This window comes from Primulina eburnea, chromosome 9 (genome assembly GCF_022965805.1).
Source record: "Primulina eburnea isolate SZY01 chromosome 9, ASM2296580v1, whole genome shotgun sequence".
Taxonomy (NCBI): domain Eukaryota; kingdom Viridiplantae; phylum Streptophyta; class Magnoliopsida; order Lamiales; family Gesneriaceae; genus Primulina; species Primulina eburnea.
Window position 1 is genome coordinate 9,337,615 of NC_133109.1, and position 288,358 is coordinate 9,625,972.

Genomic DNA, 288,358 nt, shown 5'->3' on the forward strand with positions numbered 1-288,358 from the left:
TGTACTGTGCTGTTTTGGAGTTGGAATGCCGTGAGCACACCGCACCCGCGGTGATGTAGAGACCGCCCCTGCGGTAGAGACCGCACCCGCGCTGCTTGCGTCGCTGCACCCGCGCTTTTCGTGTTCCAGAATTTTTGAGAATGCCGTAACTTAGGCGCACCCGCGGTCCTTGTGTTGGCGCACCCGCGGTGAAGGTAGGGGCGAGATATTTAGTCGATTTTGTAGTGGTTGGCCATCACTTTTCCTTTTTCTTTCCTTCTCATTTTCGCATTTTCTCTCCATTTTATGGTTTTTCATCATTTCTTTCACTCCCTATCTTCGATTCAAGCGTTTGTTTGGAATTTCGACTTGATTTCGACGTTCTCCTTGGTGCTAGGAAGCTTGGGTAAGCTTTTGGTGCGATTCTGTTAAGGTTGTAAATTAAGAGTTGTTTAGGTTGGTTGTTTATGTGGATTTATGGATTATTTAGCTTGTAATCTTGGATATTTAGTTGATATTGGTGTTATTTGTGGATTATTTGTTGTAGGTGGTGATCAAGAGCTAAGTTGAGGTGTTTGTTGTGGTTTGTAAGTGGAATTTCATCCTTTTTGCTCACATGATATTATATGTATTGTGTTTTAAAGATTTTAAAGTGATATTCCCTTCCATTGATCCATTGTTATGTATTGATTTCATTGATTATCTATTGGAGGTATTGTATACCTCACTATTGTTAAAAGGGAATACAAGAGAAAATATGAGATTGTGAAAGGACGGCCTTAAATGCTATTCAGAGTTCAAATGTTTTCGGATTGATAAATACATAGTCAGAGATTACATGCAATATTAGATGATCATCGCCTATAGGCTTATATCCCTCAGAGTTATCGGTATTTATATCGATTTGGGATACGAGCACCCCAGAGCAGAGATACTATTGATATCAATCCCCAGAGCAAAAGAGAAATACCATCATATTTTATATGCTATTGCTATGTTACTGATATTCAGAGTTTACAGTTCAGAGTTGATGGTATTTTTGATTTCAAAGAGATGTTTTACAGAGTTATTGTTCATTGTTATATAAGAGTTCCACTTGCTGAGATTTATTCTCATTCCAGTTATTTTCATGTGATGCAGATCAGAGTGGTGCTCCGGGACGTTGACTGTAGATCGGGGGTCATATGCATACACCGTTGGAAGGATGATTTTGGCATGATCATAGGAATGATGTTTTGTTTTTGTTATGTCATTTAAATGATCATGTATTTATTTTGTAAAGATATTTAAAGAAATGTATTTTGAAACTCCTTCCGTATTTTGAAAAGAAAATTATTTTTATTTCCGCTGCGTATTTATTTTAAAAGAGGTCAGGGTGTCACATCTAGTGGTATCAGAGCGGTGTTTTCTTCGGACCAATGCATATGACTTCGTCTACTTTCAACTGTCCGGGTATGTTTTCTTGCATCTATCTATTGTTTTGTATTGATTTGTGTCTTGTGAGCATTATAGAGTATAGGATGCCTCCTAAGCGTAAGGCGTCAGAGGGGGAGGATAGTTCGTCCTCGAGAGTTGTCGACGAGTTCGGCAAGTTACTGAAGGAGCAGGCTAAGGTTCACAGTGAGCAGATCCAGCAGTTGCTTAGACTGCAAGGAGCAGGCCAGGGCAGAGGCCAAGGTAGAGGGCAGGTTGCTCCAGCTGCAGTTGGTTCTGATGCTATCTTTTCTGCGTTTAAGAGGATGGATCCACCCGAGTTTCCAGGCAGCTCCGATCCTTTAGCTGCAGTAGAGTGGGTCAAGGCTTTGGAGGCGATTTTTGATCATCTCCACTATGAGGACAGAGATCGTATCAGTTGTGCTGTTTTCTTGCTGGTTAAAGCTGCACGTTTGTGGTGGAATGCGACCAAGGTTGGCATTGATGTCTCGGCATTGAAGTGGTCTGAGTTTACTGAGCTTTTCTACGACAAGTACTTTCCTGATGCTTTGCGAGCGAGGAAGGTTACAGAGTTTCTGGAGCTTCGTCAGGGGAGCCTGAATGTAGATGAGTATATTCTCAGGTTCGAGGAGGGTTGCCTTTTTGCTCCGTACATTGCTACTAGTGATAAAGATAAAGGCGCTCACTTCATTCGAGGCCTTAGAGCGGAGATCAGGCGTGATATCAATATGTCTAAGGCTGTGACTTTCAAGGAGATTGTGTCCAAGGCGTTGCTAGCAGAGCAGGACGAGAAGGATATTGCCAGAGAGAGGCAGGCGAGGCACCAGGCTAGTGTTCAGAGAGGCCAGAGTTCAGGTCAGCGTGGCAGAGATCGATTCAAGGGGAATGGCAAGGTGGATCAGAGTCCTAGGCCACCGTCAGTTCCAGTTGCTCCGTCTGATTTTGAGAGATCTTTGTGTCCCAAGTGTGGCAGACCTCATCGTGGAGAGTGTAGATTTGGCACTCGTTCTTGTTATCGTTGTGGCATGCCAGGCCATATTTCCAAAGATTGTCCTAAGGGAGCTAGCCAGGAGAAGGTGCAGGGTCGTATATTTTCGATGACTAAGGAAGGTATTAATCGTAATTCTTCTGTAATCTCTAGTTCCATTTTAATTTCAGGCAGAGTAGCTACTACTTTGATTGATACTGGTGCTACTCATTCTTTTATGTCTGAATTGTTTTTGAGATCTTTGGGTATAGTTCCTTCTGTTATTCCCCTTCAGCTTAGTGTTGTTTTGCCTTCGGGAGATGTTTTGTGCCCGACTTCCATAGTGTATGCGTGCCCCGTTCGTTTTGTTGATCGAGAGGTCTTTGCTGATTTGATTGTGATCCCGATGGTTGCCTTTGATGTTATTCTTGGCATGGATTGGCTGTCGACCTATCGTGCTGTTATTGATTGTGTTGCTAAGACGGTGACTTTTGCAGATGATGGCCAGGGAGGAGTTCTCGCCAGCTCAGGTACTTCGCTGGTCCTTACTTTTATTTCGTGTCTTGATGCTGAGAGGCTATTGTGTAGAGGTTGTGATGTTTTTCTGGCATTTGTTGTGGATGTTGATAGAATAATTAAGTTGAATATTGATGATATTGATGTGGTGAGGGAGTTTGCGGATGTGTTTGAGGATGATGTTCCGGGTTTGCCGCCGGATAGAGATGTAGAGTTTGTTATTGATCTTGCTCCAGGTACGGTTCCTATTTCTAAGGCTCCGTATAGGATGGCTCCTACCTGAGATGAAAGAGTTGAAGACGCAGTTGCAGGATCTTCTAGATAAGGGTTTCATTCGTCCGAGTTCTTCGCCTTGGGGAGCTCCGGTTCTGTTTGTTAAGAAGAAGGACGGGTCTTTGCGTCTGTGTATCGATTACAGAGAGCTTAACAAAGTGACGATCAAGAACAAGTATCCGTTGCCACGGATTGACGATCTATTTGACCAACTCCAGGGTGCCACTGTTTTCTCGAAGATTGATCTTCGGTCTGGTTACTATCAGTTGAAGGTTAGGGAGTCTGATATCCCTAAGACGGCTTTCCGGACCAGGTATGGTCACTATGAGTTTCTCGTGATGTCTTTTGGTTTGACCAATGCCCCTTCTGTTTTCATGGACCTGATGAACCGTGTGTTCAAGCCGTATTTGGATAGCTTCGTCATTGTCTTTATCGACGATATCTTGATCTATTCCAAGACCAGAGAGCTTCATTCAGAGCATCTCAGAGTTGTACTCCAGTTGTTGAGAGAGCGGAGGTTGTTTGCCAAGTTGAAGAAGTGTGAGTTTTGGTTGGATCAGATTTCTTTTCTAGGCCATGTCGTTTCGAGGGATGGCATTGCTGTTGATCCGATGAAGATAGAGGCGATTCAGAAGTGGCCTATTCCTACGACTGTTTCAGAGGTACGCAGTTTCCTTGGTTTGGCGGGTTATTATCGTCGTTTCATTTCAGACTTTTCCAATATTTCCCTGCCATTGTCCAATCTGACAAGGAAGACTGTGAAGTTCGAGTGGTCTATAGATTGCCAGAGTGCATTTCAGGAGTTGAAGGATAGATTGACGTCAGCTCCTATTCTCGCATTGCCCAGTGGTTCAGAGGATTTTGTGGTCTTTACCGATGCGTCGAAGAAGGGTCTCGGTGCAGTGTTGATGCAGAGAGGTAAGGTCATTGCTTATGCTTCTCGCCAGTTGAAGGATTATGAGAAGAATTATCCGACGCATGATTTAGAGTTGGCAGCTGTGGTTTTCGCCCTGAAGATTTGGAGACACTACTTGTATGGCGAAAAGTGTGAGATTTTCACAGACCACAAGAGTTTGAAGTATCTGTTTTCTCAGAGAGAGCTCAATATGCGGCAGAGGAGGTGGTTAGAGCTGGTCAAAGATTACGATGTGACTATCAGTTATCACACATGGAAGGCGAATGTTGTGGCTGATGCTTTGAGTCGTAAGTCGAGTGCTTCATTGAGTTCTTTGATTCAGAGACCGTTGCTGATGGATTTGCAGAGAGAGGAGATTGATCTGGTGATTCCAGGCACCATTGCTCGTCTTTCAGCGTTGGTTATTCGATCTTCATTGTAACGTCCGAAAAATCAGTCCACGTAAACTACATGCATGCAAAAATATTTTAATTGCTTAATTGTTTTATTTAATTGCTTTTAAATGCTAGCATGATGTTTATTATATGATTAAATATAGGATTGCATGATTAAATGATTATGTGACATGTTTTCATGAAATTAAAGATTTTGCACGAATATTCGATAATAGGTAGGGGAAGGAGACCGGGGACGACCAAGACAAGAATATGTATTTTTATTTAAATAGTGGCAAGGCTTCCTAATATGATTAAAAATGATTTAATTTTCCGAAAAATATTGGAGTTCGAATTTATTTTACGAGTTGAGCTCGATTTTTCCCGGGAAGCCGGTTTTGGGCAAACAAGGAGTTTTAAAAGATCAAAAATATTATTTTGAGAAAAATTATTTTATAAACTTTTATTATTTAATTAATTAAGTGTTATTGGGCTCAATTTAATGATTTAAAGAAGGCCCAATTACCCTTAATCATACAAGCCCAAACCAAAGCCCATTTAACTTGTTAAATTAATTATAAATAAGTGATTTAGGTTTTGAAAACACCACAACCATTGGCACCTTTCAGCCGAAAATTTCACACACAAGCACATACTGATTTTCGAAATTAAGGAGGAGAAAAAAAGGCTAGGAGTTCTTCGTCGTCCGGTCGTCCAACGTCGCACCCTCGCCGAAGATCGTATATTCGAGCGCTATAAACGCAAAGGCACGTTTCTAAACCTTTTTAAAACATCATACAAATCATATTATGTGTGTTTTATTTGATTATGCATGAAAAATATATGGGTTCGATTATTTTACGGTATGATACGTATTTTTAACGTTTTTACGATTTTACGCTTATTTTAAAAGAATCGTTATGAACCCAACGGATACGCTGCCAGTACATGATAAAATATGATAAATTATGGACAAAACATGATAAATATTGAAGAGAAATAAGATGGAATCGTAGGAAAATCCAGAAATAAGAACCGTGAGTTTTGTTGGAGTTTGTGTGCATGTTATGGTTCCAGGGGCTTGTTTCTTTGCATGGGTTGGTGGGGCTCAACCAGGGCTCGTCTAGGGTTAGGGGTGGTCTCGGTCTAGGGCTGGGTTGGGTCCTAGAGTGGCTAGGGTTCGAGATCTAGGCTTGGGGAAGGAGTCCACCCGAAGTGGGACTCCTCCCATATTCACGCGCAGTAGGCTGTTCGGGGGAGAAGAGGGGGAGCGCGGCTGGCCTGGGGGCGAGCCAGGGTGGTCCATGAGGGTCTTAGGATGATGGGCAGGGGTCGGGCCAGGGGCTGGAGTGGCTTGGGTCACTGCTGGCTCGAGCCAACGAGAGAAACGCGAGGAAGCTGCATGGAGCGCAGGTTGTGGTTCTTGCTTTCAGGTGGTTTGCTGCAGGGGTGGAATGGCTTGGGCTGGTCTGGGTAGGGGCTGGCCGTGGTCCAGGGTCGGTTAGGGTCGGCTGGGTTCGGTGGTGGCTCGGCTGGAGGTGTCCTAGTTGGGTTAGGAGTCCTATGAGTGCTAGGAGACTCACGCCCAACACTAGCAGATTTTAGGTGAATTTCCAGAGGGCTTTTGAGCGGGCCAGGGCCGGGTTTTTGGGCTGGGCTTGCACAGTAGGATCCCTAGGTGAGTTGGCAAGGGTTTGGCTCGAGGTGGCTCGGGCGTGGCTCGAGTAAATTGGGAGATGGCTCGGGTAGTTCGATAATGGGTCAATATTTCGAATTTAATAACAAAAATTGAATCCATGGGTCCACGGATGTGGCTCATGACTTGGAAGGTTAGAATAGATATTAAAAATGTTATGTTAAAAATTTGGGATCAAAATAACGAGTTTTGGATTTATTCGGAATTTAATCGTCGCACGAAACGTCAATTAACGAGTTAATTGAAACGCCTAGTTTTAAGCTTTATAAAATTATGAAAAATTAGGGATAAGATTAAATAATTATTAAAAGTCTAATTTTTTTAATTTGGAAATTTTATATTAAGGTTTGGTTTAATTCGGGATTAAAACGCGTTAATATGTCTTATTTAAAGATTAATTTAAAAGTCATCGATTTAAGCCAAATAAAAATATGAGAAAATTCATGTAAGCTTAAATAATTATTTAGAATAATCTCATGTCATTAAAAGTGAGAAAAAGATAAATTCGAGAATTTTTACGTCCAGGGGCAAAACGGTAATTTTACACTTAGGAAAATACGAAAACGCTTGGCAGCGTCCCGAAGGATCATAATGCATGTAAAATGATATTTTACGATTTATTATGATGATTTTGTTGATAATATGTATTTTTACGATTTATGGTAAAGCTGTGCAATTTATACTATCTGAAATGCTATTTTTGGAAAGCTGTCGTATTTTATGATTTTAAAATAAAAGGAAAAATATTTTGAGGGATGTGAATTGACTGTGACAAAAGATATGATTTATGATATATGATTTTGTGGGGATAACGTGAGGGGAAAAGGCCCCAGAGGGAACCTATTTACGGGAAAAGGCCCCAGAGGGAACCCATGTTTGGGAAAAGGCCCCCGAGGGAACCCGTCTATGGAAAGGCCCCGAGGGAACCCCAACGATCGTATTTCCACGGTGTAGCCTAGTGCACACCCCTATGGGCCATGTGGAGCTAAGACTGCAGTCGACCAAATGATAAAAGCTAGTCACTTTCAAGGATCAAACTTCACCCAAAATGATATATGATTGAAAGCTTTACGATTTTAATGATTTTATGATATATGATTCATGATGATGATTATAGCTTATTTTAAATGATTTTTAAAAGATTTATTTATGCTTAAAGTTATTTTAAAATGATTTTACTAGTTATGATTTAATTAGGCTCAAATGATTTTTAATGGTATATTATTTTCAAAGGACTATAAAAATATGATTTTTAAATGTATGTGGATGTATATGTATTATTTGTTATCCATGTTTAGAACGTGTTGAGTCTTTAGACTCACTAGGTTTGTATGATGCAGGATTTGATGATTTTGGAGGCGGTGACGATTGAGTCGATCGAGTGCAGCAGTACACACCCGAGGGCCTTTATGTTTCCGCACTAGCTAGATAGATTTAAGGATTTAAAGATTTTGCTAATGATTTTTATTAAAGTTATTTTTATGCTTTATTACTAGCCGATCTTTTCGAAGGTCGATTTAGGAATTTTGGTTAGCCGATGATTTAGGATTTTATTTCATGCACTTGAGATTTAAATTGTTAAATTATTATGATTCATGTTTATGTTAATTTATTTTATTTAGTTTAATAGTTAGAATTTATGATTAAAGATTAGCAACGAAAAAAAAAAATTAGAGGTCGTTTCAGTTGGTATCAGAGCCAGGTTTTCCCAAAAGGGTTGTGTACTGTCACTTCGAGAAGCTCAAGAAATCACGCCTCAAATATGTGAGTTTTTACTGCTTTATATTTTATATGCTTAAAATTCTTTTAAATGTTTATATGATACATGTTATACATGTTAGTTGCGTGTTGCAAAAAAAAAAAAAAAAAATAATGCATATTGGTTACGTGGTTTGGACGACGTATACAGAGATGCCTCCTAGAAGGAATGTGCTTAGGACTGATGAGGGTAGACAGGAGGAGGATATCCCACAGCCTCCACCTGGTCAGGATGCTAGTGCCCGTGTACTAGCCGGTATGGCCCGTTTCTTTGAGCAACACGTAGGGAATGGAGCAATGGGTAGGCCAGAGCCAGTATATGAGCGTTTCAGGAGGATGCACCCCGATGAGTTTCATGGCACTACTGATCCATTTATGGCTGAGGGATGGATTAGATCATTAGAGGTAATATTTCATTATATGGACATGGCGGACGCCGATCGCGTTCGATGTACTATCTACCTGTTGAAAGGCGACGCTTCCTTATGGTGGGAGGGAGCGGAGCGAGGAGTGAATATGGCGACTTTGACTTGGGAAGGATTCAAGAGAGTGTTCTATGACAAGTACTTCACATCCGATGTTCGTTCTAGGCTTAAGAGAGAGTTTATGAGTCTCCGTCAGGGGGATTGGACTGTTGCCGAGTTTGTGCAGAAGTTTGATAGGGGCTGTCACTTTATGCCCTTGATTGCCAAAGATCCTGCTGAAAAATTACGACATTTTCTAGATGGTTTGAGGCCGACTATCCGACGCGATGTGACACTTGTCGATCCTGCTGATTATACTACCGCCGTTGCCAGGGCTCTTAGAGCCGAGCAGTCATTGAAGGATATCGATTGGGAGATGCAGCGAAAGAGGAACCGTGCTCAGCAAGCTAATCAGAGTAATAAGAAGCCTCATACGGGACCTTCTAAGCAACCAGAACCACCAAAATCACAAGGACAACCACCTAAAGGAAATGTTCCGAAAGCCGATGAAAAACCACTTTGCAAGGAGTGCAATCGTCCACATTATGGCAAGTGCATGTGGGGCACCTTCAAGTGCTTCAAGTGCGGGGAGTTGGGACACAAGGCTGCGGATTGCACCAAGCCTAGGCAACCCCTGACCGGAAGAGTCTATGTGATGCAAGCTACAGAAGATGAGACAGAGCCGACACTACACTGATTTCGAGGTAACCTAGCTGTTTAACATTTTTCTATGCTCTTTTGCATGAAATGTTAAATTGGGTGATGGGGATATTGAAGAACTTAGAGGAAAATAGGATGCATGCGCTACTTGAGCTAGATTTAGGAGTCGACATTGAGAATTTTTGGGTTAGAATTGCAATTTTCAAGATTTTGAGGACTGAATTGAAAAGTAAGATTTAAGCTAGAGGTTAAGTTTGAGGTGGATGAAGGAATCTAAACTTTTCAATCATCAAGTCAAGAAAAATTTCGAGGTCGAAATTCTAGTTAAGGGGGGGAGAATTGTAACGTCCGAAAAATCAGTCCACGTAAACTACATGCATGCAAAAATATTTTAATTGCTTAATTGTTTTATTTAATTGCTTTTAAATGCTAGCATGATGTTTATTATATGATTAAATATAGGATTGCATGATTAAATGATTATGTGACATGTTTTCATGAAATTAAAGATTTTGCACGAATATTCGATAATAGGTAGGGGAAGGAGACCGGGGACGACCAAGACAAGAATATGTATTTTTATTTAAATAGTGGCAAGGCTTCCTAATATGATTAAAAATGATTTAATTTTCCGAAAAATATTGGAGTTCGAATTTATTTTACGAGTTGAGCTCGATTTTTCCCGGGAAGCCGGTTTTGGGCAAACAAGGAGTTTTAAAAGATCAAAAATATTATTTTGAGAAAAATTATTTTATAAACTTTTATTATTTAATTAATTAAGTGTTATTGGGCTCAATTTAATGATTTAAAGAAGGCCCAATTACCCTTAATCATACAAGCCCAAACCAAAGCCCATTTAACTTGTTAAATTAATTATAAATAAGTGATTTAGGTTTTGAAAACACCACAACCATTGGCACCTTTCAGCCGAAAATTTCACACACAAGCACATACTGATTTTCGAAATTAAGGAGGAGAAAAAAGGCTAGGAGTTCTTCGTCGTCCGGTCGTCCAACGTCGCACCCTCGCCGAAGATCGTATATTCGAGCGCTATAAACGCAAAGGCACGTTTCTAAACCTTTTTAAAACATCATACAAATCATATTATGTGTGTTTTATTTGATTATGCATGAAAAATATATGGGTTCGATTATTTTACGGTATGATACGTATTTTTAACGTTTTTACGATTTTACGCTTATTTTAAAAGAATCGTTATGAACCCAACGGATACGCTGCCAGTACATGATAAAATATGATAAATTATGGACAAAACATGATAAATATTGAAGAGAAATAAGATGGAATCGTAGGAAAATTCAGAAATAAGAACCGTGAGTTTTGTTGGAGTTTGTGTGCATGTTATGGTTCCAGGGGCTTGTTTCTTTGCATGGGTTGGTGGGGCTCAACCAGGGCTCGTCCAGGGTTAGGGGTGGTCTCGGTCTAGGGCTGGGTTGGGTCCTAGAGTGGCTAGGGTTCGAGATCTAGGCTTGGGGAAGGAGTCCACCCGAAGTGGGACTCCTCCCATATTCACGCGCAGTAGGCTGTTCGGGGGAGAAGAGGGGGAGCGCGGCTGGCCTGGGGGCGAGCCAGGGTGGTCCATGAGGGTCTTAGGATGATGGGCAGGGGTCGGGCCAGGGGCTGGAGTGGCTTGGGTCACTGCTGGCTCGAGCCAACGAGAGAAACGCGAGGAAGCTGCATGGAGCGCAGGTTGTGGTTCTTGCTTTCAGGTGGTTTGCTGCAGGGGTGGAATGGCTTGGGCTGGTCTGGGTAGGGGCTGGCCGTGGTCCAAGGTCGGTTAGGGTCGGCTGGGTTCGGTGGTGGCTCGGCTGGAGGTGTCCTAGTTGGGTTAGGAGTCCTATGAGTGCTAGGAGACTCACGCCCAACACTAGCAGATTTTAGGTGAATTTCCAGAGGGCTTTTGAGCGGGCCAGGGCCGGGTTTTTGGGCTGGGCTTGCACAGTAGGATCCCTAGGTGAGTTGGCAAGGGTTTGGCTCGAGGTGGCTCGGGCGTGGCTCGAGTAAATTGGGAGATGGCTCGGGTAGTTCGATAATGGGTCAATATTTCGAATTTAATAACAAAAATTGAATCCATGGGTCCACGGATGTGGCTCATGACTTGGAAGGTTAGAATAAATATTAAAAATGTTATGTTAAAAATTTGGGATCAAAATAACGAGTTTTGGATTTATTCAGAATTTAATCGTCGCACGAAACGTCAATTAACGAGTTAATTGAAACGCCTAGTTTTATGCTTTATAAAATTATGAAAAATTAGGGATAAGATTAAATAATTATTAAAAGTCTAATTTTTTTAATTTGGAAATTTTATATTAAGGTTTGGTTTAATTCGGGATTAAAACGCGTTAATATGTCTTATTTAAAGATTAATTTAAAAGTCATCGATTTAAGCCAAATAAAAATATGAGAAAATTCATGTAAGCTTAAATAATTATTTAGAATAATCTCATGTCATTAAAAGTGAGAAAAAGATAAATTCGAGAATTTTTACGTCCAGGGGCAAAACGGTAATTTTACACTTAGGAAAATACGAAAACGCTTGGCAGCGTCCCGAAGGATCATAATGCATGTAAAATGATATTTTACGATTTATTATGATGATTTTGTTGATAATATGTATTTTTACGATTTATGGTAAAGCTGTGCAATTTATACTATCTGAAATGCTATTTTTGGAAAGCTGTCGTATTTTATGATTTTAAAATAAAAGGAAAAATATTTTGAGGGATGTGAATTGACTGTGACAAAAGATATGATTTATGATATATGATTTTGTGGGGATAACGTGAGGGGAAAAGGCCCCAGAGGGAACCTATTTACGGGAAAAGGCCCCAGAGGGAACCCATGTTTGGGAAAAGGCCCCCGAGGGAACCCGTCTATGGGAAAAGGCCCCCGAGGGAACCCCAACGATCGTATTTCCACGGTGTAGCCTAGTGCACACCCCTATGGGCCATGTGGAGCTAAGACTGCAGTCGACCAAATGATAAAAGCTAGTCACTTTCAAGGATCAAACTTCACCCAAAATGATATATGATTGAAAGCTTTACGATTTTAATGATTTTATGATATATGATTCATGATGATGATTATAGCTTATTTTAAATGATTTTTAAAAGATTTATTTATGCTTAAAGTTATTTTAAAATGATTTTACTAGTTATGATTTAATTAGGCTCAAATGATTTTTAATGGTATATTATTTTCAAAGGACTATAAAAATATGATTTTTAAATGTATGTGGATGTATATGTATTATTTGTTATCCATGTTTAGAACGTGTTGAGTCTTTAGACTCACTAGGTTTGTATGATGCAGGATTTGATGATTTTGGAGGCGGTGACGATTGAGTCGATCGAGTGCAGCAGTACACACCCGAGGGCCTTTATGTTTCCGCACTAGCTAGATAGATTTAAGGATTTAAAGATTTTGCTAATGATTTTTATTAAAGTTATTTTTATGCTTTATTACTAGCCGATCTTTTCGAAGGTCGATTTAGGAATTTTGGTTAGCCGATGATTTAGGATTTTATTTCATGCACTTGAGATTTAAATTGTTAAATTATTATGATTCATGTTTATGTTAATTTATTTTATTTAGTTTAATAGTTAGAATTTATGATTAAAGATTAGCAACGAAAAAAAAAAATTAGAGGTCGTTTCATTCATTGACGGACAGGATTCGTAGAGAGCAGTCGATTGATGTTCAGTTGACAGAGTTGAGAGATAGAGCAGAGATTAGAGGTAATTTAGAGTTCGCCTTGAATGGTGATGGTTTGGTGACTTTCAGAGGTCGTATTTGTGTTCCTGTTGGCGATGATATTCGTAGAGATATTCTGACATAGGCTCATACCGCGCCGTATTCGATTCATCCAGGCAGTACGAAGATGTATCAGGATCTTCGTCGACTCTACTGGTGGCCAGGTATGAAGAAGGATGTTGCCGTGTTCATTTCTCAGTGCCTTACTTGTCAGCAGGTGAAGATTGAGCACCAGAGACCTGCTGGGACATTGTTGTCGTTGCCGATTCCTCAGTGGAAGTGGGAGCATATTACGATGGATTTCGTGACTGGTCTTCCCAGAGTGCGGAGAGGTTTCAATTCTATTTGGGTTATCGTTGATAGATTGACTAAGTCAGCGCACTTTCTTCCAGTCAAGACGACGTATTCGATGAACCAGTATGCCAAGGACTACATAGCAGAGATTGTTAGACTTCATGGTGTCCCTGTGTCGATCGTGTCTGATCGTGACCCCAGATTTACTTCAGAGTTTTGGAAGAGTTTGCACAGAGCTATGGGTTCGCGTTTAGCGTTCAGTACAGCCTATCATCCTCAGAGCGATGGTCAGTCAGAGAGAGTCATTCAGATTCTTGAGGATATGCTCAGAGCGTGTACTATTGACTTTCCAGGTAGCTGGGATTCTTTGTTGCCTTTGGTTGAGTTCACTTACAATAATAGCTACCAGGCGACGATTGGAATGGCACCGTATGAGGCACTTTATGGCAGGAAGTGCAGGTCTCCCTTGTATTGGAACGAGGTTGGTGAGAGGAAGATGTTGGGACCAGAGTTGGTCCAGCAGACTGCCGATGTTGTTGTTGTTATCAGAGAAAGGATGAAGACTGCCCAGTCCAGACAGAAGAGCTATGCAGATGTTCGTCGTAGGCCTTTGCAGTTCGAGGTTGGCGATCACGTGTTTCTGAAGATAGCACCTCTCAAAGGTGTGATGAGATTTGGTAAGAAGGGCAAGTTGAGTCCGAGATTCATTGGTCCATTCGAGATATTGGACAGAGTTGGCGATCGAGCCTACAGATTAGCCCTACCTCCAGATCTTGACAGAGTCCATAATGTTTTTCACGTATCGATGCTCAGGAAGTATGTTGCAGATCCTTCCCATGTTCTTCGCCATGAGCCATTGGACTTGACGCCGAATTAGACGTATCAAGAGATTCCGATTCAGATTCTGGATCGCACAGTTAGAGTGTTGAGGAACAAAGAGATCGGCATTGTCAAAGTTCTTTGGAGGAACCATTTGTTAGAGGAGGCTACGTGGGAACCAGAGGAGGAGATAAGAGAGAAGTATCCTGAGTTGTTCGTGCCGTGACGTCAATTTCGCGGACGAAATTCCCTTAAGGGGGGGAGATTGTAATAGCCGAGCCCGGTGTACGGTACGATTTAAGTTTCGTTTGTTATTTGGGATATTTGATTAGATGTTCAGAGTTGTATTTTTGGGCTATAGTATTGTTAGTTTTATTGTCTTGAGGTGTTAGTTGATGTTGGTTGTTCGTTTCAGAGTTTCGGATCGATTTTAGTTGCATGGGAATAGTGCTTTGCCGTGACTAGAGTGCACCCGCGCTCTTAACTGGAGTGCCCCCGCGGTGTACTGTGCTGTTTTGGAGTTGGAATGCCGTGAGCACACCGCACCCGCGGTGATGTAGAGACCGCCCCTGCAGTAGAGACCGCACCCGCGCTGCTTGCGTCGCTGCACCCGCGCTTTTCGTGTTCCAGAATTTTTGAGAATGCCGTAACTTAGGCGCACCCGCGGTCCTTGTGTTGGCGCACCCGCGGTGAAGGTATGGGCGAGATATTTAGTCGATTTTGGAGTGGTTGGCCATCACTTTTCCTTTTTCTTTCCTTCTCATTTTCGCATTTTCTCTCCATTTTAGGGTTTTTCATCATTTCTTTCACTCCCTATCTTCGATTCAAGCGTTTGTTTGGAATTTCGACTTGAGTTCGACGTTCTCCTTGGTGCTAGGAAGCTTGGGTAAGCTTTTGGTGCGATTCTGTTAAGGTTGTAAATTAAGAGTTGTTTAGGTTGGTTGTTTATGTGGATTTATGGATTATTTAGCTTGTAATCTTGGATATTTAGTTGATATTGGTGTTATTTGTGGATTATTTGTTGTAGGTGGTGATCAAGAGCTAAGTTGAGGTGTTTGTTGTGGTTTGTAAGTGGAATTTCATCCTTTTTGCTCACATGATATTATATGTATTGTGTTTTAAAGATTTTAAAGTGATATTCCCTTCCATTGATCCATTGTTATGTATTGATTTCATTGATTATCTATTGGAGGTATTGTATACCTCACTATTGTTAAAAAGGAATACAAGAGAAAATATGAGATTGTGAAAGGACGGCCTTAAATGCTATTCAGAGTTCAAATGTTTTCGGATTGATAAATACATAGTCAGAGATTGCATGCAATATTAGATGATCATCGCCTATAGGCTTATATCCCTCAGAGTTATCGGTATTTATATCGATTTGGGATACGAGCACCCCAGAGCAGAGATACTATTGATATCAATCCCCAGAGCAAAAGAGAAATACCATCATATTTTATATGCTATTGCTATGTTACTGATATTCAGAGTTTACAGTTCAGAGTTGATGGTATTTATGATTTCAAAGAGATGTTTTACAGAGTTATTGTTCATTGTTATATAAGAGTTCCACTTGCTGATATTTATTCTCATTCCAGTTATTTTCATGTGATGCAGATCAGAGTGGTGCTCCGGGACGTTGACTGTAGATCGGGGGTCATATGCATACACCGTTGGAACGATGATTTTGGCATGATCATAGGAATGATGTTTTGTTTTTGTTATGTCATTTAAATGATCATGTATTTATTTTGTAAAGATATTTAAAGAAATGTATTTTGAAACTCCTTCCGTATTTTGAAAAGAAATTTATTTTTATTTCCGCTGCATATTTATTTTAAAAGAGGTCAGGGTGTCACAATATCCTGGACCGGGATAAACAGATTTGATAACAACTGATAGTAGTGATTTGCTATGAGCTATGGTTTAGTATATACAGATGTTGTATAGCCAGTATGGTGACATTGAGATTTCAGAACAGATTCATTGAGATGAGTTCTGCTTTGAACTCTGTATACATTTCTTCTGAATCAATTGTTGCGAGTTCGGGGACGAACTCAGAGCTAAGAGGGGGAGAAATGTAATGCCCGAGATTTAATTATTATAATCAAACGTTGATTAATCGATATGATCAAAGTTATACGAATTTGAATAAAGAAGCCGGGCCATTACAAGACCAGTCTGGGCAAAGCAAGTTAGTTTTCAACTTTGGACAGAAATAGTGGCGCCCGAGCGGTAGATGACGACCGCCCGAGCGCCAATGTTCATCAAGGAGAGTGTTCGGGCAGAAGGTGTGGCGCCCGGGCGGTAATGTATGACCGTCCGATCGCCAATGCATAGCGTGTGCAGACAGAACGCCTTGCGCCCGGGCGGCAAAGATCGCCGAGTGCGCGCCCGAGCGGTATTGTTTAACCGCTCGAGCGCCACTTAAGTTTTGTGAAAGGAAGCCACGTTTCAATTTCATGCAAGATTGATATATATAAACGTTTGGTTTCCCTCAGAAGCTATTATCAAGAGCCAAGGATTTCCTCTAAGAATCCTTACGCCTTTTCATTCGTAGATTTGGGGTTTCTACAAAATCCGTCCGTTTGATTTTGAATCCGACTTCAGTACTGTGTTCCTATCAACACAGGCTACAACTGGACGTAAGTTTTGTTACGTTTTTACATGTTTTGAATTTATGATATTGTCAGAATTGAATATGATTCAGATATGGCGTTTCTGCTACCGTAGACATTATAGAATTGAAGTCAGATTAAAGAACAGACCGTTTCTGTAATTGTTATGATTTTTGAAAGATATTGACTGAGATTCTATATCAGAATTGTGTTAATATTCAGAGTATGAATTATGTGGACACAGATTATGAGTTCCAGTATTATATTTGTGATATTCAGATTGACGGGGTTATACAGACTGTATTGTTATGCCGTCAAAACATCAGTTGATTTAGATTAATTAGATTCAGATATGATTCAGATTGTATTGTGATATCGATGACATGGATTGAATTGTATCTAGTTCAGATATTGATCAGATTAGGTACTGAGTTGAGTATTGATCAGAACAGATTGTGTATTGAGTTATTCACTGACACCGCGTATTCGATATTGTCTTTTCAGATTGGATATGGACAGATTTGAATACAGGTCATCGTCTTCGTCAGACAGGGACGACAAAGGTATAATTCATGTGATAACTGGGAAGATACAACTCAAATCAGATCTCATTTGAGTTTCCCAATAAAATCACATACTTGATTATTGTTTGTCTTTTGATATGATTATGATTTGTTTATAGACTTTATATTCAACTCTTTTGGAAATGAGCATGCTTTGTTTACAGATTGTTATACATTGCATTTGAGATAGGAAAGTTTGACAGATAGTCAGACTTCTAGACGTTCGGTGTATCGTACATAGGAGCAGACACCCTCCGATTGTAGCACCACGATACAGCCATGGCCGAAGTCTAGGAATAAGACGTACAGTTACCACGATCGGTTGAGTAGGTAACAGCCATTGACGTCTTATTCATCACGGGATCCCTAGAGTTATAGTTGAGTCGAGTCTAGACATGATTTGACTAGAACTGCATGTGTTTACAGAAGTGGTTTCATAGACTATGAAACCCATGTTTATTGCTTTCAGATATGATAGCATGTTCATATGATATGATTTGAATTGCATGATTATCTGAACTGAGTCGCATGCTTATTTTGAGTAGATTCCATAGATTATGAAATCTATTGCTTTGAATATATTCATGATAGCATGTTTTATGATTTAGATTGTTTCTATACATGCTTACCATGTTTTATACTGTGATTTATTCTCACCGGAGTTATCCGGCTGTTGTCTTGTTTTGTATGTGTGCATGACAACAGATGGGGCTGGATCAGGGTCAAGATGAGAAAGAGGCTGGGCTAGATAGCGTGGTGATTCCGGACTTACTGTAGACTTGTTTTATTACTTGAACTTAGTAACTAAATCTTAGACTGAAGTTGTACAGTATTGTACTTTTATACTGAATTGTAGTTGTTATACAGAGATGTATATTATTTAGATTCCATTACCTTCCGCATTTACATTTTTTTAAATAAAAATTTTTAGACCCTGTTTATCAGAACTGATAATTAAATCCCAACGATGATTAAGAAGAGGATTAGCATCCGGGTCCCCACAGATCAGGCCGAAGTCTAGGAATAAGACGTACAGCACCTCGATTGGGAGGGTAGGTGACAGACAGTGACGTCTTATTCACAACGGGATCCCTAGAGTTCTAGTCGAGTCGCATCTAGACATGATTAGACTCGCATTGCATGATCATATATGCATGACATTCATATTAGCGTGTTTCATGTTTTAGATTGTTTTACTGCATGTATACATGTTTATACTGGGATTTGTTCTCACCGGTTTTCCGGCTGTTGTTATGTCTGTATGTGTGCATAACAACAGGTGGGGCAGGATCTGGGTCGAGACAGAGATGATCGGGTTAGCGTGGAGATCTCGGGCGTAGCAGATGGACCAGTAGTTGTCTTTTATTATGTACTATCTTGTAATACTGGTTAGTTGAGGACATACAGAATAAGACATGTATATTATGTTTGTATGTTGTAAATTATATAAAGATTGATGCTTGTTTAATTACATTTGATTAAATGTAAAAGCGAAAAATTGACCCACATTTAGAATAACGATCCATTTAATCCCAAGAAAAAGAATTAGAGCCCGGGTCCCCACAACAGGTGGTATCAGAGCGATAGTTCTTTTAGTGTAAGATAAGATAGAATTAGCGGGGTAGATTGAGTCTTTTCCTTGCTTTATGATGTGCTAGCATGATTTAATGCTTTCCTTATTGTGTGCGTGTTATTTGATTTGATTATAACATGTGATTAACTGAATCAGAACCGATTCTAGATCATAGGTAACTGACTAGAGGAGGATCGAGACAGTTGTATATCTTGTATACTAATCAGTTGGATTATTAGATACATGCCTCCTCGAAGAGCAGCAATGCCTCTACGACCATTAGCGCCAGAACAGGGTAGCACATCCGGAGATCCGATGGATGTTACTGCTACGCCAATGGAGACGTTGCTCAAGCGATTTCAATCCTTTCGACCGCCAACCTTGAAAGGTACCGAACTGGCAGTGGATTGTGAAAGTTGGCTTGAAGACATTGAGATGTTATTCGAATCTTTGGAGTATGGTGACGAGAAAAGAATAAAGCTTATTGGCCATCAACTCCAGGATATAGCCAAGAATTGGTGGTTGAACATGAAGAGAGCACTAGAGCAACGTGGTACCGAAATTACATGGAAGGTGTTCAAGACGGAGTTCTATCTACGGTTCTTTCCTATCTCTTACCGTAAAGATAAAGGTGCTGAATTTGCCAATTTGAGGCAAGGGACTTTGAACATTGAGGAGTACGTTGCCAAATTCTCCTCCTTGCTTCGTTTCGCACCTCATGTTTCAGGGAATGACGAGGCCATGGCGGATCAATTTATCAATGGCTTAAATCCGGACATCTTTACGTTGGTAAATACGGAGAGACCAAATAATTTTGCGGATGCATTAAATCGGGCCAAAGGAGCGGAAGCAGGATTGATAAGACAACGGAGTGCTCCCTATGTTGCTCCTGTGCCAAGACCACCACAACCTCCAATACAATCTCCTCCTTCTAGATTTGAAAGCGGCGGTAGCAGCAGCGGCAGAAAGGATCAATTGAAAGCCAAGGGTAAACAGTTTAAAAGACCAGGGAGCAGTTCGTCGAGCTCCAGCGGATCAAGACAGACTGGTTTTGATCAGAGTACCAGATATTCGGGTGTTTATTGCAGTTCCTGTGGAGGAAAACTTGCGACTGAACAATGCCAAGGAGTTACCGGCCGATGCAACATTTGTAGGCAACCGGGGCATTTTGCCAAAGTCTGTCCCCAGAGGAGTGTACAGCCAGCCCAGAGTGGACGAGCATCAGGGTCAGTACCTCAGTTTGAGCGGCAGGCATCATCGGTTCACTCTTTTCAGCCTCCACCAGCACCGACTCAACCCAGAGCTCGAGGTAGTCAGACAGTGAGTCAACCTCCGAGACAACAGGCTCAAGTGTTTGCATTGACAGAAGAGCAAGACAAGATGCACCAGATGATGTTATAGCAGGTAATTGTCTTCTTTATGGTTATCCTGCTTATATTTTGATAGATACAGGTGCATCGCATACATTCATTTCGGAGCGATTTGCATTGTTGCATTCATTGCCTGTTGAGTCTTTGTTAGATGTTGTGTCTATAAACTCTCCGTTGGGAAGTGGATTGATATCTGTGACTACGGTTAGACATTGCATTCTACAGTTTGAGGGGCATGAGATTGACCTAGATTGTATAGTGTTGGGTCTAGCTGATTTTGATTGTATAGTCGGTATTGACATGCTAACGAAGTACAGAGCCACCGTGGATTGTTTCCACAAGATTTTCAGATTCAGACCCGAGATGACAGACGAGTGGAAATTCTACGGGAAGGGTTCCAGATCTCAGATTCCCTTGATTTCGGCTCTTACTATGAACAGATTGTTACAGAAAGGAGCAGATGGTTTCTTTATTTATACTGTAGACATGCAGAAGTCGAGCCCGGCATTGACAGATCTGCCAGTAGTACGGCAATTTCCAGATATTTTTCCAGATGAGATCCCAGGATTACCTCCGGTTCGAGAGGTAGATTTTAGCATTGAACTTGTACCAGGTACCGTTCCTATTTCGAGAGCTCCGTATAGGATGGCACCTATTGAACTAAAAGAATTGAAAGCACAGTTAGAAGATCTTCTAGCCAAGGGATATATCAGACCTAGTGTATCTCCTTGGGGCGCTCCGGTGCTATTTGTGCGAAAGAAAGATGGTTCGATGCGATTGTGTATAGACTACCGGCAGCTGAATAAGGCAACGATCAAGAATAAATATCCTTTGCCTAGGATCGATGACCTATTTGATCAGTTGCAGGGATCCTCTGTGTATTCTAAGATTGATTTGCGATCCGGATATCATCAGCTCCGAGTTCGAGATGTAGATATACCGAAAACAGCATTTCGAACCAGGTATGGACATTACGAATTTATTGTCATGCCTTTTGGTTTAACCAATGCTCCTGCGGTATTTATGGGCCTGATGAACCAAGTGTTTCAGAGGTATTTAGATGAATTTGTGATTGTCTTTATTGATGACATTTTGGTGTATTCGAAGAATAGGAATGAGCATGCAGAACATCTCAGGATTGTGTTGCAGACACTGAGAAATGAGAGATTGTATGCTAAATTGTCAAAGTGTGAGTTTTGGCTGAATCGAGTTATATTCTTGGGGCATATCATTTCTGGAGATGGTATTTCTGTTGATCCGAGTAAAGTGGAAGCTGTTATTAATTGGCCAAGACCGACTTCGGTACCAGAAATACGCAGTTTCATGGGTCTGGCAGGATACTACCGAAGATTTATTCAAGATTTCTCCAGTATTGCAAAACCAATCACACAATTGACACAGAAGAATATGCCATTCGTTTGGTCAGAAGAGTGCGAGTCTAGCTTCCTAGAACTGAAGAAAAAGCTGACTAGTGCTCCAGTGTTGACGATACCTTCAGGTACAGGTGATTTCGTTGTCTATTGTGATGCTTCTCATAGAGGTTTGGGATGTGTACTTATGCAGCGAGGCCATGTGATCGCATACGCCTCGAGACAATTGAAGCCACACGAGATCCGATACCCCATTCATGATCTGGAATTGGCGGCTATCGTATTTGCATTAAAGATTTGGCGTCATTATCTCTACAGAATTGAACATGAGGCAGCGTAGATGGTTAGATTTATTGAAAGATTTTGACTGCGAAATCAAATACTATCCAGGAAAGTCAAACGCAGCAGCAGATGCCTTGAGTCGAAAGGTATGTTCTTTATCCGTGTCGACGATAGGTGTTACGAATATGATTGAAGACTGTTGTTTGGCTGGATTAACATTTTATACAGATAGTAAGCCACTACGACTTGCTATGTTTCGAGTTGAACCAGACTTGATAATGAGAATCAAAGAAGTACAAAGAACAGATCAAAATGTGCAGAAATCAATTCAAATGGTCCAAGCAGGGCACATGTAAGGCCCGGAAATTTAATCCCAGTAATCTGTAATTATTGATTTATAATTGATAGGATTACAAAAGGATTAATCGGGACACCGAGAAAAGTATTCAGAACGAAATTATGTAATGTGCAGTGTGAGCAGCACCGCACCCGAGGCCTAGGAAGCACCGCACCCGCGGTGCATGGGCAGTAGGGTGTGCAATTCTGCCGAAGCAGTACCGCACCCGCGGTAGGTAACAGCACCGCACCCGCGGTGCAGGACCGCACCCGCGGTGCAGCAGCGACCGCACCCGCGGTGCTGCGTGTTGTGCGGAAATTGTGCCACTTCGACTTATGCATGCACGGATATATATAAAGCATGCAAGTCGGTTTTCAGAGGTACAAATCGAGAAAGGGTCGAGGGAGATTTGTGAAAAATCCTTACGCCTTTATCTTTCAATCCGTCCGTCTGATTTTGAATACGACTTCGGTATTGAGTTCCTGGCAACGTAGGCTACAACTGGACGTAAGTTTTACTATGTTTTGACATGATTTAGAATTATGATATTGTCAGAATTGAATGGAATTCATATATGATGTTCTTGACATATTAGACATCGTAGAATCGAAGTCAGATTAAGAAACGGACTGATTATGAAATTGTTATGAATTTTCTGGGGTATAGTGATTTATACCGGACAGATTTGGATTATGGATTGATTATAGATTGTATTGGATATGAGTTATGGATTGTAACTGTTATCTGGTGATATGGTATTGACGGGAATATGGAGATTGTACCGTTATACCGTTTATTTTGAATTAAGTCCAGATTGATCAGATTGTTATGGAATTGACTAGTATATTGATATGAGATTATTGATATTGTCATTGCCAGACAGGCTGTGAGTTCAGGACATCGACCGAGCCAGAAACCGACGAAAGAAAGGTATAAGTCAATGTGGTATTGGGAGATGGACTTGAGTCGGTTTAGACTTGGGTTTCCCTAAATCACATACTTTATTTTATTGCATGGATATTTGCATTACATTGATTAATGTACTTGTTCTCTTGAATTTAGATGACAGGTATTAGACGAGTTATCTTGTGACAGAAGTGCCGAATAGTGGTGGTATCGCCACGGCACATTGCACGATGTCACAAGATAGGATCCTAGCGATAGAACTACAGTCCTTGACGGTTAGGTCAGGACACTGGATGTTTGGTTATATCGAGTAATGGAATCTATTACGGAATTCGATATAGGAACACCATATTTGGTTATATCGAGTAAAGGGTAATGGAATTCTTCTATTACGGAATTCGATATAGGAATACCAGGGCACTGGTTATATCGAGTAATAGAGATTATGGTTCCATCCTTTACGGAATTCGATGTAGGAATACCACATCTGGAAACCGGGATCCCTAGACTAGGATTGAGTCTAGTCTGAATTATGAGTTATGTCGACAGATTGACATTGATTATGTTTCAGATTTTGATACATATATCTGCTACCTGATTACATGCTTTATATTGTTTTATATGATTGCATGTTTCATTGATTTATACTGGGATTATATTCTCACCGGTATATCCGGCTGTTGTCTTGTCTGTATGTGTACTTGACAACAGGTGGGACAAGATCAGGGTCCAGGAGATGAGGAGAGATCGTGATTAGAGTGGAGGCTCCGGACTTGGATTAGAGATAGGGTTGAACACTTGACATTAGTTGTTAAACCTTAGTTTATTTTGAATGCATGCAGTACAGGACTCGTATTGTATTTTATACGGATATGTATATGAGTTGATTTCACTACGTTCCGCATTTTAAAAAAAAATTTAGACCCTGTTTTTAATTGATTAATTAGTCCCAATTATGATTAAGAACTTGATTAGCGTCCTGTCCCCACAACAGGTGGTATCAGAGCGATAGTTCCTTGAGATTGAGATAGGAGCTAGTGAGCGGGGTAGAATGTGTTTTCTTTCCTGTTTTTGATTGCTAGCATGATTTACTGCTTTATAATGCATGTTTATCTGTTTATCTGATTTGATTTGAAAACATGTATTATTGAGATTGAATCAGAACCGATTCTGGATCAGCAGTAAGATGATCCGAGGAGGCTTGAAACAGGATTATTGTTGGAATTGCTAACCCTTTTGGTTATCAGATATGCCTCCGAGGAGAATGCCAGAACAAGGGAGTACCTCGAATCCTCCCATGGATGTGACACCTACAGCAATGGAGAAATTGCTGAAAAGATTTCAGTCATTTCATCCACCGACTTTGAAAAGTACGGAGAACTCCGTGGAATGTGAAAGTTGGTTGGACGACATTGAATCACTGTTTGAATCTTTGGAGTATACTGAGGAAAAGAGGGTGAAACTGATAATACACCAGTTGCATGACGTTGCTAAACACTGGTGGATCACGACTAAAAGGGCATTGGAACAGCGAGGTACGGCCATTACCTGGAATGTGTTCAAATCTGAATTTTATCTACGGTTCTTTCCAGTTTCTTATAGGAAGGACAAGGGAGCCGAGTTTGCAAACCTGAAACAAGGCCAGTTGAACATTGAGGATTATGTGGCTAAGTTTTCGACATTGCTCCGATTTGCTCCCCACGTAGCTGAACATGATGAGGCCGTAGCAGATCAGTTCATAAATGGCCTAAATCCTGAGATTTTTACGCTGGTAAATACTGGGAGGCCCAACAACTTCACCGATGCCCTGAACAGAGCCAAGGGAGCCGAGGCAGGCTTGATGAGGCAGAGAGAGGCTTCATTTGTGCTTCCAGCACCGGGACAGCAACAACCACCTCCTCGATTTGAAGGAGGCAGCAGCAGTAGTACCGGGAAGAAGGATTTCTTGAAGGCTAGAGGGAAGCAATTTAAGAAATCAGGGACTACTTCGTCCAGTTCGAGTGGCTCTAGACAGACCGGTCAGAGCCAGAGCTATGCAGGACCGTACTGTAGTACTTGTGGAGGGAGGCATTCCACAGATCAGTGCCGAGGAGTAGTTGGCAGCTGTCGTATCTGTAGACAGCAGGGACACTTTGCCCGAGTGTGTCCACAGCGAGGTGCCCAGGGATCCCAGGCAGCTGAGTCATCGGGATCAGTAGCTCAGGTAGGTAGACGACCGTCTGCCGTGCATACTTTTCAGCCAGTACCGTCTACTCTGTCACAGCAGAGGCCAGGACGGGGCCAGACCGCGAGCCAGCCTCCTAGACAGCAGGCCCGATTGTTTGCTTTGACTGAGGAGCAGGCACAGGATGCACCTGACGATGTAATTGCAGGTAACTGTTTTATTTCTGGTTATCCTGCATATGTATTGATTGATACTGGTGCATCGCATACTTTTATTTCTGAGAGGTTTGCATTGAGTCGTGCATTACCAATTGAGTCATTGTCTGCGGTAGTGTCTGTTTCTTCTCCGTTAGGAACAGGTGTGATATCAGTGAAATCTGTGAAACCTTGTATACTGTAGTACGATTGACATACGATTGAGCTAGACTGTATTGTGCTTGGTTTATCTGATTTTGATTGCATTATCGGTATCGATATGTTGGCCAAGTACCGAGCTACAGTTGATTGTTTCCACAAGATAGTTCGATTCAGACCTGAGATGGCTGAGGAGTGGAAATTTTATGGTAAGGGTTCTAGAGCTAGAATTCTTTTGATATCTGCCATAAATATGACTCGATTATTGCAGAAGGGAGCGGATGGATTCCTGGTATATTCAGTTGATTTACTGAAGACGAGCCCATCATTGGCGGACTTGCCAGTGGTGTGTGAGTTTGCTGATGTCTTTCCAGATGAGATTCCTGGATTGCCTCCGATTCGAGAGATAGACTTCGGCATTGAGTTAATGCCAGGAACAGTTCCGATTTCGAGAGCTCCTTACAGGATGGCACCGATCGAGTTGAAAGAGTTGAAAGAACAGTTGGAGGATTTATTGGCCAAGGGTTACATTAGACCTAGTGTATCTCCTTGGGGTGCTCCAGTACTGTTCGTGAGAAAGAAGGATGGGTCGATGAGACTTTGTATCGACTACAGGCAACTGAACAAGGCAACGGTAAAGAATAAATACCCCTTGCCTCGTATTGATGATTTATTTGATCAGTTGCAGGGTTCATCGGTATATTCCAAGATCGACTTGAGATCTGGATACCATCAATTGAGAGTCAGGGATTCTGATATCTCAAAGACAGCATTCAGAACCAGGTATGGACACTATGAGTTTATTGTCATGCCTTTTGGTTTGACGAATGCACCTGCGGTATTTATGGGATTGATGAACCGCGTATTTCAGAAATACTTGGATGATTTTGTTATCATATTCATTGATGATATATTGATTTATTCAAAGAATATGATTGAGCATGCTAATCATCTGAGGACTGTGTTGAGAATTTTGAGGGCAGAGAAACTGTATGCTAAATTGTCGAAATGAGAGTTTTGGCTGAAACAGGTTGTGTTTTTGGGTCACATTATATCGGGAGACTGTATATCAGTTGATCCTAGTAAGGTTGAAGCCGTGATGAGTTGGCCGAGACCTATATCTGTACCAGAAATTCGCAGTTTTATGGGTTTGGCAGGATATTATCGACGATTTATTAAAGATTTCTCGAGTATTGCCAAACCGATTACGCAGTTAACTCAGAAGAATGCTCCATTCGTGTGGACAGAAGACTGTGAATCCAGTTTTCTTGAGTTGAAAAAGAGACTGACCAGTGCGCCTGTGCTGACGATTCCTTCAGGCACTGGTGGATTTGTTGTTTATTGTGATGCATCTCACCGAGGATTGGGTTGTGTTTTGATGCAGCGAGGGCATGTGATTGCTTATGCCTCAAGACAGTTGAAACCCCATGAAACTCGTTACCCAATTCATGATCTTGAATTGGCAGCCATAGTCTTTGCATTGAAGATATGGCGGCATTATCTGTACGGTGAAAAATTTGAGATATATTCTGATCACAAAAGCTTGAAATATCTGTTTTCGCAATCAGAGCTGAATATGAGACAGCGGAGATGGCTGGATTTACTGAAAGACTTTGATTGTGAGATTAAATATTATCCAGGGAAGTCCAATGTAGCAGCAGATGCGTTGAGTCGAAAGGTATGTGCACTATCCTTATCGACGATAGGTGTCTCGAATTTGATAGAAGACTGCTGTTTGTCTGGATTAGCTTTTGAGACGGATTGTCAGCCTCTAAGATTATATGCAATTCGAGCTGAACCAGAATTGATATTGAGAATCAAAGAGGCGCAGAAAATTGATCAGAACATACAGAATTCGATTGCGATGGTTAGATCTGGACATCAATCGGAATATCAGGTTCGTGACAATGTCTTGTATGTGAATAATCGTCTTGTTGTGCCAAATGTTTCAGATTTGAGACAGCGGATATTGACAGAAGCGCACAACAGTCGTTTTAGCATTCATCCTGGTGGCAGGAAAATGTATAATGATTTAAAGACACAGTATTGGTGGAAACAAATGAAATCTGATGTGACTGAATTTGTAGCCAAGTGTCTGAAATGCCAACAGGTGAAGGCTGAAAGAAAGAAACCAGGAGGATTGTTACAGAGTTTGTCCATTCCTGAATGGAAATGGGATCACATTTCCATGGATTTTGTGACACAGTTGCCGAGATCCTCCCGAGGTTGTGATGCGATTTGGGTCGTGATTGATCGATTGACCAAATCTGCATGTTTTATTCCATACAAGATGACGTATAGATATGATCAGATGGCCGATATTTATGACCGAGAAAGTTAAATTGATTCAAAAGAAAATGAAGGCAGCTCAGGACAGACAAGCCAAATATGCCAACCTTCGACGACGACCGTTGGTATTTGAGGCAGGAGACCGAGTGTTCCTGAAAATTTCGCCTTTCAGAGGAGTTGTCAGATTTGGCAAGAAAGGAAAATTGTCTCCACGATATGTTGGTCCTTATGAGATTCTCGAAAAGATAGGAGATCGTGCCTATCGACTTGCATTGCCGCCTTCATTATCTGGAATACATGATGTTTTTCATGTATCTATGCTGCGGAAATATCTTCCCGATGATTCTCACGTAATTCAGCCAGACGAGACCGAGCTGGATGAGACATTGAGTTATGTCGAGAAACCGATCCGGATTATCGATCGTAAAGATAAACAGCTCAGAACAAAGACGATTCCTCTTGTGAAAGTTCAATGGACTCGTCATGGTGTTGAAGAAGCCACTTGGGAGACTGAATCAGATATGAGACAGGAATTCCCAGCATTGTTCCACTGATGTAAAGTTCTACTACATTTCTGTATATACTCCTTATTGATATGATAGATTGCTTGTGATTTCGAGGACGAAATCGTATCTTAGGGGGGGAGGAATGTAAGGCCCGGAAATTTAATCCCAGTAATCTGTAATTATTGATTTATAATTGATAGGATTACAAAAGGATTAATCGGGACACCGAGAAAAGTATTCAGAACGAAATTATGTAATGTGCAGTGTGAGCAGCACCGAACCCGCGGCCTAGGAAGCACCGCACCCGCGGTGCATGGGCAGTAGGGTGTGCAATTCTGCCGAAGCAGTACCGCACCCTCGGTAGGTAACAGCACCGCACCCGCGGTGCAGCAGCGACCGCACCCGCGGTGCTGCGTGTTGTGCGGAAATTGTGCCACTTCGCCTTATGCATGCACGGATATATATAAAGCATGCAAGTCGGTTTTCAGAGGTAAAAATCGAGAAAGGGTCGAGGGAGATTTGTGAAAAATCCTTACGCCTTTGTATTGGATATGAGTTATGGATTGTAACTGTTATCTGGTGATATGGTATTGACGGGAATATGGGGATTGTACCGTTATACCGTTTATTTTGAATTAAGTCCAGATTGATCAGATTGTTATGGAATTGACTAGTATATTGATATGAGATTATTGATATTGTCATTGCCAGACAGGCTGTGAGTTCAGGACATCGACCGAGCCAGAAACCGACGAAAGAAAGGTATAAGTCAATGTGGTATTGGGAGATGGACTTGAGTCGGTTTAGACTTGGGTTTCCCTAAATCACATACTTTATTTTATTGCATGGATATTTGTGTGGGGACCCGGGCTCTAACTCTATTCTTTTGGGATTTAATTGGATCTTTGTTCGAAAATGTGGGTCAAAATTTTGCTTTTAACTTTAATTCAAATGTATAGATAAAGCATAACATGTCGTTAACTGAAATTAAACAACGTAATGTACATACAAGTCTGTCTAGTACAACCATACACTAGTGTTCAATGACAACTACAAACATAATTGCCACAAGTCTAGTAGAAAACACTAGGAATCTTCCACACCCGAGATCTCCACGCTATCAACTCTCTCTTCCTCGTCGTGACCCTGATCCTGCCCCACCTGTTGCCATGCACACATACAGACACGACAACAGCCGGATAACTCCGGTGAGAACATATCCCAGTATAAAACATGGATGCATGCAATGTCATAATCATGTACAATGCATAACATAAATCAAGTAACATGAATATACATCTAAACATGTAGTAGAATACAAATCTGTATTCGACAATTCACATCTTGACTCGACTCTTTTCTAATCTAGGGATCCCGGTGTGAATAAGACGGTCTGTCACCTACCTAACCACTCGGGGCAACGGTACGTCTTATTCCTAGACTTTGGTCAACTCTGTATCGAGGGTCTACACATATAGCAATTCTGCTCCTATGCGACGATACACCGAAACGTCTAGTTTTGGCAAGTCTGCCAATCTCTCCTATCTCAGGACTCGAATATAAATCAATAAACAAGGCATTACATAATCAAATGTAATAACAATCTAGTATGTGATTTAGGAAAACTCGTATCAAATCTGAATCGAGTTGTGCAATCCCGTGACCACATGAATTATACCTTTCTTGTCGAATCGTCTGTCGAGATCTCGAATTCAATGTCAAACCTGTCACCTCAAATCTGAAACGGCAATGTGTAGACACCCAATATCAATCTCTAACTCAAAGCAACATATATGCCAATCAATAATAAATCTCGGTACAAATCTACGGCATAACAGCGTATTCTCGCAATACCGATCAACTCAATCTCAACAAACAATATATACCATAGCCATAACTCATAATCTTCATAATATACTCATCAACACAATATAATATGCTCAATTCTTCCAATCAATATCAATATACATGCTGGAAATTCGCAAGGCTCGTATACGATGTCCGAAAATCGATCTGATAACAAATATACGATGCTCTATATATCAAGAACATATATTCGCAACAAAATCATAAGTTCCCCAACATCCCCAATCTGAATCATGCTGGAATTATATCAAACTTACGTCACTTTGTAGCCGTCAATGCAAGGAACACAAATCTTACCTCGGAATTAAAATCGGATAGCTAGTTGTTGCATAATCTCAATTCTATCATGAAGAAACTTAGAAGAAGGTAAAAGGAACTCTCGGTGCTCTTAGCAGCTGAAATGAAGGATGAAGATTCAGCCATTTCGTATATATATACATGCCATGTGTCAAGCTAAGAAAAGGAGGTGGATCTCTCGCATGCAGCACCGCGGGTGCGCTCCTCTTGCATCGCGGGTGCGCTGTGCTCACGGCGAGTCCATCAAAAAATGTTGCACCTAGACCGCGGGGGCGGTCCTTACATGACCGCGGGTGCGGTCTCACACCGCGGGTGCGGTCATGCTAGCAACGCGGGTGCGGTGTCTGTTCGCACAAATTCACCAATTTCTGTCACCTACACCGCGGGTGCGGTAGTCTTAGCACCGCGGGTGCGGTGTGGCTTCGGCCCTGCTGCTCAAAATCTCATAATTGTGCATTCTTATATCTACAATTCCAACATCAATAATATCGATAATTCTCGAGCCTTACAATTTGCATTACATTGATTAATGTACTTGTTCTCTTGAATTTAGATGACAGGTATTAGACGAGTTATCTTGTGACAGAAGTGCCGGATAGTGGTGGTATCGCCACGGCACATTGCACGATGTCACAAGATAGGATGCTAGCGATAGAACTACAGTCCTTGACGGTTAGGTCAGGACACTGGATGTTTGGTTATATCGAGTAATGGAATCTATTACGGAATTCGATATAGGAACACCATATTTGGTTATATCGAGTAAAGGGTAATGGAATTCTTCTATTACGGAATTCGATATAGGAATACCAGGGCACTGGTTATATCGAGTAATAGAGATTATGGTTCCATCCTTTACGGAATTCGATGTAGGAATACCACATCTGGAAACCGGGATCCCTAGACTAGGATTGAGTCTAGTCTGAATTATGAGTTATGTCGACAGATTGACATTGATTATGTTTCAGATTTTGATACATATATCTGCTACCTGATTACATGCTTTATATTGTTTTATATGATTGCATGTTTCATTGATTTATACTGGGATTATATTCTCACCGGTATATCCGGCTGTTGTCTTGTCTGTATGTGTACTTGACAACAGGTGGGACAAGATCAGGGTCCAGGAGATGAGGAGAGATCGTGATTAGAGTGGAGGCTCCGGACTTGGATTAGAGATAGGGTTGAACACTTGACATTAGTTGTTAAACCTTAGTTTATTTTGAATGCATGCAGTACAGGACTCGTATTGTATTTTATACGGATATGTATATGAGTTGATTTCACTACGTTCCGCATTTTAAAAAAAAATTTAGACCCTGTTTTTAATTGATTAATTAGTCCCAATTATGATTAAGAACTTGATTAGCGTCCGGGTCCCCACAGCACATGTCAGAATATCAGGTACATGATCATGTGCTGTACGTGAATAACCGTCTTGTTGTACCAAATGTTGCAGAATTGAAACAGCAGATTCTGTCAGAGGCACATTGTAGTCGGTTCAGCATTCATCCTGGTGGCAGGAAGATGTATAATGATCTGAAGACACAGTTCTGGTGGAAACAGATGAAGTCAGACATCGCAGAATATGTGTCTAAGTGTTTGAACTGCCAACAGGTAAAAGCTGAAAGAAAGAAGCCGGGAGGTTTACTTCAGAGTTTATCTATTCCAGAATGGAAATGAGACCACATTTCCATGGACTTCGTGACGAAGTTACCTCGATCATCCAGAGGCTGCGATGCGATTTGGGTCATTATTGACAGATTGACCAAATCTGCTTGTTTCATTCCGTACAGAATGACGTATAGACAAGATCAGATGGCGGAGATATATATTCGAGAGGTAGTCAGATTGCATGGAGTGCCGAAGTCTATCGTATCAGATCGTGATCCACGATTTACTTCTCACTTTTGGCACAGTTTACAGCAGGCCTTAGGTACGACATTACACCTGAGTACTGCTTACCATCCTCAGACAGACGGACAGTCAGAGCGGACTATTCAGACATTAGAGGATATGTTGAGAGCCGTTGTGCTAGATTTTGGCATTAGTTGGCAAGATTCTCTACCTCTTTGCGAATTTTCTTACAATAACAGCTATCAGACGAGCATTGAAATGGCACCGTTTGAAGCTTTGTATGGCAAGAAGTGCAGATCTCCGCTATATTGGGATGATATCTCAGATGTACCAGAACTTGGGCCAGACATGATTCGTGACATGACAGAGAAGGTGAAACTCATTCAGAAGAGGATGAAGACAGCACAAGATCGACAAGCAAAGTATGCCAATATCAGACGTAGACCGTTAGTATTTGAGGCAGGAGATAGAGTATTCTTAAAGATTTCTCCATTCAGAGGCGTTGTTCGATTTGGCAAACGCGGGAAACTATCTCCTCGATACATTGGTCCTTACGAGATTCTTGAGAAGATTGGCGATCGAGCTTATCGACTTGCACTTCCTCCTTCTCTATCCGGAATACATGGCGTGTTCCATGTGTCCTTCTCTATAAACAATCATAATATATGCCTAGAAACAATAGTCCTAGGCATGCCACGCAACCTAACGACTTCTCTAAAGAACAAATCCGCAATGTTTGAAGCATCATCGGTTTAATGACAAGCTATAAAATGTGCCATCTTAGAGAATCTATCCATAACAACAAAAATAGAATCCCTCCCCTTCTTAGTCCTAGGAAACCCCAAAATAAAGTCCAAAGAAATGTCAATCCAAGTTCTTTTTAAGAATAGCACGCAAAAGTGTTCCCAAAGTTCTATTAACAACTTAAGTTTGTCCATCCGTTTGAGGATGAGAAGTAGTAGAAAACAACAATTTTGTGCCAAGTTTAGCCCATAAATTATTCTAATAGTAACTCAAGAATTTAACATCGCGACCAGAAACAATAGTCCTAGGCATTCCATGTAACGTAACGACTTCTCTAAAGAACAAATCCGCAATGTTTGAAGCATCATCGGTTTAATGACAAGCTATAAAATGTGTGTAATGCCTGAGATTCTTGTAGATAGTTGAATACGAAACGCAAGAACAGACGGGGCGAAACGATGCGAGAAAATATGAAATTTTAGCTGTGCAAGACCGCACCCGCGGTCTGGCAAGCACCGCACCCGCGGGGCAATGGGCAGAAAATGAGTGAATTCCCGTAGCCACACCGCACCCGCGGTATTTACATGACCGCACCCGCGGTCATCACTTGTGAAAAATAAAAATTCTGCTGAAGCCATAGCGCACCCGCGCTCCTAGCGTTACCGCACCCGCGGTCATACTTCCGAGAAATCCACCTTTGTTCTTATGTTGACACATGGCCTGAGGTATAAATACTTAGTGCTGATTCACCCTTTCATCGTTTCAGAACTGAGAATCGAGAGAATCTATTAGAATTCCTCAAGTTTCCTTCAAGGTTTGAGGTAAGATATTTTAAGATTTAGCCATCCGAATTTAGTTTCGATTTCGGTTTTGAACTCCTTGTATCAAGGGCTTCAAAAGGGTATATGTTTTGTCAAATTCCAGCATGTTTTGATTCATATGTGTTGGGAGAATTATGATTTAAGTTAAGAAATATGTTCTTATGATTACAAGGATTGTAGATTTGAAACCGGAACGAAGAAATGATATCGTATGCAATTCCTATGAATTTCAGCATGGTTTATGAATAGTTGGAGCATAATTGTTGTGTTAGATTGATATTGTGGTGGATTATGAATGAGAATAATTGAGGATTGAGGTGTGTATTGACCGGTATTGAGAATTTACGTCGTTATGCCGTCAAAGTCTATACCGAGATTGATTATTGATAGTGTAGGTATTGACTAGAGTTAGTAATTGATTGTGTATTTATTATACATTTCCATTTCAGATTGTTTCACTTCACTTTGACATCGAGACCTCGACATCGATAACGAGTGATCAAGAAAGGTATAGTACATGTTTTGTTTGGGGAATCATGACTCAAATGAGATCACATTTGAGTTTCCCAACCAAAATCACATACTTGTTTCTTTGTGTATATCTAGACATGATTATGATTTTTTATAGATTTGTTTATAAAACTTGTATACAAATCTTGCAATGCTTTGTTTACAGATCATGTGGCATTGCATTAGAATGATTATGCTTGTTTACAGATTGTGTATTCATGCATTAAGATAGGACAGTCTGGAGATCAGGCAGACTTCTAGACGTTCGGCGATATCACAGCTTAGGGGAAGATCACCGCCCCTATTGTAGACGCGGATACAGATCAGGCCGAAGTCTAGGAATAAGACGTACAACACCTCGATTGGGAGGGTAGGTGACAGACAGTGACGTCTTATTCACAACGGGATCCCTAGAGTTCTAGTCGAGTCGCATCTAGACATGATTAGACTCGCATTGCATGATTATATATGCATGACATTCATATTAGCATGTTTCATGTTTTAGATTGTTTTACTGCATGTATACATGTTTATACTGGGATTTGTTCTCACCGGTTTTCCGGCTGTTGTTATGTCTGTATGTGTGCATAACAACAGGTGGGGCAGGATCTGGGTCGAGACAGAGATGATCGGGTTAGCGTGGAGATCTCGGGCGTAGCAGATGGACCAGTAGTTGTCTTTTATTATGTACTATCTTGTAATACTGGTTAGTTGAGGACATACAGAATAAGACATGTATATTATGTTTGTATGTTGTAAATTATATAAAGATTGATGCTTGTTTAATTACATTTGATTAAATGTAAAAGGGAAAAATAGAATCCCTCCCCTTCTTAGTCCTAGGCAACTCCAAAATAAAGTCCATAGAAATGTCAATCTAAGTTCTTTTTAAGAATAGCACGCAAAAGTGTTCCCAAAGTTCTATTGACAACTTCAGTTTGTCCATCCGTTTGAGGATGACAAGTAGTAGAAAACAACAATTTTGTGCCAAGTATAGCCCATAAAGTCTTCCAAAAGTAACTCAAGAATATAACATCGCGATCAGAAACAATAGTCCTAGGCATGCCACGCAACCTAACGACTTCTCTAAAGAACAAATCCGCAATGTTTGAAGAATCATCGGTTTTATGGCAAGCTATAAAATGTGCCATCTTAGAGAATCTATCCACTACAACAAAAATAGAATCCCTCCCCTTCTTAGTTCTAGGCAACCCCAAAATAAAGTCCACTAGAAATGTCAATCCAAGTTCTTTTTAAGAATAGCACGCAAAAGTGTTCCCAAAGTTCTATTGACAACTTCAGTTTTTCCCTCCGTTTGAGGATGACAAGTAGTAGAAAACGACAATTTTGTGTCAAACTTAGCCCATAAAGTATTCCAAAAGTAACTCTAGAATTTAACATCGCGACCAGAAACAATAGTCCTAGGCATGCCATGCAACGTTACGACTTCTCTAAAGAACAAATCCTCAATGTTTGAAGCATCATCGGTTTTATGACAAGCTATAAAATGTGCCATCTTAGAGAATCTATCCACAACAACTAAAATAGAATCCCTCCTCTTCTTAGTACTAGGCAACCCCAAAATAAAGTCAATAGAAATGTCAATCCAACTTCTATTTAAGAATGGCACGTAAAAGTGTTCCCAAAGTTCTATTGACAACTACAGTTTATCCATCCGTTTGAGGATGACAAGTAGTAGAAAACAACAATTTTGTGCCAATTTTAGCCCATAAAGTCTTCCAAAAGTAACTCAAGAATTTAACATCGCGACCAGAAACAATAGTACTAGGCATGCCACGCAAACTAACGACTTCTCTAAAGAACAAATCCGCAATGTTTGAAGCATCATCGGTTTAATGACAAGTTATAAAATGTGCCATCTTAGAGAATCTATCCACAACAACAAAAATAGAATCCCTCCCCTTCTTAGTCCTAGGCAATCCCAAAATAAAGTCCATAGAAATGTCAATCCAAGTTCTTTTTAAGAATAGCACGCAAAAGTGTTCCCAAAGTTCTATTAACAACTTCAGTTTGTCCATCCGTTTGAGGATGAGAAGTAGTAGAAAACAACAATTTTGTGCCAAGTTTAGCCCATAAATTATTCTAATAGTAACTCAAGAATTTAACATCGCGACCAGAAACAATATTCCTAGGCATTCCATGCAACTTAACGACTTCTCTATGAAAGCGGACCGGTTACGGTGGCCGAAAGCGCAACGGAAGTCAAAAATTTTAAATTTTTAGAGCAAAATTTCGGCCACCCCTTATTTGTGCAATATTTACATTCAAACACCATAATACATACATAGGGTGTTCAAGTGATTTACCTATCAACCCCTTAGAGTTGATGAATGGCACCAACTAAAGTATAAATACTTTAGCTCTTCTTGGTTGAAAAATCTACAAGCTTCCACCTCCAATCCTCCAAGAATTAGGCCCACCACTTAGCTTTGTAAACCCCTTCAAATATTGCACTAGAAATATTTGAAGATTTATCAAAAAGAAGTGAGTATTCTCCAAGAAAATGAAGAACACAAGATGAGAGAAAAATATGGAGAGAAAAGCCTTGAAGTTTCGGCCAAGTGAGGAGGGAAGAGTGAGTAGTGAAGTCTAGTCTTGGGTGTGGGAAAAGTTGGGAGAAAAGTTGCATGCCTTTGCAATTTTTTAATCAAAAATATTCCACACCTCTTCACCTCCCAAGCATGCAAACCCTAGCATGTCTCACATATATTATATGGTTTTTAACACATTAAAAACCATAGACTAAATTTTAATTATCTCAAACATTTTTGAGATTAATTAAATACTACTTGAATTTATTCAAGTCCCACTAGTTAAATAATAATTTTAATTGAGCTCTACAAGACTCAATATTATTAATTCAACACTTGAATTATTTTTAATTATTTGGACTCTACTAGGTCCACTAGTGTTTAATTAATTCAACACTTGAATTAATTTAATTTAGTCTCCAATAATGTTTATGAAAATCACAATTTTCAACTACATTATTCACTTGGCCAAATTTTAATCTTAGGAACACTTCCATAAATTAAAATTTATATTTCTCTCTTAGAAGTCATACTTCTATTTTTCTTAACGCTTATAAACACATTTATAAGCCGTTCAACACATTGAACTATTTTACTTCTCATCGGGATTTACCAAGCAAGTACTTGTGTGGCCCTCAATGGTTCATTGATACAACTAGCCGTGGGTTCACATCTCTATGTGATTCGGACTAAACATGTCCTTATTCGAGCATACCCCAATTGCTCCATTCTTACTTATCAACTCCTTGATAGTAAGAACGTCAGAACTCAAGTCTGATAGTACCCAACCAATCACGTTAAACGCCTAGCAGCATCGCTTACGTGATTCCCTAGGTATCACATGATAGTGCCTGCAAGAACCATTCAATTATGGTTAGCGTACAGTACGGTCCCTTCAACTCATATATCCCGACCGATTCGACAACTATTGGTCTATCGAGAGTTGTCAATGAATCGATACTATGTGTCAGGTCGTGGTTGCATCGATGGTGTAATCTATGAAACCCCTTTCATAATTACCACCGTACTCTGATCAGAGATTTCAACCCACACATACATGAAAAACACATAGGATATCCATACCCGTAGGTAAGCGGTGAATCCCCGGCTACAATGCATCGACTCCTATATGTTTCGCCGTAACACCCAACCTTGCCACCTGATGACCCCATAAGAGTCGGTAAACAAGTCAAAGTGAAACGCTAGCATATAGAGTCTCAATGTTGTCCCGGGTCATAAGGACTAATGGTGTACAACCATAAACTAGGACTTTTCCACTCGATAAGTGAGAACCACTTGGAAAGTCCTTTCTAGAGGGTTGTTCAGTGCACTCTACCAGGAGCACCTATCTGCATGCTCGGACATCACAATGTCCCCTACCAATGAAACATGGTACTCACATCGCAGATACTAGTCTCTAACTCGAGCGGCCTTTATCCTTCTTAGTGGCGGCTGAATCGACTAGGAACGGTTTAGAATATACAGTATTCCAAATATGAGTTTCATGATACTCATCATATGAGCATCTCATATTCTTTCTACTATTTGTATATTCAAGGACTTTATCTATGCAACAAGCATGGGTATAAAGATAAAGATGCGCCAAATTAATAAATTGAAATATTATTAAAATAAAGATCGTTTATACAAAGAGTTTCATTGTGAACAGTCGGCCAACCCTTGGCTCGACGTGCACCTACTCTAACAATCTCCCACTTGCACTAGAGCCAACTACCTATATGCTTTAGACCCATTGATTCGCGATGCTTCTCGAATGATGGTCCTGGTAAAGGCTTAGTTAGTGGATCAGCAACATTATCTGCGGAGCCGACTTTGTCAATCGTGACATCTCCTCTTTCCACGATCTCTCTGAGGATGTGGTACTTTCTCAGTACGTGTTTGGACTTCTGATGAGACCTTGGCTCCTTCGCCTGAGCTATGGCTCCCGTGTTGTCGCACATCACCGGGATAGGAGCAACTCCATTTGGAATGACGCCCAACTCTTGGACGAAATTCCTAATCCAAACAGCCTCCTTTGCTGCAGCCGATGCAGCAATGTATTCTGCCTCAGTGGTGGAATCCGCAGTACTGTCTTGCTTGGAACTCTTCCAAGAGACAGCACCACCATTGAGCATGAATATGAATCCGGAGGTTGACTTCGAGTCATCAACATCGCTTTGGAAGCTAGAGTCGGTATAGCCTTCCAATTTTAGTTCTCCACCCCCATAGACCAAAAACAACTTATTGGTCCTTCTCAAATACTTGAGGATGTCTTTCACAGCTTTCCAGTGTGGAAGACCAGGGTTGGATTGATATCTACTCACTACACTTAGTGCAAATGCCACGTCAGGACGTGTAGATATCATCCCATACATGATACTACCAATAGCCGAAGCATACGGAATTCGTGTCATCGCCGCTATCTCTGCATCAGTCTTGGGAGACATAGACTTGGATAGGGACACGCCATGACACATTGGTAGATGTCCTCTCTTGGACTCATCCATCGAGAACCGCTTCACGATGGTATCAATGTATGTGGACTGGGTGAGACCAAGCAATCTTCTTGATCTATCTTTATAGATCTGTATTCCCAATACAAAAGATGCTTCACCCAAGTCCTGCATTGAGAACTTACTTGCTAACCATATCTTTGTTGATTGCAACATTCCTACATCATTCCCAATGAGTAGAATGTCATCAACATAAAGAACAAGGAATGTCACAGCACTCCCACTGACCTTCTTATACACACAGGGTTCCTCAGGATTCTTAGTAAAACCAAACTCTTTGATTGTACTATCGAATCTGAGGTTCCAACTCCTCGATGCCTGCTTAAGACCATAAATAGATCTTTGAAGTTTGCATACCATATGCTCACTTCCGATAGATGTGAAACCCTCAGGTTGAGACATGTAAATTTCTTCCTTAATATCCCCATTAAGGAAGGCTGTCTTAACATCCATCTGCCATATCTCATAGTCATACCATGCAGCTATGGCTAGCAATATCCTAATGGACTTGAACATCGCAACTGGAGAAAAGGTTTCCTCATAGTCAACACCTTGCCTTTGAGTATACCCTTTTGCTACCAATCGCGCCTTGAAGGTCAATACCTTCCCATCCGCCCCAAGTTTCCTCTTGTAAATCCATTTACACCCTATGGGAACAATTCCCTCAGGTGGATCCACGAGATTCCACACTTGGTTCGAATGCATGGAATTCATCTCAGATTCCATTGCTTCAAGCCACTTGGATGAATCGGCATCCGATAACGCTTCCTTGAAAGTCCTTGGATCACATCCAAGGTTAGGCTCATCATGGCCCTCTTCAAGAAGCAGACCATACCTCACAGGTGGTCTCGAGACTCTCTCGGTTCTTCTAGGAGCTTGTATCTCCTCACTTGGCTTCTCGGGTGTGGGTTCTACAACTGTGGGTGTCTCTCGAACCTCTTCGAGTTCTATCATCTCGCCTTTTCTATCTAATAGAAATTCCTTTTCCAAAAAGGTTGCGTTCCTAGAAACAAACACCTTTGTTTCTTGGGGATGATAGAAATAATATCCAATGGAATTTCTTGGATATCCCACAAAGTAGCATAAAATGGATCGACTATCCAATTTATCTCCCACTGTCTGCTTCACATAAGCAGGACACCCCCATATTCTAAGATAAGAATACTTGGGAGGCTTACCCATCCATATCTCATATGGAGTCTTGTCAACTGCCTTTGTATGGACATTGTTCAACAACAGTGCCGCTGTTTCAAGCGCATATCCCCAAAAGGATGGCGGCAACTCCGTGAACCCCATCATAGACCGAACCATGTCCATCAAAGTCCGGTTACGACGCTCCGAAACACCATTCAACTGCGGTGTAGCGGGCGGAGTCCACTGCGAGAGAATCCCATTCTCTCTAAGATACTCTTGGAACTCGGCACTCAAGTACTCACCACCTCGATCCGATCGAAGTGTCTTGATGCTTCGTCCCAATTGATTCTCTACTTCACTTCTGAATTCTTTGAACTTTTCAAAGGCTTCAGACTTGTATTTCATCAAATACACATACCCATACCTCGAATGGTCATCGGTAAAGGTGATGAAGTAGGCATGTCCATGCTTAGTGGTGATGCTAAGCGGACCGCACACATCGGTATGGATCAAATCCAATAACCCTTTGGCTCGCTCCGCATGGCCCTTAAAGGGAATTTTGGTCATCTTTCCTTTTAGACAGGATTCACAAGTCGTGAGAGCATTAATATCGGACATATCAAACATGCCAACTCCCACTAACTTGTTCATCCTTCTTAGGGATATATGACCTAATCGAGCATGCCATAATTGTGCCGAATTAAGAGTATCTTGTTTGCGCTTATTTGTTGTTGTTATCGTTTGGACATTGTTAAGTGGAATATCTTTTAATTTTAAGGTGTAGAGATTGTTTTCAAGTTCACCGGTACCAACTAAACATTCATTCTTGTAAATATTGCAAACACCTTTGCCAAATAAACAAGAATATCCATCAATATCAAGCATAGGAATGGAAATAATGTTTTTAATCAAGTCTGGTACGAACAAAACATCTCTTAATACAAACTTAAAATCATTGTTCAAAATTAAACAAATATCTCCTACGGCTTTGGCAGCAACTCTTGCTCCATTGCCCATCCTTAAGAAGGTCTCACCCTCTCGGAGCCTCCTACTTCTTCCCATCGCCTGCAAGTCATTACAGAGATGTGAGCCACAGCCGGTATCCAATACCCAAGAAGTAGAGTTAATCGAGATATTTACTTCAATAAAGAACATACCTTTGCCAGAACCCTTCTGCGCAAGATATTCCCTGCAGTTACGCCTCCAATGTCCAGGCTTCTTGCAGTGGTGACAGATGTCAACAGTCTTCTCAGCCTTTGCTGGCGCGGCTGCCACTAAGGGACTCGGAGTCTGCCTCTTCAAGGGCTCGCTCTTCTTGGGGCGCTGGAAAGAACGCTTCTTTCCCTTCCCATGTGGACCGGTCTTCGTGCCAGATGAAGAGCCCACATAAAGAACCTGCTTCTCCTTTTTGATTGTGGACTCAAAGGTCACAAGCATGTTCACCAACTCTTCAAGGCTGGGCTCGAGCTTGTTCATATTGAAGTTCACAACGAAAGGATCGAAAGAGCTAGGCAGCGACAGCAGCAACACATCAGTGGTCAACTCCGAAGGCAACACCAAATCCATGCCTACGAGCTTGTCCACGAGCCCAATCAACTTTAGGCCATGCTTATGGACCGAAGTCCCATCTCGCATGCGTAAAGTGATGAGCTCCTTTACTGTGGCATGCCTCAAAGGCCGAGTCTGCTCTCCGAAGAGCTCCTTGAGGTGCATATGAATGTCAGCAGCATTCTTTGCATCCTCGAATCGCCTTTGCAGCTCATCGTTCATTGAAGCCTGCATATAACACTTCGCCTTCAAGTCATGGTCACACCATTCCTTGTAGGTCTGCAATTCCTCAGGAGTGCAGCCTATAGGAGCCTCAGCAGGGGGCGCCTCAGTCAGTGTATACGCGATCTTCTCCGAGTTTAGGACAATCTTTAAATTTCTTAGCCAAGTGATATAGTTTGGTCCGGTTAGAATGTGTTTTTCGAGAATTACGGAAAACGGGTTGCGAATTGATGACATTGTCAAAGATTTGTACTGAAAAGTAAAACAGATAAATGTTAATGACTATTTTAAAATATTTAATAAGATATAAAGTTTGGACTTTTACTTTATAAATTATCGCTCCCACTGTTTTGACATTTTCACTACCCTCTAGTGAAAACGGGAAACACTTTCCTCAGTAGGTACGTAAGGTCCAATTAGCGAATTGTGATCCCGAATAATATCGGCCATCACAACTCCTAAAAGGTAGTTTCCAATTGCATTGCCATGCAACCCTCTACGTATTCTTTTGTCTCACGTTTGATTAGGACCCAATAATATGACGTCGTTCATCTTTACGTGTCAAGCCTAACCCATCGATATTGAACCTTAATGGACGGTCGCCATGAGTTCCCTCAATAATATGAGCCGAAATCATGGGAGTTCCACGTAGTTCACATCACCATGTCAATGGATGTCACAGCTTTCCGGCACCCAGGGCCCCCTCAATAATATGAGCCGAGCCCCGAGTACGGGTAGCGTTCATCATGCATCCATTGTCGATGGAAGACAAGGAAATTATAAACAAATTTATAATTCCCCTTTTCGGACTTGATATTAATTTTGAATCTTATTCAAAATGAGGGTTTTTAATTTTGAAAGGTCTCATCATTAATTTTATTTTAAAAGCTCGCCATGTTTGATCGTATGTTTGCCGGATTCATGCAACTTTGTTATGATAATAATAATAACGCACATACTCATTATTTATAACATATCATGCATATATTATAAATAGAAAACAGTACAAGGATGATCAATCGCCCCAAAACTAATGGCCCGTGTGAGCCAAACACGGGCCTAGGTCCAATCCTAGGGTAAATGCAGGGATGAAATGCAACTAAATTATTACATTAGCATCCAATATTACATGTCTTCGATCTTCATAATCACCAAGGCCACCATCTTCCAATCTTGATCTTCCACTATTCTAATATTTACATTTAAATATCCATGGCACATAGGGATACATCTCATGGGGGGTGGGAACGGGCCACAAACCAAGCCCACTTTATAAATTGATAATTATTACAATCATACAACACAAATATCCTAGCATACACCTAGCAAATTGGGCTTGGGCTTTTGATCATCCTTCATGCACAATATCATATATCATACACCATCAATTAATTATCACCATAATTAATTGATCCAATATTATATATCTTGATCCAATCACTAACCGCCACAATTATAAATTAAATTAACAAAGTATACAAACAACTTTGTCTACTTTCAAATTAATTTATTTATAATCGAATTTCTTGTAAATCACAATTTACTATAAATAATTAAAGTCCCACTTCAATTATTTATTTTATGAGAAAATATGTGCAACAATTTTAAATTTAAACTTAAGGGCCCAAAAGACATTTTTCACCAAAATATTTTGGCCCATTTAAATTTCACAAATTATGTTGTCCATCCAATGGCCCAACATCTCAAGGCCCATGACACTAAGATTCACCAAAACACTTTTGGAAACCCTAGTCGTCATCGCCGTCGCCGGAGCTCCGTCGCCGGATTCCGGCAACAACAAATATATTTTTTTTTTTAATTTAAAAACCTGCAGTTTTCGGGCAGCCCCTCGGGCTGCCCCTTGCTGCCCGAAATTAAAGGGCAGCTCGGGCTATTGCTGCCCGAAAAATATTTTTTTTTTTTTGTTTAAAAATTTCGGCCTTGCTATATCCTTGCACCAAAAATTTCTCAAGCGGTTAGAAATCGATCTCAACATAATATTACGTAAATATTACACAAAAAACGTAACCTTAGCTCGGATACCACTTGAAAGCGGACCGGTTACGGTGGCCGTAAGCGCAACGGAAGTCAAAAATTTTAAATTTTTAGAGCAAAATTTCGGCCACCCCTTATTTGTGCAATATTTACATTCAAACACCATAATACATACATAGGGTGTTCAAGTGATTTACCTATCAACCCCTTAGAGTTGATGAATGGCACCAACTAAAGTATAAATACTTTAGCTCTTCTTGGTTGAAAAATCTACAAGCTTCCACCTCCAATCCTCCAAGAATTAGGCCCACCACTTAGCTTTGTAAACCCCTTCAAATATTGCACTAGAAATATTTGAAGATTTATCAAAAAGAAGTGAGTATTCTCCAAGAAAATGAAGAACACAAGATGAGAGAAAAATATGGAGAGAAAAGCCTTGAAGTTTCGGCCAAGTGAGGAGGGAAGAGTGAGTAGTGAAGTCTAGTCTTGGGTGTGGGAAAAGTTGGGAGAAAAGTTGCATGCCTTTGCAATTTTTTAATCAAAAATATTCCACACCTCTTCACCTCCCAAGCATGCAAACCCTAGCATGTCTCACATATATTATATGGTTTTTAACACATTAAAAACCATAGACTAAATTTTAATTATCTCAAACATTTTTGAGATTAATTAAATACTACTTGAATTTATTCAAGTCCCACTAGTTAAATAATAATTTTAATTGAGCTCTACAAGACTCAATATTATTAATTCAACACTTGAATTATTTTTAATTATTTGGACTCTACTAGGTCCACTAGTGTTTAATTAATTCAACACTTGAATTAATTTAATTTAGTCTCCAATAATGTTTATGAAAATCACAATTTTCAACTACATTATTCACTTGGCCAAATTTTAATCTTAGGAACACTTCCATAAATTAAAATTTATATTTCTCTCTTAGAAGTCATACTTCTATTTTTCTTAACGCTTATAAACACATTTATAAGCCGTTCAACACATTGAACTATTTTACTTCTCATCGGGATTTACCAAGCAAGTACTTGTGTGGCCCTCAATGGTTCATTGATACAACTAGCCGTGGGTTCACATCTCTATGTGATTCGGACTAAACATGTCCTTATTCGAGCATACCCCAATTGCTCCATTCTTACTTATCAACTCCTTGATAGTAAGAACGTCAGAACTCAAGTCTGATAGTACCCAACCAATCACGTTAAACGCCTAGCAGCATCGCTTACGTGATTCCCTAGGTATCACATGATAGTGCCTGCAAGAACCATTCAATTATGGTTAGCGTACAGTACGGTCCCTTCAACTCATATATCTCGACCGATTCGACAACTATTGGTCTATCGAGAGTTGTCAATGAATCGATACTATGTGTCAGGTCGTGGTTGCATCGATGGTGTAATCTATGAAACCCCTTTCATAATTACCACCGTACTCTGATCAGAGATTTCAACCCACACATACATGAAAAACACATAGGATATCCATACCCGTAGGTAAGCGGTGAATCCCCGGCTACAATGCATCGACTCCTATATGTTTCGCCGTAACACCCAACCTTGCCACCTGATGACCCCATAAGAGTCGGTAAACAAGTCAAAGTGAAACGCTAGCATATAGAGTCTCAATGTTGTCCCGGGTCATAAGGACTAATGGTGTACAACCATACACTAGGACTTTTCCACTCGATAAGTGAGAACCACTTGGAAAGTCCTTTCTAGAGGGTTGTTCAGTGCACTCTACCAGGAGCACCTATCTGCATGCTCGGACATCACAATGTCCCCTACCAATGAAACATGGTACTCACATCGCAGATACTAGTCTCTAACTCGAGCGGCCTTTATCCTTCTTAGTGGCGGCTGAATCGACTAGGAACGGTTTAGAATATACAGTATTCCAAATATGAGTTTCATGATACTCATCATATGAGCATCTCATATTCTTTCTACTATTTGTATATTCAAGGACTTTATCTATGCAACAAGCATGGGTATAAAGATAAAGATGCGCCAAATTAATAAATTGAAATATTATTAAAATAAAGATCGTTTATACAAAGAGTTTCATTGTGAACAGTCGGCCAACCCTTGGCTCGACGTGCACCTACTCTAACACTCTAAAGAACAAATCCGCAATGTTTGAAGCATCATCGGTTTAATGACAAGCTATAAAATGTGACATCTTAAAGAATCTATCCACAACAACAAAAATAAAATCCCTCCCCTTATTAGTCCTAGGCAACTCCAAAATAAAGTCCATAGAAATGTCAATCTAAGTTCTTTTTAAGAATAGCACGCAAAAGTGTTCCCAAAGTTCTATTGACAACTTCAGTTTGTCCATCCGTTTGAGGCTGACAAGTAGTAGAAAACAACAATTTTGTGCCAAGTATAGCCCATGAAGTCTTCCAAAAGTAACTCAAGAATATAACATCGCGATCAGAAACAATAGTCCTAGGCATGCCACGCAACCTAACGACTTCTTTAAAGAACAAATCCGCAATGTTTGAGGAATCATCGGTTTTATGGCAAGCTATAAAATGTGCCATCTTAGAGAATCTATCCACAACAACAAAAATAGAATCCCTCCCCTTCTTAGTTCTAGGCAACCCCAAAATAAAGTCCATAGAAATGTCAATCCAAGTTCTTTTTAAGAATAGCACGCAAAAGTGTTCCCAAATTTCTATTGACAACTTCAGTTTTTCCCTCCGTTTGAGGATGACAAGTAGTAGAAAACAACAATTTTGTGCCAAGTTTAGCCCATAAAGTCTTCCAAAAGTAACTCAATAATATAACATCGCGATCAGAAACAATAGTCCTAGGCATGCCACGCAATCTAACGACTTCTCTAAAGAACAAATCCGCAATGTTTGAAGCATCATCGGTTTTATGACAAGCTATAAAATGTGCCATCTTAGAGAATCTATCCACAACAACAAAAATAGAATCCCCCCCTTCTTAGTACTAGGCAACCCCAAAATAAAGTCAATAGAAATGTCATTCCAACTTCTTTTTAAGAATGACACGCAAAAGTGTTCCCAAAGTTCTATTGACAACTTCAGTTTGTGCATCCGTTTGAGGATGACAAGTAGTAGAAAACGACAATTTTGTGCCAAGTTTAGCCCATAAATTCTTCTAATAGTAACTCAAGAATTTAACATCGCGACCAGAAACAATAGTCCTAGGCATTCCATGTAACGTAAGACTTCTCTAAAGAACAAATCCGCAATGTTTGAAGCATCATCGGTTTTATGGCAAGCTATAAAATGTGCCATCTTAGAGAATCTATCCACAACAACAAAAATAGAATCCCTCCCCTTCTTAGTCCAAGGCAACCCCAAAATAAAGTCCACAGAAATGTCAATCCAAGTTCTTTTTAAGAATAGCATGCAAAAATGTTCCCAAAGTTCTATTGACAACTTCAGTTTGTCCATCCGTTTGAGGATGACAAGTAGTAGAAAACAACAATTTTGTGCCAAGTTTAGCCCATAAAGTCTTCCAAAAGTAACTCAAGAATTTAATATCGTGACCAGAAACAATAGTCCTAGGCATTCCATGCAACGTAACGACCTCTCTAAAGAAAAACAAATGCGCAATGTTTGAAGCAACATCGGTTTTATGACAAGCTATAAAATGTGCCATCTTAGAGAATCTATCCACAACAACAAAAATAGAATCCCTCCCCTTTTTAGTACTAGGCAACCCCAAAATAAAGTCAATAGAAATGTCAATCCAACTTCTTTTTAAGAATGGCACGCAAAAGTCTTCCAAAAGTTCTATTGACAACTTCAGTTTGTCCATCCGTTTGAGGATGACAAGTAGTAGAAAACGACAATTTTGTGCCAAGTTTAGCCCATAAGTTCTTCTAATAGTAACTCAAGAATTTAACATCGCGACCAGAAACAATAGTCCTAGGCATTCCATGCAACGTAACGACTTCTCTAAAGAACAAATCCGCAATGTTTGAAGCATCATCAATTTTATGGCAAGCTATAAAATGTGCCATCTTAGAGAATCTATCCACAACAACAAAAATAGAATCCCTCCCCTTCTTAGTCCAAGGCAACCCCAAAATAAAGTCAACAGAAATGTCAATCCAAGTTCTTTTTAAGAATAGCATGCAAAAATGTTCCCAAAGTTCTATTGCTAAACTCGATTTCAGTAGGTCTACTGAATACATAAGAATACCATCTGTTCCTTTCTGTAATAATCGAGTCATCAACAATACAATTATTAAAGGAATTCTGAATCTAGAATCCTTATCGGAAAATCTCCGTTTATCAGCCAGATCTGGTCTGAATCTTACCATTTCTGGGACAATTTCAACAATATCTCTGTACTTGTTCACCATCTCCATATCAGTAATGCAATTAAATCAGATCATCAACAACACAAGTACAGCACAATCTACTCACCTCATTCTTATCTTACTGTAGTATATATATATCATAAAAATCTTAGATATCATCATTTTCCTCAACCATCAAGGAAAGTAATACTACAATACAACAAACCCAATAGGTACAGCATATCTCCATGCTAATCAATCATAGATACTCATAAAAATGCATTAGTACATATCAATAAATATGCAATATAATCATAAAAGAATAGTACCTATGACTTGTTCTGAGTCTGTTCTTCTGTCATTACCACCAATGACTCTGCTCCCTAACCTCTTCGGAAGCCTCTCTGGGGACAGACTCTAGCAAAGTGTCCCGGCTGTCTACAAATATGGCAACTACCAGTCACTCCCTGGCATTGCTCGGTGGAATGTCTCCCTCCACACCTATCACAATAGACTCCAGTATAGTTCGGGCTGGAACCACTGGAACTAGAGGAACCACTTCCTAATTTCTTGAACGGTTTCTTTCGAGCTTTTAGCAACTCTTGCTTTCCACTCGTGCTGCCACGATCAAATCGGAGAGGGGATTGTTGTGTCTGGGATTGTTTCATGCTCAATCTTCCCAATTGTCTAATCAAACTTGCCTCCACCCTCTTTGCTTTACTCAAGGCATCAACAAAATGATAAGGTTGCTGCATGTTCATCAACGCAACTATTTCTGAATTCAATCCTCCGACGAACTGATTCACTACAGCTTCGTCATTCCCGGCCAAATGAGGAGCAAAACGCAGTAGCATAGAGAATTTCGCAACATATTCCTCAACATTCTATTGGCCTTGTCTCAAATTCTCAAATTATGCTCTTTTGTCCTCCCGGTATGAAACCGAGAAAAATCTTTGATAGAATTCAGCTTTGAAGACTTGCCCACGTGATCACAGTACCACGTAGTTCTAAGATGCCTCTGATCGTAATCCACCAATTTCTGGCAGCCTCTCGTAACTGATAAATTACCAATTTAACTATCTGTTCATCTGAACAATCAAGTAAATCAACTAGTATTTCTATGTCATCCAACCAGTTTTGACAATCTATCTGTCTGCTCATATGAAGTACTACCTTTTTCAGGAATCCTTCGGGGAGCTATATCTAATTACCAACACCATTAGTAACCCAGTACAACCAGTCTGTTCTAATCTTTCTTTGATCATCTTACAGCTGATCAGGAATCAGATCTGATTAATACTTAATGATACATAATACCAATCTAAATCAATTAATCAGGTAAACATGTATCTTAAAGCAGTAACACATAATCTCATGCTAGCATCACAATGTCAATCAACATTATAATAAATCTCATGCTAGCACACATAATGTAAATCCACATTATAATCATTCTCATGCTAGCAATCCCATGCAAGGAAAGAAAATTCAATCTACCCCGCTCATCTCTTCTATCTCAATCTAAGTCAGTCTAAAAGATCTATCAGTTCTTACTATCTCAATCTAAAGGATCTATCTCTAAAAGATCTATCGCTAAAGGAACTATCAGCTCTGATACCACCTGTTGTGGGGACCCGGACGCTAATAATCTTCTTAATCATCTTTGGGATTTAATTATCTGTTCTGATAAACAGGGTCTAAAAATTTTTCTTTTTAAAATATAGCTGCGGAAGATAATGGCATCTAATTAATATACATATCAGTATAAAAATACATTTCCGTATTAAAAGTACAATAATATACAACAATCTAATCTAAGGTTCAGTTACTAATTTCAAGTAATAAAACCAAGTCTATTGTAAGTCCGGAATCACCACGCTAAACTCATCTTCTCTCATCATCATCTTGACCCCGATCCTTCCCCACCTGTTGTCATGCACACATACAAAACAAGACAACAGCCGGATAACTCCGGTGAGAATAAATCCCAGTATAACACATGGTAAACATGCATATATACAAAATAAATCATGAACCATGCTGTCATGAATAAAATCAAAACAATAGATTTCATAATCTATGAAATCAAATCAAAACAAGCATGCACTTTAAAACAGATAAACATACATATCAATAATCTAAATCATGAAACATGCTATCACAACTGAAAGCAATAACAATAGCAATAGGTTCCATAGTCTATGAAACCACTTTATATATGTAAGGCTCGAGAATTATCGGTTGCCATTGATGTTGACTTGACGAGGAGAATGCGTGACATGAAAAATGATATTTTGAGTAGCATGGCCGAAGCCACACCGCCCCCGCAGTGTTAAGATTACCGCACCCGTGGTGTAGGTGATAGAAATTGGTGAATTGTGCGAACAGACACCGCACCCGCGGTGTTAACCAGACCGCACCCGCGGTGCTGAGACCGCACCTGCGGTTATGCAAGAGCCGCACCCGCGGTGAGTGAGATTCAGGAAATATTATTGCTGCCGAGAGCTTAGCGCACCCGCGCCCTTATGCTACCGCACCCACGGTAGTGCGTGTCACTTGAAAAGCATAAACACTCGTCCCTTTTGCATGCAATATATATTATGTGTCTTCACCTCCTCCATTTCAGAATGCTGAGGCCGAGAGAACTTCAGGGAGAGAGCTTCCATTTCTTTTGATTGTAGAGTTGTGATTGTGTGAGATTTAGCTATCCGATTTTAATTTCGAGTACAGATTTGTGATCCTTGCATCGTTAGCTACGAAAGGATGTAAGTATTGTTCATTTCCAGCATATCTCGATATTTATATGTTGGAGAAGTTATGATTTTGTTGTGAATATATGTTCTTATGATTATGAGCATCGTAGAAACGTAAACGGATCGAATTACGGATGTCGTATACTATACGTTCGAATTTCCAGCATGTGTTGGATTGAGAATATGCAGATTTCAGCATGTATATTGATATTAGAGGAGATTATGAATTGCTTGTGATTGAGTATGATATTCTGGAGTTGACCGGTACCGAGAATTACGCTGTTATGCCGTCGATTTGTACCGAGATTTATTATTGATTGGCATATATGTTGCTTTGAGTTAGAGATTGATATTGTGTGTCTACACATTGCCATTTCAGATTTGTATTGGTTATTTGAGTTCAAGACTTCGACTACGACACAGACAGTGCGACAAGAAAGGTATAATTCATGTGGTCACGGGATTGCACAACTCGATTCAGATTTGATACGAGTTTCCCTAAATCACATACTAGATTGTTATTACATTGATTATGTAATGCCTTGTTTATCGATTTATATTCGAGTCCTGAGATAGGAGAGATTGGCAGACTTGCTAAAACTAGACGTTTCGGTGTATCGACGCATAGGAGCAGATTTGCTATATGTGTAGACCCTCGATACAGAGTTGACCGAAGTCTAGGAATAAGACGTACCGTTGCCCCGAGTGGCTGGGTAGGTGACAGACCGTCTTATTCACACCGGGATACCTAGATTAGAAAAGAGTCGAGTCAAGATTTGAATATTGAATACAGATTTGTATTCTACTACATGTTTAGATGTATATTCATGTTACTTGATTTATGTTATGCATTTGTACATGATTTATTACATTGCATGCATCCATGTTTTATACTGGGATATGTTCTCACCGGAGTTATCCGGCTGTTGTCGTGTCTGTATGTGTGCATGGCAACAGGTGGGGCAGGATCGGGGTCACGAGCTAGATGAGAGATGATGATAGCGTGGAGATCTCGGGCATTGCAGATTACTAGTGGTTTCTTATGGCGCTTGTACTACTTATGTTTGTAGTTGTCATGTGAACACTAGTGTATGTTGTACGAACAGACTTGTATGTACATTACGTTGTTTAATTTCTATCGAGATATGTTATGCTTTAGTTAATACATCTGAATTAAAATTAAAAGCAAAATTTTGACCCACATTTTCGAACAAAGATCCAATTAAATCCCAAAAGAATAGAGTTAGAGCCCGGGTCCCCACAATATAAGCATGCCGTTCTAGTCAAATCATGTCTAGACTCGACTCAACTATAACTCTAGGGATCCCGTAATGAATAAGACGTCAATGGCTGTTACCTACTCAACCGATCGTGGTAACTGTACGTCTTATTCCTAGACTTCGGCCATGGCTGTATCGTGGTGCTACAATAGGAGGGTGTCTGCTCCTATGTACGATACACCGAACGTCTAGAAGTCTAACTGTTCTGTCAAGACTTTCCTATCTTAAATGCAATGTATAACAATCTGTAAACAAAGCATAAACATCCCAAAATGCAATGTATAAAAATCTATAAACAAAGCATAATATAACCAATAATTCTAGTATTTGATTTTGTTGGGAAACTCAAATTAATCTAATTTGAGTTATGTCTTCCCGAATATCACATGAATTATACCTTTGTCGTCCCCGTCTGAGGAAGACGAAGTCTCGAAGTCCTGTCTGTCCATCTCCAATCTGAAATGACAATATCAAATACACTGTATCAATGTGTAGCTCAAGTTACAATCTGTTCTGATCAATACCCAACTCAGTACATAATCTGATCAATATCTGAAAAAATACAATATGATTCATATCAACGATATCACGGTATAATCTAACTCATATCTGAATCTGATAAATCTGAATCAACTGATGTTTCAACAGTATATCAATACAGTCTTGACAACCCGGCAATCTCAACATCACAAATATCATATCAGAACTCGTAATCAATACCATATTATCATTCTTCTAATTCTAACCTGTCAGTGTCTATCAAACTCAACTCAAGATATGCTGGAATTGGAAACAATCATATACAATATTATTTCTTCGATCTGTCTTCATCTATATACTGAATAATCTATTCAGAATACTTAAAAATAATCATTTCTCTATTCTTCAATCAAGAATAATACAATTCTAGTATTAAATCTAAATCAATATCTTCTGAAATTCATAACAATTGCATAATCAGTCTGTTCTTTAATCTGTCTTCGATTATACAATATTTACGGTAGTGGAAACATCATATCTGAATCATATTCAATTCTAGCAACATCATATTTTCAAATCATCTCAAAACGTAATAAAACTTACGTCCTTGTGTAGCTCGTAGCGAGAGGAACACGATACTGCGTTCGGATCGAAAATCGGATAACCGGATCTTGTACAATCAAATTTTTTTAATATAAACCAAAGCTTGAGGTTTTCTCCAGGGAGAATTCTCGTTCCTTCCACTTTTTGAAGGAGATGAAGACCATTTACATAACAAGTTGTCTAGTGGTGACAAGTGTCCCACTCAACTTGCCATATTTACACTTTAATCCCTCAACTTTTCACTATTTGCAAATTGGCCCCCCAATAATTACTAAATTGCCATCAAATTTAAATCAAGTATTTTTCCACTTAATTACAAAATTGCCATCAAATTTAAATTAAGTATTTTTCCACTTAATTACAAAAATGCCATCAATAATATTTTTTCTTTCCGGGGTCTCATAAAATTGATAACATCTCGGGCCTTACAATTCTCCCCCTCTGAGACATGATTTCGTCCTCGAAATCTCAGTAAATCAACTAAGATATCCAAACGAAACGACTAATAGAGGTTAATCAGAAAACTCATCTCAATGAAATAATTCTGAAATCTCTGTCTCATATCAGATTCTGTGTTTCAGCTCGTCTCGTTAATGCCCTGTCAACTTTACTGTATTTCCAATAGCAGAATAGTCTTCACTCTGAATTATCTTTCTCTCACGGATCTCTAATTCTAGACTGGCATACTCATTCAAGAAATATAATATCATAATACCCCTCAAAATAACTCTGACATAATCAATCTCGCATTACTGGCTATACAACATCCGTATATGCCAATCCACAGTTCATAACAAAGCAATACCAGCAGTTGTTATCAAATCTGTTTATTCCATTTCAAGGACATATTCAGTCTTCAGCTTCAAATATCAATCATCATCATCCGACGTTGGTTTCTTAAATTTGTTCATTCTGAACTATCTTCATCTTCCATCGAATTTTCTTCAAAAGAAATAGAAATCTGTACTGTTCACTGTAAACTGTCTTGACTATAACTATCCCATTACCAATCTGATAAGCTGATAGATGTTGTCACAAGTACAAAATCAACCAGAAAATCACATTCTGATATACTCTATCTCAACATTCTGTTGATTCTGATCATTCCTCTGACATCAATCTGTGTCGTCTGGTTCTTTTTGTACGTTATCTGGTACAAACTAATAGATATAGATTGAACAATCTGTCAATCATAATCATATCATCTTACCCTCCAAAGAGAATGGCGGTAATGTCATTACGAAAGCCATAGAAATGCACTCCCATTTCTATTCAGAAATATACAAATTCTGTAATAATCTTCTGATTTCTATCTTTCTGTCTTCTTCTATTGACAATTCATACAATTCAGTACCATTTCTGTCAACCTTTCTGTACAATTTCTGCTATAACTGATTTAATCTGTCTATATCACAACTATTTGTTCGAATATCATACATTCACAATCACTTGAATGAAAACTGAACTCACTACTGTGCATTTCTGACACTATCTGTGCTTTCAGATTCGAACTATTCTGTATAAACAATCAATTAATAATATAAAATAAAGAAGAAATACCTACCTGGTATTCGGCACTGACTACAGATATCAAATTCTGTTATATAATTCTGAAACATTCTGATATCACATTTCTGAACTGTTGCAACTCTCAACTGTTTACAATATTCTGTATCAAACATACATGCAAACCACAGTAATATCAATCAGATTCGAGATAAAAACAACCTATACAGATCTAGTGAGTTTAAGAAAACTCATAAAACAACGATTGCTGGCAATACTGATAATTCTGACTACTGATCAATCTTCACAGTGCCCAAATCATCTGCCATATCTCATCTGCAAATAGAATATTCTCCCAAACAATATAAGATGTCTCAAATACTGATTTAGAGCAATCACAATACGCAAGCAGATATAACATAATAAGGGGATCAGAGAATAAGAAAATCTGTAAAACTCAGCAATTCTGACTTTCTGACATTTCTGCTAATTCTGATATATCTGTTACCTGTGTCGTTTACCGTCGCTGATTTCTGTCTCAACTGTGCAAATAAATCAGTATACAAACTGCAGATATCACATATTCTGAATACAATCTGTTTCAATTATGATTCATACCTGACTAATTTCTGTATACAATAATCACGGTTCTCTGAATATTCAATAAAATCTTCAAATATTCCATTTAATCAATCAGATGCTATTAACATATCAAATATCATAGATATAACAAGCATAAAATCATCAGAATATCCCTGAATCTAAGAGTTAGCAATCTGTACCCTTCTATTAATCTTCAATATCATTCTGTACTGAATTCTAGTATATAACCATTACCTGGTATCGATTCAATTCTGAAATCTACCTTTCTGATATCAAACACATCTGAAATCTTATCTAGGCAAATATCAATCAATCCTTACGTAACTATCAAATCTGTAGTTGCTAAACTCGATTTCAGTAGGTCTACTGAATACATAAGGATACCATCTGTTCCTTTCTGTAATAATCGAGTCATCAACAATACAATTATTAAAGGAATTCTGAATCTAGAATCCTTATCGGAAAATCTCCGTTTATCAGCCAGATCTGGTCTGAATCTTACCATTTCTGGGACAATTTCAACAATATCTCTGTACTTGTTCACCATCTCCATATCAGTAATGCAATTAAATCAGATCATCAACAACACAAGTACAGCACAATCTACTCACCTCATTCTTATTTTACTGTAGTATATATATATCATAAAAATCTTAGATATCATCATTTTCCTCAACCATCAAGGAAAGTAATACTACAGTACAACAAACCCAATAGGTACAGCATATCTCCATGCTAATCAATCATAGATACTCATAAAAATGCATTAGTACATATCAATAAATATGCAATATAATCATAAAAGAATAGTACCTATGACTTGTTCTGAGTCTGTTCTTCTGTCATTACCACCAATGACTCTGCTCCCTAACCTCTTCGGAAGCCTCTCTGGGGACAGACTCTAGCAAAGTGTCCCGGCTGTCTACAAATATGGCAACTACCAGTCACTCCCTGGCATTGCTCGGTGGAATGTCTCCCTCCACACCTATCACAATAGACTCCAGTATAGTTCGGGCTGGAACCACTGGAACTAAAGGAACCACTTCCTAATTTCTTGAACGGTTTCTTTCGAGCTTTTAGCAACTCTTGCTTTCCACTCGTGCTGCCACGATCAAATCGGAGAGGGGATTGTTGTGTCTGGGATTGTTTCATGCTCAATCTTCCCAATTGTCTAATCAAACTTGCCTCCACCCTCTTTGCTTTACTCAAGGCATCAACAAAATGATAAGGTTGTTGCATGTTCATCAACGCAACTATTTCTGAATTCAATCCTCCGACGAACTGATTCACTACAGCTTCGTCATTCCCGGCCAAATGAGGAGCAAAACGCAGTAGCATAGAGAATTTCGCAACATATTCCTCAACATTCTATTGGCCTTGTCTCAAATTCTCAAATTATGCTCTTTTGTCCTCCCGGTATGAAACCGAGAAAAATCTTTGATAGAATTCATCTTTGAAGACTTCCCACGTGATCACAGTACCACGTAGTTCTAAGATGCCTCTGATCGTAATCCACCAATTTCTGGCAGCCTCTCGTAACTGATAAATTACCAATTTAACTCTCTGTTCATCTGAACAATCAAGTAAATCAACTAGTATTTCTATGTCATCCAACCAGTTTTGACGATCTTCCGATGTTTCGATACCACTCAGAATCGCTGGCTGAAGTAACTGAAATTCTCTCAACTTCGTTTCCATCGGAGTCTCTGACACATCTATCTGAGATTCTGATCTATCTGTGTAAGGCTCGAGAATTATCAGTTTCCATTGATGCTAGACTCATAGAGGTAAGAATACATGACATTTAAATGAGAATTTTGAAGGCATGGTCGAAGCCACACTGCACCTGCGGTGCTTAGACTACCGCCCCCGCGGTGTAGGTGACAGAAATTTGTGGAATTTTGCGAACAGACACCGCACCCGTGGTGTTAGCGTGACCGCACCCGCGGTGTGAGACCGCACCCGCGGTCATGTAAGGACCGCACCCGCGGTCTGAGTGTCACACTTTAAAATGAATTTGCCGTGAGCTCAGCGCACCCGCACTCTTGAGTTGCCGCACCCGCGGTGTGCATGCGAAAATGCCACCTCTGAATTTCGTGTTGACACATGGCACGTATATATATATGACAAGCTGCTGAGTCTTCATTTCAGAAAGTGTTCCAGAGCAAGAACCGAGAATCCCCATGGAATAGCTTCAAGTTTTCATCCTTTAGAAATTAGTTTGTGCACGATTTGTTCGTTCGATTTTAACTCCGAAACCGGATTTGGAGTCCTTGCAACAAGAGCTATCTAAGGATGTAAGTATTGTACATTTTCAGCATGGTTCGAAATTCATGTGTTAGAGAAATTCAGATTTGAGTTCGAATATGTGTTCTTGATAGTATGAGCATCGTAGAAACGTTACCGGATTGATTTTCAGATACCATATGCTATACATTGAATTTCCAGCATGTATATCGATATTGATTGGAAGAGTTGAGCATGTTATATTGTGTTTTGATAAGTATATTATGAAGATGATGAGTTGTGGCTATTGTTTTGTTGAGATTGAGTTGACCGGTACCGAGAATCACGCCGTTACGCCGTCAAAGTTGTATCGAGATTGATTATTGAATTGTATATGAGCTGAATTGAGTTGAGAATTGATATTGTGTGTCTACACATTGCCATTTCAGATTGGAGGTGACAGGTTTGACATTTTATTCGAGATCTCGACAGACAGTGCGATCAGAAAGGTATAATTCATGTGGTCACGGGATTGCACAACTCGATTCAGATTTGATACGAGTTTCCCTAAATCACATACTAGATTGTTATTACATTTGATTATGTAATGCCTTGTTTATTGATTTATATTCGAGTCCTGAGATAGGAGAGATTGGCAGACTTGCCAAAACTAGACGTTTCGGTGTATCGTCGCATAGGAGCAGAATTGCTATATGTGTAGACCCTCGATACAGAGTTGACCGAAGTCTAGGAATAAGACGTACCGTTGCCCCGAGTGGTTGGGTAGGTGACAGACCGTCTTATTCACACCGAGATCCCTAGATTAGAAAAGAGTCGAGTCAAGATGTGAATTGTCGAATACAGATTTGTATTCTACTACATGTTTAGATGTATATTCATGTTACTTGATTTATGTTATGCATTGTACATGATTATGACATTGCATGCATCCATGTTTTATACTGGGATATGTTCTCACCGGAGTTATCCGGCTGTTGTCGTGTCTGTATGTGTGCATGGCAACAGGTGGGGCAGGATCAGGGTCACGACGAGGAAGAGAGAGTTGATAGCGTGGAGATCTCGGGCGTGGAAGATTCCTAGTGTTTTCTACTAGACTTGTGGCAATTATGTTTGTAGTTGTCATTGAACACTAGTGTATGGTTGTACTAGACAGACTTGTATGTACTTTAAATGATCATGTATTTATTTTGTAAAGATATTTGATGAAATGTATTTTGAAACTCCTTCCGTATATTTTAAAGAGAAAATTTTATTTCCGCTGCGTATTTATTTTAAAAGAGGTCAGGGTGTCACATTTAGTGGTATCAGAGCGGTGTTCTTCGGACCAATGCATATGACTTCGTCTACTTTCAACTGTCCGGGTATGTTTTCTTTGCATCTATCTATTGTTATGTATTGATTGGTGTCTTGTGAGCATTGTAGAGTAGAGGATGCCTCCTAAGCGTAAGGCGTCAGAGGGGGAGGATAGTTCGTCCTCGAGAGTTGTCGACGAGTTCGGCAAGTTACTGAAGGAGCAGGCTAAGGTTCATAGTGAGTAGATCCAGCAGTTGCTTAGACTGCAAGGAGCAGGCCAGGGCAGAGGCCAAGGTAGGGGGCAGGTTGCTCCAGTAGCAGTTGGTTCTGATGCTATCTTTTCTGCGTTTAAGAGGATGGATCCACCCGAGTTTCCAGGCAGCTCCGATCCTTTAGCTGCAGTAGAGTGGGTCAAGGCTTTGGAGGCGATTTTTGATCATCTCCACTATGAGGACAGAGACCGTATCAGTTGTGCTGTTTTCATGCTGGTTAAAGCTGCACGTTTGTGGTGGAATGCGACCAAGGTTGGCATTGATGTTTCTACTTTGAAGTGGTCTGAGTTTACTGAGCTTTTCTACGACAAGTACTTTCCTGATGCACTGCGAGCGAGGAAGGTCACAGAGTTCTTGGAGCTTCGTCAGGGGAGCTTGAATGTGGACGAGTATATTCTCAGGTTCGAGGAGGGTTGCCTTTTTGCTCCGTACATTGCTACCAGTGATAAAGATAAAGGTGCTCACTTCATTCGAGGCCTTAGAGCGGAGATCAGGCGTGATATCAATATGTCCAAGGCTGTGACTTTCAAGGAGATTGTGTCCAAGGCGTTGCTAGCAGAGCAGGACGAGAAGGATATCGCCAGGGAGAGACAGGCGAGGCACCAGGCTAATGTTCAAAGAGGCCAGAGTTCAGGTCAGCGTGGCAGAGATCGATTCAAGGGGAAGGGCAAGGTGGATCAGAGTCCTAGGCCACCGTCAGTGCCAGTTGCTCCATCTGATTCTGAGAGATCTTTGTGTCCCAAGTGTGGCAGACCTCATCGTGGAGAGTGTAGATTTGGCACTCGTTCTTGTTATCGTTGTGGCATGCCAGGCCATATTTCCAGAGATTGTCCTAGGGGAGCTAGCCAGGAGAAGGTGCAGGGTCGTATCTTTTCGATGACTAAGGAAGGTATTAATCGTAATTCTTCTGTAATCTCTAGTTCCATTTTAATTTCAGGCAGAGTAGCTACTACTTTGATTGATACTGGTGCTACTCATTCTTTTATGTCTGAATTGTTTTTGAGATCTTTGGGTATAGTTCCTTCTGTTATTCCCCTCCAGCTTAGTGTTGTTTTGCCTTCGGGAGATGTTTTGTGCCCGACTTCCATAGTGTATGCGTGCCCCGTTCGTTTTGTTGATCGAGAGGTCTTTGCTGATTTGATTGTGATCCCGATGGTTGCCTTTGATGTTATTCTTGGCATGGATTGGCTGTCGACCTATCGTGCTGTTATTGATTGCGTTGCTAAGACGGTGACTTTTGCAGATGATGGCCAGGGAGGAGTTCTCGCCAGCTCAGGTACTTCGCTGGTCCTTCCTTTTATTTCGTGTCTTGGTGCTGAGAGGCTATTGTGTAGAGGTTGTGATGTTTTTCTAGCATTTGTTGTGGATATGGATAGACTGATTAAGTTGAATATTGATGATATTGATGTGGTGAGGGAGTTTGCGGATGTGTTTGAGGATGATGTTCCGGGTTTGCCGCCGGATAGAGATGTAGAGTTTGTTATTGATCTTGCTCCAGGTACGGTTCCTATTTCTAAGGCTCCGTATAGGATGGCTCCTACCGAGATGAAAGAGTTGAAGACGCAGTTGCAGGATCTTCTAGATAAGGGTTTCATTCGTCCGAGTTCTTCGCCTTGGGGAGCTCCGGTTCTATTTGTTAAGAAGAAGGACGGGTCTTTGCGTCTGTGTATCGATTACAGAGAGCTCAACAAAGTGACGATCAAGAACAAGTATCCGTTGCCACGGATTGACGATCTATTTGACCAACTCCAGGGTGCCACTGTTTTCTCGAAGATTGATCTTCGGTCTGGCTACTATCAGTTGAAGGTTAGGGAGTCTGATATCCCTAAGACGGCTTTCAGGACCAGGTATGGTCACTATGAGTTTCTCGTGATGTCTTTTGGTTTGACCAATGCCCCTTCTGTTTTCATGGACCTGATGAACCGTGTGTTCAAGCCGTATTTGGATAGCTTCGTCATTGTCTTTATCGACGATATATTGATCTATTCCAAGACCAGAGAGCTTCATTCAGAGCATCTCAGAGTTGTTCTCCAGTTGCTGAGAGAGCGGAGGTTGTTTGCTAAGTTGAAGAAGTGTGAGTTTTGGCTGGATCAGATTTCTTTTCTAGGCCATGTCGTTTCGAGGGATGGCATTGCTGTTGATCCGATGAAGATAGAGGCGATTCAGAAGTGGCCTATTCCTACGACTGTTTCAGAGGTACGCAGTTTCCTTGGTTTGGCGGGTTATTATCGTCGTTTTATTTCGGATTTTTCCAAGATTGCCCTGCCATTGTCCAATCTGACAAGGAAGACTGTGAAGTTCGAGTGGTCTATAGATTGCCAGAGCGCATTTCAGGAGTTGAAGGATAGATTGACGTCAGCTCCTATTCTCGCATTGCCCAGTGGTTCAGAGGATTTTGTGGTCTTTACCGATGCGTCGAAGAAGGGTCTCGGTGCAGTGTGGATGCAGAGAGGTAAGGTCATTGCCTATGCTTCTCGCCAGTTGAAGGATTATGAGAAGAATTATCCGACGCACGATTTGGAGCTAGCAGCTGTGGTTTTCGCCCTTAAGATTTGGAGACATTATCTGTATGGCGAAAAGTGTGAGATCTTCACAGACCACAAGAGTTTGAAGTATCTGTTCTCGCAGAAAGAGCTCAATATGCGGCAGAGGAGGTGGTTAGAGCTTGTCAAGGATTACGATGTAACTATCAGTTATCACCCAGGGAAGGCGAATGTTGTGGCTGATGCTTTAAGCCGCAAGTCGAGTGTTTCATTGAGTTCTTTGATTCAGAGACCGTTACTGATGGATTTGCAGAGAGAGGATATTGATCTGGTGATTCCAGGCACCATTGCTCGTCTTTCAGCGTTAGTTATTCGATCTTCATTGACGGACAGGATTCGTAGAGAGCAGTCGACTGATGTTCAGTTGACAGAGTTGAGAGATAGAGCAGAGATTAGAGGTAATTCAGAGTTTGCCTTGAATGGTGATGGTTTGGTGACTTTCAGAGGTCGTATTTGTGTTCCTTCTGGCGACGATATTCGTAGAGATATTCTGACAGAGGCTCATACCGCGCCGTATTCGATTCATCCAGGCAGTACGAAGATGTATCAGGATCTTCGTCGACTCTACTGGTGGCCAGGTATGAAGAAGGATGTTGCCGTGTTCATTTCTCAGTGCCTTACTTGTCAGCAGGTGAAGATTGAGCACCAGAGACCTGCTGGGACATTGTTGTCGTTGCCGATTCCTCAGTGGAAGTGGGAGCATATTACGATGGATTTCGTGACTGGTCTTCCCAGAGTGCGGAGAGGTTTCAATTCTATTTGGGTTATCGTTGATAGATTGACTAAGTCAGCGCACTTTCTTCCAGTCAAGACGACGTATTCGATGAACCAGTATGCCGAGGACTACATAGCAGAGATTGTCAGACTTCATGGTGTTCCTGTGTCGATCGTGTCTGATCGTGACCCCAGATTTACTTCAGAGTTTTGGAAGAGTTTGCACAGAGCTATGGGTTCGCGATTAGCATTCAGTACAGCCTATCATCCTCAGAGTGATGGTCAGTCAGAGAGAGTCATTCAGATTCTTGAGGATATGCTCAGAGCGTGTACTATAGACTTTCCAGGTAGCTGGGATTCTTTGTTGCCTTTGGCTGAGTTCACTTATAATAATAGCTACCAGGCGACGATTGGCATGGCACCGTATGAGGCACTTTATGGCAGGAAGTGCAGGTCTCCCTTGTATTGGGACGAGGTTGGTGAGAGGAAGATGTTGGGACCAGAGTTGGTCCAGCAGACTGCTGATGTTGTTGCTGTTATCAGAGAAAGGATGAAGACTGCCCAGTCCAGACAGAAGAGCTATGCAGATGTTCGTCGCAGACCTTTGCAGTTCGAGATTGGCGACCACGTGTTTCTGAAGATAGCACCTCTCAAGGGTGTGATGAGATTTGGTAAGAAGGGCAAGTTGAGTCCTAGATTTATTGGTCCATTCGAGATATTGGACAGAGTTGGCGATCGAGCCTACAGATTAGCCCTACCTCCAGATCTTGACAGAGTTCATAATGTGTTTCACGTTTCGATGCTCAGGAAGTATGTTACAGATCCTTCCCATGTTCTACGCCATGAGCCATTGGACTTGACGCCGAATTTGACATATCAAGAGATTCCGATTCAGATTTTGGATCGCACAGTTAGAGTTCTGAGGAACAAAGAGATCGGCATTGTCAAAGTTCTTTGGAGGAACCATTTGTTAGAGGAGGCTACGTGGGAACCAGAGGATGAGATGAGAGAGAAGTATCCTGAGTTGTTCGTGCCGTGACGTCAATTTCGCGGACGAAATTCCCTTAAGGGGGGGAGATTGTAATAGCCGAGCCCGGTGTACGGTACGATTTAAGTTTCGTTTGTTATTTGGGATATTTGATTAGATGTTCAGAGTTGTATTTTTGGGCTATAGTATTGTTAGTTTTATTGTCTTGAGGTGTTAGTTGATGTTGGTTGTTCGTTTCAGAGTTTCGGATCGATTTTAGTTGCATGGGAATAGTGCTTGGCCGTGACCTTAGTGCACCCGCGCTAGTGAACTGGAGTGCCCCCGCGGTCGTACTGTTCCAGTTTTTGTGTTGGAGGGCCGTAGCATCACCGCACCCGCGGTGATGCAGTGACCGCACCCGCGGTGTGTAGCGCACCCGCGGTGCTTGCAGTACCGCACCCGCGGTGTCTGTGGTTCAGGATTTTTGTGGACTGCCGAAAGCTCAGCGCACCCGCGGCTTTTGTGTTGACGCACCCGCGGTGATGAACAGTAGAGGTATGGTCGAGATTTATAGTACCTTTTTGATGGATTTGACTTCATTCTTTCCTCTTTTCATTTCGAAATTCTCTCCATTTCAAGGGTTTTCAGCCATTTCTTTCCTTTCCTATCTTCGATTCAGGCGTTTGTTTGGATTTGCGACTTGAGTTCGACGTTCTCCTTGGTGCTAGGAAGCTTGGGTAAGCTTTTGGTGCGATTCTGTTAAGGTTGTAAATTAAGAGTTGTTTAGGTTGGTTGTTTATGTGGATTTATGGATTATTTAGCTTGTAATCTTGGATATTTAGTTGATATTGGTGTTATTTGTGGATTATTTGTTGTAGGTGGTGATCAAGAGCTAAGTTGAGGTGTTTGTTGTGGTTTGTAAGTGGAAATTCATTCCTTTTGCTCACATGATTTTATATGTATGTGTTTCAAAGAGTTTATTGTGTTATTCCCTTTCATTTGATCCATAGTATGTATTGTTATATGTATTGGAGGCATTGTATGTCTCATTATTGATTAAAGGGAATACAAAGAGATATATAGAGTTCAAAGTGATTGTTAAAACCAGAGAAGAATTTAAATGTTTTCGGATTGATAAATACATAGTCAAAGATTGCATGCAATATTAGATGATCATCGCCCAGAGGCTTATATCCCTCAGAGTTATCGGTATTTATATCGATTTGGGATACGAGCAACCCCAGAGCAGAGATACTATTGATATCAATCCCCAGAGCAAAAGAGAAATACCATCATATTTTTATGCTATTGCTATAATATTGATATTCAGAGTTTACAGTTCAGAGTTGATGGTATTTATGATTTCAAAGAGATGTTTTACAGAGTTATTGTTCATTGTTATATAAGAGTTCCACTTGCTGAGATTTATTCTCATTTCAGTTATTTTCATGTGATGCAGATCAGAGTGGTGCCTCGGGACGTTGACTGTAGATCGGGGGTCATATGCATACACCGTTGGAAGGAGGATTTTGGCATGATCATAGGAATGATATTTTGTTTTTGTTATGTCATTTAAATGATCATGTATTTATTTTGTAAAGATATTTGATGAAATGTATTTTGAAACTCCTTCCGTATATTTTAAAGAGAAAATTTTATTTCCGCTGCGTATTTATTTTAAAAGAGGTCAGGGTGTCACACATCAGGTGTACAGATGGATGTTACCGCTACACCGATGGAGACTTTATTGAAGAGATTCCAGTCTTTTCATCCGCCTACCCTGAAGGGCACAGAGAGTGCAGTAGAGTGCGAGAGCTGGCTCGATGATATCGAGATGTTGTTTGAGTCTTTGGCTTATACTGACGAACGACGTGTGAAGCTGATAGGGCATCAGATGCAAGAGGTTGCCAAGAGCTGGTGGTTAACTACGAAGAGAGCCTTGGAGCACCGAGGCATTGATATCACGTGGAAAGTCTTCAAAGATGAGTTCTATCAGCGCTTCTTCCCCGTCTCCTACCGGAAAGATAAGGGAGCTGAATTTGCGAATCTGAAGCAGGGACAGTGGAACATCGAGGAGTATGTTGCTAAATTTTCTGCATTGCTACGATTTGCACCGCATGTGGCCGGAAACGACGAGGCAGTGGCCGATCAGTTCATCAACGGGCTGAATCCCGATGTCTTTACTTTGGTGAACACGGGCCGGCCTAGTACTTTTTCAGAGGCACTGAACCGAGCGAAGGGAGCCGAGGCTGGCTTGATCAGGCAGCGAGGGGCTTCCTACGGTGTTCAGGGGCAGAGACCGCCACAGCCTACTACCGTACAGTTTCCATCACCTCCTCCTCGTTTTGACAGCGGAGCTAGTGGTAGTGGTAAGAAGGAATTTTTGAAGGCTAAGGGCAAACAGTTTAAGAAATCTGGGAGTAGTTCATCGAGTTCGAGTGGATCTCGACAGAGAGGTCAGGGGTCAGATTATAGTGGCGCATACTGTGGTTCGTGCGGAGGGCGACATGCGACGGAGCAATGTCAAGGAGTTCTGGGACGCTGTAACATCTGTAGGCAACAGGGACATTTCGCCAGAGTTTGTCCCCAGAGAGGTGCACAACGATTCCAAAGCACAGGATCATCAGCACCAGCACCACAGATGGAGAGACAGGCATCCTCTGTACACTCCTTTCAGCCACCCTCCACACAGACACAGCAGAGGCCAGGAGGTAGTCAGACGGTGAGTCAGCCTCCTCGACAGCAGGCACGTGTCTTTGCCTTGACAGAGGAGCAGGCGCAGGAGGCGCCAGATGACGTCATTGCAGGTAACTGTTTTCTTTGCGGTTATCCTGCATATGTGTTGATTGACACAGGGGCATCTCATACATTCATATCTGAACATTTTGCATTGAGACATTCATTGCCTGTTGAGTCAATGTCGACAGTAGTGTCTATAGCTTCTCCGTTGGGAAGTGGCTTGATATCTGTGACTACTGTTAGGCACTGTATGCTTCAGTTTGAGGGGCATGAGATTGATCTTGATTGTGTAGTACTTGGTTTGGCTGATTTTGATTGTATAGTCGGTATAGACATGTTGACCAAGTACAGGGCCACGGTAGATTGTTTCCACAAGATTGTCAGATTCAGACCTGAACTGACAGATGAGTGGAAATTTTACGGCAAGGGTTCCAGATCTCGGATTCCCTTAGTATCTGCTCTGACTATGAGTAGATTGCTTCAGAGAGGAGCAGAGGGCTTTCTTGTATATTCAGTAGATTTACTGAAGTCGAGCCCAGCATTGGCAGATTTGCCCGTGGTTTGCGAGTTTGCAGATGTTTTTCCTGATGAGATTCCAGGGTTGCCTCCAGTTCGAGAGGTTGATTTTAGCATAGACCTTGTGCCAGGCAGTATTCCTATTTCAAGAGCTCCGTATAGGATGGCGCCTGTTGAACTGAAAGAGTTGAAAGCACAGTTGGAGGATCTTCTGTCCAAGGGATATATCAGACCCAGTGTATCACCTTGGGGTGCTCCGATGCTTTTTGTTAGAAAGAAAGATGGTTCGATGCGACTGTGTATTGATTATAGGCAGTTGAACAAGGCGACCGTGAAGAACAAGTATCCGTTGCCTCGCATCGACGATTTGTTTGATCAGTTACAGGGATCTTCGGTATATTCGAAGATTGATTTGAGATCAGGGTATCATCAGCTCAGAGTTAGAGACGTTGATATTCCGAAAACTGCATTCCGAACCAGGTATGGACATTACGAGTTTGTTGTTATGCCTTTCGGTTTGACGAATGCACCAGCGGTGTTTATGAGTTTGATGAACCGCATTTTTCAGAGATATTTAGATGATTTTGTGATTGTGTTTATTGACGATATTTTGGTGTATTCGAAGAATTTGACTGAGCATGCAGATCACCTGAGGATTGTATTGAAGACTTTGAGAAATGAGCGGTTGTATGCCAAACTGTCCAAGTGTGAATTCTGGCTGAGACAGGTTGTCTTCTTGGGGCATATTATATCTGGAGAGGGTATTGCAGTAGATCCGAGTAAAGTTGAGGCTGTGATCAGTTGGCCGAGACCGACTTCTGTGCCTGAGATACGCAGTTTCATGGGTCTAGCCGGGTATTATCGACGTTTTATCCGAGATTTCTCCAGTATAGCGAAGCCTATCACTCAGTTGACCCAGAAGAATATGCCATTTGTGTGGTCCGAAGATTGTGAAGCCAGTTTTGTAGAGTTGAAGAAGAGGCTGACTAGTGCGCCTGTCTTGACGATTCCTGCAGGTACAGGTGAGTTCGTTGTATACTGTGACGCATCTCACAGAGGGCTTGGATGTGTTCTTATGCAGCGAGGGCACGTAATAGCATACGCCTCTAGACAGCTGAAGCCGCACGAGACTCGTTATCCGATTCATGATCTTGAATTGGTGGCGATTGTGTTTGCACTTAAGATCTGGCGTCATTATCTGTATGGCGAGAAATTTGAGATCTACTCCGATCATAAGAGCTTGAAATATCTCTTTTCTCAGTCAGAGTTGAATATGAGGCAGCGACGATGGCTTGATCTGCTGAAAGATTTTGATTGCGAGATCAAGTACCATCCAGGAAAGTCGAATACAGCGGCAGACGCCTTGAGTCGAAAGGTATGTGCTCTTTCCTTGTCGACTGTAGGTGTATCGAGTTTAGTAGAAGATTGTTGCTTGTCTGGATTGACATTTAATACAGAAAGTAGACCGTTGCGACTTGCTGCGATTCAGATTGAGCCAGATCTGATTTTGAGGATCAAAGAAGCACAAAGAACTGATCCGAGTGTGCAGAGATCGATTGATATGGTCAGAGCTGGTCATATCTCAGAATATCAGGTCAGAGATTCTGTTCTGTATGTGAATAACCGCTTAGTGGTGCCAGAGATTTCAGATTTGAGACGACAGATCATGTCGGAAGCACACTGTAGTCGGTTCAGCATTCATCCTGGTGGCAGGAAGATGTATAACGACTTGAAGACACAATTCTGGTGGAAGCAGATGAAGACAGATATTGCAGAATTTGTGTCTAAATGTCTGAATTGCCAACAGGTGAAGGCAGAAAGGAAGAAACCCGGAGGTCTACTTCAGAGTTTGTCTGTTCCTGAATGGAAATGGGACCACATTTCCATGGATTTCGTGACGAAGTTACCTCGATCTTCGCGGGGCTGTGACGCGATTTGGGTTGTGATAGACAGACTGACCAAATCAGCGTGCTTTATTCCATACAGGATGACCTATCGACACGATCAGATGGCCGAGTTGTATGTCAGATAGGTCGTCAGATTGCACGGTGTGCCGAAGTCGATCGTATCAGATCGTGATCCACGATTCACTTCTCACTTTTGGCACAGCTTGCAGCAGGCTTTGGGTACGACTTTACACCTGAGCACTGCTTATCATCCCCAGACGGACGGACAGTCAGAGCGGACTATCCAGACTTTAGAGGATATGCTGAGAGCTGTAGTACTAGATTTTGGTACTAGTTGGCAAGATTCATTGCCGTTGTGTGAGTTTTCATACAACAACAGCTATCAGACGAGCATAGAGATGGCACCGTTCGAAGCTTTATACGGAAAGAAGTGCAGATCTCCGTTGTACTGGGATGATATTTCTGAGGTACCAGAATTGGGGCCTGATATGATTCGTGAGATGACAGAAAAAGTGAAGATCATTCAGAAACGAATGAAGACGGCACAGGATAGGCAAGCGAAGTACGCCAATATTAGACGCAGACCGTTAGTATTCGAACAGGGAGACAGAGTATTTTTGAAGATTTCACCTTTCAGAGGCGTTGTCAGATTTGGCAAGCGAGGAAAGTTGTCTCCTAGATACGTCGGTCCGTATGAGATTCTGGAGAAGATTGGCGATCGAGCTTACAGACTTGCTCTTCCTCCTTCACTATCCGGTATACATGATGTTTTTCATGTATCGATGTTGCGCAAATATATACCAGATGGTTCTCATGTCATTCAACCTGACGAAGCCGAGCTAGATCAGACCTTGAGCTACGTTGAAAGACCGATGCAGATTCTTGATCGGAAAGAAAAGAAGCTCATGACGAAGACTATTCCGTTAGTGAAGATTCAATGGAGTCGTCATGGCATCGAGGAAGCAACTTGGGAGACAGAGTCTGAGATGAGACAGAGGCATCCCGAGTTATTCTTATGATGTGAGTCTTTCTTCCCATTGTGACTTTACAGCTTTGTATATAATTGCATGATTACTTGCTTATGAGTTCGAGGACGAACTCCTGTCTAAGAGGGGGAGAAATGTAAGGCTCGAGAATTATCAGTTTCCATTGATGCTAGACTCATAGAGGTAAGAATACATGACATTTAAATGAGAATTTTGAAGGCATGGTCGAAGCCACACTGCACCTGCGGTGCTTAGACTACCGCCCCCGCGGTGTAGGTGACAGAAATTTGTGGAATTTTGCGAACAGACACCGTACCCGCGGTGTTAGCGTGACCGCACCCGCGGTGTGAGACCGCACCCGCGGTCATGTAAGGACCGCACCCGCGGTCTGAGTGTCACACTTTAAAATGAATTTGTCGTGAGCTCAGCGCACCCGCACTCTTGAGTTGCCGCACCCGCGGTGTGCATGCGAAAATGCCACCTCTGAATTTCGTGTTGACACATGGCACGTATATATATATGACAAGCTGCTGAGTCTTCATTTCAGAAAGTGTTCCAGAGCAAGAACCGAGAATCCCCATGGAATAGCTTCAAGTTTTCATCCTTTAGAAATTAGTTTGTGCACGATTTGTTCGTTCGATTTTAACTCCGAAACCGGATTTGGAGTCCTTGCAACAAGAGCTATCTAAGGATGTAAGTATTGTACATTTTCAGCATGGTTCGAAATTCATGTGTTAGAGAAATTCAGATTTGAGTTCGAATATGTGTTCTTGATAGTATGAGCATCGTAGAAACGTTACCGGATTGATTTTCAGATACCATATGCTATACATTGAATTTCCAGCATGTATATCGATATTGATTGGAAGAGTTGAGCATGTTATATTGTGTTTTGATAAGTATATTATGAAGATGATGAGTTGTGGCTATTGTTTTGTTGAGATTGAGTTGACCGGTACCGAGAATCACGCCGTTACGCCGTCAAAGTTGTATCGAGATTGATTATTGAATTGTATATGAGCTGAATTGAGTTGAGAATTGATATTGTGTGTCTACACATTGCCATTTCAGATTGGAGGTGACAGGTTTGACATTTTATTCGAGATCTCGACAGACAGTGCGACCAGAAAGGTATAATTCATGTGGTCACGGGATTGCACAACTCGATTCAGATTTGATACGAGTTTCCCTAAATCACATACTAGATTGTTATTACATTTGATTATGTAATGCCTTGTTTATTGATTTATATTCGAGTCCTGAGATAGGAGAGATTGGCAGACTTGCCAAAACTAGACGTTTCGGTGTATCGTCGCATAGGAGCAGAATTGCTATATGTGTAGACCCTCGATACAGAGTTGACCGAAGTCTAGGAATAAGACGTACCGTTGCCCCGAGTGGTTGGGTAGGTGACAGACCGTCTTATTCACACCGGGATCCCTAGATTAGAAAAGAGTCGAGTCAAGATGTGAATTGTCGAATACAGATTTGTATTCTACTACATGTTTAGATGTATATTCATGTTACTTGATTTATGTTATGCATTGTACATGATTATGACATTGCATGCATCCATGTTTTATACTGGGATATGTTCTCACCGGAGTTATCCGGCTGTTGTCGTGTCTGTATGTGTGCATGGCAACAGGTGGGGCAGGATCAGGGTCACGACGAGGAAGAGAGAGTTGATAGCGTGGAGATCTCGGGCGTGGAAGATTCCTAGTGTTTTCTACTAGACTTGTGGCAATTATGTTTGTAGTTGTCATTGAACACTAGTGTATGGTTGTACTAGACAGACTTGTATGTACATTACGTTGTTTAATTTCAGTTAACGACATGTTATGCTTTATCTATACATTTGAATTAATGTTAAAAGCAAAATTTTGACCCACATTTTCGAACAAAGATCCAATTAAATCCCAAAAGAATAGAGTAGAGCCCGGGTCCCCACAATCTGTCTGCTCATACGAAGTACTACCTTTTTCAGGAATCCTTCGGGGAGCTATATCTAATTACCAACACCATTAGTAACCCAGTACAACCAGTCTGTTCTAATCTTTCTTTGATCATCTTACAGCTGATCAGGAATCAGATCTGATTAATACTTAATGATACATAATACCAATCTAAATCAATTAATCAGGTAAACATGTATCTTAAAGCAGTAACACATAATCTCATGCTAGCATCACAATGTCAATCAACATTATAATAAATCTCATGCTAGCACACATAATGTAAATCCACATTATAATCATTCTCATGCTAGCAATCCCATGCAAGGAAAGAAAATTCAATCTACCCCGCTCATCTCTTCTATCTCAATCTAAGTCAGTCTAAAAGATCTATCAGTTCTTACTATCTCAATCTAAAGGATCTATCTCTAAAAGATCTATCGCTAAAGGAACTATCAGCTCTGATACCACCTGTTGTGGGGACCCGGACGCTAATAATCTTCTTAATCATCTTTGGGATTTATTATCTGTTCTGATAAACAGGGTCTAAAAATTTTTCTTTTTAAAATATAGCTGCAGAAGATAATGGCATCTAATTAATATACATATCAGTATAAAAATACATTTCCGTATTAAAAGTACAATAATATACAACAATCTAATCTAAGGTTCAGTTACTAATTTCAAGTAATAAAACCAAGTCTATTGTAAGTCCGGAATCACCACGCTAAACTCATCTTCTCTCATCATCATCTTGACCCCGATCCTTCCCCACCTGTTGTCATGCACACATACAAAACAAGACAACAGCCGGATAACTCCGGTGAGAATAAATCCCAGTATAACACATGGTAAACATGCATATATACAAAATAAATCATGAACCATGCTGTCATGAATAAAATCAAAACAATAGATTTCATAATCTATGAAATCAAATCAAAACAAGCATGCACTTTAAAACAGATAAACATACATATCAATAATCTAAATCATGAAACATGCTATCACAACTGAAAGCAATAACAATAGCAATAGGTTCCATAGTCTATGAAACCACTTTATATAAGCATGCCGTTCTAGTCAAATCATGTCTAGACTCGACTCAACTATAACTCTAGGGATCCCGTAATGAATAAGACGTCAATGGCTGTTACCTACTCAACCGATCGTGGTAACTGTACGTCTTATTCCTAGACTTCGGCCATGGCTGTATCGTGGTGCTACAATAGGAGGGTGTCTGCTCCTATGTACGATACACCGAACGTCTAGAAGTCTGACTGTTCTGTCAAGACTTTCCTATCTTAAATGCAATGTATAACAATCTGTAAACAAAGCATAAACATCCCAAAATGCAATGTATAAAAATCTATAAACAAAGCATAATATAACCAATAATTCTAGTATGTGATTTTGTTGGAAAACTCAAATTAATCTAATTTGAGTTATGTCTTCCCGAATATCACATGAATTATACCTTTGTCGTCCCCGTCTGAGGAAGACGAAGTCTCGAAGTCCTGTCTGTCCATCTCCAATCTGAAATGACAATATCAAATACACTGTATCAATGTGTAGCTCAAGTTACAATCTGTTCTGATCAATACCCAACTCAGTACATAATCTGATCAATATCTGAAAAAATACAATATGATTCATATCAACGATATCACGGTATAATCTAACTCATATCTGAATCTGATAAATCTGAATCAACTGATGTTTCAACAGTATATCAATACAGTCTTGACAACCCGGCAATCTCAACATCACAAATATCATATCAGAACTCGTAATCAATACCATATTATCATTCTTCTAATTCTAACCTGTCAGTGTCTATCAAACTCAACTCAAGATATGCTGGAATTGGAAACAATCATATACAATATTATTTCTTCGATCTGTCTTCATCTATATACTGAATAATCTATTCAGAATACTTAAAAATAATCATTTCTCTATTCTTCAATCAAGAATAATACAATTCTAGTATTAAATCTAAATCAATATCTTCTGAAATTCATAACAATTGCATAATCAGTCTGTTCTTTAATCTGTCTTCGATTATACAATACTTACGGTAGTGGAAACATCATATCTGAATCATATTCAATTCTAGCAACATCATATTTTCAAATCATCTCAAAACGTAATAAAACTTACGTCCTTGTGTAGCTCGTAGCGAGAGGAACACGATACTGCGTTCGGATCGAAAATCGGATAACCGGATCTTGTACAATCAAATTTTTTTAATATAAACCAAAGCTTGAGGTTTTCTCCAGGGAGAATTCTCGTTCCTTCCACTTTTTGAAGGAGATGAAGACCATTTACATAACAAGTTGTCTAGTGGTGACAAGTGTCCCACTCAACTTGCCATATTTACACTTTAATCCCTCAACTTTTCACTATTTGCAAATTGGTCCCCCAATAATTACTAAATTGCCATCAAATTTAAATCAAGTATTTTTCCACTTAATTACAAAATTGCCATCAAATTTAAATTAAGTATTTTTCCACTTAATTACAAAAATGCCATCAATAATATTTTTTCTTTCCGGGGTCTCATAAAATTGATAACATCTCGGGCCTTACAATTCTCCCCCTCTGAGACATGATTTCGTCCTTGAAATCTCAGTAAATCAACTAAGATATCCAAACGAAACGACTAATAGAGGTTAATCAGAAAACTCATCTCAATGAAATAATTCTGAAATCTCTGTCTCATATCAGATTCTGTGTTTCAGATCGTCTCGTTAATGCCCTGTCAACTTTACTGTATTTCCAATAGCAGAATAGTCTTCACTCTGAATTATCTTTCTCTCACGGATCTCTAATTCTAGACTGGCATACTCATTCAAGAAATATAATATCATAATACCCCTCAAAATAACTCTGACATAATCAATCTCGCATTACTGGCTATACAACATCCGTATATGCCAATCTACAGTTCATAACAAAGCAATACCAGCAGTTGTTATCAAATTTGTTTATTCCATTTCAAGGACATATTCAGTCTTCAGCTTCAAATATCAATCATCATCATCCGACGTTGGTTTCTTAAATTTGTTCATTCTGAACTATCTTCATCTTCCATCGAATTTTCTTCAAAAGAAATAGAAATCTGTAGTGTTCACTGTAAACTGTCTTGACTATAACTATCCCATTACCAATCTGATAAGCTGATAGATGTTGTCACAAGTACAAAATCAACCAGAAAATCACATTCTGATATACTCTATCTCAACATTCTGTTGATTCTGATCATTCCTCTGACATCAATCTGTGTCGTCTGGTTCTGTTTGTACGTTATCTGGTACAAACTAATAGATATAGATTGAACAATCTGTCAATCATAATCATATCATCTTACCCTCCAAAGAGAATGGCGGTAATGTCATTACGAAAGCCATAGAAATGCACTCCCATTTCTATTCAGAAATATACAAATTCTGTAATAATCTTCTGATTTCTATCTTTCTGTCTTCTTCTATTGACAATTCATACAATTCAGTACCATTTCTGTCAACCTTTTTGTACAATTTCTGCTATAACTGATTTAATCTGTCTATATCACAACTATCTGTTCGAATATCATACATTCACAATCACTTGAATGAAAACTGAACTCACTACTGTGCATTTCTGACACTATCTGTGCTTTCAGATTCGAACTATTCTGTATAAACAATCAATTAATAATATAAAATAAAGAAGAAATACCTACCTGGTATTCGGCACTGACTACAGATAACAAATTCTGTTATATAATTCTGAAACATTCTGATATCACATTTCTGAACTGTTGCAACTCTCAACTGTTTACAATATTCTGTATCAAACATACATGCAAACCACAGTAATATCAATCAGATTCGAGATAAAAACAACCTATACAGATCTAGTGAGTTTAAGAAAACTCATAAAACAACGATTGCTGGCAATACTGATAATTCTGACTACTGATCAATCTTCACAGTGCCCAAATCATCTGCCATATCTCATCTGCAAATAGAATATTCTCCCAAACAATATAAGATGTCTCAAATACTGATTTAGAGCAATCACAATACGCAAGCAGACATAACATAATAAGGGGATCAGAGAATAAGAAAATCTGTAAAACTCAGCAATTCTGACTTTCTGACATTTCTGCTAATTCTGATATATCTGTTACCTGTGTCGTTTACCGTCGCTGATTTCTGTCTCAACTGTGCAAATAAATCAGTATACAAACTGCAGATATCACATATTCTGAATACAATCTGTTTCAATTATGATTCATACCTGACTAATTTCTGTATACAATAATCACGGTTCTCTGAATATTCAATAAAATCTTCAAATATTCCATTTAATCAATCAGATGCTGTTAACATATCAAATATCATAGATATAACAAGCATAAAATCATCAGAATATCCCTGAATCTAAGAGTTAGCAATCTGTACCCTTCTATTAATCTTCAATATCATTCTGTACTGAATTCTAGTATATAACCATTACCTGGTATCGATTCAATTCTGAAATCTACCTTTCTGATATCAAACACATCTGAAATCTTATCTAGGCAAATATCAATCAATCCTTACGTAACTATCAAATCTGTAGTTGCTAAACTCGATTTCAGTAGGTCTACTGAATACATAAGGATACCATCTGTTCCTTTCTGTAATAATCGAGTCATCAACAATACAATTATTAAAGGAATTCTGAATCTAGAATCCTTATCGGAAAATCTCCGTTTATCAGCCAGATCTGGTCTGAATCTTACCATTTCTGGGACAATTTCAACAATATCTCTGTACTTGTTCACCATCTCCATATCAGTAATGCAATTAAATCAGATCATCAACAACACAAGTACAGCACAATCTACTCACCTCATTCTTATCTTACTGTAGTATATATATATCATAAAAATCTTAGATATCATCATTTTCCTCAACCATCAAGGAAAGTAATACTACAGTACAACAAACCCAATAGGTACAGCATATCTCCATGCTAATCAATCATAGATACTCATAAAAATGCATTAGTACATATCAATAAATATGCAATATAATCATAAAAGAATAGTACATATGACTTGTTCTGAGTCTGTTCTTCTGTCATTACCACCAATGACTCTGCTCCCTAACCTCTTCGGAAGCCTCTCTGGGGACAGACTCTAGCAAAGTGTCCCGGCTGTCTACAAATATGGCAACTACCAGTCACTCCCTGGCATTGCTCGGTGGAATGTCTCCCTCCACACCTATCACAATAGACTCCAGTATAGTTCGGGCTGGAACCACTGGAACTAGAGGAACCACTTCCTAATTTCTTGAACGGTTTCTTTCGAGCTTTTAGCAACTCTTGCTTTCCACTCGTGCTGCCACGATCAAATCGGAGAGGGGATTGTTGTGTCTGGGATTGTTTCATGCTCAATCTTCCCAATTGTCTAATCAAACTTGCCTCCACCCTCTTTGCTTTACTCAAGGCATCAACAAAATGATAAGGTTGCTGCATGTTCATCAACGCAACTATTTCTGAATTCAATCCTCCGACGAACTGATTCACTACAGTTTCGTCATTCCCGGCCAAATGAGGAGCAAAACGCAGTAGCATAGAGAATTTCGCAACATATTCCTCAACATTCTTTTGGCCTTGTCTCAAATTCTCAAATTATGCTCTTTTGTCCTCCCGGTATGAAACCGAGAAAAATCTTTGATAGAATTCAGCTTTGAAGACTTCCCACGTGATCACAGTACCACGTAGTTCTAAGATGCCTCTGATCGTAATCCACCAATTTCTGGCAGCCTCTCGTAACTGATAAATTACCAATTTAACTCTCTGTTCATCTGAACAATCAAGTAAATCAACTAGTATTTCTATGTCATCCAACCAGTTTTGACAATCTTCCGATGTCTCGATACCACTCAGAATCGCTGGCTGAAGTAACTGAAATTCTCTCAACTTCGTTTCCATCGGAGTCTCTGACACATCTATCTGAGATTCTGATCTATCTGTCTGCTCATACGAAGTACTACCTTTTTCAGGAATCCTTCGGGGAGCTATATCTAATTACCAACACCATTAGTAACCCAGTACAACCAGTCTGTTCTAATCTTTCTTTGATCATCTTACAGCTGATCAGGAATCAGATCTGATTAATACTTAATGATACATAATACCAATCTAAATCAATTAATCAGGTAAACATGTATCTTAAAGCAGTAACACATAATCTCATGCTAGCATCACAATGTCAATCAACATTATAATAAATCTCAAGCTAGCACACATAATGTAAATCCACATTATAATCATTCTCATGCTAGCAATCCCATGCAAGGAAAGAAAATTCAATCTACCCCGCTCATCTCTTCTATCTCAATCTAAGTCAGTCTAAAAGATCTATCAGTTCTTACTATCTCAATCTAAAGGATCTATCTCTAAAAGATCTATCGCTAAAGGAACTATCAGCTCTGATACCACCTGTTGTGGGGACCCGGACGCTAATAATCTTCTTAATCATCTTTGGGATTTAATTATCTGTTCTGATAAACAGGGTCTAAAAATTTTTCTTTTTAAAATATAGCTGCGGAAGATAATGGCATCTAATTAATATACATATCAGTATAAAAATACATTTGTGACACCCCGATCCTCTTTTAAAATAAATACGCAGCGGAAATAAAATTTTCTCTTTAAAATATACGGAAGGAGTTTCAAAATACATTTCATCAAATATCTTTACAAAATAAATACATGATCATTTAAATGACATAACAAAAACAAAACATCATTCCTATGATCATGCCAAAATCCTCCTTCCAACGGTGTATGCATATGACCCCCGATCTACAGTCAACGTCCCGAGGCACCACTCTGATCTGCATCACATGAAAATAACTGGAATGAGAATAAATCTCAGCAAGTGGAACTCTTATATAACAATGAACAATAGCTCTGTAAAACATATCTTTGAAATCATAAATACCATCAAATCTGAACTGTAAACTCTGAATATCAATAACATAGCAATAGCATAAAAATATGATGGTATTTCTCTTTTGCTCTGGGGATTGATATCAATAGTATCTCTGCTCTGGGGTGCTCGTATCCCAAATCGATATAAATACCGATAACTCTGAGGGATATAAGCCTATAGGCGATGATCATCTAATATTGCATGCAATCTCTGACTATGTATTTATCAATCCGAAAACATTTAAACTCTTCTCTGGTTTTAACAATCACTTTGAACTCTATATATCTCTTTGTATTCCCTTTAATCAATAATGAGACATCAATGCCTCCAATACATATAACAATACATACTATGGATCAAATGAAAGGGAATAACACAATAAACTCTTTGAAACACATACATATATAATCATGTGAGCAAAAGGAATGAATTTCCACTTACAAACCACAACAAACACCTCAACTTAGCTCTTGATCACCACCTACAACAAATAATCCACAAATAACACCAATATCAACTAAATATCCAAGATTACAAGCTAAATAATCCATAAATCCACATAAACAACCAACCTAAACAACTCTTAATTTACAACCTTAACAGAATCGCACCAAAAGCTTACCCAAGCTTCCTAGCACCAAGGAGAACGTCGATCTCAAGTCGAAATTCCAAACAAACGCCTGAATCGAAGATAGGAAAGGAAAGAAATGACTAAAAACCCTAGAAATGAGAGGATTTCGAAATGAAAAGAGGAAAGAATGAAGTCAAATCCATCAAAAAGGTACTATAAATCTCGACCATACCTCTACTGTTCATCACCGCGGGTGCGCCAACACAAAGGCCGCGGGTGCGCTGAGCTTTCGGCAGTCCACAAAATTCCTGAACCACAGACACCGCGGGTGCGGCACTGCAAGCACCGCGGGTGCGCTACACACAGCGGGCGCGGTCACTGCATCACCGCGGGTGCGGTGATGCTACGGCCCTCCAACACAAAAACTGCACAGTACACCGCGGGGGCACTCCAGTTAAGAGCGCGGGTGCACTCAAGCCACGGCCAAGCACTATTCCCATGCAACTAAAATCGATCCGGAACTCTGAAACGAACAACCAACAACAACTAACACCTCAAGAACAATATACTAAACATACTATAGCCCATAAACACAACTCTAAACCTCTAATCAAATAACTCAAATAACAAACGAAACTTAAATCGTACCGTACACCGGGCTCGGCTATTACAATCTCCCCCCCTTAAGGGAATTTCGTCCGCGAAATTGACGTCACGGCACGAACAACTCAGGATACTTCTCTCTTATCTCCTCCTCTGGTTCCCACGTAGCCTCCTCTAACAAATGGTTCCTCCAAAGAACTTTGACAATGCCGATCTCTTTGTTCCTCAGAACTCTAACTGTGCGATCCAGAATCTGAATCGGAATCTCTTGATATGTCAAATTCGGCGTCAAGTCCAATGGCTCATGGCGAAGAACATGGGAAGGATCTGCAACATACTTCCTGAGCATCGAAACGTGAAACACATTATGGACTCTGTCAAGATCTGGAGGTAGGGCTAATCTGTAGGCTCGATCGCCAACTCTGTCCAATATCTCGAATGGACCAATAAATCTAGGACTCAACTTGCCCTTCTTGCCAAATCGCATCACACCCTTGAGAGGTGCTATCTTCAGAAACACGTGGTCGCCAACCTCGAACTGCAAAGGTCTGCGACGAACATCTGCATAGCTCTTCTGTCTGGACTGGGCAGTCTTCATCCTTTCTCTGATAACAGCAACAACATCAGCAGTCTGCTGGACCAACTCTGGTCCCAACATCTTCCTCTCACCAACCTCGTCCCAATACAAGGGAGATCTGCATTTCCTGCCATAAAGTGCCTCATACGGTGCCATGCCAATCGTCGCCTGGTAGCTATTATTATAAGTGAACTCAACCAAAGGCAACAAAGAATCCCAGCTACCTGGAAAGTCTATAGTACAAGCTCTGAGCATATCCTCAAGAATCTGAATGACTCTCTCTGACTGACCATCGCTCTGAGGATGATAGGCTGTACTGAACGCTAATCGCGAACCCATAGCTCTGTGCAAACTCTTCCAAAACTCTGAAGTAAATCTGGGGTCACGATCAGACACGATCGACACAGGGACACCATGAAGTCTGACAATCTCTGCTATGTAGTCCTCGGCATACTGGTTCATCGAATACGTCGTCTTGATTGGAAGAAAGTGCGCTGACTTAGTCAATCTATCAACGATAACCCAAATAGAATTGAAACCTCTCTGCACTCTGGGAAGACCAGTCACGAAATCCATCGTAATATGCTCCCACTTCCACTGAGGAATCGGCAACGACAACAATGTCCCAGCAGGTCTCTGGTGCTCAATCTTTACCTGCTGACAAGTAAGGCACTGAGAAATGAACACGGCAACATCCTTCTTCATACCTGGCCACCAGTAGAGTCGACGAAGATCCTGATACATCTTCGTACTGCCTGGATGAATCGAATACGGCGCGGTATGAGCCTCTGTCAGAATATCTCTACGAATATCATCGCCAATAGGAACACAAATACGACCTCTGAAAGTCACCAAACCATCACCATTCAAGGCGAACTCTGAATTACCTCTAATCTCTGCTCTATCTCTCAACTCTGTCAACTGAACATCAGTCGACTGCTCTCTACGGATCCTGTCCGTCAATGAAGATCGAATAACTAACGCTGAAAGACAAGCAATGGTGCCTGGAATCACCAGATCAATCTCCTCTCTCTGCAAATCCATCAGCAACGGTCTCTGAATCAAAGAACTCAATGAAGCACTCGACTTGCGGCTTAAAGCATCAGCCACAACATTCGCCTTCCCTGGGTGATAACTGATAGTCACATCGTAATCTTTGACCAGCTCTAACCACCTCCTCTGCCGCATATTGAGCTCTCTCTGAGAAAACAGATACTTCAAACTCTTGTGGTCTGTGAAGATCTCACACTTTTCGCCATACAAGTAGTGTCTCCAAATCTTCAAGGCGAAAACCACAGCTGCCAACTCTAAATCATGCGTCGGATAATTCTTCTCGTAATCCTTCAACTGGCGAGAAGCATAGGCAATGACCTTACCTCTCTGCATCAACACTGCACCGAGACCCTTCTTCGACGCATCGGTAAAGACAACAAAGTCCTCTGAACCACTGGGCAATATGAGAATAGGAGCTGACGTCAATCAATCCTTCAACTCCTGAAATGCACTCTGGCAATCTTTAGACCACTCGAACTTCACAGTCTTCCTTGTCAAATTGGACAATGGCAGGGCAATCTTGGAAAAATCCGAAATGAAACGACGATAATAACCCGCCAAACCAAGGAAACTGCGTACCTCTGAAACAGTCGTAGGAATAGGCCACTTCTGAATCGCCTCTATCTTCATCGGATCAACAGCAATGCCATCCCTCGAAACGACATGGCCTAGAAAAGAAATCTGATCCAGCCAAAACTCACACTTCTTCAACTTAGCAAACAACCTCCGCTCTCTCAGCAACTGGAGAACAACTCTGAGATGCTCTGAATGAAGCTCTCTGGTCTTGGAATAGATCAAGATATCGTCGATAAAGACAATGACGAAGCTATCCAAATACGGCTTGAACACACGGTTCATCAGGTCCATGAAAACAGAAGGGGCATTGGTCAAACCAAAAGACATCACGAGAAACTCATAGTGACCATACCTGGTCCTGAAAGCCGTCTTAGGGATATCAGACTCCCTAACCTTCAACTGATAGTAGCCAGACCGAAGATCAATCTTCGAGAAAACAGTGGCACCCTAGAGTTGGTCAAATAGATCGTCAATCCGTGGCAACGGATACTTGTTCTTGATCGTCACTTTGTTGAGCTCTCTGTAATCGATACACAGACGCAAAGACCCGTCCTTCTTCTTAACAAATAGAACCGGAGCTCCCCAAGGCGAAGAACTCGGATGAATAAAACCCTTATCTAGAAGATCCTGCAACTGCGTCTTCAACTCTTTCATCTCAGTAGGAGCCATCCTATACGGAGCCTTAGAAATAGGAACCGTACCTGGAGCAAGATCAATAACAAACTCTACATCTCTATCCGGCGGCAAACCCGGAACATCATCCTCAAACACATCCGCAAACTCCCTCACCACATCAATATCATCAATATTCAACTTAATCAGTCTATCCATATCCACAACAGATGCTAGAAAAACATCACAACCTCTACACAATAGCCTCTCAGCATCAAGACACGAAATAAAAGGAAGGACCAGCGAAGTACCTGAGCTGGCGAGAACTCCTCCCTGGCCAACATCTGCAAAAGTCACCGTCTTAGCAACGCAATCAATAACAGCACGATAGGTCGACAGCCAATCCATGCCAAGAATAACATCAAAGGCAACCATCGGGATCACAATCAAATCAGCAAAGACCTCTCGATCAACAAAACGAACGGGGCACGCATACACTATGGAAGTCGGGCACAAAACATCTCCCGAAGGCAAAACAACACTAAGCTGAAGGGGAATAACAGAAGGAACTATACCCAAAGATCTCAAAAACAATTCAGACATAAAAGAATGAGTAGCACCAGTATCAATCAAAGTAGTAGCTACTCTGCCTGAAATTAAAATGGAAACTAGAGATTACAGAAGAATTACGATTAATACCTTCCTTAGTCATCGAAAAGATACGACCCTGCACCTTCTCCTGGCTAGCTCCCTTAGGACAATCTCTGGAAATATGGCCTGGCATGCCACAACGATAGCAAGAACGAGTGCCAAATCTACACTCTCCACGATGAGGTCTGCCACACTTGGGACACAAAGATCTCTCAGAATCAGACGGAGCAACTGGCACTGACGGTGGCCTAGGACTCTGATCCACCTTGCCCTTCCCCTTGAATCGATCTCTGCCACGCTGACCTGAACTCTGGCCTCTCTGAACACTAGCCTGGTGCCTCGCCTGTCTCTCCCTGGCGATGTCCTTCTCGTCCTGCTCTGCTAGCAACGCCTTGGACACAATCTCCTTGAAAGTCACAGCCTTGGACATATTGATATCACGCTTGATCTCCGCTCTAAGGCCTCGAATGAAGTGAGCGCCTTTATCTTTATCACTAGTAGCAATGTACGGAGCAAAAAGGCAACCCTCCTCGAACCTGAGAATATACTCGTCCACATTCAAGCTCCCCTGACGAAGCTCCAAGAACTCTGTAACCTTCCTCGCTCGCAGTGCATCAGGAAAGTACTTGTCGTAGAAAAGCTCAGTAAACTCAGACCACTTCAAAGTAGAAACATCAATGCCAACCTTGGTCGCATTCCACCACAAACGTGCAGCTTTAACCAGCATGAAAACAGCACAACTGATACGGTCTCTGTCCTCATAGTGGAGATGATCAAAAATCGCCTCCAAAGCCTTGACCCACTCTACTGCAGCTAAAGGATCGGAGCTGCCTGGAAACTCGGGTGGATCCATCCTCTTAAACGCAGAAAAGATAGCATCAGAACCAACTGCTACTGGAGCAACCTGCCCCCTACCTTGGCCTCTGCCCTGGCCTGCTCCTTGCAGTCTAAGCAACTGCTGGATCTGCTCACTGTGAACCTTAGCCTGCTCCTTCAGTAACTTGCCGAACTCGTCGACAACTCTCGAGGACGAACTATCCTCCCCCTCTGACGCCTTACGCTTAGGAGGCATCCTCTACTCTACAATGCTCACAAGACACCAATCAATACAAAACAATAGATAGATGCAAAGAAAACATACCCGGACAGTTGAAAGTAGACGAAGTCATATGCATTGGTCCGAAGAAAACACCGCTTTGATACCACTAAAATGTGACACCCCGATCCTCTTTTAAAATAAATACGCAGCGGAAATAAAATTTTCTCTTTAAAATATACGGAAGGAGTTTCAAAATACATTTCATCAAATATCTTTACAAAATAAATACATGATCATTTAAATGACATAACAAAAACAAAACATCATTCCTATGATCATGCCAAAATCCTCCTTCCAACGGTGTATGCATATGACCCCCGATCTACAGTCAACGTCCCGAGGCACCACTCTGATCTGCATCACATGAAAATAACTGGAATGAGAATAAATCTCAGCAAGTGGAACTCTTATATAACAATGAACAATAGCTCTGTAAAACATATCTTTGAAATCATAAATACCATCAACTCTGAACTGTAAACTCTGAATATCAATAACATAGCAATAGCATAAAAATATGATGGTATTTCTCTTTTGCTCTGGGGATTGATATCAATAGTATCTCTGCTCTGGGGTGCTCGTATCCCAAATCGATATAAATACCGATAACTCTGAGGGATATAAGCCTATAGGCGATGATCATCTAATATTGCATGCAATCTCTGACTATGTATTTATCAATCCGAAAACATTTAAACTCTTCTCTGGTTTTAACAATCACTTTGAACTCTATATATCTCTTTGTATTCCTTTTAATCAATAATGAGACATACAATGCCTCCAATACATATAACAATACATACTATGGATCAAATGAAAGGGAATAACACAATAAACTCTTTGAAACACATACATATATAATCATGTGAGCAAAAGGAATGAATTTCCACTTACAAACCACAACAAACACCTCAACTTAGCTCTTGATCACCACCTACAACAAATAATCCACAAATAACACCAATATCAACTAAATATCCAAGATTACAAGCTAAATAATCCATAAATCCACATAAACAACCAACCTAAACAACTCTTAATTTACAACCTTAACAGAATCGCACCAAAAGCTTACCCAAGCTTCCTAGCACCAAGGAGAACGTCGATCTCAAGTCGAAATTCCAAACAAACGCCTGAATCGAAGATAGGAAAGGAAAGAAATGACTAAAAACCCTAGAAATGAGAGGATTTCGAAATGAAAAGAGGAAAGAATGAAGTCAAATCCATCAAAAAGGTACTATAAATCTCGACCATACCTCTACTGTTCATCACCGCGGGTGCGCCAACACAAAGGCCGCGGGTGCGCTGAGCTTTCGGCAGTCCACAAAATTCCTGAACCACAGACACCGCGGGTGCGGCACTGCAAGCACCGCGGGTGCGCTACACACCGCGGGCGCGGTCACTGCATCACCGCGGGTGCGGTGATGCTACGGCCCTCCAACACAAAAACTGCACAGTACACCGCGGGGGCACTCCAGTTAAGAGCGCGGGTGCACTCAAGCCACGGCCAAGCACTATTCCCATGCAACTAAAATCGATCCGGAACTCTGAAACGAACAACCAACAACAACTAACACCTCAAGAACAATATACTAAACATACTATAGCCCATAAACACAACTCTAAACCTCTAATCAAATAACTCAAATAACAAACGAAACTTAAATAGTACCGTACACCGGGCTCGGCTATTACAATCTCCCCCCCTTAAGGGAATTTCGTCCGCGAAATTGACGTCACGGCACGAACAACTCAGGATACTTCTCTCTTATCTCCTCCTCTGGTTCCCACGTAGCCTCCTCTAACAAATGGTTCCTCCAAAGAACTATGACAATGCCGATCTCTTTGTTCCTCAGAACTCTAACTGTGCGATCCAGAATCTGAATCGGAATCTCTTGATATGTCAAATTCGGCGTCAAGTCCAATGGCTCATGGCGAAGAACATGGGAAGGATCTGCAACATACTTCCTGAGCATCGAAACGTGAAACACATTATGGACTCTGTCAAGATCTGGAGGTAGGGCTAATCTGTAGGCTCGATCGCCAACTCTGTCCAATATCTCGAATGGACCAATAAATCTAGGACTCAACTTGCCCTTCTTGCCAAATCGCATCACACCCTTGAGAGGTGCTATCTTCAGAAACACGTGGTCGCCAACCTCGAACTGCAAAGGTCTGCGACGAACATCTGCATAGCTCTTCTGTCTGGACTGTGCAGTCTTCATCCTTTCTCTGATAACAGCAACAACATCAGCAGTCTGCTGGACCAACTCTGGTCCCAACATCTTCCTCTCACCAACCTCGTCCCAATACAAGGGAGATCCGCATTTCCTGCCATAAAGTGCCTCATACGGTGCCATGCCAATCGTCGCCTGGTAGCTATTATTATAAGTGAACTCAACCAAAGGCAACAAAGAATCCCAGCTACCTGGAAAGTCTATAGTACAAGCTCTGAGCATATCCTCAAGAATCTGAATGACTCTCTCTGACTGACCATCGCTCTGAGGATGATAGGCTGTACTGAACGCTAATCGCGAACCCATAGCTCTGTGCAAACTCTTCCAAAACTCTGAAGTAAATCTGGGGTCACGATCAGACACGATCGACACAGGGACACCATGAAGTCTGACAATCTCTGCTATGTAGTCCTCGGCATACTGGTTCATCGAATACGTCGTCTTGATTGGAAGAAAGTGCGCTGACTTAGTCAATCTATCAACGATAACCCAAATAGAATTGAAACCTCTCTGCACTCTGGGAAGACCAGTCACGAAATCCATCGTAATATGCTCCCACTTCCACTGAGGAATCGGCAACGACAACAATGTCCCAGCAGGTCTCTGGTGCTCAATCTTTACCTGCTGACAAGTAAGGCACTGAGAAATGAACACGGCAACATCCTTCTTCATACCTGGCCACCAGTAGAGTCGACGAAGATCCTGATACATCTTCGTACTGCCTGGATGAATCGAATACGGCGCGGTATGAGCCTCTGTCAGAATATCTCTACGAATATCATCGCCAATAGGAACACAAATACGACCTCTGAAAGTCACCAAACCATCACCCACTACAAGAAATATGGCTTTCAACAACACATCAAAAACAACGGTTTTTACAAAAAACCGTTGTGGTATGTCATTTAACAACGGTTTCTCCTGAAACCGTTGTCGTAGGCTTAAAAAACCCGCTAAAAGACAACAGTTTCTTAAAAACTGTTGTCGTTGATATGTCTACGACAACGGTTTTTAAAAACCGTTGTCTATGACCGTGTTTTTTATGGTCTACCACAACGGTTTTTAAAAACCGTTGTCGTAGCCCACAAAAAAACACGCTCAACGACAACGGTTTTTAAACCCGTTGTCGTTGTGCGTGTTTTTTCTTAGCTACGACAACGGTTTTTAAAAACCGTTGTCGTTGAGCGTGTTTTTTTTGGGTTACGACAACGGTTTTTAGAAACCGTTGTCTTTGAGTTTTTTTTTTTTGGGATAAAACAAAATTTAGCGACGGTTTTTATTCAAATTCCGTCGCCGATCTACATTTGGCGACGCTTTTATATAACCCGTCGCTAATGTATCGTGTTTTAAAGAAAACAAGAAGACAAATCCATATTTAGCGACGGCATTTCTATATCCGTCGCTAAATATTGCGACATGTTTAAATAAAACCGTCGCCGATCTAAATTTTGCGACGGGTTTATCAAAACCGTTGTCTATTAGCGTGTTTTCTTGGTCTACGACAACGGTTTTTAAAAACCGTTGTCTATTAGCGTGTTTTTTTGGCCTACGACAACGGTTTTTCATAACCGTTGTCTATTAGCTTGTTTTTTTTGGGCAACGACAACGGTTTTTAAAAACCGTTGTCGTAGAATTTTTTTAAAATAATTTGTAGTATTTGCGTGTATTTTTTAACAACGGACAAGGGATTTAGAAAACACAACGTTAATTAGTGACAGTTTTAGAAAACACAACCGTCGCTATTAGCGACTGTTTAGCCGAACCCGTTGCAAAATTCAAAAATTCAATCCCGCCTAAATGTCCCTCATTTTTAGCGACGGTTATGAAAATACCCGTCGCAAAATAGCGACAGTTTAGAAAAAGCCGTCGCACATTAGCGACAGTTTAGCACACACCAGTCGCAAATTAGCGACGTATACAATATAATGTCGCTGTATTTAGCAACGGTTTAACAAATACCCGTCGCCAATTAGCGACGTATACAATATACCGTCGCTATATTTAGCGACGGTTTAGCAAATACCTGTCGCAAATTTCAAAAATTCGATCCCGCCTATTTCTCCCTCCATTTTTTTCCACCACTCTCTATAAATACATACAAATTCACTCTATTTTCTTCCACTTCACTTCCCCAAACTTAAATTTTTCTCATTTACACCTTCATAACACTTAAAATTTTTATTTCTTACACAATTTTATCATTCCACAACACTTAAAATTTTTATATCTTACACGATTTTTTTACCATTTCAAAACAATTAAAATTTTATCTTTCACACGATTTTATCACGACACTTAAAGTTTTTATCTCTTACAAGATTGTACCAATTTACAACACAGATTAATAAAATTCTTAAAATTTTTTTTTATTTTACCTAAAATATTAGCGACGGACCTGTAAACTGTCGCAATATAGCGACGGTATTTCCACATGACAACGTCGCTACATTTAGCGACGGCTTTTTATGATTTCCGTCGCAAATGTAATTTGCGACGGTTTTTAGAACCGTCGCAAAATATTAGCGACGGTTTCTGAAAACCGTCGCAAAGTGCACCTACGACAACGGATTTCTTTTGCGACGGTTTTCAATGCCGTCGCAAATTTTAATAGCATTTTTCGTTGCCTTTGCTAGAAAATACAACGGTTTTACACCGTTGTGAAACCGTTGTCGTTGGAAGAAAAGACAACGGTTTAAAACCGTTGTCGTTGAAGACACTTTCAACAACACCCTCAGTTACAACAGTCGAAAATGGCCTACGACAACGGATAAAATCCGTTGTCGTAGGGCGTTTTTGTTGTAGTGACCATTCAAGGCGAACTCTGAATTACCTCTAATCTCTGCTCTATCTCTCAACTCTGTCAACTGAACATCAGTCGACTGCTCTCTACGGATCCTGTCCGTCAATGAAGATCGAATAACTAACGCTGAAAGACAAGCAATGGTGCCTGGAATCACCAGATCAATCTCCTCTCTCTACAAATCCATCAGCAACGGTCTCTGAATCAAAGAACTCAATGAAGCACTCGACTTGCGGCTTAAAGCATCAGCCACAACATTCGCCTTCCCTGGGTGATAACTGATAGTCACATCGTAATCTTTGACCAGCTCTAACCACCTCCTCTGCCGCATATTGAGCTCTCTCTGAGAAAACAGATACTTCAAACTCTTGTGGTCTGTGAAGATCTCACACTTTTCGCCATACAAGTAGTGTCTCCAAATCTTCAAGGCGAAAACCACAGCTGCCAACTCTAAATCATGCATCGGATAATTCTTCTCGTAATCCTTCAACTGGCGAGAAGCATAGGCAATGACCTTACCTCTCTGCATCAACACTGCACCGAGACCCTTCTTCAACGCATCGGTAAAGACAACAAAGTCTTCTGAACCACTGGGCAATACGAGAATAGGAGCTGACGTCAATCTATCCTTCAACTCCTGAAATGCACTCTGGCAATCTATAGACCACTCGAACTTCACAGTCTTCCTTGTCAAATTGGACAATGGCAGGGCAATCTTGGAAAAATCCGAAATGAAACGACGATAATAACCCGCCAAACCAAGGAAACTGCGTACCTCTGAAACAGTCGTAGGAATAGGCCACTTCTGAATCGCCTCTATCTTAATCGGATCAACAGCAATGCCATCCCTCGAAACGACATGGCCTAGAAAAGAAATCTGATCCAGCCAAAACTCACACTTCTTCAACTTAGCAACACAACCTCCGCTCTCTCAGCAACTGGAGAACAACTCTGAGATGCTCTGAATGAAGCTCTCTGGTCTTGGAATAGATCAAGATATCGTCGATAAAGACATTGACGAAGCTATCCAAATACGGCTTGAACACACGGTTCATCAGGTCCATGAAAACAGAAGGGGCATTGGTCAAACCAAAAGACATCACGAGAAACTCATAGTGACCATACCTGGTCCTGAAAGCCGTCTTAGGGATATCAGACTCCCTAACCTTCAACTGATAGTAGCCAGACCGAAGATCAATCTTCGAGAAAACAGTGGCACCCTGGAGTTGGTCAAATAGATCGTCAATCCGTGGCAACGGATACTTGTTCTTGATCGTCACTTTGTTGAGCTCTCTGTAATCGATACACAGACGCAAAGACCCGTCCTTCTTCTTAACAAATAGAACCGGAGCTCCCCAAGGCGAAGAACTCGGATGAATAAAACCCTTATCTAGAAGATCCTGCAACTGCGTCTTCAACTCTTTCATCTCAGTAGGAGCCATCCTATACGGAGCCTTAGAAATAGGAACCGTACCTGGAGCAAGATCAATAACAAACTCTACATCTCTATCCGGCGGCAAACCCGGAACATCATCCTCAAACACATCCGCAAACTCCCTCACCACATCAATATCATCAATATTCAACTTAATCAGTCTATCCATATCCACAACAGATGCTAGAAAAACATCACAACCTCTACACAATAGCCTCTCAGCATCAAGACACGAAATAAAAGGAAGGACCAAGCGAAGTACCTGAGCTGGCGAGAACTCCTCCCTGGCCAACATCTGCAAAAGTCACCGTCTTAGCAACGCAATCAATAACAGCACGATAGGTCGACAGCCAATCCATGCCAAGAATAACATCAAAGGCAACCATCGGGATCACAATCAAATCAGCAAAGACCTCTCGATCAACAAAACGAACGGGGCACGCATACACTATGGAAGTCGGGCACAAAACATCTCCCGAAGGCAAAACAACACTAAGCTGAAGGGGAATAACAGAAGGAACTATACCCAAAGATCTCAAAAACAATTCAGACATAAAAGAATGAGTAGCACCAGTATCAATCAAAGTAGTAGCTACTCTGCCTGAAATTAAAATGGAAACTAGAGATTACAGAAGAATTACGATTAATACCTTCCTTAGTCATCGAAAAGATACGACCCTGCACCTTCTCCTGGCTAGCTCCCTTAGGACAATCTCTGGAAATATGGCCTGGCATGCCACAACGATAGCAAGAACGAGTGCCAAATCTACACTCTCCACGATGAGGTCTGCCACACTTGGGACACAAAGATCTCTCAGAATCAGACGGAGCAACTGGCACTGACGGTGGCCTAGGACTCTGATCCACCTTGCCCTTCCCCTTGAATCGATCTCTGCCACGCTGACCTGAACTCTGGCCTCTCTGAACACTAGCCTGGTGCCTCGCCTGTCTCTCCCTGGCGATGTCCTTCTCGTCCTGCTCTGCTAGCAACGCCTTAAACACAATCTCCTTGAAAGTCACAGCCTTGGACATATTGATATCACGCCTGATCTCCGCTCTAAGGCCTCGAATGAAGTGAGCGCCTTTATCTTTATCACTAGTAGCAATGTACGGAGCAAAAAGGCAACCCTCCTCGAACCTGAGAATATACTCGTCCACATTCAAGCTCCCCTGACGAAGCTCCAAGAACTCTGTAACCTTCCTCGCTCGCAGTGCATCAGGAAAGTACTTGTCGTAGAAAAGCTCAGTAAACTCAGACCACTTCAAAGTAGAAACATCAATGCCAACCTTGGTCGCATTCCACCACAAACGTGCAGCTTTAACCAGCATGAAAACAGCACAACTGATACGGTCTCTGTCCTCATAGTGGAGATGATCAAAAATCGCCTCCAAAGCCTTGACCCACTCTACTGCAGCTAAAGGATCGGAGCTGCCTGGAAACTCGGGTGGATCGATCCTCTTAAACGCAGAAAAGATAGCATCAGAACCAACTGCTACTGGAGCAACCTGCCCCCTACCTTGGCCTCTGCCCTGGCCTGCTCCTTGCAGTCTAAGCAACTGCTGGATCTGCTCACTGTGAACCTTAGCCTGCTCCTTCAGTAACTTGCCGAACTCGTCGACAACTCTCGAGGACGAACTATCCTCCCCCTCTGACGCCTTACGCTTAGGAGGCATCCTCTACTCTACAATGCTCACAAGACACCAATCAATACAAAACAATAGATAGATGCAAAGAAAACATACCCGGACAGTTGAAAGTAGACGAAGTCATATGCATTGGTCCGAAGAAAACACCGCTCTGATACCACTAAAATGTGACACCCCGATCCTCTTTTAAAATAAATACGCAGCGGAAATAAAATTTTCTCTTTAAAATATACGGAAGGAGTTTCAAAATACATTTCATCAAATATCTTTACAAAATAAATACATGATCATTTAAATGACATAACAAAAACAAAACATCATTCCTATGATCATGCCAAAATCCTCCTTCCAACGGTGTATGCATATGACCCCCGATCTACAGTCAACGTCCCGAGGCACCACTCTGATCTGCATCACATGAAAATAACTGGAATGAGAATAAATCTCAGCAAGTGGAACTCTTATATAACAATGAACAATAGCTCTGTAAAACATATCTTTGAAATCATAAATACCATCAACTCTGAACTGTAAACTCTGAATATCAATAACATAGCAATAGCATAAAAATATGATGGTATTTATCTTTTGCTCTGGGGATTGATATCAATAGTATCTCTGCTCTGGGGTGCTCGTATCCCAAATCGATATAAATACCGATAACTCTGAGGGATATAAGCCTATAGGCGATGATCATCTAATATTGCATGCAATCTCTGACTATGTATTTATCAATCCGAAAACATTTAAACTCTTCTCTGGTTTTAACAATCACTTTGAACTCTATATATCTCTTTGTATTCCCTTTAATCAATAATGAGACATACAATGCCTCCAATACATATAACAATACATACTATGGATCAAATGAAAGGGAATAACACAATAAACTCTTTGAAACACATACATATATAATCATGTGAGCAAAAGGAATGAATTTCCACTTACAAACCACAACAAACACCTCAACTTAGCTCTTGATCACCACCTACAACAAATAATCCACAAATAACACCAATATCAACTAAATATCCAAGATTACAAGCTAAATAATCCATAAATCCACATAAACAACCAACCTAAACAACTCTTAATTTACAACCTTAACAGAATCGCACCAAAAGCTTACCCAAGCTTCCTAGCACCAAGGAGAACGTCGATCTCAAGTCGAAATTCCAAACAAACGCCTGAATCGAAGATAGGAAAGGAAAGAAATGACTAAAAACCCTAGAAATGAGAGGATTTCGAAATGAAAAGAGGAAAGAATGAAGTCAAATCCATCAAAAAGGTACTATAAATCTCGACCATACCTCTACTGTTCATCACCGCAGGTGCGCCAACACAAAGGCCGCGGGTGCGCTGAGCTTTCGGCAGTCCACAAAATTCCTGAACCACAGACACCGCGGGTGCGGCACTGCAAGCACCGCGGGTGCGCTACACACCGCGGGCGCGGTCACTGCATCACCGCGGGTGCGGTGATGCTACGGCCCTCCAACACAAAAACTGCACAGTACACCGCGGGGGCACTCCAGTTAAGAGCGCGGGTGCACTCAAGCCACGGCCAAGCACTATTCCCATGCAACTAAAATCGATCCGGAACTCTGAAACGAACAACCAACAACAACTAACACCTCAAGAACAATATACTAAACATACTATAGCCCATAAACACAACTCTAAACCTCTAATCAAATAACTCAAATAACAAACGAAACTTAAATCGTACCGTACACCGGGCTCGGCTATTAAAACATTTCCGTATTAAAAGTACAATAATATACAACAATCTAATCTAAGGTTCAGTTACTAATTTCAAGTAATAAAACCAAGTCTATTGTAAGTCCGGAATCACCACGCTAAACTCATCTTCTCTCATCATCATCTTGACCCCGATCCTTCCCCACCTGTTGTCATGCACACATACAAAACAAGACAACAGCCGGATAACTCCGGTGAGAATAAATCCCAGTATAACACATGGTAAACATGCATATATACAAAATAAATCATGAACCATGCTGTCATGAATAAAATCAAAACAATAGATTTCATAATCTATGAAATCAAATCAAAACAAGCATGCACTTTAAAACAGATAAACATACATATCAATAATCTAAATCATGAAACATGCTATCACAACTGAAAGCAATAACAATAGCAATAGGTTCCATAGTCTATGAAACCACTTTATATAAGCATGCCGTTCTAGTCAAATCATGTCTAGACTCGACTCAACTATAACTCTAGGGATCCCGTAATGAATAAGACGTCAATGGCTGTTACCTACTCAACCGATCGTGGTAAATGTACGTCTTATTCCTAGACTTCGGCCATGGCTGTATCGTGGTGCTACAATAGGAGGGTGTCTGCTCCTATGTACGATACACCGAACGTCTAGAAGTCTGACTGTTCTGTCAAGACTTTCCTATCTTAAATGCAATGTATAACAATCTGTAAACAAAGCATAAACATCCCAAAATGCAATGTATAAAAATCTATAAACAAAGCATAATATAACCAATAATTCTAGTATGTGATTTTGTTGGGAAACTCAAATTAATCTAATTTGAGTTATGTCTTCCCGAATATCACATGAATTATACCTTTGTCGTCCCCGTCTGAGGAAGACGAAGTCTCGAAGTCCTGTCTGTCCATCTCCAATCTGAAATGACAATATCAAATACACTGTATCAATGTGTAGCTCAAGTTACAATCTGTTCTGATCAATACCCAACTCAGTACATAATCTGATCAATATCTGAAAAAATACAATATGATTCATATCAACGATATCACGGTATAATCTAACTCATATCTGAATCTGATAAATCTGAATCAACTGATGTTTCAAGAGTATATCAATACAGTCTTGATAACCCGGCAATCTCAACATCACAAATATCATATCAGAACTCGTAATCAATACCATATTATCATTCTTCTAATTCTAACCTGTCAGTGTCTATCAAACTCAACTCAAGATATGCTGGAATTGGAAACAATCATATACAATATTATTTCTTCGATCTGTCTTCATCTATATACTGAATAATCTATTCAGAATACTTAAAAATAATCATTTCTCTATTCTTCAATCAAGAATAATACAATTCTAGTATTAAATCTAAATCAATATCTTCTGAAATTCATAACAATTGCATAATCAGTCTGTTCTTTAATCTGTTTTCGATTATACAATACTTACGGTAGTGGAAACATCATATCTGAATCATATTCAATTCTAGCAACATCATATTTTCAAATCATCTCAAAACGTAATAAAACTTACGTCCTTGTGTAGCTCGTAGCGGGAGGAACACGATACTGCGTTCAGATCGAAAATCGGATAACCGGATCTTGTACAATCAAATTTTTTTTAATATAAACCAAAGCTTGAGCTTTTCTCCAGGGAGAATTCTCGTTCCTTCCACTTTTTGAAGGAGATGAAGACCATTTACATAACAAGTTGTCTAGTGGTGACAAGTGTCCCACTCAACTTGCCATATTTGCACTTTAATCCCTCAACTTTTTCACTATTTGCAAATTGGCCCCCCAATAATTACTAAATTTCCATCAAATTTAAATCAAGTATTTTTCCACTTAATTACAAAATTGCCATCAAATTTAAATTAAGTATTTTTCCACTTAATTACAAAAATGCCATCAATAATATTTTTTCTTTCCGGGATCTCATAAAATTGATAACATCTCGGGCCTTACACATACGGTGCCATCCCAATCGACGCCTGGTAGCTATTGTTGTACGTGAACTTCACAAGTGGCAATTTAGAATCCCAGCTACCAGAATAATCAATAGTACAAGCTCTGAGCATATCCTCAAGAATCTGAATGACTCTCTCTGACTGACCGTCGCTATGGGGATGATAAGCTGTACTGAACGCTAACCGCGAACCCATAGCTCTGTGTAGACTCTTCCAAAACTCGGAAGTAAATCTAGGGTCACGATCAGACACGATCGACACAGGGACACCGTGAAGTCTAACAATCTCTGCAATGTAGTCCTCGGCGTACTGATTCATGGAATACGTCGTCTTGACTGGGAGAAAGTGCGCTGACTTGGTCAATCGATCAACGATGACCCAAATAGAATTATAACCTTTCTGCACTCTGGGAAGACCAGTCACGAAATCCATCGTAATATGCTCCCACTTCCACTGAGGAATTGGCAAAGATAGCAATGTCCCAGCAGGTCTCTGATGCTCAATCTTCACCTGCTGACAAGTAAGGCACTAAGAAATGAACAAAGCAATATCTTTCTTCATACCTGGCCACCAATAGAGTCGACGAAGATCCTGATACATCTTTGTACTGCCTGGATGAATCGAATATGGCGCGGTATGAGCCTCTGTCAGAATGTCTCGCCGAATATCGTCGCCAACAGGAACACAAATACGGCCTCTGAAAGTCACCAATCCATCACCATTCCTCGCAAACTCTGAGTTACCCCTCTCCTCAGCTCTAGCTCTCAACTCTAGCAACTGCACATCGACAGTCTGCTCTCTACGGATCCTGTCCGTCAAAGTAGATCGAATAACCAACGCTGAAAGACGAGAAATGGTACCTGGAATCACCAGATCAATCTCCTCTCTCTGCAAATCCATCAACAATGGCCTTTGAATCAAAGAACTCAATGAAGCACTCGACTTGCGGCTCAAAGCATCAGCCACAACGTTCGCCTTCCCTGGGTGATAACTGATCGTCACATCGTAATCCTTGACAAGCTCTAACCACCTCCTCTGTCGCATGTTGAGCTCTTTCTGCGAAAACAGATACTTCAAACTCTTGTGGTCTGTGAAGATCTCACACTTTTTGCCATACAGATAATGCCTCCAAATCTTCAGGGCGAAAACCACAGCTGCTAGCTCCAAATCGTGCGTCGGATAATTCTTCTCATAATCCTTCAACTGGCGAGAAGCATAGGCAATAACCTTACCTCGCTGCATCAGCACTGCACCAAGGCCTCTCTTCGACGCATCGGTAAAGACCACAAAATCCTCGGAACCACTATGCAAAGAAAGAACAGGAGTTGTCGTCAACCTGTCCTTCAACTCCTGAAGTGCACGCTGGCAATCGATAGACCACTCGAACTTCACAGTATTCCTCGTCAGATTGGACAATGGCAGGGCAATCTTGGAAAAATCTGAAATGAAACGACGATAATAACCCGCCAAACCAAGGAAACTGCGTACCTCTGAAACAGAAGTAGGAATAGGCCAATTCTGAATCGCCTCTATCTTCAATGGATCAACAGCAATGCCATCTCTCGAAACGACATGGCCTAGAAAAGAAATCTGATCCAGCCAAAACTCACACTTCTTCAGCTTGGCAAACAACCTCTTCTCTCGCAACAACTGAAGAACCACTCTGAGATGCTCTGCATGAAGCTCTCTGGTCTTGGAATAGATCAGGATATCATCGATGAAGACAATGACGAAGCTATCCAGATAGGGCTTGAACACACGGTTCATCAGGTCCATGAAGACTGAAGGGGCATTGGTCAGACCAAAAGACATCACAAGAAACTCAAAATGACCATACCTGGTCCTGAAAGCCGTCTTAGGGATATCAGACTCCCTAACCTTCAACTGATAATAGCCAGACCGAAGATCAATCTTCGAAAATACAGTGGCACCATGGAGCTGATCAAACAAATCATCTATCCGTGGCAACGGATACTTGTTCTTGACAGTCACTTTGTTGAGCTCCCTGTAGTCGATACACAGACGCAAAGAACCATCCTTCTTCTTGACAAACAGAACCGGAGCTCCCCAAGGCGAAGAACTCGGACGAATGAAACCCTTGTCCACTAGATCCTGCAATTGCGCCTTCAACTCCTTCATCTCAGTAGGAGCCATCCGGTACGGAGCCTTAGAGATAGGAACCGTACCTGGAGCTAAATCGATCGAAAAATCAACATCCCTATCCGGCGGCAAACCGGGAACATCATCCTCAAACACATCAGCAAACTCCCTCACAACATCGATATCATCAATATTCAACTTAATCAGTCTATCCATATCCACAATAGAAGCTTGAAACCCATCGCAACCACTACATAGCAATCTCTCAGCCTCAAGACAAGAAATAAAAGTAAGGACCAGCGAAGTACCTGAGCTGGCGAGAACTCCTCCCTGGCCATCATCTGCAAAAGTCACCTTCTTAGCAACACAATCGATAACTGCACGGTAAGTTGAAAGCCAATCCATGCCAAGAATAACATCAAAGGCAACCATAGGGATAACAATCAAATCAGCGAAGACAACTCGCTCCTCAATACGAACAGGGCACGCAAACACAATCGATGTCGGGCACAAGACATCTCCCGAAGGCAAAACAACACTAAGCTGGAGGGAAAGAACAGAAGGAACTATACCCAAAGATCTCAAAAACAATTCAGACATAAAAGAATGAGTAGCACCAGTATCTATCAAAGTCGTAGCTACTCTGCCTGAAATCAAAATAGTACTAGAGATCAATGAAGAATCATGATTAATACCTTCCTTCGTCATCGCAAAGATACGACCCTGCACCTTCCTTTGGTTAGCTCCTCGAGGACAATTCCTGGCAACGTGGCCTGCCGTGCCACAACGATAACAAGTATGAGTGCCAAATCTGCACTCTCCACGGTGATGCTTGCCACACTTTGGACACAGTGGCTACTCGGGATCAAATGGAACAACTGGAACTGGCGGAGGTCTAGGACTCGACTCCATCTTGCCCTTGCCCTTGAAACGATCCCTGCCCCTTTGATTAGAACCCTGGCCTCTCTGAACAACAGCTTGGTGCCTCTCCTGCCTCTCTCTGGTGATGTCCTTCTCATCTTGCTCGGCCAATAATGCTTTAGACACAATCTCCTTGAAAGTCACGGCCTTGGACATGTTGATATCACGACGAATCTCAGCTCTAAGGCCTCGAATGAAATGAGAGCCTTTATCTTTGTCATTGGAAGCAATGTACGGAGCAAATACGCGACCCTCCTCGAACTTCAGAATGTACTCACCAACATCCAAGCTCCCCTGACGAAGCTCCAAGAACTCCGTAACCTTCCTCGCTCGAAGTGCATCGGGGAAATACTTGTCATAGAACAAGTCTGTGAACTCTGACCACTTCAATGTCGCAACATCAACTCCAACTTTCGTCGCATTCCACCAGATACGTGCAGCTTTAACCAACATGAACACTGCACAGCTAATCCTGTCTTTGTCCTCGTACTGGAGGTGATCGAAGATCGCCTCTAAAGCCTTGACCCACTCGACAGCAACTAGAGGATCGGTGCTACCTGCGAATTTCGGAGGATCCATTCTCTTGAAAGCAGAAAAGACGGCATCAGTGCCAACAGCCTGAGCAATCTGACCTCTCACTTGGCCTCTAACCTGTCCAGTTCCTTGCATACGAATGAGCTGCTGAATCTGATCGCTATGAACTTTGGCGTGATCCTTAAGCAACTTGCCGAACTCATCGACAACTCTCGAGGAAGAACTATCCTCACCCTCTGCCGCCTTACGCTTAGGAGGCATACTCTACAATTGCTCACAAGACACCAATCAATATATAACAATGGATAGATGCAAGAAAACATACCCGGACAGTTGAGAGTAGACGAAGTCATATGCATTGGTCCGAAGAACACCGCTCTGATACCACTAAATGTGACACCCTGACCCGTTACAATTAAAATACAGCGGAATTTAAAATTTTCTTTCAAATGGAAGGAATTTCAAAATTACATTTCATAAAGTGTTTACAAAATAACCACATGATCATTCCAATGACATAACAAAATACAAAAATATCATTAGTGTGATCATGTTACAAAATGATACAAAACAATCTTCCTTCCAACGGTGTATGCATATGACTCCCATCCACGATCACTGTCCTGGTCGGTCACTCTTATCTGCATCACATGACAATAACTGAAATGAGAATAAATCTCAGCAAGTGGAACTCTAACATAGCAATGATACAATATACTCTGTAAAAAATGACTTTGAAATCATAAATACCATCAACTCTGAAACATGAATACTGTAGCAATAACTGTAGCAATAGCATATCAATAAGATAGCAATAAGATGGTATTCTCTTTTCTCTGGTTGGATTGATATCAATAGTATCTCTGTCTGTGGTTGCAAATATCCCATCGATATAAATCGATAACTGTGAGGGATAAAAGCCTATGGTCGTTGATCAACTAATTGCATGCAATTCTCTGACTATGATTAATCAATCCAATAAAACATTTGAACTCTGAATAGCATTTAAAGTCGTCGTTTCACAATCTTATTTTCTCTTGTATTCCCTTTTAACAATAGTGAGATATACAATACCTCCAATAGATAGTCAATGAGATCAATACACAACAATGAATCAATTGAAGGGAATATCACTTTGAAACCTTTAAAACACAATACATATAACATCATGTGAGCAAAGGAATGAAATTCCACTTACAAACCAATCGAACACCTCCAAACTAAATCTTGGTACACCACCTACAACAATAATCCATAAACAACACCAATATCAAGTCTATATCCACAAACTCAAGTCAAATAATCCATTATACCAACAATAACAACACCCTATAACAACTCATCTCCAAAAACCATGATAGAATCGCACCAAAAACTTACCTAAGCTTCCTTATACCACAGAGAACGTCGATCTCAAGTCGGAAATCCAAATAACTCCAAGAATCAACGGTAGGAAGCAAAAGAAATGGAGGAAAACCCTTGGTAGATGAGAGGAAATCTCGAAAAAAGTAGATAGGATAGGATAAGATATGGCCAACAACTCCAAAAAGTAGCTAGATAACTCGCCCATACTTACACCGCGGGTGCGGTCACACAAGCACCGCGGGTGCGCTATGCCTTCGGCCAACCAAAATAATTCCCATGCACGATGACCGCGGGTGCGATGCTACAATTACCGCGGGTGCGGTGCACACCGCGGGTGCGGTCCTTGCACTGCCGCGGGTGCGGTGATGCCACGGCCTTCAAATTCCAAAATGATGAATAGTACACCGCGGGGGCACTCCTCTAAGAGCGCGGGTGCACTCAAGCCACGGCAATGAACAGTACTAAATCAACTAAAATCGATCGGAAACGCTGAAACGAACAATCAACACCAACTAACACCTCAATAAAATAATAACCAATAATACTATAGCCCAAAACACAACTCTAAACATCTAATCACATAACCCAAATAACATACGAAACTTAAATCGTACCGTACACCGGGCTCGGCTATTACAATCCAAGTTCTTTTTAAGAATAGCACGCAAAAGTGTTCCCAAAGTTCTATTAACAACTTCAGTTTGTCCATCCGTTTGAGGATGAGAAGTAGTAGAAAACAACAATTTTGCGCCAAGTTTAGCCCATAAATTATTCTAATAGTAACTCAAGAATTTAACATCGCGACCAGAAACAATAGTCCTAGGCATTCCATGTAACGTAACGACTTCTCTAAAGAACAAATCCGCAATGTTTGAAGCATCATCGGTTTAATGACAAGCTATAAAATGTGCCATCTTAAAGAATCTATCCACAACAAGAAAAATAGAATCCCTCCCCTTCTTAGTCCTAGGCAACTCCAAAATAAAGTCCATAGAAATGTCAATCTAAGTTCTTTTTAAGAATAGCACGCAAAAGTGTTCCCAAAGTTCTATTGACAACTTCAGTTTGTCCATCCGTTTGAGGATGACAAGTAGTAGAAAACAAGAATTTTGTGCCAAGTATAGCCCATAAAGTCTTCCAAAAGTAACTCAAGAATATAACATCGCGATCAGAAACAATAGTCCTAGGCATGCCACGCAACCTAACGACTTCTCTAAAGAACAAATCCGCAATGTTTGAAGAATCATCGGTTTTATGGCAAGCTATAAAATGTGCCATCTTAGAGAATCTATCCACTACAACAAAAATAGAATCCCTCCCCTTATTAGTTCTAGGCAACCCCAAAATAAAGTCCATAGAAATGTCAATCCAAGTTCTTTTTAAGAATAGCACGCAAAAGTGTTCCCAAAGTTCTATTGACAACTTCAGTTTTTCCCTCCGTTTGAGGTTGACAAGTAGTAGAAAACAACAATTTTGTGCCAAGTTTAGCCCATAAAGTATTCCAAAAGTAACTCTAGAATTTAACATCGCGACCAGAAACAATAGTCCTAGGCATGCCATGCAACGTAACGACTTCTCTAAAGAACAAATCCGCAATGTTTGAAGCATCATCGGTTTTATGACAAGCTATAAAATGTGCCATCTTAGAGAATCTATCCACAACAACTAAAATAGAATCCCTCCCCTTCTTAGTACTAGGCAACCCCAAAATAAAGTCAATAGAAATGTCAATCCAACTTCTATTTAAGAATGGCACGCAAAAGTGTTCCCAAAGTTGGCACGCAAAAGTGTTCCCAAAGTTCTATTGACAAGTACAGTTTATCCATCCGTTTGAGGATGACAAGTAGTAGAAAACAACAATTTTGTGCCAAGTTTAGCCCATAAAGTCTTCGAAAAGTAACTCAAGAATTTAACATCGCGACCAGAAACAATAGTACTAGGCATGCCACGCAAACTAACGACTTCTCTAAAGAACAAATCCGCAATGTTTGAAGCATCATCAGTTTAATGACAAGCTATAAAATGTGCCATCTTAGAGAATCTATCCACAACAACAAAAATAGAATCCCTCCCCTTCTTAGTCCTAGGCAACCCCAAAACAAAGTCCATAGAAATGTCAATCCAAGTTCTTTTTAAGAATAGCACGCAAAAGTGTTCCCAAAGTTCTATTAACAACTTCAGTTTGTCCATCCGTTTGAGGATGAGAAGTAGTAGAAAACAACAATTTTGTGCCAAGTTTAGCCCATAAATTATTCTAATAGTAACTCAAGAATTTAACATCGCGACCAGAAACAATAGTCCTAGGCATTCCATGCAACGTAACAACTTCTCTAAAGAACAAATCCGCAATGTTTGAAGTATCATCGGTTTAATGACAAGCTATAAAATGTGCCATCTTAAAGAATCTATCCACAACAACAAAAATAGAATCCCTCCCCTTCTTAGTCCTAGGCAACTCCAAAATAAAGTCCATAGAAATGTCAATCTAAGTTCTTTTTAAGAATAGCACGCAAAAGTGTTCCCAAAGTTCTATTGACAACTTCAGTTTGTCCATCCGTTTGAGGCTGACAAGTAGTAGAAAACAACAATTTTGTGCCAAGTATAGCCCATGAAGTCTTCCAAAAGTAACTCAAGAATATAACATCGCGATCAGAAACAATAGTCCTAGGCATGCCACGCAGCTTAACGACTTCTCTAAAGAACAAATCCGCAATGTTTGAAGAATCATCGGTTTTATGGCAAGCTATAAAATGTGCAATCTTAGAGAATCTATCCACAACAACAAAAATAGAATCCCTCCCCTTCTTAGTTCTAGGCAACCCCAAAATAAAGTCCATAGAAATGTCAATCCAAGTTCTTTTTAAGAATAGCACGCAAAAGTGTTCCCAAAGTTCTATTGACAACTTCAGTTTTTCCCTCCTTTTGAGGATGACAAGTTGTAGAAAACAACAATTTTGTGCCAAGTTTAGCCCATAAAGTCTTCCAAAAGTAACTCTAGAATTTAACATCACGACCAGAAACTATAGTCCTAGGCATGCCATGCAACGTAACGACTTCTCTAAAGAACAAATCCGCAATGTTTGAAGCATCATCGGTTTTATGACAAGCTATAAAATGTGCCATCTTAGAGAATCTATGTGGGGACCCGGGCTCTAAATCTTTTTCTTGGGATTAAATGGATTGTTATTCTAAAATGTGGGTCAATTTTTCGCTTTTATATTTAAATCAAAATGTAACTAGACAAGCACAAGTTCTTTATTTAATTTACAACATACAAACATAAAATCTATGTCCTGTTCCGTATATCCTCAACTAACCAGTAATAAAATACAGTACATAACAAAAGACAACTACTGGTCCGTCTGCTAGGCCCGAGATCTCCACGCTAACACAATCATCTCTGTCTCGACCCAAATTCTGCCCCACCTGTTGTTATGCACACATACAGACATAACAACAGCCGGAAAACCGGTGAGAACACATCCCAGTATAAACATGTGAACATGCATATAAATACTATAAAACATGAAACATGCTGATATGAATGTCATTCATATAAAATCATGAAATGCGAGCCTAATCATGTCTAGATGCGACTCGACTAAAACTCTAGGGATCCCGGTGTGAATAAGACGATCTATCACCTACCCTCCCAATCGGGGTGACGGTACGTCTTATTCCTAGACTTCGGCCTGATCTGTATCCACGTCTACAAAGGGGCGGTGATCTTCCCCTAAGCTGGGATAGAACCGAACATCTAGAAGTCTGCCTGATCTCCAGACTGTCCTATCTTAATGCATGAATACAAAATCTGTAAACAAGCATAATCATCTAATGCAATGTAACATGATCTGTAAACAAAGCATAATAAGAATTGAATACAAGTTCTAATAAACATCTAATGCAATGTAACATGATCTGTAAACAAAGCATAGCGAGATTTGCATACAAGATCTATAAACAAATCTATAATAATAATACCTATATCAAGATATAAACAATAAAACTCGTATGTGGTTTTGGTTGGGAAACTCAAATGTGATCTCATTTGAGTCGTGATTTCCCCAAAACAAAACATGTATTATACCTTTCGTCGTAGAATTGCTTGTTACAGTCGTGAAGATGAATCTGCAATAGAATGTCTAACACTTTCTAGGAAATGTTTCTTTAACACTTACTAATCAAATGAAATCTCGCGCCTCTATTTATAGACAATGATCGGAAGATCCGATCCACTTCGGACGCTCCGATCTGACACACTTCGGACGCTCCGAACTCACTTCGGACGTTCCGAATCCTGCATGTCTTCCACGTCTCTAGCCAACTGTCTCGGATGATCCGAACTACGATCGGTCGATCCGAACTCTGCATGCCATCCATTGTGTCCAGCCACCTGGCTCGGACGCTCCGAACGCCGAACGGACGATCCGAACGCATCGGACGATCCGATCCTGGTTCGGTCCTTCCGGTCTCACCGAAATATAAATAATCCAACATTCTCGATATCGGTCAATCTAATCTCAATAGATATCATTTCTTATTTCTTATGGTTATGTACAATCTTCACAACATATCTATGAATTCGTACATGTCAATCATTGCTCTGGGCATTACATTTCTCCCCCTCTAAGACAGAAGTTCGTCCTCGAACTGAAGTAACCATACAAAGTATCTAAAACAGTTTGATAATCTAAAACTGAATACATACTCATATCATATAAATAACTCGGGGTGTTTCTGCCTCATGTTTTCTTCCGTTTCCCACGTCGCTTCCTCAATGCCATGTCGACTCCACTGAACTTTCACAAGTGGAATGGTCTTCGTTCTGAGCTGTTTGTCCTTTCGATCAAGAATCTGTATCGGTCGTTCTATATAGCTCAAGGTTTGATCAAGTTCAGCTTCGTTCGGTTGAATAACATGAGAAACATCTGGCATATATCTGCGTAACATTGATACATGAAATACGTCATGTATTCCGGATAAAGAAGGAGGAAGAGCAAGTCGATAAGCTCGATCGCCAATCTTTTCAAGAATCTCGTACGGACCAATGTATCGAGGAGATAGCTTCCCACGTTTGCCAAATCGCACAATGCCTCTAAAAGGAGAAATTTTCAAGAATACCCTATCTCCTACCTCAAATACTAACGGTCTACGTCTGATATTGGCGTACTTTGCTTGCCTATCCTGTGCTGTCTTCATTCTTTTCTGAATAACCTTTACCTTCTCAGTCATGTCACGAATCATATCTGGCCCAAGTTCTGGTACTTCTGAAACATCATCCCAATATAGCGGAGATCTGCACCTCTTGCCATACAAAGCTTCAAACGGTGCCATCTCAATGCTTGTTTGATAGCTATTATTGTACGAGAATTCGCAAAGAGGTAGGGAATCTTGCCAACTAATGCCAAAATCTAGCACGACGGCTCTCAACATATCCTCTAATGTCTGGATAGTCCGTTCTTGACTGTCCGTCTGTCTGAGGATGGTAAGCAGTGCTAAGGTGTAAGGTCGTACCTAACGCCTGCTGTAAACTGTGCCAGAAGTGTGAAGTGAATCGTGGATCACGATCTGATACGATAGACTTCGGCACTCCATGCAATCTGACTACCTCACGAATATAAATCTCTGCCATCTAATCCTGTCTATACGTCATTCTATAAGGGATGAAACAAGCAGATTTGGTCAATCTGTCAATAATGACCCAAATCGCATCGCAACCTCTGGATGATCGAGGTAACTTCGTCACGAAATCCATGGAAATGTGGTCCCATTTCCATTCTGGAATGGATAAACTCTGAAGTAAACCCCCCGGCTTCTTCCTCTCGGCCTTCACCTGTTGGCAGTTCAAGCATTTAGACACAAATTCGGCAATGTCTGACTTCATTTGCTTCCACCAGAACTGTGTCTTCAAGTCATTGTACATCTTTCTGCCACCAGGATGGATGCTGAACCGACTACAATGTGCCTCCGTCAGAATCTGCTGTCTCAAATCTGCAACATCTGGCACAACTAGACGGTTATTCACGTACAACACATGATCTCGTACCTGATATTCTGATACATGCCCTGATCTGACCATTTGGATTGATCTTTGCACATTCTGATCAGTTCTTTGTGCGTCCTTAATCCTCATAATCAAATTGGGCTCAACTTGGATCGTAAAGAGTCGTAGTGGCTTACTATCTGTATCAAATTCTAATCCAGATGTACAGCAATTTTCAACTAACTTGTTAACACCTATCGTCGATAAGGACAAAGAACATACCTTACGACTCAAGGCATCGGCTGCAGCATTTGACTTTCCTGGATAATATTTGATTTCACAGTCAAAGTCTTTCAGAAGATCTAGCCATCTACGTTGCCTCATATTCAATTCTGATTGAGAAAATAGGTACTTTAAGCTCTTGTGATCGGAAAAGATCTCAAATTTCTCGCCATAGAGATAATGACGCCAAATCTTTAATGCAAACACGATAGCCGCCAATTCAAGATCATGAATGGGGTATCGAACTTCATGTGGCTTCAATTGTCTCGAGGCGTATGCGATCACATGACCTCGCAGCATAAGAACACATCCCAAACCTCTATGAGAAGCATCACAATAAACAACAAAATCACCTGTACCTGAAGGTATTGTCAATACTGGAGCACTGGTCAGCCTTTTCTTCAATTCAACAAAGCTAGACTCACACTCCTCTGACCAAACAAATGGTGCATTCTTTTGTGTTAATTGAGTTATTGGTTTTGCAATACTGGAGAAATCTTTGATAAATCTTCTGTAGTATCCGGCTAAGCCCATGAAACTGCGTATTTCTGGTACAGAAGTCGGTCTCGACCAACTAATTACAGCTTCCACTTTACTCGGATCAACAGAAATACCATCTCCAGAAATGATATGTCCTAAGAAGACAACTCTATTCAACCAAAACTCACACTTTGACAATTTAGCATACAGTCGCTCGTTTCTCAACGTCTGCAAAACAATTCTGAGATGCTCTGCATGCTCATTTCTGTTCTTCGAATACACCAAAATGTCATCAATGAAGACAATCACAAATTCATCTAGATATCTCTGAAACACTTGGTTCATCAAGCCCATAAATACCGCAGGAGCATTTGTTAAACCAAAAGGCATGACAATAAATTCGTAATGTCCATACCTGGTTCGAAACGCTGTCTTTGGTATGTCTATATCTCGAACTCTGAGCTGATGATAACCAGAACGTAAATCAATCTTAGAATAGACCGAGGATCCCTGCAACTGATCAAATAGGTCATCGATCCTAGGCAAAGGATATTTATTCTTGATCGTTGCCTTGTTCAACTGCCGGTAATCGATACACAACCGCATCGACCCATCTTTCTTTCGCACGAACAGCACCGGAGCGCCCCAAGGAGATACACTAGGTCTGATATATCCCTTGGCTAGAAGATCTTCTAATTGTGCTTTCAATTCTTTGAGTTCGATGGGTGCCATCCTATATGGAGCTCTCGAAATAGGTACGGTACCTGGCGCAAGTTCAATGCTGAAATCTACCTCACGAACCGGAGGTAATCCTGGGATCTCATCTGGAAAAATATCTGGAAATTCCCGTACTACTGGCAGATCTGCCAATGCCGGGCTCGACTTCTGCATATCTACAGCATAAACAAAGAAACCATCCGCTCCTTTCTGTAACAGTCTGTTCATAGTAAGAGCCGAAATCAAGGGAATCCGAGATCTGGAACCCTTCCCGTAGAATTTCCACTCGTCTGTCATCTCGGGTCTGAATCTGACAATCTTGTGGAAACAATCCACGGTGGCTCTGTACTTCGTTAGCATGTCAATACCGACTATACAATCAAAATCAGCTAGACCCAACACTATACAATCTAGGTCAATCTCATGCCCCTCAAACTGTAGAATGCAATGTCTAACCGTAGTTACAAATATTAATCCACTTCCCAACGGAGAATTAATAGACACAACGTCTAACAAAGACTCAACAGGCAATGAATGCAACAATGCAAATCGTTCTGAGATGAATGTATGCGATGCACCTGTATCTATCAAGATATAAGCAGGATAACCATAAAGAGACAGTTACCTGCTATAACATCATCTGGTGCATCTTGTGCTTGCTCCTCTGTCAACGCAAACACTTGGGCCTGTTGCCTCGGAGGTTGAGTCACAGTCTGACTACCTCGGCCTCTGGGTGGAGTCGGTGCTGGTGGAGGCTGAAAAGAGTGAACCGAGGATGCCTGCCGCTCAAACTGAGGTACTGAACCGGATGCTCTTCCACTCTGGCCTTGCTGTACACCTCTCTGTGGACAGACTTTGGCAAAATGCCCCGGTTGCCTACAAATGTTACATCGGCCTGTAACTCCTTGGCACTGTTCAGTCGCATGCCTACCTCCACAATTATTGCAATATACACCTGAAGTCCTTGAACTTTGATCAAACCCAGTCTGTCTTGATCCGCTGGAGCTGGATGAACTGCTCCCAGGTCGCTTAAACTGCTTCCCCTTCGCCTTCAACTGTTCTTTGCGTCCACTACCACTACCACCACTTTCGAATCGAGGAGGAGGAACTTGGGATGGAGGTAGTGGCGGTCTCGGACTCGGTGCAACATACGGAGCACTCCGTTGTCTAAGCAATCCTGCTTCAGCTCCTTTGGCACGATTCAATGCATCCGAGAAGTTATCGGGTCTCCCAGTATTGACCAACGTAAAGATATCTGGATTCAGGCCATTTATAAACTGATCCGCCATGGCCTCGTCATTTCCTAAAACATGGGGTGCAAAACGAAGCAAAGAAGAGAATTTAGCAACGTACTCCTCAATGTTCAATGGCCCTTGCCTCAGGTTTGCGAATTCAGCGCCTTTATCTTTACGGTAGGATACAGGGAAGAATCGCTGATAAAACTCGGTCTTGAATACCTTCCAAGAAATTTCGGTACCCCGCTGCTCTAAAGCTCTCCTAATGTTCAACCACCAATTCTTTGCTATATCTTGCAATTGATGGCCAATTAGCTTGATCCTCTTCTCATCACTGTACTCCAACGAGTCGAATAGCATCTCAATATCTTCAAGCCAACTTTCGCACTCGATGGCATTCTCGGTACCTTTTAAAGTGGGAGGTCGAAAGGATTGGAATCGCTTCAGCAACGTCTCCATAGGGGTCGCCGTAACATCCATAGGATCTCCGGATGTACTCCCCTGCTCTGGCGCTGCTGGTCGTAGAGGTACGGCTGCTCTTCTAGGAGGCATATCTAATAATCCAACTGATTAGTAAACAAGATATACAACTGTCTCAGCCATCATCTAGTCAGTTACCTCTGATCTAGAATCGGTTCTGATTCAGTCAATCACATGCTGAAATTAATCAAATACCAAACAACATGTAATAAGAAAGCAATAATCATGCTAGCACATCATCAAGCAAGGAAGAAGACTCGATCTACCCCGCTCATTCTATCCTATTTCAGTCTAACGGAACTATCGGCTCTGATACCACCTGTTGTGGGGACCCGGGCTCTAAATCTTTTTCTTGGGATTAAATGGATTGTTATTCTAAAATGTGGGTCAATTTTTCGCTTTTATATTTAAATCAAAATGTAACTAGACAAGCACAAGTTCTTTATTTAATTTACAACATACAAACATAAAATCTATGTCCTGTTCCGTATATCCTCAACTAACCAGTAATAAAATACAGTACATAACAAAAGACAACTACTGGTCCGTCTGCTAGGCCCGAGATCTCCACGCTAACACGATCATCTCTGTCTCGACCCAAATTCTGCCCCACCTGTTGTTATGCACACATACAGACATAACAACAGCCGGAAAACCGGTGAGAACACATCCCAGTATAAACATGTGAACATGCATATAAATACTATAAAACATGAAACATGCTGATATGAATGTCATTCATATAAAATCATGAAATGCGAGCCTAATCATGTCTAGATGCGACTCGACTAAAACTCTAGGGATCCCGGTGTGAATAAGACGATCTATCACCTACCCTCCCAATCGGGGTGACGGTATGTCTTATTCCTAGACTTCGGCCTGATCTGTATCCACGTCTACAAAGGGGCGGTGATCTTCCCCTAAGCTGGGATAGAACCGAACATCTAGAAGTCTGCCTGATCTCCAGACTGTCCTATCTTAATGCATGAATACAAAATCTGTAAACAAGCATAATCATCTAATGCAATGTAACATGATCTGTAAACAAAGCATAATAAGAATTGAATACAAGTTCTAATAAACATCTAATGCAATGTAACATGATCTGTAAACAAAGCATAGCGAGATTTGCATACATGATCTATAAACAAATCTATAATAATAATACCTATATCAGGATATAAACAATAAAACTCGTATGTGGTTTTGGTTGGGAAACTCAAATGTGATCTCATTTGAGTCGTGATTTCCCCAAAACAAAACATGTATTATACCTTTCGTCGTAGAATTGCTGTTACAGTCGTGAAGATGAATCTGCAATAGAATGTCTAACACTTTCTAGGAAATGTTTCTTTAACACTTACTAATCAAATGAAATCTCGCGCCTCTATTTATAGACAATGATCGGAAGATCCGATCCACTTCGGACGCTCCGATCTGACACACTTCGGACGCTCCGAACTCACTTCGGACGTTCCGAATCCTGCATGTCTTCCACGTCTCTAGCCAACTGTCTCGGATGATCCGAACTACGATCGGTCGATCCGAACTCTGCATGCCATCCATGTGTCCAGCCACCTGGCTCGGACGCTCCGAACGCCGAACGGACGATCCGAACGCATCGGACGATCCGATCCTGGTTTGGTCCTTCCGGTCTCACCGAAATATAAATAATCCAACATTCTCGATATCGGTCAATCTAATCTCAATAGATATCATTTCTTATTTCTTATGGTTATGTACAATCTTCACAACATATCTATGAATTCGTACATGTCAATCATTGCTCTGGGCATTACAATCTATCCACAACAACAAAAATAGAATCCCTCCCCTTCTTAGTACTAGGCAACCCTAAAATAAAGTCAATAAAAATGTCAATCCAACTTCTTTTTAAGAATGGCACGCAAAAGTGTTCTCAAAGTTCTATTGACAACTTCAGTTTGTCCATCCGTTTGAGGATGACAAGTAGTAGAAAACGACAATTTTGTGCCAAGTTTAGCCCATAAATTCTTCTAATAATAACTCAAGAATTTAACATCGCGACCAGAAACAATAGTCCTAGGCATTCCATGATACGTAACGACTTCTCTAAAGAACAAATCCGCAATGTTTGAAGCATCATCGGTTTTATGGCAAGCTATAAAATGTGTGACACCCTGACCCGTAACAATAAAATAATACAGCGGAATTTAAAATTTTCTTTAAAATATGGAAGGAGTTTCAAAATACATTTCATAAAATGTTTACAAAATAAATACATGATCATTCAAATGATATACAAAATACAAAACAATCATTTCTATGATCATGTCCCAAAAATACTTGTAAAACATCATCCTTCCAATCTTCGTATGCATATGACCTCTGACCACAGTCAACGTCCTGGTCCGTCGCTCTTATCTGCATCACATGAAATAACTGAAATGAGAATAAATCTCAGCAAGTGGAACTCTACATAGCAATGATACATAGTATACAAGCCTATGGGCGTTGATCAACTAATTGCATGCAATTCTCTGGCTATGTATTTATCAATCCAATAGAAACATTTAAACTCTCTCTTGGATTTAACAATCACTTTGAAACTCTTTCTTTTCTCTTTTATTCCCTTTGAACAATAATGAGACATAAAATGCCTCCAATATACATATCAATGAAATCAATACATAAACATGAATCAAATGAAGGGAATAACACATTAAAACCTTTGAAACACAATACATATAACATCATGTGAGCACAAAGGATGAAATTCCACTTACAACCCAATAGAACACCTCAAATAAGCTCTTGGTTCACCACCTACAACAATAATCCATAAATAACACCAACATCAACTCTATATCCAAGAATCCATAACAATAAATCCATAAATCCACAAGAATAACAAACCCAAGTCAACTCTTAACTCAAAACCTTAAAAGAATCGCACCAAAAGCTTACCTAAGCTTCCTAGCACCAAGGAGAACGTCGTTCTCAACTCGAATCGTCAAAAAGAAGCTTGGATTGAAGATAGGAAATGAAAGAAATGGAAGAAAACCCTAAAAGGTAGAGAGAAAAGTCGAAATGAAGGGGAAGAAATGAGTAAAGTGATGGCCAACCACTCCAAAAAGCACTAAATATCTCGGCCATACTGTAAGGCCCGAGAAATATATCATGTTAATCCGAAATGATTTGATGAGAATTATTATAATTTATTGGTGATAAACAATATGATTATAGACGGAACGAAGTGGACCGAAAAGTCAAAAGATGATTTGATATTGTGTGTGCAAAGAAGAGATGGCGCACATGCGCGTTGAAGTGCGCGAGAGATGCGCGAGCAAGACCGAACCCTTCGCGCATATGCGCGACTTGACAGCGCGCATATGCGCGGCACGTCCAGTGACTCGGGCGCATATGCGCGGGAGAGTAGCGCGCATATGCGCGGCGAGTCCAGAACTTTGGGCGCATATGCGCCGAGACAATGCGCGCGGCATGCGAATTGCTAGATTGCCACTTGCCGTCTTGCATGTCACGGAGAGATATATATATATATATATACACATGCAAAACTGCCTCAGAAGTCAAAGAGAAGAACCGAGAGATTTTAAGGAATTGGAGTTCGAGATTTTAGAATTCAATTTACGAGCGATTCGTCTATCTGAATTGAAATCCGACTTCGGTACTGTGTTTGTATCAACACAGGCTACAACTGGACGTAAGTTTTGTTACGTTTAAACAAGATTTGAGTTTATGATGTTGTCAGAATTGAATAGAATTCAGATATGGTGTTTATACTACCGTAGATATTATAGAATTGAAGTCAGATTTAGAAACAGACTGTTTATGGAATTTGTACGATTTTCAGAAATGATTTGATTTAGATTAGATATCAGAATTGTGTTATTATTGATTCAGAGTGTACAGATATTGAGTTATAGATTGTACTGAGATATATTATGAATTCTGTATGATATGGTGACGGGATTACAAGATTGTGTTATTATGCCGTTGAAACATCAGTTAAATTAGATTGATCAGATTCAGATATGATTTAGATTATATCAAGAGATTGTTGATATGAATCAGATGGTATTTTGTTCAGATATTGATCAGATTATGTACTGAGTCGAGTAGTGACCAGAACAGATTGTGAATTGAATTATACATTGATACAGTATATTTGTTATTGTCATTTCAGATCGGATATGGACAGACTGGACTTCGAGACTTCGTCTTCCTCAGACGGGGAAGATAAAGGTATAATTCATGTGATATTCGGGAAGAAACAACTCAATCAAAATCATCCTTGAGTTGCCCAATAAATCACATACTATATTCTTGTTTATGTTTTATCTAATTATGCTTTGTTTACAGATCATGTTGCATTGCATTAAGATGATTATGCTTGTTTACAGATTGTGTATTCATGCATTAAGATAGGAAAGTCTGCGAGATCATCCAGACTTCTAGATGTTCGGCGATATCTCAGCTTAGGGGAAGATCACCGCCCCTTTGTAGATGTGGATACAGATCAGGCCGAAGTCTAGGAATAAGACGTACAGCACCTCGATTGGTAGGGTAGGTGACAGCCAGTGACGTCTTATTCACCACGGGATCCCTAGAGTTCCAGATCGAGTCGAGTCTAGACATGATATGATTAGGACTGCATGCTTATATGGATGTGGCTCCTAGATCATGGGACCCATCGTTATTGCTTTCAGATGTGCTTGCATGTTTTTATGATTTAGATTGTTTATATGCATGTTTATCTGATTTGAATTGCATGCTTAATTTCATAGATTATGAAATATATTGGGTTTCTACATGACGGCATGTTTTATGAATTAGTTTATTTATATACATGCTTACCATGTTTTATACTGGGATTTATTCTCACCGGAGTTATCCGGCTGTTGTCTTGTTTTTGTATGTGTGCATGACAACAGGTGGGGCTGGATCAGGGTCGAGATGACGATAAGAGAAGACGAGTTAGCGTGGTGATTCCGGACTTGTAGCAGACTTGGGTTATTACTTGAATTTAGTAATTGAACCTTAGACTTAGGTTGTACAGTATTGTACTTTTCTACTGAACTGTAGTTTTTATACAGATATGTATATTATGTAGATGCCATTACCTTCCGCAGTTTTATATTTTAAAAAGAAAAATTTTTAGACCCTATTTATCAGAACAGATAATTAAATCCCAAAGATGATTAGAAGATGATTAGCGTCCGGGTCCCCACACATACCTTGACCGCGGGTGCGCCAACACAAGGACCGCGGGTGCACCAAGCCTTCGACCAAACATCATTTTCTGAACCACTGGGACCGCGGGTGCGGTCCTTACATGACCGCGGGTGCGCTCCTGCATCGGTCCTGCCACAGCGTACTCTGCGCACAGCTTCTTCAAAGATCGCCTCAGAAACGCCTCTTCCCGTCCGAATTAGAAAAAGTGGTAAACTACAAAGTTGTAGCTCTATGTCTTATCTTGACTCTCTCAAAATTTCAGATCATTTGGAGGTCTGAGTAAAAAGTTATGCTAAATCTCCCAACATGTGTCACTGGAGGAACGTCGAATCACACGACACACTTCGGGACACTTTTGGCTTACCTTCCACAATGATTTGAACAAAACTCAAAATAAGAAAGTTATAGCCTTATGTCTTATCTAACCACTCCAATTGGCCTCACCTCATTTGGATCAATATACCATTTATCATGAATTTAATCGTAACGCCGCTACAATAACACTGCACATCATCTATAACCAACCATACTATAAATCATAACTTGAAACTCTTAACATCCAAACTATACTTAAACTTACCCAAATAGCCAATAATCATACAAAATCTTAAACCATACCGTACACCGGGCTCGGCTATTACAATCTCCCCTCCTTAGAGGAATTTCGTCCGCAAAATTGACGTCACTACACGAACAACTCAGGATACCTCTCTACTGCTTTCCTCTTAGGTGGCATCCTATACTCTACAATGTGCTCACAAAAGACATATCAATATATAACAATGGATAGATGCAAGAAAACATACCCGGACAGTTGAAAGTAGACGAAGTCATATGCATTGGTCCGAAGAACACCGCTCTGATACCACTAAATGTGACACCCTGACCCGTAACAATAAAATAATACAGCGGAATTTAAAATTTTCTTTAAAATATGGAAGGAGTTTCAAAATACATTTCATAAAATGTTTACAAAATAAATACAGATCATTCAAATGATATACAAAATACAAAACAATCATTTCTATGATCAAGTCCCAAAAATACTTGTAAAACATCATCCTTCCAATCTTCGTATGCATATGACCTCTGACCACAGTCAACGTCCTGGTCCGTCGCTCTTATCTGCATCACATGAAATAACTGAAATGAGAATAAATCTCAGCAAGTGGAACTCTACATAGCAATGATACATAGTATACTCTGTAAAACATGACTTTGAAATCATAAATACCATCAACTCTGAAACATGAATACTGTAGCAATAACTTGTAGCAATAACATAGCAATACGATGGTATTTCTCCTTTTCTCTGGTTGGATTGATATCAATAGTATCTCTGACTGTGGTACTCGTACCCCAAATCGATATAAACCGATAACTCTGAGGGATATAAGCCTATGGGCATTGATCAACTAATTGCATGCAATTCTCTGGCTATGTATTTATCAATCCAATAGAAACATTTAAACTCTCTCTTGGCTTTAACAATCACTTTGAAACTCTTTCTTTTCTCTTTTATTCCCTTTGAACAATAATGAGACATAAAATGCCTCCAATATACATATCAATGAAATCAATACATAAACATGAATCAAATGAAGGGAATAACACATTAAAACCTTTGAAACACAATACATATAACATCATGTGAGCACAAAGGATGAAATTCCACTTACAACCCAATAGAACACCTCAAATAAGCTCTTGGTTCACCACCTACAACAATAATCCATAAATAACACCAACATCAACTCTATATCCAAGAATCCATAACAATAAATCCATAAATCCACAAGAATAACAAACCCAAGTCAACTCTTAAATCAAAACCTTAAAAGAATCGCACCAAAAGCTTACCTAAGCTTCCTAGCACCAAGGAGAACGTCGCTCTCAACTCGAATCGTCAAAAAGAAGCTTGGATTGAAGATAGGAAATGAAAGAAATGGAAGAAAACCCTAAAAGGTAGAGAGAAAAGTCGAAATGAAGGGGAAGAAATGAGTAAAGTGATGGCCGACCACTCCAAAAAGCACTAAATATCTCGGCCATACCTTGACCGCGGGTGCGCCAACACAAGGTCCGCGGGTGCGCCAAGCCTTCGACCAAACATCATTTTCTGAACCACTGGGACCGCGGGTGCGGTCCTTACATGACCGCGGGTGCGCTCCTGCATCGGTCCTGCCACAGCGTACTCTGCGCACAGCTTCTTCAAAGATCGCCTCAGAAACGCCTCTTCCCGTCCGAATTAGAAAAATTGGTAAACTACAAAGTTGTAGCTCTATGTCTTATCTTGACTCCCTCAAAATTTCAGATCATTTGAAGGTCTGAGTAAAAAGTTATGCTAAATCTCCCAACCTGTGTCACTGGAGGAACGTCGAATCACACGACACACTTCGAGACACTTTTGGCTTACCTTCCACAATGATTTGAACAAAACTCAAAATAAGAAAGTTATAGCCTTATGTCTTATCTAACCACTCCAATTGGCCTCACCTCATTTGGATCAATAAACCATTTATCATGAATTTAATCGTAACGCCGCTACAATAACACTGCACATCATCTATAACCAACCATACTATAAATCATAACTCGAAACTCTTAACATCCAAACTATACTTAAACTTACCCAAATAGCCAATAATCATACAAAATCTTAAACCATACCGTACACCGGGCTCGGCTATTACAAAATGTGTCATCTTAGAGAATCTATCTACAACAACAAAAATAGAATCCCTCCCCTTCTTAGTCCAAGGCAACCCCAAAATAAAGTCCACAGAAATGTCAATCCAAGTTCTTTTTAAGAATGGCACGCAAAAGTGTTCCCAAAGTTCTATTGACAACTTCAGTTTGTCCATCCGTTTGAGGATGACAGTAGTAGAAAACAACAATTTTGTGCCAAGTTTAGCCCATAAAGTCTTCCAAAAGTAACTCAAGAATACAACATTACGATCAGAAACAATAGTCCTAGGCATGCCACGCAACCTAACGACTTCTCTAACGAACAAATCCGCAATGTTTGAAGCATCATCGGTTTAATGACAAGCTATAAAATGTGCCATCTTAGAGAATCTATCCACAACAACAAAAATAGAATTCCTCCCCTTCTTAGTCCTAGGCAACCCCAAAATAAAGTCCATAGACATGTCAATCCAAGTTTTTTTAAGAATAGCACGCAAAAGTATTCCCAAAGTTCTATTGACAACTTCAGTTTGTCCATCCGTTTGAGGATGAGAAGTAGTAGAAAACAACAATTTTGTGCCAAGTTTAGCCCATAAATTCTTCCAATAGTAACTCAAGAATTTAACATCGCGAACAGAAACAATAGTCCTAGGCATTCCATGCAACGTAACGACTTCTCTAAAGAACAAATCCGCAATGTTTGAAGCATCATCGGTTTAATGACAAGCTATAAAATGTGCCATCTTAGAGAATCTATCCACAACAACAAAAATAGAATCTCTCCCCTTCTTAGTCCTAGGCAACTCCAAAATAAAGTCCATAGAAATGTCTATCTAAGTTCTTTTTAAGAATAGCACGCAAAAGTGTTTCCAAATTTCTATTAACAACTTCAGTTTGTCCATCCGTTTGAGGATGACAAGTAGTAGAAAACAACAATTTTGTGCCAAGTATAGCCCATAAAGTCTTCCAAAAGTAACTCAAGAATATAACATCGCGATCAGAAACAATAGTCCTAGGCATGCCACGCAACCTAACGACTTCTCAAAAGAACAAATCCGCCATGTTTGAAGCAACATCGGTTTTATGAAAAGCTATAAAATGTGTCATCTTAGATAATCTACCCACAACAACAAAAACAGAATCCCTCCCCTTCTTAGTACTAGGCAACCCCAAAATAAAGTCAATAGAAATGTCAATCCAAGTTCTTTTTAAGAATGGCACGCAAAAGTGTTCCCAAAGTTCTATTGACAACTTCAGTTTGTCCATCCGTTTGAGGATGACAAGTAGTAGAAAACAACAATTTTGTGCCAAGTTTAGCCCATAAAGTCTTCCAAAAGTAACTCAAGAATTTAACATCGCGACCAGAAACAATAGTCCTAAGCATGCCATGCAACTTAACGACTTTTCTAATGAACAAATCCGCAATGTTTGAAGCATCATCGGTTTAATGACAAGCTATAAAATGTGCCATCTTAAAGAATCTATCCACAACAACAAAAATAAAATCCCTCCCCTTCTTAGTCCTAGGCAACTCCAAAATAAAGTCCATAGAAATGTCAATCTAAGTTCTTTTTAAGAATAGCACGCAAAAGTGTTCACAAAGTTCTATTGACAACTTCAGTTTGTCCATCCGTTTGAGGCTGACAAGTAGTAGAAAACAACAATTTTGTGCCAAGTATAGCCCATGAAGTCTTCCAAAAGTAACTCAAGAATATAACATCGCGATCAGAAACAATAGTCCTAGGCATGCCACGCAACCTAACGACTTCTCTAAAGAACAAATCCGCAATGTTTGAAGAATCATCGGTTTTATGGCAAGCTATAAAATGTGCCATCTTAGCGAATCTATCCACAACAACAAAAATAGAATCCCTCCCCTTCTTAGTTCTAGGCAACCCCAAAATAAAGTCCATAGAAATGTCAATCCAAGTTCTTTTTAAGAATAGCACGCAAAAGTGTTCCCAAAGTTCTATTGACAACTTCAGTTTTTCCCTCCTTTTGAGGATGACAAGTTGTAGAAAACAACAATTTTGTGCCAAGTTTAGCCCATAAAGTCTTCCAAAAGTAACTCTAGAATTTAACATCACGACCAGAAACTATAGTCCTAGGCATGCCATGCAACGTAACGACTTCTCTAAAGAACAAATCCGCAATGTTTGAAGCATCATCGGTTTTATGACAAGCTATAAAATGTGCCATCTTAGATAATCTATCCACAACAACAAAATAGAATCCCTCCCCTTCTTAGTACTAGGCAACCCCAAAATAAAGTCAATAGAAATGTCAATCGAACTTCTTTTTAAGAATGGCACGCAAAGGTGTTCACAAAGTTCTATTGACAACTTCAGTTTGTCCATCCGTTTGAGGCTGACAAGTAGTAGAAAACAACAATTTTGTGCCAAGTATAGCCCATGAAGTCTTCCAAAAGTAACTCAAGAATATAACATCGCGATCAGAAACAATAGTCCTAGGCATGCCACGCAACCTAACGACTTCTCTAAAGAACAAATCCGCAATGTTTGAAGAATCATCGGTTTTATGGCAAGCTATAAAATGTGCCATCTTAGCGAATCTATCCACAACAACAAAAATAGAATCCCTCCCCTTCTTAGTTCTAGGCAACCCCAAAATAAAGTCCATAGAAATGTCAATCCAAGTTCTTTTTAAGAATAGCACGCAAAAGTGTTCCCAAAGTTCTATTGACAACTTCAGTTTTTCCCTCCTTTTGAGGATGACAAGTTGTAGAAAACAACAATTTTGTGCCAAGTTTAGCCCATAAAGTCTTCCAAAAGTAACTCTAGAATTTAACATCACGACCAGAAACTATAGTCCTAGGCATGCCATGCAACGTAACGACTTCTCTAAAGAACAAATCCGCAATGTTTGAAGCATCATCTGTTTTATGACAAGCTATAAAATGTGCCATCTTAGAGAATCTATCCACAACAACAAAATAGAATCCCTCCCCTTCTTAGTACTAGGCAACCCCAAAATAAAGTCAATAGAAATGTCAATCCAACTTCTTTTTAAGAATGGCACGCAAAAGTGTTCCCAAAGTTCTATTGACAACTTCAGTTTGTCCATCCGTTTGAGGATGAAAAGTAGTAGAAAACAACAATTTTGTGCCAAGTTTAGCCCATAAAGTCTTCCAAAAGTAACTCAAGAATTTAACATCGCGACCAGAAACAATAGTCCTAGGCATTCCATGCAACGTAACGACTTCTCTCAAGAACAAATCCGCAATGTTTGAAGCATCATCGGTTTAATGACAAGCTATAAAATGTGCCATCTTAGAGAATCTATCCACAACAACAAAAATAGAATCCCTCCCCTTCTTAGTCCTAGGCAACTCCAAAATAAAGTCAATAGAAATGTCAATCCAAGTTCTTTTTAAGAATGGCACGCAAAAGTGTTCCCAAAGTTCTATTGACAACTTCAGTTTGTCCATCCGTTTGAGGATGACAAGTAGTAGAAAACGACAATTTTGTGCCAAGTTTAGCCCATAAATTCTTCTAATAGTAACTCAAGAATTTAACATCGCGACCAGAAACAATAGTCCTAGGCATTCCATGCAACGTAACGACTTCTCTAAAGAACAAATCCGCAATGTTTGAAGCATCATCGGTTTTATGGCAAGCTATAAAACGTGTGACACCCTGACCCGTAACAATAAAATAATACAGCGGAATTTAAAATTTTCTTTAAAATATGGAAGGAGTTTGAAAATACATTTCATAAAATGTTTACAAAATAAATACATGATCATTCAAATGATATACAAAATACGAAACAATCATTTCTATGATCATGTCCCAAAAATACTTGTAAAACATCATCCTTCCAATCTTCGTATGCATATGACCTCTGACCACAGTCAACGTCCTGGTCCGTCGCTCTTATCTGCATCACATGAAATAACTGAAATGAGAATAAATCTCAGCAAGTGGAACTCTAAATAGCAATGATACATAGTATACTCTGTAAAACATGACTTTGAAATCATAAATACCATCAACTCTGAAACATGAATACTGTAGCAATAACTGTAGCAATAACATAGCAATACGATGGTATTTCTCCTTTTCTCTGGTTGGATTGATATCAATAGTATCTCTGACTGTGGTACTCGTATCCCAAATCGATATAAACCGATAACTCTGAGGGATACAAGCCTATGGGCGTTGATCAACTAATTGCATGCAATTCTCTGGCTATGTATTTATCAATCCAATAGAAACATTTAAACTCTCTCTTGGATTTAACAATCACTTTGAAACTCTTTCTTTTCTCTTTTATTCCCTTTGAACAATAATGAGACATAAAATGCCTCCAATATACATATCAATGAAATCAATACATAAACATGAATCAAATGAAGGGAATAACACATTAAAACCTTTGAAACACAATACATATAACATCATGTGAGCACAAAGGATGAAATTCCACTTACAACCCAATAGAACACCTAAAATAAGCTCTTGGTTCACCACCTACAACAATAATCCATAAATAACACCAACATCAACTCTATATCCAAGAATCCATAACAATAAATCCATAAATCCACAAGAATAACAAACCCAAGTCAACTCTTAACTCAAAACCTTAAAAGAATCGCACCAAAAGCTTACCTAAGCTTCCTAGCACCAAGGAGAACGTCGCTCTCAACTCGAATCGTCAAAAAGAAGCTTGGATTGAAGATAGGAAATGAAAGAAATGGAAGAAAACCCTAAAAGGTAGAGAGAAAAGTCGAAATGAAGGGGAAGAAATGAGTAAAGTGATGGCCAACCACTCCAAAAAGCACTAAATATCTCGGCCATACCTTGACCGCGGGTGCGCCAACACAAGGACCGCGGGTGCGCCAAGCCTTCGACCAAACATCATTTTCTGAACCACTGGGACCGCGGGTGCGGTCCTTACATGACCGCGGGTGCGCTCCTGCATCGGTCCTGCCACAGCGTACTCTGCGCACAGCTTCTTCAAAGATCGCCTCAGAAACGCCTCTTCCCGTCCGAATTAGAAAAAGTGGTAAACTACAAAGTTGTAGCTCTATGTCTTATCGTGACTCCCTCAAAATTTCAGATCATTTGGAGGTCTGAGTAAAAAGTTATGCTAAATCTCCCAACCTGTGTCACTGGAGGAACGTCGAATCACACGACACACTTCGGGACACTTTTGGCTTACCTTCCACAATGATTTGAACAAAACTCAAAATAAGAAAGTTATAGCCTTATGTCTTATCTAACCACTCCAATTGGCCTCACCTCATTTGGATCAATATACCATTTATCATGAATTTAATCGTAACGCCGCTACAATAACACTGCACATCATCTATAACCAACCATACTATAAATCATAACTCGAAACTCTTAACATCCAAACTATACTTAAACTTACCCAAATAGCCAATAATCATACAAAATCTTAAACCATACCGTACACCGGGCTCGGCTATTACAAAATGTGTCATCTTAGAGAATCTATCCACAACAACAAAAATAGAATCCCTCCCCTTCTTAGTCCAAGGCAACCCCAAAATAAAGTCCACAGAAATGTCAATCCAAGTTCTTTTTAAGAATGGCACGCAAAAGTGTTCCCAAAGTTCTATTGACAACTTCAGTTTGTCCATCCGTTTGAGGATGACAGTAGTATAAAACAACAATTTTGTGCCAAGTTTAGCCCATAAAGTCTTCCAAAAGTAACTCAAGAATATAACATTGCGATCAGAAACAATAGTCCTAGGCATGCCACGCAACCTAACGACTTCTCTAAAGAACAAATCCGCAATGTTTGAAGCATCATCGGTTTAATGACAAGCTATAAAATGTGCCATCTTAGAGAATCTATCCACAACAACAAAAATAGAATCCCTCCCCTTTTTAGTCCTAGGCAACCCCAAAATAAAGTCCATAGACATGTCAATCCAAGTTTTTTTAAGAATAGCACGCAAAAGTGTTCCCAAAGTTCTATTGACAACTTCAGTTTGTCCATCCGTTTGAGGATGAGAAGTAGTAGAAAACAACAATTTTGTGCCAAGTTTAGCCCATAAATTCTTCCAATAGTAACTCAAGAATTTAACATCGCGAACAGAAACAATAGTCCTAGGCATTCCATGCAACGTAACGACTTCTCTAAAGAACAAATCCGCAATGTTTGAAGCATCATCGGTTTAATGACAAGCTATAAAATGTGCCATCTTAGAGAATCTATCCACAACAACAAAAATAGAATCCCTCCCCTTCTTAGTCCTAGGCAACTTCAAAATAAAGTCCATAGAAATGTCTATCTAAGTTCTTTTTAAGAATAGCACGCAAAAGTGTTTCCAAAGTTCTATTGACAACTTCAGTTTGTCCATCCGTTTGAGGATGACAAGTAGTAGAAAACAACAATTTTGTGCCAAGTATAGCCCATAAAGTCTTCCAAAATTAACTCAAGAATATAACATCGCGATCAGAAACAATAGTCCTAGGCATGCCACGCAACCTAACGACTTCTCTAAAGAACAAATCCGCCATGTTTGAAGCAACATCGGTTTTATGACAAGCTATAAAATGTGTCATCTTAGATAATCTACCCACAACAACAAAAATAGAATCCCTCCCCTTCTTAGTACTAGGCAACCCCAAAATAAAGTCAATAGAAATGTCAATCCAAGTTCTTTTTAAGAATGGCACGCAAAAGTGTTCCCAAAGTTCTATTGACAACTTCAGTTTGTCCATCCGTTTGAGGATGACAAGTAGTAGAAAACAACAATTTTGTGCCAAGTTTAGCCCATAAAGTCTTCCAAAAGTAACTCAAGAATTTAACATCGCGACCAGAAACAATAGTCCTAAGCATGCCATGCAACTTAACGACTTTTCTAAAGAACAAATCCGCAATGTTTGAAACATCATCGGTTTAATGACAAGCTATAAAATGTGCCATCTTAAAGAATCTATCCACAACAACAAAAATAGAATCCCTCCCCTTCTTAGTCCTAGGCAACTCCAAAATAAAGTCCATAGAAATGTCAATCTAAGTTCTTTTTAAGAATAGCACGCAAAAGTGTTCCAAAAGTTCTATGGACAACTTCAGTTTGTCCATCCGTTTGAGGATGACAAGTAGTAGAAAACAACCATTTTGTGCCAAGTATAGCCCATAAATTCTTCCAAAAGTAACTTAAAAATATAACATCGCGATCAGAAACAATAGTCCTAGGCATGCCACGCAACCGAACGACTTCTATAAAGAACAAATCCGCAATGTTTGAAGAATCATCGGTTTTATGGCAAGCTATAAAATGTGCCATCTTAGAGAATCTATCCACAACAACAAAAATAGAATCCCTCCCCTTCTTAGTTCTAGGCAACCCCAAAATAAAGTCCATAGAAATGTCAATCCAAGTTCTTTTTAAGAATAGCACGCAAAAGTGTTCCCAAAGTTCTATTGACAACTTCAGTTTTTCCCTCCGTTTGAGGAAGACAAGTAGTAGAAAACAACAATTTTGTGCCAAGTTTAGCCCATAAAGTCTTCCAAAAGTAACTCTAGAATTTAACATCGCGACCAGAAACAATAGTCCTAGGCATGCCACGCAACCTAACGACTTCTATAAAGAACAAATCCGCGATGTTTGAAGCATCATCGGTTTTACGACAAGCTATAAAATGTGTCATCTTAGAGAATCTATCCACAACAACAAAAATAGAATCCCTCCCCTTCTTAGTACTAGGCAACCCCAAAATAAAGTCAATAGAAATGTCAATCCAACTTCTTTTTAAGAATGGCACGCAAAAGTGTTCCCAAAGTCCTATTGACAACTTCAGTTTGTCCATCCGTTTGAGGAAGACAAGTAGTAGAAAACGACAATTTTGTGCCAAGTTTAGCCCATAAATTCTTCTAATAGTAACTCGAGAATTTAACATCGCGACCAGAAACAATAGTCCTAGGCATTCCATGCAACGTAATGAATTCTCTAAAGAACAAATCCGCAATGTTTGAAGCATCGTCGGTTTTATGGCAAGCTATAAAATGTGTCATCCTAGAGAATCTATCCACAACAACAAAAATAGAATCCCTCCCCTTCTTAGTCCAAGGAAACCCCAAAATAAAGTCCACAGAAATGTCAATCCAAGTTCTTTTTAATAATAGCATGCAAAAATGTTCCCAAAGTTCTATTGACAACTTCAGTTTGTCCATCCGTTTGAGGATGACAAGTAGTAGAAAACAACAATTTTGTGCCAAGTTTAGCCCATAAAGTCTTCCAAAAGTAACTCAAGAATTTAATATCGCGACCAGAAACAATTGTCCTAGGCATTCCATGCAACGTAACGACTTCTCTAAAGAACAAATCCGCAATGTTTGAAGCATCATCGGTTTTATGACAAGCTATAAAATGTGCCATCTTAGAGAATCTATGCACAACAACAAAAATAGAATCCCTCCCCTTCTTAGTACTAGGCAACCCCAAAATAAAGTCAATAGAAATGTCAATCCAAGTTCTTTTTAAGAATGGCACGCAAAAGTATTCCCAAAGTTCTATTGACAACTTCAGTTTGTCCATCCGTTTGAGGATGACAAGTAGTAGAAAACAACAATTTTGTGCTAAGTTTAGCCCATAAAGTCTTCTAAAAGTAACTCAAGAATTTAACATCGCGACCAGAAACAATAGCCCTAAGCATTCCATGCAACTTAACTGACTTTTCTAAAGAACAAATCCGCAATGTTTGAAGCATCATCGGTTTAATGACAAGCTATAAAATGTGCCATCTTAAAGAATCTATCCACAACAACAAAAATAGAATCCCTCCCCTTCTTAGTCCTAGGCAACTCCAAAATAAAGTCCATAGAAATGTCAATCTAAGTTCTTTTTAAGAATAGCACGCAAAAGTGTTCACAAAGTTCTATTAACAACTTCAGTTTGTCCATCCGTTTGAGGATGACAAGTAGTAGAAAACAACAATTTTGTGCCAAGTTTAGCCCATAAATTATTCTAATAGTAACTCAAGAATTTAACATCGCGACCATAAACAATAGTCCTAGGCATTCCATGCAACGTAACGACTTCTCTAAAGAACAAATCCGCAATGTTTGAAGCATCATCGGTTTAATGACAAGCTATAAAATGTGCCATCTTAGAGAATCTATCCACAACAACAAAAATAGAATCCCTCCCCTTCTTAGTCCTAGGCAACCCCAAAATAAAGTCCATAGAAATGTCAATCCAAGTTCTTTTTAAGAATAGCACGCAAAAGTGTTCCCAAAGTTTTATTGACAACTTCAGTTTGTCCATCCGTTTGAGGATGACAAGTAGTAGAAAACAACAATTTTGTGTCAAGTATAGCCCATAAAGTCTTCCAAAAGTAACTCAAGAATATAACATCGCGATCAGAAACAATAGTCCTAGGCATGCCACGCAACCTAACGACTTCTCTAAAGAACAAATCCGCAATGTTTGAAGAATCATCGGTTTTATGGCAAGCTATAAAATGTGCCATCTTAGAGAATCTATTCACTACAACAAAAATAGAATCCCTCCCCTTCTTAGTTCTAGGCAACCCCAAAATAAAGTCCATAGAAATGTCAAGTCCAAGCTCTTTTTAAGAATAGCACGCAAAAGTGTTCCCAAAGTTCTATTGACAACTTCAGTTTTTCCCTCCGTTTTAGGATGACAAGTAGTAGAAAACAACAATTTTGTGCCAAGTTTAGCCCATAAAGTCTTCCAAAAGTAACTCTAGAATTTAAAATCGCGACCAGAAACAATAGTCCTAGGCATGCCATGCAACGTAACGACTTCTCTAAAGAACAAATCCGCAATGTTTGAAGCATCATCGGTTTTATTGTTAGAGTAGGTGCCCGTCGAGCCAAGTGTTGGCCGAGTGTTCACAATGAAACTCTATGTATAAGCAATCTTTATTTTAGTAATATTTGAAATTATTATTTTGGCACATCTTTATCTGTATACCCATGCTTGTTGCATAGATAAAGCCCTTGAATATACAAATAGTAGAAAGAATATGAGATGCTCATATGATGAGTATCATGAAACTCATATTTGTAATACTGTATATTCTAAACGGTTCCTAGTCGATTCAGCCACCACTAAGAAGGATATAGGCCGCTAGAGTTCGAGACTAGTATCTGCGATGTGAGTACCATGTTTCATTGGTAGGGGACATTGTGATGTCCGAACATGCAGATAGGTGCTCCTTGTAGAGTGCACTGAACAACCCTCCATTAAAGGACTTTCCAAGTGGTTCTCACTTATCGAGTGGAAACGTCCTAGTTTATGGTTGTACACCATTAGTCCTTATGACCCGGGACAACATTGAGACTCTATGTGCTAGAATTACACTTTGACTTGTTTACCGACTCTTATGGGGTCATCAGGTGGCAAGGTTGGGTGTTCTGTCGAAACACATAGGAGTCGATGTATTGTAGTCGGGGATTCACCGCTTACCTTCGGGTATGGATATCCTATGTGTTATCATGTGTATGTAGGTTGAAATCTCTGGCCAGAGTATGGTGGTAATTATGAAAGGGTTTCATAGATTACACCATCGATGCAACTACGACATGACACATAGCATCGATTCATTGACAACTCTCGATAAACCAATGGTTGTCGAATCGATCGGGATAAATGAGTTGAAGGGACCGTACTGTACGCTAACCATAATAGAATGGTTCTTGCAGGCACTATCATTTGATACCTAGGGAATCATGTAAGCGATGCTGCTAGGCGTTTAACATGATTGGTTGGGTACTATCAGACTTGAGTTCTGACGTTCTTATTATCAAGGTATTGATAAATAAGAATGGAGCAATTGGGGTATGCTCATATAAGGACATGTTTAGTCCGAATCACATAGAGATGTGAACCCACGGCTAGTTGTATCAATGAACCATTGAGGGCCACACAAGTACTAGCTTTTTAGATCCCGTTGAGAAGTAAAAATAGTTCAATGTGTTGAACGGCTTATAAAGGAGTTTATAAGCGTAAGGAAAATTAGAAGTATGACTTCTATAAAGGAGAAAATAATTCAATGTGTTGAACGACTTATAAATGAGTTTATAAGTGTAAAGAAAAATAGAAGTATGACTTCTATGAGAGAAATGTAAATTTTAATTTAAGGAAGTGTTCCTAAATTAAAATTGGCCAAGTGAATAATGTAATTGAAAATTGTGATTTTCATAAACATTATTATGGACTAAATTAAATTAATTCAAGTGTTGAATTAATTAAACACTAGTGGACCTAGTAGAGTCCAAATAATTAAATTAATTCAAGTGTTGAATTAATTAAATAATATTGAGTCTTGAAGAGCTCAATTAAAATAATTATTTAACTAGTGGGACTTGGGTAAATTCAAGTAATGTTTAATTAGTCTCAAATATGTTTGAGATAATTAAAATTTAGTCCAAGGTTTTAATTTGATTAAAAACCCATATAATATGCATGCATGGGAGGTGAAAGGTTGGGAGACTACTTTTTGTGTTTTCAAGGCATGGCATGCAACTTTTTGGAACAACTTTTCCCACAACCAAAAAAAAATTGTCTCTCCTTCTCTCTTAGCATGAATAGTGGCCGAGTTACTATTCACATTTTTGTCTCCAAGTTTTTCTCTCAATTTTCTTCTTCAATTGTTGAGGAAAGAAATCACTTATCTTTGAAAAATCTTCTTATTTTTCTAGTGCAAAATAAGAAGGGTTCTAGCTAGTTAGTGGTGGGCTTGATTGGAAGAAAGGAGTCCAAAAGAAAGGTGAAGTTTGTAGATTGTCTACCTTCAAAAGCTAAGGTGTTTACACCTTAGTTGGAGCCACAATCAATCTTTGAGATTGATAGGTACATTTCTTAACACACTATGAATGTCATTTTGTTTTTATTGTATTTGCTACACAATATATGAGGTGGCCGAAATTTTTGCTAGAAAATATGATTTTCGAAATTTTTGTTGCTTCCGTTGCGCTTCCGGTCACCGTAACCGATCTCCTTTCAAGTGGTATCAGAGCTATGGTGTAAGGCTCGAAGATTTAGTTATCATAATCAGATGGATTTGTTGATAATTAAGATGATTGTAGATGTATTTCATTGGACTAGAAAAGAAAGGGAAATGTATAATAAAGATGTGAAAGATAGTTAAAAGAATGAGTAAGGCCGAAGCTATGGCGCATATGCGCGAAGGAATGCGCGCATATGCATGAGAATTCCAGTAGCATTGGCGCATATGCGCGGAAAGAGTGGCGCATATGCGCGACATGTACAGCAGCCTTGGCGCATATGCGCGAGAGTAGTGGCGCATATGCGCGGAGCGTCCAGAACGATAGGCGCATATGCGCGAGTTTAGTGGCGCATATGCGCGAGTGCTAAATCTGCCGAGACAGTAGGTTCGGCGCATATGCGCGAGTAATGCCGCGCATATGCGCGAGACGTGTATTGCAAAGAACAAGCCATGTGTTCGAAACATGCAAAGTATATATATGATTTGCCTCGATTCTTTCCTCTATTTCAGCAGAAGTCTTCGAAAAGGCTGAGGGAGAAGCTTCATTTCTTCTTACTTTCAAATTGTCTTCTTGCAAGATTTAGCAACCCAAATTCAAATCCGATTTCGGTTTTGAGATCCTCTCGGTATTGGCTACACAGTGATGTAAGTTTATTCGATTTCAGTAAGTTTTGAAATTCAGATATTGGGGAAATGAGAATATGATAGTTATATTGTGTTCTTGGCATATTGAGCATGATATATTTGTAAACGGATCAAAGAAAGGATATCATATGCATTTCCTATGAATTTCAGTATGATTTATGAATTGTTGGGATAGGATTTATTGTGTTTTGGATGGATATTGTATTGGGTTATGAATTAGAATGATTGAGGATGAGATAATGTTGATATTTGTTAAGATTTGGATTGACCGGTATCGAGAATTACGTCGTTATGCCGTCAAATTGTAACAAGATCACGTAGTGACTTGGTTATGTGTTGATTTAGATTAGAAATTGATAGAGTGCGTATTCACATTTCCATTTCAGATCCGTATTGGCGACCGTGACAGCGATTCTACGACGAAAGGTATAGTACATGTTTTGTTTGGGGAATTACGACTCAAATGAGATCACATTTGAGTTTCCCAACCAAAATCACATACTTGTTTTATTGTTCATACCTTGATATGATTATGATTGTTATAGATTTGTTTATAGAACTTGTATTCAGATCTTGCTATGCTTTGTTTACAGATCGTGTAGCATTGCATTATGCTTGTTTACAGATTTTGTATTCATGCATTAAGATAGGGCAGTCTGGAGATCAGGCAGACTACTAGATGTTCGGCGATATCTCAGCTTAGGGGAAGATCACCGCCCCTATTGTAGACGCGGATACAAATCAGGCCGAAGTCTAGGAATAAGACGTACAACACCTCGATTGGTAGGGTAGGTGACAGCCAGTGACGTCTTATTCACAACGGGATCCCTAGAGTTTTAGTCGAGTCGAGTCTAGACATGATTAGATTCGCATTGCATGAGTTTATATGAATGACATTTATTTCAGCATGTTTCATGTTTAGATTGTTTATATGCATGTTACATGTTTATACTGGGATTTGTTCTCACCGGTTTTCCGGCTGTTGTTATGTCTGTATGTGTGCATAACAACAGGTGGGGCAGGATCTGGGTCGAGACAGAGATGATCGGGATAGCGTGGTGATCTCGGGCGCAGCAGAGGACTAGTGGTTCTTTTGTTAGACTTGTACTACCGTTTGTTTATGGATGGTATTGAACACTAGTTGTAAGAACAAGACTTGTACTTCATGTTTATATTGTATGTTAAGCTAAGAATTATGTTTGTTTAGTTACATTTGATTTAATGTAAAAAGCAAAAATTTGACCCACGTTTTTAATAACAATCCATTTAATCCCAAGAAAAAGAATTAGAGCCCGGGTCCCCACAACAGGTGGTATCAGAGCAGAGAGTTCCTTTACACTGAGATAGGATAGAATGAGCGGGGTAGATCGAGTCTTCTTCCTTGCTTGATGACGTGCTAGCATGATTATTGCTTTCCTATTACATGTTGTTGTTATTTGATTTCTTTCAGCATGTGATTGACTGAATCAGAACTGATTCTAGATCAGAGGTAACTGACTAGAGGATGGCTGAGACAGTTGTATATCTTGTATACTAATCAGTTGGGTTATTAGATATGCCTCCTAGAAGAGCAGCCGTACCTCTACGACCAGCAGCGCCAGAACAGGGGAGCACATCCGGAGATCCTATGGGTGTTACAGCGACCCCTATGGAGACGTTGCTGAAGCGATTCCAATCCTTTCGACCTCCCGCAGTAAAAGGTACCGAGAATGCCATCGAGTGCGAAAGTTGGCTTGAGGACATTGAAATGCTATTTGACTCTTTGGAGTATAGTGATGAGAAGAGAATAAAGCTAATTGGCCATCAATTGCAAGATATAGCCAAGAATTGGTGGTTGAAAATTAAGAGAGCTTTAGAGCAGCGGGGTACCGAGATTACTTGGAAGGGATTCAAGACGGAGTTCTATTTAAGGTTCTTTCCCATCTCCTACCGTAAAAATAAAGGTGCTGAATTTGCCAATCTGAGGCAAGGGCAATTAAACATTGAGGAGTACGTTGCCAAATTTTCCTCTCTGCTTCGTTTTGCACCCCATGTTTCAGGAAATGATGAGGCCATGGCAGATCAGTTTATAAATGGCCTGAATCCAGATATCTTTACGTTGGTCAATACTGGGAGACCCGATAATTTCTCGGATGCATTGAATCGTGCCAAAGGAGCTGAAGCAGGATTGCTTAGGCAACGGAGTGCTCCGTATGTTGCACCGAGTCCGAGACCGCCACCACCTCCATCCCAAGTTCCTCCTCCTCGATTCGAAACGGTGGTAGTAGTAGTGGACGCAAAGAACAGCTGAAGGCGAAGGGGAAACAGTTTAAGCGACCTGGGAGCAGTTCGTCCAGCTCCAGCGGATCAAGACAGACGGGTTTTGATCAAAGTTCCATGACTTCAGGTGTTTACTGTAATTCTTGTGGAGGTAGGCATGCGACTGAACAGTGCCAAGGAGTTACAGGCCGATGCAACATTTGTAGGCAACCGGGGCATTTTGCCAAAGTCTGTCCCCAGAGGAGTGTACAGCAAGGCCAGAGTGGAAGAGCATCCGGTTCCGTACCTCAGTTTGAGCGGCAGGCATCATCAGTTCACTCTTTTCAGCCTCCACCAGTACAGACTCCACCCAGAGGCCGAGGTAGTCAGACGGTGACTCAACCCCCGAGGCAACAGGCTCAAGTGTTTGCATTGACAGAAGAGCAAGCACAAGATGCACCAGATGATGTTATAGCAGGTAACTGTTCTCTTTATGGTTATCCTGCTTATATCTTGATAGATACAGGTGCATCGCATACATTCATTTCAGAGCGATTTGCATTGTTGCATTCTTTGCCTGTTGAGTCTTTGCTAGATGTTGTGTCTATTAATTCCCCGTTGGGAAGTGGATTGATATCTGTAACTACGGTTAGACATTGCATTCTACAGTTTGAAGGGCATGAGATTGACCTAGATTGTATAGTGTTGGGTCTAGCTGATTTTGACTGTATAGTCGGTATTGACATGCTAACAAAGTATAGAGCTACCGTGGATTGTTTCCACAAGATTGTCAGATTCAGACCCGAGATGACAGACGAGTGGAAATTCTACGGGATGGGTTCCAGATCTCGGATTCCCTTGATTTCGGCTCTTACTATGAACAGATTGTTACAGAAAGGAGCAGATGGTTTCTTTATTTATGCTGTAGATATGCAGAAGTCGAGCCCGGCGTTGGCAGATATACCAGTAGTGCGGGAATTTCCAGATATTTTCCAGATGAGATCCCAGGATTACCTCCGGTTCGTGAGGTAGACTTCAGTATTGATCTTACACCAGGTACCGTCCCTATTTCGAGAGCTCCGTATAGGATGGCACCCATCGAACTAAAAGAACTGAAAGCACAGTTAGAAGATCTTCTGGCCAAGGGATATATCAGACCTAGTGTATCTCCTTGGGGCGCTCCGGTGCTGTTCGTGCGAAAGAAAGATTGTTCGATGCGATTGTGTATAGACTACCGGCAACTGAACAAGGCAACGATCAAGAATAAATATCCTTTGCCTAGGATTGATGATTTATTTGATCAGTTGCAGGGATCCTCCGTGTATTCGAAGATTGATTTGCGTTCTGGGTATCATCAGCTCAGAGTTCGAGATATAGACATACCGAAGACAGCATTTCGAACCAGGTATGGACATTACGAATTTATTGTCATGCCTTTTGGTTTAACAAATGCTCCTGCGGTATTTATGGGCTTGATGAACCAAGTGTTTCAGAGGTATTTAGATGAATTTGTCATTGTTTTCATCGATGATATTTTGGTGTATTCGAAGAACAGAAATGAGCATGCAGAGCATCTCAGAATTGTTTTGCAGACGTTGAGAAACGAACGACTGTATGCTAAATTGTCAAAGTGTGAGTTTTGGTTGAATCGAGTTGTATTCTTGGGGCATATCATTTCTGGAGATGGTATTTCTGTAGATCCGAGTAAAGTGGAAGTTGTGATCAGTTTGTCGAGACCGACTTCTGTACCAGAAATACGCAGTTTCATGGGCTTAGCCAGATACTACAGAAGATTTATCAAAGACTTCTCCAGTATTGCAAAACCAATAACTCAATTGACGCAAAAGAATGCACCATTTGTTTGGTCAGAGGAGTGCGAGTCTAGCTTTCTAGAGTTGAAGAAAAGGCTGACCAGTGCTCCAGTATTAACGATACCTTCAGGTACAGGTAATTTTGTTGTGTATTGTGATGCTTCTCATAGAGGTTTGGGATGTGTTCTTATGCAGCGAGGCCATGTGATCGCATACGCCTCGAGACAATTGAAGCCACACGAGATCCGATACCCCATTCACGATTTGGAATTGGCGGCTATCGTATTTGCATTAAAGATTTGGCGTCATTATCTCTACGGCGAAAAATTTGAGATATTTTCCGATCACAAGAGCCTAAAGTACCTATTCTCTCAATCAGAACTGAACATGAGGCAGCGTAGATGGCTAGATCTTCTGAAAGACTTTGACTGTGAAATCAAATATTATCCAGGGAAGTCAAATGCAGCAGCAGATGCCTTGAGTCGTAAGGTATGTTCTTTGTCCTTATCGACGATAGGTGTTAACAAGTTAGTTGAAAATTGATGTACATCTGGATTAGAATTTGATACAGATAGTAAGCCACTACGACTTTTTACGATCCAAGTTGAGCCCAATTTGATTATGAGGATCAAGGATGCACAAAGAACCGATCAGAATGTGCAGAAATCAATCCAAATGGTCAGATCAGGGCATGTATCAGAATATCAGGTACGAGATCATGTGTTGTACGTGAATAACCGTCTAGTTGTGCCAGATGTTGCAGATTTGAGACAGCAGATTCTGACAAAGGCACATTGTAGTCGGTTCAGCATTCATCCGGGTGGCAGGAAGATGTACAACGACTTGAAGACACAGTTCTGGTGGAAGCAAATGAAGTCAGACATTGCCGAATTTGTGTCTAAGTGTTTGAACTGCCAACAGGTGAAAGCTGAGAGGGAGAAACCTGGTGGATTACTTCAAAGTTTAGTCATTCCAGAATGGAAATGGGATCACATTTCCATGGATTTTGTGACGAAGTTACCACGATCATCCAGAGGCTGTGATGCGATTTGGGTCATTATTGATAGATTGACCAAATCTGCATGTTTCATCCCATACAGAATGACGTATAGACAGGATCAGATGGAGGAGATTTATATTCGTGAGGTAGTTAGATTGCATGGAGTGCCGAAGTCTATCGTATCAGATCGTGATCCACGATTCACTTCACACTTCTGGCGCAGTTTACAGCAGGCCTTAGGTACGACATTACACCTGAGTACCGCTTACCATCCTCAGACAGACGGACAGTCAGAACGGACTATCCAGACTTTAGAGGATATGTTGAGAGCCGTCGTGCTAGATTTTGGCATTGGTTGGCAAGATTCCCTACCTCTTTGCGAATTCTCTTATAATAACAGCTATCAGACGAGCATTGAAATGGCACCGTTTGAAGCTTTGTATGGCAAGAAGTGCAGATCTCCGCTATACTGGGATGATATCACTGAAGTACCAGAACTTGGGCCAGATATGATTCGTGACATGACAGAGAAGGTAAAACTCATTCAGAAGAGGATGAAGACAGCACAAGATCGACAAGCAAAGTATGCCAATATCAGACGTAGACCGTTAGTATTCGAGGCGGGAGATAGAGTATTCTTAAAGATTTCTCCATTCAGAGGCGTTGTTCAATTTGGCAAACGCGGGAAACTATCTCCTCGATACATTGGTCCTTACGAGATTCTTGAGAATATTGGCGATCGAGCTTATCGACTTGCACTTCCTCCTTCTCTATCCGGAATACATGAAGTATTTCATGTATCGATGTTACGAAGATATATGCCAGATATTTCTCATGTCATTCAACCTGACGAAGCTGAACTTGATCAGACATTGAGCTATGTGGAACAACCGATACAGATTCTTGATCGGAAAGAAAAGAAGCTCAGAACGAAGAATATTCCACTCGTGAAAGTTCAGTGGATTCGTCATGGCATTGAGGAAGCGACTTGGGAAACAGAAGCAAGTATGAGACAGAAACATCCCGAGTTATTTACATGATGTATGTAATTGTTTACTTTTGCTTGTATTGCATCTTGTTGTACTTTAAGTGATTATCTACAATTTCGAGGACGAAATCATTTCTTAGAGGGGGAGAAATGTAAGGCTCGAAGATTTAGTTATCATAATCAGATGGATTTGTTGATAATTAAGATGATTGTAGATGTATTTCATTGGACTAGAAAAGAAAGGGAAATGTATAATAAAGATGTGAAAGATAGTCAAAAGAATGAGTAAGGCCGAAGCTATGGCACATATGCGCGAAGGAATGCGCGCATATGCATGAGAATTCCAGTAGCATTGGCGCATATGCGCGGAAAGAGTGGCGCATATGCGCGACATGTACAGCAGCCTTGGCGCATATGCGCGAGAGTAGTGGCGCATATGCGCGGAGCGTCCAGAACCATTGGCGCATATGCGCGAGTTTAGTGGCGCATATGCGCGAGTGCTAAATCTGCCGAGACAGTAGGTTCGGCGCATATGCGCGAGTAATGCCGCGCATATGCGCGAGACGTGTATTGCAAAGAAAAAGCCATGTGTTCGAAACATGCAAAGTATATATATGATTTGCCTCGATTCTTTCCTCCACTTCAGCAGAAGTCTTCGAAAAGGCTGAGGGAGAAGCTTCATTTCTTCTTACTTTCAAATTGTCTTCTTGCAAGATTTAGCAACCCAAATTCAAATCCGATTTCGGTTTTGAGATCCTCTCGGTATTGGCTACACAGTGATGTAAGTTTATTCGATTTCAGTAAGTTTTGAAATTCAGATATTGGGGAAATGAGAATATGATAGTTATATTGTGTTCTTGGCATATTGAGCATGATATATTTGTAAACGGATCAAAGAAAGGATATCATATGCATTTCCTATGAATTTCAGTATGATTTATGAATTGTTGGGATAGGATTTATTGTGTTTTGGATGGATATTGTATTGGGTTATGAATTAGAATGATTGAGGATGAGATAATGTTGATATCTGTTAAGATTTGGATTGACCGGTATCGAGAATTACGTCGTTATGCCGTCAAATTGTAACAAGATCACGTAGTGACTTGGTTATGTGTTGATTTAGATTAGAAATTGATAGAGTGCGTATTCACATTTCCATTTCAGATCCGTATTGGCGACCGTGACAGCGATTCTACGACGAAAGGTATAGTACATGTTTTGTTTGGGGAATTACGACTCAAATGAGATCACATTTGAGTTTCCCAACCAAAATCACATACTTGTTTTATTGTTCATACCTTGATATGATTATGATTGTTATAGATTTGTTTATAGAACTTGTATTCAGATCTTGCTATGCTTTGTTTACAGATCGTGTAGCATTGCATTATGCTTGTTTACAGATTTTGTATTCATGCATTAAGATAGGGCAGTCTGGAGATCAGGCAGACTACTAGATGTTCGGCGATATCTCAGCTTAGGGGAAGATCACCGCCCCTATTGTAGACGCGGATACAGATCAGGCCGATGTGGGGACCCGGACGCTAATCATCTTTGGGATTTAATTATCAATTAAGATAAACAGGGTATAAAAATTTTTAGTTTTAAGATATAACTGCGGAAGGTAATGGAATCTAAATACTATACATGTCTGTATAAAATACATTTCAGTATTAAAGTACAACAAGCTAATTTAAGGTTCAACTACTAAAGTCCAGTAATAAAACCAAGTCTACTGTAAGTCCGGAATCACCACGCTACAGTCGTCTTCTCTCATCATCATCTTGACCCTGATCCAGCCCCACCTGTTGTCATGCACACATACAAAACAAGACAACAGCTGGATAACTCCGGTGAGAAATAAATCCCAGTATAAAACATGGTAAACATGCATATACATAAAATAATTCATGAAACATGCTGTCACGAATAAAATCAAAACATTAGATTTCATAAGCTATGAAATCTAATCACAACAAGCATGCACTTCAAATCAGCTAAACATGCATATAAACAATCTAAATCATACAAACATGCTATCATAACCGAAAGCAATAATGATGGGTCCCATGATCTAGGAGCCACATCCATATAAGCATGCAGTCCTAATCGAATCATGTCTAGACTCGACTCAACTATAACTCTAGGGATCCCGGTGTGAATAAGACGTCACTGGCTGTCACCTACCCAACCAATCGTGGTGCTGTACGTACGTCTTATTCCTAGACTTCGGCCTGATCTGTATCCACATCTACAAAGGGGCGGTGATCTTCCCCAGAGCTGAGATATCGCCGAACGTCTAGAGTCTGCCTGATCTCCAGACTGTCCTATCTTAATGAATGAATAACAATTTATAATCATAACATAATCATATAAAACATAACAAGAGTATAGTATGTGATTTAGTGGGCAACTCAACGCGATCTCAATTGAGTTGTTCTTCCCGAATATCACATGAATTATACCTTTGTCTTCCTGATCTGATGAAGACGACGTCTCGAAGTCGAATTTGTCCATATCTGATCTGAAATGATAATAATCAATACACTGTATCAATGTATAATCCAATTCAAAATCTGTCTGGTCAATATCTGAATAAGCTACAATCTGATTCATATCAACCATATCACAAGATAACAGAAACCAATACTGAATCTGATCAATCTGTACCAACTGATGTTTCGACGGCATAACAATACTGTCTCGATAACCCCGTCAGTCTAAACATCACAAATATAATACCAGACTTCGAAATCAATACTGATACAAATGATAATCTCAATAACAATACGAATCTGATATAAAATCTCAATCAAATCAACTCTGAAAATCATAACAAATACATAAACAATCTGTTCTTCAATCTGACTTCAATTATACGATGTCTACAGTAGCAGAAACACCATATCTGAATCATATTCAATTCTAACAACATCAGAAATTCAAATCTTGTCTAAACGTAATAAAACTTACGTCCTTGTGTAGCCTGCGTTGATAGGAACACAGTACCGAAGTCGGATTTCAATTCAGATAGACGGTTTACTCGCAAATCGATTTCGAAGAAAAGAACAAAGCTTTTCTTAAGCTTCTCGATTCCTTCTCCATATTCTGAATGAGGAATCCGATTTTTATACATATATATATACATTCCACGCATGCAAGGCAAGTGGCGGAGTGCATGACTCGCACGTTTCGCGCATATGCGCGCACAAAGTCGCGCATATGCGCCAGTTGTTCGAACCAGCCATTTTCCTTCTCGCGCAATGCGCCAATCTTTCCGCGCATATGCACCAACCATTCTGTCCCTTCCGCGCATATGCGCCATCATCTTCGCGCATATGCGCCAATGCTTCTGGCCTTGCCGCGCATGTGCGCCATCTTCTTCGCGCATATGCGCCGCTGCTTCTGCCATCTCCGCGCATGTGCGCCAATACATGCTGCGCATGTGCGCGGGACCTTTCTTGCACACTTAATTTTAATTCTTTTCGCGACTCTCCCGGTCTGATCCGTTCCGTCTATAATCATCTCGATTTAATTAAATAAATCATTTCAGATTAATCTCAAGTTACAGTAATCATATCCAAATCATTTCAGATTACGGTAATTAAATTCTCGGGCATTACATTTCTCCCCCTCTTAGATCTGAGTTCGTCCTCGAACTCACCAATCATCAAACCAAATCTATCAGACGAACTGTATAACAAAGGTTAACATCCAAATTCATTTCACTAGCCGAATCACTCCCATATTACTGGCTATACAACACCCGTATACGCCAATTGCAACCCATAACAAAGCAATACCACCTGTAGTTGCTATTCCATCTTTTTATTCCAATCAAGGACCTATTCCATCTTCGATTTCAAATACCAATCGTCATCATCCGACATTGGTTTCCTACATCTATCCATTCTGAATTATCTTGATAACTAATGCTAACATTCAGCACTAGAGTTATACCAATAACTTTCAATATCTGAACAAGACACTCCGACTACCTGTCAATTTGTGAACAATCTGCCAGAGAGAGATTATGATATAATCTACCACAAGTACACAATTAATCGTAATCATAGTCTGATATACTTTATTCGAAATCATCATTCTAGTCAATCTGACTATTTCTTTGACAGGGATCTCTGTCATCTAGTTCTGTTTGTACATCATCTTTACAAACTACTAAATATAGATTGAACAATCTATCAATCACGATCATACCATATCCCAATCTGAAGAAAATGGTGGTAATTTCGTTACAAAAGCTATAGAAATGTACTCCCATTTCTATTCAGGAATATACTCAGTCGGTAATAATCTTCTATTGAATTCTGAATAGAAAAAAAAACTTATACAGATCTAGTGAGTTTAAGAAACTCATAACATAATAAATTCTGGCTGGCTGACCAAATCTTCATACTGCCCAGATCAACTGCTATATCTCATCTGCAAATAGAATATATTCCCTGAAAGCGGACCGGTTACGGAGGCCGGAAACGCAACGGAAGCGAAAAACAAAATTTTTGAGACAAATTTTCGGCCCCCTCATTGTTTTGTGCAATATTTACAAATAAACTAAAACCATGCATAGGATGATTTAGGATTTTTACCTATCAACTTCAAGAAGTTGATGATGGCTCCAACTTAGTTGCTAGCAACTAAGCTCTTCTTGGCAAGATAAGTCTACAAGCTTCCACCTCCAATCCTCCAAGAATTAGGCCCACCACTTAGCTTTGTAAACCCCTTCAAATATTGCACTAGAAATATTTGAAGATTTATCAAAGAGAAGAATTTTTCTCCAAGAAAATGAAGAACAAAGGAAAGAAAAATTTTTGAGAGAAAAAGCCCCAATTTTTTCGGCCAAGGTAGAGTGTGAATGAGGGAGAGAAGTTGAGTCTAGGTTGTGAGAAAAGCAACTCTCAAAAGCAACAAAAAGTTGCATGCCTAGTCTCCAACCCTTCACCTCCCCAAAGCATGCAAACCCTAGAATGACATGCATACAATATAGTTTTTAACACATTAAAAACCTTAGACTAAATTTTAATTATCTCAAACACATTTGAGATTAATTAAATACTACTTGAATTTATTCAAGTCTCACTAGTTAAATAATTATTTTAATTGAGCTCTACAAGACTCAATATTATTTAATTAATTCAACACTTGAATTAATTTAATTATTTAGACTCTACTAGGTCCACTAGTGTTTAATTAATTCAACACTTGAATTAATTTAATTTAGTCCACAACAATGTTTATGAAAATCACAATTTTCAACTACATTATTTACTTGGCCAAATTTTAATCTTAGGAACACTTCCATAAATTAAAATTTATATTTCTCTCATAGAAGTCATACTTCTAATTTTCTTTACGCTTATAAACACATTTATAAGCCGTTCAACACATTGAACTATTTTACTTCTCTTCGGGATTTACTAAGCAAGTACTTGTGTGGCCCTCAATGGTTCATTGATACAACTAGCCGTGGGTTCACATCTCAATGTGATTCGGACTAAACATGTCCTTATACGAGCATACCCCAATTGCTCCATTCTTACTTATCAACTCCTTGATAGTAAGAACGTCAGAACTCAAGTCTGATAGTACCCAACCAATCACGTTAAACGCCTAGCAGCATCGCTTACGTGATTCCCTAGGTATCACATGATAGTGCCTGCAAGAACCATTCAATTATGGTTAGCGTACAGTACGGTCCCTTCAGCTCATATATCCCGACCGATTCGACAACTATTGGTATATCGAGAGTTGTCAATGAATCGATACTATGTGTCATGTCGTGGTTGCATCGATGGTGTAATCTATGAAACCCCTTTCATAATTACCACCATACTCTGATCAGAGATTTCAACCCACACATACATGAAAAACACATAGGATATCCATACCCGTAGGTAAGCGGTGAATCCCCGACTACAATGCATCGACTCCTATATGTTTCGCCGTAACACCCAATCTTGCCACCTAATGACCCCAAAAGAGTCGGTAAACAAGTCAAAGTGGAACGCTAGCATATAGAGTCTCAATGTTGTCCCGGGTCATAAGGACTAATGGTGTACAACCATAAACTAGGACGTTTCCACTCGATAAGTGAGAACCACTTGGAAAGTCCTTTATAGAGGGTTGTTCAGTGCACTCTACCAGGAGCACCTATCTGCATGCTCGGACATCACAATGTCCCCTACCAATGAAACATGGTACTCACATCGCAGATACTAGTCTCTAACTCGAGCGGCCTTTATCCTTCTTAGTGGCGGCTGAATCGACTAGGAACGGTTTAGAATATACAGTATTCCAAATATGAGTTTCATGATACTCATCATATGAGCATCTCATATTCTTTCTACTATTTGTATATTCAAGGACTTTATCTATGCAACAAGCATGGGTATAAAGATAAAGATGCGCCAAATTAATAAATTGAAATATTATTAAAATAAAGATCGTTTATACAAAGAGTTTCATCGTGAACAGTCGGCCAACACTTGGCTCGACGTGCACCTACTCTAACAATCTCCCACTTGCACTAGAGCCAACTACCTATATACTTTAGACCCATTGATTCGCGATGCTTCTCGAACGATGGTCCTGGTAAAGGCTTAGTTAGTGGATCAGCAACATTATCTGCGGAGCCGACTTTGTCAATCACGACATCTCCTCTTTCCACGATCTCTCTGAGGATGTGGTACTTTCTCAATACGTGTTTGGACTTCTGATGAGACCTTGGCTCCTTCGCCTGAGCTATGGCTCCCGTGTTGTCGCACATCACCGGGATAGGAGCAACTCCATTTGGAATGACGCCCAACTCTTGGACGAAATTCCTAATCCAAACAGCCTCCTTTGCTGCAGCCGATGCAGCAATGTATTCTGCCTCAGTGGTGGAATCCGCAGTACTGTCTTGCTTGGAACTCTTCCAAGAGACAGCACCACCATTGAGCATGAATATGAATCCGGAGGTTGACTTCGAGTCATCAACATCGCTTTGGAAGCTAGAGTCGGTATAGCCTTCCAATTTTAGTTCTCCACCCCCATAGACCAAGAACAACTTATTGGTCCTTCTCAAATACTTGAGGATGTCTTTCACAGCTTTCCAGTGTGGAAGACCAGGGTTGGATTGATATCTACTCACTACACTTAGTGCAAATGCCACGTCAGGACGTGTAGATATCATCCCATACATGATACTACCAATAGCCGAAGCATACGGAATTCGTGTCATCGCCGCTATCTCTGCATCAGTCTTGGGAGACATAGACTTGGATAGGGACACGCCATGACACATTGGTAGATGTCCTCTCTTGGACTCATCCATCGAGAACCGCTTCACGATGGTATCAATGTATGTGGACTGGGTGAGACCAAGCAATCTTTTTGATCTATCTCTATAGATCTGTATTCCCAATACAAAAGATGCTTCACCCAAGTCCTGCATTGAGAACTTACTTGCTAACCATATCTTTGTTGATTGCAACATTCCTACATCATTCCCAATGAGTAGAATGTCATCAACATAAAGAACAAGGAATGTCACAGCACTCCCACTGACCTTCTTATACACACAGGGTTCCTCAGGATTCTTAGTAAAACCAAACTCTTTGATTGTACTATCGAATCTGAGGTTCCAGCTCCTAGATGCCTGCTTAAGACCATAAATAGATCTTTGAAGTTTGCATACCATATGCTCACTTCCGATAGATGTAAACCCTTCAGGTTGAGACATGTAAATCTCTTCCTTAATATCCCCATTAAGGAAGGCAGTCTTGACATCCATCTGCCATATCTCATAGTCATACCATGCAGCTATGGCTAGCAAAATCCTAATGGACTTGAACATCGCAACTGGAGAAAAGGTTTCCTTATAGTCAACACCTTGCCTTTGAGTATACCCTTTTGCTACCAGTCGCGCCTTGAAGGTCAATACCTTCCCATCCGCCCCAAGTTTCCTCTTGTAAATCCATTTACACCCTATGGGAACAATTCCCTCAGGTGGATCCACGAGATTCCACACTTGGTTCGAATGCATGGAATTCATCTCAGATTCCATTGCTTCAAGCCATTTGGATGAATCGGCATCAGATAACGCTTCCTTGAAGGTCCTTGGATCACATCCAAGATTAGGCTCATCATGGCCCTCTTCAAGAAGCAGACCATACCTCACAGGTGGTCTCGAGACTCTCTCGGTTCTTCTAGGAGCTTGTATCTCCTCACTTGGCTTCTCGGGTGTGGGTTCTACAACTGTGGGTGTCTCTCGAACCTCTTCGAGTTCTATCATCTCGCCTTTTCTATCCAATAGAAATTCCTTTTCCAAAAAGGTTGCGTTCCTAGAAACAAACACCTTTGTTTCTTGGGGATGATAGAAGTAATATCCAATTGAATTCTTTGGATATCCCACAAAGTAGCATAAAATGGATCGACTATCCAATTTATCTCCCACTGTCTGCTTCACATAAGCAGGACACCCCCATATTCTTAGATAAGAATACTTGGGAGGCTTACCCATCCATATCTCATATGGAGTCTTGTCAACTGCCTTTGTATGGACATTGTTCAACAACAGTGCCGCTGTTTCAAGCGCATATCCCCAAAAGGATGGCGGCAACTCCGTGAACCCCATCATAGACCGAACCATGTCCATCAAAGTCCGGTTACGACGCTCCGAAACACCATTCAACTGTGGTGTAGCGGGCGGAGTCCACTGCGAGAGAATCCCATTCTCTCTAAGATACTCTTGGAACTCGGCACTCAAGTACTCACCACCTCGATCCGATCGAAGTGTCTTGATGCTTCGTCCCAATTGCTTCTCTACTTCACTTCTGAATTCTTTGAACCTTTCAAAGGCTTCAGACTTGTATTTCATCAAATACACATACCCATACCTCGAATGGTCATCGGTAAAGGTGATGAAGTAGGCATGTCCATGCTTAGTGGTGATGCTAAGCGGACCGCACACATCGGTATGGATCAAATCCAATAACCCTTTGGCTCGCTCCGCATGGCCCTTAAAGGGAATTTTGGTCATCTTTCCTTTCAGACAGGATTCACAAGTCGTGAGAGCGTTAATATCAGACATATCAAACATGCCAACTCCCACTAGCTTGTTCATCCTTCTTAGGGATATATGACCTAATCGAGCATGCCATAATTGTGCCGAATTAAGAGTATCTTGTTTGCGCTTATTTGTTGTTGTTATCGTTTGGACATTGTTAAGTGGAATATCTTTTAATTTTAAGGTGTAGAGATTGTTTTCAAGTTCACCGGTACCAACTAAACATTCATTCTTGTAAATATTGCAAACACCTTTGCCAAATAAACAAGAATATCCATCAATATCAAGCATAGGAATGGAAATAATGTTTTTAATCAAGTCTGGTACAAATAAAACATCTCTTAATACAAACTTAAAATCATTGTTCAAAATTAAACAAACATCTCCTATGGCCTTGGCAGCAACTCTTGCTCCATTGCCCATCCTTAAGAAGGTCTCACCCTCTCGGAGCCTTCTACTTCTTCCCATCACCTGCAAATCGTTACAGAGATGTGAGCCACAGCCGGTATCCAATACCCAAGAAGTAGAGTTAATCGAGATATTTACTTCAATAAAGAACATACCTTTGGCAAAACCCTTCTGCGCAAGATATTCCCTGCAATTACGCCTCCAATGTCCAGGCTTCTTGCAGTGGTGACAGATGTCAACAGTCTTTTCAGCCTTCACTGGCGCGGCTGCCACTACGGGACTCGAAGTCTGCCTCTTCAAGGGCTCGCTCTTCTTGGTACGCTAGAAAGAACGCTTCTTTCCCTTCCCAGGTGGACCGGTCTTCGTGCCAGATGAAGAGCCCACAAAAAGAACCTGCTTCTCCTTCTTGATCGTGGACTCAAAGGTCACAAGCATGTTCACCAACTCTCAAGGCTGGGCTCAAGCTTGTTCATGTTGAAGTTCACGACAAAAGGATCGAAAGAGCTGGGCAGTGACAACAGCAACACATCCGTGGTCAACTCCGATGGCAAGATCAAATCCATGCCCACGAGCTTGTCCACGAGCCCAATCAACTTTAGGCCATGCTCATGGACCGAAGTCCCATCTCGCATGCGTAAAGTGATGAGCTCCTTCACTGTGGCATGCCTCAAAGGCCGAGTCTGCTCACCGAAGAGCTCCTTGAGGTGCATATGAATGTCAGCAGCATTCTTAGCATCCTCGAATCGCCTTTGTAGCTCATCGTTCATCGAAGCCTGCATATAACACTTCGCCTTCAAGTCATGGTCGCACCAATCCTTGTAGGTCTGCAATTCCTCAGGAGTGCAGCCTATAGGAGCCTCGGCAGGGAGCGCCTCAGTAAGTGTATATGCGATCTTCTCCGAGTTTAGGACAATCTTTAAATTTCTTAGCCAAGTGATATAGTTTGGTCCGGTTAGAATGTGTTTTTCGAGAATGACCGAAAACGGGTTGCGAATTGATGACATGTCAAAGATTGTACTGAAAAGTAAAACAGATAAATGTTAATGACTATTTTAAAATATTTAATAAGATATAAAGTTTGGACTTTTACTTTATAAATAATCGCTCCCACTGTTTTGACATTTTCACTACCCTCTAGTGAAAACGGGAAACACTTTCCTCAGAAGGTACGTAAGGTCCAATTAGCGAATTGTGATCCCGAATAATATCGGCCATCACAATTCCTAAAAAGGTAGTTTCCAATTGCATCGCCATGCAACCCTCTACGTATACTTTTGTCTCACGTTTGATTAGGACCCAATAATATGACGTCGTTCATCTTTACGTGTCAAGCCTAACCCATCGATATTGAACCTTAATGGACGGTCGCCATGAGTTCCCTCAATAATATGAGCCGAAATCATGGGAGTTCCACGTAGTTCACATCACCATGTCAATGGATGTCACAGCTTTCCGGCACCCAGGGCCCCCTCAATAATATGAGCCGAGCCCCGAGTACGGGTAGCGTTCATCATGCATCCATTGTCGATGGAAGACAAGGAAATTATAAACAAATTTATAATTCCCCTTTTCGGACTTGATATTAATTTTGAATCTTATTCAAAATGAGGGTTTTTAATTTTGAAAGGTCTCATCATTAATTTTATTTTAAAAGCTCGCCATGTTTGATCGTATGTTTGCCGGATTCATGCAACTTTGTTATTATAATAATAATAACGCACATACTCATTATTTATAACATATCATGCATATATTATAAATAGAAAACAGTACAAGGATGATCAATCGCCCCAAAACTAATGGCCCGTGTGAGCCAAACACGGGCCTAGGTCCAATCCTAGGGTAAATGCAGGGATGCAATGCAACTAAATTATTACATTAGCATCCAATATTACATGTCTTCGATCTTCATAATCACCAAGGCCACCATCTTCCAATCTTGATCTTCCCCTATTCTAATATTTACAATTAAATATCCATGGCACATAGGGATACATCTCATGGGGTGGGAACGGGCCATAAACCAAGCCCACTTTATAAATTGATAATTATTACAATCATACAACACAAATATCCTAGCATACACCTAGCAAATTGGGCTTGGGCTTTTGATCATCCTTCATGCATAATATCACATATCATACACCATCAATCAATTATCACTATAATTAATTGATCCAATATTATATATCTTGATCCAATCACTAACCGCCACAATTATAAATTAAATTAACAAAGTACACAAACACCTTTGTGTACTTTCAAATTAATTTATTTATAATCGAATTTCTTGTAAATCACAATTTACTATAAATAATTAAAGTCCTACTTCAATTATTTATTTTATGAGAAAATATGTGCAACAATTGTAAATTTAAACTTAAGGGCCCAAAAACCATTTTTCACCAAAAATATTTAGGCCCATTTAAATTTCACAAATTATGTTGGCCATCCAATGGCCCAACATCTCAAGGCCCATGACACTAAGATTGTCCAAAACACTTTTGGAAACCCTAGCCGTCATCGCCGTCGCCGGAGCTCCGTCGCCGGATTCCGGCAACAACAAAAATTTTTTTTTTTTTTATTTTGAAAGCTGGACTTATTCGGGCAGCCCCTCGGGCTGCCCTTTGCTGCCCGAAATTTCAGGGTAGCTCGGGCAGCCCTCGGGCAGCAACATGCTGCCCGAAAAATCATTTTTTTTTTTTTTTTTTTTGTTTTTCTTCAAAATTTTCGGCCCTTGAGTTTTCATTGCACAAAAAAATCTCAAACGGTTAGAAATCGATCTCAACATAATATTATGCAAATATTACACAAAAACCGTAACCTTAGCTCGGATACCACTTGAAAGCGGACCGGTTACGGAGGCCGGAAACGCAACGGAAGCGAAAAACAAAATTTTTGAGACAAATTTTCGGCCCCCTCATTGTTTTGTGCAATATTTACAAATAAACTAAAACCATGCATAGGATGATTTAGGATTTTTACCTATCAACTTCAAGAAGTTGATGATGGCTCCAACTTAGTTGCTAGCAACTAAGCTCTTCTTGGCAAGATAAGTCTACAAGCTTCCACCTCCAATCCTCCAAGAATTAGGCCCACCACTTAGCTTTGTAAACCCCTTCAAATATTGCACTAGAAATATTTGAAGATTTATCAAAGAGAAGAATTTTTCTCCAAGAAAATGAAGAACAAAGGAAAGAAAAATTTTTGAGAGAAAAAGCCCCAATTTTTTCGGCCAAGGTAGAGTGTGAATGAGGGAGAGAAGTTGAGTCTAGGTTGTGAGAAAAGCAACTCTCAAAAGCAACAAAAAGTTGCATGCCTAGTCTCCAACCCTTCACCTCCCCAAAGCATGCAAACCCTAGAATGACATGCATACAATATAGTTTTTAACACATTAAAAACCTTAGACTAAATTTTAATTATCTCAAACACATTTGAGATTAATTAAATACTACTTGAATTTATTCAAGTCTCACTAGTTAAATAATTATTTTAATTGAGCTCTACAAGACTCAATATTATTTAATTAATTCAACACTTGAATTAATTTAATTATTTAGACTCTACTAGGTCCACTAGTGTTTAATTAATTCAACACTTGAATTAATTTAATTTAGTCCACAACAATGTTTATGAAAATCACAATTTTCAACTACATTATTTACTTGGCCAAATTTTAATCTTAGGAACACTTCCATAAATTAAAATTTATATTTCTCTCATAGAAGTCATACTTCTAATTTTCTTTACGCTTATAAACACATTTATAAGCCGTTCAACACATTGAACTATTTTACTTCTCTTCGGGATTTACTAAGCAAGTACTTGTGTGGCCCTCAATGGTTCATTGATACAACTAGCCGTGGGTTCACATCTCAATGTGATTCGGACTAAACATGTCCTTATACGAGCATACCCCAATTGCTCCATTCTTACTTATCAACTCCTTGATAGTAAGAACGTCAGAACTCAAGTCTGATAGTACCCAACCAATCACGTTAAACGCCTAGCAGCATCGCTTACGTGATTCCCTAGGTATCACATGATAGTGCCTGCAAGAACCATTCAATTATGGTTAGCGTACAGTACGGTCCCTTCAGCTCATATATCCCGACCGATTCGACAACTATTGGTTTATCGAGAGTTGTCAATGAATCGATACTATGTGTCATGTCGTGGTTGCATCGATGGTGTAATCTATGAAACCCCTTTCATAATTACCACCATACTCTGATCAGAGATTTCAACCCACACATACATGAAAAACACATAGGATATCCATACCCGTAGGTAAGCGGTGAATCCCCGACTACAATGCATCGACTCCTATATGTTTCGCCGTAACACCCAATCTTGCCACCTAATGACCCCAAAAGAGTCAGTAAACAAGTCAAAGTGAAACGCTAGCACATAGAGTCTCAATGTTGTCCCGGGTCATAAGGACTAATGGTGTACAACCATAAACTAGGACGTTTCCACTCGATAAGTGAGAACCACTTGGAAAGTCCTTTATAGAGGGTTGTTCAGTGCACTCTACCAGGAGCACCTATCTGCATGCTCGGACATCACAATGTCCCCTACCAATGAAACATGGTACTCACATCGCAGATACTAGTCTCTAACTCGAGCGGCCTTTATCCTTCTTAGTGGCGGCTGAATCGACTAGGAACGGTTTAGAATATACAGTATTCCAAATATGAGTTTCATGATACTCATCATATGAGCATCTCATATTCTTTCTACTATTTGTATATTCAAGGACTTTATCTATGCAACAAGCATGGGTATAAAGATAAAGATGCGCCAAATTAATAAATTGAAATATTATTAAAATAAAGATCGTTTATACAAAGAGTTTCATCGTGAACAGTCGGCCAACACTTGGCTCGACGTGCACCTACTCTAACATTCCCAACCAATATAAAATGTCTCCAATACTGATTTAGAACAATAACAATACTCAGCAGATATACAGCAATACGAGAATAAGATAATCAGAATAAGATAATCTGTCCAAATCAGATAAGAAAGTTCTGACATATCTGACATTCTGCTAATTCTGACATTCCGGATACCACATAGTCTGAATATAAACCTGTATCAATAACTGCATTCGGATCCATACCTGACCCATTGCTGTATACAATAATCACAGTTCTCGGAATATTTAACCCAGTCTTCAAATATTCAATATAAACAATCAGATGTTGTTGATATATCCCGGAATCATAGATATAACAAGCATAATTCTTCAAAATACCCCTGAACACATAATCTGTCAATCTAGAGACAGAACTAAAATGTCTTCAAGAGAAATACAAAATCAACTGGATTCCTTAGCCCATACTCTGTCAATTCTTTCAATTCTTTCTGATAGAGAACCCATCTGACATCTTATCTAAGAAAACATCAGTTAACTATGATATTAATATCAAATTTTAGGCTCGATTTCAGTGGATCTACTGGATACATAAGGATACCATCTGTTCCTTTCTGTAATAATCGAGTCCTAAACCCTAAAATTTTCTAAGGACTTCTGGATCGAAAATCCTCATTTATCACCTAGATCTGGTCTTAATCTTACCATTTCTGGAACGCATTCTACGATATTTCTGTACTTGTTTAGCATATACATGTCAATAATGCAATCCAAATCAGACAATTACAAGTACATCATAATCTAATCCAGTCCCATCCTCATCTAACTGTAGTATATAATATGTCACAGAAATACTGATATCAACATATTCCTCAACAGCCAAGGAATCAATACTACAGTATACACAGACCCAACAGATACAGCATATCTCCATACTACTCATTCACAGATACTCATAACAAATGCATAAGTATATATCAATACGTATGCAATATAATCATAAAGAATGGTACCTGTTGTAACTACTGGGTCTGTTTTTCACGCATTGCCACCCGATGGTCCTGCTCCCCAGAATCTTTGGGAACCCTTCTGAGGACACACTCTAGAAAAATGCCCATGCTGTCCGCAGATATTGCATCTACCAGTCACTCCCTGGCATTGTTCTGTGGGATGTCTCCCTCCACACCTAGCGCAATAGACTCCAGTATAACTCGGACTGGAACCACTGGAACTGGAGGAACCACTGCCTAACTTCTTGAACTGTTTCTTCCGAGCTTTCAGCAAATCTTGCTTTCCACTCGTGCTGCCACGTTCAAATCTCGAAGGGGATTGTGGTGTCTGGGGTTGCTTCACACACAACCTCGTTAATTGTCGAATCAGACTCTCTTCTGCTCTCTTTGCTTTACTCAAGACATCAGCAAAGTGATAGGGTCGCTGTAGATTCATGAATGCAACTATCTCCGAATTCAATCCTCTAATGAATTGATTCACTACAGCTTCATCATCCCTAGCCATATGAGGAGCAAAACGCAACAGAGTAGAAAATTTAGCAGCATAATCATCAATATTCAATTGACCTTGACTTAAATTCTCAAATTCTGCTTTCTTGTCTTCTCGGTACCAGGCGGAGAAAAATCTTTGATAGAATTCAGTCTTAAAGACTTCCCACGTGATCACAGTACCACGCAGTGCTAATACTCTTTTGATTGTAATCCACCAACTTCTGGCAGCCTCTTGTAATTGGTGAAATACCAATTTAACTCTTTGGTCATCTGTACAATCCAGTAGATCAAACAATATCTCTATGCCCTCAACCCAGTGCTGACACGTTTCAGGCGTCTCTGTACCACTCAGAATCGGCGGCTGAAATAACTGAAATTCTGCCAACTTGGTTTCCATCGGAGTCGCTGACACATCTATCTGCGGTTCTGGTATATATGGCTGCTCATACGATGTACTGCCTGTTTCCAAAATCCTTCGGGGAGGTATATCTGATTACCACAAACATTAGTAACCCAATACTGCAAATCTGTGCCAATCTTTTCTGATCATGATCATCTTACTGCTGATCATGAATCCGATCTGATTCATATTCAAGAATACATAATACCAATTCAAATCATATAATCAGGTAAACATGTATCTTTAAGCAGTAACACATAGTCTCAAGCTAGCACACACATGCAGGGAAAGAAAATTCATCTACCCCGCTCATTCTCTTCTATCTTAATCTAAGTCAGGCTAAAAGATCTATCAATTCTGACTATCTCAATCTAAAAGATCTATCGCTAAAAGATCTATAGCTAACAGATCAAATCTCTAAAGGAACTAACTTCTACGATATTCATCGCTAAGGAATCTATAGCTCTGAAAGAACTAACCTCGCTCTGATACCACCTGTTGTGGGGACCCGGACGCTAATCATCTTTGGGATTTAATTACCAATTAAGATAAAACAGGGTCTAAAAATTTTTCGTTTTAAGATATAACTGCGGAAGGTAATGGAATCTAAATACTATACATGTCTGCATAAAATACATTTCAGTATTAAAGTACAACAAGCTAATTTAAGGTTCAACTACTAAAGTTCAGTAATAAAACCAAGTCTACTGTAAGTCCGGAATCACCACGCTACACTCGTCTTCTCTCATCATCATCTTGACCCTGATCCAGCCCCACCTGCTGTCATGCACACATACAAAACAAGACAACAGCCGGATAACTCCGGTGAGAAATAAATCCCAGTATAAAACATGGTAAACATGCATATACATAAAATAATTCATGAAACATGCTGTCACGAATAAAATCAAAACATTAGATTTCAAAAGCTATGAAATCTAATCACAACAAGCATGCACTTCAAATAAGCTAAACATGCATATAAACAATCTAAATCATACAAACATGCTATCATAACCGAAAGCAATAATGATGGGTCCCATGATCTAGGAGCCACATCCATATAAGCATGCAGTCCTAATCGAATCATGTCTAGACTCGACTCAACTATAACTCTAGGGATCCCGGTGTGAATAAGACGTCACTGGCTGTCACCTACCCAACCAATCGTGGTGCTGTACGTCTTATTCCTAGACTTCGGCCTGATCTGTATCCACATCTACAAAGGGGCGGTGATCTTTCCCAGAGCTGAGATATCGCCGAACGTCTAGAGTCTGCCTGATCTCCAGACTGTCCTATCTTAATGCATGAATAACAATTTATAATCATAACATAATCATATAAAACATAACAAGAGTATAGTATGTGATTTAGTGGGCAACTCAACGCGATCTCAATTGAGTTGTTCTTCCCGAATATCACATGAATTATACCTTTGTCTTCCTGATCTGATGAAGACGACGTCTCGAAGTCGAATTTGTCCATATCTGATCTGAAATGATAATAATCAATACACTGTATCAATGTATAATCCAATTCAAAATCTGTCTGGTCAATATCTGAATAAGCTACAATCTGATTCATATCAACCATATCACAAGATAACAGAAACCAATACTGAATCTGATCAATCTGTACCAACTGATGTTTCGACGGCATAACAATACTGTCTCGATAACCCCGTCAGTCTAAACATCACAAATATAATACCAGACTTCGAAATCAATACTGATACAAATGATAATCTCAATAACAATACGAATCTGATATAAAATCTCAATCAAATCAACTCTGAAAATCATAACAAATACATAAACAATCTGTTCTTCAATCTGACTTCAATTATACGATGTCTACAGTAGCAGAAACACCATATCTGAATCATATTCAATTCTAACAACATCAGAAATTCAAATCTTGTCTAAACGTAATAAAACTTACGTCCTTGTGTAGCCTGCGTTGATAGGAACACAGTACCGAAGTCGGATTTCAATTCAGATAGACGGTTTACTCGCAAATCGATTTCGAAGAAAAGAACAAAGCTTTTCTTAAGCTTCTCGATTCCTTCTCCATATTCTGAATGAGGAATCCGATTTTTATACATATATATATACATTCCACGCATGCAAGGCAAGTGGCGGAGTGCATGACTCGCACGTTTCGCGCATATGCGCGCACAAAGTCGCGCATATGCGCCAGTTGTTCGAACCAGCCATTTTCCTTCTCGCGCATATGCGCCAATCTTTCCGCGCATATGCACCAACCATTCTGTCCCTTCCGCGCATATGCGCCACTCTACTCGCGCCTATGTGCCACTGGTTCTGGCCTTGCCGCGCATGTGCGCCATCTTCTTCGCGCATATGCGCCGCTGCTTCTGCCATCTCCGCGCATGTGCGCGGGACCTTTCTTGCACACTTAATTTTAATTCTTTTCGCGACTCTCCTGGTCTGATCCGTTCCGTCTATAATCATCTCGATTTAATTAAATAAATCATTTCAGATTAATCTAAAGTTACAGTAATCATATCCAAATCATTTCAGATTACGGTAATTAAATTCTCGGGCATTACAGCCGAAGTCTAGGAATAAGACGTACAGCACCTCGATTGTTAGGGTAGGTGACAGCCAGTGACGTCTTATTCACAACGGGATCCCTAGAGTTTTAGTCGAGTCGAGTCTAGACATGATTAGATTCGCATTGCATGAGTTTATATGAATGACATTCATTTCAGCATGTTTCATGTTTAGATTGTTTATATGCATGTTACATGTTTATACTGGGATTTGTTCTCACCGGTTTTCCGGCTGTTGTTATGTCTGTATGTGTGCATAACAACAGGTGGGGCAGGATCTGGGTCGAGACAGAGATGATCGGGATAGCGTGGTGATCTCGGGCGCAGCAGAGGACTAGTGGTTCTTTTGTTAGACTTGTACTACCGTTTGTTTATGGATGGTATTGAACACTAGTTGTAAGAACAAGACTTGTACTTCATGTTTATATTGTATGTTAAGCTAAGAATTATGTTTGTTTAATTACATTTGATTTAATGTAAAAAGCAAAAATTTGACCCACGTTTTTAATAACAATCCATTTAATCCCAAGAAAAAGAATTAGAGCCCGGGTCCCCACATATGGTTACGATTTTGTGTAGCAAATACAAGATATTATGTTGAGATCGATTTCTAACCGCATGAGAACAAAATTTTGCATCGAATCAAGGCCACCTTTTGGGAAAATTTCGGCAGCTTGTTGCTGCCCATTTCGGGCAGCCCAAGCTGCCCGAGGGGCTGCCCGAAACGGGCAGCAAGGGCAGCCCTAGGGGCTGCCCGAAAACCCCTAGTTTTAATAAAAAAAAATATTTTGTTGCCGGAATCCGGCGACGGAGCTCCGGCGACGGCGATGACGACTAGGGTTTCCAAAAGTGTTTTGGATTATCAAAGTGTCATGGGCCTTGAGTTGTTGGGCCATTGGATGGCTAACATGTTTGTGATTTTAAATGGGCCAAAATGTTTTTGGTGAAAAATAAGTTTTTGGGCCCTTAAGTTTAAAATTACAAAAGTTGCAAATTTTTCTCATGAAATAAATAATTTAAGTTGGACTTTTATTATTTATAGTAAATGGTGATTTACAAGAAATTCGGTTATAAATAAATTAATTTGAAAGTAGACAAAGGTGTTTGTATACTTTGTTAATTTAGTTTATAATCGTGGCGGTTAGTGATTGGATCAAGAAATATAATATTGGATCAATTAATTATTGTGATAATTAATTGATGGTGTATGATATGTGATATTATGCATGAAGGATGATCAAAAGCCCAAGCCCAATTTGCTAGGTGTATGCTAGGATATTTTGTGTTGAATGATTGTAATAATTATCAAATTTAAAGTGGGCTTGGTTTATGGCCCGTTCCCACCCCCCATGAGATGTATCCCTATTTGCCATGGATATTTATTTGTAAATATTAGTATAGTGGATGATCAAGATTGGAAGATGGTGGCCATGATGATTATTAAGATCGAAGACATGTAAATATTGGAAGCTTATGTAATAGTTGCATTTGCATCCCGTGCATTTCCCTAGCATTGGACCTAGGCCCGTGTTTAGCTCACACTGTCCGTTAGTATTGGGGCGATTGATCATCCTTGTTTTGTTTACTGTTTATAATATATGCATGATATGTTATAAATAATAAGTATGTGCGTTATTATTATGATAATAACAAAGTTGCATGAATCCGGCAAACATACGATCAAACATGGCGAGCTTTTAAAATAAAATTAATGATGAGACCTTTCAAAACTAAAAACCCTCATTTTGAATAAGATTCAAAATTAATATCAAGCCCGAAAAGGGGAATTATAAAATTGGTTATAATTTCCTTGTCTTCCATCGACAATGGGTGCATGATGAACGCTATCCGTACTCGGGGCTCGGCTCATATTATTGGGGGGGCCTTGGGTGCCGGAAAGCTGTGACATCCATTGACATGGTGATGTGAACTACGTGGAACTCCCATGACTTCGGCTCAGATAATTGAGGGAACTCATGGCGACCGTCCATTAAGGTTCAACATCGATGGGTAAGGCTTGACACGTAAAGATGAACGACGTCTATAATGGGTCCTAATCAAACGTGAGACAAAAGTTTACGTTAAGGGTTGCATTGTGATGCAATTGGGAAACTACCTTTTAGGAATTGTGATTGGCTGTATAATCGGGATCATAATTCGCTAATTGGACCTTACATACCTACTGAGGAAAGGAGTTTCCCGTTTTCACTAGAGGGTAGTGAAAGATGTCAAAACAGTGGGAGTAAATATTTATAAAGTTAAAGTCCATACTTTATATCTTACCAAATATTTTAAAATAGTCATTAACATTTATCTGTTTTACTTTTCAGTACTATTTTGACAATGTCTTCGATTCGCAATCCGCTTTCTGCTATACTCGAGAAACACATATTAACTGGACCTAATTACCTCACTTGGCTAAGAAATCTGAAAATCGTCTTGAACTCGGAAAGGATAGCATATACACTGACTGAGTCGCCCCCTGTTGAGGCTCCGACTGACTGCATTCCTGAGGAATTGCATGCTTACAAGGAATGGTGTGACCATGACTTGATAGCCAGGTGTTATATGCTGACTTCTATGAATGATGAGCTGCAGAGGCGTTTTGAGGGTGCAAAGAATGCTGCTGACATTCATAAGCACCTCAAAGAGCTCTTTGGTGAGCAGACTCGGCCTCTTAGGCATGCTACCGTCAAGGAGCTGATCACTATGCGCATGCGAGATGGGGCCTCGGTCCATGAGCATGGCCTGAAGTTGATTGGGCTCGTGGATAAGCTCGTTGGCATGGATATGATCTTGCCTTAGGAGTTGACCACCGACGTGTTGCTGTTATCATTGCCTAGCTCATTTGATCCTTTTGTGGTGAACTTCAACATGAACAAGATGGAGCCGACCCTTGAGGAGTTGGTGAACATGCTTGTGACCTTTGAGTCCACCATCAAGAAAGAGAAGTTGGTTCTTTATGTGGGTTCTTCATCTGGTACGAAGATTGATCCACATGGGAAAGGAAAGAAAAGTTCTTTCCAACGTCCCAAGAAGAACGTGCCCTTGATGAGGCAATCTCCGAATCCCGTTGTGACAGCCACACCAGTTAAGGCTGACAAGACTAGTGATGTTTGTCATCACTGCAAGAAGCCTGGACATTGGAGGCGAAATTGCAAAGAATATCTTGCCCAGAAAAGTTCTGGAAATGGTATGTTCTACATTGAAGTAAACATTTCGGTTAACTCTACTTCTTGGGTATTGGATACCAAATGTTGATCACATCTCTGTAATGTGTTGCAGATGATGGGAAGAAGTAGGAAGCTTAGGGAAGGTGTGACCTTCTTGAGGATGGGCAATGGAGCAAGAGTTGCTGCCAAAACCTTAAGAAATGTTTACTTATTGTTGAACAATGATTTTTAAGCTAATTTTAAGAGATGTTTTGTTTGTACCTGTTTGGTGTAAAACATTGTTTCCATTTCTATTGTGATAAAGATGGATATTCTTGTTTGTTTAGCAAATGTGTTTGCAAAATTTACAAGAATGAATGTTTAATTGGTACTTGAGAACTTGAAAACGATCTCTATAACTTAAAATTAAAAGATATTCTACTAAATGTCCATTCAAAGGCATACACCATATGAGATATGGATGGGTAAGCATCCTAAATATTCTTATCTTAGAATATGGGAGTTCCCTGCTTATGAAACAGCTAGTGGGAGATAAATTGAATAGTCGATCCATTTTATGCTACTTTGTGGGATATCCAATGAATTCGGTTGGATACTACTTCTATCATCCTCAAGAAACAAAAGTGTTTGTTTCTAGGAATGCAACCTTTTTGAAAGGGAATTTTCTATTGGATAGAAAAGGGGAGATGATAGAACTCGAAGAGGTTCGAGAGACACCCACAATTATAGAACCCACACCCGAAGAGCCAAGAGAGGAGATACAAACTCCTAGAAGATCCGAGAGAGTCTCGAGACCACCTATGAGGTATGGTCAGCTTCTTGAAGAGGGCCATGATGAGCCTAACCATGGATGTAATCCAAGGACCTTCAAGGAAGTGTTATCTGATGCCGATTCATCCAAATGGCTTGAAGCTATGGAATCTGAGATGAATTCCATGCATTCGAACCAAGTGTAAGATCTCATAGATCCACCTGAGAGAATGGTTCCCATAGGAACTTGGGGCGGATGGGAAGGTATTGACCTTCAAGGCGCGATTGGTGGCAAAAGGATATACTCAAAGACAAGGAGTTGACTTTGAGGAAACCTTTTCCCTAGTCGCAATGTTCAAGTCCATAAGGATTTTGCTAGCCATAGCTGCATGGTATGACTATGAGATATGGCAGATGGATGTCAAGACAGACTTTCTTAATGGGGATTTTAAGAAAGTTATTTACATGTCTTAACCTGAAGGGTTTACATCTATCGGAAGTGAGCATATGGTATGCAAACTTCAGAGATCTATCTATGATCTAAAGCAGGCATCTAGGAGTTGGAACCATAGATTCGATAGTACAATCAAATAGTTTGATTTACTAAGAATCCTGAGGAACCCTATGTGTATAAGAAGGTCAGTGGGAGTGTTGTGACATTCCTGGTGCTTTATGTTGATGACATTCTACTCATTGGGAATGATGTAGGAATGTTGCAATCAACTAAGATATGATTAGCGAGTAAGTTCTCGATGCACGACTTGGGTGAAGCATCTTTTGTATTGTGAATACAGATCTATTGAGATAGATCGAGAAGATTGCTTGGTCTCACCCAGTCCACATACATTGATACCATCGTGAAGCCGTTCTCGATGGATGAGTCCAAGGGAGGACATCTACCAATGTGTCATGGCGTGTCCCTATCCAAGTCTGTCTCCCAAGACTGATGCAGAGATAGTGGCGATGACTCGCATTCCGTATGCTTCGGCTATTGGTAGCATCATGTATGGGATGATATCTACACGTCTTGACGTGGCTTTCGCACTAAGTGTAGTGAGTAGATATCAATCGAACCCTGGTCTTCCACACTGGAAAGCTGTGAAAGACATCCTCAAGTAGTTGAGAAGGACCAATAAATTGTTCTTGGTCTATGGGGTGGAGAACTAAAATTGGAAGGCTATACCGACTCTAGCTTCCAAAGCGATATCGATGACTCGAAGTCAACCTCTGGTTTTGTATTCATGCTCTATGGTGCTGCTGTCTCTTGGAAGAGTTCCAAGCGAGACAATACTACGGATTCCAGCACAGAGGCCGAATACATTGCTGCATCAGATGCAGCAAGGGAGGCTGTTTGGATAAGGAATTTCGTCCAAGAGTTGGGCGTCATTCCTAATGGAGTTGCTCCTGTCCCGGTGTTGTGTGACAACACGGGAGCTATAGCTCAAGCAAAGGAGCCTAGGTCTCATCAGAAATCCAAACTAGTATTGAGAAAGTACCACATCCTCGGAGAGATTGTGGAAAGAGGAGAAGTGTCTTTTGACAAAGTCGGCTCCATCGATAATGTTGTTGATCCACTAGCTAAGCCTTTACCTGGACCATTATTCGACAAGCATCGCGAATCAATGGGTTTAAAGCATATGGGTAGTTGGCTCTAGTGCAAGTGGGAGATTGTTAGAGTAGGTGCCCGTCGAGCCAAGTGTTGGCCGAGTGTTCACAATGAAACTCTATGTATAAGCAATCTTTATTTTAGTATTATTTGAAATTATTATTTTGGCACATCTTTATCTGTATACCCATGCTAGTTGCATAGATAAAGCCCTTGAATATACAAATAGTAGAAAGAATATGAGATGCTCATATGATGAGTATCATGAAACTCATATTTGTAATACTGTATATTCTAAACGGTTCCTAGTCGATTCAGCCGCCACTAATAAGGATATAGGCCGCTAGAGTTCGAGACTAGTATCTGCGATGTGAGTACCATGTTTCATTGGTAGGGGACATTGTGATGTCCGAACATGCAGATAGGTGCTCCTTGTAGAGTGCACTGAACAACCCTCCATTAAAGGACTTTCCAAGTGGTTCTCACTTATCGAGTGGAAACGTCCTAGTGTATGGTTGTACACCATTAGTCCTTATGACCCAGGACAACATTGAGACTCTATGTGCTAGAATTACACTTTGACTTGTTTACCGACTCTTATGGGGTCATCAGGTGGCAAGGTTGGGTGTTCTGTCGAAACACATAGGAGTCGATGCATTGTAGTCGGGGATTCACCGCTTACCTTCAGGTATGGATATCCTATGTGTTATCATGTGTATGTAGGTTGAAATCTCTGGCCAGAGTATGGTGGTAATTATGAAAGGGTTTCATAGATTACACCATCGATGCAACTACGACATGACACATAGCATCGATTCATTGACAACTTTCGATAAACCAATGGTTGTCGAATCGATCGGGATATATGAGTTGAAGGGACCGTACTGTACGCTAACCATAATAGAATGGTTCTTGCAGGCACTATCATTTGATACCTAGGGAATCATGTTAGCGATGCTGCTAGGCATTTAACATGATTGGTTGGGTACTATCAGACTTGAGTTCTGACGTTCTTATTATCAAGGTATTGATAAATAAGAATGGAGCAATTGGGGTATGCTCATATAAGGACATGTTTAGTCCGAATCACATAGAGATGTGAACCCACGGCTAGTTGTATCAATGAACCATTGAGGGCCACACAAGAACTAGCTTTCTAGATCCCGTTGAGAAGTAAAAATAGTTCAATGTGTTGAACGGCTTATAAAGGAGTTATAAGCGTAAGGAAAATTAGAAGTATGACTTCTATAAAGGAGAAAATAATTCAATGTGTTGGACGACTTATAAATGAGTTTATAAGTGTAAAGAAAAATAGAAGTATGACTTCTATGAGAGAAATGTAAATTTTAATTTAAGGAAGTGTTCCTAAATTAAAATTGGCCAAGTGAATAATGTAATTGAAAATTGTGATTTTCATAAACATTATTATGGACTAAATTAAATTAATTCAAGTGTTGAATTAATTAAACACTAGTGGACCTAGTAGAGTCCAAATAATTAAATTAATTCAAGTGTTGAATTAATTAAATAATATTGAGTCTTGAAGAGCTCAATTAAAATAATTATTTAACTAGTGGGACTTGGGTAAATTCAAGTAATGTTTAATTAGTCTCAAATATGTTTGAGATAATTAAAATTTAGTCCAAGGTTTTAATTTGATTAAAAACCCATATAATATGCATGCATGGGAGGTGAAGGTTGGGAGACTACTTTTTGTGTTTTCAAGGCATGGCATGCAACTTTTTGGAACAACTTTTCCCACAACCAAAAAAAAATTGTCTCTCCTTCTCTCCTAGCATGAATAGTGGCCGAGTTACTATTCACATTTTTGTCTCCAAGTTTTTCTCTCAATTTTCTTCTTCAATTGTTGAGGAAAGAAATCACTTCTCTTTGAAAAATCTTCTTATTTTTCTAGTGCAAAATAAGAAGGGTTCTAGCTAGTTAGTGGTGGGCTTGATTGGAAGAAAGGAGTCCAAAAGAAAGGTGAAGCTTGTAGATTGTCTACCTTCAAGAGCTAAGGTGTTTACACCTTAGTTGGAGCCACAATCAATCTTTGAGATTGATAGGTACATTTCTTAACACACTATGAATGTCATTTTGTTTTTATTGTATTTTCTACACAATATATGAGAGGTGGCCGAAATTTTTGCTAGAAAATATGATTTTCGAAATTTTTGTTGCATCCGTTGCGCTTCCGGTCACCGTAACCGATCCCCTTTCATTTATGACAAGCTATAAAATATGCCATCTTAGAGAATCTATCCACAACAACAAAATTAGAATCCCTCCCCTTTTTAGTACTAGGCAACCCCAAAATAAAGTCAATAGAAATGTCCATCCAACTTCTTTTTAAGAACGGCACGCAAAAGTGTTCCCAAAGTTCTATTGAAAACTTCAGTTTATCCATCCGTTTGAGGATGACAAGTAGTAGAAAACAACAATTTTGTGCCAAGTTTAGCCCATAAAGTCTTCCAAAAGTAACTCAAGAATTTAACATCGCGACCAGAAACAATAGTCCTAGGCATGCCACGCAACCTAACGACTTCTCTAAAGAACAAATCCGCAATGTTTGAAGCATCATCGGTTTAATGACAAGCTATAAAATGTGCCATCTTAGAGAATCTATCCACAACAACAAAAATAGAATCCCTCCCCTTCTTAGTCCTAGGCAACCCCAAAATAAAGTCCATAGAAATGTCAATCCAAGTTCTTTTTAAGAATAGCACGCAAAAGTGTTCCCAAAGTTCTATTGACAACTTCAGTTTGTCCATCCGTTTGAGGATGACAAGTAGTAGAAAACAACAATTTTGTGCCAAGTTTAGCCCATAAATTATTCTAATAGTAACTCAAGAATTTAACATCGCGACCAGAAACAATAGTCCTAGGCATTCCATGTAATGTAACGACTTCTCTAAAGAACAAATCCGCAATGTTTGAAGCATCATCGGTTTAATGACAAGCTATAAAATGTGCCATCTTAAAGAATCTATCCACAACAACAAAAATAGAATCCCTTCCCTTCTTAGTCCTAGGCAACTCCAAAATAAAGTCCATAGAAATGTCAATCTAAGTTCTTTTTAAGAATAGCACGCAAAAGTGTTCCCAAAGTTCTATTGACAACTTCAGTTTGTCCATCCGTTTGAGGATGACAAGTAGTAGAAAACAACAATTTTGTGCCAAGTATAGCCCATAAAGTCTTCCAAAAGTAATTCAAGAATATAACATTGCGATCGGAAACAATAGTCCTAGGCATGCCACGCAACCTAACGACTTCTCTAAAGAACAAATCCGCAATGTTTGAAGAATCATCGGTTTTATGGCAAGCTATAAAATGTGCCATCTTAGAGAATCTATCCACTACAACAAAAATAGAATCCCTCCCCTTCTTAGTTCTAGGCAACCCCAAAATAAAGTCAATAGAAATGTCAATCGAAGTTCTTTTTAAGAATAGCACGCAAAAGTGTTCCCAAAGTTCTATTGACAACTTCAGTTTGTCCATCCGTTTGAGGATGACAAGTAGTAGAAAACAACAATTTTGTGCCAAGTATAGCCCATAAAGTCTTCCAAAAGTAACTCAAGAATATAACATCGCGATCAGAAACAATAGTCCTAGGCATGCCACTCAACCTAACGACTTCTCTAAAGAACAAATCCGCAATGTTTGAAGAATCATCGTTTTTATGGCAAGCTATAAAATGTGCCTTCTTAGAGAATCTATCCACAACAACAAAAATAGAATCCCTCCCCTTCTTAGTTCTAGGCAACCCCAAAATAAAGTCCATAGAAATGTCAATCCCAGTTCTTTTTAAGAATAGCACGCAAAAGTGTTCCCAAAGTTCTATTGACAACTTCAGTTTTTCCCTCCTTTTGAAGATGACAAGTTGTAGAAAACAACAATTTTGGGCCAAGTTTAGCCAATAAAGTCTTCCAAAAGTAACTCTAGAATTTAACATCGCGACCAGAAACTATAGTCCTAGGCATGCCATGCAACGTAACGACTTCTCTAAAGAACAAATCCGCAATGTTTGAAGCATCATCGGTTTTATTACAAGCTATAAAATGTGCCATCTTAGAGAATTTCTCCACAACAACAGAAATAGAATCCCTCCCCTTCTTAGTACTAGGCAACCCCAAAATAAAGTCAATAGAAATGTAAATCCAACGTCTTTTTAAGAATGGCACGCAAAAGTGTTCCCAAAGTTCTAGTCACAACTTCAGTTTGTCCATCCGTTTGAGGATGACAAGTAGTAGAAAACGACAATTTTGTGCCAAGTTTAGCCCATAAATTCTTCTAAAAGTAACTCAAGAATTTAACATCGCGACCAGAAACAATAGTCCTAGGCATTCCATGCAACGTAAGGACTTCTCTAAAGAACAAATCCGCAATGTTTGAAGCATCATCGGTTTAATGACAAGCTATAAAATGTGCCATCTTAAAGAATCTATCCACAACAACAAAAATAGAATCCCTCCCCTTCTTAGTCCTAGGCAACTCCAAAATAAAGTCCATAGAAATGTCAATCTAAGTTCTTTTTAAGAATAGCACGCAAAAGTGTTCCCAAAGTTCTATTGACAACTTCAGTTTGTCCATCCGTTTGAGGATGACAAGTAGTAGAAAACAACAATTTTGTGCCAAGTATAGCCCATAAAGTCTTTCAAAAGTAACTCAAGAATATAACATCGCGATCAAAATCAATAGTCCTAGGCATGCCACGCAACCTAACGACTTCTCTAAAGAACAAATCCGCAATGTTTGAAGAATCATCGGTTTTATGGCAAGCTATAAAATGTGCCATCTTAGAGAATCTATCCACAACAACAAAAATAAAATCCCTCCCCTTCTTAGTCCTAGGCAACCCCAAAATAAATTCCATAGAAATGTCAATCCAAGTTCTTTTTAAGAATAGCACGCAAAAGTGTTCCCAAAGTTCTATTAACAACTTCAGTTTGTCCATCCGTTTGAGGTTGAGAAGTAGTAGAAAACAACAATTTTGTGCCAAGTTTAGCCCATAAATTATTCTAATAGTAACTCAAGAATTTAACATCGCGACCAGAAACAATAGTCCTAGGCATTCCACGCAACGTAACGACTTCTCTAAAGAACAAATCCGCAATGTTTGAAGCATCATCGGTTTAATGACAAGCTATAAAATGTGTCATCTTAAAGAATCTATCCACAACAACAAAAATAGAATCCCTCCCCTTCTTAGTCCTAGGCAACCTCAAAATGAAGTCCACAGAAATGTCAATCCAAGTTCTTTTTAAGAATAGCACGCAAAAATGTTCCCAAAGTTCTATTGACAACTTTAGTTTTTCCATCCGTTTGAGGATGACAAGTAGTAGAAAACAACAATTTTGTGCCAAGTTTAGCCCATAAAGTCTTCCAAAAGTAACTCAAGAATTTAACATCGCGACCAGAAACAATAGTTCTAGGCATTCCATGCAACGTAACGACTTCTCTAAAGATAAAATCCGCAATGTTTGAAGCATCATCGGTTTTATGACAAACTATAAAATGTGCCATCTAAGAGAATCTATCTACAACAAAAAAAATAGAATCCCTCCCCTTCTTAGTACTAGGCAACCCCAAAATAAAGTCAATCGAAATGTCAATCCAAGTTCTTTTTAAAAATGGCACGCAAAAGTGTTCCCAAAGTTCTATTGACAACTTCAGTTTGTCCATCCGTTTTAGGATGACAAGTAGTAGAAAACAACAATTTTGTGCCAAGTTTAGCCCATAATGTTTTCCAAAGTAACTCAAGAATATAACATTGCGATCAGAAACATTAGTCCTAGGCATGCCACGCAACCTAACGACTTCTCTAAAGAACAAATCCGCAATGTTTGAAGCATCATCGGTTTAATGACAAGCTATAAAATGTGCTATCTTAAAGAATCTATCCACAACAACAAAAATAGAATCCTTCCCCTTCTTAGTCCTAGGCAACCTCAAAATGAAGTCCACAGAAATGTCAATCCAAGTTCTTTTTAAGAATAGCACGCAAAAATGTTCCCAAAGTTCTATTGACAACTTTAGTTTGTCCATCCGTTTGAGGATGACAAGTAGTAGAAAACAACAATTTTGTGCCAAGTTTAGCCCATAAAGTCTTCCAAAAGTAACTCAAGAATTTAACATCGCGACCAGAAACAATAGTTCTAGGCATTCCATGCAACGTAACGACTTCTCTAAAGAAAAAATCCGCAATGTTTGAAGCATCATCGGTTTTATGACAAACTATAAAATCTGCCATCTTAGAGAATCTATCTACAACAACAAAAATAGAATCCCTCCCCTTCTTAGTACTAGGCAACCCCAAAATAAAGTCAATAGAAATGTCAATCCAAGTTCTTTTTAAGAATGGCACGCAAAAGTGTTCCCAAAGTTCTATTGACAACTTCAGTTTGTCCATCCGTTTTAGGATGACAAGTAGTAGAAAACAACAATTTTGTGCCAAGTTTAGCCCATAAAGTTTTCCAAAAGTAACTCAAGAATATAACATTGCGATCAGAAACATTAGTCCTAGGCATGCTACGCAACCTAACGACTTCTCTAAAGAACAAATCCGCAATGTTTGAAGCATCATCGGTTTAATGACAAGCTATAAAATGTGCCATCTTAGAGAATCTATCCACAACAACAAAAATATAATCCCTTCCCTTCTTAGTCCTAGGCAACCCCAAGTCCATAGACATGTCAATCCAAGTTTTTTTAAGAATAGCACGCAAAAGTGTTCCCAAAGTTCTATTGACAACTTCAGTTTGTCCATCCGTTTGAGGATGAGAAGTAGTAGAAAACAACAATTTTGTGCCAAGTTTAGCCCATAAATTCTTCCAATAGAAACTCAAGAATTTAACATCGCGACCAGAAACAATAGTCCTAGGCATTCCATGCAACGTAACGACTTCTCTAAAGAACAAATCCGCAATGTTTGAAGCATCATCGGTTTAATGACAAGCTATAAAATCTGCCATCTTAGAGAATCTATCCACAACAACAAAAATAGAATCCCTCTCCTTCTTAGTCCTAAGCAACTCCAAAATAAAGTCCATAGAAATGTCTATCTAAGTTCTTTTTAAGAATAGCACGCAAAAGTGTTTCCAAAGTTCTATTGACAACTTCAGTTTGTCCATCCGTTTGAGGATGACAAGTAGTAGAAAACAACAATTTTGTGCCAAGTTTAGCCCATAAAGCCTTCCAAAAGTAACTCAAGAATTTAACATCGCGACCAGAAACAATAGTTCTAGGCATTCCATGCAACGTAACGACTTCTCTAAAGAAAAAATCCGCAATGTTTGAAGCATCATCGGTTTTATGACAAACTATAAAATGTGCCATCTAAGAGAATCTATCTACAACAAAAAAAATAGAATCCCTCCCCTTCTTAGTACTAGGCAACCCCAAAATAAAGTCAATAGAAATGTCAATCCAAGTTCTTTTTAAAAATGGCACGCAAAAGTGTTCCCAAAGTTCTATTGACAACTTCAGTTTGTCCATCCGTTTTAGGATGACAAGTAGTAGAAAACAACAATTTTGTGCCAAGTTTAGCCCATAAAGTTTTCCAAAAGTAACTCAAGAATATAACATTGCGATCAGAAACATTAGTCCTAGGCATGCCACGCAACCTAACGACTTCTCTAAAGAACAAATCCGCAATGTTTGAAGCATCATCGGTTTAATGACAAGCTATAAAATGTGCTATCTTAAAGAATCTATCCACAACAACAAAAATAGAATCACTCTGTGACACCCTGACCCGATACAATTAAAATACAGCGGAATTTAAAATTTTCTTTCAAACATGGAAGGAGTTTCAAAATACATTTTATAAAAGTGTTTACAAAATAACAACATGATCATTCCAATGACATAACAAAATACAAAATATCATTAGTGTGATCATGTTACAAAATGGTACAAAATAATCATCCTTCCAATCTTCGTATGCATATGACCCCCATCCACAGTCAACGTCCCGGTCCGTCACTCTTATCTGCATCACATGAAAATAACTGAAATGAGAATAAATCTCAGCAAGTGGAACTCTTACATAGCAATGATACATAGTATACACTGTAAAACATGGCTTTTAAATCATAAATACCATCGACTCTGAAACATGAATAACGTAGTAATAACTGTAGCAATAGCAATGGCAATAGATAGCAAAACGATGGTATTTCTCTTTTCTATGGTTGGATTGATATCAATAGTATCTGTGACTGTGGTTGCCAATATCCCATCGATATAAATCGATAACTGTGAGGGGAAAAAAGCCTATGGTCGATGATCATCTAATTGCATGCAATGCTATGGCTATGATTAATCAATCCAATAAAACATTTGAATTCTCAATAGCATTTAAGGCCGTCGTTTCGCAATCTCATAATATCTCTTGTATTCCCTTTTTAACAATAGTGAGACATCAATGCCTCCAATAGATAATCAATGAAATCAATACATAACAATGGATCAATGAAAGGGAATAACACATTAAAACCTTTAAAACACAATACATATAATATCATGTGAGCAAAGGGATGAAATTCCACTTACAAACCAATAGAACACCTCCAACTATACTCTTGGTACACCACCTACAACAATATTCCATAAATAACACCAATATCAAGACTAAATCCAAAAGTCCATGCTAAATAATCCATAGAACCATCAAAACATCAAATCCAAAATAACCCTTAACTCGAAACCTCATTAGAATCGCACCAAAAACTTACCTAAGCTTCCTTATACCACGGAGAACGATGATCTCAAGTCGGAAATCGAACTAGATCCAAGAATCAAAGGTAGGAAGCTAAAGAAATGGATGAAAACCCTTGCCAAAAGAGAGAAAATCTCGAAAAGAAGATAAGATAAGGTATGGAATGAAGTCAACTCAATCAAAAAGGTACTAAATATCTCGCCCATACTTACACCGCGGGTGCGGTCACACAAGCACCGCGGGTGCGCTAAGCTCACGGCAACCAAAATAAATCCCATGCACGAACACCGCGGGTGCGGTGCTACAATTACCGCGGGTGCGGTCTCACCGCGGGTGCGGTCCTTACACTGCCGCGGGTGCGGTGATGCCACGGCCCTCCAAAACCAAAATCATGAATAGTACACCGCGGGGGCACTCATCTAAGAGCGCGGGTGCACTCTACTCACGGCAATGAACAGTAACAAAACAACTAAAAATCGATTCGAAACGCTGAAACGAACAATCAACACCAACTAACACCTCAAATAAATAATAACCAATAATACTATAGCCCAAAACACAACTATAATCATCTAATCACATAACCCAATTAACACAATAAAGCTTAAACCGTACCGTACACCGGGCTCGGCTATTACAATCTCCCCTCCTTAGAGGAATTTCGTCCTCGAAATTGACGTCACGGCACGAACAACTCAGGATTCCTCTCTCTCATCTCAGTCTCTGGTTCCCACGTAGCCTCCTCAATCAAATGGTTCCTCCAAAGGACTTTAACGATGCCGATCTCTTTGTTCCTCAGAACTCTAACTGTGCGATCCAGAATCTGAATCGGAATCTCATGGTAAGTCAGACTCGGCGTCAAGTCCAATGGCTCATGGCGAAGAACATGGGAAGGATCTGCAATATACTTCCTGAGCATCGATACGTGAAACACATTATGGACTCTGTCAAGATCGGGCGGTAGGGCTAATCTGTAGGCTCGGTCACCCACTCTGTCCAATATCTCAAATGGACCAATGAATCTAGGGCTCAACTTGCCCTTCTTGCCAAATCGCATCACACCCTTGAGAGGTGCTATCTTCAGAAAAACATGATCGCCAACCTCGAACTGCAAAGGTCTACGACGAACGTCTGCATAGCTCTTCTGTCTGGACTGAGCAGTCTTCATCCTCTCTCTGATAACTGCAACAACATCGGCAGTCTGTTGGACCAACTCGGGACCCAACATCTTCCTCTCTCCAACCTCATCCCAAAACAAAGGGGATCTGCACTTCCTGCCATAAAGTGCCTCATACGGTGCCATGCCAATCGTCGCCTGGTAGCTATTGTTGTACGTGAATTCCACAAGAGGCAACTTGGAATCCCAGCTACCAGAATAGTCAATAGTACAAGCTCTGAGCATATCCTCCAGAATCTGAATGACTCTCTCTGACTGACCGTCGCTCTGAGGATGATAAGCTGTACTGAAAGCTAATCGAGAACCCATAGCTCTGTGCAAACTCTTCCAGAACTCTGAGGTAAATCTAGGGTCACGATCAGACACAATCGACACGGGCACACCATGAAGTCTAACAATCTCTGCAATGTAATCCTCGGCATACTGAGACATCGAATACGTCGTCTTGACTGGGAGAAAGTGCGCTGACTTGGTCAATCTATCAACAATAACCCAAATGGAATTGAAACCCTTCTGCGTCCTGGGTAAACCAGTCACGAAATCCATAGTGATATGCTCCCACTTCCACTGTGGAATCGGCAAAGAAATCAATGTCCCAGCAGGTCTCTGGTGCTCAATCTTTACCTGCTGACAAGTAAGGCACTGAGAAATGAACAAAGCAATATCTCTCTTCATACCTGGCCACCAGTAGAGTCGACGAAGATCCTGATACATCTTCGTACTGCCTGGATGAATCGAATAAGGTGAGGTATGAGCCTCTGTCAAGACGTCTCTACGAATATCGTCGCCAGAAGGAACACAAATGCGGCCTCTGAAAGTTACCAAATCATCACCATTCAGACTAAACTCTGAATTCCCTCTAGCCTCGGCTCTAGCTCTCAACTCTGCCAACTGAACATCAGTCGACTGCTCTCTACGGATCCTGTCCGTCAATGTAGATCGAATGACCAACGCTGAAAAGCGAGCAATGGTCCCTGGAATCACCAGATCAATCTCCTCTTTCTGCAAATCCATCAACAATGGTCTCTGAATCAAAGAACTCAATGAAGCACTCGACTTGCGGCTCAAAGCATCAGCCACAACATTCGCCTTCCCTGGGTGATAACTGATCGTCACATCGTAATCCTTGACAAGCTCTAACCACCTCCTCTGTCGCATATTGAGCTCTTTCTGCGAGAACAGATACTTCAAACTCTTGGGTCTGTGAAGATCTCACACTTTTCGCCATACAGATAATGTCTCCAAATCTTAAGGGCGAAAACCACAGCTGCAAGCTCCAAATCGTGCGTCGGATAATTCTTCTCATAATCCTTCAACTGGCGAGACGCATAGGCAATGACCTTACCTCGCTGCATCAACACTGCACCAAGGCCTCTCTTCGACGCATCGGTATAGACCACAAAATCCTCTGAACCACTGGGCAAAGAAAGAACAGGAGCTGTCGTCAATCTGTCCTTCAACTCCTGAAATGCACTCTGGCAATCGATAGACCACTCGAACTTCACAGTCTTCCTCGTCAGATTGGACAATGGCAGGGCAATCTTGGAGAAACCTGAAATGAAACGACGATAGTAACCCGCCAAACCGAGGAAACTGCGTACCTCAGAAACAGTGGTAGGAATAGGCCAACTCCGAATCGCCTCTATCTTCAACGGATCAACAGCAATGCCATCTCTCGAAACCACATGGCCTAGAAAAGAAATCTGATCTAGCCAAAACTCACACTTCTTCAACTTGGCAAACAACCTCTTCTCTCGCAACAACTGAAGCACCACTCTGAGATGCTCTGCATGAAGCTCTCTGGATTTGGAATAGATCAGGATATCGTCGATGAAAACAATAACGAAGCTATCCAGATAAGGCTTGAACACACGGTTCATCAGATCCATGAAGACTGAAGGGGCATTGGTCAACCCAAAAGACATGACAAGAAACTCATAGTGACCGTACCTGGTCCGGAAAGCTGTCTTAGGGATATCAGACTCCCTAACCTTCAACTGATAGTAGCCAGACCGAAGATCAATCTTCGAGAACACAGTAGCACCATGGAGCTGATCAAACAAATCATCTATCCGAGGCAACAGATACTTGTTCTTGACAGTTACTTTGTTAAGCTCCCTGTAGTCGATACACAGTCGCAAAGAACCATCCTTCTTCTTGACAAATAGAACCGGAGCTCCCCAAGGCGAAGAACTCGGACGAATAAAGCCCTTGTCTAAAATATCCTGCAACTGAGTCTTCAACTCCTTCATCTCGGTAGGGGCCATTCGGTACGGAGCCTTAGAAATAGGAACCGTACCTGGAGCTAAATCGATCACAAACTCAACATCTCTATCCGGCGGCAAACCCGGAACATCATCCCCAAACACATCAGCAAACTCTCTCACCACATCAATATCATCTACATTCAACTTAATCAATCTATCAACATCCACAATAGAAGCAAGAAACCCATCGCAACCTCTACACAACAATCTCTTAGCCTCAAAGCAAGAAATAAAAGGAAGGACCAGCGAAGTACCTGTGCTGGCGAGCGCTCCTCCCTGGCCATCATCTGCAAAAGTCACCTTCTTAGCAACACAATCGATAACTGCACGGTAAGTCGAAAGCCAATCCATGCCAAGAATAACATCGAAGGCAACCATAGGGATAACAATCAAATCAGCGAATACAACTCGCTCCTCAATACGAACAGGGCACGCAAAGACAATTGATGTCGGGCACAAGACATCCCCCGAAGGTAAAACAACATTAAGCTGAATGGGAAGAACTGAAGGAACTATACCCAAAGATCTCAAAAATAATTCAGACATAAAAGAATGAGTAGCACCAGTATCAATCAAAGTAGTAGCTACTCTGCGTGAAATCAAAATAGTACTAGAGATCAATGAAGAATCACGATTAATACCTTCCTTGGTCATCGCAAAGATACGACCCTGCACCTTCCCTTGGCTATCTCCCCTCGGGCAATTCCTAGCAACGTGACCCGCCGCGCCACAACGAAAACAAGTATGAGTGCCCAATCTGCACTCTCCTCGATGATGATTACCACACTTTGGACACAGTGGCTTCTCGGGATCAAATGGAACTGGCGGTGGTCTAGAACTCGGCTCCATCTTGCCCTTGCCCTTGAAACGATCCCTGCCCCTCTGATTCGATCCCTGGCCTCTCTGAGCAATGGCCTGGTGTCTCTCCTGCCTCTCCCTGGCGATGTCCTTCTCGTCTTGCTCGGCCAACAATGCTTTGGACACAATCTCCTTGAAAGTAACAGCTTTGGACATGTTGATATCACGACGAATCTCCGCTCTAAGACCTCGAATGAAATGAGCGCCCTTGTCCTTGTCGTTCGAAGCAATATACGGAGCAAATAGGCAACCCTCCTCGAACTTCAGAATATATTGGCCAACATCCAAGCTCCCCTGTCTAAGTTCCAAGAACTCCGTAACCTTCCTCGCTCGAAGTGCGTCGGGGAAATACTTGTCGTAGAACAAGTCAGTGAACTCTGACCACTTCAGTGTCGCAACATCAACTCCAACTTTCGTAGCATTCCACCAAATGCGGGCAGCCTTAACCAACATGAACACTGCACAGCTAATCCTGTCTTTGTCCTCATACTGGAGATGATCGAAGATAGCTTCAAGCGCCTTGACCCACTCGACAGCAACTAGAGGATCGGTGCTACCTGCGAATTCCGGTGGATCCATTCTCTTAAAAGAAGAAAAGACGGCATCAGTGCCAACAGCCTGAGCAACTTGACCTCTCACTTGGCCTCGACCCTGTCCTGCTCCTTGCAATCGGAGCAACTGCTGAATCTGATCGCTATGCACCTTAGCCTGCTCCTTAAGCAACTTGCCGAACTCGTCGACAACTCTCGAGGAAGAACTATCCTCACCCTCTGCCGCCTTACGCTTAGGAGGCATACTCTACAATTGCTCACAAGACACCAATAAATAAATATAACAATGGATAGATGCAAGAAAACATACCCGGACAGTTGAAAGTAGACGAAGTCATATGCATTGGTCCGAAGAACACCGCTCTGATACCACTAAATGTGACACCCTGACCCGATACAATTAAAATACAGCGGAATTTAAAATTTTCTTTCAAACATGGAAGGAGTTTCAAAATACATTTTATAAAAGTGTTTACAAAATAACAACATGATCATTCCAATGACATAACAAAATACAAAATATCATTAGTGTGATCATGTTACAAAATGGTACAAAATAATCATCCTTCCAATCTTCGTATGCATATGACCCCCATCCACAGTCAACGTCCCGGTCCGTCACTCTTATCTGCATCACATGAAAATAACTGAAATGAGAATAAATCTCAGCAAGTGGAACTCTTACATAGCAATGATACATAGTATACACTGTAAAACATGGCTTTTAAATCATAAATACCATCGACTCTGAAACATGAATAACGTAGTAATAACTGTAGCAATAGCAATGGCAATAGATAGCAAAACGATGGTATTTCTCTTTTCTATGGTTGGATTGATATCAATAGTATCTGTGACTGTGGTTGCCAATATCCCATCGATATAAATCGATAACTGTGAGGGGATAAAAGCCTATGGTCGATGATCATCTAATTGCATGCAATGCTATGGCTATGATTAATCAATCCAATAAAACATTTGAATTCTCAATAGCATTTAAGGCCGTCGTTTCGCAATCTCATAATATCTCTTGTATTCCCTTTTTAACAATAGTGAGACATCAATGCCTCCAATAGATAATCAATGAAATCAATACATAACAATGGATCAATGAAAGGGAATAACACATTAAAACCTTTAAAACACAATACATATAATATCATGTGAGCAAAGGGATGAAATTCCACTTACAAACCAATAGAACACCTCCAACTATACTCTTGGTACACCACCTACAACAATATTCCATAAATAACACCAATATCAAGACTAAATCCAAAAGTCCATGCTAAATAATCCATAGAACCATCAAAACATCAAATCCAAAATAACCCTTAACTCGAAACCTCATTAGAATCGCACCAAAAACTTACCTAAGCTTCCTTATACCACGGAGAACGATGATCTCAAGTCGGAAATCGAACTAGATCCAAGAATCAAAGGTAGGAAGCTAAAGAAATGGATGAAAACCCTTGCCAAAAGAGAGAAAATCTCGAAAAGAAGATAAGATAAGGTATGGAATGAAGTCAACTCAATCAAAAAGGTACTAAATATCTCGCCCATACTTACACCGCGGGTGCGGTCACACAAGCACCGCGGGTGCGCTAAGCTCACGGCAACCAAAATAAATCCCATGCACGAACACCGCGGGTGCGGTGCTACAATTACCGCGGGTGCGGTCTCACCGCGGGTGCGGTCCTTACACTGCCGCGGGTGCGGTGATGCCACGGCCCTCCAAAACCAAAATCATGAATAGTACACCGCGGGGGCACTCATCTAAGAGCGCGGGTGCACTCTACTCACGGCAATGAACAGTAACAAAACAACTAAAAATCGATTCGAAACGCTGAAACGAACAATCAACACCAACTAACACCTCAAATAAATAATAACCAATAATACTATAGCCCAAAACACAACTATAATCATCTAATCACATAACCCAATTAACACAATAAAGCTTAAACCGTACCGTACACCGGGCTCGGCTATTACACACTCCCCTTCTTAGTCCTAGGCAACCTCAAAATGAAGTCCACAGAAATTTCAATCCAAGTTCTTTTTAAGAATAGCACGCAAAAATGTTCCCAAAGTTCTATTGACAACTTTAGTTTGTCCATCCATTCGAGGATGACAAGTAGTAGAAAACAACAATTTTGTGCCAAGTTTAGCCCATAAAGTCTTCCAAAAGTAACTCAAGAATTTAACATCGCGACCAGAAACAATAGTTCTAGGCATTCCATGCAACGTAACGACTTCTCTAAAGAAAAAATCCGCAATGTTTGAAGCATCATCGGTTTTATGACAAACTATAAAATGTGCCATCTTAGAGAATCTATCTACAACAACAAAAATAGAATCCCTCCCCTTCTTAGTACTAGGCAACCCCAAAATAAAGTCAATAGAAATGTCAATCCTAGTTCTTTTTAAGAATGGCACGCAAAAGTGTTCCCAAAGTTCTATTGACAACTTCAGTTTGTCCATCCGTTTTAGGATGACAAGTAGTAGAAAACAACAATTTTGTGCCAAGTTTAGCCCATAAAGTTTTCCAAAAGTAACTCAAGAATATAACATTGCGATCAGAAACATTAGTCCTAGGCATGCCACGCAACCTAACGACTTCTCTAAAGAACAAATCCGCAATGTTTGAAGCATCATCGGTTTAATGACAAGATATAAAATGTGCCATCTTAGAGAATCTATCCACAACAACAAAAATATAATCCCTTCCCTTCTTAGTCCTAGGCAACCCCAAGTCCATAGACATGTCAATCCAAGTTTTTTTAAGAATAGCACGCAAAAGTGTTCCCAAAGTTCTATTGACAACTTCAGTTTGTCCATCCGTTTGAGGATGAGAAGTAGTAGAAAACAACAATTTTGTGCCAAGTTTAGCCCATAAATTCTTCCAATAGTAACTCAAGAATTTAACATCGCGACCAGAAACAATAGTCCTAGGCATTCCATGCAACGTAACGACTTCTCTAAAGAACAAATCCGCAATGTTTGAAGCATCATCGGTTTAATGACAAGCTATAAAATGTGCCATCTTAGAGAATCTATCCACAACAACAAAAATAGAATCCCTCTCCTTCTTAGTCCTAGGCAACTCCAAAATAAAGTCCATAGAAATGTCTATCTAAGTTCTTTTTAAGAATAGCACGCAAAAGTGTTTCCAAAGTTCTATTGACAACTTCAGTTTGTCCATCCGTTTGAGGATGACAAGTAGTAGAAAACAACAATTTTGTGCCAAGTATAGCCCATAAAGTCTTCCAAAAGTAACTCAAGAATATAACATCGCGATCAGAAACAATAGTACTAGGCATGCCACGCAACCTAACGACTTCTCTAAAGAACAAATCCGCCATGTTTGAAGCAACATCGGTTTTATGACAAGCTATAAAATGTGTCATCTTAGATAATCTACCCACAAAGTAATGTAAGTTTCATTCAATTCCAGCATGTTTTGATAATTATGTGTTGGGAAAATGAAGAATTGAACTCTATATTATGTTCTTGAGATGGTAGATATTGTAGAACCGTAAACGGATCGATTATCGGATGCCATATGATATAGTTATTATTTTCTAGCATGTTTAGAATTAAATATGCAGATTTTGAGATCTTGACTTAGATATTGTGATGATTATGAATTGAGGATATAATCTATGTTGATATGTGTCGAGAATTTGATTGATCGGCATCGAGAATTACGTCGTTATGCCGTCAAATTGTACCAAAATAAAGTATTGACTTGGATAGGTGTTGATTAGATTAAAGATTGATAGATTGTGTATCGACATTTCCATTTCAGATTCGTCTTGACGACTGTGCCAGCAATTGTGCGACGAAAGGTATAGTACATGTTTTGTTTGGGGAATTACGACTCAAATGAGATCACATTTGAGTTTCCCAACCAAAATCACATACTTGTTTCATTATTTATATCTTGATATGATTACGATTGTTTATAGATTTGTTTCTAGAACTTGTATGCAAATCTTGCTATGCTTTGTTTACAGATCATGTTGCATTGCATTAAGATGATCATGCTTGTTTACAGATTTTGTACTCATGCATTAAGATAGGAAAGTCTGAGAGATCATCCAGACTTCTAGATGTTCGGCGATATCACAGCTTAGGGGAAGATCACCGCCCCTATTGTAGATGTGGATACAGATCAGGCCGAAGTCTAGGAATAAGACATACCATCACCCCGATTGGGAGGGTAGGTGATAGATCGTCTTATTCACCACGGGATCCCTAGAGTTCTAGTTGAGTCGAGTCTAGACATGATTAGATTCGCATCGCATGATTATATATGAATGACATTCATATCAACATGTTTCATGTTTTAAACTCTTTTAATGCATGTATACATGTTTATACTGGGATTTGTTCTCACCGGTTTTCCGGCTGTTGTTATGTCTGTATGTGTGCAGAACAACAGGTGGGGCAGGATCTGGGTCGAGACAGAGATGATCGTGTTAGCGTGGAGATCACGGGCGTAGCAGATGAACTAGTAGCTGTCTTTTATTATGTACTGTATTTTAATACTGGTTAGTTGAGGATATACAGAATAAGACATGTAGCTTTTGTTGTATGTTGTAAAATAAATAAAGAACTTATGCTTGTTTAGTTACATTTGATTTAATGTAAAAAGTGAAAAATTGACCCACATTTTAGAATAACGATCCATTTAATCCCAAGAAAAAGAATTAGAGCCCGGGTCCCCACAACAGGTGGTATCAGAGCGATAGATCCTTTAGAGTGAGATAAGATAGAATGAGCGGGGTAGATCGAGTCTTCTTCCTTGCCTTATGATGTGCTAGCATGATTTATTGCTTTCATTATTGCATGTTGTATGATTATCTGACTTGTATTACAGCATGTGTTAGTAAAGACTGAATCAGAACCGATTCTGGATCAGAGGTAAATGATCAGAGGAGGGCTGAAACAGTTTGTATAGCTTGTATACTAACTTGTTGAATATCAGATACATGCCTCCTAGAAGAGCAGCAGTGCCTCTACGACCCACAGCACCAGAACAGGGTAGCACATCCGGGGATCCAATGGATGTTACTGCTACGCCAATGGAGACGTTGCTCAAACGATTCCAGTCTTTCCGACCACCTACCTTACGAGGTACAGAAAACTCCATCGAATGTGAAAGCTGGTTGGAAGATATCGAGATGTTGTTCGAATCTCTCGAATACAATGATGAGAAAAGAGTGAAACTCATTGGCCATCAACTGCAAGACGTGGCTAAGTATTGGTGGGTGAATATAAGGAGAGCACTAGAACAGCGTGGCACCGAGGTTACATGGAAAGCATTCAAGACGGAGTTCTATCAGCGATTCTTTCCTGTATCCTACCGTAAAGATAAAGGCGCTGAATTTGCAAACCTGAGGCAAGGGTAATTGAACATTGAAGAGTACGTTGCTAAATTTTCTTCTTTGCTTCGTTTTGCACCTCACGTTTTAGGTAGTGATGAGGCCGTAGCAGATCAGTTCATAAACGGCTTAAATTCCGATATCTTTACGTTGGTAAATACTGGAAGACCCAACAATTTTGCTGAGGCCTTGAACCGTGCCAAAGGAGCAGAAGCAGGACTGCTTAGGCAACGGAGTGCTCCGTATGTTGCTCCGAGTCCGAGACCACCATTACCTCCAGCACAACCTCCCCTTAGATTTGAAAGTGGCGGTAGTAGCAGCGGGCGAAAGGATCAGTTGAAAGCAAAAGGGAAGCAGTTTAAATGACTTGGGAGCAGTTCGTCAAGCTCCAGTGGATCCAGACAGGGTGGTTCTGATCAAAGTACCAGGTATACAGGTGTCTACTGCAATTCTTGTGGGGGTAGACATGCAACAGAGCAGTGCCAGGGTGTAGTGGGCAGATGTAACATATGTAGACAACAGGGGCACTTCGCCAAAGTGTGTCCCCAGAGAAGCTCACAGAAATTTCAAGGTGCAGGGTCATCTGCATCTGTAGCTCAGCCTGAGAGGCAAGCTTCATCTGTTCACTCCTTTCAGCCACCACAGACACAGACGCTGCCCAGAGGCAGAGGTAGCCAGACCGTGAGCCAACCTCCTCGACAACAGGCTCAAGTGTTTGCCTTGACTGAAGAGCAAGCACAGGATGCCCCAGATGATGTTATAGCAGGTAACTGTTTCCTTTGCGGTTATCCTGCTTATATCTTGATAGATACTGGTGCATCGCATACATTCATCTCAGAACGATTTGCATTATTGCATTCACTGCCTGTTGAGTCTTTGCTAGATGTTGTGTCTATTAATTCTCCGTTGGGAAGTGGATTGATATCTGTAACTACAGTTAGACATTGCATTCTACAGTTTGAGGGGCATGAGATTGACCTAGATTGTATAGTGTTGGGTCTAGCTGATTTTGATTGTATAGTCGGTATTGACATGTTAACGAAGTACAGAGCCACTGTAGATTGTTTCCATAAGATTGTCAGATTCAGACCCGAGATGACAGACGAGTGGAAATTCTACGGGAAGGGTTCCAGATCTCGGATTCCCTTGATTTCGGCTCTTACTATGAACAGATTGTTACAAAAAGGAGCAGATGGTTTCTTTATTTATGCTGTAGATATGCAGAAGTCGAGCCCGGCATTGGCGGATCTGCCAGTAGTACGGGAATTTGCAGATATTTTTCCAGATGAAATCCCAGGATTACCTCCGGTGCGAGAGGTAGATTTTAGTATTGATCTTGTACCAGGTACCGTCCCTATTTCGAGAACTCCGTATAGGATGTCACCCATCGAACTAAAAAAAGATTGAAAGCACAGTTAGAAGATCTTCTAGCCAAGGGATATATCAGACCTAGTGTATCTCCTTGGGGCGCTCCAGTGCTGTTTGTACGAAAGAAAGATGGTTTGATGCGATTGTGTATAGACTATCGGCAACTGAATAAGGCAACGATCAAGAACAAATATCCTTTGCCTAGAATTGATGATCTATTCGATCAGTTGCAGGGATCTTCTGTCTATTCTAAGATTGATTTGCGTTCTGGGTATCACCAGCTCCGAGTTCGAGATGTAGATATACCGAAGACAGCATTTCGAACCAGGTATGGGCATTACGAATTTATTGTCATGCCTTTTGGTTTAACAAATGCTCCTGCGGTATTTATGGGCTTGATGAATCAAGTGTTTCAGAGATATTTGGATGAATTTGTGATTGTCTTCATTGATGATATTTTGGTGTATTCGAAGAACAGAAATGAGCTTGCAGAGCATCTCAGAATTGTCTTGCAGACGTTGAGAAACGAACAACTGTATGCGAAATTGTCAAAGTGTGAGTTTTGGCTGAATCGAGTTGTATTCTTGGGGCATATCATTTCTGGAGATGGTATATCTGTTGATCCGAATAAAGTGGAAGCTGTGATCAATTGGCCAAGACCGACTTCGGTACCAGAAATACGCAGTTTCATGGGTCTGGCAGGATACTACCGAAGATTTATTCAAGATTTCTCCAGTATTGCAAAGCCAATCACACAATTGACACAGAAGAATATGCCATTTGTTTGGTCAGAGGAGTGTGAGTCTAGCTTTGTTGAATTGAAGAAAAGGCTGACTAGTGCTCCAGTATTGACGATACCCTCAGGTACGGGTGATTTCGTTGTATATTGTGATGCTTCTCATAGAGGTTTGGGATGTGTTCTTATGCAGCGAGGCCATGTGCTCGCATACGCCTCGAGACAATTGAAGCCACACGAGATTCGATACCCCATTCATGATCTGGAATTGGCGGCTATCGTATTTGCATTAAAGATTTGGCGTCATTATCTCTACGGCGAAAAATTTGAGATATTTTCCAATCACAAGAGCCTAAAGTACCTATTTTCTCAATCAGAACTGAATATGAGGCAGCGTAGATGGCTAGATCTTTTGAAAGACTTTGACTGTGAAATCAAATATTATCCAGGGAAGTCAAATGCAGCAGCAGATGCCTTGAGTCGTAAGGTATGTTCTTTGTCCTTATCGACGATAGGTGTTAACAAGTTAGTTGAAAATTGCTGTACATCTGGATTAGAATTTGATACAGATAGTAAGCCACTACGACTTTTTACGATCCAAGTTGAACCCAATTTGATTATGAGGATCAAGGAAGCACAAAGAACCGATCAGAATGTGCAGAGATCGATTCAAATGGTCAGATCAGGGCATGTATCAGAATATCAGGTACGAGGTCATGTGTTGTACGTGAATAACCGTCTAGTTGTGCCATATGTTGCAGATTTGAGACAGCAAATTCTGACAGAGGCACATTGTAGTCGGTTCAGCATTCATCCTGGTGGCAGGAAGATGTACAATGACTTGAAGACACAGTTCTGGTGGAAGCAAATGAAGTCAGACATTGCCGAATTTGTGTCTAAGTGTTTGAACTGCCAACAGGTGAAAGCTGAAAGGAAGAAGCCTGGTGGATTACTTCAGAGTTTAGCCATTCCTGAATGGAAATGGGACCACATTTCCATGGATTTCGTGACGAAGTTACCACGATCATCCAAAGGCTGCGATGCGATTTGGGTCATTATTGACAGATTGACCAAATCTGATTGTTTCATTCCGTACAGAATGACGTATAGACAAGATCAGATGGCGGAGATATATATTCGAGAGGTAGTCAGATTGCATGGAGTGCCGAAGTCTATCGTATCAGATCGTGATCCACGATTCACTTCTCACTTTTGGCACAGTTTACAGCAGGCCTTAGGTACGACATTACACCTGAGTACTGCTTACCATCCTCAGACAGACGGACAGTCAGAACGGACTATCCAGACTCTAGAGGATATGTTGAGAGCCGTCGTGCTAGATTTTGGCATTAGTTGGCAAGATTCTCTACCTCTTTGTGAATTTTCGTACAATAATAGCTATCAGACGAGTATCGAGATGGCACCGTTTGAAGCTTTATATGGCAAGAAGTGCAGATCTCCGCTATATTGGGATGATATCTCAGAAGTACCAGAACTGGGGCCAGACATGATTCGTGACATGACTGAGAAGGTGAAAGTCATTCAGAAGAGAATGAAGACGGCACAAGATAGGCAAGCCAAATACGCCAATGTCAGACGTAGACCGTTGGTATTCGAGCAAGGAGACAGAGTATTTTTGAAGATTTCTCCATTCAGAGGTGTTGTCAGATTTGGCAAACGTGGGAAGCTGTCTCCTCGAGACGTCGGTCCTTATGAGATTTTAGAGAAGATTGGCGACAGAGCCTATCGACTTGCTCTTCCTCCTTCTTTATCCGGAATACATGACGTGTTTCATGTATCAATGTTGCGAAGATATATGCCAGATATTTCTCATGTCATTCAACCTGACGAAGCTGAACTTGATCACACTTTGAGCTATGTGGAACAACCGATACAAATTCTTGATCGGAAAGAAAAGAAGCTCCGAACGAAAACTATTCCGTTAGTGAAAGTCCAATGGAGTCGTCATGGCATCGAAGAAGCGACTTGGGAAACAGAAGTGGATATGCAACAGAAACATCCTGAATTATTTACATGATGTAAGTAAATTTCGGTTTTGATTATATTACTTGTCATGTATGTTTAATAAATGCCTGCGATTTCGGGGACGAAATCATTTCTTAGAGGGGGAGAAATGTAAGGCTCGAGATGTATTAATCCTCATCTATGCGATATTTGAAAATGTGAGAGTGCATGACATTGCATGAGAAACACTAAGTAAAATGAGGGTAGGAAAGACATGAGAAAAGATGTGAAAGGTGAAGAATAAATGTAAAGGGCCGAAGCTATGGCGCATATGCGCGAAGAAATGCGCGCATATGCATGAGAATTACAGTAGCATTGGCGCATATGCGCGAAGAAATTGGCGCACATGCGCGACATGTCCAGAAACATTGGCGCACATGCGCGGAATGAAGTGGCGCATATGCGCGAAACTTCCAGCAACTGTGGCGCACATGCGCGAGTTTATTGGCGCATATGCGCGGTCTGTCCAGAAGCTTGGGCGCATATGCGCGGAAAGAATGGCGCATATGCGCGAGCTGTTAAATTGTTGAGACCGTAGGTGTAATGCCCGAGAATTTAATTACCGTAATCTGAAATGAATTGAGTATGATTACCGTAATTGATAATTAATCTGGAATGATTATTGCAGTAATTGAGATAATTATAGACGGAACGGATCGGACCAGCACACATAAGAAAGGTGTAAATTATGTGTGCAAATTTATGTGTTGGCGCACATGCGCGATCAAGAGTGGCGCATATGCGCGAGAATCACAGTAAGGTTGGCGCACATGCGCGAAGACATGCGCGCATATGCGCGATACCTCCAGAAGCCTTGGCGCATATGCGCGAGAAGAGTGGCGCATATGCGCGGGTACTGTTCGCCGAGACCAGTAGGTCTCGCGCATATGCGCGGGTTATGTCGCGCATATGCGCGAGAGGTTTTGTGGCACATATTGAGAAAGACACGTATCCATTATGCATGCAATATATATATATATATATATATATATATAAGTGTACAATTGATTCTTACTCAGCAACTTCATAAGAAAGAAACGAGAGTTATTCTCAAAATTCTATCGAAGCTTCAAATTGTGATTTAGCAAGATTTGAGTATACGATTTTAAATCCGGCTTCAGTACCATGTTCCTAGTGACGACAGCTACAATTGGACGTAAGTTTTATTACGTTTAGACATGTTTTGAATTTATGATATTGTCAGAATTGAATATGAATCAGATATGGTGTTTCTGCTACCGTAGACATTATAGAATTGAAGTCAGATTAAAGAACAGACTGTTTCTGTAATTGTTATGATTTTTGAAATATATTGACAGAGATCCTATATTAGAATTGTGCTACTATTCAGAGTATGAATTATGTTGACACAGATTATGAATTCCAGTATTATATTTGTGATGTTCAGATTGACGGGGTTATTCATATTGTATTGCTATGCCGTCGAAACATCAGTTGATTTAGATTAATCAGATTTCGATATGATTCAGATTGTATTGTGATATCGATGATATGAATCAGATTATATCTTGTTCAGATATTGATCAGATTGTATACTGAGTTGGGTATTGATCAGAACAGATTGTATATTGAGTTATTCACTGATACAGCGTATTCGATATTGTCATTTCAGATTCGAGATGGACAGATTTGTTAGAGTAGGTGCCCGTCGAGCCAAGTGTTGGCCGAGTGTTCACAATGAAACTCTATGTATAAGCAATCTTTATTTTAATAATATTTGAAATTATTATTTTGGCAAATCTTTATCTGTATACCCATGCTAGTTTCATAGATAAAGCCCTTGAATATACAAATAGTAGAAAGAATATGAGATGCTCATATGATGAGTATCATGAAACTCATATTTGTAATACTGTATATTCTAAACGGTTCCTAGTCGATTCAGCCGCCAATAAGAAGGATATAGGCCGCTCGAGTTAGAGACTAGTATCTGCGATGTGAGTACCATGTTTCATTGGTAGGGGACATTGTGATGTCCGAACATGCAGATAGGTGCTCCTTGTAGAGTGCACTGAACAACCCTCCATAAAAGGACTTTCCAAGTGGTTCTCACTTATCGAGTGGAATAGTCCTGGTTTATGGTTGTACAGAATTAGTCCTTATGACCCGGGACAACATTGAGACTCTATGTGCTAGAATTACACTTTGACTTGTTTACCGACTCTCATGGGGTCATCAGGTGGCAAGGTTGGGTGTTTTGTCGAAACACTTAGGAGTCGATGCATTGTAGCCGGGGATTCACCGCTTACCTACGGGTATGGATATCCTATGTGTTTTTCATGTATGTGTGGGTTGAAATCTCTGATCAGAGTATGGTGGTAATTATGAAAGGGGTTTCATAGATTACACCATCGATGCAACCACAACATGACACATAGTATCGATTCATTGACAACTCTCGATAGACCAATAGTTGTCGAATCGGTCGGGATATATGAGTTGAAGGGACCGTACTGTACGCTAACCATAATTGAATGGTTCTTGCAGGCACTATCATGTGATACCTAGGGAATCACGTAAGCGATGCTGCTAGGCGTTTAACGTGATTGGTTGGGTACTATCAGACTTGAGTTCTGACGTTCTTACTATCAAGGAGTTGATAAGTAAGAATGGAGCAATTGGGGTATGCTCGTATAAGGACATGTTTAGTCCGAATCACATTGAGATGTGAACCCACGGCTAGTTGTATCAATGAACCATTGAGGGCCACACAAGTACTAGCTTTGTAAATCCCGATGAGAAGTAAAATAGTTCAATGTATTGAACGGCTTATAAATGTGTTTATAAGCGTAAAGAAAAATAGAAGTATGACTTCTATGAGAGAAATATAAATTTTAATTTATGGAAGTGTTCCTAAGATTAAAATTTGGCCAAGTAAATAATGTAGTTGAAAATTGTGATTTTCACAAACATTATTGAGGACTAAATTAAATTAATTCAAGTGTTGAATTAATTAAACACTAGTGGACTTAGTAGAGTCTAAATAATTAAATTAATTCAAGTGTTGAATTAATTAAATAATATTGAGCCTTGTAGAGCTCAATTAAAATAATTATTTAACTAGTGGGACTTGAATAAATTCAAGTAGTATTTATTTAATCTCAAATGTGTTTTAGATAATTAAAATTTAGTTCATGGTTTTTAATGTGTTAAAAACCATATAATATATGTGAGACATGCTAGGGTTTGCATGCTTGGGAGGTGAAGAGCCTTGATTACTTTTTATTAAAATATTAAAAAGGCATGCAACTTTTGAGAGACAACTTTTCACAATACCTAGGCTAGTCTCCCACTCTCACTAACACCATTACTTGGCCAAAATCACAAGAGGATTTTTCTCTCAATTTTCTCTCATCCTGTGTTCTTCATTTCTTGGAGTATACTCACTTCCTTTGATAAATCCTCAAGTTTTTCTAGTGCAAAACTTGAGGGGGTTTACATAGCTTGTGGTGGGCCTAATTCTTGGAGGATTGGAGGTGGAAGCTTGTAGATCTTTCAACCAAGAAGAGCTAAAGTATTTATACTTTAGTTGGTGCCATTACATCAACCTTAAGAGGTTGATAGGTAAAATCTTTTAAACATCCTATGCATGGTGTTTTTGTTTTGTTTTGTAAATATTGCATGAAAAACCAAGGTGGCCGAAATTTCTATGTTATTTTTCGAAATTTATGCTTCCGTTGCGTTTCCGGCCACCGTAACCGGTCCGCTTTCAAGTGGTATCCGAGCTAAGGTTACGGTTTTTGTGCTATATTTGCATAATATTATGTTGAGATCAATTTCTAACCGTTTGAGATTTGTTGGTGCAACAAAATCCAAGGACCGAAATATTTGAAAAACAAAAAAAAAAATGTTTTTCGGGGCTGCCCGAAAATTTCGGGCAGCCGAGGGGCAGCCCAAGGGGCTGCTCGAAATGCTTCATTTTTAAAATAAAAAAATAAAATTTTTTTGTGTTGCCGGAATCCGGCGACGGAACTCCGGCGACGGTGATGACGGCTAGGGTTTCCAAAAGTGTTTTGGACAATCTTAGTGTCATGGGCCTTGAGATGTTGGGCCATTGGATGGACAACATAATTTGTGAAATTTAAATGGGCCAAAATATTTTTGGTGAAAAATGGTTTTTGGGCCCTTAAGTTTAAATTTACAATTGTTGCACATATTTTCTCATAAAATAAATAATTGAAGTAGGACTTTAATTATTTATAGTAAATTGTGATTTACAAGAAATTCGATTATAAATAAATTAATTTGAAAGTAGACAAAAGAGTTTGTATACTTTGTTAATTTAATTTATAATTGTGGCGGTTAGTGATTGGATCAAGATATATAATATTGGATCAATTAATTATAGTGATAATTAATTGATGGTGTATGATATGTGATATTATGCATGAAGGATGATCAAAAGACCAAGCCCAATTTGCTAGGTGTATGCTAGGATATTTGTGTTGAATGATTGTAATAATTATCAATTTAAAGTGGGCTTGGTTTATGGCCCGTTCCCACCCCATGAGATGTATCCCTATGTGCCATGGATATTTAATTGTAAATATTAGAATAGTGGAAGATCAAGATTGGAAGATGGTGGCCTTGGTGATTATGAAGATCGAAGACATGTAATATTGGATGCTAATGTAATAATTTAGTTGCATTGCATCCCTTGCATTTACCCTAGGATTGGACCTAGGCCCGTGTTTGGCTCACACAGGCCATTAGTTTTGGGGCGATTGATCATCCTTGTACTGTTTTCTATTTATAATATATGCATGATATGTTATAAATAATGAGTATGTGCGTTATTATTATTATAATAACAAAAGTTGCATGAATCCGGCAAACATACGATCAAACATGGCGAGTTTTTTAAAATAAAATTAATGATGAGACCTTTCAAAATTAAAAAACCCTCATTTTGAATAAGATTCAAAATTAATATCAAGTCCGAAAAGGGGAATTATAAATTTGTTTATAATTTCCTTGTCTTCCATCGACAATGGATGCATGATGAACGCTACCCATACTCGGGGCTCGGCTCATAATATTGAGGGGGCCCTGGGTGCCGGAAAGCTGTGACATCCATTGACATTGTGATGTGAACTACGTGGAACTCCCATGATTTCGGCTCATATTATTGAGGGAACTCATGGCGACCGTCTATTAAGGTTCAAAATCGATGGGTTAGGCTTGACACTTGAAGATGAACGACGTCATATTATTGGGTCCTAATCAAACGTGAGACAAAAGTTTACGTAGAGGGTTGCATTGTGATGCAATTGGAAACTACCTTTTAGGAATTGTGATTGGCTGATATTATTCGGGATCACAATTCGCTAATTGGACCTTACGTACCTACTGAGGAAAGGAGTTTCCCGTTTTCACTAGAGGGTAGTGAAAGATGTCAAAACAGTGGGAGCAAATATTTATGAAGTAAAAGTCCAAACTTCATATCTTACTAAATATTTAAAATAGTCATCAACATTTATCTGTTTTTACTTTTCAGTACAAATCGACAATGTCTTCGATGCGCAATCCGATATCTATAATACTCGACAAACACATATTAACTGGACCTAATTACCTCACTTGGCTAAGAAACCTGAAAATCGTCTTGAATTCGGAAAATGTAGCATATACACTGACTGAGTCGCCCCCTGTTGAGGCTCCGACTGACTGCAATCCTGAGGAATTGCAGGCTTACAAGGAATGGTGTGACCATGACTTGATAGCCAGGTGTTATATGCTGACTTCTATGAATGATGAGCTGCAGAGGCGTTTTGAGGGTGCAAAGAGTGCTGCTGACATTCATTTGCACCTCAAGGAGCTCTTTGGAGAGCAAACGCGTCCTCTTAGGCATGCTACCGTCAAGGAGCTGATCACTTTGCGCATGCAAGATGGGGCCTCGGTCCATGAGCATGGCCTAAAGGTGATCGGGCTCGTGGACAAGCTCGTTGGCATGGATATGATCTTGCCTTCGGAGTTGACCACCGACGTGTTGCTGTTATCGCTGCCTAGCTCATTTGATCCTTTTGTGGTGAACTTCAACATGAACAAGATGGAACCGACCCTTGTGGAGTTGGTGAATATGCTTGTTATGTTTGAATCAACCATCAAGAAAGAGAAGTTGGTTCTTTATGTGGGTTCTTCATCTGGTACGAAGATTGATCCACATGGGAATGGAAAGAAGAGTTCTTTCCAACGTCCCAAGAAGAACGTGCCCTTGATGAGGCAATCTCCGAATCCCGTTGAGGCAGCCAGACCAGTTAAGGCTGACAAGACTGGTGATGTTTGTCATCACTGCAAGAAGCCTGGACATTGGAAGCGAAATTGCAAGGAATATCTGGCCCAGAAGTGTTCTGGAAACGGTATGTTCTAAATTTAAGTAAACATTTCAATTAACTCTGCTTCTTGGGTATTAGATACCTGTTGTGACTCACATATCTGTAATGGGTTACAGGTGATGGGAAGAAGTAGGAAGCTTAAGGAAGGTGTGACCTTCTTTAGGATGGACAATGGAGCAAGAGTTGCTGCCAAGGCTATTAAGGATGTTTACTTATTATTGAACGATAGTTTAAGTTAATTTTATGAGATGTTTTGTTTGTACCTAATTTTGTAAAAAACATTGTTTCCATTTCTATGCTGATAAAAATGGATATTCTTGTTTATTTTGCAAAGGTGTTTGCAACATTTACATGAATGAATGTTTGATTGGTACTGGTGAACTTGAAAACGATCTCTATAACTTAAAATTAAAAGATATTCCATTAAATGTCCATTCAAAGGCAGACACCATATGAGATATGGATGGGTAAGCCTCCCAAATATTCTCATCTTAGAATATGGGGAGCCCTGCTTATGTGAAGCAGGTAGTGGGAGATAAATTGGATAGTCGATCCATTTTATGCTACTTTGTGGGATATCCAAGGAATTCAGTTGGATATTGCTTCTATCATCCCCAAGAAACAAAGGTGTTTGTTTCTAGGAACGCAACCTTTTTGGAAAAGGAATTTCTATTGGATAGAAAGGGCGAGATGATAGAACTCAAAGAGGTTCGAGAGACACCCACAGTTGTAGAACCCACACCCAATGAGCTAAGTGAGGAGATACAAGCTCCTAGAAGAACCGAGAGAGTCTCGAGACCACCTATGAGGTATGGTCTGCTTCTTGAAGAGGGCCATGATGAGCCTAATCTTGGATGTGATCCAAGGACCTTCAAAGAAACGTTATCTGATGCCAATTCATCCAAGTGACTTGAAGCAATGGAATCTGAGTTGAATTCCATGCATTCGAACCCAGTGTAGGATCTTGTGGATCCACCTGTGGGAACTGTTCCCACAGGGACTTGGGGAGGATGGGAAGGTGTTGACCTTCAAGACGCGATTGGTGGCAAAAGGATATACTCAAAGACAAGGAGTTGACTTTGAGGAAACCTTTTCCCCAGTCGCAATGTTCAAGTCCATAAGGATTTTGCTAGCCATAGCTGCATGGTATGACTATGAGATATGGCAGATGGATGTTAAGACAGCCTTTCTTAATAGGGATTTTAAGAAAGTGATTTACATGTCTCAACCTGAAGGGTTTACATCTGTCGGAAGTGAGCATATGGTATGCAAACTTCAGAGATCTATTTGTGGTCTAAGAAGGCATCTAGGAGTTGGAATCTCAGATTCGAGAGTATAATCAAATAGTTTGATTTACTAAGAATCCTGAGGAACCCTATGTGTATAAGAGGGTCAGTGGGAGTGTTGTGACATTCCTGGTATTGTATGTTGATGACATTCTACTCATTGGGAATGATGTAGGAATGTTGCAATCAACTAAGATATGGTTAGCGAGTAAGTTCTCGATGAAGGACTTGGGTGAAGCATCTTTTGTATTGGGAATACAGATCTATTGAGATAGATCGAAAAGATGGCTTGATTTCACCCAGTCCACATACATTGATACCATCGTGAAGCGGTTCTCGATGGATGAGTCCATGAGAGGACATCTACCAATGTGTCATGGCGTGTCCCTATCCAAGTCTGTCTCCCAAGACTGATGCAGAGATAGTGGCGATGACACGCATTCCGTATGCTTCGGCAATTGGTAGCATCATGTATGGGATGATATCTACACGTCTTGACGTGGCTTTCGCACTAAGTGTAGTGAGTAGATATCAATCGAACCCTGGTCTTTCACACTGGAAAGCTGTGAAAGACATCCTCAAGTAGTTGAGAAGGACCAATAAATTGTTCTTGGTCTATGGGGTGGAGAACTAAAATTGGAAGGCTATACCGACTCTAGCTTCCAAAGCGATATCGATGACTCGAAGTCAACCTCTGGTTTTGTATTCATGCTCTATGGTGCTGCTGTCTCTTGGAAGAGTTCCAAGCGAGGCAATATTACGGATTCCAGCACAGAGGCCGAATACATTGCTGCATCAGAGCAGCAAGGGAGGGTGTTTGGATAAGGAATTTCGTCCAAGAGTTGGGCGTCATTCCTAATGGAGTCGCTCCTGTCCCGGTGTTGTGTGACAACACGGGAGCTATAAGTCAAGCAAAGGAGCCTAGGTCTCATCAGAAATCCAAACGAGTATTGAGAAAGTACCACATCCTCGGAGAGATTGTGGAAAGAGGAGAAGTGTCTTTTGACAAAGTCGGCTCCGCCGATAATGTTGTTGATCCACTAGCTAAGCCTTTACCCGGACCATTATTCGACAAGCATCGCGAATCAATGTGTTTGATGCATATGGGTAGTTGGCTCTAGTGCAAGTGGGAGATTGTTAGAGTAGGTGCCCGTCGAGCCAAGTGTTGGCCGAGTGTTCACAATGAAACTCTATGTATAAGCAATCTTTATTTTAATAATATTTGAAATTATTATTTTGGCAAATCTTTATCTGTATACCCATGCTAGTTGCATAGATAAAGCCCTTGAATATACAAATAGTAGAAAGAATATGAGATGCTCATATGATGAGTATCATGAAACTCATATTTGTAATACTGTATATTCTAAACGGTTCCTAGTCGATTCAGCCGCCAATAAGAAGAATATAGGCCGCTCGAGTTAGAGACTAGTATCTGCGATGTGAGTACCATGTTTCATTGGTTGGGGACATTGTGATGTCCGAACATGCAGATAGGTGCTCCTTGTAGAGTGCACTGAACAACCCTCCATAAAAGGACTTTCCAAGTGGTTCTCACTTATCGAGTGGAATAGTCCTGGTTTATGGTTGTACAGAATTAGTCCTTATGACCCGGGACAACATTGAGACTCTATGTGCTAGAATTACACTTTGACTTGTTTACCGACTCTCATGGGGTCATCAGGTGGCAAGGTTGGGTGTTTTGTCGAAACACATAGGAGTCGATGCATTGTAGCCGGGGATTCACCGCTTACCTACGGGTATGGATATCCTATGTGTTTTTCATGTATGTGTGGGTTGAAATCTCTGATCAGAGTATGGTGGTAATTATGAAAGGGGTTTCATAGATTACACCATCGATGCAACCACAACATGACACATAGTATCGATTCATTGACAACTCTCGATAGACCAATAGTTGTCGAATCGGTCGGGATATATGAGTTGAAGGGACCGTACTGTACGCTAACCATAATTGAATGGTTCTTGCAGGCACTATCATGTGATACCTAGGGAATCACGTAAGCGATGCTGCTAGGCGTTTAACGTGATTGGTTGGGTACTATCAGACTTGAGTTCTGACGTTCTTACTATCAAGGAGTTGATAAGTAAGAATGGAGCAATTGGGGTATGCTCGTATAAGGACATGTTTAATCCGAATCACATTGAGATGTGAACCTACGGCTAGTTGTATCAATGAACCATTGAGGGCCACACAAGTACTAGCTTTGTAAATCCCGATGAGAAGTAAAATAGTTCAATGTGTTGAACGGCTTATAAATGTGTTTATAAGCGTAAAGAAAAATAGAAGTATGACTTCTATGAGAGAAATATAAATTTTAATTTATGGAAGTGTTCCTAAGATTAAAATTTGGCCAAGTAAATAATGTAGTTGAAAATTGTGATTTTCACAAACATTATTGAGGACTAAATTAAATTAATTCAAGTGTTGAATTAATTAAACACTAGTGGACTTAGTAGAGTCTAAATAATTAAATTAATTCAAGTGTTGAATTAATTAAATAATATTGAGCCTTGTAGAGCTCAATTAAAATAATTATTTAACTAGTGGGACTTGAATAAATTCAAGTAGTATTTATTTAATCTCAAATGTGTTTGAGATAATTAAAATTTAGTCCATGGTTTTTAATGTGTTAAAAACCATATAATATATGTGAGACATGATAGGGTTTGCATGCTTGGGAGGTGAAGAGCCTTGATTACTTTTTATTAAAATATTAAAAAGGCATGCAACTTTTGAGAGACAACTTTTCACAATACCTAGGCTAGTCTCCCACTCTCACTAACACCATCACTTGGCCGAAATCACAAGAGGATTTTTCTCTCAATTTTCTCTCATCTTGTGTTCTTCATTTCTTGGAGTATACTCACTTCCTTTGATAAATCCTCAAGTTTTTCTAGTGCAAAACTTGAGGGGGTTTACATAGCTTGTGGTGGGCCTAATTCTTGGAGGATTGGAGGTGGAAGCTTGTAGATCTTTCAACCAAGAAGAGCTAAAGTATTTATACTTTAGTTGGTGCCATTACATCAACCTTAAGAGGTTGATAGGTAAAATCTTTTAAACATCCTATGCATGGTGTTTTTGTTTTGTTTTGTAAATATTGCATGAAAAACCAAGGTGGCCGAAATTTCTATGTTATTTTTCGAAATTTATGCTTCCGTTGTGTATCCGGCCACCGTAACCGGTCCGCTTTCAAGATTTGAATACAGGACTTCGTCTTCATCAGACGGGGATGACAAAGGTATAATTCATGTGATATTCGGGAAGAAACAACTTAATCGAGATCATCCTTGAGTTGCCCAATAAATCACATACTATATTCTTGTTTATGTTTTATCTTATTATGCTTGGTTTACAGATTTTGTATTCATGCATTAAGATAGGAAAGTCTGCGAGATCATCCAGACTTCTAGATGTTCGGCGATATCACAGCTTAGGGGAAGATCACCCGCCCCTATTGTAGATGTGGATACAGATCAGGCCGAAGTCTAGGAATAAGACATACCGTCACCCCGATTGGGAGGGTAGGTGATAGATCGTCTTATTCACAACGGGATCCCTAGAGTTATAGATTGAGTCGAGTCTAGATATGATTTGATTAGGACTGCATGCCTACATGGATGTGGCTCCTAGATCATGGGACCCATCGTTATTGCTTTCAGTTGTGCTAGCATGTTTTTATGATTTAGATGGTTTATATGCATGTTTATCTGATTTGAGTTGCATGCTTAATTTCATAGATTATGAAATATATTGTGTTTCTACATGACGGCATGTTTTATGAATTAGTTTATTTATATACATGCTTAACATGTTTTATACTGGGATTTATTCTCACCGGAGTTATCCGGCTGTTGTCTTGTTTTGTATGTGTGCATGACTACAGGTGGGGAAGGATCGGGGTTAAGATGAGAAAGAGGCTGGACTAGATAGCGTGGTGATTCCGGACTTACTGTAGACTTGGTTTTATTACTTGAATTTTTGTAGTTGAACTTTAGATCAGATTGTAGTATTTTAATACTGGAATGTATTTTTATACAGACATGTATAGTATTTAGATTCCATTACCTTCCGCATTTACATTTTTAAAAAGAAAAATTTTTAGACCCTGTTTTATCTGAATTGATAATTAAATCCCAAATATGATTAAGAAGATGATTAGCGTCCGGGTCCCCACAGTAGGTCTCGCGCACATGCGCGAGTAATGCGGCGCATATGCGCGAGACGTGTACATCAAAGAACAAGCCATTTGTCCTAAACCATGCAATATATATATATATATATATATATATATATATATATATATATATATATATATATGTGTCTTGATTTCCCCCCCTCCCCCTCACTCAGATGATAATCGAGAGAAAGTGAGGAATAAAGGAAAGGGAAGATTCTTTCACTTGGAGATTAGCTTGTGCAAGATTTACATATCCAAATTTAAATCCGATCTCGGTTTTGAACTCCTCTCATTGTTAGCTACAAAGTAATGTAAGTTTCATTCAATTCCAGCATGTTTTGATAATTATGTGTTGGGAAAATGAAGAATTGAACTCTATATTATGTTCTTGAGATGGTAGATATTGTAGAACCGTAAACGGATCGATTATCGGATGCCATATGATATAGTTATTATTTTCTAGCATGTTTAGAATTAAATATGCAGATTTTGAGATCTTGACTTAGATATTGTGATGATTATGAATTGAAGATATAATCTATGTTGATATGTGTCGAGAATTTGATTGACCGGCATCGAGAATTACGTCGTTATGCCGTCAAATTGTACCAAAATAAAGTATTGACTTGGATAGGTGTTGATTAGATTAAAGATTGATAGATTGTGTATCGACATTTCCATTTCAGATTCGTCTTGACGACTGTGCCAGCAATTGTGCGACGAAAGGTATAGTACATGTTTTGTTTGGGGAATTACGACTCAAATGAGATCACATTTGAGTTTCCCAACCAAAATCACATACTTGTTTCATTATTTAAATCTCGATATGATTACGATTGTTTATAGATTTGTTTCTAGAACTTGTATGCAAATCTTGCTATGCTTTGTTTACAGATCATGTTGCATTGCATTAAGATGATCATGCTTGTTTACAGATTTTGTACTCATGCATTAAGATAGGAAAGTCTGAGAGATCATCCAGACTTCTAGATGTTCGGCGATATCACAGCTTAGGGGAAGATCACCGCCCCTATTGTAGATGTGGATACAGATCAGGCCGAAGTCTAGGAATAAGACATCACCCCGATTGGGAGGGTAGGTGATAGATCGTCTTATTCACCACGGGATCCCTAGAGTTCTAGTTGAGTCGAGTCTAGACATGATTAGATTCGCATCGCATGATTATATATGAATGACATTCATATCAGCATGTTTCATGTTTTAAACTGTTTTAATGCATGTATACATGTTTATACTGGGATTTGTTCTCACCGGTTTTATGGCTGTTGTTATGTCTGTATGTGTGCATAACAACAGGTGGGGCAGGATCTGGGTCGAGACAGAGATGATCGTGTTAGCGTGGAGATCACGGGCGTAGCAGATGAACCAGTAGCTGTCTTTTATTATGTACTGTATTTTAATACTGGTTAGTTGAGGACATACAGAATAAGACATGTAGCTTTTGTTGTATGTTGTAAAATAAATAAAGAACTTATGCTTGTTTAGTTACATTTGATTTAATATAAAAAGCGAAAAATTGACCCACATTTTAGAATAACGATCCATTTAATCCCAAGAAAAAGAATTAGAGCCCGGGTCCCCACACAAAATAAAGTCAATAGAAATGTCAATCCAAGTTCTTTTTAAGAATGTCACGCAAAAGTGTTCCCAAAGTTCTATTGACAACTTCAGTTTGTCCATCCGTTTGAGGATGACAAGTAGTAGAAAACAACAATTTTGTGCCAAGTTTAGCCCATAAAGTCTTCCAAAAGTAACTCAAGAATTTAACATCGCGACCAGAAACAATAGTCCTAGGCATGCCATGCAACGTAACGACTTCTCTAAAGAACAAATCCTCAATGTTTGAAGCATCATCGGTTTTATGACAAGCTATAAAATATGCCATCTTAGAGAATCTATCCACAACAACAAAAATAGAATCCCTCCCCTTTTTAGTACTAGGCAACCCCAAAATAAAGTCAATAGAAATGTCCATCCAACTTCTTTTTAAGAACGGCACGCAAAAGTGTTCCCAAAGTTCTATTGACAACTTCAGTTTGTCCATCCGTTTGAGGATGACAAGTAGTAGAAAACAACAATTTTGTGCCAAGTTTAGCCCATAAAGACTTCCAAAAGTAACTCAAGAATTTAACATCGCGACCAGAAACAATAGTCCTAGGCATGCCACGCAACCTAACGACTTCTCTAAAGAACAAATCCGCAATGTTTGAAGCATCATCGGTTTAATGACAAGCTATAAAATGTGCCATCTTAGAGAATCTATCCACAACAACAAAAATAGAATCCCTCCCCTTCTTAGTCCTAGGCAACCCCAAAATAAAGTCCATAGAAATGTCAATCCAAGTGCTATTTAAGAATAGCACGCAAAAGTGTTCCCAAAGTTCTATTAACAACTTCAGTTTGTCCATCCGTTTGAGGATGAGAAGTAGTAGAAAACAACAATTTTGTGCCAAATTTAGCCCATAAATTATTCTAATAGTAACTCAAGAATTTAACATCGCGACCAGAAACAATAGTCCTAGGCATTCCATGTAACGTAACGACTTCTCTAAAGAACAAATCCGCAATGTTTGAAGCATCATCGGTTTAATGACAAGCTATAAAATGTGCCATCTTAAAGAATCTATCCACAACAACAAAAATAGAATCTCTCCCCTTCTTAGTCCTAGGCAACTCCAAAATAAAGTCCATAGAAATGTCAATCTAAGTTCTTTTTAAGAAAAGCACGCAAAAGTGTTCCCAAAGTTCTATTGACAACTTCAGTTTGTTCATCCGTTTGAGGATGACAAGTAGTAGAAAACAACAATTTTGTGCCAAGTATAGCCCATAAAGTCTTCCAAAAGTAACTCAAGAATATAACATCGCGATCAGAAACAATAGTCCTAGGCATGCCACGCAACCTAATGACTTCTCTAAAGAACAAATCCGCAATGTTTGAAGAATCATCGGTTTTATGGCAAGCTATAAAATGTGCCATCTTAGAGAATCTATCCACAACAACAAAAATAGAATCCCTCCCCTTCTTAGTTCTAGGCAACCCCAAAATAAAGTCGATAGAAATGTCAATCCAAGTTCTTTTTAGGAATAGCACGCAAAAGTGTTCCCAAAGTTCTATTGACAACTTCAGTTTTTCCCTCCTTTTGAGGATGACAAGTTGTAGAAAACAACAATTTTGTGCCAAGTTTAGCCCATAAAGTCTTCCAAAAGTAACTAAAGAATTTAACATCGCGACCAGAAACTATAGTCCTAGGCATGCCATGCAACGTAACGACTTCTCTAAAGAACAAATCCGCAATGTTTGAAGCATCATCGGTTTTATGACAAGCTATAAAATGTGCCATCTTAGAGAATCTATCCACAACAACAAAAATAGAATCCCTCCCCTTCTTAGTACTAGGCAACCCCAAAATAAAGTCAATAGAAATGTCGATCCAACTTCTTTTTAAGAATGGCACGCAAAAGTGTTCCCAAAGTTCTATTGACAACTTCAGTTTGTCCATCCGTTTGAGGATGACAAGTAGTAGAAAACGACAATTTTGTGCCAAGTTTAGCCCTTAAATTCTTCTAATAGTAACTCAAGAATTTAACATCGCGACCAGAAACAATAGTCCTAGGCATTCCATGCAACGTAACGACTTCTCTAAAGAACAAATCCGCAATGTTTGAAGCATCATCGGTTTTATGGCAAGCTATAAAATGTGTCATCTTAGAGAATCTATCCACAACAGCAAAAATAGAATCCCTCTCCTTCTTAGTCCAAGGCAACTCCAAAATAAAGTCCACAGAAATGTCAATCCAAGTTCTTTTTAAGAATAGCACGCAAAAATGTTCCCAAAGTTCTATTGACAACTTTAGTTTGTCCATCCGTTTGAGGATGACAAGTAGTAGAAAACAACAATTTTGTGCCAAGTTTAGCCCATAAAGTCTTCCAAAAGTAACTCAAGAATTTAACATCGGGACCAGAAACAATAGTTCTAGGCATTCCATGCAACGTAACGACTTCTCTAAAGAACAAATCCGCAATGTTTGAAGCATCATCGGTTTTATGACAAACTATAAAATGTGCCGTCTTAGAGAATCTATCCACAACAACAAAAATAGAATCCGTCCCCTTCTTAGTACTAGGCAACCCCAAAATAAAGTCAATTGAAATGTCAATCCAAGTTCTTTTTAAGAATCGCACGGAAAAGTGTTCGCAAAGTTCTATTGACAACTTCAGTTTGTCCATCCGTTTGAGGATGACAAGTAGTAGAAAACAACAATTTTGTGCCAAGTTTAGCCCATAAATTCTTCCAAAAGTAACTCAAGAATATAACATTGCGATCAGAAACAATAGTCCTAGGCATGCCACGCAACCTAACGACTTCTCTAAAAAACAAATCCTCAATGTTTGAAGCATCATCGGTTTATTGACAAGCTATAAAATGTGTCATCTTAGAGAATCTATCCACAACAACAAAAATAGAATCCCTCCCCTTCTTAGTCCTAGGCAACTCCAAAATAAAGTCCATAGAAATGTCAATCTAAGTTCTTTTTAAGAATAGCACGCAAAAGTTTTCCCAAAGTTCTATATACAACTTCAGTTTGTCCATCCGTTTGAGGATGACAAGTAGTAGAAAAAACAATTTTGTGCCAAGTTTAGCCCATAAAGTCTTCCAAAAGTAACTCAAGAATTTAACATCGCGACCAGAAACAATAGTTCTAGGCATTCCATGCAATGTAACGACTTCTCTAAAGAACAAATCCGCAATGTTTGAAGCATCATCGGTTTTATGACAAACTATAAAATGTGCCATCTTAGAGAATCTATCCAAAACAACAAAAATAGAATCCTTCCCCTTCTTAGTACTAGGCAACCCCAAAATAAAGTCAATAGAAATGTCAATCCAACTTCTTTTTAAGAATCGCACGCAAAAGTGTTCCCAAAGTTCTATTGACAACTTCAGTTTGTCCATCCGTTTGAGGAAGACAAGTAGTAGAAAACAACAACTTTTCTGGAAAAAATTAATTTCGATCAAAATCGAAACACAGCGGAAGCGATTACATAATTTCATAAATTATGATCGAACATATGAATATAAAATAACTGTGAATTTAAATAAAAATAATTTACTAGAAAACTAACCTCTTGTAGTTTTCCCTTTTTCGCGAATCCGAGATGCGTAGAAACCACAGTCTTCCAGTACGATGCTCTCAATCGACGGTAGTGTGTGGGCACTCAAAAACACAAAAGCTAGAAATCAAAACTTTTATTTTTATTCTCTACTCTCTTTTCAACTCATGAAAAAGTAGAGAATATGTATGTACCATCTTTTTTTTATTTTAGAAAAGACTACTAGGATCTATTTATAATATTCTACTCAAGAGAGCCAAATCTCAATCTCATTGAGAAAAAACCATCGGCCGTATATTATGAAATCTAAGATAAGGCCAAACAAAATCCCACTTGATTTGATATTATAAATTTAAGTCTTTTAAATCTCATTTAAAAGTTATAAGATTTCTAGGATCTTTTCAAAATAAATTAAAATATCATTCTAACTTATTTTTAGATATTAAATAATATCTATAATTTATTCACAATAAATTAAAGATATTATAATCAACTTTTGGATATTACCATAATAATCCAAATTTATAATTATCTCATAATTATAATTTAATATAATTAATATCTCATAATCAATTATATTTATCTCCAAACTCTTGGAGTTATGGAAACATTTTTCCATATCCACACATGATTTCTAAATTGCATTTTTAATCCGTCATTAATAGAATCTCAAAATTCTATTGACAACTTCAGTTTGTCCATCCGTTTGAGGATGAGAAGTAGTAGAAAACAACAATTTTGTGCCAAGTTTAGCCCATAAAGTCTTCCAAAAGTAACTCAAGAATTTAATATCGCGACCAGAAACAATAGTCCTAGGCATTCCATGCAACGTAACGACTTCTCTAAAGAACAAATCCGCAATGTTTGAAGCATCATCGGTTTTATGACAAGCTATAAAATGTGCCATCTTAGAGAATCTATCCACAACAACAAAAATAGAATCCCTCCACTTCTTAGTACTAGGCAACCCCAAAATAAAGTCAATAGAAATGTCAATCCAACTTCTTTTTAAGAATGGCACGCAAAAGTGTTCCCAAAGTTCTATTGACAACTTCACTTTGTCCATCCGTTTGAGGATGACAAGTAGTAGAAAACGACAATTTTGGGTCAAGTTTAGCCCAGAAATTCTTCTAATAGTAACTCAAGAATTTAACATCGCGACCAGAAACAATAGTCCTAGGCATTCCATGCAACGTAACGACTTCTCTAAAGAACAAATCCGCAATGTTTGAAGCATCATCGGTTTTATGGCAAGCTATAAAATGTGCCATCTTAGAGAATCTATCCACAACAACAAAAATAGAATCCTTCCCCTTCTTAGTCCAAGGCAACCCCAAAATAAAGTCCACAGAAATGTCAATCCAAGTTCTTTTTAAAAATAGCATGCAAAAATGTTCCCAAAGTTCTATTGACAACTTCAGTTTGTCCATCCGTTTGAGGATGACAAGTAGTAGAAAACAACAATTTTGTGGCAAGTTTAGCCCATAAAGTCTTCAAAAAGTAACTCAAGAATTTAATATCGCGACCAGAAACAATAGTCCTAAGCATTCCATGCAACGTAACGACTTCTCTAAAGAACAAATCCGCAATGTTTGAAGCATCATCGGTTTTATGACAAGCTATAAAATGTGCCATCTTAGAGAATCTATCCACAACAACAAAAATAGAATCCCTCCCCTTCTTAGTACTAGGCAACCCAAAATAAAGTCAGTAGAAATGTCAATCCAAGTTCTTTTTAAGAATGGCACGCAAAAGTGTTCCCAAAGTTCTATTGACAACTTCAGTTTGTCCATCCGTTTGAGGATGACAAGTAGTAGAAAACAAAAATTTTGTGCCAAGTTTAGCCCATAAAGTCTTCCAAAAGTAACTCAAGAATATAACATTGCGATCAGAAACAATAGTCCTAGGCATGCCACGCAACCTAACGACTTCTCTAAAGAACAAATCCTAAATGCTTGAAGCATCATCGGTTTAATGACAAGCTATAAAATGTGCCATCTTAGAGAATCTATCCACAACAACAAAAATAAAATCCCTCCCCTTCTTAGTCCTAGGCAACCCCAAAATAAAGTCCATAGAAATGTCAATCCAACTTCTTTTTAAGAATGGCACGCAAAAGTGTTCCCAAAGTTCTATTGACAACTTCAGTTTGTCCATCCGTTTGAGGATGACAAGTAGTAGAAAACAACAATTTTGTGCCAAGTTTAGCCCATAAATTCTTCCAATAATAACTCAAGAATTTAACATCGCGACCAGAAACAATAGTCCTAGGCATTCCATGCAACGTAACGACTTCTCTAAAGAACAAATCCGCAATGTTTGAAGCATCATCGGTTTAATGACAAGCTATAAAATGTGCCATCTTAGAGAATCTATCCACAACAACAAAAATAGAATCTCTCTCCTTCTTAGTCCTAGGCATCCCAAAATAAAGTCCATAGAAATGTCAATCCAAGTTCTTTTTAAGAATAGCACACAAAAGTGTTCCCAAAGTTCTATTGACAACTTCAGTTTGTCCATCCGTTTGACGACGACAAATAGTAGAAAACAACAATTTTGTGCCAAGTTTAGCCCATAAATTCTTCCAAAAGTAACTCAAGAATTTAACATCGCGACCTGAAACAATAGTCCTAGGCATGCCATGCAACGTAACGACTTCTCTAAATAACAAATCCGCAATGTTTGAAGCATCATCGGTTTTATGACAAGCTATAAAATGTGCCATCTTAGAGAATCTATCCACAACAACAAAAATAGAATCCCTCCCCTTCTTAGTACTAGGCAACCCCAAAATAAAGTCAATAGAAATGTCAATCCAAGTTCTTTTTAAGAATGACACGCAAAAGTGTTCCCAAAGTTCTATTGACAACTTCAGTTTGTCCATCCGTTTGAGGATGACAAGTAGTCTAAAACAACAATTTTGTGCCAAGTTTAGCTCATAAAGTCTTCCAAAATTAACTCAAAAATTTAACATCGCGACCAGAAACAATAGTCCTAGGCTTGCCATGCAACTTAACGACTTCTCTAAAGAACAAATCCGCAATGTTTGAAGCATCATCGGTTTTATGACAAGCTATAAAATGTGGCATCTTAGAGAATCTATCCACAACAACAAAAATAGAATCCCTCCCCTTCTCAGTCCTAGGCAACCCCAAAATAAAGTCCATAGAAATGTCAATCCAAGGTCTTTTTAAGAATAGCACACAAAAGTGTTCCCAAAGTTCTATTGACAACTTCAGTTTGTCCATTCGTTTGAGGACGACAAATAGTAGAAAACAACAATTTTGTGCCAAGTTTAGCCCATAGAGTCTTCCAAAAGTAACTCAATAATATAACATCGCGATCAGAAACAATAGTCCTAGGCTTGCCACGCAACCTAACGACTTCTCTAAAGAACAAATCCGCAATGTTTGAAGCATCATCGGTTTTATGACAAGCTATAAAATGTGCCATCTTAGAGAATCTATCCACAACAACAAAAATAGAATCCCCCCCCTTCTTAGTCCTAGGCAACTCCAAAATAAAGTCCATAGAAATGTCTATCTATGTTCTTTTTAAGAATGGCACGCAAAAGTATTCCCAAAGTTCTATTGACAACTTCAGTTTGTCCATCCGTTTGAGGATGACAAGTAGTAGAAAACAACAATTTTGTGCCAAGTTTAGCCTATAAAGTCTTCGAAAAGTAACTCAAGAATTTAACATCGCGACCAGAAACAATAGTCCTAGGCATGCCACGCAAACTAACGACTTCTCTAAAGAACAAATCCGCAATGTTTGAAGCATCATCGGTTTAATGACAAGCTATAAAATGTGCCATCTTAGAGAATCTATCCACAACAACAAAAATAGAATCCTTCTGTGGGGACCCGGACGCTAATCATGTTCTTATTGGGATTTAATAATCTGTTCTGATAAACAGGGTCTAAAAATTTTTCGTTTTAAAATATAACTGCGGAAGGTAAAGGAATCTAAATACTATACATGTCTGTATAAACTACATTTCAGTATTAAAAGTACAACAAGCTAATTTAAGGTTCAACTACTAAAGTCCAGTAATACCACCAAGTCTACTGTAAGTCCGGAATCACCACGCTAAACTCGTCTTCTCTCATCATCATCTTGACCCCGAACCAGCCCCTCCTGTTGTCATGCACACATACAAAACAAGACAACAGCCGGATAACTCCGGTGAGAAATAAATCCCAGTATAAAACATGGTAAACATGTATATACATAAAATAGTTTAAGAAACATGCTGTCATGAATAAAATCAAAACATTAGATTTCATAAGCTATGAAATCTAATCACAACAAGCATGCACTTCAAATCAGCTAAACATGCATATAACCAATCTAAATCATAAAAACATGCTAGCACAACTGGAAGCAATAACGATGGGTCCCATGATCTAGGAGCCACATCTATATAAGCATGCAGTCCTAATCAAACCATGTCTAAACTCGACTCGATCTGTAACTCTAGGGATCCCGGGGTGAATAAGACGTCACTGGCTGTCACCTACCCTACCAATCGAGGTGCTGTACGTCTTATTCCTAGACTTCGGCCTGATCTGTATCCGCATCTACAAAAGGGGCGGTGATCTTCCCAGAGCTGAGATATCGCCGAACGTCTAGAGTCTGCCTGATCTCCAGACTGTCCTATCTTAATGCATGAATAACAATTTATAATCTTAGCATAATCATATAAAACATAACAAGAGTATAGTATGTGATTTAGTGGGCAACTCAACGCGAGCTCAATTGAGTTGTTCTTCCCGAATATCACATGAATTATAACTTTGTCTTCCTGATCTGATGAAGACGACGTCTCGAAGTCGAATTTGTCCATATCTGATCTGAAATGACAATAACAGATACACTGTATCAATGTATAACCCGATTTACAATCTGTTCTGATCAATATCTTTATAAACTACAATCTGTTTCATATCAACAATATCACACGATAACAGAAACCAATACTGAAACTAATCAATCTGAATCAACTGATGTCTCAACGGTAATATCAATACCATAATATCATTCTTCTAGTCCCAGCATATCAATATCTATCACAGAAAACTGTCAAAAATGCTGAAATGCATAACACAGACATACGGTGTTATTTCTTCGATCTGACTTCATATAACTACTGAATAATCTATCCAGACCCATAAGAATAATCATCTATTTATTCTTCAACCAAGAATACTAGAATTTAGTGTGAATTCTCAGTCAATATCTTCTAAAATTCATAACAATTGTATAACCCCTCTATTCTTCAATCTGTCTTCGATTATACAATGTTTACTACAACAGAAACATCATATCTGAATTCTATTCAGTTCTGACAACATCATAAAATCAAATCTTGTCTAAACGTAATAAAACTTACGTCCAGTCGTAGCCTGCGTTGATAGGAACACAGTACCGAAGTCGGATTTCAATTCAGATAGACGGTTTGCTCGTAAATCAATTTCTAAAACTAAGAACCAAGTTTTCCCCGGAAGCTTTCCTCGATTCCCCTTTGCAAATTCTGAGGAGAATTCGAGTTTTTTCATGCATATATATATACCTTTCATGCACGCAAGACAAGTGGCAAGGTGCATGTCTTGCACGTTTCGCGCATATGCGCGCACAAAGTCGCGCATATGCGCCAGTTCCTTCGAACTTGCAATTTCCTTCTCGCGCATATGCGCCAATCTTTCCGCGCATATGCACCAACCATTCTGTCCCTTCCGCGCATATGCGCCATTATCTTCGCGCATATGCGCCGCTGCTTCTGCCATCTCCGCGCATGTGCGCCAATACATGCTGCGCATGTGCGCGGGACCTTTCTTGCACACATAATTCTAATTCTTTTCGCGACTCTCCCGGTCCGATCCGTTCCGTCTATAATCATCTCGATTAATTAAATAAATCATTCCGGATTAATCTCTGATTACAGTAATCATATCCAAAGCACTTCAGATTACGATAATTAAATTCCCGGGCATTACATTTCTCCCCCTCTTAAATCTGAGTTCGTCCTCGAACTCACCAATCATCAAACCACATTTATCAGAAGAAATATATAACAGAGTTTAACATCCAAACTCATCTCACTAACAACATTTTGAAGTAACTTTCTTTAACTCATTCTAGCCGAATCAATCTCTGATTGTAGTCTGGAATCAGAATTCATCAAGTATCTCAGTCGGATAACATTGGCTATACAACATCCGTATATACTAATTGCAATCCATAACAAAGCAATACCACCTGTAGTTGCTATCCCATCTTTTTATCCCAATCAAGGACCTATTCCATCTTCGGTTTCGAATACCAATCGTCATCATCCGACATTGGTTTCCTACATCTATCCATTCTGAATTATCTTGATAACTAGTGCTAACATTCAGCACTAGAGTTCTACCAATATCTTTCAATATCTGAACAAGACACTCCGACTACCTGTCAATTTGTGAACAATCTGCCAGAGAGAGCTTATGATATAATCTACCACAAGTACACACTTAATCGTAATCATAGTCTGATATACTCTACTCGAAATCATCATTCTAGTCAATCTGACTATTTCTTTGACAGGGATCTCTGTCACCTAGTTCTGTTTGTACATCATCTTTACAAACTACTAGATATAGATTGAACAATCAATCAATCACGATCATACCATATCCCAATCTGAAGAAAACGGCGGTAATTTTGTGACACCCTGACCCGTTACAATAAAAATACAGCGGAATTTAAAATTTTCTTTCAAATGGAAGGAGTTTCAAAAATACATTTCATAAAAATGTTTCCAAAATAGCAATACATGATCATTTAAATGACATAACAAAATACAAAATATCATTCCTATGATCATGTCAAAATCATCCTTCCAACGGTGCATGCATATGACCCCTATTCACAGTCAACGTCCAGGGCCTCCACTCTGATCTGCATCACATGAATAAACTGAAATGAGAATAAATCTCAGTAAGTGGAACTCTAACATAGCAATGATACATAGTATACTCTGTAAAACATGGCTTTTAAATCATAAATACCATCAACTCTGAAACGTAAATACTGTAGCAATAACTGTAGCAATAGCATATCAATAAGATAGCAATAAGATGGTATTCTCTTTTCTCTGATTGGATTGATATCAATAGTATCTCTGCTCTGGTGCTAATATCCCTATCGATATAAACCGATAACTCTGAGGGATAAAAGCCTATGGTCGATGATCATCTAATTGCATGCAATGCTCTGACTATGATTAATCAATCCAATAAAACATTTGAACTCTGAATATCATTTAAAGCCGTCGTTTCGCAATCTCTATCTTTTCTCTTGTATTCCCTTTTAACAATAGTGAGATATACAATACCTCCAATAGATAATCAATGAAATCAATACATAACAATGGATCAATGGAAGGGAATAACACTTTGAAACCTTTAAAACACAATACATATAATATCATGTGAGCACAAAGGATGAAATTTCACTTACAAACCAATCGAACACCTCCAAACTAAATCTTGGTACACCACCTACAACAATAATCCATAAACAACACCAATATCAACTCTATATCCACAAATACAAGTAAAATAATCCATTAAACCAACAATAACAACACCCTATAACAACTTATCTCCAAAAACCATGATAGAATCGCACCAAAAACTTACCTAAGCTTCCTTATACCACGGAGAACGTCGATCTCAAGTCTGAAATCCAAACAAACCCAAGAATCAAAGGTAGGAAGTGAATGAAATGGTCGAAAACCCTAAGAAAATGAGAGGAAATCGGAAATGAAGGGGAAAGATGAGGATAAGGTATGGCCAACAACTCCAAAAAGCAACTTAAAAACTCGCCCATACCTCCACCGCGGGTGCGCTACCACAAGCACCGCGGGTGCGCTATGCCTTCGGCCAACCAAAATAATTCCCATGCACGATGACCGCGGGTGCGGTGCTACATTTACCGCGGGTGCGGTCTCACCGCGGGTGCGGTGCTTACACTGCCGCGGGTGCGGTGTCCTCATGGTAAAACCATCAAAATCCAACATAAATGACCGCGGGTGCGGTCCTTGCAAGGGTGCGGGTGCGGTACCACATCGGCCAAGAACAAACCAAGGCAACTGAAAATCGAACCGAAACACTGAAACGAACAATCAACAACATCTAACACCTCATTAACAATAATAACCAATAATACTATGGCCCAAAACACAACTCTAAACATCTAATCACATAACCCAAATAAACAAGTAAAGCTTAAACCGTACCGTACACCGGGCTCGGCTATTACAAACTCCCCTCCTTAGAGGAATTTCGTCCGCGAAATTGACGTCACTGCACGAACAACTCAGGATACTTCTCTCTCATCTCATCCTCTGGTTCCCACGTAGCTTCCTCTATCAAATGGTTCCTCCAAAGGACTTTAACGATGCCGATCTCTTTGTTCCTCAGAACTCTAACTGTGCGATCCAAAATCTGAATCGGAATCTCTTGGTACGTCAAACTCGGCGTCAAGTCCAATGGCTCGTGGCGAAGAACATGGGAAGGATCTGCAATATACTTCCTGAGCATCGATACATGAAAAACATTGTGGACTCTGTCAAGATCGGGCGGTAGGGCTAATCTGTAGGCTCTGTCACCAACTCTGTCCAAGATCTCAAAAGGACCAATAAATCTCGGACTTAACTTGCCCTTCTTGCCAAATCTCATCACACCCTTGAGAGGTGCAATCTTCAAGAACACGTGATCGCCAACCTCGAACTGCAAAGGCCTACGACGAACATCTGCATAGCTCTTCTGTCTGGACTGAGCAGTCTTCATCCTCTCTCGTATCACAGCAACAACATCAGCCGTCTGCTGGACCAACTCTGGTCCCAACATCTTCCTCTCTCCAACCTCATCCCAAAACAAAGGCGATCTGCACTTCCTGCCATAAAGTGCCTCATATGGTGCCATCCCAATTGACGCCTGGTAGCTATTGTTGTACGTAAACTCCACAATTGGCAATTTAGAATCCCAGCTACCAGAATAGTCAATAGTGCAAGCTCTGAGCATATCCTCAAGAATCTGAATGACTCTCTCTGACTGACCGTCGCTCTGGGGATGATAAGTTGTACTGAACGCTAACCGCGAACCCATAGCTCTGTGCAGACTCTTCCAAAACTCGGAAGTAAATCTAGGGTCACGATCAGACACGATCGACGCAGGGACACCGTGAAGTCTAACAATCTCTGCAATGTAGTCCTCGGCGTATTGATTCATGGAGTACGTCGTCTTGACTGGGAGAAAGTGCGCCGACTTGGTCAACCTATCAACAATGACCCAAATGGAATTATAACCTCTCTGAACTCTGGGAAGACCAGTCACGAAATCCATCGTAATATGCTCCCACTTCCACTGAGGAATCGGCAATGATAGCAATGTCCCAGCAGGTCTCTGATGCTCAATCTTCACCTGCTGACAAGTAAGGCACTGAGAAATGAACAAAGCAATATCTTTCTTCATACCTGGCCACCAATAGAGTCGACGAAGATCCTGATACATCTTCGTACTTCCTGGATGAATCGAATAAGGTGCGGTATGAGCCTCTGTCAGAATGTCTCGTCGAATATCATCGCCAACAGGAACACAAATACGGCCTCTGAAAGTCACCAAACCATCAACACTCGAACCAAACTCTGAGTTCCCTCTCTCCTCTGCTCTAGCTCTCAACTCTGTCAACTGAACATCAGTCAACTGCTCTCTACGGATCCTGTCCGTCAAAGTAGATCGAATAACCAACGCTGAAAGACGAGCAATGGTACCTGGAATAACCAGATCTATCTCCTCTCTCTGCAAATCCATCAACAATGGCCTCTGAATCAAAGAACTCAATGAAGCACTCGACTTGCGACTCAACGCATCTGCCACAACGTTTGCCTTCCCTGGGTGGTAACTGATAGTCACATCATAATCCTTGACAAGCTCTAACCACCTCCTCTGTCGCATGTTGAGCTCTTTCTGCGAAAACAGATACTTCAAACTCTTGTGGTCTGTGCAAATCTCACACTTTTCGCCATACAGATAATGTCTCCAAATCTTCAGGGCGAAAACCACAGCTGCTAGCTCCAAATCATGCGTCGGATAATTGTTCTCATAATCCTTCAACTGGCGAGAAGCATAGGAAATAACCTTACCTCGCTGCATCAGCACTGCACCAAGGCCTCTCTTCGACGCATCGGTATAGACAACGAAATCCTCAGAACCACTAGGCAATGAAAGAACAGGAGCTGTCGTCAATCTAACCTTCAGCTCTTGGAATGCACTCTGGCAATCGATGGACCACTCGAACTTCACAGTCTTCCTCGTCAGATTGGACAATGGCAGGGCAATCTTGGAAAAATCTGAAATGAAACGACGATAGTAACCCGCCAAACCAAGGAAACTGTGCACCTCTGAAACAGAAGTAGGAATAGGCCAATTCTGAATCGCCTCAATCTTCAATGGATCAACAGCAATGCCATCTCTCGAAACGACATGGCCTAGAAAAGAAATCTGATCCAGCCAAAACTCACACTTCTTCAACTTGGCAAACAACCTCTTCTCTCGCAACAACTGAAGCACAACTCTGAGATCTCTGCATGAAGCTCTCTGGTCTTGGAATAGATAAGAATATCGTCGATAAAGACAACGACGAAGCTATCCAAGAACGGCTTGAACACACGGTTCATCAAATTCATAAAGACTGAAGGGGCATTGGTCAAACCAAACGACATCACAAGGAACTCAAAATGACCATACCTGGTCCTGAAAGCCGTCTTAGGGACATCAGACTCCCTAACCTTCAACTGATAGTAGCCAGACCGAAGATCAATCTTCGAAAACACAGTGGCACCATGGAGCTGATCAAACAAATCATCTATCCGTGGCAACGGATACTTGTTCTTGACAGTCACTTTGTTGAGCTCCCTGTAGTCGATACACAGCCGCAAGGAACCATCTTTCTTCTTAACGAAAAGAACCGGAGCTCCCCAAGGCGAAGAACTCGGACGAATGAAACCCTTATCTAGAAGATCCTGCAACTGCGCCTTCAACTCCTTCATCTCAGTAGGAGCCATCCGGTACGGAGCCTTAGAAATAGGAACCGTACCAGGAGCTAGATCGATAACGAACTCAACATCTCTGTCCGGTGGCAAACCCGGAACATCATCCTCAAACACATCAGCAAACTCCCTCACAACATCAATATCATCAATATTCAACTTAATCAGTCTATCAACATCCACAATAGAAGCAAGAAACCCATCGCAACCTCTACACAACAATCTCTCAGCCTCAAGACAAGAAATAAAAGGAAGGACCAGCGAAGTACCTGAGCTGGCGATAACTCCTCCCTGGCCATCATCTGCAAAAGTCACCTTCTTAGCAACACAATCGATAACTGCACGGTAAGTCGAAAGCCAATCCATGCCAAGAATAACATCGAAGGCAACCATAGGGATAACAATCAAATCAGCGAAGACAACTCGCTCCTCAATACGAACAGGGCACGCAAAGACAATCGATGTCGGGCACAAGACATTTCCCGAAGGCAAAACAACACTAAGCTGGAGGGGAAGAACAGAAGGAACTATACCCAAAGATCTCAAAAACAATTCAGACATAAAAGAATGAGTAGCACCAGTATCAATCAAAGTAGTAGCTACTCTGCCTGAAATCAAAATAGTACTAGAGATCAATGAAGAATCGTGATTAATACCTTCCTTGGTCATCGAAAAGATACGACCCTGCACCTTCCCTTGGCTAGCTCCTTGAGGACAATTCCTGGCAACGTGGCCTGCCGTGCCACAACGATAACAAGTATGAGTGCCAAATCTGCACTCTCCACGGTGATGCTTGCCACACTTTGGACACAGTGGCTTCTCGGGATCAAATGGAACAACTGGAACTGGCGGAGGTCTAGGACTCGACTCCATCTTGCCCTTGCCCTTGAAACGATCCCTGCCCCTCTGAATAGAACCCTGGCCTCTCTGAGCAACAGCTTGATGCCTCTCCTGCCTCTCCCTGGCGATGTCCTTCTCATCCTGCTCGGCCAACAAAGCTTTGGACACGATCTCCTTGAAAGTAACAGCCTTGGACATGTTGATATCACGGCGAATCTCAGCTCTAAGGCCTCGAATGAAATGAGCGCCTTTGTCCTTGTCGTTCGAAGCAATATACGGAGCAAATAGGCAACCCTCCTCAAACTTCATGTGTGGGGACCCGGGCTCTAATTCTTTTTCTTGGGATTAAATGGATCATTATTCTAAAATGTGGGTCAATTTTTCGCTTTTTACATCAAATCAAATGTAACTAAACAAGCATAAGTTCTTTATGAAAAGGGACCGGTTACGGTGGCCGGAAACGCAACGGAAGCACAAAAATCGAATTTTATGAAGAAAATTTCGGCCCCCACATTTATTTGTGTAATATTTACAAACAACACCAAAACATACATAGGGTGTTAGAAATTTCATTACCTATCAACTTCAAGAAGTTGATGATGGCACCAACTTTGTTGTGAACAACAAAGCTCTTCAAATGGAAGACAAGTCTACAAGCTCACCTTTTCCTCTTCAAGAATTAGGCCCACCACTTAGCTATGTAAATCACCTCTTGATTTGCACTAGAAAATCAAAAGGATTTTTCAAGGAGAAATTTTGTTCTCAACAAATTGAAGAACACAATGAAGAAAAATTTGAGAGAGAAGAGGGAAGAAGTTTCGGCCAAGAGGAGGAGGGAATGAGGGAGTGAAGTCTAGACTTGGGTGTGGGAAAAGTTGGGAGACAAAAGTTGCATGCTTTTGAATTTTTTAATAAAAAGTATTCCACACCTCTTCACCTCCCAAGCATGCAAACCCTAGCATGTCATGCATATATAATATGGTTTTTAACACATTAAAAACCATGGACTAAATTTTAATTATCTCAAACACATTTGAGATTAATTAAATACTACTTGAATTTATTCAAGTCCCACTAGTTAAATAATTATTTTAATTGAGCTCTACTAGACTCAATATTATTAATTCAACACTTGAATTATATTTAATTATTTGGACTCTACTAGGTCCACTAGTGTTTAATTAATTCAACACTTGAATTAATTTAATTTAGTCCCCAATAATGTTTATGAAAATCACAATTTTCAACTACATTATTTACTTGGCCAAATTTTAATCTTAGGAACACTTCCATAAATTAAAATTTATATTTCTCTCTTAGAAGTCAAACTTCTATTTTTCTTAACGCTTATAAACACATTTATAAGCCGTTCAACACATTGAACTATTTTACTTCTCATCGGGATTTACAAAGCCAGTACTTGTGTGGCCCTCAATGGTTCATTGATACAACTAGCCGTGGGTTCACATCTCCATGTGATTCGGACTAAACATGTCCTTATACGAGCATACCCCAATTGCTCCATTCTTACTTATCAACTCCTTGATAGTAAGAACGTCAGAACTCAAGTCTGATAGTACCCAACCAATCACGTTAAACGCCTAGCAGCATCGCTTACGTGATTCCCTAGGTATCACATGATAGTGCCTGCAAGAACCATTCAATTATGGTTAGCGTACAGTACGGTCCCTTCAACTCATATATCCCGACCGATTCGACAACTATTGGTTTATCGAGTGTAGTGACCCGTTCCAGAATCACCTACTAATGAAGAACTAAGCATGCAATTAACTTAATTAATAATAATAATCAGAGATAACAGCGGAAATATGGCCGACGACAAAAGTTATACAACCCAATCAGAACAACTCAAAATATATTCGGTACAACCATATCGAATAGAATAGTACTGAAAACTAAACCAACCAGCTACTCACTGTCCTCCTCCTGCTCTTCCTGAGCCATCCAACCTGAGGCCTGCCCCATGGGAATGGGGTGTCCAAGATAAACAAAACCGAGGACGTGAGCGATAAGAACGCCCAGTACAAAAGCATGAGTATACAAGCCTATATGAAATGCACATGCTATGATATGATACCAGGGTAGTCAAGAAACAGGAGTAACAAAGGATCTCAAAATGCTCAGTCTAGAGGCGCCAAGTGGATAGTGCCGCGCGTTACTCCTCTGGGTCACTGCATCCACTACAAGAACAGACGTGGACCTAAAATGTCCCGGATCACCGAAGCCCTCCGGACCCGTCGGCCACTGTGTACCCTCGGTGTCCATGCGTCCACAAGACAAGACAGGGTTGAGCGGCCCCACAAGATATAGCTTATCTCGAAAGAGATACAGCTCAACAGTAAAGGCTATCTCGAAGGAGATACGGCTCAACATGAAATGCAACATGCATCATAAAACGTGACATAATAGCATGCATCATATGACATATATCAATGCACCACATAATCATGCAACACATATAAGGATGTATACTCGACCAGGATATCTCGGATAGTACTTTCGTACCTCTATCACAGCAAGCCTAGCCTTACGCAACACCGCTAATCAGGTCTAGAACAAGCCTACGCATCAAAAGCATACCCAATGAACAATACTACCATGCTCGACTAGCAAAACCAGTACTACCAAAGGTTTAGGGTTTACCTTCGTCCGTCGACAGCCCTTTGATGTCGATTGCCTCGTAACTCAGGCGTCACTACGCTACTAATCCTGGCAGCTCTTGGCTAACGCTCGACCGACAAACTAACCCTAGAAACCTTCCAAACCTCTCAAAATGAGACACAACTTCAAGAATTGACAATCCAAAATGAGGAAATCCGAGCACTATTTATAGGCTATGTTCGGATCCACCGAACCCACTTCGGAACGTCCGAACTCCCACGTGTCCATCGGCTCTTGACACCTCATGATCGGATCCACCGAACCTACACTTCGGATCATCCGAACTTGCATGCAAATTGACGTGTCGATCAACTCTTGACACCTCATGATCGGATCCACCGAACCCACTTCGGATCGTCCGAACTCTTCGGTGCTACCGAACCATCTTCGGTCTGATTGGGTTGTATAACTTTTGTCGTCGACCATATTTCCGCTGTTATCTCTGATTATTATTATTAATTAAGTTAATTGCATGCTTAGTTCTTCATTAGTAGGTGATTCTGGAACGGGTCACTACATTTATGGTATCAGAGCATGCTTACGATTTTGGGATATAGATTCTGTTTTGGGATTTTCGTTGACCATTTTACCATTTTCCCCATTCTATCTTGTAGCGATGGCTGACCACTTTGGTGATGAGAGTAGTCAGGGAAGTGTAGGTCGTTGGGGTGACCAGGACGATCGTAGACGTCATTCTTTCCGTTTCTACCCCGATGGGTCATTCGGTGTTAGCAAAGCGTCTAGTGATGGGTTGTCCCTTAGATTTTGAGGGTAACGAATTGATTGCGAATCTTATGATCCTGGAGATGGAAGATTTTGATTGTATTCTAGGTGTAGACCTATTGACTACCTACCGAAGCTACCGTGGATTGTTACCAGAAGCTTGTTCAATTTCGTACGACTGAGAGCTCTAGTTGGTTTTTCTATGGTGAGGGAGCGCGACCTCCGATGCCAGTGGTATCTGCTCTGAAAGCCTGTCGTGCTTTAGAGTCGGGCGGGGAAGGCTACCTCATCTATGCGATTGATTCATCCACAGGTAGTGTTGGTATAGAGGATTTTCCAGTGGTTTGTGAATTTCCTGATGTTTTCCCAGATGAGATTCCTGGTTTTCCTCCGGTTAGAGAGGTGGAATTTGGCATTGAGTTAATGCCAGGGACTGCACCGATTTCTCGTGCCCCCTATCGTCTTGCTCCGTCAGAGATGAGAGAATTGAAGCAGCAATTGCAGGATCTTCTTGATAAAGGTTATATTCGCCCGAGTGTTTCACCTTGGGGAGCTCCAGTATTGTTTGTCAAGAAGAAAGATGGATCTATGCGATTGTGCATTGATTATCGCCAGCTGAATCGTGTGACGATCAAAAACAAGTATCCATTACCTCGTATCGATGATTTGTTCGATCAGCTCCAGGGTACCTCTGTTTACTCCAAGATTGACTTGCGATCGGGTTATCATCAGATGAGAGTTAGAGATGATGATATTTCCAAGACTGCATTTCGTACTCGATATGGGCATTACGAGTTTCTAGTTATGCCATTTGGATTGACGAATGCGCCAGCGGTGTTCATGGATCTGATGAATCGAGTCTTTCGGGATTTTCTAGATCAGTTTGTTGTGGTTTTCATTGACGATATCTTGATTTATTCTCACAGTGTGGAAGAGCATATCCAGCACTTGAGGATTGTGTTGCAGATTCTTCGCGAGAAGCAATTGTATGCTAAGCTGAGTAAGTGCGAGTTCTGGATTGATCGTGTAGTATTCCTTGGTCATGTGATTTCCAAGGAAGGAATTTCTGTGGATCCCAGCAAGATCGAAGCAGTGCTGAATTGGTCACGTCCTACGCCGGTGGCTGAGATCCGTAGTTTTCTAGGTCTGGCAGGGTATTATCGTCGTTTCATCGTGAATTTCTCTCAGGTAGCTAGACTATTGACGCAGCTTACTCGGAAGGATGTTCCATTTGAGTGGTCATCTGAGTGCGAAGATAGTTTCAGAGAGCTTCGTCGACTTCTGACTTCTGCACCTGTTTTGGCATTACCGTCAGGATCTGATGGTTTCAGTGTTTACACCGATGCCTCTTTTCAAGGATTAGGGTGTGTGTTGACGCAGAATGGTCATGTGATCGCTTACGCATCCAGGCAATTAAAACCTCACGAGGAGAAGTACCCTATTCATGATCTAGAATTAGCTGCTATTGTGTTTGCGCTAAAGATCTGGCGTCATTACTTGTACGGGGTTAAGTTTGAAATTTTTACTGATCATAAGAGTCTGAAGTATCTGTTCACTCAGGCTGAGTTGAACATGAGACAACGTCGTTGGATGGATCTACTTAAAGATTATGACTGCGAGATCAAATACCATCCAGGCTCTGCGAATCTCACAGCCGATGCTCTTAGTTGTTCAGTGCACTCTACCAGGAGCACCTATCTGCATGCTCGGACATCACAATGTCCCCTACCAATGAAACATGGTACTCACATCGCAGATACTAGTCTCTAACTCGAGCGGCCTTTATCCTTCTTAGTGGCGGCTGAATCGACTAGGAACGGTTTAGAATATACAGTATTCCAAATATGAGTTTCATGATACTCATCATATGAGCATCTCATATTCTTTCTACTATTTGTATATTCAAGGACTTTATCTATGCAACTAGCATGGGTATAAAGATAAAGATGCGCCAAATTAATAAATTCAAATATTATTAAAATAAAGATTGCTTATACATAGAGTTTCATTGTGAACACTCGGCCAACACTTGGCTCGACGGGCACCTACTCTAACAATCTCCCACTTGCACTAGAGCCAACTACCCATATGCTTTCAGATCCATTGATTCGCGATGCTTGTCGAATATTGGTCCAGGTAAAGGCTTAGCCAGTGGATCAACAACATTGTCCGCGGAGCCGACTGTGTCAATCGACACTTCTCCTTTTCCCACAATCTCTCCGAGGATGTGGTACTTTCTCAATACATGTTTGGACTTCTGATGAGACCTTGGCTCCTTTGCTTGAGCTAAAGCTCTCGTGTTGTCACACAACACCGGGACAGGAGCAATTCCATTAGGAATGACGTCCAACTCTTAGACGAAATTCCTTATCCAAACAGCCTCCCTTGCTGCATCTAATGCAGCAATGTATTCGGCCTCTGTGCTGGAATCCGTAGTATTGTCTCGCTTGGAACTCTTCCAAGAGACAGCAGCACCATAGAGCATGAATACAAAACTAGAGGTTGACTTCGAGTCATCGATATCGCTTTGGAAGCTAAAGTCGGTCTAGCCTTCCAATTTCAGTTCTCCACCCCATTGACCAAGAACAACTTATTGGTCCTTCTCAACTACTTGAGAATGTCTTTCACAGCTTTCCAGTGTGGAAAACCAGGGTTCGATTGATATCTTTTCACTACACATAGTGCAAACGCCACGTCAGGACGTGTAGATATCATCACATACATGATGCTACCAATTGCCGAAGCATACGGAATGCGTGTCATCGCCACTATCTCTGCATCTGTCTCAAGAGACAGACTTGGATAGGGACACGCCATGACACATTGGTAGATGTCCTCTCATGGACTCATCCATCGAGAACCGCTTCACGATGGTATCAATGTATGTGGACTGGGTGAGATCAAGTCATCTTTTCAATCTATTCTTATAGATCTGTATCCCAATACAAAAGATGCTTCACCCAAGTCCTGCATCGAGAACTTGCTTTCTAACCATATCTTAGTTGATTGCAACATTCCTACATCATTCCCAATGAGTAGAATGTTATCAATATATAACACCAGGAATGTCACAACACTCCCACTGACCTTCTTATACACATAGGGTCCCTCAGGATTCATAGTAAATCAAACTCTTTGATTGTACTATCGAATCTAAGGTTCCAACTCCTTGATGTCTGCTTTAGACCATAAATAGATCTCTGAAGTTTGCATACCAAATGCTCACTTCCGACAGATGTAAACCCTTCAGGTTGAGACATGTAAATCACTTTCTTAAAATCCCCATTAAGAAAGACTGTCTTAACATCCATCTGCCATAACTCATAGTCATACCATGCAGCTATGGCAAGCAAAATCCTTATGGACTTGAACATTGCGATTGGGAAAAGGTTTCCTCAAGGTCAACTCCTTGTCTTTGAGTACATCCTTTTGCCACCAATCGCGCCTTGAAGGTCAATACCTTCCCATCCGCCCCAAGTCCCTGTGGGAACAGTTCCCTCAGGTGGATCCACAAGATCCTACACTTGTTTCGAATGCATGGAATTCAACTCAGATTCCATTGCTTCAAGCCACTTGGATGAATCGGCATCAGATAATGCTTCCTTGAAGGTCCTTGGATCACATCCATGGTTAGGCTCATCATGGCCCTCTTCAAGAAGCTGACCATACCTCATAGGTGGTCTCGAGACTTTCTCGTATCTGCTAGGAGCTTGTATCTCCTCTCTTGGCTCATCGGGTGTGGGTTCTATAATTGCGGGTTTCTCTCGAACCTCTTCGAGTTCTATCATCTCCCTTTTTCAATCCAATAGAAAATCCTTTTCCAAAAAGATTGCATTCCTAGAAACAAACACCTTTGTTTCTTGGGGATGATAGAAATAATATCCAACTTAATTCTTTGGATATCCCACAAAGTAACATAAAATGGATCAACAATCAAATTTATCTCCCACTACCTGCTTCACATAAGCAGGGCTCCCCATATTCTAAGATAAGAATATTTGGGAGGCTTACCCATCCATATCTCATATGGTGTCTGCCTTTGAATGGACATTTAATGGAATATCTTTTAATTTTAAGTTATAGAGATCGTTTTCAAGTTCTCAAGTACCAATTAAACATTCATTCTTGTAAATGTTGCAAACACCTTTGCTAAATAAACAAGAATATCCATCTTTATCACAATAGAAATGGAAATAATGTTTTTCATCAAAAAGGTACAAACAAACATCTCTTAATTAACTTAAAACTATTGTTCAACAATAAGTAAACATCTCTTAAGGTCTTGGCAGCAACTCTTGCTCCATTGCCCATCCTCAAGAAGGTCACACCTTCCTTAAGCTTCCTACTTCTTCCCATCACCTGTAACCCATTACAGAGATGTGAGTCACAACCGGTATCTAATACCCAAGAAGTAGAGTTAATTAAAATGTTTACTTAAATTTAGAACATACCGTTTCCAGAACACTTCTGGGCAAGATATTCTTTGCAATTTCGCCTCCAATGTCCAGGCTTCTTGCAGTGATGACAAACATCACCAGTCTTGTCAGCCTTAACTGGTCTGGCTGCCACAACGGGATTCGGAGATTGCCTCAACAAGGGCACGTTCTTCTCGGGACGTTGGAAAGAACGCTTCTTTCCATTCCCATGTGGATTAATCTTCGTACCAGATGAAGAATCCACATAAAGAACCGACTTCTCTTTCTTGATAGTGGACTCAAAGGTAACAAGCATGTTTACCAACTCCTCAAGGGTCGGTTCCATCTTGTTCATGTTGAAGTTCACCACAAAAGGATCAAACGAGCTAGGCAGCGATAACAGCAACACGTCCGTGGTCAACTCCGAAGGCAAGATCAAATCCATGCCAACGAGCTTGTCCACGAGCCCGATCACCTTTAAGCCATGCTCATGGACCGAGGCCCCATCTCGCATGCGCAAAGTGATCAGCTCCTTGACGGTAGCATGCCTTAGAGGTCGTGTTTGCTCACCAAAGAGCTCTTTGAGATGCAAATGAATGTCAGCAGCACTCTTTGCACCCTCAAAACGCCTCTGTAGCTCATCGTTCATAGAAGTCAGCATATAACACCTTGGGTCAATTTTTCGCTTTTTACATCAAATCAAATGTAACTAAACAAGCATAAGTTCTTTATGAAAAGGGACCGGTTACGGTGGCCGGAAACGCAACGGAAGCACAAAAATCGAATTTTATGAAGAAAATTTCGGCCCCCACATTTATTTGTGTAATATTTACAAACAACACCAAAACATACATAGGGTGTTAGAAATTTCATTACCTATCAACTTCAAGATGTTGATGATGGCACCAACTTTGTTGTGAACAACAAAGCTCTTCAAATGGAAGACAAGTCTACAAGCTCACCTTTTCCTCTTCAAGAATTAGGCCCACCACTTAGCTATGTAAATCACCTCTTGATTTGCACTAGAAAATCAAAAGGATTTTTCAAGGAGAAATTTTGTTCTCAACAAATTGAAGAACACAATGAAGAAAAATTTGAGAGAGAAGAGGGAAGAAGTTTCGGCCAAGAGGAGGAGGGAATGAGGGAGTGAAGTCTAGACTTGGGTGTGGGAAAAGTTGGGAGACAAAAGTTGCATGCTTTTGAATTTTTTAATAAAAAGTATTCCACACCTCTTCACCTCCCAAGCATGCAAACCCTAGCATGTCATGCATATATAATATGGTTTTTAACACATTAAAAACCATGGACTAAATTTTAATTATCTCAAACACATTTGAGATTAATTAAATACTACTTGAATTTATTCAAGTCCCACTAGTTAAATAATTATTTTAATTGAGCTCTACTAGACTCAATATTATTAATTCAACACTTGAATTATATTTAATTATTTGGACTCTACTAGGTCCACTAGTGTTTAATTAATTCAACACTTGAATTAATTTAATTTAGTCCCCAATAATGTTTATGAAAATCACAATTTTCAACTACATTATTTACTTGGCCAAATTTTAATCTTAGGAACACTTCCATAAATTAAAATTTATATTTCTCTCTTAGAAGTCAAACTTCTATTTTTCTTAACGCTTATAAACACATTTATAAGCCGTTCAACACATTGAACTATTTTACTTCTCATCGGGATTTACAAAGCCAGTACTTGTGTGGCCCTCAATGGTTCATTGATACAACTAGCCGTGGGTTCACATCTCCATGTGATTCGGACTAAACATGTCCTTATACGAGCATACCCCAATTGCTCCATTCTTACTTATCAACTCCTTGATAGTAAGAACGTCAGAACTCAAGTCTGATAGTACCCAGCCAATCACGTTAAACGCCTAGCAGCATCGCTTACGTGATTCCCTAGGTATCACATGATAGTGCCTGCAAGAACCATTCAATTATGGTTAGCGTACAGTACGGTCCCTTCAACTCATATATCCCGACCGATTCGACAACTATTGGTCTATCGAGAGTTGTCAATGAATCGATACTATGTGTCATGTTGTGGTTGCATCGATGGTGTAATCTATGAAACCCCTTTCATAATTACCACCATACTCTGATCAGAGATTTCAACCCACATATACATGAAAAACACATAGGATATCCATACCCGAAGGTAAGCGGTGAATCCCCGACTACAATGCATCGACTCCTATATGTTTCGCCGTAACACCCAACCTTGCCACCTAATGACCCCATAAGAGTCGGTAAACAAGTCAAAGTGAAACGCTAGCACATAGAGTCTCAATGTTGTCCCGGGTCATAAGGACTAATTCTGTACAACCATAAACCAGGACTTTTCCACTCGATAAGTGAGAACCACTTGGAAAGTCCTTTTATGGAGGGTTGTTCAGTGCACTCTACCAGGAGCACCTATCTGCATGCTCGGACATCACAATGTCCCCTACAAATGAAACATGGTACTCACATCGCAGATACTAGTCTCTAACTCGAGCGGCCTTTATCCTTCTTAGTGGCGGCTGAATCGACTAGGAACGGTTTAGAATATACAGTATTCCAAATATGAGTTTCATGATACTCATCATATGAGCATCTCATATTCTTTCTACTATTTGTATATTCAAGGACTTTATCTATGCAACTAGCATGGGTATAAAGATAAAGATGCGCCAAATTAATAAATTCAAATATTATTAAAATAAAGATTGCTTATACATAGAGTTTCATTGTGAACACTCGGCCAACACTTGGCTCGACGGGCACCTACTCTAACACTTTATTTATTGTACAACATACAACAAAGGATACATGTCTTATTCTGTATGTCCTCAACTAACCAGTATTAAAAGACATTACGTAATAAAAGACAACTACTGGTCCATCTGCTACGCCCGTGATCTCCACGCTAACTCGATCATCTCTGTCTCGACCCAGATCCTGCCCCACCTGTTGTTATGCACACATACAGACATAACAACAGCCGGAAAACCGGTGAGAACAAATCCCAGTATAAACATGTAACATGCATTAAAACAATCTAAAACATGAAACATGCTAATATGAATGTCATTCATATATAATCATGCAATGCGATTCTAATCATGTCTAGACGCGACTCGACTAAAACTCTAGGGATCCCGTTGTGAATAAGACGTCACTGGCTGTCACCTACCCTACCAATCGAGGTGTTGTACGTCTTATTCCTAGACTTCGGCCTGATCTGTATCCACGTCTACAAAGGGGCGGTGATCTTCCCCTAAGCTGAGATATCGCCGAACATCTAGTAGTCTGCCTGATCTCAAGACTGCCCTATCTTAATGCATGAATACAAAATCTGCAAACAAGCATAATGCAATGCTACACGATCTGTAAACAAAGCGTAGCAAGATCTGCATACAAGTTCTATAAACCAATATATAACAATCATAATTATATCAAGGTATGAACAATAAAACAAGTATGTGATTTTGGTTGGGAAACTCAAATGTGATCTCATTTGAGTCGTGATTCCCCAAACAAAACATGTACTATACCTTTCGTCGTATAATCGCTGTCACGGTCGCCAATACGAATCTGAAATGGAAATGTGAATACGCACTCAATCAATTTCTAATCTAAATCAACATATATCCAAGTCACTACGTGATCTCAATACATTTCGACGGCATAACGACGTAATTCTCGATACCGGTCAATCAAATTCTCAACAGATATCAACACTATCTTATTCTCAATCATAATCCAATACAATATCCATCCAAAACACAATAATTCTGCCCCAATAATTTATAAACCATACTGAAATTCATAGGAAATGCATATGATATCATTTCTTTGATCCGTTTACAATTATATCATGCTCACTATGTCAAGAACACAATATAACTATCATATTCTCATTTCCCAAACATCTGAATTTCGAAACTTGTTGAAATTACATAAAACTTACATCACTTTGTAGATAATAAAGAGAGAATCTCAAAACCGCAGTTTGATTTGAATTTGAATTGCTAAATCTTGCCAAAGCATAATTTAGAGAACCTAAGAACAAAGATCTCCATTCCTCTGAAAGCGTCGACTCTGGCTGGAATGAGAAGAATTCGTGCCACCTCTATATATATATATTGCATGGTTCAAGACACATGGCAAATCTTTTGACGCACACGTCTCGCGCATATGCGCGGACACTACTCGCGCATATGCGCCGAACCTACTGTCTCGGCAGATTTAGCACTCGCGCATATGCGCCACTAAACTCGCGCATATGCGCCAATGTTTCTGGACGCTCCGCGCATATGCGCCATTACTCTCGCGCATATGCGCCAATGCTACTGGCCTGCTCGCGCATGTGCGCGCTTTTCTTCGCGCATGTGCGCCGAGGCTACTGGAATTTCCATGCATATGCGCGCATTTCTTCGCGCATGTGCGCCATAGCTTCGACCTTACTTATTCTTTTGACTATCTTTCACATCTTTATTATACATTTTCCTTTCTTTTCTAGTCCAATAAAATACATCTACAATCATCTTAATTATCAACAAATCCATCTGATTATGATAACTAATTCTTCGAGCCTTACATCAGGATATACTGACCAACATCCAAGCTCCCCTGTCGAAGCTCCAAGAACTCCGTAACCTTCCTCGCTCGAAGTGCATCAGGGAAATACTTGTCATAGAACAGGTCAGTGAACTCTGACCACTTCAGTGTCGCAACAGTCACACCAACCTTCGTCGCATTCCACCAAATGCGGGCAGCCTTAACCAACATGAACACTGCACAGCTGATCCTGTCTTTGTCCTCATACTGGAGATGATCGAAGATAGCTTCAAGCGCCTTGACCCACTCGAAAGCAACTAAAGGATCGGTGCTACTTGCGAATTCCGGTGGATCCATTCTCTTGAAAGCAAAAAATACGGCATCAGTGCCAACAGCCTGAGCAACCTGACCTCTCACTTGGCCTCGACCATGTCCTGCTCCTTGCAATCGGAGCAACTGCTGAATCTGATCGCTATGCACCTTAGCCTGCTCCTTAAGCAACTTGCCGAACTCGTCGACAACTCTCGAGGAAGAACTATCCTCAACCTCTGCCGCCTTACGCATAGGAGACATACTCTACAATTGCTCACAAGACACCAATCAATATATATAACAATGGATAGATGCAAGAAAACATACCCGGACAGTTGAAAGTAGACGAAGTCATATGCATTGGTCCGAAGAACACCGCTCTGATACCACTAAATGTGACACCCTGACCCGTTACAATAAAAATACAGCAGAATTTAAAATTTTCTTTCAAATGGAAGGAGTTTCAAAAATACATTTCATAAAAATGTTTACAAAATAGCAATACATGATCATTTAAATGACATAACAAAATACAAAATATCATTCCTATGATCATGCCAAAATCTTCCTTCCAACGGTGTATGCATATGACCCCTATCCACAGTCAACGTCCAGGGCCTCCACTCTGATCTGCATCACATGAATAAACTGAAATGAGAATAAATCTCAGCAAGTGGAACTCTAACATAGCAATGATACATAGTATACTCTGTAAACCATGGCTTTTAAATCATAAATACCATCAACTCTGAAACGTAAATACTGTAGCAATAACTGTAGCAATAGCATATCAATAAGATAGCAATAAGATGGTATTCTCTTTTCTCTGATTGGATTGATATCAATAGTATCTCTGCTCTGGTGCTAATATCCCTATCGATATAAACCGATAACTCTGGGGGATAAAAGCCTATGGTCGATGATCATCTAATTGCATGCAATGCTCTGACTATGATTAATCAATCCCATAAAACATTTGAACTCTGAATATCATTTAAAGCCGTCGTTTCGCAATCTCTATCTTTTCTCTTGTATTCCCTTTTAACAATAGTGAGATATACAATACCTCCAATAGATAATCAATGAAATCAATACATAACAATGGATCAATGGAAGGGAATAACACTTTGAAACCTTTAAAACAAAATACATATAATATCATGTGAGCACAAAGGATGAAATTCCACTTACAAACCAATCGAACACCTCCAAACTAAATCTTGGTACACCACCTACAACAATAATCCATAAACAACACCAATATCAACTCTATATCCACAAATACAAGTCAAATAATCCATTAAACCAACAATAACAACACCCTATAACAACTTATCTCTAAAAACCAAGATAGAATCGCACCAAAAACTTACCTAAGCTTCCTTATACCACGGAGAACGTAGATCTCAAGTCGGAAATCCAAACAAACCCAAGAATCAAAGGTAGGAAGTGAATGAAATGGTCGAAAACCCTAAGAAAATGAGAGGAAATCGGAAATGAAGGGGAAAGATGAGGATAAGGTATGGCCAACAACTCCAAAAAGCAACTTAAAAACTCGCCCATACCTCCACCGCGGGTGCGCTACCACAAGCACCGCGGGTGTGCTATGCCTTCGGCCAACCAAAATAATTCCCATGCACGATGACCGCGGGTGCGGTGCTACATTTACCGCGGGTGCGGTCTCACCGCGGGTGCGGTGCTTACACTGCCACGGGTGCGGTGTCCTCACGGTAAAACCATCAAAATCCAACATAAATGACCGCGGGTGCGGTCCTTGCAAGGGTGCGGGTGCGGTACCACATCGGCCAAGAACAAACCAAGGCAACTGAAAATCGAACCGAAACACTGAAACGAACAATCAACAACATCTAACACCTCATTAACAATAATAACCAATAATACTATGGCCCAAAACACAACTCTAAACATCTAATCACATAACCCAAATAAACAAGTAAAGCTTAAACCGTACCGTACACCGGGCTCGGCTATTACAAATTTCATTACATCAGTACTAGAAATGTACTTCCATTTCTATTCAGGATTATACTAAGTCGGTAATAATCTTCTGAGTTCTATCTTTCTAACTTCTACTGTTAGCGATTCGGACACATCGGTACAATTTCTGCCAACATTTCGGTACAAATTCTGTTATAACTGATCAAATCTGTCTATACCAACACTATTTGTTCGAATATCATACATTCTGAAATATCTGAATGAAAACTGAATCCCCTGCGGTGCATTTCTTACACTACTTGTGACTTCAGATTCGAACTATCAGGTATAAACAATCAGTTAATAATATAAAATAATGAAGAAATACCTACCTGGCATTCGGCTCTGACTACCCATATCAAAAGCTATAAATAATTCTGAAACATTCTGACATCACACAATAGAAGTAGTCTGTCTGATACAAAAACAAAGTCACATATCTGTTACTGTAAACGATACTCTTCTCTGATTTCAACTGTTTACAATAAACTGTATTACACTGATTCACAATAACGGTAATATCACATCGAATTCTGAATAGAAAGAACTTATACAGATCTAGTGAGTTTAAGAAACTCATAACATAATAAATTCTGGCTGGCTGACCAATCTTCATACTGCCTAGATCAACTGCTATATCTCATCTGCAAATAGAATATACTCCCAACCAATATAAAATGTCTCAAATACTGATTTAGAACAATAACAATACTCAGCAGATATACAGCAATACGAGAATAAGATAATCAGAAGAAGATAATCTGCCCAAACCAGCTAATAAAGTTCTGACATCTTTGACATTCTGCTAATTTTGATATTTCTGATACTGCATAGTCTGAATAAAAACCTGTATCAATAACTGTATACCGGATTCCTACCTGACCCATCTCTGTATACAAGAACACCGTTTTCTGAATAATCCACAAAAGCTTCAAATATTTAATTAGTCAGTCAGATACTGTGCATATATCCTCAGATCATAGATATAACAAGCCTAAATCTTCAGAATATTTCTGAATACAGACTCTATCAATCTAGAAACAGAATCTGAAATATCGACGAACAAATACTCAATCAACTGTATTCTTCAGCCCCTACTTTAATCTGTCAATTCTTTCACTTCATTCTGTACTGAATTCTAACTAAACACAGTACTTGGTATCGATTCAATTCTAAAATCTATCTTTCTGATACAAAACAAATCTGACATCTTATCTAACGATTAGCAATCTACTCGTACATTACTATCAAATTTGTAATTGTTAGGCTCGATTTCAGTGGATCTACTGGATACATAAGGATGCCATCTGTTCCTTTCTGTAATAATCGAGCCCTAAACAATACAATTTTCTAAGGGATTCTGGATCTAAAATCCTCATTTATCAACTAGATCGGGTCTAAATCTTACCATTTCTGGAACACATTCTACGATATTTCTGTACTTGTTTAGCATATACATGTCAATAACGCAATCCAAATCAGACAATTACAAGTACATCATAATCTAATCCAGTCCCATCCTCATCTAACTGTAGTATATAATATGTCACAGAAATTTCTGATATCAACATATTCCTCAACAGCCAAGGAATCAATATTACAGTATACACAGACCCAACAGATACAGCATATCTTCATGCTATCCAATCACAGATACTCATAAAAATGCCCTTGTACATATCAGTGAGTATGCAATAAAATCATAAAATAGTACCTGTTGTAATTTCTGGGTCTGTTTCTTATACATTGCCACCAGATGGTCCTGCGCCCTGAAATCTTTGGGAACCCTTCTGAGGACACACTCTAGCAAAATGCCCATGCTGTCTACATATATTGCATCTACCAAGCACTCCTTGGCATTGCTCCGTGGAGTGTCTCCCTCCACAATTCCTGCAATACATGCCCGTATAATGCGAACTGGATCCACTAGAGCTAGAGGAACCACTTCCGAATCTCTTGAACGGTTGCTTCCGTGCTTTCAATAACTCTTGCTTTCCACTTGTACTGCCACGATCCAATCGGAGAGGGGATTGCTGTGTCTGCGGTTGCTTCACACACAACCTTGTCAATTGTCTAGTCAGACTGGCCTCCGCTCTCTTCGCTTTACTTAAGACATCAGCAAAATGATAAGGTTGCTGTATATTCATCAATGCTACTATCTCTGAATTCAATCCTCTGACGAACTGATTCACTACAGCTTCATCATTCCCAGCCAACTGAGGAGCAAAATGCAGTAGCGTAGAGAATTTGGCAATATAGTCTTCAACATTCATTTGACCTTGTCTCAAATTCTCAAATTCCGCTCTTTTGTCCTCTCTATAAGACACTGAGAAAAATCGTTGATAGAATTCAGTTGTAAAGACTTCCCACGTGATCACCGTACCACGTAGTTCTAATATACCTTTGATCGTAATCCACCAATTTCTGGCAGCCTCTCGTAACTGATAACTTACCAATTTAACCCTCTGCGCATCTGTACAATCAAGTAACCCTAACAGTATCTCCATATCATCAAACCAGTTCTGACATTCTGCAGATGTCTCGATACCACTCAGAATCGGCGGCTGTAATAACTGAAACTCTGCCAACTTGGTTTCCATCGGAGTCGCTGAAACATCTATCCGCGGTTCTGATATATCCATATGATTATACGAAGTACTGCCTGTTTCCAAAATCCTTCGGGGAGGTACATCTGATTACCACAAACATTAGTAATCCAATAATACAATGATGTGCCAATCTTTTCTGATCATGATCATCTTACTTCTGATCATGAATCCGATCTGATTCATATTCAAGAATACATAATACCAATTCAAATCATATAATCAGGTAAACATGTATCTTTAAGCAGTAACACCTAGTCTCATGCTAGCACACAATGTCAGTCAACATTAAAATCAATCTCATGCTAGCACACACATGCAAGGAAAGAAAATTCATCTACCCCGCTCATTCTCTTCTATCTTGTAATGCCCGAGATTTAATTACGGTAATCAGATGTTGATTAATTGACATATTGAGGTTATAGGAACTCAAATGACGAAGCCGGGCGTGGTTTATTTTAAACCAAGATGTTCGACCTAACATCTCAAGATGTTCGACCGAACATCTCGCGCCCGAGCGGTAAATTATATCCGTCCGAGCGCGCTTGAATAAATTGCCGAGGGCCGAGAATTGCTCGCCCGGGCGGAAACTTTTGACCGCCCGAGCGCCAGGAGATATTCAGCCGAGGATCTCGACCGAAACTGACTCGCCCTAGCGGTAGGTTTTGACCGCCCTAGCGAGCGACGTGTAAAATGAAGAATAAGCCACTTGCTTTTATGCATGTCACGGACGTATATATATATATACACATGCAAATCCTTCAGAATGCTTAGAAGAAAATCGTGAAATGGGGGAAAGGCTTTGTTCTGGAGTTTGGAAATTAAGTACGAGAAATCCGTCCGTCAGATTTTGAATCTGACTTCGGTATTGAGTTCCTAGCAACGCAGGCTACAACTGGACGTAAGTTTTGTTACGTTTAGAGATGATTTGAATTTATGATATTGTCAGAATTGAATATGATTCAGATATAGTGTTTCTGCTACCGTAGATATTATAGAATTGAAGTCAGATTAAAGAACAGACCGTTTCTGTAATTGTTATGATTTTTGAAAGATATTGACTGAGATTCTATATCAGAATTGTGCTAATATTCAGAGTAGGAATTATGTTGACACAGATTATGAGTTTCAGTATGATATTTGTGATGTTCAGAGTGATGGGGTATTCAGATTGTATTGTTATGTCGTCGAAACATCAGTTGATTTAGATTGATCAGATTCAGATATGATTTCGACTAGATTGTGATATTATTGATATGACTCAGATTGTATCTTGTTCAGACATTGATCAGATTGTATACTGAATTGAGTATTGATCAGAACAGATTGTATAATGAGTTATTTACTGATACAGCGTATTCAATATTGTCATTTCAGATTCGAGATGGACAGATTTGAATACAGGTCTTCGTCATCGTCAGACCGGGACGACAAAGGTATAATTCATGTGATATTCGGGAAGCCACAACTCAAATGAGATATCATTTTGAGTTTCCCAATAAAATCACATACTAGATTATTGTTTATATTGTTACCTGATTATGCTTTGATTATAGAATTGTATTCAAGCATGTAAGTGATATTCAGTTATGAATATGATTATGCTTTGGTTACAGATTGTTATTCATTGCATTTAAGATAAGAAAGTCTTGACAGTCATTGTCAGACTTCTAGACGTTCGGTGTATCTCAACTTAGGAGCAGGTATTACTCCTATTGCCAGCTGTTGATACAGCTCGAACCGAAGTCTAGGAATAAGACGTACGGTTACCACGATCGGTTGAGTAGGTAACAGGCATTGACGTCTTATTCATCACGAGATCCCTAGAGTTATAGTTGAGTCGAGTCTAGACATGATTTGACTAGAACTGCATGTGTTTATAGATGTGGTTTCATAGACTATGAAACCCATTATTATTGCTTTCAGTCATGATAGCATGTGTTTATGATTTAGATTGTATATGCATGCTTATCTGATTTGAGTTGCATGTTCAGTTAGATTAGATTTCATAGATGATGAACTCTATTGATATTGTTATTGCTTTTATGCATGAGCATGTTTCATGAATTATGTGTGTATATGCATGTTTACCATGTTTTATACTGGGATTTATTCTCACCGGAGTTATCCGGCTGTTGTCTTGTTTTGTATGTGTGCATGACAACAGGTGGGGCAAGATCAGGGTCGAGAAAACGACGAGAGAAGACGAGTTTAGCGTGGTGATTCCGGACTTACTGTAGACTTGTTTTATTACTTGAATTTAGTAACTAAACCTTAGACTTAGATTGTACAGTATTGTACTTTTATACTGAAATGTATTATATACTGAGATGTATATTATTTAGATTCCATTACCTTCCGCATTTACATATTAAAAAAAAGAAAAATTTTTAGACCCTGTTTATCAGAACTGATAATTAAATCCCAACGATGATTAAGAAGATGATTAGCGTCCGGGTCCCCACATATCTCAATCTAAGTCAATCTAAAAAATCTATCAGTTCTGACTATCTCAATCTAAAGATCTATCTCTAAAGGATCTTGGCTCTGATACCACCTGTTGTGGGGACCCGGACGCTAATCATGTTCTTATTGGGATTTAATAATCTGTTCTGATAAACAGGGTCTAAAAATTTTTCATTTTAAAATATAACTGCGGAAGGTAAAGGAATCTAAATACTATACATGTGTGTATAAACTACATTTCAGTATTAAAAGTACAACAAGCTAATTTAAGGTTCAACTACTAAAGTCCAGTAATACAACCAAGTCTACTGTGGGGACCCGGACGCTAATCACGATCTTAATCATCATTGGGACTAATTAATCAATTATAAAACAGGGTCTAAATTTTTATTTTTTTAAAATACAAAGCGGAAACGTAATGTAATTAACTCAAATTACATATTAACATGAACATACACTTCTTGTGTAACGCCCCGAAAACTTTAAAGTCCACGTAAACCACATGTGCGCAAATTATTGAATTCCTTGTATTTTAATTAATTGTTTTAATTGCATGAATTAATTATATTGTGCATACTGGCATATTTAAAATATATTTTTCTACATGATTGCATTAAAATGTATTTTTTAAAGGTTATTCGAGTTGCGATCGAGGAACGGAGACCGAGGGCTGAAAAATAGAAAATGATTTTTATTAAATGATTGTTTTTAATTATTTTAAATAAGGGTGATGATTTTTCCTTATTTTTGAAATTTTGGGGTTTTGAGGTGATTTTATACGCCGGGACTGTAAATTTTATCGGTGTTGTTTTTTTAACAAAAACGCGAACGTTTAGGCAACCCGGCTAATAAATTCACAAAGTTTATTAATCAAAATTATTTTAAAATCTTTTAAATATGTTAATTAAGCACTAATGGGCCTAATTAACTACCTAATGGTCCTAAGCTTAATTAGTGTTTTTAATTAACCATTTTTATGATTTAATTAAATCTTAACTAGTGCTAATGGGCATTAAAGCAAGTGGCTTAATAGGCCTAGAGGGTAATTAGTGATTTAATTAGAGTTTATAATGTTTAAACCACCCAAAACCCTTCCGCATGCAAACATACACACGCCACTCAATTTCAAAAGTTTAAAACTCTCCCCCACCCACCTCCCTACACACGGCAGCACACACAATCGGCCACCAAAGTTAAAAATTCAGAAAACTCACTCAATTCACGGCACACACCAGAATACTGAAGGAGAAACATTCGAAAATTCAAGGTAGCAATCAAAGTGTTGAAAAGAAATCATCCTAAGGCCCTTACGTCAAAGTTTTTCGTATCGTCATCGAATTTTCGTGCGTTTAAAACGCAAAGGCACGCCATAAATCTCCTTTTTCTCATCTATCACACCATATTACATGTTTTAATTATGTTTGCATGGAAAATATATTGACCTTTTAATTATTTTCGTTTTTATGTCATAGCATGTCAAAAACTCATGTTTTTATGTTCTAAAACTTGTGATAACTTTGCGTTAAGGGGCTGCCATGTTAGGGGCTTCATAGGGGACGTTTTTCCACTGTATTTAGAGTCCTTAAGGGCATGATCAAGGGCTGGACAGGACCATGTATCATAAGAAACGAAAATTTAGAGTCCTAGGGGGTTGGGACTCTTCGGCTAGGGTTCATTAGGACACTCGGCGGCTTGCTGCTATTAATATCGTGACCAAGGGATTTAAGAGGAGGGTACGAGGGTCCTAGGAGGGTCAAAAATGGTCTGGGTTAATTGATTAAGGGCTGGAATCGAAATAGGAGAAGTTAGAGTCCTATTAGGACTAGAACACCCATGCAGAAAAATCAGCAGCTGTAGGGGCGGGTTCCAGGGTCTTTATGGGCTTGAATTGAGTTCAATAAGGCTTAGTTAGGTGTAAGGAAGCTTTGGTTAAAGTTTGGTAAGGTTTGGAGAAGTTTTGAGTCCATACGAGTCAAAACCGAGAAGTGCGTCTAAGTTTAAAAACGAATCGGGAAACACCTAGTTTTAAGCGTAGTAAAATTATGAAAAATTAGGTTTAAGCTTAAATAATTAGTATAAGACTAAGTTTTCAATTTGGGAATTTTATATTAAGGTTTGGTTTAATTCGGGATTAAAACGCATTAATACGTCACATTTAAAGATTAATTTAAAAGTCATCGAATTAAGCTAAATAAAAATATGAGCAAATTCATGTAAGCTTAAATAATTATTTGGGACATGTTAGAGTCAATGAAATTAAGAAAACGTCAAAAACGGAAAAATTATACGTCCAGGGGTAAAACGGTCTTTTTACACCTAAAAATTAGTAAACGTCATGGCAGTGCCCTGAATGCTGTTTTATGTGTTAATATGATTACTTGAAATGTTTAAGAGTTTCATGATGTTGATTTTAAAAACGTTTATGTTTTTTTTATGATTTTTATATGTTAAAACATTTATGTTAAATGTTCATGGATTTTTATGGATTAATCTTTGACATTTAAAAGATATGTTGCATGCTTGGTTTCAAAAATAAAACGATATGTACATACATGATTTTTATTAAGTGATGATAATATGTTGAAGGATGTGAAGAGATTGTGACTACTGAATATGTTGGAAATGTCGTGAGGGTTATGGTCCCAGTGGGAGCCCGACGATCGTGTTTCCTTGGATACGGATACGAATACGAATATGTTAATACGTAGGCCAAGGCCCAGTTGACCGGTGAGAGTGTTGCTGGTGTCCCCGCCACCCAGTACTGTGGTTTTCTAGATGGATCCATCGCCCATTAAGATTAAGAATACGAGTCACAATCACGATCTGAATTCAACAAACACGAACATGAACATGAATATGAATATGATGACATGAATATGTTGATATGAATATGGATACGAATATGAATATGTTTATGTTTATATGAAAATGTTTATGCATAAGATTATGAAAATGTTTTTATTTAAAAGTTTTATGCATCATGAAAATGTTTACGAAAATGTTTATGTTTAACGTTTATGCATCTTCATGAAAACGATATTTTAAGTACAAGTATTTTTCACCGTTATATGTTAACTGTATTATGTATTACTCGTTATAAAGATTATGGTGTGTTGAGTCTTTAGACTCACTAGGTGTGATGGATGCAGGTGGTTCTGAGGAAGGTCTTGATGAGTGATACTACTGGACTGATGGCGCACACAACCCGAGGACCAGCGCATTATTTTCCGCATTACGATTTATGATTTCTTTTAAAGATTTTAAGACTATTTATTTATGCTTTTGAGAGGTTTTTGGAGAGTTTAGTATGGGCTACACTTTTCAACATTTATTGCTTTTTAGGTTTGGTAAAACGTTTTACGATTTCTGGTTTGACTATTCCCTTTCAATTTTCAAATACTAGTTGGATGATTTACTTTAAAATGGTGCAAGATTATTTTTATGTGCATGTGCATGCAATGACCGAAAATGTGAGAGATTTAAAAAAAAAAAAATTCTAGTACTTTTAAAGCAATAAGAGATGATGACGTTTCATCTTGTGTCATCTACACAATTAAACTAGGTTCAACTATAAATCAAAGCTGAATCCTAAGTTGCTGCAAAGCCCGGATCTCCACGCTATCTATCTTCTCTCATCCTCTTCTTGACCCTGATCCAGCCCCACCTGTTGTCATGCACACATACAAAACAAGACAACAGCCGGATAACTCCGGTGAGAATGAATCCCAGTATAAACAATGTATACATGCGATCATATATAAAAACATATATAAAAGCATAATAACAAATATTCATAACATGTCTCAAATCAGAAACATAAATCAATATCAAACACTGAATCATACTCAGACTCAGACTCGACTCAAACAACGCGTCATCTCAGACTCGACTCAACTCTATCCAAGGGATCCCGATGTCTGAATAATGATAAATATACCGAATCTCAGTCGCTAGGAATGAATCAATCCCTAAACGGCATCGATATAATTCATATATCCAGTATCTGGGCGAATCAGCCGCAGATTGACGAATCAGTCAAGAATTAGGCGAATCAGCCAATAACCAGACGAATCAGTCTGTAATTAAGCGAATCAGCTTAAGTTTAGACGAATCAGTCCATAACTAGGCGAATCAGCCAGTGACTAGGCGAATCAGCCCATAACCAGACGAATCAGCCGGTGACTAGGCGAATCAGCCTATGACTCAACGACTCAGTAATCAATACATGCATTCAGTATCTAAGCAAATCAATCGATGACTAGCGACTCAGCAGTCATTACATGCAGTGGCTATAACTCAATAGACTACATATCTCAATCTTATCATATATCAGCTATAAATCAATAGACTACAATCATAAGTCTCATCAATTGCAAATATCAATGCAATAAATGAAAGTATGTGATTTAAGGAAACTCGAGTCAAACCTCACTCGAGTTGTGCAATCCCAACTTAACATTAATTTATACCTTTCACTCTGATACTCTGACGCTGTCGAAGTCTCGAACCCCAAGCCTGTCAATACTCAATCTGACAACAACAATATCGAGGGTACGGTATCAATACACCACTCAATCAATACTGGGTATAATCAGAATTTAATCAAATTCTGTTTCAATATCATAACGTCATAATTTCAATATATCCAGCCCTACCATATCAGTCAGATATCAATCCCAACATCTCATAATCAAGAACCACTCCATTCTGATATCAACTTAACTCCAAAATTCATAACAATTCCATATGGTATTTATTCTTCAGTCCAGTTCCGATTATACGATGTCTAATATGCCAAGAACATCATATATGAATCATATCAGATTCTGACAATACCATAATTTCAAATCTTAATAAAATGTAACAAAACTTACGTCCTGTAATAGCTATCGTTGCTAGGAACACGGTGTCGTACTCGAATTCAAAATCAGACGGACGGATTTCTCGCAAAAGGCGTAAGGATTTTGCAATCCCTTCCTCGGCCCTTTCTCTGAATTTCTCTCTTTTCATTCTGAGAGAATTCGTGCATGTTTATATATATATATATATATATATATATATATATATATATATATATATATATATATATATATACTAACGTACATGCAAAACGCCGAGTGGCACTTCCTTCACGCGACACGCCTCGCGCTCGAGCGGTAAGAAAGTACCGCTCGGGCGGTGACAATCTGCCGCCCGGGCGCGAGGTTCTCTGTCCGGATGCTCCTCCATTGGCGCTCAAGCGGTACTATTCTACCGCTCGGGCGCCACCTCTTCTGCCCGAGACTCTTCTTTGTTGAACATTGGCGCTCGGGCGGTCTCTTTCAACCGCTCGGGCGCCACATGTTCTGCCCGAAAATCACATAACTCATATGTGTTACCCAATTTGGTCTCGGAGTGGTCCAACTATACTCATATCTGTTCCTTATCAATAAATCAGCTCAGATTACGTTAATCATTTCAGATTACATTAATCAAATTCTTGGGCATTACATCTACTGTAAGTCCGGAATCACCACGCTAAACTCGTCTTCTCTCATCATCATCTTGACCCCGAACCAGCCCCTCCTGTTGTCATGCACACATACAAAACAAGACAACAGCCGGATAACTCCGGTGAGAAATAAATCCCAGTATAAAACATGGTAAACATGTATATACATAAAATAGTTCATGAAACATGTTGTCATGAATAAAATCAAAACATTAGATTTCATAAGCTATGAAATCTAATCACAACAAGCATGCACTTCAAATCAGCTAAACATGCATATAACCAATCTAAATCATAAAAACATGCTAGCACAACTGGAAGCAATAACGATGGGTCCCATGATCTAGGAGCCACATCTATATAAGCATGCAGTCCTAATCAAACCATGTCTAAACTCGACTCGATCTGTAACTCTAGGGATCCCGGGGTGAATAAGACGTCACTGGCTGTCACCTACCCTACCAATCGAGGTGCTGTACGTCTTATTCCTAGACTTCGGCCTGATCTGTATCCGCATCTACAAAAGGGGCGGTGATCTTCCCAGAGCTGAGATGTGACACCCTGACCTCTTTTAAAATAAATACGCAGCGGAAATAAAATTTTCTCTTTAAAATATACGGAAGGAGTTTCAAAATACATTTCATCAAATATCTTTACAAAATAAATACATGATCATTTAAATGACATAACAAAAACAAAATATCATTCCTATGATCATGCCAAAATCCTCCTTCCAACGGTGTATGCATATGACCCCCGATCTACAGTCAACGTCCCGAGGCACCACTCTGATCTGCATCACATGAAAATAACTGGAATGAGAATAAATCTCAGCAAGTGGAACTCTTATATAACAATGAACAATAACTCTGTAAAACATCTCTTTGAAATCATAAATACCATCAACTCTGAACTGTAAACTCTGAATATCAATAATATAGCAATAGCATAAAATATGATGGTATTTCTCTTTTGCTCTGGGGATTGATATCAATAGTATCTCTGCTCTGGGGTTGCTCGTATCCCAAATCGATATAAATACCGATAACTCTGAGGGATATAAGCCTCTGGGCGATGATCATCTAATATTGCATGCAATCTCTGACTATGTATTTATCAATCCGAAAACATTTAAACTCTTCTCTGGTTTTAACAATCACTTTGAACTCTATATATCTCTTTGTATTCCCTTTAATCAATAATGAGACATACAATGCCTCCAATACATATAACAATACATACTATGGATCAAATGAAAGGGAATAACACAATAAACTCTTTGAAACACATACATATAAAATCATGTGAGCAAAAGGAATGAATTTCCACTTACAAACCACAACAAACACCTCAACTTAGCTCTTGATCACCACCTACAACAAATAATCCACAAATAACACCAATATCAACTAAATATCCAAGATTACAAGCTAAATAATCCATAAATCCACATAAACAACCAACCTAAACAACTCTTAATTTACAACCTTAACAGAATCGCACCAAAAGCTTACCCAAGCTTCCTAGCACCAAGGAGAACGTCGATCTCAAGTCGAAAATCCAAACAAACGCTTGAATCGAAGATAGGAAGTGAAAGAAATGACCAAAAACCCTTGCAATGGAGAGAAATGCGAAAATGAGAAGGAAAGAAAAAGGAAAAGTGATGGCCAACCACTCCAAAATCGACTAAATATCTCGCCCATACCTTCACCGCGGGTGCGCCAACACAAGGACCGCGGGTGCGCAATGGCTACGGCATCTCAAAAAAAAAACCTGGAACTCGAACAGCGCGGGTGCGGCACTGCAAACAGCGCGGGTGCGGTCTCCACCGCGGGGGCGGTCACTACAACGCCGCGGGTGCGGTGTGCTCACTGCAAAACACTATTCCCATGCAACAAAAATCAAACCGAAACGCTGAAACGAACAACCAACATCATCTAATACCTCAAGACAATAAAACTAACAATACTATAGCCCAAAAATACAACTCTGAACATCTAATCAAATATCCCAAATAACAAACGAAACTTAAATCGTACCGTACACCGGGCTCGGCTATTACAATCTCCCCCCCTTAAGGGAATTTCGTCCGCGAAATTGACGTCACGACACGAACAACTCAGGATACTTCTCTCTCATCTCATCCTCTGGTTCCCACGTAGCCTCCTCTAACAAATGGTTCCTCCAAAGGACTTTGACAATGCCGATCTCTTTGTTCCTCAGAACTCTAACTGTGCGATCCAGAATCTGAATCGGAATCTCATGGTAAGTCAGACTCGGCGTCAAGTCCAATGGCTCATGGCGAAGAACATGGGAAGGATCTGTAACATACTTCCTGAGCATCGAGACGTGAAACACATTATGAACTCTGTCAAGATCTGGAGGTAGGGCTAATCTGTAGGCTCTGTCACCAACTCTGTCCAAAATCTCGAATGGACCAATAAATCTAGGACTCAACTTGCCCTTCTTACCAAATCTCATCACACCCTTGAGAGGTGCTATCTTCAGAAACACGTGGTCGCCAATCTCGAACTGCAAAGGTCTGCGACGAACATCTGCATAGCTCTTCTGTCTGGACTGGGCAGTCTTCATCCTTTCTCTGATAACAGCAACAACATCAGCAGTCTGCTGGACCAACTCTGGTCCCAACATCTTCCTCTCACCAACCTCGTCCCAATACAAGGGAGACCTGCACTTCCTGCCATAAAGTGCCTCATACGGTGCCATGCCAATCGTCGCCTGGTAGCTATTATTATAAGTGAACTCAGCCAAAGGCAACAAAGAATCCCAGCTACCTGGAAAGTCTATAGTACACGCTCTGAGCATATCCTCAAGAATCTGAATGACTCTCTCTGACTGACCATCACTCTGAGGATGATAGGCTGTACTGAACGCTAATCGCGAACCCATAGCTCTGTGCAAACTCTTCCAAAACTCTGAAGTAAATCTGGGGTCACGATCAGACACGATCGACACAGGAACACCATGAAGTCTGACAATCTCTGCTATGTAGTCCTCGGCATACTGGTTCATCGAATACGTCGTCTTGACTGGAAGAAAGTGCGCTGACTTAGTCAATCTATCAACGATAACCCAAATAGAATTGAAACCTCTCCGCACTCTGGGAAGACCAGTCACGAAATCCATCGTAATATGCTCCCACTTCCACTGAGGAATCGGCAACGACAACAATGTCCCAGCAGGTCTCTGGTGCTCAATCTTCACCTGCTGACAAGTAAGGCACTGAGAAATGAACACGGCAACATCCTTCTTCATACCTGGCCACCAGTAGAGTCGACGAAGATCCTGATACATCTTCGTACTGCCTGGATGAATCGAATACGGCGCGGTATGAGCCTCTGTCAGAATATCTCTACGAATATCATCGCCAACAGGAACACAAATACGACCTCTGAAAGTCATCAAACCATCACCATTCAAGGCAAACTCTGAATTACCTCTAATCTCTGCTCTATCTCTCAACTCTGTCAACTGAACATCAGTCGACTGCTCTCTACGAATCCTGTCCGTCAATGAAGATCGAATAACTAACGCTGAAAGACGAGCAATGGTGCCTGGAATCACCAGATCAATATCCTCTCTCTGCAAATCCATCAGTAACGGTCTCTGAATCAAAGAACTCAATGAAACACTCGACTTGCGGCTTAAAGCATCAGCCACAACATTCGCCTTCCCTGGGTGATAACTGATAGTTACATCGTAATCCTTGACAAGCTCTAACCACCTCCTCTGCCGCATATTGAGCTCTTTCTGCGAGAACAGATACTTCAAACTCTTGTGGTCTGTGAAGATCTCACACTTTTCGCCATACAGATAATGTCTCCAAATCTTAAGGGCGAAAACCACAGCTGCTAGCTCCAAATCGTGCGTCGGATAATTCTTCTCATAATCCTTCAACTGGCGAGAAGCATAGGCAATGACCTTACCTCTCTGCATCAACACTGCACCGAGACCCTTCTTCGACGCATCGGTAAAGACCACAAAATCCTCTGAACCACTGGGCAATGCGAGAATAGGAGCTGACGTCAATCTATCCTTCAACTCCTGAAATGCGCTCTGGCAATCTATAGACCACTCGAACTTCACAGTCTTCCTTGTCAGATTGGACAATGGCAGGGCAATCTTGGAAAAATCCGAAATAAAACGACGATAATAACCCGCCAAACCAAGAAAACTGCGTACCTCTGAAACAGTCGTAGGAATAGGCCACTTCTGAATCGCCTCTATCTTCATCGGATCAACAGCAATGCCATCCCTCGAAACGACATGGCCTAGAAAAGAAATCTGATCCAGCCAAAACTCACACTTCTTCAACTTAGCAAACAACCTCCGCTCTCTCAGCAACTGGAGAACAACTCTGAGATGCTCTGAATGAAGCTCTCTGGTCTTGGAATAGATCAATATATCGTCGATAAAGACAATGACGAAGCTATCCAAATACGGCTTGAACACACGGTTCATCAGGTCCATGAAAACAGAAGGGGCATTGGTCAAACCAAAAGACATCACGAGAAACTCATAGTGACCATACCTGGTCCTGAAAGCCGTCTTAGGGATATCAGACTCCCTAACCTTCAACTGATAGTAGCCAGACCGAAGATCAATCTTCGAGAAAACAGTGGCACCCTGGAGTTGGTCAAATAGATCGTCAATCCGTGGCAACGGATACTTGTTCTTGATCGTCACTTTGTTGAGCTCTCTGTAATCGATACACAGACGCAAAGACCCGTCCTTCTTCTTAACAAATAGAACCGGAGCTCCCCAAGGCGAAGAACTCGGACGAATGAAACCCTTATCTAGAAGATCCTGCAACTGCGTCTTCAACTCTTTCATCTCGGTAGGAGCCATCCTATACGGAGCCTTAGAAATAGGAACCGTACCTGGAGCAAGATCAATAACAAACTCTACATCTCTATCCGGCGGCAAACCCGGAACATCATCCTCAAACACATCCGCAAACTCCCTCACCACATCAATATCATCAATATTCAACTTAATCAGTCTATCCATATCCACAACAGATGCTAGAAAAACATCACAACCTCTACACAATAGCCTCTCAGCATCAAGACACGAAATAAAAGGAAGGACCAGCGAAGTACCTGAGCTGGCGAGAACTCCTCCCTGGCCATCATCTGCAAAAGTCACCGTCTTAGCAACGCAATCAATAACAGCACGATAGGTCGACAGCCAATCCATGCCAAGAATAACATCAAAGGCAACCATCGGGATCACAATCAAATCAGCAAAGACCTCTCGATCAACAAAACGAACGGGGCACGCATACACTATGGAAGTCGGGCACAAAACATCTCCCGAAGGCAAAACAACACTAAGCTGAAGGGGAATAACAGAAGGAACTATACCCAAAAATCTCAAAAACAATTCAGACATAAAAGAATGAGTAGCACCAGTATCAATCAAAGTAGTAGCTACTCTGCCTGAAATTAAAATGGAACTAGAGATTACAGAAGAATTACGATTAATACCTTCCTTAGTCATCGAAAAGATACGACCCTGCACCTTCTCCTGGCTAGCTCCCTTAGGACAATCTCTGGAAATATGGCCTGGCATGCCACAACGATAACAAGAACGAGAGCCAAATCTACACTCTCCACGATGGGGTCTGCTACACTTGGGACACAAGGATCTCTCAGAATCAGATGGAGCAACTGGCGCTGACGGTGGCCTAGGACTCTGATCCACCTTGCCCTTCCCCTTGAATCGATCTCTGCCACGCTGACCTGAACTCTGGCCTCTTTGAACATTAGCCTGGTGCCTCGCCTGTCTCTCCCTGGCGATATCCTTCTCGTCCTGCTCTGCTAGCAACGCCTTGGACACAATCTCCTTGAAAGTCACAGCCTTGGACATATTGATATCACGCCTGATCTCCGCTCTAAGGCCTCGAATGAAGTGAGCACCTTTATCTTTATCACTGGTAGCAATGTACGGAGCAAAAAGGCAACCCTCCTCGAACCTGAGAATATACTCGTCCACATTCAAGCTCCCCTGACGAAGCTCCAAGAACTCTGTGACCTTCCTCGCTCGCAGTGCATCAGGAAAGTACTTGTCGTAGAAAAGCTCAGTAAACTCAGACCACTTCAAAGTAGAAACATCAATGCCAACCTTGGTCGCATTCCACCACAAACGTGCAGCTTTAACCAGCATGAAAACAGCACAACTGATACGGTCTCTGTCCTCATAGTGGAGATGATCAAAAATCGCCTCCAAAGCCTTGACCCACTCTACTGCAGCTAAAGGATCGGAGCTGCCTGGAAACTCGGGTGGATCCATCCTCTTAAACGCAGAAAAGATAGCATCAGAACCAACTGCTACTGGAGCAACCTGCCCCCTACCTTGGCCTCTGCCCTGGCCTGCTCCTTGCAGTCTAAGCAACTGCTGGATCTGCTCACTGTGAACCTTAGCCTGCTCCTTCAGTAACTTGCCGAACTCGTCGACAACTCTCGAGGACGAACTATCCTCCCCCTCTGACGCCTTACGCTTAGGAGGCATCCTCTACTCTACAATGCTCACAAGATACCAATCAATACATAACAATAGATAGATGCAAAGAAAACATACCCGGACAGTTGAAAGTAGACGAAGTCATATGCATTGGTCCGAAGAACACCGCTCTGATACCACTAAATGTGACACCCTGACCTCTTTTAAAATAAATACGCAGCGGAAATAAAATTTTCTCTTTAAAATATACGGAAGGAGTTTCAAAATACATTTCATCAAATATCTTTACAAAATAAATACATGATCATTTAAATGACATAACAAAAACAAAATATCATTCCTATGATCATGCCAAAATCCTCCTTCCAACGGTGTATGCATATGACCCCCGATCTACAGTCAACGTCCCGAGGCACCACTCTGATCTGCATCACATGAAAATAACTGGAATGAGAATAAATCTCAGCAAGTGGAACTCTTATATAACAATGAACAATAACTCTGTAAAACATCTCTTTGAAATCATAAATACCATCAACTCTGAACTGTAAACTCTGAATATCAATAATATAGCAATAGCATAAAATATGATGGTATTTCTCTTTTGCTCTGGGGATTGATATCAATAGTATCTCTGCTCTGGGGTTGCTCGTATCCCAAATCGATATAAATACCGATAACTCTGAGGGATATAAGCCTCTGGGCGATGATCATCTAATATTGCATGCAATCTCTGACTATGTATTTATCAATCCGAAAACATTTAAACTCTTCTCTGGTTTTAACAATCACTTTGAACTCTATATATCTCTTTGTATTCCCTTTAATCAATAATGAGACATACAATGCCTCCAATACATATAACAATACATACTATGGATCAAATGAAAGGGAATAACACAATAAACTCTTTGAAACACATACATATAAAATCATGTGAGCAAAAGGAATGAATTTCCACTTACAAACCACAACAAACACCTCAACTTAGCTCTTGATCACCACCTACAACAAATAATCCACAAATAACACCAATATCAACTAAATATCCAAGATTACAAGCTAAATAATCCATAAATCCACATAAACAACCAACCTAAACAACTCTTAATTTACAACCTTAGCAGAATCGCACCAAAAGCTTACCCAAGCTTCCTAGCACCAAGGAGAACGTCGATCTCAAGTCGAAAATCCAAACAAACGCTTGAATCGAAGATAAGAAGTGAAAGAAATGACCAAAAACCCTTGCAATGAAGAGAAATGCGAAAATGACAAGGAAAGAAAAAGGAAAAGTGATGGCCAACCACTCCAAAATCGACTAAATATCTCGCCCATACCTTCACCGCGGGTGCGCCAACACAAGGACCGCGGGTGCGCAATGGCTACGGCATCTCAAAAAAAAAACCTGGAACTCGAACAGCGCGGGTGCGGCACTGCAAACAGCGCGGGTGCGGTCTCCACCGCGGGGGCGGTCACTACAACGCCGCGGGTGCGGTGTGCTCACGGCAAAACACTATTCCCATGCAACAAAAATCAAACCGAAACGCTGAAACGAACAACCAACATCATCTAATACCTCAAGACAATAAAACTAACAATACTATAGCCCAAAAATACAACTCTGAACATCTAATCAAATATCCCAAATAACAAACGAAACTTAAATCGTACCGTACACCGGGCTCGGCTATTACATGAGATATCGCCGAACGTCTAGAGTCTGCCTGATCTCCAGACTGTCCTATCTTAATGCATGAATAACAATTTATAATCATAGCATAATCATTTAAAACATAACAAGAGTATAGTATGTGATTTAGTGGGCAACTCAACGCGATCTCAATTGAGTTGTTCTTCCCGAATATCACATGAATTATACCTTTGTCTTCCTGATCTGATGAAGACGACGTCTCGAAGTCGAATTTGTCCATATCTGATCTGAAATGACAATAACAGATACACTGTATCAATGTGTAACCCGATTTACAATCTGTTCTGATCAATATCTTTATAAACTACAATCTGATTCATATCAACAATATCACACGATAAAAGAAACCAATACTGAAACTAATCAATCTGAATCAACTGATGTCTCAACGGTAATATCAATACCATAATATCATTCTTCTAGTCCCAGCATATCAATATCTATCACAGACAACTGTCAAAAATGCTGAAATGCATAACACAGACATACGGTGTTATTTCTTCGATCTTACTTCATATAACTACTGAATAATCTATCCAGACCCATAAGAATAATCATCTATTTATTCTTCAACCAAGAATACTAGAATTTAGTGTGAATTCTCAGTCAATATCTTCTAAAATTCATAACAATTGTATAACCCCTCTATTCTTCAATCTGTCTTCGATTATACAATGTTTACTACAACAGAAACATCATATCTGAATTCTATTCAGTTCTGACAACATCATAAAATCAAATCTTGTCTAAACGTAATAAAACTTATGTGACACCCTGACCCGTTACAATTAAAAATACAGCGGAATTTAAAATTTTCTTTAAAATATGGAAGGAGTTTCAAAATACATTTCATAAAAATGTTTACAAAACAAATACATGATCATTCAAATGATATACAAAATACAAAAGAATCATTCTTATGATCATGTCCCAAAATGATACAAAATAATCTTCCTTCCAACGGTGCATGCATATGACCCCTATCCACAGTCAACGTCCAGGGTCACCACTCTGATCTGCATCACATGAATAAACTGGAATGAGAATAAATCTCAGCAAGTGGAACTCTAACATAGCAATGATACATAGTATACTCTGTAAAACATGACTTTGAAATCATAAATACCATCAACTCTGAAACATGAATACTGTAGCAATAACTGTAGCAATAGCAAGAGCAATAGATAGCAATACGATGGTATTTCTCTTTTCTCTGGTTGGATTGATATCAATAGTATCTCTGCTCTGGTGCTAATATCCCTATAGATATAAACCGATAACTCTGAGGGATAAAAGCCTATGGTCGATGATCATCTAATTGCATGCAATTCTCTTGCTATATATTTATCAATCCAATAGAAACATTTGAACTCTGAATAGCATTTAAAGCCGTCCTTTCACAATCTCGTATTTTCTTTTGTATTCCCTTATTAACAATAGTGAGACATCAATGCCTCCAATAGATAATCAATGGAATCAATACATAACAATGAATCAATTGAAGGGAATAACACATTAAAACCTTTGAAACAAAATACATATAACATCATGTGAGCACAAGGGATGAAATTCCACTTACAACCCAATAGAACACCTCAAACTTAGCTCTTGGTTCACCACCTACAACAATAATCCATAAATAACACCAACATCAACTCAATATCAAAAATACAAGTCTAATAATCCATTAAACCAACCAATACATCAACCTATAGCATCTCATTACCAAAAACCATGATAGAACTCAACCAAAAACTTACCTAAGCTTCCTAGCACCAAGGAGAACCTCGATCTCAAGTCGAAAATCGAACTTGATCCAAGAATCAAAGGTAGGAAATGGATGAAATGGAAGAAAACCCTTGCTCCTTAGAGAGAAAAACGAGATTGAAGGGGAAAGAAGAAGAGAAATGAAGTCAAATCATCCAAAAAGTTACTTTAAATCTCGACCATACCTCCAAAAAGCAAGACCGCGGGTGCGGCACTCCAAGGACTGCGGGTGCGCCAAGCCTACGACCAAAAACCATTTTCTGAACCACTGAGACCGCGGGTGCGGTCCTTACATGACCGCGGGTGCGCTCTACCTTCGGACCAAATCTTACTCTGCGCACAGCTTCTACAAAGATCGCCTCAGAAACGCCTCTTCCCATCCGAATTGGAAAAAGTGGTAAACTACAAAGTTGTAGCTCTATGTCTTATCTTGACTCCCTCAAAATGTCAGATCATTTGGAGGTTTGAGTAAAGAGTTATGCTAAATCTCCCAACCTGTGTCACTGGAGGAACGTCGAAACACACAACACTCTTCGGGACACTTTTGGCTTACCTTCCACAATGATTTGAACAAAACACAAAATAAGGAAGTTATAGCCTTATGTCTTATCTAACCACTCCAATTGGCCTCACCGCATTTGGATCAATATACCATTTATCATGAATTTAATCGTAACGCCGCTACAATAACACTGCACATCATCTATAACCAACCATACTATAAATCATAACTCGAAACTCTTAACATCCAAACTATACTTAAACTTACCCAAATAGCCAATAATCATACAAAATCTTAAACCATACCGTACACCGGGCTCGGCTATTACAACTTACGTCCAGTCGTAGCCTGCGTTGATAGGAACACAGTACCGAAGTCGGATTTCAATTCAGATAGACGGTTTGCTCGTAAATCAATTTCTAAAACTAAGAACCAAGTTTTCCCCGGAAGCTTTCCTCGATTCCCCTTTGCAAATTCTGAGGAGAATTCGAATTTTTTCATGCATATATATATATATACCTTTCATGCACGCAAGACAAGTGGCAAGGTGCATGTCTTGCACGTTTCGCGCATATGCGCGCACAAAGTCGCGCATATGCGCCAGTTCCTTCGAACTAGCAATTTCCTTCTCGCGCATATGCGCCAATCTTTCCGCAAATATGCACCAACCATTCTGTCCCTTCCGCGCATATGCGCCATTATCTTCGCGCATATGCGCCGCTGCTTCTGCCATCTCCGCGCATGTGCGCCAATACATGCTGCGCATGTGCGCGGGACCTTTCTTGCACACATAATTCTAATTCTTTTCGCGACTTTCCCGGTCCGATCCGTTCCGTCTATAATCATCTCGATTAATTAAATAAATCATTCCGGATTAATCTCTGATTACAGTAATCATATCCAAAGCATTTCAGATTACGATAATTAAATTCCCGGGAATTACACCTTCCCCTTCTTAGTCCTAGGAAACCCATAAATAAAGTCCATAGAAATGTCAATCCAAGTTCTTTTTAAGAATAGCACGCAAAAGTTTTCCCAAAGTTCTATTAACAACTTCAGTTTGTCCATCCGTTTGAGGATGAGAAGTAGTAGAAAACAACAATTTTGTGTCAAGTTTAGCCCATAAATTATTCTAATAGTAACTCAACAATTTAACATCGCGACCAGAAACAATAGTTCTAGGCATTCCATGCAACGTAAAGACTTCTCTAAAGAACAAATCCGCAATGTTTGAAGCATCATCGGTTTAATGACAAGCTATAAAATGTGCCATCTTAGAGAATCTATCCACAACAACAAAAATAGAATCCCTCCCCTTCTTAGTCCTAGGCAACTCCAAAATAAAGTCCTTAGAAATGTCAATCTAAGTTCTTTTTAAGAATAGCAAGCAAAAGTGTTCCCAAAGTTCTATTGACAACTTCAGTTTGTCCATCCGTTTGAGGATGACAAGTAGTAGAAAACAACAATTTTGTGCCAAGTATAGCCCATAAAGTCTTCCTAAAGTAACTCAAGAATATAACATCGCGATCAGAAACAATAGTCCTAGGCATGCCACGCAACCTAACGACTTCTCTAAAGAAAAAATCCGCAATGTTTGAAGCAACATCGGTTTTATGACAAGCTATGAAATGTGCCATCTTAGAGAATCTACCACAACAACAAAAATAGAATCCCTCCCCTTCTTAGTACTAGGCAACCCCAAAATAAAGTAAATAGAAATGTCAATCCAAGTTCTTTTTAAGAATGGCACGCAAAAGTGTTCCCAAAGTTCTATTGACAACTTCAGTTTGTCCATCCGTTTGAGGATGACAAGTAGTAGAAAACAACAATTTTGTGCCAAGTTTAGCCCATAAAGTCTTACAAAAGTAACTCAAGAATTTAACATCGCGACCAGAAATAATAGTCCTAGGCATGCCACGCAAACTAACAACTTCTTTAAAGAACAAATCCGCAATGTTTGAAGCATCATCGGTTTAATGACAAGCTATAAAATGTGCCATCTTAGAGAATCTATCCACAAAAAAGAAAATTGAATCCTTCCCCTTCTTAGTCCTAGGAAACCCCAAAATAAAGTCCATAGAAATGTCAATCCAAGTTCTTTTTAAGAATAGCACGCAAACGTGTTCCCAAAGTTCTATTAACAACTTCAGTTTGTCCATCCGTTTGAGGATGAGAAGTAGTAGAAAACAACAATTTTGTGTCAAGTTTAGCCCATAAATTATTCTAATAGTAACTCAACAATTTAACATCGCGACCAGAAACAATAGTTCTAGGCATTCCATGCAACGTAAAGACTTCTCTAAAGAACAAATCCGCAATGTTTGAAGCATCATCGGTTTAATGACAAGCTATAAAATGTGCCATCTTAGAGAATCTATCCACAACAACAAAAATAGAATCCCTCCCCTTCTTAGTCCTAGGCAACTCCAAAATAAAGTCCTTAGAAATGTCAATCTAAGTTCTTTTTAAGAATAGCAAGCAAAAGTGTTCCCAAAGTTCTATTGACAACTTCAGTTTGTCCATCCGTTTGAGGATGACAAGTAGTAGAAAACAACAATTTTGTGCCAAGTATAGCCCATAAAGTCTTCCTAAAGTAACTCAAGAATATAACATCGCGATCAGAAACAATAGTCCTAGGCATGCCACGCAACCTAACGACTTCTCTAAAGAAAAAATCCGCAATGTTTGAAGCAACATCGGTTTTATGACAAGCTATGAAATGTGCCATCTTAGAGAATCTACCCACAACAACAAAAATAGAATCCCTCCCCTTCTTAGTACTAGGCAACCCCAAAATAAAGTAAATAGAAATGTCAATCCAAGTTCTTTTTAAGAATGGCACGCAAAAGTGTTCCCAAAGTTCTATTGACAACTTCAGTTTGTCCATCCGTTTGAGGATGACAAGTAGTAGAAAACAACAATTTTGTGCCAAGTTTAGCCCATAAAGTCTTACAAAAGTAACTCAAGAATTTAACATCGCGACCAGAAATAATAGTCCTAGGCATGCCACGCAAACTAACAACTTCTTTAAAGAACAAATCCGCAATGTTTGAAGCATCATCGGTTTAATGACAAGCTATAAAATGTGCCATCTTAGAGAATCTATCCACAAAAAAGAAAATTGAATCCTTCCCCTTCTTAGTCCTAGGAAACCCCAAAATAAAGTCCATAGAAATGTCAATCCAAGTTCTTTTTAAGAATAGCACGCAAAAGTGTTCCCAAAGTTCTATTAACAACTTCAGTTTGTCCATCCGTTTGAGGATGAGAAGTAGTAGAAAACAACAATTTTGTGCCAAGTTTAGCCCATAAATTATTCTAATAGTAACTCAACAATTTAACATCGCGACCAGAAACAATAGTTCTAGGCATTCCATGCAACGTAACGACTTCTCTAAAGAACAAATCCGCAATGTTTGAAGCATCATCGGTTTAATGACAAGCTATAAAATGTGCCATCTTAGAGAATCTATCCACAACAACAAAAATAGAATCCCTCCCCTTCTTAGTCCTAGGCAACTCCAAAATAAAGTCCTTAGAAATGTCAATCTAAGTTCTTTTTAAGAATAGCACGCAAAAGTGTTCCCAAAGTTCTATTGACAACTTCAGTTTGTCCATCCGTTTGAGGATGACAAGTAGTAGAAAACAACAATTTTTTGCCAAGTATAGCCCATAAAGTCTTCCAAAAGTAACTCAAGAATATAACATCGCGATCAGAAACAATAGTTGTGGGGACCCGGGCTCTAATTCTTTTTCTTGGGGTTAAATGGATCGTTAACATAAAACGTGGGTCAAATTTTCGCTTTTAACATTCAATCAAATGTTACTAACTAGGCATAAAACATGTCCCTATTTTATTACATCAGCATAATATACAAACATAGGATACAACATAACAACAGCCGGAAAACCGATGAGAACAAATCCCAGTATAAACATGTAACATGCAAATAAACAATCCAAACATGAAACATGCTGATATGAATGTCATTCATATAAAATCATGCAATGTGAATCTAATCATGTCTAGACTCGACTCGACTAGAACTCTAGGGATCCCGTTGTGAATAAGACGTCACTGGCTGTCACCTACCCTACTAATCGAGGTGCTGTACGTCTTATTCCTAGACTTCGGCCTGATCTGTATCCGCGTCTACAATAGGGGCGGTGATCTTCCCCTAAGCTGAGAGATCGCCGAACATCTAGTAGTCTGCCTGATCTCCAGACTGCCCTATCTTAATGCATGAATACAAAATCTGTAAACAAGCATAATGCAATGCTACACGATCTGTAAACAAAGTATAGCAAGATCTGCATACAAATTCTATAAACAAATCTATAACAATCATAATCATATCAAGGTATGAACAATAAAACAAGTATGTGATTTTGGTTGGGAAACTCAAATGTGATCTTATTTGAGTCGTGATTCCCCAAACAAAACATGTACTATACCTTTCGTCGTAGAATCGCTGTCACGATCGCCAATACGAATCTGAAATGGAAATGTTGATATAAACTCTATCAATTCCTAATCTAATCAACACATATCCAAGTCACTACGTGATCTCAAAACAATCTGACGGCATAACGACGTAATTCCCGATACCGGTCAATCAAATTCTCAACAGATATCAACATAGATTAATATCCAATCTCCACAATCAATAATCGATCTCATAAATACATTATACTCTCCCAAATCTGCACATAACTCAAGTTATACAACTAAAATTCTATTACAATAGCATATGACATCCGTTTTTCAATCCGGTTTCGATTCTACAATCCTCAACTTAACAAGAACACATAATCTAGTGTAATTCATAATTTCCCCAATCCATATATTTCAAAACATGCTGGAATCAAAGAAAACTTACGTAACCTTGCAGCTAATACGGAGAGGATTTCAAAACCGAAGTCGGATCAAAGTTTGGATAGTTAAATCTTATACAATCGCAATGTAAAGGTGTTTAAGAAAGAAAGCTTTCCTCCTCAGCAACCTGCCGATTCTTCTGTTGAATGAGGAGAATTCGTGCCACCTTATATATATATCTTGCATGCCTAACACACATGGCTCATCCTTTGCATTACACGTCTCGCGCATATGCGCGGCATTATTCGCGCATATGCGCCGAACCTACTGTCTCGGAAGATTTAGCACTCGCGCATATGCGCCACTAAACTCGCGCATATGCGCCAATGGTTCTGGACGCTCCGCGCATATGCGCCACTACTCTCGCGCATATGCGCCAAGGCTGCTGTACATGTCGCGCATATGCGCCACTCTTTCCGCGCATATGCGCCAATGCTACTGGAATTCTCATGCATATGCGCGCATTCCTTTGCGCATGTGCGCCATAGCTTCGACCTTACTTATTCTTTTGACTATCTTTCACATCTTTATTATACATTTCCCTTTCTTTTCGAGTCCAATGAAATACATCTACAATCATCTTAATTATCAACAAATCCCTCTGATTATGATAACTAAATCTTCAAGCCTTACAATAGTCCTAGGCATGCCACGCAACCTAACGACTTCTCTAAAAAAAAAATCCGCAATGTTTGAAGCAACATCGGTTTTATGACAAGCTATAAAATGTGCCATCTTAGAGAATCTACCCACAACAACAAAAATAGAATCCCTCCCCTTCTTAGTACTAGGCAACCCCAAAATAAAGTCAATAGAAATGTCAATCCAAGTTCTTTTTAAGAATGGCACGCAAAAGTGTTCCCAAAGTTCTATTGACAACTTCAGTTTGTCCATCCGTTTGAGGATGACAAGTAGTAGAAAACAACAATTTTGTGCCAAGTTTAGCCCATAAAATCTTTGTAAGGCTCGAAGATTTAGTTATCATAATCAAATGGATTTGTTGCTAATTAAGATGATTGTAGATGTATTTTATTGGACTAGAAAAGAAAGGAAAATGTATAATAAAGATGTGAAAGATAGTCAAAAGAATAAATAAAGTCGAAGTTAATGCGCACATATGTATGGAAATTCCAGTAGACTCGGCGCACATGCGCGAAGAGATGCGCACACATGCGCGAGCAGGCCAGCAGCCTTGGCGCATATGCGCGAGAGTAGTGGCGCATATGCGCGGAGCGTCCAGCAACATTGGCGCATATGCGCGAGTTTAGTGGCGCATATGCGCGAGTGTGAATTTCTGCCAAGTGCCGAGACAGTAGGTCTCGCGCATATGCGCGAGTAGTGACCGCGCATATGCGCGAGACGTGTACTTCAAAGGATTTGCCATGTGTGTGTAGGCATGCAAGGTATATATATAAGTTGGCCTTTCTTTGCCATTTCATCAGAAGAGACCACCGAGAAAGCTTAGGAGAAGGGGTAAGGTGATTTCATTCTAGAATCAAGATTGTGTCACTTTTATACATCCAAACTAAAATTTAAATATAGATTTGGACTCCTCTCATCAAAGGCTACAAGGTGATGTAAATATTGTTTACTTTCAACATGATTTGAGATATTGTTGTTGGGAGAATTAAGATTTGAACTCTAGGATATGTTCTTGTGAGTATGAAGATAATATATTCGTAACCGGATCAAAGAACGGATGTCATATGCAATTATTACGATTTTATAGCATGTTTAGAACTAAATATGCAGATTTTGGATACTATGGCATGTTTAGGATGATAATTATGAGTTGATGAGTTTAGATTGATAAGATTGTGTTGATATCTGTTGAGAAGTTGATTGACCGGTATCGAGAATTACGTCGTTATGCCGTCGAAATGTATTGAGATCACGTAGTGACTTGGATATATGTTGATTTAGATTAGAAATTAATAGAGTGCGTATCCACATTTCCATTTCAGATTCGTATTGGCGACCGTGACAGCGATTCTACGACGAAAGGTATAAGTCATGTTTTGTTTGGGGAGATGTAACTCAAATAAGATATTATTTGAGTTTCCCAACCAAAATCACATACTAGTATTATTAGATATATTGTAACATGTTTATGAATTGTGTATAGCATTATATTCAATCTTTTAACATGTTTATGCTTTGATTTCAGAATTGTATTCAAGCATGTATGATCAGTGTGATATTCAGATATGAATATGATTATACTTTGTTTACATATTGATATTCATTGCATCTAAGATAGGAGAGTCTTTGACAGGCATTGTCAAATAGCTAGACGTTTCGGTGTATCTCAGCATAGGAGTAGGTATTACTCTTATTGCCGCCGTTGATACAGCTCAGACCGAAGTCTAGGAATGAGACGTTCATTACCCCGATTGGAGGGTAGGTAGTGACGTCTTATTCACACCGGGATCCCTAGAGTTCTAGTCGAGTCGAGTCCAGACATGGTTTGATTCGCATTGCATTGCATGTGCATATGATGTCATTCATGATAGCATGTTTCATGTTTAATTGATTATATGCATGTATACATGTTTATACTGGGATTTGTTCTCACCGGTTTTCCGGCTGTTGTTATGTCTGTATGTGTGCATAACAACAGGTGGGGCAGGATCTGGGTCACGCAGAGGATGAGAGATGGACATAGCGTGGTGATCTCGGGCATAGCAGAAGAACTAGTAGTTGTACTTTTGGCATGTACTGTATTTAATTACTAGTTGTCGAATATGGTTTGGAACCAGACATATTTGTATCTTTTGTTATAGATTATGTTGTTAATATCTATGGTGTATGCTTGAGTTATATAACATTAGAATTAATGTTAAAAGCAAAAATTTGACCCACTTTTATAGTAATGATCCATTTAATCCCAAGAATAAGAATTAGAGCCCGGGTCCCCACAACAGGTGGTATCAGAGCCATAGTTCCTTTAAAGTAAGATAAGATAGAATGAGCGGGGTAGATCGAGTCTTCTTCCTTGCTTGATGACGTGCTAGCATGATTATTGCTTTCCTTATTACATGTTGTTGTTATTTGATTTCTTTCAGCATGTAATTGACTGAATCAGAACTGATTCTAGATCAGAGGTAACTGACTAGAGGATGGCTGAGACAGTAGTATATCTTGTTTACTAATCCGTTGGTTCATTAGATATGCCTCCTAGAAGAGCAGCCGTACCTCTACGACCAGCAGCGCCAGAACAGGGGAGCACATCCGGAGATCCTATGGATGTTACGGCGACCCCTATGGAGACGTTGCTGAAGCGATTCCAATCCTTTCGACCTCCCACATTAAAAGGTACCGAGAATGCCATCGAGTGTGAAAGTTGGCTTGAGGACATTGAGATGTTATTCGAGTCTCTGGAATATAGTGACGAGAAACGAGTGAAACTCATTGGCCATCAACTGCAAGATGTGGCTAAGTATTGGTGGGTGAATATAAGGAGAGTACTAGAACAGCGTGACACCGAGGTTACATGGAAAGCATTCAAGACGGAGTTCTATCAGCGATTCTTCCCTGTATCCTATCGCAAAGATAAAGGCGCTGAATTTGCAAACCTGAGGTAAGGGCAATTGAACATTGAAGAGTACGTTGCTAAATTTTTTTCTTTGCTTCGCTTTGCAGCTCACGTTTCAGGCAATGATGAGGCCATGGCAGATCAGTTTATAAATGGCTTAAATCCTGATGTCTTTACACTGGTCAATACTGGGAGACCTAATAATTTTGCTGAAGCATTGAATCGTGCCAAAGGAGCTGAAGCAGGATTGCTTAGGCAACGGAGTGTTCCGTATGTGGCTCCGAGTCCAAGACCGCCATTAACTCCAGTACAACCTCCTCCTCGCTTCGAAAGTGGTGGTAACAGTAGCGGACGCAAAGATCAGTTGAAAGCAAAGGGTAAACAGTTTAAGAGGGCAGGGAGCAGTTCTTCGAGCTCCAGCGGGTCAAGACAGAGAGGCTTTGGCCAGAGTCTAGAGGTGGCAAGTGGATATTGCAGTACTTGTGGAGGTAAGCATGCCACAGAACAATGTCAAGGTGTAGTGGGCAGGTGTAACGTATGCAAACAACAGGGGCATTATGCCAAGGTCTGTCCTCAGAGAAGTAGTGCATCGAGATTCCAGGCTGCAGGATCGTCTGCCTCCGTGACTCAGCCTGAGAGGCAAGCTTCATCTGTTCACTCATTTCAGCCGCCACCAGCACAGACCCAGCCTCGAGCCAGAGGTGGCCAGCCAGGGAGTCAGCCTCAGAGACAACAGGCTCAGGTGTTTGCCTTGACTGAAGAGCAAGCACAGGATGCCCCAGATGATGTCATTGCAGGTAACTGTTTCCTTCGCGGTTATCCTGCTTATATATTGATAGATACGGGTGCATCGCATACATTCATATCAGAACGATTTGCATTATTGCATTCTCTGCCTGTTGAGTCGTTACTAGATGTCGTGTCTATTACTTCTCCGTTAGGAAGTGGATTGATATCGGTGACTACGGTTAGACATTGCATCTTACGGTTTGAGGGTCATGAAATTGATCTAGATTGCATAGTACTCGGGTTAGATGATTTTGATTGTATTGTTGGGATTGACATGTTAACAAAGTATAGAGCTACCGTGGATTGTTTCCACAAGATTGTCAGATTCAGACCCGAGATGACAGACGAGTGGAAATTCTACGGGAAGGGTTCCAGATCTCGGATTCCCTTGATTTCGGCTCTTACTATGAACAGATTATTGCAAAAAGGAGCAGATGGTTTCTTTATTTATGCTATAGATATGCAAAAGTCGAGCCCAGCGTTGGCAGATATACTAGTAGTGCGGGAATTTGCTGATATTTTTCCAGATGAGATCCCAGGATTACCTCCGGTTCGTGAGGTAGACTTTAGTATTGATCTTACACCAGGTACCGTCCCTATTTCGAGAACTCCGTATAGGATGGCACCCATCGAACTAAAAGAACTGAAAGCACAGTTAGAAGATCTTCTGGCCAAGGGATATATCAGACCTAGTGTATCTCTTTGGGGCGCTCCGGTGCTGTTTGTGCGGAAGAAAGATGGTTCGATGCGTTTGTGTATTGATTACATGCAACTGAACAAGGCAACGATCAAGAATAAATATCCTTTGCCTAGGATCGATGACCTATTTGATCAGTTGCAGGGATCCTCTGTGTATTCTAAGATTGATTTGCGATCCGGATATCATCAGCTTCGAGTTCGAGATGTAGATATACCGAAGACAGCATTTCGAACCAGGTATGGACATTACGAATTTATTGTCATGCCTTTTGGTTTAACAAATGCTCCTGCGGTATTTATGGGATTGATGAACCAAGTGGTTCAGAAATATTTGGATGAATTTGTTATTGTCTTCATCGATGATATTTTGGTGTATTCGAAGAACAGAAATGAGCATGCAGAGCATCTCAGAATTGTTTTACAGACGTTGAGAAACGAGCCACTGTATGCTAAATTGTCCAAGTGTGAGTTTTGGTTGAATCGAGTTGTATTCTTGGGGCATATCATATCTGGAGATGGTATTTCTGTTGATCCGAGTAAAGTGGAAGCGGTGATCAGTTGGTCGAGACCGACTTCTGTACCAGAAATACGCAGTTTCATGGGCTTAGCCGGATACTACAGAAGATTTATTAAAGATTTCTCCAGTATTGCCAAGCCAATAACTCAATTGACGCAAAAGAATCCACCATTTGTTTAGTCAGAGGAGTGCGAGTCTAGCTTTCTAGAGTTGAAGAAAAGGCTGACCAGTGCTCCAGTACTGACGATACCTTCAGGTACGAGTGATTTCGTTGTATATTGTGATGCCTCTCACAGAGGTTTGGGATGTGTTCTTATGCAGCGAGGTCATGTGATCGCATACGCCTCGAGACAATTGAAGCCACATGAAGTTCGATACCCCATTCACGATCTTGAATTGGCGGCTATCGTATTTGCATTAAAGATTTGGCGTCATTATCTCTACGGCGAAAAATTTGAGATCTTGTCCGATCACAAGAGCCTAAAGTACCTATTCTCTCAATCAGAACTGAACATGAGGCAGCGTAGATGGCTAGATCTTCTGAAAGATTTTGACTGTGAAATCAAATATTATCCAGGAAAGTCAAATGCAGCAGCAGATGCCTTGAGTCGTAAGGTATGTTCTTTGTCCTTGTCGACGATAGGTGTTAACAAGTTAGTTGAAAATTGCTGTACATCTGGATTAGAATTTGATACAGATAGTAAGCCACTACGACTTTTTACGATCCAAGTTGAGCCCAATTTGATCATGAGGATCAAGGAAGCACAAAGAACCGATCAGAATGTGCAGAAACCAATCCAAATGGTCAGATCAGGGCATGTATCAGAATATCAGGTACGGGATCATGTGTTGTATGTGAATAACCGTCTAGTTGTGCCAGATGTTGCAGATTTGAGACAGCAGATTCTGACAGAGGCACATTGTAGTCGGTTCCGCATTCATCCTGGTGGCAGGAAGATGTTCAATGACTTGAAGACACAGTTCTGGTGGAAGCAAATGAAGGCAGACATTGCCGAATTTGTGTCTAAGTGTTTGAACTGCCAACAGGTGAAAGCTGAGAGGAAGAAACCTGGTGGATTACTTCAAAGTTTAGCCATTCCAGAATGGAAATGGGATCAAATTTCCATGGATTTTGTGACGAAGTTACCACGATCATGCAGAGGCTGCGATGCGATTTGGGTTATCATTGACAGATTGACCAAATCTGCATGTTTCATCCCATATAGAATGACATATAGACAGGATCAGATGGCGGAGATTTATATTCGTGAGGTAGTCAGATTGCATGGAGTGCCGAAGTCTATCGTATCAGATCGTGATCCACGATTCACTTCACACTTCTGGCACAGTCTACAGCAGGCCTTAGGTACGACATTACACCTGAGTACTGCTTACCATCCTCAGACAGACGGACAGTCAGAGCGGACTATCCAGACTTTAGAGGATATGTTGAGAGCCGTCGTGCTAGATTTTGGCATTGGTTGGCAAGATTCCCTACCTCTTTGCGAATTCTCTTACAATAATAGCTATCAGACGAGTATCGAGATGGCACCGTTTGAAGCTTTGTATGGCAAGAAGTGCAGATCTCCGCTATACTGGGATGACGTTTCAGAAGTGCCCGAACTTGGGCCAGATATGATTCGTGACATGACAGAAAAGGTGAAACTCATTCAGAAGAGGATGAAGACAGCACAAGATCGACAAGCAAAGTATGCCAATATCAGACGTAGACCGTTAGTATTCGAGGCGGGAGATAGAGTATTCTTAAAGATTTCTCCATTCAGAGGCGTTGTTCGATTTGGCAAACGCGGGAAACTATCTCCTCGATACATTGGTCCTTACGAGATTCTTGAGAAGATTGGCGATAGAGCTTATCGACTTGCACTTCCTCCTTCTCTATCTGGGATACATGATGTCTTTCATGTATCGATGTTACGAAAATATATGCCAGATGCTTCTCATGTCATTCAACCTGACGAAGCTGAACTTGATCAAACTTTAAGCTATGTGGAACAACCGATACAGATTCTTGATCGGAAAGAAAAGAAGCTCAGAACGAAGAATATTCCACTCGTGAAAGTTCAGTGGAGTCGTCATGGCATTGAGGAAGCGACTTGGGAAACGGAAGCAAGTATGAGACAGAAACATCCCGAGTTAATTACATGATATATGTAATTGTGTACCTTTGCTTGTATTGCATCTTGTTGTACTTGAATTGATCATCTACAATTTCGAGGACGAAATCATTTCTTAGAGGGGGAGAAATGTAAGGCTCGAAGATTTAGTTATCATAATCAGATGGATTTGTTGATAATTAAGATGATTGTAGATGTATTTTATTGGACTAGAAAAGAAAGGAAAATGTACAATAAAGATGTGAAAGATAGTCAAAAGAATAAATAAAGTCGAAGTTAATGCGCACATATGTATGGAAATTCCAGTAGACTCGGCGCACATGCGCGAAGAGATGCGCGCACATGCGCGAGCAGGCCAGCAGACTTGGCGCATATGCGCGAGAGTAGTGGCGCATATGCGCGGAGCGTCCAGCAACATTGGCGCATATGCGCGAGTTTAGTGGCGCATATGCGCGAGTGTGAATTTCTGCCAAGTGCCGAGACAGTAGGTCTCGCGCATATGCGCGAGTAGTGACCGCGCATATGCGCGAAACGTGTACTTCAAAGGATTTGCCATGTGTGTGTAGGCATGCAAGGTATATATATAAGTTGGCCTTTCTTTGCCATTTCATCAGAAGAGACCACCGAGAAAGCTTAGGAGAAGGGGTAAGGTGATTTCATTCTAGAATCAAGATTGTGTCACTTTTATACATCCAAACTAAAATCTAAATATAGATTTGGACTCCTCTCATCAAAGGCTACAAGGTGATGTAAATATTGTTTACTTTCAACATGATTTGAGATATTGTTGTTGGGAGAATTAAGATTTGAACTCTAGGATATGTTCTTGTGAGTATGAAGATAATATATTCGTAACCGGATCAAAGAACGGATGTCATATGCAATTATTACGATTTTATAGCATGTTTAGAACTAAATATGCAGATTTTGGATACTATGGCATGTTTAGGATGATAATTATGAGTTGATGAGTTTAGATTGATAAGATTGTGTTGATATCTGTTGAGAAGTTGATTGACCGGTATCGAGAATTACGTCGTTATGCCGTCGAAATGTATTGAGATCACGAAGTGACTTGGATATATGTTGATTTAGATTAGAAATTAATAGAGTGCGTATCCACATTTCCATTTCAGATTCGTATTGGCGACCGTGACAGCGATTCTACGAAGAAAGGTATAAGTCATGTTTTGTTTGGGGAGATGTAACTCAAATAAGATATTATTTGATTTTCCCAACCAAAATCACATACTAGTATTATTAGATATATTGTAACATGTTTATGAATTGTGTATAGCATTATATTCAATCTTTTAACATGTTTATGCTTTGATTTCAGAATTGTATTCAAGCATGTATGATCAGTGTGATATTCAGATATGAATATGATTATACTTTGTTTACATATTGATATTCATTGCATCTAAGATAGGAGAGTCTTTGACAGGCATTGTCAAATAGCTAGACGTTTCGGTGTATCTCAGCATAGGAGTAGGTATTACTCTTATTGCCGCCGTTGATACAGCTCAGACCGAAGTCTAGGAATGAGACGTTCATTACCCCGATTGGAGGGTAGGTAGTGACGTCTTATTCACACCGGGATCCCTAGAGTTCTAGTCGAGTCGAGTCCAGACATGGTTTGATTCGCATTGCATTGCATGTGCATATGATGTCATTCATGATATCATGTTTCATGTTTAATTGATTATATGCATGTATACATGTTTATACTGGGATTTGTTCTCACCGGTTTTCCGGCTGTTGTTATGTCTGTATGTGTGCATAACAACAGGTGGGGCAGGATCTGGGTCACGCAGAGGATGAGAGATGGACATAGCGTGGTGATCTCGGGCATAGCAGAAGAACTAGTAGTTGTACTTTTGGCATGTACTGTATTTAATTACTAGTTGTCGAATATGGTTTGGAACCAGACATATTTGTATTTTTTGTTATAGATTATGTTGTTAATATCTATGGTGTATGCTTGAGTTATATAACATTAGAATTAATGTTAAAAACAAAAATTTGACCCACTTTTATAGTAATGATCCATTTAATCCCAAGAATAAGAATTAGAGCCCGGGTCCCCACAGTCTTCCAAAAGTAACTCAAGAATTTAACATCGCGACCAGAAATAATAGTCCTAGGCATGCCACGCAAACTAACAACTTCTCTAAAGAACAAATCCGCAATGTTTGAAGCATCATCGATTTAATGACAAGCTATAAAATGTGCCATCTTAGAGAATCTATCCACAACAACAAAAATAGAATCCTTCCCCTTCTTAGTCCTAGGAAACCCCAAAATAAAGTCCATAGAAATGTCAATCCAAGTTCTTTTTAAGAATAGCACGCAAAAGTGTTCCCAAAGTTCTATTAACAACTTCAGTTTGTCCATCCGTTTGAGGATGAGAAGTATTAGAAAACAACAATTTTGTGCCAAGTTTAGCCCATAAATTATTCTAATAGTAACTCAAGAATTTAACATCGCTACCAGAAACAATAGTTCTAGGCATTCCATGCAACATAACGACTTCTCTAAAGAACAAATCCGCAATGTTTGAAGCATCATCGGTTTAATGACAAGCTATAAAATGTGCCATCTTCGAGAATCTATGTTAGAGTAGGTGCCCGTCGAGCCAAGTGTTGGCCGAGTGTTCACAATGAAACTCTATGTATAAGCAATCTTTATTTTAATAATGTTTGAGATTATTATTATGGCACATCTTTATCTGTATACCCATGCTAGTTGCATAGATAAAGCCCTTGAATATACAAATAGTAGAAAGAATATGAGATGCTCATATGATGAGTATCATGAAACTCATATTTGTAATACTGTATATTCTAAACGGTTCCTAGTCGATTCAGCCGCCACTAAGAAGGATATAGGCCGCTAGAGTTCGAGACTAGTATCTGCGATGTGAGTACCATGTTTCATTGGTAGGGGACATTGTGATGTCCGAACATGCAGATAGGTGCTCCTTGTTGAGTGCACTGAAAAACCCTCCATAAAAGGACTTTCCAAGTGGTTCTCACTTATCGAGTGGAAATGTCCTAGTTTATGGTTGTACAGAATTAGTCCTTATGACCCGGGACAACATTGAGACTCTATGTGCTAGAATTACACTTTGACTTGTTTACCGACTCTTATGGGGTCATCAGGTGGCAAGGTTGGGTGTTCTGTCGAAACACATAGGAGTCGATGCATTGTAGTCGGGGATTCACCGCTTACCTTCGGGTATGGATATCCTATGTGTTATCATGTGTATGTAGATCGAAATCTCTGGCCAGAATATGGTGGTAATTATGAAAGGGTTTCATAGATTACACCATCGATGCAACTACGACATGACACATAGTATCGATTCATTGACAACTCTCGATAAACCAATGGTTGTCGAATCGATCGGGATATATGAGTTGAAGGGACCGTACTGTACGCTAACCATAATTGAATGGTTCTTGCAGGCACTATCATGTGATACCTAGGGAATCACGTAAGCGATGCTGCTAGGCGTTTAACGTGATTGGTTGGGTACTATCAGACTTGAGTTCTGACGTTCTTATTATCAAGTTGTTGATAAATAAGAATGGAGCAATTGGGGTATGCTCATATAAGGACATGTTTAGTCCGAATCACATAGAGATGTGAACCCACGGCTAGTTGTATCAATGAACCATTGAGGGCCGCACAAGTACTAGCTTTCTAGATCCCGTTGAGAAGTAAAAATAGTTCAATGTGTTGAACGGCTTATAAAGGAGTTTATAAGCGTGAGGAAAATTAGAAGTATGACTTCTATAAAGGAGAAATTAGTTCAATGTGTTGAACGACTTATAAATGAGTTTATAAGTGTAAAGAAAAATAGAAGTATGACTTCTATGAGAGAAATGTAAATTTTAATTTAAGGAAGTGTTCCTAAATTTAAATTGGCCAAGTGAATAATGTAATTGAAAATTGTGATTTTCATAAACATTATTATGGACTAAATTAAATTAATTCAAGTGTTGAATTAATTAAACACTAGTGGGCCTAGTAGAGTCCAAATAATTAAATTAATTCAAGTGTTGAATTAATTAAATTATATTGAGTCTTGAAGAGCTCAATTAAAATAATTATTTAACTAGTGGGACTTGGGTAAATTCAAGTAATGTTTAATTAGTCTCAAATATGTTTGAGATAATTAATATTTAGTCCAAGATTTTAATTTGATTAAAAACCATATAATATGCATGCATGGGAGGTGAAAGGTTGGGAGACTACTTTTTGTGTTTTCAAGGCATGGCATGCAACTTTTTGGAACAACTTTTCCCACAACCAAAAAAATGTCTCTCCTTCTCTCCTAGCATGAATAGTGGCCGAGTTACTATTCACATTTTTCTCCAAGTTTTTCTCTCAATTTTCTTCTTCAATTGTTGAGAAAAGAAATCACTTCTCTTTGAATAATCTTCTTATTTTTTCTAGTGCAAAATAAGAAGGGTTCTAGCTAGTTAGTGGTGGGCTTGATTGGAAGAAAGGAGTCCAAAAGAAAGGTGAAGCTTGTAGATTGTCTACCTTCAAGAGCTAAGGTGTTTACACCTTAGTTGGAGCCACAATCAATCTTTGAGATTGATAGGTAATTTTCTCAACACCCTATGTATGACATAGTTGTGTTTTTGTATTTGTTGCACAAAACTTATGGTGGCCGAAAATTTTATGTAAAAATCGAAAATATTGAGCTTCCGTTGCGCTTCCGGTCACCGTAACCGATCCCCTTTCAAGTGGTATCCGAGCTATGGTTACGTTTTTGTGTAGCAAATACAAGATATTATGTTGAGGTTGAGATTTTTGTATATGCTACACTAGTACACATGGTGGCCGAAAATTTCCTTGCAAGAAAATGTGATTTTCGAAAATTTTGTAGCTTCCGTTGTGTTTTTCGGTCACCTTATTCGATCCCTTTCAAGTGGTATCAGAGCTATGGTTACGTTTTTGTGTAGCAAATACAAGATATTATGTTGAGATCGATTTCTAACCGATTGAGATGAAAATTTGCAACGATTCAAGGCCGGATTGGGGCGATTTTTGGGCAGCATGTTGCTGCCCATTTCGGGCAGCTTGAGCTGCCCGAGGGGCTGCCCGAAACGGGCAGCAAGGGCAGCCCTAGGGGCTGCCCGAAAACCCCTAGTTATAATTAAAAAAATTTTTTTTTTTTTTTGTTGCCGGAATCCGGCGACGGAGCTCCGGCGACGGGGATGACGGCTAGGGTTTCCAAAAGTGTTTTGGAATATCAAAGTGTCATGGGCCTTGAGTTGTTGGGCCATTGGATGGCTAACATGTTTGTGCATTTTAAATGGGCCAAAAATGTTTTTGGTGAAAAATGAGTTTTTGGGCCCTTAAGTTTAAAATTACAAAAGTTGCAAATATTTTCTCATGAAATAAATAATTTAAGTTGGACTTTAATTATTTATAGTAAATGGTGATTTACAAGAAATTCGGTTATAAATAAATAAATTTGAAAGTAGACAAAGGTGTTTGTATACTTTGTTAATTTACTTTATAATCGTGGCGGTTAGTGATTGGATCAAGATATATAATATTGGATCAATTAATTATTGTGATAATTAATTGATGGTGTCTGATATGTGATAGATATTATGCATGAAGGATGATCAAAAGCCCAAGCCCAATTTGCTAGGTGTATGCTAGGATATTTTGTGTTGAATGATTGTAATAATTATCAATTTAAAGTGGGCTTGGTTTATGGCCCGTTCCCACCCCCCATGAGATGTATCCCTATGTGCCATGGATATTTAATTGTAAATATTAGTATAGTGGATGATCAAGATTGGAAGATGGTGGCCATGATGATTATGAAGATCGAAGACATGTAAATATTGGAAGCTTATGTAAATGTTGCATTTGCATCCCATGCATTTCCCTAGGATTGGACCTAGGTGTTAGAGTAGGTGCCCGTCGAGCCAAGTGTTGGCCGAGTGTTCACAATGAAACTCTATGTATAAGCAATCTTTATTTTAATAATATTTGAAATTATTATTTTGGCAAATCTTTATCTGTATACCCATGCTAGCTGCATAGATAAAGCCCTTGAATATACAAATAGTAGAAAGAATATGAGATGCTCATATGATGAGTATCATGAAACTCATATTTGTAATACTGTATATTCTAAACGGTTCCTAGTCGATTCAGCCGCCACTAAGAAGGATATAGGCCGCTAGAGTTCGAGACTAGTATCTGCGATGTGAGTACCATGTTTCATTGGTAGGGGACATTGTGATGTCCGAACATGCAGATAGGTGCACCTTGTAGAGTGCACTGAACAACCCTCCATAAAAGGACTTTCCAAGTGGTTCTCACTTATCGAGTGGAAATGTCCTAGTTTATGGTTGTACAGAATTAGTCCTTATGACCCGGGACAACATTGAGACTCTATGTGCTAGAATTACACTTTGACTTGTTTACCGACTCTTATGGGGTCATCAGGTGGCAAGGTTGGGTGTTCTGTCGAAACACATAGGAGTCGATGCATTGTAGTCGGGGATTCACCGCTTACCTTCGGGTATGGATATCCTATGTGTTATCATGTGTATGTAGATCGAAATCTCTGGCCAGATTATGGCTGTAATTATGAAAGGTGTTTCATAGATTACACCATCGATGCAACTACGACATGACACATAGTATCGATTCATTGACAACTCTCGATAAACCAATGGTTGTCGAATCGATCGGGATATATGAGTTGAAGGGACCGTACTGTGCGCTAACCATAATTGAATGGTTCTTGCAGGCACTATCATGTGATACCTAGGAAATCACGTAAGCGATGCTGCTAGGCGTTTAACGTGATTGGTTGGGTACTATCAGACTTGAGTTCTGACGTTCTTATTATCAAGGTGTTGATAAGTAAGAATGGAGCAATTAGGGTATGCTCGAATAAGGACATGTTTAGTCCGAATCACATGGAGATGTGAACCCACGGCTAGTTGTATCAATGAACCATTGAGGGCCACACAAGTACTAGCTTTGTAAATCCCGATGAGAAGTAAAATAGTTCAATGTGTTGAACGGCTTATAAAGGAGTTTATAAGCGTAAGTAAAATTAGAAGTTTGACTTCTATAAAGGAGAAAATGGTTCAATGTGTTGAACGGCTTATAAATGTGTTTATAAGCGTAAAGAAAAATAGAAGTATGACTTCTATGAGAGAAATATAAATTTTAATTTATGAAAGTGTTCCTAGATTAAAATTTGGCCAAGTAAATAATGTAGTTAAAAATTGTGATTTTCATAAACATTATTGGGGACTAAATTAAATTAATTCAAGTGTTGAATTAATTAAACACTAGTAGACCTAGTAGAGTCTAAATAATTAAAATTAATTCAAGTGTTGAATTAATTAAATAATATTGAGTCTTGTAGAGCTCAATTAAAATAATTATTTAACTAGTGGGACTTGAATAAATTCAAGTAGTATTTAATTAATCTCAAATATGTTTGAGATAATTAAAATTTAGTCCATGGTTTTTAATGTGTTAAAAACCATATAATATATGTGAGACATGCTAGGGTTTGCATGCTTGGGAGGTGAAGAGTCTTGAATACTTTTGATTAAAAAATTGCAAAGGCATACAACTTTTGTATCTAACTTTTTGCAACCCCAAGAGAACTCTTCCCTCCTCCATTCCACTCAACTTGGCCGAAAATTCTCCTCCCAATTTCTCTCCATTTTTCTCTTCTTGTGTGTTCTTCAATTTGTTGAGGAACACTACACTTCTCTTTGAAAAATCCTCACATTTTTCTAGTGCAAATTGTGAGGGGATCTACCTAGTTGGTGGTGGGCCTAATTTGAAGGAAAGCTTCAAGGATTTGGAGGAGAGCTTGTAGATTCATCTTCCATTCAAGAGCTTTGTTGCTAGTCAACAAAGTTGGAGCCACAATCAACTTTTAAAGTTGATAGGTAAAATTTTCTCAACACCTTATGCTTGAAAGTTGAGATTTTTGTATATGTTTGCACAACTAGTACATGGTGTTCATTTTTGATAAATATTCTTGAAAAATTTCGGTTTTCATGATTAATAAAATATTTTGTGCTTCCGTTGCGATTTTGAACACCGTATATCGATCCCTTTCAAGTGGTATCAGAGCTAAGGTTACTAGTGTTTGTGCAACATATACAAGATATTATATTGAGGGCGATTTCTAACCGTTTGAGATGAAAATTTGCAACAAAACCGAGGCCTTCTTGTGGGGAATTTCGGGCAGCATGTTGCTGCCCGTTTCGGGCAGCTCGGGCTGCCCGAGGGCTGCCCATTTCGGGCAGCAAGGGTAGCCCGAGGGGCTGCCCGAACAGCCCCTAAAGTTTAACAAAAAAAAAAAAAATTTTTTTTGCATGTTGGCCGGAATCCGGCGACGGAACTCCGGCGACGGCGATGACGACTAGGGTTTCCAAAAGTGTTTTGGAATATCAAAGTGTCATGGGCCTTGAGTTGTTGGGCCATTAGATGGTCAACATATTTGTGAATTTTAAATGGGCCAAAATGTTTTTGGTGAAAAATAAGTTTTTGGGCCCTTAAGTTTAAAATTACAAAAGTTGCAAATTTTTCTCATAAAATAAATAATTGAAGTTGGACTTTAATTATTTATAGTAAATTGTGATTTATAAGAAATTCGGTTATAAATAAATTAATTGGAAAGTAGACAAAGGTATTTGTATACTTTGTTAATTTAGTTTATAATCGTGGCGGTTAGTGATTGGATCAAGATATATAATATTGGATCAATTAATTATAGTGATAATTAATTGATGGTGTATGATATGTGATATTATGCATGAAGGATGATCAAAAGCCCAAGCCCAATTTGCTAGGTGTATGCTAGATATTTGTGTTGAATGATTGTAATAATTATCAATTTATCAAGTGGGCTTGGTTTATGGCCCGTTCCCACCCCATGAGATGTATCCCTATGTGCCATGGATATTTATTTGTAAATATTAGAATAGGGGAAGATCAAGATTGGAAGATGGTGGCCTTGGTGATTATGAAGATCGAAGACATGTAATATTGGATGCTAATGTAATAGTATAGTTGCATTGCATCCCGTGCATTTACCCTAGGATTGGACCTAGGCCCGTGTTTGGCTCACACGGGCCATTAGTACTTGGGGCGATTGATCATCCTTGTATTGTTTACTGTTTATAATATATGCATGATATGTTATAAATAATGAGTATGTGCGTTATTATTATGATAATAACAAAGTTGCATGAATCCGGCAAACATACGATCAAACATGGCGAGCTTTTAAAATAAAATTAATGATGAGACCTTTCAAAATTAAAAACCCTCATTTTGAATAAGATTCAAAATTAATATCAAGCCCGAAAAGGGGAATTATAAATTTGTTTATAATTTCCTTGTCTTCCATCGACAATGGGTGCATGATGAACGCTACCCGTACTCGGGGCTCGGCTCATATTATTGGGGGGGCCCTGGGTGCCGGAAAGCTGTGACATCCATTGACATGGTGATGTGAACTACGTGGAACTCCCATGATTTCGGCTCATATTATTGAGGGAACTCATGGCGACCGTCCATTAAGGTTCAACATCGATGGGTAAGGCTTGACACGTGAAGATGAACGACGTCATATTATTGGGTCCTAATCAAACGTGAGACAAAAGTTTACGTAGAGGGTTGCATTGTGATGCAATTGGAAACTACCTTTTAGGAATTGTGATTGGCTGATATTATTCGGGATCACAATTCGCTAATTGGACCTTACGTACCTACTGAGGAAAGGAGTTTCCCGTTTTCACTAGAGGGTAGTGAAAGATGTCAAAACAGTGGGAGCAAATATTTATGAAGTAAAAGTCCATACTTTATATCTTACCAAATATTTTAAATAGTCATCAACATTTATCTGTTTTACTTTTCAGTACAAATCGACAATGTCTTCGATGCGCAATTCGATATCTATAATACTCGACAAACACATATTAACTGGACCTAATTACCTCACTTGGCTAAGAAATTTGAAAATAGTCTTAAATTCGGAAAGGGTAACATATACACTAACTCAGTCGCCCCCTGTTGAGGCTCCGACTGACTGCAATCCTGAGGAATTGCAGGCTTACAAGGAATGGTGTGACCATGACTTGATAGCCAGGTGATATATGCTGACTTCTATGAACGATGAGCTTCAGAGGCGTTTTGAGGGTGCAAAGAGTGCTGCTGACATTCATTTGCATCTCAAAGAGCTCTTTGGTGAGCAAACACGACCTCTAAGGCATGCTACCGTCAAGGAGCTGATTACTTTGCGCATGCGAGATGGGGCCTCGGTCCATGAGCATGGCTTAAAGGTGATCGGGCTCGTGGACAAGCTCGTTGGCATGGATTTGATCTTGCCTTTGGAGTTGACCACGGACGTGTTGCTGTTATCGCTGCCTAGCTCATTTGATCCTTTTGTGGTGAACTTCAACATGAACAAGATGGAACCGACCCTTGAGGAGTTGGTAAACATGCTTGTTACCTTTGAGTCCACTATCAAGAAAGAGAAGTCGGTTCTTTATGTGGGTTCTTCATCTGGTACGAAGATTGATCCACATGGGAATGGAAAGAAGCGTTCTTTCCAACGTCCCGAGAAGAACGAGCCCTTGTTGAGGCAATCTCCGAATCCCGTTGTGGCAGCCAGACCAGTTAAGGCTGACAAGACTGGTGATGTTTGTCATCACTGCAAGAAGCCTGGACATTGGAGGCGAAATTGCAAAGAATATCTTGCCCAGAAGTGTTCTGGAAACGGTATGTTCTAAATTTAAGTAAACATTTTAATTAACTCTACTTCTTGGGTATTAGATACCGGTTGTGACTCACATCTCTGTAATGGGTTACAGGTGATGGGAAGAAGTAGGAAGCTTAAGGAAGGTGTGACCTTCTTGAGGATGGGCAATGAAGCAAGAGTTGCTGCCAAGACCTTAAGAGATGTTTACTTATTGTTGAACAATAGTTTTAAGTTAATTAAGAGATGTTTGTTTGTACCTTTTTGATGAAAAAACATTATTTCCATTTCTATTGTGATAAAGATGGATATTCTTGTTTATTTAGCAAAGGTGTTTGCAACATTTACAAGAATGAATGTTTAATTGGTACTTGAGAACTTGAAAACGATCTCTATAACTTAAAATTAAAAGATATTCCATTAAATGTCCATTCAAAGGCAGACACCATATGAGATATGGATGGGTAAGCCTCCCAAATATTCTTATCTTAGAATATGGGGAGCCCTGCTTATGTGAAGCAGGTAGTGGGAGATAAATTGGAGTGTTGATCCATTTTATGTTACTTTGTGGGATATCCAAGGAATTAAGTTGGATATCATTTCTATCATCCCCAAGAAACAAAAGTGTTTGTTTCTAGGAATGCAACCTTTTTGGGAAAAGGATTTTCTATTGGATAGAAAAAGGGAGATGATAGAACTCGAAGATGTTCGAGAGACACCCACAGTTATAGAACCCACACCCTGAAAGCGGACCGGTTACGGAGGCCGGAAACGCAACGGAAGCGAAAAATTAAATTTTATGCACAAATTTTCGGCCCCCTAGAGTTTTGGTGCAATATTTACAAAACAAACTTAAAAACATGCATAGGGTGTTAGAAAGTTTGTTACCTATCAACTTCAAGAAGTTGATGATGGCTCCAACTTAGTTGCAAGCAACTAAGCTCTTCTTGGCAAGATAAGATCTACAAGCAAACCTCCTTCCTCTTCAAGAATTAGGCCCACCACTTTACCAAGATAAGTCCCCTCAAGTTTTGCACTAGAAAAACTTGAGGATTTTTCAAAGAGATGATTTTTGCTCCAAGAAAATGAAGAACAAAAGAGAAAGAAAAATGGAGAGAAAATCCTCTAGGAATTTCGGCCAAGTGAAGTGAATTGGGAGAGGGAAGATTAGCCTTGGGTGTTACAAAAGTTGTCTCTCAAAAGTTGCATGCTTTTTGAATATTTTATTAAAAAGTAATCAAGGCTCTTCACCTCCCAAGCATGCAATCCCTACATGTCTCACTTGTATATAATATGGTTTTTTAACACATTAAAAACCATAGACTAAATTTTATTATCCCAAACACATTTGAGATAAATTAAATATTACTTGATTTTACTCAAGTCCCACTAGTTAAATAATTATTTAAATTGAGCTCTACAAGACTCAATATTATTTAATTAATTCAACACTTGAATTAATTTAATTATTTAGACTCTACTAGGTCCACTAGTGTTTAATTAATTCAACACTTGAATTAATTTAATTTAGTCCACAACAATGTTTATGAAAATCACAATTTTCAACTACATTATTTTCTTGGCCAAATTTTAATCTTTGGAACACTTCCATAAATTAAAATTTATATTTCTCTCATAGAAGTCATACTTCTAATTTTCTTTACGCTTATAAACACATTTATAAGCCGTTCAACACATTGAACTATTTTACTTCTCTTCGGGACTTACTAAGCAAGTACTTGTGTGGCCCTCAATGGTTCATTGATACAACTAGCCGTGGGTTCACATCTCAATGTGATTCGGACTAAACATGTCCTTATACGAGCATACCCCAATTGCTCCATTCTCACTTATCAACTCCTTGATAGTAAGAACGTCAGAACTCAAGTCTGATAGTACCCAACCAATCACGTTAAGCGCCTAGCAGCATCGCTTACGTGATTCCCTAGGTATCACATGATAGTGCCTGCAAGAACCATTCAATTATGGTTAGCGTACAGTACGGTCCCTTCAACTCATATATCCCGACCGATTCGACAACTATTGGTTTATCGAGAGTTGTCAATGAATCGATACTATGTGTCATGTCGTGGTTGCATCGATGGTGTAATCTATGAAACCCCTTTCATAATTACCACCATACTCTGATCAGAGATTTCAACCCACACATACATGATAAACACATAGGATATCCATACCCGTAGGTAAGCGGTGAATCCCCGACTACAATGCATCGACTCCTATATGTTTCGCCGTAACACCCAACCTTGCCACCTAATGACCCCATAAGAGTCGGTAAACAAGTCAAAGTGAAACGCTAGCACATAGAGTCTCAATGTTGTCCCGGGTCATAAGGACTAATTCTGTACAACCATAAACCAGGACTATTCCACTCGATAAGTGAGAACCACTTGGAAAGTCCTTTTATGGAGGGTTGTTCAGTGCACTCTACAAGGAGCACCTATCTGCATGCTCGGACATCACAATGTCCCCTACCAATGAAACATGGTACTCACATCGCAGATACTAGTCTCTAACTCGAGCGGCCTTTATCCTTCTTAGTGGCGGCTGAATCGACTAGGAACGGTTTAGAATATACAGTATTCCAAATATGAGTTTCATGATACTCATCATATGAGCATCTCATATTCTTTCTACTATTTGTATATTCAAGGACTTTATCTATGCAACTAGCATGGGTATAAAGATAAAGATGCGCCAAATTAATAAATTGAAATATTATTAAAATAAAGATCGTTTATACAAAGAGTTTCATTGTGAACAGTCGGCCAACACTTGGCTCGACGTGCACCTACTCTAACAATCTCCCACTTGCACTAGAGCCAACTACCTATATACTTTAGACCCATTGATTCGCGATGCTTCTCGAACGATGGTCCTGGTAAAGGCTTAGTTAGTGGATCAGCAACATTATCTGCGGAGCCGACTTTGTCAATCACGACATCTCCTCTTTCCACGATCTCTCTGAGGATGTGGTACTTTCTCAATACGTGTTTGGACTTCTGATGAGACCTTGGCTCCTTCGCCTGAGCTATGGCTCCCGTGTTGTCGCACATCACCGGGATAGGAGCAACTCCATTTGGAATGACGCCCAACTCTTGGACGAAATTCCTAATCCAAACAGCCTCCTTTGCTGCAGCCGATGCAGCAATGTATTCTGCCTCAGTGGTGGAATCCGCAGTACTGTCTTGCTTGGAACTCTTCCAAGAGACAGCACCACCATTGAGCATGAATATGAATCCGGAGGTTGACTTCGAGTCATCAACATCGCTTTGGAAGCTAGAGTCGGTATAGCCTTCCAATTTTAGTTCTCCACCCCCATAGACCAAAAACAACTTATTGGTCCTTCTCAAATACTTGAGGATGTCTTCACAGCTTTCCAGTGTGGAAGACCGGGGTTGGATTGATATCTACTCACTACACTTAGTGCAAATGCCACGTCAGGACGTGTAGATATCATCCCATACATGATACTACCAATAGCCGAAGCATACGGAATTCGTGTCATCGCCGCTATCTCTGCATCAGTCTTGGGAGACATAGACTTGGATAGGGACACGCCATGACACATTGGTAGATGTCCTCTCTTGGACTCATCCATCGAGAACCGCTTCACGATGGTATCAATGTATGTGGACTGGGTGAGACCAAGCAATCTTTTTGATCTATCTCTATAGATCTGTATTCCCAATACAAAAGATGCTTCACCCAAGTCCTGCATTGAGAACTTACTTGCTAACCATATCTTTGTTGATTGCAACATTCCTACATCATTCCCAATGAGTAGAATGTCATCAACATAAAGAACAAGGAATGTCACCGCACTCCCACTGACCTTCTTATACACACAGGGTTCCTCAGGATTCTTAGTAAAACCAAACTCTTTGATTGTACTATCGAATCTGAGGTTCCAACTCCTCGATGCCTGCTTAAGACCATAAATAGATCTTTGAAGTTTGCATACCATATGCTCACTTCCGATAGATGTGAAACCCTCAGGTTGAGACATGTAAATCTCTTCCTTAATATCCCCATTAAGGAAGGCTGTCTTAACATCCATCTGCCATATCTCATAGTCATACCATGCAGCTATGGCTAGCAATATCCTAATGGACTTGAACATCGCAACTGGAGAAAAGGTTTCCTCATAGTCAACACCTTGCCTTTGAGTATACCCTTTTGCTACCAATCGCGCTTTGAAGGTCAATACCTTCCCATCCGCCCCAAGTTTCCTCTTGTAAATCCATTTACACCCTATGGGAACAGTTCCCTCAGGTGGATCCACAAGATTCCACACTTGGTTCGAATGCATGGAATTCATCTCAGATTCCATTGCTTCAAGCCACTTGGATGAATCAGCATCCGATAACGCTTCCTTGAAGGTCCTTGGATCACATCCAAGATTAGGCTCATCATGGCCCTCTTCAAGAAGCAGACCATACCTCACAGGTGGTCTCGAGACTCTCTCGGTTCTTCTAGGAGCTTGTATCTCCTCACTTAGCTCATTGGGTGTGGGTTCTACAACTGTGGGTGCCTCTCGAACCTCTTCGAGTTCTATCATCTCGCCTTTTCTATCTAATAGAAATTCCTTTTCCAAAAAAGGTTGCGTTCCTAGAAACAAACACCTTTGTTTCTTGGGGATGATAGAAATAATATCCAATGGAATTTCTTGGATATCCCACAAAGTAGCATAAAATGGATCGACTATCCAATTTATCTCCCACTGTCTGCTTCACATAAGCAGGACACCCCCATATTCTTAGATAAGAATACTTGGGAGGCTTACCCATCCATATCTCATATGGAGTCTTGTCAACTGCCTTTGTATGGACATTGTTCAACAACATTGCCGCTGTTTCAAGCGCATATCCCCAAAAGGATGGCGGCAACTCTGTGAACCCCATCATAGACCGAACCATGTCCATCAAGGTCCGGTTACGACGCTCCGAAACACCATTCAACTGCGGTGTAGCGGGCGGAGTCCACTGCGAGAGAATCCCATTCTCTCTAAGATACTCTTGGAACTCGGCACTCAAGTACTCACCACCTCGATCCGATCGAAGTGTCTTGATGCTTCGTCCCAATTGTTTCTCTACTTCACTTCTGAATTCTTTGAACCTTTCAAAGGCTTCAGACTTGTATTTCATCAAATACACATACCCATACCTCGAATGGTCATCGGTAAAGGTGATGAAGTAGGCATGTCCATGCTTAGTGGTGATGCTAAGCGGACCGCACACATCGGTATGGATCAAATCCAATAACCCTTTGGCTCGCTCCGCATGGCCCTTAAAGGGAATTTTGGTCATCTTTCCTTTCAGACAGGATTCACAAGTCGTGAGAGCGTTAATATCAGACATATCAAACATGCCAACTCCCACTAGCTTGTTCATCCTTCTTAGGGAAATATGACCTAATCGAGCATGCCATAGTTGTGCCGAATTAAGAGTATCTTGTTTGCGCTTATTTGTTGTTGTTATTGCTTGGACATTGTTAAGTGGAATATCTTTCAATTTTAAGGTATAGAGATTGTTTTCAAGTTCACCCGTACCAACTAAACATTCATTCTTATAAATATTGCAAACACCTTTGCAAAATAAACAAGAAAATCCATCAATATCAAGCATCGAAATGGAAATAATGTTTTTAACCAAGTCTGGTACATACAAAACATCTCTCAAAATAAGCTTAAAATCATTGTTCAATATTAAATAAACATCTCCAATGGCCTTGGCAGCAACTCTTGCCCCATTGCCCATCCTCAAGAAGGTCTCACCCTCTCGGAGCCTCCTACTTCTTCCCATCACCTGCAAATCATTACAGAGATGTGAGCCACAGCCGGTATCCAATACCCAAGAAGTAGAGTTAATCGAGATGTTAACTTCAATATAGAACATACCTTTGGCAGAACCCTTCTGCGCAAGATATTCCCTGCAGTTACGCCTCCAATGTCCAGGCTTCTTGCAGTGATGACAGATGTCGACTGTCTTCTCAGCCTTGGCTGGCGCGGCTGCCACGATGGGACTCGAAGTCTGCCTCTTCAAGGGCTCGCTCTTCTTGGTACGCTGGAAAGAACGCTTCTTTCCCTTCCCAGGTGGACCAGTCTTCGTGCCAGATGAAGAGCCCACATAAAGAACCGGCTTCTCCTTCTTGATCGTGGACTCAAAGGTCACAAGCATGTTCACCAACTCTTCAAGGCTGGGCTCAAGCTTGTTCATATTGAAGTTCACGACAAAAGGATCGAAAGAGCTGGGCAATGACAACAGCAACACATCCGTGGTCAACTCCGATGGCAAGATCAAATCCATGCCTACGAGTTTATCCACGAGCCCAATCAACTTTAGGCCATGCTCATGGACCGAAGTCCCATCTCGCATGCGTAAAGTGATGAGCTCCTTTACTGTGGCATGCCTCAAAGGCCGAGTCTGCTCTCCGAAGAGCTCCTTGAGGTGCATATGAATGTCAGCAGCATTCTTTGCATCCTCGAATCGCCTTTGCAGCTCATCGTTCATTGAAGCTTGCATGTAACACTTGGCCTTCAAGTCATGGTCGCACCAATCCTTGTAGGTCTGCAGTTCCTCGGGACTGCAGTCAGTCGGAGCCTCATCAGGGGGCGACTCAGTAAGTGTGTATGCGATTTTCTCCGAGTTCAAGACAATCTTTAAGTTTCTTAGCCAAGTGATATAGTTTGGTCCGGTTAGTATGTGTTTTTCGAGAATGACCGAAAACGGGTTGCGAATTGATGACATGTCAAAGATTGTACTGAAAAGTAAAACAGATAAATGTTAATGACTATTTTAAAATATTTAATAAGATATAAAGTTTGGACTTTTACTTTATAAATAATCGCTCCCACTGTTTTGACATTTTCACTACCCTCTAGTGAAAACGGGAAACACTTTCCTCAGTAGGTACGTAAGGTCCAATTAGCGAATTGTGATCCCGAATAATATCGGCCATCACAACTCCCAAAAGGTAGTTTCCAATTGCATCGCCATGCAACCCTCTACGTATACTTTTGTCTCACGTTTGATTAGGACCCAATAATATGACGTCGTTCATCTTTACGTGTCAAGCCTAACCCATCGATATTGAACCTTAATGGACGGTCGCCATGAGTTCCCTCAATAATATGAGCCGAAATCATGGGAGTTCCACGTAGTTCACATCACCATGTCAATGGATGTCACAGCTTTCCGGCACCCAGGGCGCCCTCAATAATATGAGCCGAGCCCCGAGTACGGGTAGCGTTCATCATGCATCCATTGTCGATGGAAGACAAGGAAATTATAAACAAATTTATAATTCCCCTTTTCGGACTTGATATTAATTTTGAATCTTATTCAAAATGAGGGTTTTTAATTTTGAAAGGTCTCATCATTAATTTTATTTTAAAAGCTCGCCATGTTTGATCGTATGTTTGCCGGATTCATACAACTTTGTTATTATAATAATAATAACGCACATACTCATTATTTATAACATATCATGCATATATTATAAATAGAAAAAAATACAAGGATGATCAATTGCCCCAAACTCTAATGGCCCGTGTGAGCCAAACACGGGCCTAGGTCCAATCCTAGGGTAAATGCACGGGATGCAATGCAACTATACTATTACATTAGCATCCTATATTACATGTCTTCGATCTTCATAATCACCAAGGCCACCATCTTCCAATCTTGATCTTCCCCTATTCTAATATTTACAATTAAATATCCATGGCACATAGGGATACATCTCATGGGGGTGGGAACGGGCCATAAACCAAGCCCACTTTATAAATTGATAATTATTACAATCATTCAACACAAATATCCTAGCATACACCTAGCAAATTGGGCTTGGGCTTTTGATCATCCTTCATGCACAATATCATATATCATACACCATCAATTAATTATCACTATAATTAATTGATCCAATATTATGTATCTTGAACCAATCACTAACCGCCACAATTATAAATTAAATTAACAAAGTATACAAACCCCTTTGTCTACTTTCAAATTAATTTATTTATAATCGAATTTCTTATAAATCACAATTTACTATAAATAATTAAAGTCCCACTTCAATTATTTATTTTATGAAAAATATATATGCAACATTTGTAATTTTAAACTTAAGGGCCCAAAACTCATTTTTCACCAAAAATACTTTGGCCCATTTAAAATTCACAAATTATGTTGGCCATCCAATGGCCCAACATCTCAAGGCCCATGACACTAAGATTATCCAAAACACTTTTGGAAACCCTAGTCGTCACCGCCGTCGCCGGATTCCGGCAACACCAAAAAAATTTTTTTTTTTTTTTTTTTAAAACCGAATTTTCCGGGCAGCCCGTAGGCTGCCCGAACATGCTGCCCGAAATAATTCGGGCAGCCCGAATTTTTTTTTTTTTTTTTTGTTTTGCTTGTAAAAATTTCGGCCTTCACAAATTTTTGCACAAAAAATTTCAAGCGGTTAGAAATCGATACTCAACATAATATAACGTAAATATAGCACAAAATCCGTAACCTTAGCTCGGATACCACTTGAAAGCGGACCGGTTACGGAGGCCGGAAACGCAACGGAAGCGAAAAATTAAATTTTATGCACAAATTTTCGGCCCCCTAGAGTTTTGGTGCAATATTTACAAAACAAACTTAAAAACATGCATAGGGTGTTAGAAAGTTTGTTACCTATCAACTTCAAGAAGTTGATGATGGCTCCAACTTAGTTGCAAGCAACTAAGCTCTTCTTGGCAAGATAAGATCTACAAGCAAACCTCCTTCCTCTTCAAGAATTAGGCCCACCACTTTACCAAGATAAGTCCCCTCAAGTTTTGCACTAGAAAAACTTGAGGATTTTTCAAAGAGATGATTTTTGCTCCAAGAAAATGAAGAACAAAAGAGAAAGAAAAATGGAGAGAAAATCTTCTAGGAATTTCGGCCAAGTGAAGTGAATTGGGAGAGGGAAGATTAGCCTTGGGTGTTACAAAAGTTGTCTCTCAAAAGTTGCATGCTTTTTGAATATTTTATTAAAAAGTAATCAAGGCTCTTCACCTCCCAAGCATGCAATCCCTACATGTCTCACTTGTATATAATATGGTTTTTTAACACATTAAAAACCATAGACTAAATTTTATTATCCCAAACACATTTGAGATAAATTAAATATTACTTGATTTTACTCAAGTCCCACTAGTTAAATAATTATTTAAATTGAGCTCTACAAGACTCAATATTATTTAATTAATTCAACACTTGAATTAATTTAATTATTTAGACTCTACTAGGTCCACTAGTGTTTAATTAATTCAACACTTGAATTAATTTAATTTAGTCCACAACAATGTTTATGAAAATCACAATTTTCAACTACATTATTTTCTTGGCCAAATTTTAATCTTAGGAACACTTCCATAAATTAAAATTTATATTTCTCTCATAGAAGTCATACTTCTAATTTTCTTTACGCTTATAAACACATTTATAAGCCGTTCAACACATTGAACTATTTTACTTCTCTTCGGGACTTACTAAGCAAGTACTTGTGTGGCCCTCAATGGTTCATTGATACAACTAGCCGTGGGTTCACATCTCAATGTGATTCGGACTAAACATGTCCTTATACGAGCATACCCCAATTGCTCCATTCTCACTTATCAACTCCTTGATAGTAAGAACGTCAGAACTCAAGTCTGATAGTACCCAACCAATCACGTTAAGCGCCTAGCAGCATCGCTTACGTGATTCCCTAGGTATCACATGATAGTGCCTGCAAGAACCATTCAATTATGGTTAGCGTACAGTACGGTCCCTTCAACTCATATATCCCGACCGATTCGACAACTATTGGTTTATCGAGAGTTGTCAATGAATCGATACTATGTGTCATGTCGTGGTTGCATCGATGGTGTAATCTATGAAACCCCTTTCATAATTACCACCATACTCTGATCAGAGATTTCAACCCACACATACATGATAAACACATAGGATATCCATACCCGTAGGTAAGCGGTGAATCCCCGACTACAATGCATCGACTCCTATATGTTTCGCCGTAACACCCAACCTTGCCACCTAATGACCCCATAAGAGTCGGTAAACAAGTCAAAGTGAAACGCTAGCACATAGAGTCTCAATGTTGTCCCGGGTCATAAGGACTAATTCTGTACAACCATAAACCAGGACTATTCCACTCGATAAGTGAGAACCACTTGGAAAGTCCTTTTATGGAGGGTTGTTCAGTGCACTCTACAAGGAGCACCTATCTGCATGCTCGGACATCACAATGTCCCCTACCAATGAAACATGGTACTCACATCGCAGATACTAGTCTCTAACTCGAGCGGCCTTTATCCTTCTTAGTGGCGGCTGAATCGACTAGGAACGGTTTAGAATATACAGTATTCCAAATATGAGTTTCATGATACTCATCATATGAGCATCTCATATTCTTTCTACTATTTGTATATTCAAGGACTTTATCTATGCAACTAGCATGGGTATAAAGATAAAGATGCGCCAAATTAATAAATTGAAATATTATTAAAATAAAGATCGTTTATACAAAGAGTTTCATTGTGAACAGTCGGCCAACACTTGGCTCGACGTGCACCTACTCTAACACACCCAAAGAGCCAAGAGAGGAGATACAAGCTCCTAGAAGATACGAGAAAGTCTCGAGACCACCTATGAGGTATGGTCAGCTTCTTGAAGAAGGCCATGATGAGCCTAACCATGGATGTGATCCATGGACCTTCAAGGAAGCGTTATCTGATGCCGATTCATCCAAGTGGCTTGAAGCAATGGAATCTGAGATGAATTCCATGCATTCGAACCAAGTGTAGGATCTTGTGGATCCACCTGTGGGAACTGTTCCCACAGGGACTTGGGGAGGATGGGAAGGTGTTGACCTTCAAGGCGCGATTGGTGGCAAAAGGATGTACTCAAAGACAAGGAGTTGACTTTGAGGAAACCTTTTCCCAATCGCAATGTTCAAGTCCATAAGGATTTTATTAGCCATAGCTGCATAGTATGACTATGAGATATGGCAGATGGATGTCAAGACAAACTTTCTTAAATGGGGATTTTAAGAAAGTTATTTACATGTCTTAACCTGAAGGGTTTACATCTATTGGAAGTGAGCATATGGTATGCAAACTTCAGAGATCTATTTATGATCTAAAGCAGGCATCTAGGAGTTGGAACCTCAGATTCGACAGTACAATCAAATAGTTTGATTTACTAAGAATCATGAGGGACCCTATGTGTATAAGAAGGTCAGTGGGAGTGTTGTGACATTCCTGGTGTTATATGTTGATAACATTCTACTCATTGGGAATGATGTAGGAATGTTGCAATCAACAAAGATATGGTTAGCGAGTAAGTTCTCGATGAAGGACTTGGGTGAAGCATCTTTTGTATTGGGATACAGATCTATTGAGATAGATCGAAAAGATGGCTTGGTCTCACCCAGTCCACATACATGATACCATCGTGAAGCGGTTCTCGATGGATGCGTCCTTGAGAGGACATCTACCAATGTGTCATGGCGTGTCCCTATCCAAGTCTGTCTCCTGAGACTGATGCAGAGATAGTGACGATGACACGCATTCCGTATGCTTCGGCATTTGGTAATATCATGTATGGGATGATATCTACACGTCCTGACGTGGCGTTTTCACTATGTGTAGTGAAAAGATATCAATCGAACCCCGGTCTTCCACAACTAGAAAGCTGTGAAAGACATCCTCAAGTTGTTGAGAAGGACCAATAAGTTGTTCTTGGTCTATGGGGGTAGAGAACTGAAATTGGAAGGCTATACCGACTCTAGCTTCCAAAGCGATATCGATAACTCGAAGTCAACCTCTAGGTTTGTATTCATGCTCAAAGGTGCTGCTGTCTCTTGGAAGAGTTCCAAGAAAGACAATATTACGGATTCCAGCACAGAGGCCGAATACATTGCTGCATCAGATGCAGCAAGGGAGGCTGTTTGGATAAGGAATTTCGTCTAAGAGTTGGACGTCATTCCTAATGGAGTTGCTCCTATCCCGGTGTTGTGTGACAACACGGGAGCTATAGCTCAAGCAAAGGAGCCAAGGTCTCATCAGAATCCAAACTCGTATTGAGAAAGTACCACATCCTCGGAGAGATTGTGGAAAGAAGAGTAGTGTCTATTGACAAAGTCGGCTCCGCAGATTATGTTGTTGATCCACTAGCTAAGCCTTTACCTGGACCATTATTCGACAAGCATCGCGAATCAATGGGTTTTATGCATATGGGTAGTTGGCTCTAGTGCAAGTGGGAGATTGTTAGAGTAGGTGCCCGTCGAGCCAAGTGTTGGCCGAGTGTTCACAATGAAACTCTATGTATAAGCAATCTTTATTTTAATAATATTTGAAATTATTATTTTGGCAAATCTTTATCTGTATACCCATGCTAGCTGCATAGATAAAGCCCTTGAATATACAAATAGTAGAAAGAATATGAGATGCTCATATGATGAGTATCATGAAACTCATATTTGTAATACTGTATATTCTAAACGGTTCCTAGTCGATTCAGCCGCCACTAAGAAGGATATAGGCCGCTAGAGTTCGAGACTAGTATCTGCGATGTGAGTACCATGTTTCATTGGTAGGGGACATTGTGATGTCCGAACATGCAGATAGGTGCACCTTGTAGAGTGCACTGAACAACCCTCCATAAAAGGACTTTCCAAGTGGTTCTCACTTATCGAGTGGAAATGTCCTAGTTTATGGTTGTACAGAATTAGTCCTTATGACCCGGGACAACATTGAGACTCTATGTGCTAGAATTACACTTTGACTTGTTTACCGACTCTTATGGGGTCATCAGGTGGCAAGGTTGGGTGTTCTGTCGAAACACATAGGAGTCGATGCATTGTAGTCGGGGATTCACCGCTTACCTTCGGGTATGGATATCCTATGTGTTATCATGTGTATGTAGATCGAAATCTCTGGCCAGAGTATGGTTGTAATTATGAAAGGTGTTTCATAGATTACACCATCGATGCAACTACGACATGACACATAGTATCGATTCATTGACAACTCTCGATAAACCAATGGTTGTCGAATCGATCGGGATATATGAGTTGAAGGGACCGTACTGTGCGCTAACCATAATTGAATGGTTCTTGCAGGCACTATCATGTGATACCTAGGGAATCACGTAAGCGATGCTGCTAGGCGTTTAACGTGATTGGTTGGGTACTATCAGACTTGAGTTCTGACGTTCTTATTATCAAGGTGTTGATAAGTAAGAATGGAGCAATTAGGGTATGCTCGAATAAGGACATGTTTAGTCCGAATCACATGGAGATGTGAACCCACGGCTAGTTGTATCAATGAACCATTGAGGGCCACACAAGTACTAGCTTTGTAAATCCCGATGAGAAGTAAAATAGTTCAATGTGTTGAACGGCTTATAAAGGAGTTTATAAGCGTAAGTAAAATTAGAAGTTTGACTTCTATAAAGGAGAAAATGGTTCAATGTGTTGAACGGCTTATAAATGTGTTTATAAGCGTAAAGAAAAATAGAAGTATGACTTCTATGAGAGAAATATAAATTTTAATTTATGAAAGTGTTCCTAGATTAAAATTTGGCCAAGTAAATAATGTAGTTAAAAATTGTGATTTTCATAAACATTATTGGGGACTAAATTAAATTAATTCAAGTGTTGAATTAATTAAACACTAGTAGACCTAGTAGAGTCTAAATAATTAAAATTAATTCAAGTGTTGAATTAATTAAATAATATTGAGTCTTGTAGAGCTCAATTAAAATAATTATTTAACTAGTGGGACTTGAATAAATTCAAGTAGTATTTAATTAATCTCAAATATGTTTGAGATAATTAAAATTTAGTCCATGGTTTTTAATGTGTTAAAAACCATATAATATATGTGAGACATGCTAGGGTTTGCATGCTTGGGAGGTGAAGAGTCTTGAATACTTTTGATTAAAAAATTGCAAAGGCATACAACTTTTGTATCTAACTTTTTGCAACCCCAAGAGAACTCTTCCCTCCTCCATTCCACTCAACTTGGCCGAAAATTCTCCTCCCAATTTCTCTCCATTTTTCTCTTCTTGTGTGTTCTTCAATTTGTTGAGGAACACTACACTTCTCTTTGAAAAATCCTCACATTTTTCTAGTGCAAATTGTGAGGGGATCTACCTAGTTGGTGGTGGGCCTAATTTGAAGGAAAGCTTCAAGGATTTGGAGGAGAGCTTGTAGATTCATCTTCCATTCAAGAGCTTTGTTGCTAGTCAACAAAGTTGGAGCCACAATCAACTTTTAAAGTTGATAGGTAAAATTTTCTCAACACCTTATGCTTGAAAGTTGAGATTTTTGTATATGTTTGCACAACTAGTACATGGTGTTCATTTTTGATAAATATTCTTGAAAAATTTCGGTTTTCATGATTAATAAAATATTTTGTGCTTCCGTTGCGATTTTGAACACCGTATATCGATCCCTTTCACTAGGCCCGTGTTTAGCTCACACGGGCCATTAGTATTGGGGCGATTGATCATCCTTGTTTGTTTACTGTTTATAATAAATGCATGATATGTTATAAATAATGAGTATGTGCGTTATTATTATGATAATAATAAAGTTGCATGAATCCGGCAAACATACGATCAAACATGGCGAGCTTTTAAAATAAAATTAATGATGAGACCTTTCAAAATTAAAAACCCTCATTTTGAATAAGATTCAAAATTAATATCAAGCCCGAAAAGGGGAATTATAAATTTGTTTATAATTTCCTTGTCTTCCATCGACAATGGGTGCATGATGAACGCTACCCGTACTCGGGGCTCGGCTCATATTATTGGGGGGGCCCTGGGTGCCGGAAAGCTGTGACATCCATTGACATGGTGATGTGAACTACGTGGAACTCCCATGATTTCGGCTCATATTATTGAGGGAACTCATGGCGACCGTCCATTAAGGTTCAAAATCGATGGGTTAGGCTTGACACGTAAAGATGAACGACGTCATATTATTGGGTCCTAATCAAACGTGAGACAAAAGTTTACGTTAAGGGTTGCATTGTGATGCAATTGGAAACTACCTTTTAGGAATTGTGATTGGCTGATATTATTCGGGATCATAATTCGATAATTGGACCTTACGTACCTACTGAGGAAAGGAGTTTCCCGCTTTCACTAGAGGGTAGTGAAAGATGTCAAAACAGTGGGAGCCAATATTTATGAAGTAAAAGTCCAAACTTCATATCTTACTAAATATTTTAAAATATTCATCAACATTTATCTGTTTTTACTTTTCAGTACAAATTGACAATGTCATCGCTTCGCAATCCAATATCCGTAATACTCGACAAAAACATATTAACTGGACCTAATTACCTCACTTGGCTAAGAAACCTAAAAATCGTCTTGAATTCGGAAAGGGTAGCATATACACTGACTGAGTCGCCCCCTGTTGAGGCTCCGACTCACTGCAATCCTGAGGAATTGCAGGCTTACAAGGAATGGTGTGACCATGACTTGATAGCCAGGTGTTATATGCTGACTTCTATGAATGATGAGCTGCAGAGGCGTTTTGTGGGTGCAAAGAGTGCTGCTGACATTCATTTGCACCTCAAGGAGCTCTTTGGAGAGCAAACACGTCCTCTTAGGCATGCTACCGTCAAAGA

At 39.9% G+C, this 288,358-nt stretch overlaps 1 protein-coding gene across 1 annotated transcript; it reads left to right on the forward strand.

Moving 5' to 3' along the window:
* Positions 1-8,066: 8,066 nt before the first annotated feature.
* LOC140840713 (uncharacterized) lies at positions 8,067-9,074 on the forward strand. The gene has a single exon (XM_073207886.1). It carries the CDS (start codon positions 8,067-8,069, stop codon positions 9,072-9,074), a length of 1,008 nt encoding a protein of 335 aa, XP_073063987.1.
* Positions 9,075-288,358: the final 279,284 nt, after the last annotated feature.

Coding starts and splice junctions, on each gene's coding strand:
- LOC140840713 (XM_073207886.1), top strand. CDS start 8,067: ATGCCTCCTAGAAGGAATGTGCTTAGGACTGATGAGGGTAGACAGGAG.